This window comes from Neopsephotus bourkii, unplaced genomic scaffold (assembly GCF_033783945.1).
Source record: "Neopsephotus bourkii isolate Nb327-2 ecotype Australia unplaced genomic scaffold, CSIRO-AGI_Nbou_v1 NB_804, whole genome shotgun sequence".
NCBI classification, from domain to species: Eukaryota; Metazoa; Chordata; class Aves; order Psittaciformes; family Psittacidae; genus Neopsephotus; species Neopsephotus bourkii.
This window is the reverse complement of record NW_026901300.1, coordinates 1,424,002-1,678,816: the sequence shown is the minus strand read 5'-3', so window position 1 is coordinate 1,678,816 and position 254,815 is coordinate 1,424,002. Positions and strand designations below refer to the sequence as shown.

General features: G+C 44.3%; 3 protein-coding genes and 2 long non-coding RNA genes across 11 annotated transcripts; 3 read left to right on the top strand and 2 right to left on the bottom strand.

Moving 5' to 3' along the window:
* Positions 1-42,340: 42,340 nt before the first annotated feature.
* On the top strand, positions 42,341-170,648 carry SPNS2 (SPNS lysolipid transporter 2, sphingosine-1-phosphate). Of its 6 annotated transcripts, none has more exons than XR_009725777.1 (14): positions 42,341-42,724; positions 78,154-78,219; positions 101,645-101,781; positions 121,180-121,331; positions 123,443-123,509; positions 126,075-126,217; positions 127,393-127,545; positions 129,130-129,319; positions 134,624-134,689; positions 142,105-142,203; positions 152,889-153,052; positions 153,634-153,716; positions 167,032-167,078; positions 168,465-170,648. XR_009725777.1 is itself a non-coding variant. In XM_061355467.1 (14 exons), the coding sequence occupies exons 1-14, from the start codon at positions 42,430-42,432 to the stop codon at positions 168,469-168,471; spliced, it is 1,689 nt and encodes a 562-aa protein (XP_061211451.1). In that variant the 5' UTR covers positions 42,341-42,429; the 3' UTR covers positions 168,472-170,648. The 6 variants fall into 6 exon arrangements, 4 of the variants coding, with proteins under 4 accessions (XP_061211451.1, XP_061211453.1, XP_061211454.1 ...); XR_009725778.1 differs by lacking the exons at positions 167,032-167,078; positions 168,465-170,648 and adding exons at positions 157,970-158,230; positions 158,613-158,687; XM_061355467.1 differs by lacking the exon at positions 153,634-153,716 and adding an exon at positions 161,986-162,088.
* LOC133213385 (uncharacterized) lies at positions 49,379-67,553 on the bottom strand. Its single transcript, XR_009725804.1, has 3 exons — positions 67,464-67,553; positions 59,713-59,810; positions 49,379-49,941 (listed from the first exon to the last, which is right to left on the bottom strand). It is a non-coding gene; the product is annotated as an uncharacterized LOC133213385 (long non-coding RNA).
* Positions 170,649-178,377: 7,729 nt separating the features above from the next.
* Positions 178,378-236,356, bottom strand: MYBBP1A (MYB binding protein 1a). Its single transcript, XM_061355479.1, has 27 exons — positions 236,051-236,356; positions 235,796-235,891; positions 234,865-234,948; positions 234,398-234,472; positions 233,873-233,980; positions 232,639-232,829; positions 232,201-232,368; positions 230,760-230,877; positions 229,336-229,625; positions 228,758-228,865; positions 228,047-228,172; positions 227,103-227,306; positions 226,343-226,448; positions 225,848-225,935; positions 224,646-224,797; positions 223,890-223,979; positions 222,692-222,826; positions 221,787-221,951; positions 220,660-220,817; positions 219,705-219,839; positions 218,349-218,454; positions 215,934-216,065; positions 214,390-214,458; positions 193,315-193,428; positions 181,840-181,941; positions 180,595-180,719; positions 178,378-179,003 (listed from the first exon to the last, which is right to left on the bottom strand). The coding sequence occupies exons 1-27, from the start codon at positions 236,219-236,221 to the stop codon at positions 178,496-178,498; spliced, it is 3,924 nt and encodes a 1,307-aa protein (XP_061211463.1). The 5' UTR covers positions 236,222-236,356; the 3' UTR covers positions 178,378-178,495.
* Positions 211,813-213,641, top strand: LOC133213326 (uncharacterized). The gene is made up of 2 exons (XR_009725781.1): positions 211,813-212,312; positions 213,261-213,641. It is a non-coding gene; the product is annotated as an uncharacterized LOC133213326 (long non-coding RNA).
* A 735-nt stretch (positions 236,357-237,091) lies between the features above and the next one.
* On the top strand, positions 237,092-249,532 carry EIF4H (eukaryotic translation initiation factor 4H). Of its 2 annotated transcripts, XM_061355483.1 has the most exons (7): positions 237,092-237,245; positions 243,331-243,512; positions 244,488-244,552; positions 244,662-244,761; positions 245,427-245,492; positions 247,359-247,517; positions 247,640-249,532. In XM_061355483.1, the coding sequence occupies exons 1-7, from the start codon at positions 237,187-237,189 to the stop codon at positions 247,774-247,776; spliced, it is 768 nt and encodes a 255-aa protein (XP_061211467.1). In that variant the 5' UTR covers positions 237,092-237,186; the 3' UTR covers positions 247,777-249,532. The 2 variants fall into 2 exon arrangements, with proteins under 2 accessions (XP_061211467.1, XP_061211468.1); XM_061355484.1 differs by lacking the exon at positions 245,427-245,492.
* Positions 249,533-254,815: the final 5,283 nt, after the last annotated feature.

Below are 254,815 nucleotides of genomic sequence, written 5' to 3'. Positions count from 1 at the left end.
CCCATCATTCAGCTATGGTAAGATTTAAGCAGCTTGCTAGTACTTCTCTATGGCTATGTGCATGATTTCCCTGCAAACAGATGATCTGTTTATCACTTTTGTTAAGTCAGCATTAAATTATTCTGAACAAAAATATTAATCAGAAACTGTCTCTGGAATAGTGCAGAAACACACATTTGACATATGAGCAAGAGCTGCCAAATGGTGTTCTGTAGATGCACATAAAGTCCATGACAGACTCATTCCTACTCCTACTCTTATCTCCTTTGTGAAAGTCAGTGCCTAGATCTTAGCAGGATCATGCTGACTAGTTCAATTCCATCTTTTCAAATGCTTTTCCTTGTAATGTAAGGGGAGAGGGCTTTAATTTCTGTTATTTTTCTGCATTTTAGCTATGGCTTCTCCCTGTACAGGTGAGACAAGCAGCTCTGTCCTCCACCACTTCCATGAAACAAGGGGACAAAGAATTCCTTACTATGCAATTCCCATTGAATTATCTGAGGTTACTCAGATTAACTAAAATGATGGCTAAAAGAGACTGCTTGCAGAGGCTTTAGTGGTAAAAATCAGATCACAAACATACTTTTCTAGGATATGATAGTGCTTTGCAGACTATCAAGCTTCCATCAGCCATCCTTTAGGTGAACAGTTTCTCATCATTCCTAACACAAAAAAAACAGACTGCTATGTTTACTACAAAAATAACTGTATTTTTCATTAATCAGCTCTTTGCTTCTATGCTCATACCCACCTACCCTCTTCCATCATACCACAAGGCTGCCTTCCTGCAATGCCCTTAGAGTCCAGAGATGGGGAGTCCTTTTCTCTGCGCTGTGATCCACATTTTATTCCACTATTGCATGCATTCACTGAGTTATCCAGATGGGCTGAAGAAACATCTTTTTTGCCTGGTTTTCCTGAGGAGGAAATATTCCCAGCAAGAGCTCAGGTGTCCTTTTCCATTTCACGTTCTCTTTTGCTAAAGCACTGTCTGCTCCCAGCCTTCACACAGCAGTTCCAGCGACATCTGCTCAGTCTGGGTTCTCAGTACACACAGAAAACACATTCAGTCACTGAAAATGTAAAGGCAAAAAGCCATGAAGAAGTTCACAGCTGCAGTATCTCCCAGACTAAAGATTAAATAGTGCTCGCAGACCTACAGTTATTCAAGTGATGTTTTCATATAGCAGATATATAGTACTATTCCTGGAAAAAGTGCCTACAACCAAGATTCCAAAGCTGAGGTGCCTGAGATGAAGCTCCTCTACCTAGATGATTCTTTAAGTCTTTAAAGAGCCTGATTTTCTTGAGTGTTGAACACACGGCTGCTGAGCCCACCTTTGTCAGTAACAGAAGAGTTCAAGGCTCTTTCAAAACAAAAATGAAGAAAGGAAAAACCCAGGCCACTTCCTAGGGCACATTATGCTGGCATTCCATAGCCACCTTGAAGTCAGTGCTTTCAAAAATGGTTACCTTCAGCCTTTTTACATCAGTTTCAAGCCTGCTTTCCAACACATTAAATACTGAAAACCATACATGCATACGTGATTGCATTCATTTACTTTTCAATTCCATTTAAAAGCATTTTCTATAATATAGAAAAATATTAACTGTAGGAAAAAGCCACCACAGTACAGGAGCAGATGAAGCCAGATCTCAGTAGCCCAGTATGAGCTGTATGGGTGGGATTTGCTCATTGTTATGGAGGCAGCACATTCCCCAAACCCTGCTCTGGCTCCCTTGGCAGCATCACACCCACTGGGACTTGGGCACATTCCAAACCTGCATACATCCAACAGAGCTCTTCCAAAGGTCCTTCCCACAGTGGCATTTGACAGCATTTCCATCAATCCCTTACAATTACAGCCACTTGAGTCCTGCAGGATACACAGTGGGGTTACATACTAATAACAGAACTGGTATGAAAACATTGCACATTGCAGGATCAATGCAATTCTGGCCAGCTCTACAGCCTTCAGACTTTCTTTCTAATGGCCCTGGAAAGCCAGTGTTAAACTCGTTTGTTCCGAGGCAGCATTCAACAGGGGGGTACGAACGTTGTTCTTTATCTTCAGATAGACTTCTCTGCAGCGGGAGATGCTTTACTCTTCTGATGTCAGCTGAAGACAGGTGAAGGTGTTTGGGAAGAGCACATGGCAGACAGGTATCTCAGCCTACTGTAAGCACAGGTCTTTGCTTTTTCTCCCTCTTAATCATTCAAGTCATAGCTGTAGGAAATGAATTGCAGTGTCCAGGGGGTGCTGAGATTCCCTGCTGAAGCTGTCATCCATGTGAAGGTGAGACCCATCAGCAGGCAGGGCTGGACAACAGCTGGCACTCAGCAAGGATGTGTATCACATAGAGAGAGGACTGAAGGTGTGTGGAGGAAGCAGTTGGCAGAGAGGGAAGAAGTGAGGAACAATAGGAACGAATAGGAGGAGCTGTAGGGGATGAGAAATGGCCCTGGTCATGAACTGATACCCAGCATCCCATTCAGCAACAGTGATGGTAAGATCTCACAGAAAAGTCCAAATAAATTTGTTCCTTTAAGAGACTTATTTTAATTCCTTATTAAATTAGAAGATAGACGTACATTTTCCCCTCTAGCCTACTGTTTTAATAGGATTACCTTTGGCATCACCACATGGGCTTTTTCACTCTTCATTGCAAATCTTCTATGTGTAGCTGTCTCAGCAGATCCAATCAGGTATATTTCATTGCTCAACAGTAAAGAGGAAATGAATTTTTCTGATGGGGTAAAGCACAGTGAATAGCTTGATGCTCCCTCCCCAGTACCATCTGCAATCGGTTTTGTGCTGCAAATGAAGTCAATGTTTTCCTGGGTCAGAGGTGGCTAATTATTCATAGCACTTTCATTTCCAGCGGTAGAGTCATCACTTCTCTGCCAATCATCATTCCAGCTCTATCTTGTGTTTGCTTTACTTTGCATTGCTCTTAGGTCTGCAACTTTAGCTGCTATCCAAACTTGTACTGTTCTTTGTTGTGTTTCCTGGGCTACTACCAGTAGTGTGCTCAGCTTCTGCAGAGGCTCACAAGAAGACTTTGGCACCACTGTGGTAGTTTCCTCCCATCTGATGAGAAGTTGTCTGTTTAAAAAAGAATATATATATATATATATAAGGATATATATATATATAAGGATATAACAGTTCAGTTGTCAGCCAAAAGACCAGCTGAGCAGTATTTCACTAAGATGGATCAGTATCATCTGTGGCTTTTTAATGGCAATAAAGCCCAGAGAAGGTACAGCTGGGTTTTAAACCTGACAGTCCTAACGCTTAGGCCACTACACTCCCTGCTAGTACTTACTTAGTGCTTCTCTCTGATGAGTGTCCAGAGCTCACATTGTTGCAGCAACCATGGATGGGTTTTACAGTGTCCTTTAGGCTTGTCCCCTGCAGTTTTGCCCTTGGATTTACAGCTCTGTTCCTAATGTAGATGAGAAGAGTAACTGAGCGTTACTGCACCAAATTGACTGATGCATCAGTAGGGCTGGAATCCCAAACTGTCATCCAGCCTTGTGTTGTCAGGTGGTAACAGAGTGCTCTTTGCACAGATCTGTTTAGAAAGATTTTAGGAGGGCTCCAAAGTAGATCTGATAATTAAAATGCTAATTAAAAATGTTCCCAATGGTATTCACTGATAGTGTTGCCAGAGCAGGTGAGATTTCAATTATCTTGCTATTCCTTTTAGAGCTAGAACAGTGTCCTGCAGTAAGATGGAGTACCCAAGCCATGCTTATTTCCTACCATTTAAGTCCAGATTTCTTCTGTTTCTTTTTCATCTTTATAGTAAGCTTGTTCTGACAAATCTGAACATACAAGCCAGCTGCCTGGGGAGCCTGAAGCCCATGAGCCTCACAGGGGGGTGAGTGAAGCCACGTGTCTTCCTCACAGGTTGCTTTGTGAGACCACCTCACCACATTTACCTGCTGCCTGCACTCAGGGTGGAGTTGAGGAGAAGGCTGTTCTAAAGGCTTTAAAATACCAGTAGAGGGAAGTGGACATACATAAACCAGAGTGTCTGAAGCTCATGTGATGTAAAATGAGCCAGGCTAATGAAGCTTCTCATGAAATAACTTCCTGCTGAATTCTGCCTGGAATAGTGCACTGCCTCTTCCTTAGATCAGAGTAATTTGTATTCCTTGGATACTTACGTGTAACAGTGATGAATGTTATAATTGCTGTCTCAACAGTGTTTTCCTTCACACCTTGTGATGACCCCAGGCTGTGTTTGTCTTTCTAAGAGCAAGATATCTATGACACTCCTTTTTTAAGAGAGTGTAGTAAGTTTGGAGACAATTCAGGTCTGTTCCTTAAATCCCTGGGAGCTACCTAAAGACATGCTGAGTTTTCCAAAATCTTTTGTATCTTCAGCTGAGATTTGCTGCACTTGTGGCGAGCATTCCCATAGGATGGATGTACTGTGAAGAGTAGTCTGGAAAATGGGGTTGTGGGGGGAGACAGAGGGAACTGAGTCTTGCCTGCTGCTTCCAAGCAGTTGAAGCTTGGTAAGTGTACTCTCACTTGAGTTTCACATGGTGCTCAGAAGGGCATCTACCTTTCCGTGACAGCAGAAGGGATTTAGGGAAGACAGAAAATTCTCTATTGGCTAGGCACAGCTCCTGCTCCTAAAAAATGTAATCTGGGGGAAATCAGCTTTAGAAGTATTTTTGTAGAGCTTCAGTGGCAACAAGCCCATTTTCTGCTTTACAGGATAAAGCACACGCTGAAGGACACGTGTTGATTACTTTCAAACATAAATATAGTGACCTGAAGTAGAAAGGGAATTGCTTGGGAGGGAAGAGGAAATATGAATGAAGGTTCCTTTCCGTGGCTGGCTGGAGCGTGTCTGTCTGTCAAGAACAAACCCTCTCACATGCAAGGGGACTTGGCAGACGCAGCAGAGGGTTCACTGAACACCCTGGCTTCAAAAACAAGAGAGAGACTTGATGTGCTTTGCAGTGAAAAGACTTGTAGTGAGAAGAGGCAAAGGAAAGCTATACCCATCTGCTTCTAGAGAGTAGACACTAACCTTGGCCGTAAGGGAATGAAGGAGCTACACACTCCTAGCCCAGGAGTGTTACTTTAACACTGCTGTGTGAGTCTGTCTGTGTGTCTGCAGGGTAGGAATTACTCACCAGTGTGATAAAGTCCTGGTGTAACTCCTGGCTAGCACTGCTGGAGCAGCAGCTCCAGGTTCTGTGTACTGAGGAGCTCCTACTGAAAGGCAAACTCAGGGGCAGGGCTGCATTTACTACACCACTTCTCCTTAAAGCAGTCATTCAGAGTGCTGCTAGACAACGCTGTTAAATGTGTCATTTGATTACGTGTCACCTCGAAAAAGTTCCATGAAAATGAATAATGTCACATTGTGTTTGTGCAGCAGGAGCCAGAAGAGGGGTGTTAAACTGGTGCTAACATCAAACCACTTCAGAATCTTAATCTCTCTGATTTAGTTAGGGGAGCAGCAGGAATGGGTATTCAGCATTGATCTTTGCAGGAAAACTGCTGAAACCACCAGTGTAGGTTTTGATACACAAATTACATATTCCACGTACTTGTAAGCTATATCTCGGGCTGTGTATTTTGCCCATATTTAGTGTGCTTTCATCAATCACTTCATGTTGCACTTACATTACTCCTGTTACAAAACTTTATCAAATACACAATCTTGCCCCTGTTACTCTGTGTTTTATACAAGTACCTGGTGCTCACCCAGCCTTATTTTCTAGTTTACAAATACTCTGTTGTTACAGGTGACTTTGGTTTTGCTGATTACTCTAATAGCAACCATGTGTTCTCTCTCATCTTAAATTAGAACTCTGCAAGCTTACTTTAGCTTTGTCTCAGGTGTGGGTATTTTTCTAAGCCTTGTAAGAACTTGGGGTGTTTTGCCAGGCTTCCCAGTTTTCTGTTTGCCTCTCTTAGTGGTAAATGATTTATTGTAAATGGCAAATACTTTAATGAAACTAATGCTGCTCTGTTATGCTCAGGATATTGCTAACTAGAGTGTCTAGCTGCAGGTATGCGTTGGGAAGTTTAAGGCTGGTTTTCATGTACCAGAACCTATGAAGTATTAGGAGAGATTTCCATATCTTTATAGAAATAGAAAGTTAGGCAGGTGTATGAGATAGGTGGTGTAAGAAGCAGTATGGAACAAAGAAGGGTCCTGGGAGGGAAGAAAACTGAAGCATCCTTCAGGATAAGCATCTCTGTAGCAGAAAGAAGACTGCTGACTGACTGCAGAAGGGAACCTTAGCAGTGGTGCTGGTAAGTGCTTGTTTAACTGTACTTTGAATGAGTTGCTGGCCTGTGGCTCCTTCTACTGGAATACAAACCCTGAAGATGAAATGTGCAATTGTCTGTGGTGTATTTGTGAGGTGACCTTGCTGGGGTTTATGCAAGAAGAGTGCCCTGGTTCCTGTACAACCTTCATACCCAGCAGTGTTATTATATCAAGTCACTTTTTCTTGGCTGATGCCAGATTGTTTCCTATAATCTTTTTTTTCCCCTTAAACATCATGTGTGCTTATAACTCTTAATTATCTTAGTGAAGTGGGTCTGTTGCTTTAGTAAACAGATATGTGGATTTCCTATAAGTTTACTCTTTCCCTGATACTCATCATTCCGGTATTTTAATGTTGTCATAGAACTCCTATGTGTTAGCCTAAATATTTCCACACACACCTTTCAAACCCTCCTAGCTCTCTCCGATAACCAATCCCTCGCATCCTTTTAATGGTATTTACAGCTTGTGTATTTACTTTGTCTGTGCTGCTATGGAACTGTCAGAGTTTTTGGTGGCAATCTTCCTTGCACTGCAGCTATCAAAACAGCCTGCCACTTTCCCATCTGCTCGGGAGCTTTCCTGTCACACACAGATCACTGTCAGGAGCCCGTGCTCGGGAGTGAGGATATTGCCTGGAATCCTTGCCTGGCTGACAAGCCCCTCTTCTGTAACATCTTGTTTAACTCGTGCTGTGAGTGACATGATCTAAATGAGGGCACCCCACCTTTTTCAAGGGCTGTATTATCTAATACCTACCCAGTGCAGGGGTGGCTCTGCTGAGCACTGGGACTGCAGTAGCTTATAGGTCTGACCTATTTTGCTGCTTACAAGCCTTCTGCTGCCTGTGTTTTCACAAGAAGGGGTAGGAGCCAGGCTACCAGGAGCGTAGCAGCTGCATTTGCCATCAGTGTTATGAAGATGTCTCTTCCATTACCCTAAACATGTGCCAGGTGGTCGGTAGTGTGAAACACAGAATATTGAGCTCTCCGGAATATGACCTTTAAAGCATCTCTAACCTCGGTGTGTGTGTTTGGAGGGTGGTGTGCTTGTCCCTATCATCCCTGGAAAATCTGGGATCTTTAGAAGCATTAACAATCTGGAATTGCTGGAATGCTAACAGTGATATTGGCTTTGGTTTCACAGAAGAGCTGGGCTAACTAGCCCTTCTTTTCACACGTTTTCTTTCATGTTTATGGCTTCCAATGTGATGAAAAGTCCAGATACTCCTGAGCTTTTCTCCCGTTACTGGTAAACTTCTGCCTTCTTTCCAATCTGTGTGAGCCTCAGGGGTTTGCATGAGACTTTGATATTGCCTGTCAGGCCAATTGTCTAGCCCAGCTCCTCTCTTTGAGTGCTTCCTGCTCCCCAGCAGATGGTACTTGGTGGGCTCAGGTCTTTACCAAGTGCTTGTGCTTATGGAATGCAGGCTGCTTTCAGAGGGCGTAAAAGAGAGTGCTGTCCTGAAGGGAACACAAGTCACAGGTAACTGGAGCAGACAGTGCAGCAGGGAGCAGGCTGAAAGCACCTCCCATATGAAGACAGGCTGAGAAAGTTGGGGCTGTTCAGCCTGGAGAAGAGAAGGCTGCGTGGAGACCTCATAGCAGCCTTCCAGTATCTGAAGGGGGCATATAGGGATGCTGGGGAGGGACTCTTCATTAGGAACTGTAGTGATAGGACAAGGGGTAATGGGTTAAAACTGAAACAGGGGAAGTTTAGATTGGATATAAGGAAGAAATTCTTTCCTGTTAGGATGGTGAGGCACTGGAATGGGTTGCCCAGGGAGGTTGTGAATGCTCCATCCCTGGCAGTGTTCAAGGCCAGGTTGGATGGAGCCTTGGGTGCCATGGTTTTGTGTGAGGTGTCCCTGCCCATGGCAGGGGAGTTGGAACTGGATGATCTTAAGGTCCTTTCCAACCCTAACTATTCTATGATTCTATGAAAGCTCAAGATGTGCTTTGGAGGGCTGCTGATGAGTGATGCCCAGACAGCCCAGCCATGGGAGCAGGGCTGCCTCCCTGCTCTGAAGCACATCTCCTTCAGACACATTCATAGAGCAAAGTTAGGTGGAAATATCTCTTGGTCCATCCATACAGGGGCTTATCTGAGCTGCCTCTGCTCCCTCCTCTGTGGGAAAGGCTGCACCCCACAGCTGTGAACTCGCATTCTATCACTGTTGGCCAGCAAACAAAATCACTCTGTGCTGGGTGCCTTGATCTGCATTGTGCCTTGCAATAGGAGAAAGGTGTGGCCTGGTACAAGGTAAATTCACTCATATCTAATGTGATCCAGTATCTGCCAAAAGAGAGCACGCAGTTTAGTGCTTCATTCATCATTAGTAGCACCTGAGGGACTTGGGGAGGCTTTGGCAGTGCAATGGTAGAGTTACATGCTGGGTACAGTGTTAGATCCAGCCTGGATTGCTGCACAAACATGTGCCTGTGCTGGGGTGTGAAATGCTTCTGCTATGGAAGAGAGAAGCAACTACCTTTGAGAGTGCAAATCCCTCCAGTACCTGACAGTGCTCAGTCACTGGCTGTAGCTGGCACCCTCCCTCTGCAGCCATGGTGGAGTCCAGAGACTGAGAAGGTCATGGCAAGTGCAGAGAAGTCTGATTTATCTGGCCAGGCATGCACCCAAACTAGTCCTGCTTTTGCCTGCTCTGCAGTTTCACTGTGGAAGCATAGAATACTATGGGTTGGAAGGGACCTTCAAAGGTCATCTAGTGATGAAGCAAAATGGATCAGAGACATCAGATGGCCTTTGTTGGCATCAAATTGGATAAAACACTGGATAAAATACCATGCTGAAAGTAACACTGTTGTGCAAGTTTTGTTGTGCAATTTTTCTGCTACTGCCTCTGCAGTTGAAAGTTATTTCTCATTTTAAATGGTTCTCTACTACTGATGGGCTGAGTTTGACTCGGTTCTAGTGGTAAATTCTAGTTTTAAGTAGTCCTGTTGCCAGCAGCAGGGCCTGCTGTTCCCTGCCTGCATCTGAAGCAGTCCGTGATACACAATGGAGGCAGAACATGTCTGTAACTGGTACCAAATAAGTGTGGTACCAGTTATACCAGGATCTGGACACCAGGTGCTTCCCAAAGCCACTCTGTCGCTGCCCTCTTCAACTGGGCAGGGGAGAGAAAACACAACAAAAGGCTCATGGGTTGAGATAGGGCAGGCAGAAATCCCTCGACTTGGGGAAACCAGTTTAATTTATTATGAATCAAATCAAAGTGAGATAATGAAAAATAAACCCAAATTTTAACACACACCCCACAACCCTTCCTTCTTTCTTCCTGGGAAGTGAGTTAATTTCACAATTGTTCTGATGATGATGATGATGATTACGATTACTTAGCCACAGTAGTCTGGCAAAGTTCTGCCTTCCCTGGTCCAGCAAAGGGCTGCAAACGTTCTGTATCAGGCTTATTCACGCACTGACAGCCATTCCTCTTTCCACAGCTTTAATTTAAACCCACAGAAAGGACCTTTCTCTCCTGACTCATGTCAAAGGCCTCCCCACCTCTATTTCTGTTTCCTTGTCCTCATCTCTCGTTCCCAGTAGCATTGGTGCATCTTTCCTTTTTGCTTTAGTGAGTTTTGACTATCTTGACCTACAAACGGCAAAGGGCAGAGAAATTCGGTCTTCCATTGAAAAGCATATCCCATTACTTCCTCATTTTTTTCCATTTAGACAGCAAAGCATTTTTCTTGCCCATGTGGCCTCATCCGTGTGTGTGGTGCAGCAGCTTTGTGCCTTTTAATCTTTCTTCGGCTTCTGTTTTTTCTGATTTCATCCTTTTTATTGATTAGCTTGGGTAGGATTTGAAGCCTTGACAAGACTTGCCTGAAAAGGGAGTTTGAGTGAAGGCTGAGAAATGAGATGAGAAATCTAAACTCTAGGCTCCTTTTGGCACTGGTTTATCTGAGTGAGTGACAGTTAAACTCACCTTCTGCCTTTGCTTCCCACAGGCTTTTCAGCTGGGGGTGGTGAATGCAGGGAGAGGCAGATCCTCTGCAGCACTGGGAATGGCATGAAAGCTCACGTTTACCTGAGATGGGGAGAATCTATATGAGTGGAGAGCGCTGCTGTTATCTCAACAGATGCCTCTTGCCTGTTGAATTACCTGTGTGGTAGCTCAGTCATTAAGTATAATATAAAAGCAGTTTTTCTCACAGGGAGGCATGGAACAGTCCTTCTGTGACTGTTTTAAAGGGAAAGATTTTTCGCTTGTGCTTATGATATCAGCATTCCCAAATGCCTCAGTAATATGCAGAGAGTGAAGGGAAAAAAATCAGTATTTTTTGGAGGATCTTCCTTGTGATTATTTATTCTGGTGTGCTGCTCCTCAGTCACAGTGAAGTTGGCCCCAGAGCAATCGGATATTCTCCTCGCAGTAGACCATGTTGTCCAAGGGTTTGTCCAGCCTGGACTTGAGCACTGCCAGGGGTGAGACGTTTACCCTTCCTTCTGTTCAGAAAGATGCGTGTTTTCCTGCAGTTCATGGGGAAACTGATCCTGGAGCAGCTTGGAGTAGTGCTGAGAGGAATGCTGTGGGTGCACAGATGAGTGAGCATGATGCTCTAGAAGACACAGGACTTGGTGATGACTTGAGGTATTATCTTCTGAGTCAGTGATACAGTGTGAAGCTACCCTGAGTTAGGGGTGGATGGTAAAGACATGAGTAGGTGCATTCAAATACAGGGAGCTTTAGCTGTTTTCTGTAATTCCTCTTATGTACAGGTGGCTTAATCCTGTTTTGCTGAGGATGCCAGACAGACCTAAGAAGGAATTGGAAGGGGCTGGTAGGATATAGTGTTGATACGGGGTAGTACTTGGTAGCTTAAAAAACTGTTATCAGATGTGATTCCTGAGGATGTGTCCATACTATAGTGCGCGTTAATCCCAGGGGACAGTTGCAATAAGAAACGCCACTGCTGTGCTCAGCACCAAATGCCTGCCCTGCTGTGCTCTTTCAAATGCACTGAGGAAGGAGTGAAACAGCTTGCAAACAGGTTTAGCTAAAAAAGACAAAAGGGAAAAGGACAGCACTTTTAAAATACTAAAGCATTTTGCTATAAGACTTCCAGGTGAAAACCTGATTTTTGCTTAGAAAAGTTTGCAAAGTTTGAAATGGAAAAAATGTCAGTCTTTAAGTTTTACGTATTAAAAAGGCAAAGTAAATACTTCACTTGGGCCGGAGAGATGCTCTTTGCTCATAAGCAAAGGGCTTTTCCCTGTGCACTTTACTTGCTTTTCCCAGAGCAAATCTGTCTCTCCACCTCCCCACCTGGCAATTTCTCTCTCTCACCCCCTAAATTCAAATGTATGTGCAATTCTGCTATTGAGGTAAAGAAGGAATCCTGTATTGGCTCATCCCAGGCCCACAGGACCTGAAGAACTGAAGCAGTTTTCATGTCATGCTGATGTGTGGAATGGATCCTGCTGCCAGGGCAGGTTGTGTCAAGCCCCCTCTCCTACCTGCTCCCATGCTCGTTTTGACAAGAGCTCCATGCCATGCCTATACAGCCCAACTTCTCCTGGACCTTTTCCTTTGCTTTTCCTGATGCTGTGTGGAGACACAGAGCTGGAGTAGTTTCCCCTTCATTTACTATTGCATAATTTGAGGAATCTGTCACCTTTCTGAATATTGCTGCCTAATGGAAGCTTCAGTGGTGGAATTACAGGGCTTGTTATTTATCAAGATCTTGGCAGTCCTGCATTTCTTTCCACCTTCAGGTAGTTTTACTAATCATTCCTGGCCTGGATTGTTGCCATCATCTGGGTGGTTTTGTTCTCCTATGATTTCTGCAGTTATTTGGAGGAAGAAGTGTTCCCAGAGAAGTTGGACTAACCCTGATATGAACCGCAAGACATTTATTTCCCAGGTTGCTGTGTTTGGAAGGTGCTGTCATGCTCCATTAAAATCTATTGCAGTTCTGGGAAATGAATGTCAAGTGCTCAGCCCAGATTCCAAAGAGTCTCTATGGCCTTGTCTAGACTGACTCAAAGAGGCAGTGTCTGTGCTAGATTGCTCAAATGCATTAGCAGAGGTAGAGCATACTTTAATGCATGTGTTAAAATGCACTTTTCTTTTGCTATGCTAACGTCCACAGCCAGCTACCATCCCATACATTCCTAGTCTAGACAAGCTAATGTCCACAGATCTATGTGCCAGAGGCAATGGTTGAGCCCTGAAGGCCTGGTGTGTTTGACTGGTCCTTTACCTCAAAAAGGGGACTTTTCATTTAAGCATAGAAATCTTAGTGGAGGCAAAACCTTTGCTGCAGGTAGCATCAGTGAGAGGAGGAGTGGGGTTGATATTTGGCTTTAGCTGGTTACGTTGAGCTCTAATCAGCCTGTGCTGCTTCTCCAATACAATTGGCACAGAACTAGAAAAGATACCTCATTGTTCTGAAGGCAATGCTAAGGAGTAGTCTATGAGTTGCCTAGACTACACTAAAAGATGTATTTAAAGCCCATTAGCTAAAATGACTTTATTATCATATTAAAAAGATGAAGCAGGCAGGATCATTTGTATTCTGTGGCTGGAGTGCTTTCTGACACTGGGGAATCCCAGGCTCTGTTGCTGTGCTGGAATGGCCAACAGTCCTGTACAGACTAAAGCAGTTGAGCATCTGGACTTCACCCAAATCTTGGAGCAATCAAAGGATACAGAATCGTACTTCTTACTTCTGAACATCAGTTAATAAAGTAAATAGCTTTGTTCATTCCCTACCATTGTGGCATGTGAGGTCAACTGGCATTTTATGGCTTTAATGGCTTGTGAGCTTGCTTAATATGTTAGAATTGGTGGAACAGACTGTGTTTAAAATTCAAATAAACCGTTTTCATACGAAATCTGTGTGGGATTTGGGCAGTGTCCAAATGAATGCATGGCACGTTTGAATACTGCCTAATTAGGCTTAACAAATCACTAAGAATTGGGCACTGGTGAGAACTAAACCTATTAAAGAAACACAACAGCAGTTCATTTGGAAGAACTACTTTCTGTAGTATTTTCCATGCACTGGGATTTTGAAATGCTGATTAAAGATGCAGTGAGCTCTGGGATAAAGCATGCTGTGATGTGTGGAGCAGCAAGGTAAAGTCTGAGCAAGAAACCAGCAGAATTAGTCCTGATTGATAAAGCACAAAGCTCAGGTCCATCTTTGCTGAAGGATTTGTTTTTCAGACAGTAGCAAGAGAAATGAGGTAGTTACTGAAGTGCTGGAGAGGCTCTCCTCTTGATAGTTTCAAGTGATCTCATGCATCCTTCCAGGGTATAGTGAATGTTTGATTCCATGCTATGCTAGGTTGTTTTAAACATCTAAAAGATGTGCTCCAAGGAGTTCCTGCTGGGTCTTCTAAGCGATTTTTATGATGCTTAAATGCTCTTCTAATAGGGAGTGCCCTGAAACAGGATGAAGTCTCACATGGAGAGACCAATTGAAAAAGACTTCAATAAAACTTCTTTTTCTGATATTAAAATAGGTGGTTTGAGTGCTGCTGTCAGAAGTGTCCTGTACTCTGAGTAGGATGTGTCTGAGGCTGATTTACTCAAGCTTTCTTAGCAGCAGTCCTGTAGGATGTAGCAGAATCTCACACTGAGGCACCTTGGGTTTTCTTTGCTAGCGGAAGGCACAATGAATGTACAGTAAGAAGACATAAAACTTGGATTAGATTTGTTGAGTAGTTCCCAGCAGGCTAAACACAATATATTACCAGTCTGTACTGTCATCATAAAGTCAGGAACTGTCTTTAAGGGGTCAATGCATTTAAACAGCATTTGCGGTAAGTGTTGTCATTAATACAAGTACATTACAAACCAGTTTTCTTATAGCTACTAGTCTTATTACTGATACGCACTGAGGCATTGATCCTCTGTTCAACTAAGGGTGCACATCTCAGATGCACTTTCATTTGCTCTTAATATAAATGAGCCTATTTCAAGTGGGTAATTGTGGAGGTTTTGCTTGTTCCCTTCCACAGAGCTCAGAATTGGAGCAGTGAGATTTAGAGCAGTCTTGGAAAAGAAATGTCTTGATTGCATTTAGCTTTATATACCTGGCACTGCAGATGAGATGCTACATGATGTGCAGATTGGAGTTTTCAGTTTTGCCTTGGGTAAATGTGCCTCAAGAGCACACGTAAGCCATGTGTGGGGGCCCCTGATGCCTTAATGAAAAGAAGATACTTGAGGATTAGGCAGGGCAAAACAGTTGGAGGATGAAAATGATGGCTTTATAAATTCAAATTATGGAAGAGCAGCAGGACAGATAACAGTCAAGGTCATGAAGATGCAGTGGAGGAATTTCATATATTATGTATGGAAATAGCTTGTAATGGTTTTGTTTGTAATGGTTTGTATGCAAATCAAAAGGCAATAGGAACAGTAAAGACTTGCTCATTTATAGAACTTGGCTTTAGAAATGCAGATACACTGGGGGAAAACCTGTAAGCTAAAGCAGGTGTGATACTGCAGCATCCCTCAACTTGCATCTCTCCCCAGATGCGCTGTCATGTGAAGGGCAGCTTTGGAGGACCTTTATGTGACCTCTTTGATAGTCAAACACAGGCTTACTATGGTTTCAACTCACACCATTAGTTGTTTTGAAGCTGTAACTTCCTGTGGAGGACACCTCCATCCCTGATGGCAGAACATTGATTTCTGAGTGAACAAACACCATCGACTGGTTTCCCTGGCCCGATGGGGTGTCTCTCATCTGACAAAGAGGGTGAATTTGCACAGTTTCCAGGCTTCGTTCTTATAAAGGCACATTTAATCCACACTCTTCCTCATACCCAGATGTCAAGGGGTAAAACCTTTTTAGTGAGGCACTTTGGTTGCATGCCCTTGTCTAGCCAGAACCTGGATTTTAGTCGGTCTGCTGGGTATTTTTTCATAGCTGCAGCCCCTTTTTACTTGTTGGACAGTAGAAAGACTTCATACTGATCCTAGATCATGCTAAGGTATTAGAATAGCTTTTCTCCAGAAATTGAAGCAGAATTTATGTGTTCCTGCCATCTCCAGGTCAAATCCTGGAATTAAATGTGTAAATTAACTGACCATTGACTGCTATCTTTGTTACGGCTTTAGAACTGTTCCAGTATACGGTTCTGAATAAGAGAAAAATAAACTGCTCAACACATTCTCAGTGTAGGTTGCCACTTTCAAATGTGCATGGCCAAAACCAGACACTCGGAGGTGGGCTTTGTGAGGATGCTGGACTCCTACTGTTCTGTGGCCAATGAGAAGAGAACAAAATGGTCCAGTGTGACTGTGTAAATTCTGACATCCTTCCCTTCTAGACCAGTATAGTCCAGTTCTTGGGTAAGAAAGATGTGCCCAAGCTGATACACCCCATCATGTCTGACCTGAGAGAAGCATCCACGCCCCCTCAAACCTTGTCCTGGTACTGTGCAGCAATCTGATAGTTACCACACAACTTAGCAAGCGGTGAAGTAGTGTTAGTTCTGCTGCTTGAGTTTTGCTGGGGAGTTCTGTTGGGTTTGGGGTTATTTTAGCCTAATACCTTAAGCAGAACTAATGCTTTAGGAGTTCCAAAGGCCTCTGAGTATTGAAGTAGTGCAGCTGTTCTGTGATCTGAGATCTGTGAGTATATGTGGAAATGGAAAACATGGGGAGAGGAAGTATGGCAGTAAAACACCAGTTAGCTTTTTCTCGAAATGGACAAGCCAATTATGCCATATTTCCATATAAAAGACAAATGTGGAATGCTTTTCCCCCTTTGTCCTGTAAACAATTGTTAAAGGTCCCATTAGGGATATTGTGTGCAGGGCTGTTTCTCAGCCAGTCTGGCAGAGCTATGTTAGGATGTCCAGCCTGAGGTGAAAGGCTGCTGCCCCAGCAACTGCTGTGGTTCCCTCATCCTTTGCTGCAGATGGAGGTAAGCAGTGCTGGCTCTTCTGGTAGTGCAGGCTATTAACAGACCTGCACTAGTTCAGGAGCTGCCAGTGAGCTCTGTGAGGTGGAATCAGCATGGACAGGCTTTCACTACCTGTATGGTTGGGAGCAGCTGCAAGCGGCATTACAATACAGGTACCGCCTGCACAGGACAAAGGGTTGGCCTCCAGCTGCCTTCTCCCTTGCAGCACATGCAGGGGAGCTGTATCTGAACCTTATTCAAGGATGCTGATTGCGCTACAGGAAGTGTAAAGAGCCCTTGGGAGTATTCACTGTATTTACTCAACCATGTAATGCAATGTACACAGTGCTGTACATGCCTGATATCTTCCCCTTGCTTTATTTATTTTGACTGCTACAGCAAAGCTTTTGGGTGTCTGTTCACCCACCCCTCCTTTTCCTCTGTTAGTTTTTGCTCTAGAAGTATGTAAACCAGACCTCTCACTTCACTCAGTTTTCAGCACAATATGAACATTTGGCATCATGTCATCATGAAGACTTAGTAGTATTTCACATTAGTAAAGACACATACAAACAACAGCATGCACATAAATATTTTGGTAAAGAATTACAGGAATGTAATTTTCTATATCTGCACAAGATAAGTTGCAAATGGATTTATATTTCTTTCCATGTGCATAGTGAGTCAGAGCATGTTTGTTTTATACCCATGGAAGTATGATAACAATGTGGATGAAATGTACTGTCCTTAATATTAAATAGGTACTAAATCTCTAGGAAAATGAGACACACACATACACAATCCTGGAGGCATTCCTTCTCAGTTTTCACTTGCTCTTGTTCCCTGTTACAAGGAGCTCACTCAGGCTACACCTGGGGCTACTGAATTTTCCACTTTGTTTGGTTGCACTGTAAATCTGAGCTATTTGCTTGCAAGTTGGTCCATGTTAATGTACCTCCTGCTGCTCGATGGCTGAGAAACCATGGGTAAAATCCTCTCAGCATCTTCAGAAATTAGGCTCATAACTCAGAAGAGGACTCAGTTGGGCAGCACACACCCTGACAGTGAGCCTCCACCTAAATATCCACTAAAAGCCAACTTAAGCCCGTCTTGATGAACACTAGGCACCCTTTTCACTTCTAGAATACAGACTGTGGTGCTCAGTTCAGATGTTTAGGAGCCATAGTGCAAAGAAATACGATAGCCTTCCAACTGGACTAAATGGAGGTGGGGGAGTGTGACATCTTTAAACCACTTGGCATCAGCATCTATGAAAACCATCACTAATGCTGATTCCAATCACAGCAGGCTTCTTACACTGACACAAAGTGCTTTTGCTTCCCTTGTCTGGGTGCTGTGCAGTGGTGGTACACATCTGTCTGTCCCTCTGGTTCAATATTTGAGGCCTTCAACAGCTCCCACAGGCTGAATTTGTCTCACAGCTGCAGGAACAGTCATTCTCCTATGCTGTAAGCATGGCATCTCCCATGGCTATTCAGTCACTGAGGCAGGGTTCATACAGCCAGCAAGGAAGTGTTTTGGCTTGGACTCTGGCTTGCCTTGCACCCCTTGCAATGCCTCCGACAGCAGTGCATCAAGGACTTTGGCTGCAGGGCTGGTGTACTCCCAGAAGCAGAGCCAGGATAGCAGTATAGGTGGGCACTTTTACCCTAACTTTGATTTAGCTGGAACCAATAACAGCTGAAAGGAGTTTATTTGAATAGAAAAGTGGGTACAGAATTTGTGGCCATGCTTTAAGGCACAGCAGCTGCTTTGCAGGGCTTGTAACTTAGGGGCAATAATGAAAACAATTCAGCCTCACATCTGCAGAGAATTCAAAGCAAGAGGTTCTTCTCTTTGCAATTTATTTAGCAGGAGAGTTGAAAAAACTGAGGAGGCATCACAGCCTGGAAATATTCAAGCTATTGTCAATGCAGCAAGTGATAACTGATGTGAAGGGCAATGATCTGCTTTGGAGATAGATGTACCTCATGCAAATGTAATACTTGCCTAGCCTGAGCATACAAGAGCCATGCAAAGCTGATTTACTATATGCAGGAGTTATTTCACATGAATCTTTGAGATGTCAAATGTTGTTGCAGCTTTGTTTTCCTCTCAGGTACTGGGATTTAGGGATGAAGGTGGCCAGAGGAATTTGTTCTTCATTGCTGGGTATCCTGCACACTATGTTCCTGCTTGCATAGAGACTTTGCTCCTTTGGAAATTAAGGGGAAAAGGCAGTTGATTGCTTCTTGTTACTGGTGCCTTTGGTCTGGATTACAGGTGGAGATGAGTGTGGGATGCTTGAGCACACACTGTGTAGCCAAAGGGGCTGGACGCGTGGACAGCAAATCCTCATTAAATGCTAGGAACTGGGCTCACCACTTTGTGCATGGGTTCTTCAGCAACCTCTGCCTAGGACTAACCTGGACACTCTTGTTGTGCTGACAGCGCCATGACAGACCCTTCAGTGGAGCACTGCTTGCCTTCACTCCGATTCAATAACTGGTTTTCCTCCTAGATGAGGCAAGGTTAGTGAGCCTGTTCCAGGGGCAGGGATAACTGAGCATTCCTTTTGGTAAACTATAGGAATTTGGCAGCACAAAGACTTTCTACAGATCTCAGCTTATTTTGAAATGAGTCCCTTGAATTGCTGGGGACAAGTAGATGTGTGTGTGTCCATGTAGTATGTAGTGAAGGATAATTGCAGAGAGAGTAGAGAGATCACCACTTCCCCGTATTACTTGTGGGGAGGACCAATTTTTAATAGGCTTTTTTCTAGATTTAAAAAAGAATTTCAGGAAGGGATTCTTCCCTGGAATTCAACTGACGTTTTTTTCCTTACATTCTGATTTTTCCCTGAAAATAGACTGTAGAAAGTCCACATACCCTTACTCAGCAAATTGCTTCCCTTTGAGCATTGAGAGGCAAAGTGTCTCAAGTCCTGCTGCTAAGTACTGATACAAAAAGAAATAAGAGCAGCTCTGTTCTTCCATTGCACTTGGAGGTTTCACAAACTGCACTTGAAGTCCAAAAGTTCTGGAGACTTCCCAGTTTGGAGAACCCCAGTTCTGACACAGAAAAGCTGTATCGGAATCCTCCTGCCTCCCAACTTTATGGCATATGTGGGCACTCCTCTCATTATGTTGGAAAGCTCACTTTCCTGTCAGTCAGTGTCAGATAACTCGGACTTCATCAGTCCCTCAAAAGCCCCAGTTTAAATGGATAACTTTTGGCAGGAAACATCAGATTGAAACCCTGTAACATGCCCCTAAATTGGAGGGGTTGAAAAAGCAGATAAATTTCAGGTTTATAAAGGTGTAGCTGAGAGCCAAATTGTAAGATGAAAAGATGCTTAACAGGAAATGTCAGTTATTGCCCTTGGGACCAGGCACAAGAGGAAGAACAGAGAACCTGCTACTGAATACAGAGGGCCACGTTTGCTGCTGGCAGAGTTCTGCTGGGGCAGCTGTGTTAATGAAGAAGAGAACAGGACCCTGTTACACAAGTGAGCTGCAGGGGTGAATACTTCTGTCAGCTGAGTTCTGATGTTTCCCACTGTTCAAAGCTGGTAAAAAGGCCCTGGCTGCATCACCCCCTCTTTCGGTAACTGGTCAGGTCCATGAGGCTTTGCCTGGTGTCTTATAGGATTTGCTTTTGCAAATCCCCTTTTGTGTGGGGACTGAGGTGGCATAAGCCTTTGTACAGTGTAAGTGGAGCAATGGAGCTCTCTGACATTCATACCTGCTGTTACTTAATGTGCACTGACCTTTACCTTGTAAGAGACCTCACTAAAGCCCCCTGCAGATCTATATCATCGCTTACTGAGGGAGTTCCATTGTATAGAACCAGAGAGCTGAAGGGACTTTAAAAGATAGAGCCTGGATGTTTGGCTCATAATGGTCCATTTAAAAGCAAAGAACTGCAGATCAGTGTAAGCTCAGAAGCAACCCTAGGACTTTAATGGGGACAGAAGTGTGAGAAGCATCTAAGCTGATGGGTACATGTCAGCAAAACCATTCCTGTCTGTAGCTGTCAGGAGTAAACCAGTTGAGACTGAAGTTCAGTGTCATGCAAAAGAAAGCCCTTATGAAGCTATAGAGAATTCTGTGCTCTCCTGACAGAGCAGAATGAATTGGGACAGAGATGTATTTATATCACTTACTATTTTATTTAGTGCACATACATATTTTAGCAAACCCCTTATTAGCTTCCAGAGCATGTATCTGTCAGGCTTGGATTTATGCCTGTAAGCAGCACTCCTGCTAGCCCCTGTGCTTCCTGTATAGCAAAAGGAGAGAGTTGTTGCCTTAGCCTTCAGGCAAACACATGCCTTCAGGCATGTCTTCCCTTTCTACTCCTTTACCAATTCACTTCTGTTAAGTGCAGGGGTGTACTGCTAGCTCAAACCACACCTAAACCCAGAGTCTAGACCTGTAGTCTGCCAGGCAGCTTCTCTTCACTGACCTTTCCCCCTGTAACTCAGGGGTGAGGGATTTGGAAGTCTGGGGTGCTTGTGGCTATTGAGGGTAAAGCATCATTGTCGCCTATAAAAGCCAGTTGCATCCTCACCATGGCTTCCCACAAATGAAGAGCCCTGCAATGCAAGCTGTGCTTTTCGGAGTTAAATGCATGCACACCAGAGCTTGCAACTGGTTTTGAAAGAACCTTCTTATTGCAAGCAGAGTTTGAAACCAAACAAAAATCCATAACGGACAGTAAACTTTACTCTTACCTTTCTGCATGACTATGTGAAAGTTTAGTGTAGTTTGAGGAAAAGCTGTCATCTCTGTCCCTAAGTATAAAAGGGTCATCAAAACAAAATGGCTTACAGAAATACACTGTTCTACCAGCATCCCTTTGCAGATAGGTTGTTTCAGGGTGAAGCTCTATAATTGACAGTACTTCCATTATCCTTAGTGGGGTGAGAACATGCTTGTAGACTTGGAGTGAAGGGAAGCCAGAGTTGAATTGCCTTGTGGCTGTTCTTGACCAGTAAATTCATCTGTATCTTTCATCTCTTTCTTTAATAAACATACCAACTTTACTGGCTGCATGTGGGTGTTTGGTCTCCCAGCTAAAGGCCAGCCATGCAGAGGGTAACTCTGCTCTAGGAACTCTCTGGCAGTAAGATTACATGTAGGAAGAAGCTTTTCCTATCTTTACTTTGCATTTCTATTTCAGAGTTCACCCTTGATGCCTCTTACTGGCCCTGGCTGCTGTTTTGCTGGGCACAGGAAGAGCCAGCACAGAGACATGAGCAGCTCCATGGATTCCATCCAAAGCGTTAAAACAGAGCTGTCAAATGCACCCTGTCTGTGCTGGCAGCCTCCATGGCTGCTGCTCCATCTGGGACTGGGATATCCCAACCTTTTAGTTTCTTCTCCCTCCATTTGCATAGATCCAGTGACCCTGTTTCAGCTCACACACTGTTTTCTGTTATGTTTTTTCTGCTGGGCTAATTTCATCTAGAAAAGTGTCTCTCTGTGTGTCCTTGTAACCATGTCTCCATAGCACAGAAAATCATGCCATGGGATTGATTTCTGTCTCAAAGATACCTTTCTTGATGATGATAACATCAGTCTGTGCATCCCCCTGTAAATGTGAAGAAGTTCCCCTTGTTGCAGAAAGGTTGCGGATTATGGCTTTTAGCAACAAAATGGAAGGGTAATCAGAAATACTTTATGAACAGGGAAACTTGTTGAAATACACCCATGATATGTTAATAACCGATGCTATGGTATGTCATCGTGTATTGATACAGATCCTGTTAAGTAAGAGACACTAAGTCAGGGCACCTTGTGAATACAGGATCATTCTTTTCTTTCCTGTTCCACTACTGCTTGGCTCAGAACTGGAAGAAAGGAGGGAGAACAGAGAGGGATAGAATCCCAGATAGTTGCATTAACTGTGGATAATAAAAGTCCAATGTGTCTGGCACAAACAAGATTTCCCAGAATCAGATGGTAAAAGGATAAATGAGTGTGAATTGGCAGCATACCTACAGTAACCCCAGCCTCATGGAAACATGGGAAGAGAAAGGAAAATAATCACTGTGTACCACTTTGAAGTGACCACAGAGAATCTCTTCATTTGCTGGCTGATTTCCCAAATCCAGTCTTTGGGAGCCTTGCATGTAAATGAGCACTGCCGATCTAGTCCATTGCCTTCTGGTGTAAAGTGTGTAGCTCTCTGGAGGATGTCTTATCACCACCAATGTATGGATGGTTCTTCCCTCACTGGTTTTCTTTCTGGGAAAGTGCAGCGAAAAAGGTTATTCCCTTCAAATTATTTACATCCCTTATGATTTCAGAGGGAATAGTAAGATTGCAATTAAATTTATCCTTGTTAGCATTAAACCCCAAAGCAATCATGTCAAAATAGATCTGAACAGGAACCCCACAGGAGTATGAAAAGCAAGAAAAGAGACTGCTTCTCCATTCTTAATTCTGGCTGTTGGTTTTGGTCTCCTATGTTTCTGTGCTGATGAGCTGTACATGTTAAATAGGCAGCAGTATCCCCCCAGTGACACCCAAGCCGATGGCAGTATCCGCCTGGGAAACTCCTCAATGGGCTCGGTAGGCTCTCCTCCAAGAGTTCCTTTTCATAAGGAGTTATTCTACGTTACGGAGGCACTTCACTCCTTCCCCAGAGCACCAGAGGTACAGTCATGGTGCCAATGGGGACACCCATGTCGCTGGGTTTTTGTGAGGTGAAGAACCTCCAAGAGCGTGAGCTGGACAGCAACTCGGGTAATGGAGCCTCTGTAAATAACAGCAAGAAAATGAGGTCTAAAAATGCAGTTATGTGGGAGAAGCAGTGATTTCCACAGCATGAATGACGGAGGCATGTGCTCCCATTAGGTGCATTTAGAAATCCCAAAGTCTTGGGGAATCTGCCTGACTTTCAAAGAATGAGGCCAGTGGGTGTCTTCTGGTAGATGTGAGGTTTGATCAGAGTCTGGGGCTCTGGTAATGTGTAGTAGTGAAATGTTACTGGCAGCGTTAACTGGTCTAATTCTGTAGATGCTTTTGGAAGTCAAGGTATCTGCTGGCTAGTAAAATGCATACAGACCCACCTTAAATGTCTCACAAAGCCTGCTGCTGTGAGTGGTGCTGAAATCCTTCAGGTGTGGATGATGTATCCTGTTGTATTCAAGGTTAAGCTGGCTATCCATTTCAGGTTAGGAACAAATGTTGATGTCTCCATTAACTGTTGGTGCTGGAGCTTGTGTTTCCCCCATAGCACAGCAATTTGCTAAGACAATCAGGGTGCAGTGTATTCCAAAATGCCCTCCCAGGGACCAAAGATGCTTGCGGTGACCTGACCTTTTCTGTGGGCTTCAGAACATGGCCTTGTTGTCAACTGTGGGGCCTGCCTTGGAGGGGTGTGTGGTGTGACTGATGTGGACTCCTCCAGACTGGATGTGCAGTGGGTGCCTGTCAGCCCTCGTGGCAGGGGACTGGATGCAGCAGTTGGGCTCTATGTCAGCTGCTAAGTGGTGAGTGGCTCTAAGAGTGGTGCCATTTCCATCTGTCCCTCTAGCCAGGGATAGAAATATAATTAACTGAGGTTACTTTAAAACCAGATCATTTTATTTGCCTCAAAGCGGTGTCTTGAGTAAAAAAGAAAATAAACAGAGCAGATGAGAAATCAAGAAAAACAAATCAATGCATGTGAAAATCTCACTCAGCCCTAAGTGTGAATCATCCTGTCCCTTTCCAAAGGCACATATGGCTGAGGGCAGCCCTGCAGTAACAAACCAGGGCAGGAATAAGATGTTTTAGGAACAAAGGCTTGGGAATTTCTTCATGTGATGCAGGGGGGGGGTTCTCTGAGGGGCAGTGGGGACTGATGGGGATCTGGAAATTTCTGTCCATCTGAATCCAAGAACTAGGGAAAGTGAACTACAGGATGGTCCCAACATGAAGACAGAGCTGAAAAATGTCAGCTGGAGATGCCTGGAAGGATCTGGCCTTGTTTCCACTCCTGCAAACCTGGGCTGAGGATCAAGTTGTATGGAAGAAACTTTAGCTTTTGGGGAAAGAAGGAGGCTGTTGCCTCTCCTCAGGGTCAGGTTGGAAGCAGCAATCAGAAGCTGAAAGTAGCAATCTCTTCTGGGAACATCCATGGGTGAAGGCAGACTAGGAAAAAAGCATTGTTGTAAAGCTATTTCTAACAGGTAGCAGGATTTCTGTGGGAAAGTTGGCATGTTCTGTATTCCTCCATGCACCCAACCCCTGTGCCTGATTCATTTTATTACCTATCTGGTGTTAAATGATACCTGCCAAGCCCTATATGACACTTGGACGTTCTTTAGGTATGTGACTAATGTGCAGCTCAAAGCAAACTGGATGGCTGTTACATCAGCTTCTACCTGTCTCTTATTCTGGTATCAGGAAACATATTTTATAATGGAAGAGAATTTCTCCTTTCTATAAGGAACATCCTGTGATGCAGGAACAGAGTTTGAAGGACGGTTGCAGGGAAAGTTAGGTGAAAGTTTTTGCTCTTTCTGTTCATAAATGTCCTCCTTCCTGCAAATGGTGTTATTCTTAGCACTACTGACAAGCATGCAAAAGACTCCTGCTGCTATCCTAATGCTTTGGGCATTGCCCATAAGGGCTCGGAAGGCAGCCTGGGATCTGTTTCTTGGCTGAAACTCCAGACTTGGAGCTGGGAAGGAGAGCAGGTCCTTGTAGTTAAAAATAACAGGGAAGACTGGCTTAGCCTCTTACTGAGCACTAAAACATCTTTTTCCAGGCTCCTTTGCCCACCTTTCTCTTGCTTTTTACTGCAACCTCAGTACAAGGAGATTATGGGGAATTCACTTCTAAGTCAATAGCAAATTATGAGGTATTGACCACCTGGAACTAGTCCTGGTTTAGAAAAGGCAGAGTCTATTTCTGCCATAATCTTTCCCACATCCCTGTTTCTCTTGCAAGGACTGCTTTAGCTAGTGGAGCAATGAGTCTCTGCTCGTATTGGTAGAGGAGAGGAAGAAGAGGTGACTGGGTAACAGCATCCCATGGGGTGTTACCCCAAAACACTGGTAAAGAAGGCTTGGCCTGCAAGTGTTTCTGCAGGGAGCAAGAGTTGCTCTTACAAGGCCAGTAACCCAGTTACGGACCTCCTGGTGCTTCAAATATAGCAAGCTACATTTATTTTACCATTTTAACGTTTTCCTTCCTTAGATCAAGAGAACTTTAGGGGAGATAGCTGTTCATGGACAAGACTGAGGGTCACGAAAGTTAAATGTATGTCTGAATACTAGTGTTTCATATGGCACTGAACTACATATTGTACTGAGTTTGAATTCCACATCCGCTCATAATGCTTTTTCTCGATGCTTCTGTTTGCTCTGCCTGATCTGTTGTGATGTATTGATCCAGAATAACAAATACCTACATATGTATGTATGTACAAGGCAGCTGCAAAAAAAAAACAGATTATGCCACCTAAGTGACCACAGCAGGCATAGAGGAAGCACTCCCAGAAGAGAAATGGCACTTACCAGTGCATCCAGCAGCATCTATAAGGCACTTGCCATTTCCCAATTAGAAGAGGATAAGTATCCTCTTTGCTCTTTACCCTGAAATGAGGCTGCCAGGGGAACTGGATAGGAAATGGTGTATTTCATCAAAGTAGTACCCAAGTAGGTCCCTGGACTACTAGTTCCCATGCTGGCAGGGCCCATCTAGCACAACTTCTGAGGCAGCAGCAGCAGTAGGAGCAATTCCAGTGTTCCTGTAAGGCTTATTGTGTGTGGTATCCCCAGCTCCTCACAATGCAGGCTGTCAAGGTCAGCTGTCAGGGTGAGCTGTTAGAATTTAACAGCCCAGTAAGGTCCCTCATCATCAATGAGTGAAATACATGGAGACAGCGCAAGGAAAATTCGATTTGTAAACATGTTCAGCATTAATTATTTAGCATATAGAGGCTGCTGTGCATTGGATCCCTTACAGAGCAGTGCAGTCACTCCCTGAATGGCCTCAAGACCAAGGCAATAGGAAAATAGTATACAGCTAAAAGCATGTTTTGGCTGTTTGCAAGTTATATGGATAGCCAAGCCAGGCTTCTTGCTTTGTCTGGGCTCTGTCTGCAGTGGCAGATGTATAGGAAGGGATTTTTGTGATATGGAGATGAAATGGAAGAAGATGTTTTAGCCCAGCTTATGATGGTGAAAGTTGCTGGCCTTCTGCTGGCATATCCATATTTGTGGCATATAGCAGTTCGGGCTGAACTGCAATGACCTTATAGTTGTCTTTGCAAGCAGTGCATTAATTCAGTAAAGAAACTGGATATCAGCATGTTCTGGTTCAAGTCTTATGTCTTTAAAGTACCCTATACACTTAATGCAGCAGCAGCCTCCACACAGAAACCTAAGAACTAAAGCATGATGTGTTCTATCCATTTACCCATGTGAGGATGTTTTGCAGCCCATCACATCTGGGTTACAGGATATTTTACATGTTACAGGTTTTAACTGGCTACTGCTATGCTGATGTACATCTTTGAGGAGACTGTCCCAAGTTCTGATGTCCCTGTATTACCTGGGCTTTGGAGGCACCTCCTGAATTCTTCCCCTTCCCATGTTTAGTCTGTAAGAAAAGCAGCCCAATTGCTTAGAAACCTGCATGTGCTGGAGCTTTGGAAGGGCTAAACCAAGGTTATTTCCTCCAGAAAAACCCTTCTTTGCTTCCTGTAGAAACAGGCTTACAAATAGTACACCCAAACTGGGCTTGTCCAGTTCAAAATCTACCAGTTCCAAGTGTCATTTGGAGGCTGTTAGGGTTTGGTTTCTGTTCATGCACTTGTTCTTACTAAAGAGAGACTTCATTTTACTGGCCCAGAACTAGCATAATCACTTTTCACTTCAGTCAGTCTCCTGCTTCAAACAAAGCCAAAACCACTAGAGGTCAGGGGAGGAATGGACATTTGGCAGAGTGGAGGTAAGAACAGAATTTAGCAGGGAATCTGTCTTTTTTCCATGCCTAGGAAAACTCATCGAGGTGAATTTTACAGCCTGGATGTTTAGAGAGTCCCCTGGGGAAAGCACAGGGGTGTTCCTGGCATTTACCATCTTTATCCAGTCCTTTGCTTTGCTGCATACTTACATTGAGACCTTCGGCAAGTCACTTAATTGCTCTCTGCCACGGACCCCATCTGTCGGGCGAGGGCTTCTCCTGCACATAGTTTTCCTGATTCACGTGAAGCACCGTGTGGCAGGGATTGTTTCTCACTGTATGTGGGAAAGGTGGTATACGGGAGAAGAACGGGCCCCCATCCACCGGGGCTGATTGAATTGCAGATAGCTCACCACCTCTTTTATCTCCAAGCATTGCGTTCACCCAGAAATGCCTAACCTGGCCTGAAGTTCAGCTGTAGGTGAAGGCGGTCTGACATACATGGAAGACATTTACCAGATGTTGTCTTCTGTTTTCTCCTTCTATTTCTGACTTTTGCTTGGAGGATCTTGGTTCTATGCAGAGAGCTCGGTCTGTGCTTGCCACCCTCCCACGGGCTGCAGACGGCACTGGGGAGCTTGGTCCTCGCACAGCCGCGTCCATGGGTGAGCTCAGGGTGGCAGATGGTCACCCACCAGGAGAGGGAGCTGCCTGCCCTCGGAAGGAGCAGGCACTGTGATGTGGATCAGGGGAATGCGGGACCTGGGCCGTGCCCTGTCCCAGCCCTCCTGCAGAAGCACGGTTTGTCACCTGCAGCAGAGACTATGAACGGATCTTGCGCTGGTCTTTTCCAAGGCTGAGACAGGAGTTTATTCCCACCGCTGTCTTTAGAGCCAAACAATGAGGCTCAAACACAAGTGACTGACACTCTGCTTGCCTGCCTGGCTGGGGTGGCCACAACAAAATCAGCGGGTACAGGATGCTGCAGGGGATTAGCTTTGGGAACCCTGTTGTTGTGGGCAAGAAATGCCAGCATACACCAGGATATGCGTTTAAATTGCTGTGACTGAGCTGGTGTAACCACAGCCTTCACGATACAACTGTTCTCAAACTGAGCCTTCTTCCTCTTTCTGTTTGTTCCATCACTTTCTAGAAGGAAGGTGGGCTAATCCGGGAAGCTCCTAGCTCTGTTCCAGGTTGCGCACAGCCATGCAGAGCAGTGTGTGCTTACACCCAGAGAAACCTTCCCCAGGAAGGTTTCTGCTGTGACCTCCCAGGCTGAGCAAACTGCATCTTTGGCTCAGGTACAGTGCACGTGCTCCCAGTGCCTGTTAGGGGCTGTGAAATGAAAGGTGAGCAAGTATCAGAGGGGATTTTAAGGTGAGTAATGTGTGCTGAGGATCTGGGATTCCCAACGCACCTGACTGCTCACAGTGCTCTGCAAGAAACAAGAGTATTTCCTTGTTCCCACAAGGTTGGTTGATTACAATACTCAAAGGCTTCTTCCCCCACTTCCCCCTGCTCTGTGGTAACAGGACTGTGACCTGTCCCCTGGGGGTGGAGGAAAATACTTCACATATTTGTCCTCATCACTGCTCCTTTGCTGTAACTCAGCCCTGGTGAGAGCTTGTGGCAACAATGAGCTCCTTCCTAACTGCCTAGCACAGCACTTGTGAGTAGTATCTTCTGGGTCAGTGTGTAAGGGAAGGACTCTGGCTGTTGTAGTACCAATGGTAAGCATGCTCTGAAAGACATGATTGCTACTCAGAGGAGTATTAGGCATGTGTGAATGATTGCACCCACAGCTTCAGTGTTAATGTTGCTCATTCTCCTTCTCCATCTTCAGTGTTAATGTTGCTCATCTTCTCCAAGGAAGATCTAGGAAAGCCGCCTGGAAGATAATATGGTAGTAAATAATGTTTCTATTTAACCTTCCATCAGAGACTTGCAAAGTGGTTTGTAAGCCCTGTTGAAGTCCTGTGCCACTAGGAAATGGGAGCACATCCTTGGGCTTTCTGGTGATGTGCATACATGTGAGAAGGCTTAACCCTGGGCAGTGCTGACCTGGTGGAGTCTCTGTTTCCAGGCTTGCAGTATGCATTCATAAGGGAAGAGCATAGAAAATTAGATGGATGCTTCAACAAGGCAATGCCAAAAAACTGGCAATGCTACCAGATCCCTCAGTGAGTTCAAAATCCCACAGTGACAGAAATGCTGGCGTTCCTGGGCTTGTTGTACTTCAAAGCCCCATGGGGTGGGATGCTGCATCTTCCTGCACAGTCCATGGTGGTGCCACTCCTCTCTTCGGACCCCGGAGTAGCTGCCACTGTTAATGTCCTGAGAGGTTACTGCTTCATCCAAAGCTTTGTGAGACTCTTCTGCAGTTTCTCTTATCAAACATCTTATATTAAAATACTCTAACTAGAACTCCTGGCTGCTGCTCTGCTCCTGTATGTAAATCTGCAGCTATGTAACGTTTTGTCCTTGTGACAGCTATGTCTCACAGTGCTTTGTGACAAGAGCTTCTCTACAGAGCAGCCTGTGCAATCCTAGTACCATGAGCAGCACATGGCACCCAAAGGTAAAGGATTTGGGGCCTCTCTGCTATGCAGACCCTGATTCCCCCCCTCACACAGAAATAACCCTTTTGAAAAGGAAGCAGCAAAATAAGAGTAAAGATGTGGATGTGAAAGGCCTGGAGTAAAACTGTGTTGCACCAGAAGGTAGAAGGAGCGTGGGCTGGTGGCTGTGCCCTGCAAGCAGCACATGGGTATTGTGCTTCGTCCCAGCTCATGCAGGAGGTGAGACACAGCGTGTGGGGAGCTGGGTCAGAGGGAATTCCCTTCTCTTCTAGACACGAGCGAGGGCAGACTGACAGAGGCTTGTCTGGAGGCTGTCACTGAACCTGTCAGGTGCTGGCTGCTGTATTTGACAGCCTTGTGATAGGTCTTGCAGTGCAATGAGTTCTAGTTGCTCCTTGAGGGCTGGCTACTCCTTCTCTCATTTTGTGGTGTTCACGCTCCTGCTTTTAGGATCGTTTCATTAAGTAGGCTCATAGCTGGTGCTAAGTATATCTGTTTGTTTGAGACCTGACACATGATGGATAGACACCTTCCCATTGTGGAAGACTAGACCTGCAGCTCTTTGCCACTATTAAAGACTAGAAGGATGAGCCAGGCCCTTTCTGAAGTGATCCTTTCTTTCCACATATCCAAAGCTAAACAGGGATTCTGGCACTTGTCCTCTAGCCTTGGATTTCCTCTGCAGGCATGTAAAATACCACTGGGATGGCTCCACAGCCATTATCACTGGTTGGTGGTGACAGCTTTCCTACTCGCTCATCAGAGCTTAGCAGAGAGTAACTCACCGCTCACTGAGAGTCTTACTTGGGACTGTCCGGATGTTTGGGTATCTCTACATCACTTCAAAGATGATTCCAGAGATTGAGTTCCCCTTGGAAATGCTCCTGGATAAGGTAGAGAGAGTCAGCATGAGGAGGTTGCACAGATATAACCTATGGGTATTTGTGTGGGCCTTTCTTTTTAATGTGGGCTGCAAACAAGTGAGCTGTCCATGGGTTTCTCTGTGCAAAGCTTGCACTCACTTGGCTAGCCTCATTTTTTTTTTTACCATCTTTCCACCTAAGTAATATTTCTTTCTTATCCCTTCAAGGACGCTTTACTTTTACTTGGTAACTGCAGAATGGAGGCAGGGGCAGCAATGGAGAGGGTCAGAACTGCCTCCATTCATCTGGTAAAACTTCTCCTCCAAGCTGCTTAGGTGAAGCAGGGCATTCTTATGGCCTGGAGTCAGCTTGGGGTTTGCCTCCTATGAAACTAGTTTTTCTCACTCTCTCGGTGATAACTGACAAAAGCAAATCAGCTCCTGCCTGTGAGATCCAAACAAGCTATAAATCAACTCCCATGTTTGTGTGGGAGAAGGATGTTTTCAAGTGCTAGGAAGGAAAGCTGCCTTTTAAGAAGTCAGTTACTTAATGACGATGTTTTTATGGCACACGTCTCCACGGGGTGGAGGAGGAGAAGGGCAGGTCTATTCCCATGTTGTGGATGCTCAGATGTGAGAAAGTTTATTATATTTTACCACCCATTCCTCAGGGAGTTCACCAAAAGTCAAGGAGAATCCAGATGCTAAAAAAATATTTATATGGAATAGAAATATTTATCTGGGCAAGAAAACCCCCAGCACATTCATGTGGTATCAAGGGCCAGCTCCTTTGTGGTGATAAAAGTGCTGTGGCTTATGTGTTGTGAAGGACTTCAGGGTTCACCAAGTTGTGGTTTCTTCAGAGAGAAAGATCTGGCCTCATTTTTCAACAGTAATATTTCCAAGGCCTTAGTTTTGCTTCTAGAAGCGAAAGCTGAAGATTCAGATTCACTGAGCCTATTTTTCATAATGGGAGAAAATGGTTTGTGGGTGGGATCAACAGTGATAACAAAACAAGCTTTCGCAGCTCTTATTTTCTAGCTGCTGTTTGGCTGTGGCGCAAATCTAACACTCCTCCACGCACAACTAATGGTAGGCACAGTGTTATTTGTGTTTTCTAACACAAAAGTTGACTTTATGATGTGATTTCAAACTTCTCCATCTTCCTTGCACCCAGATGTTGGCTGCATTGCTTCTCTGGAATCCATCTTCATTACCCAGAAGATCCCAAGCATGACTCCCCTGTCTTGTGCTCATGACAAGATGCGCTGTAAGGACGCAGGAGGGGCCAGCATGGATAAAAGGCTTTATAGGGTGGTGCTAGGAGGTTTCCCTCTTTTATTAGAATTGTATCTGCATAAAATCTTTGTAGTGTTATGAAAGAGCTGTATATTACTGGGAACTAGCATATGAAAACAAACCTCTCGGATAATAGACTGAAGAACAAATGCTATTAAATGGAAGGTCAGATAGTCCTGGATATAATATCTGATAGATTTTTCTCATCAAAATGTGCCTGAATCGACAAGAGATGATGTGACTTCAATATGATTCTTGCAGGTGTTAAGGATAAGATAAGGAAGCTACTGAAAAACATTATCCTTCCTTGGGTAATGGTAAATTGATTCTATTTAAATGAAATGAAAGGATAAACAAGAGTAGGTTTGCGATTCAGATTTTCTCTTTCAAAGGGACAACTGATTAGGGAAACAAATATAGTTGAATATGGAAAAGGTTTGGAATTTCTTTGCCAGCTGTTGTACAAATTATTACCAGGATCTCTCCTGAATACAGGGCTCTCTACTCTGGCATACTGAAAGAACTGCAATACAGCAGCAGAATGTTCTGCCCTTTGAGAACAGGGTAGAGAAGAGGAGGCAAATCCAGACACCATTGAAATGAGGGTTGTGAGTAAGGATGTTCTTAAAAATACATGCGATCTTAGTCAATATCTGTGCTGGTTACATTTACTGACAATTTAAAAATGTAATGGAATTGAAATGGTTAAAATTCAGCAAGATAAAATGCATGCCTGTTAACCTACAGATCAACAAGCATTTCTGTTACCAAAAGACGTGTAGGTGCAAGCAGGTGAGGGAGAAGTGTGAATGTAAAGGCCAGTCAAAGGATGGATCTCACCTGTCAGATGGGGAAAATAACACTGCAGTTCTAGTAATCAGGAAAGGATAAAGGTATTGATGCATTGTACAAAGTAGGAATGAAATCTTACCTAGAGTTCTGCATCAGGTTTTCAGCTGTGAAACAAGTGCGTTTCCCAGTCATCCTAGGAAACTGTTTTGTGAGAAGAGCCTCCGCTGTGGGGGGCAAGATTATATCTATAAATGCACTCCAGGAATGAACAGGAACAGAAACGTACTTAAACCAAAGGATAATGTTAGTCAAGATGGTCATGGCTGGCCAGACTAAAGTTAGTCAAAAGGGTATGGCTGGGCCAGAAACAAACTAGGTCTGGAAACAAGATAAAGGTTTCTAATCTTCAGAACAGGGAGGCTTTAGAAGAGTCTCCAAACTGAAACTGTGGGGAGTAGAAACTTATTTTAGAGCATGGAGCTTTAGAAGGCCTTTGCAGCCCCATGTTTTATGCACGGGATAATGCAGGTACAACTGAACTAGTTGATGTTAAAAGCACAAGGTGCCATCAGGAGATAATGTTTTTCAAGGTGACTGGACATTGAACTGCTGTTTTAGGAGCAGCATTAAGGTGGAGTCTGTCCATCTCCAGTAGTGTTTACCAAATGCCACTCACCTCTGGGTTTTGGGAAAACTGAGCAACTTTCTGGCAGATACATACTTTGCTGCAGTGCTTTCAGATCTGCCTGGGAATTGATGCTGAATATATGTATGATTAAAGAACATGTGCCAACATCTCCCTTTACATTGCTTTCCCCTTGGAGTAGAAAACCTATTTCCTGATTCTACAACCAGGCTCTAATTCAATTAAAGGAACTGCTGATAGCAGTTTGTGCAGCTTATGAATGGCAGGAAAACGTGAGTTCCAGTTGCATTCAACCAGATCCTCTACTGCAAGACACAGACCTCCCTTGCAAAGGTTTTATTTTTAATGTTCTTTATGGTGATACTGGTGAACATGTGGAATCCATAAAATAACACTTAGGATACATCTGTGTGAATGTTGCTGCTTGAGTCATGTTAGGAAATGATGCAGGTTGAAGACTTTACAATATTCTTCCTGTTGGAATGGGTTATTCCAGTATGCAGCCCAGCCCTCCTTACAGTGAAGAAGTCTGCCAATGAATGCTCAGTGCTCTGAGAGAAAGGAGACTGCAATCAAAGTTTTATAGTAAACTGGGATGTAGCAAGAATTGATCTGTGGAGGCTTCATTACCTTCGCTGTGTCTGGGATTTGGTGCTTTGGAGGAAAGTAGGACTCCTTCAGACAGCCCTGAACAGCAGGACAGTGCCAGTTTACAGGACTACACATGTACACATAATATTACCATCTTCCTTTTGCCTTGGCTTGCATGGTTATGTGACTGGATGTAAGTAAAGCTGCACGTGAGTCTTTCTGCAGGTTGCATTTCAGGATGAAGTAGTAGTTACGAGCAGTAGTTGTCCTGGTGTATGTATCTTGGAAGAATTAGCTGCTAAGAAGAGTTGGAAAGAGTAATCCCAAGGAGTTTTTGTATTCTTCGGAGTTAAGCACTTAAGCAATTCCCTCTGGCTTTGTTCTGACTTTGTAATTCTCTGTTACTTAGTAAAGCTTACAAACCTTGCCCTCGTGCCATGTATCAATAGTGGTTCATTATGTTTTGCAGCAATGAGCTTAGAAATAGAGAAGTGATAAGAACAGTTGTCATTCAGGCTCTTCAGCACCAACTGCCACTGCAGTTAAAGCCTCTTTTTATGCTGCTTTGCTCTTGATCAGGAAGAAAAAATCATTTGAACAAATAGAAACATTTGCCCTAAATTTTATTCTTATTTTTATATAAATGTGTATGTATATGCAGATACACATGTATATGCATATGTGTATATACATTTGAGTTTGATTATATTTAAAGACAGATTATCAGAGCAGATGGGCCCTTCCCTGGCTGTTTAATCCGATAGCCTGTATGTTATAGCTAGAGACATCTCTAAATCACTTCCTGCTTGAACTACAACGGTTTTAGAAAAAGAACTAATTTTGACTTGAATAATTTTTGGTAAAGCAGAACTGCTACAATAGCTGGTGAATTATTAATTATTAATAAACATGCCTCTTGTATCTCCATAGCTTCCCACTCTTGCTGTTACGGGCTTTACAGTGTTGTCACACAGGTGACTCTAAGAATTGAGTTAGTTTTCCTATGTCTATGCACAAAAAAACTGCAAATCAGCCCTCGGCCTAAAGATCTGAACTCATCTGTGCTTCTTGAATCTGTTGCTATAAACCATCATTTCCAGGCCCTTCATCTTTCTTGCAGCTGTTTCCTGCGTACTCTTCTATTTATCAACAGCCTTCTTGAGTGGTAGCCAGCAAAACTGTACATGCTGCATCAGAAGGAGACGTGACACAAGTGAGAGGTGATATCAGTTGCTTCCTCTCCCAGGTTCTTGCAGTGTTCACAGCCCTCTTCCGTAAAGCACTACCCTGGGAACTCCTGTTTTGTTGCCTTTTCACCAGTTGCCTTTCCAAAGTGACTGCTGTCCAAAGATCCTTTTTCCTGTAGGACCTATGGTCTGTGTTCTTACATGTTAAAACATATTATTCCAAGTTGTTAAACTAACATTATTCCAAGCAAGCCATATCATCCCAGCAGTAAGCTCTGCTGTCCTTACTAAGCGCTATAGCACTGGAACAAGGGCTGCTCTCTTCCTTGTCACTAACAGTGCATTACAACAGAGTTTAAGTTCCTGGGGGACTCCTTTGGAAATATGCTTAGTAATATATCCCTACCTGTAATTGCATTTTGTGACTTGTTATATAGCCAGGTTGAATACACTTAATGTGGCATGGCGAGTCTAAAATGTTATGGGTCCCTAATGAGCATGTCACACAGCACTAAGTTCAGTGTTGTGCAAAAGTCCAGTGACATTGCTGCCTTTCAGCAGGCAAGTAAACTTTTGATACCATTAAAATAGAAATCAAATTAATTTGGCAAGTTCTACCTTTTAATAAAATGTTGCTCTTTGGTAAAAATTACACGATCCCTCAAGTCCCATGTCAGCCCTTACATTATTTTACTAGGACTGCTGCCAGGCTGGCAGACCTATATTGATGTTTATAAGATATTGGCACAACATGAGAATCCTTCCAGGCTCCTGGAAGTTCTCCCTGTTAACAGTTATCAGCAGACCAGAGTGCCCTCGTCCTGCTCTTTTGAGGTTCTCTGGAGGTCTGACTTCAGCTACTAAAGCATAGACACTTTTCAGACTGCAGCATAGCCTGTTGTTGACAGCTCTCCCCATTTATCTAATGCCGAGGTGCTATACTGTCAGCACTACTCTTCTGTTACAATAGACTTGAAAATGAAACTATTTCTTACAGAATATGCCATGTCCTTTTGCTTCATATCAATGTTTCATTTCTAGATTCCAATTTATCAAAATTTGCCCTTTTTATGGCACGAGTATGTTCCTCATAGCCTCTTTCTCAGTAAATGGGAGGCTTCCCAGATTGTTATCATTCTCTAACTTTCCTCTTGACTAATTGCATGCATGATTATTCCAGCTTTGTGAAACAGTCCCTGTTAAAAAAACAGACACTAGACACTGGTCAGGTAACTCACTGGCTGTTTTCTGTTTGCAGACAGGAAGACGATCCAGGTATAAGCACACCTATGTGAATCACAACAAACACTTGTCTTGGGATTAGCTCCTCTGATTAGGATACAACATTGCTTGAAATAAGAAATCGTGGTTGTTAATAATTTAGAGTTGTAGTAAAGTGTTAATAATTTAGAGTTGTAGTAAAGTGTTAATAATTTAGAGTTGTAGTAAAGTGTTAATAATTGAGTTAATAGTAGAATTGTAGTAAAGTTTGTAACTAGCAGCACGTGTCCCTTTACTCTCTATTTATCTCACTGGTTATTTTTCCCCTCTCCCTTAGCTCTCCATCCCATAAGAGATATACTGAAGTTCAAATCTACTTATCCACTACTCCACGCTACTTTACCTAGGCAGTGAACTGAGAACCTCCTTCTTCCCCTTTGTGACATGTATAATTCATATCTTCAAACTGCTCCAGTTCCCTGATCTTGACTATATGAAACTGTGGTCCCTTCAAAGAATCTCTCTAGTACCTATAACCACCATCATCAAGCTCAGCTTTTCTAAATCTTGAGCAGTTCTTTGGCTTTGAAGAATGATTTTGCCTTATTTTTTTTTAATGTTAATGGCATAGGATTTGCTGTGATATAAAGAGCTTTTAAATGTCCTTGGTCTCTACAAGCTAGGCAGGGAAATCCGCTAGTAAAGCAACCCCTGCGTGTTCTGCTTGATCTCAAGTGGACCAGTCACCAGTGTGGGCTTTGGAGCTTGAAACTGTTGAGCTGCTAAGAATAATAGCTGGTTCCTTCCATCCTAGGTACCTAGTTTTCAAATCCTGTCCCATATAATTTTAGGCAGTCATTCAGTCCAAGAAGTTAGTCCAGATGAGTGCATCCCAATATCCTATTATAAACCACATGGTTTCACTGCAAGTGCTGAAAAGGCATGAAAATTACTAAGCGTGAAATAAAATAAACCCCTCTTCTGAAAGAGCAGGTTGGCCATTCAGGTGCTGAGGCTATAGATGGTTTTTGCTTCAAGTAACCCTGATATATCAACATAAATCACATAAGGTTAGGATTCTGGGATTGTAATTCTGGGGACAATGTCTGGGACAATGGATGCTCATCTGCTAGTTGGAAGCTGGACTTTTCAAAGTTGCTCAAGGAAATCTGGTCTTGAAATGGAATGAGTTAAGTCAGCTTGACTGAGCAAATCCTGCAGTTAGAGCTATAGTTTCAGCCTGTTCCATTTTATGTGACCTCATCTTTTATCTGTCCTCATGTGGGCAAAACCGAACAGTGGAACTCTTTCTGTTAGTGTTGTTTTTGTAAGGATCTCCTTCTCATGGCTTGGGCCCTTTTGTAAGATGCCAGGAAGCTGTTAATAAATTGGGAACTTCTGGGTCTGTCCTTATTGTTTTGGGATTCCTCTGCTCCCACATGGACCTGGCAGTCCCTTCTTAAAATGCTGGGGTAGTGAAGGAATGCTATTTCTGTAGCTGTCCATTCCACACTGTATTCTTACATGCTAGTTAATCAGACCTCAAGTATTTGGCTGTTCTGAGAAGTGGGATGCTAACAGCAAACATGCATGTTATCATCTGCAGATCTGACTCCTCCAGTGGGTGGAGGCAGTGGTTCAGGCTCAACATCCTTCATTCAAAAACTTGCCAAAAATGTTGCATACTTGTAATTGTAGTCCCCACTGGGAGCTGAGGTGAGACCACAAACTCCGTTTATTTGGAGCATTGAGACTCCTCTAAGTATAGTGAAGGTCAGGACTTTGGGAGATGGATCATCACATTCAACAGTCTTCAACATCAAAAGCCATTCACTAAGAAGTTGCGAGGACGGCAGTGGTAGTTCTCTGCTGTACCAGCTGCCTCTGGCTACTGAGGCACTCTGCTGTGCTTGTAGACTTCTGGTTTGGGGTTTGTGTGTGTGTTTTCCTGCTGGCTGTGGGGAAGGGAGGGTGTTTTGGGGTTGTTGGGAGGCTTTGAGGGGCTTGTTGCTGCTTCTTTTTTAGTTTTGGTTGGTATGAGATGGTATACACCAGGCAGGCTGGTGTGTTCTACAAGTGTTGTAACTGAAAAGTCACAAACTATTCAGGCACTTAAAGGATTGTAGGGGAGGATGAGAGCAGCTGCTCATATTGTTGCAGAAGATGAGTGGTTTCATAGAAATACAGCTTCTTCTGCACCCAGTTTATGATTTCAAACACTACAGCATGACAGTCAGAAAAGAACTTGGCCTTGGCATGCCAGCTTCTGTTCATAGAGCTTTCCTTTGATTCACTGCCTCTTCCTCCAGCACGTGTCTGTTGAGTTCAAGGAATTAAAGACACCACTTTCAACATTGAGATTAAGCATAATTTGACTTCTGAGAGATTTTAAAACTTGTGTCTACAGCATCTCCCATAAGAAACCCCTGAGCTGGATGAGCTGTGTAGTATCAATTGGCAGTAACAGGTTAATTCAGCTAGAAAGTTTCTGAAGAAAAAAGAAGCTTGGAGATACAGCAGTTATAATGGGAATGTAGGTGTGTAACTGTGGGCTTGCTCTGCAGAGCTGTTGTCCTTTTGAAGCCCAAGAATGGGCAGGGTTAGAGAGTGCTGTCATCGTCCTGTGTTTGGCTCTTGCAGCCTTGATGACCACCTGACAGCATGACCTTTCATTAAATTTGATCAGGTTAAGGCATATCTGGAGAACCTAAAATCTGGGGTTTGTGATCTGTGGAGCTTGATTTTCCTTAAAAGACTGTGTGTCCCTGTGTTTGGGTCCTGATTTTGAACCAGACGGAGTGGTTGAGGCCACTGGGACAGGCCAATGATGGTGTATGGGCTGACGTGTTTTTAGAGACGTGCCCAAGGCTACATTACTTCTCTGTGCTAAGGTTGTTGATTCTGTTATCCCTAGCTAATATCTGTTAGCTGGAATCTACAGATGGCCAGAGCTCATTCTGGAACAGAGACAGCATGCATAACCAGAAGCAGAAGGATGAGCTAGGTAATTTCAGACTTGCTTTTAATAGTATCTACACACCTTTTGGTACTGTTCCACCTGTGAGGGAGCTTCCTAGCTTTTAGAGAGTACACAGTACCACTAGTATCTAGAAAGGTGCTCGCCATCTCCAGCATCACCAGGGCTTTGAGAACACTACAGTTCTGCAATCACCATTTCAAGATCAGGTTGGTGTTTTGCCCTTTACTAGGGGCTATATTCAGATCAATCTAGAGACTGAAGTGAGTGCATAAAATGTGTGCTTGGTAAGTGGAGTAAGAACTCTTATGTTCAGGGCAGGGACTTTAACCCCTCTAGCCTGACCCCCTGTGTCACCACATTACAGCCAGGTCTCTTATGGAGTGCACTAGCTCTTGTTTGAGTTCAGTAATGCACTTCCTAGAAAGGCAGTCAACTTGGATCCAAGGATGTAAAGGGATAGAGAATACATCCCTTTAGCATTTTGATCTAGAGAATAATCACTCTGTAGCAAATGTGAACCAGATGATTCATTCTAATTCCAGCTCTCAGACATTGTTCTGGTTCTTGCTGTGCCTTTTCCCTCTTGATTAGAGCTTAAAGAACTGTCGTTTTTCTCCCCATGATAGAACTTGCACGCTGTAATAAAATTGCCTCTCAACAACCTGTAACAGCAAAATCCAGCAATTTCTCTAAGCTAGAATCTGTTCCTTTTAAGAGCTGGTAGGTAACCAGTGATTTTAGCAGTTCAGTCATATGAATCATCCTGTCAGTAAAGGCAATTCCATCAAATTTTTTCCAGTTCCCTCTGTTTTTCCTTTACATAAATCTCATGACATGGCTTCTGCTCTGCTTATCTGCAAGTGAAGGTGTTAGGGTTGGCTGTAAGACGGTGTAACTAACTGCCTAACCAACGCCTCTTTGTGCTGTGCCTGTAGATGTCTCTGAGCTCCAGCTCCTCTCTGTTACAAGGATGCTCTTGCAAGCTCCTTCAGCTCGGTCCTGTGTTGCTCTGTGTTTGATGGCCGGCAGAAGCCTGCCTGAAGTTTGGAGCATATCTGTTGACTTTTAATAGTAAATTGGTATTTGGGCTGGTTTCTCTTTTTCTGGGGATTTTCTGGATGTAGGGGATTTAAAGGTGTTGCTCCCCTGCTTTTTTAGGCAGTTAATGTGCTGTGAGCCACCTTGACTTCAGCATCAGCTGTGTTTGTGTGCTTGGTATTGGTTACAAATGAAATGAAAGAAATGAAATTAAACTTCAGTTTCTTATGAAAATTGTACTTTCCTAGTGCTTTCAGGGGAACCATTTGATCCATAAAACTAAGGTCCTTAATTTTCTCTTACCTTATAATCTCATTAACATCTGAACACTGTATTTTGTGCACAAAGCCCAGGGGTAGCCCAAGCAGTGAAACAGAAGGGTCAAATAGACTTTGGAGCAGACCATAGAAATTTGAGGGCTTCTGGATAGTTTGGCTGGTGTCTGTGTAACTCCTTGAACCTGTAGCTGTGTGTAGTGCCTGCTGGGTCTAAACTAAAGAATGCACCAGTTTTGCCCCCACTCCTGGGCAAGCTTTGTGGTCTTTGTGAAGTCATTTCACCCTTCCTTCATTTCCTCCTCCTTCCTTTCAATTCTCCTCTGTTGTTTTGTTTTTCCTTCCCTTTTGGGATATATAATATTCTGGGTGAGCACTGTCATTTGACCATATTACATACACCACTTGAATTCTGAGATCAGTGGGAATGTGAAGAAGTTTTGTTAGTATAACCTTTACCATACAGTCCATCACAGCTGAACTGCAGATGCTGCTATGGAGAAAAAAGTTATCCCCTAGACTTCAACAAGTCAAACAGAACATTATCCTATGTTAACCCAGATATCTTTCTGTTACTGAAACTAGGTCTGGAACATCAGTGCAGACCTATTCTCAACATAAAAACATCACCACTATTCGGGAGTGTCATGTGTCATTAGAAATTGTGTTTGCTCCTTTCCTCAGCATCGTGCTGCTCCAGGAGCACTGAATCTTGAAGTGACACACCAGGAAGTGCCCCTTTCTCTGGGGGTTCCTTCTGCAGTGTATCACCAGATTCCTGCATATCCCGGCTCTGGTGTCACCGGGTGGGAGCTGTGTGGGAAGGGTGTGCCAAAGGCAGGTATGCTGAGAGCACACAGACCGCATTGTGCTGTGGGCAACTCTGGCTTCCCTGGAGGCAGGTGACAGGGGGTTTGTTTAATTGCGTGTCCCGGAGACAAAGGCTTTAATAATGATTCAGTTTCGATCAACAAACAGAGAAATGTGAAATCGTAACCCCCTGCTCTTGGACAAGTGCACGTTAGCTCTCTAGCAGACATCTTATTTCTGCTTTTAGTTAGCTTTTGTAGTTTTACTACAGGTACGACAGGCTGGAGCCACTCTGGTTTTGAACCACTTTTATCTCTTTGAAGACTCCTCCTTTTGAAATTAAATTTCTCCTGGCCTTTCTTAGCTCAAAGGTGTAACTTTATAAGGGAGCAGGATGAAACTTTTTTTTGGGGGGGGAACTTTGGAGCAATTTTACTCCCTTTGAAAGATGCACGCTGCTCCTGAAGCTACTTCCGTGCAGTAGGGAAACCGTCTGGGGCCGAGCAGGCAGCCGCGCTGTTGGCAGCGCAGCGCAGCGCAGCGTGCCCTTACCCTGCACCACGCCATCGCTATTCCCTGGGCAGCATCTATGACCAGAGCCGGTTCTGACAATAGGCAAATTTGGGTTGATTCTTTCATAAAACCAGATCTGCGGGCGGGCTTGTGTGGACGGGGTGGAGCTGGCTGCTTGAGACAAGCCAGCGTTGTTTGGCACACTTTCCGCAGCTAACCACGCTGCTCTGCTACGACTGTGTCCCACCCCCGGCGCGCAGCGCTGCAGAAGAATAAAGGGAGCTGATGGCTCAGCCCCACAAGCCGGCGGTGCCGAGCGGGCACGACCCGACCCGCAGCGCAGAGGTGATCCCATCCCGCCTCGGTGGCCATCGGGGCGGAGCGCGCTGAGGCGAGGCGGGGCGCGCAGGCGGAGCGCTGCGCGGGTCCCGCCCCGCCCGGCAGCTGTCAGAGGCGGCGGCGGCCGCGGGCTGCGGCGCTGGGAGCGCTCCGCCGGTCGCTCCGCGGTTGCCTCCCCGCAGCCCATGATGTGCCTGGAAAGCGACGGCTCCTCCGGCAGCAGCCCGGGCTGCGGCGGGCGGCTGAGAGCCGGTGACGAAGAGGAGGAGGAGGACGGCGAGCGGGGCTGCTGCGGCCGGGGCGCTGAGGGCGAGGTGCAGACCCTGTCGGGCAGGATGAACCCGCCGGCTACCGGCAAGCACCCCGAGCGTGCGGCCGCCCTCCACAAGGCGCCGAGTCTCGGCCGGGCCCGGGTGGCGGCCGCCGGCATCCTCAGCGTGGGCAACGTGCTCAACTACCTGGACCGGTACACGGTGGCAGGTGAGGGCAGCGCTCGGCGTCCCGCCCCGTAAGGGGGCGCGGGCCCGCGGCGGCGGGAGCCATCCCCCCGCCTCGGGGACAGCCTCTGCCCGGGCGCGGAGCCGCCCCCGCCGCATCCCTTCGTTCGCCGTCCGAGTGCGGGGGGCACAGCGGTGCTTCCCCGCCCGGGCTGGGCCATTGGCTCCGGTTGGAGCGAGTCGTAGGGACGCGGTGTGGGCGGCTGCGGCTGGTGCCCATTGTGCAGACCCTCCGGTATTGTCCTCCAGTTTGTGTGAATTTTATGTAAAATCAAAGGAGGTGGCCTTTGTTTGTCAGGGCTCGATGGCGGAGTTAAGTGTTCGGGGGGCTCCTCGGAAAAGAGTGATGCTGGCAGGCGCGGAGGTTACTTTATGTGATTTTCCGGGTGATGGAGAAACGCTCCTGATCTCATTGACTGGTGTAAATGCTGTGGGTGACAGGTGCTGCCGTTGTCTCTGACTAGTCTGCAGTGAAACGGGGGGATGCGATCGCTTGTGTTTCCATGGGTGAAAATCCCACTGAAGCAAACCACTTGGGCTTTGTGTCTGCTGAGTCCCTCCAGCCTGAAAATCCAGGCTGTCCTTCAGCGCTTAGCCAAGGAGGGTCCCTTCTCTGCAGAACTCCCGAGCTGCCCGGTAGTTTCTGCAGGGATGCAGGAGGCAGCTGCATTGCACTTCACAAGGCACCTCTTTTCTTGAGGTAAACACTTTAAAGATGCGCTCCTTGACCGATGTGTTTTCTCAGCTGTACCGTGTGAAAGGCACTATATGCCTGTGTGATTACTACTAGTAAGAAGCTTGGCTCTGAAAGAAACGTGTGTTAGGACGTTTACTGTACAGTCCCTAGAGGGGACTCCTGATTTATTCTTGTCAGGCAATAACAGGAGGGAAGATGATGATTACTGAACTTTTGCTAATTAGAAATGAAGTAGTCTTGTTGGTATTCATCTGTCTCATGTAATTAAAATATAATACATATTCTGTGTTTGGCAATACTGATAATTTTATCTTCAGAGCTTATAAAGGGGGGTTGTGTATGTATAAATTTTGCTGTATGCATATACATATTTTAATCACTAGGAATCAACGTGGTGTTAAACAAATCAGATATTTGCTTATACTACATTAATATATGTTTGTAGGGCAATAATAGAGTGGAAAGGACATAAATCAGTGACATACACTGTTGTCAGAGTAAGTTGGCCAGGTTGGCTTTGTTTTGTCTGCAGTAGCGAGACAGGAAGGATTAGAACCAAAATTTAGCTGACACTGTTGTGGCTTTTTTATTGTTATTTTTTTAGACAGGGCTTGTTCCTTCAGGAGATGTAAAGGCCAGTATTGAGAAGGATTGAATGCTCGGTTGGCAGTCTGCGTGTTACAGGAGGAAGCTTGAAGATGCAGCGTTGATCTGTCATTATTGATGGAAATTGTAGTTTGCTCCCTCGCCCACAAAAAAGAATCTATTAGAGAGTTATACTGCAAAGCACCATTTTTTCTTTAATGCATGGAAAGTTTCCTTTCCGGGGAGCTATCCCACCCCTGTGCACTGTCTTCTTCACCTATTTTCTCTGGTACTTTCAGTAAGACCTTTGTCATTTGATTTTATTTTTTTTGCCTGAAAGAAGGCTTGGGATGCTCTGGCGAAGGGAGGGAGAAGCAGCATCATTTCTGGAAAGGCTGGAAAGTGCCTGACCAAACAGAGGATAAAACCGTCTGCCTGCTAAGATGTAGTATTGCCAGTCCCAATTCTGGGATTGCTGGTGTATTTCTAGGGTAAGCTCTGGTTTCACAGTGCTCAATAAGTGCCCTGTGGAACTTACCTGTTAGCATGCAGCTTGATATCAAAGGTGTAAGATCTCAGCCGTCAGACTTCCCTCTGGGGACAGAATCAAGTTTTGCATGATCTTGTTGTCTTCTGTCAATTGGTATTTATTTCTCAAACTGGTGTTTTATAAAGTGCTAATCCAAACCAAGAAATAATTTTAATCTAGTCTTAATAGAAGAGTTGTGGTAATAAAAATGTTGTGTTTTGAGCTCAAAACTGACTTTATAATAATGTCTTCTCTAAAAGCAATCTTTGCTTTTATATTTTGAGTCTTTGTGCATACCACATACTTATGTGACGAGCACTTCCATATGAATCAAGCTAGCACTTTGAATATTCAGCTCATGTCTCAAGACAGGTAATAATTAGTGAATACAATTCTTCAGACCTTCAAAGTACATTTCAAATATGAATTGTTGCAGCAACTCCAATAAGGGAGTTTAACACTACCCACGTTATGGCAGGGCAAGTAGCATTAGAAGTTATGATTTACCTAAGGCCAGTGAAGTGTTGTGAGAACTGGAATTCATTTTGGGTTTCAGCTCTGTTTGAAACAAGTGTTAGAGGAGCAGCAGCACCAATGAAAACTGGTCCCTGAGGATTTGTGTCTCTAGGGTGATCAATCCTGTGGGTTCTCTGACGTCAAATAAGAGCTGACCTCTGTCATTAACCTTACTCTTCTTGTCTTTCAAGTGTCTTTCCTCTACCCAACCATTTTTTGGTATTTATTTATTTTTTTAAATGAAGTTGTTTGGAGCTTGGGGACTTCTTCCTGCGGTCAAACTGAGTCAAAAGCAGGTCAGTGGACTCAGAAGTGATGAGCAGGCAGCTGACAGATGGACATAAACAAACAGAGCATCTAGTTGTATGGGCACAATACTACAAGTATAGCTTCTATCTCACTTGAAAGCTTAGTTGCAATCATTTTAGTTTTCATGGTCAGAAATACAAGTATAAAAAGGGCAAGTATACATTTATTGTATGTATGTAAGTAGTATATGCAAGTAGATATTTAGTATATATTTAGTCACTAGAAAAGAAAGCACATACATGGAGTTTCTTTGTTGCAAGTGTAATTCTGTGGGTATCTGCCACTATTTTCTAGCATAAGCACATGCAAGTCAGGTAACATGCATCCAGTCACACAGGAGATCTTATGTAATAGAAAGAAGCAGGCTGACCTCTCCTATAACACATCTTGCTCCTAAAAGTAAAAAGCAAATGTTTTTGCTAAAAGTGAACAGTAAGTGTGGCATATTTCAGTGTATATACTCTGGATACAAAGACATTGTATGTAATGAGTTGTTCTTGGATAATCTTTTCTCAGATGCAAAACCCAAGTTTGCTTAGTATTGATTTAAGGACTTTCCTGTGTGGACTAAATGAGTTTAGGATGGGTTGTGCCTTTTGGTATCTGGACAGAACTGGAGTGCAGTTTCTGAGATACAGGACATACACAGCTTCACGCCTGACATACATTAACTTGCAGCTCCTTTGGGAACACAGTGATGAAACTGGGCCTCCACTGAGGACTGGCCTGCTTCTTATGGCTTAAAAATAAGTTTCTTCCAATACTTTAAAAGTTAAAAGCCTGCACAGGAGTAGTGGGTGTTTCAATATTGTCCTTATCTTTACGCAGAGCTGGAAATTCCCAGTGTGTATGAAGAATGTTAAAATATCTATTTTACTTATTTGGGAGAAGCTGTCCCAAACAAAAAGTGGGAGTGCCTTTACTGTGGCTCTTATAAAGAAAAGATTGAAAACTCTGTGCTGAATATTACCAACTTGAAGGGAAATGATCCTCTGCAATTTTCTTAATAGGTCTTTGATCATACTGAAAACAGTTGCCTGTGGAAAAAGCATTCTTTCAAGAGCTTTGATATTTTTCTGCTATTAGGAAAGCCAAGAGTAAGGAAAAGTAGCAGTAATGAAACCATCATACATTGTAGATTACCTGTGAAACAACAGCAGTTCAGCCATCTGGTGATGCTGGGACATATCTTCTTCCTTAATGAAGTTTTGGGAAAAGTCATCTTGCCTTCAGAAGCTTGGAATGTGGTTTCACAATTATGCCATGGATGACCTTTTACTATGCCTGCTGTTGACGATGAAAATAGTCTTGCTTCATCAGGGTGTCACCTCCACCTTCTAATTCAGACGCTACTTCCTGGCACTGCTGGAGTGTCTTTAATTTAATGGTAATGATTTAATTAAGATGGAGGACTACCCAGCAAAGTAAGAGAGTCTTACTATGCCACTCCAGAAGGGGAAACAGAGTTGTGGAGTGTCGGCGATTTGCCTGTGGTAATATAGTTAGTGGCAGAGTCCTGGCTGGTATTAGTTCATCCTTGAGGTTCTCTCCTCCTGTGATGCAGTCTGCCATAGGCTTTGCTCTGCTGTGTTTGTCCTGTAAGTGTCTGTAACTTGCTAATAACCATATTTGTGTTAATTAGCCTCTCATTACAACACATAGTTGCAAATCAAATTCCATTCTTTGAAGATACATACATGCAAATGATTATTGAAAGTTGAAAGTCTAGTTTAAAACTATGTAGTACAAGCTATAACTGAAGGGTTAGGAAAGGTTCATCACTAGCTCTCCACTGCAAAGATATTCAGGAGGTTATAAGCCAAAAATGCTTCTTTTTACCTGTGTGCTCACATTTGTGATAGTAATATATTGCCTCATAGCACATTTCATACTGAGCTATCTTCATGCAGTCTGAGATCTCACATATGTAATGGGAATAGGGAGCATCTCATACCCCCATTGTAAAAAGACTATACTCAGTGCTTATAGTTTCAGGGAGGAAACCATTAAGTGGCAGTGCAAGCTCTGTATTATTTGTCTCCTGTTGAGCTAATTTCAACCTAGGACTCAGCTGTGGAAGGAGAGTAATGCTGGAAAACATTAGAACAGAATATTGGCAGAACCTCCTTGAGCCAGCAGTGCCACCAGCTCATGTGTGTGAGGATCTTCAGTGGTACGCAGTGTTTTGTTTGGACAGTAGGTACCTGTTACTGCCTCAGAACTCAAGAAGTCCTCCATTGTGAGCAGAAGCCACAAGGATGGAACCTCATGCACTTCCAAAGCAGGTGGCACAAAGTCTTCTGGAGCACAGTGACAAGGACTGTGTAGGAACATCTATTTCTCTAACATTGTGTTTTCCCTGTGTGATGGTTTCTATTGCACAGTCAGCTGCTTCCTGTTTGCCAGTTCTTATGCGAGTTGGCAGGATTTGTTCCAGAGTATTTTACATTTCAAGTGAATTCTTATTATGTTTAATCATAGTATTCTTTCTTCCTTGTGATGTAGGTTTGCCAGATAGTAACTATCTTTGTTATTATGTGCAGATTTTCCTGTTTGACTCTGAGATCCTCTTTCATGCATGTTGATTAATTTTTTCCCCAAAGCATCCAAGTCATCACAGTCAGTGAATGCGGCTTTTATTACATAGAGTTAAGAACCTTATAAATATTGAGTATGTTCTTAAGAATAATGTGATGATCTTACTAGTCCCTTCATCTCTGAGACTCAGTATCAGAAGATGTGTGGAAAAGCTTCTCTGGAATTCTGTAATCATTCCTTCAGGAGTTTTCAAATACAATTCCAAACTGTAATAGGGTTAAGTTCCATCAGTCAACTTGGTTTTAGTTGTTCCTATTTATTATACATGTATTCCTTATTGCTTATTTGCTGTACATCAGAAACAAGCTGCTGATCAGGTAGCATGATGGCCTACTAAGTTCTGCAGATGTTGTTAAAAGCTGGAGACTTTGCCTGTAATATGAAAGCCCATTGCTTGGGCTTTCAAGCGCTGAGGAACTTGTGATTGGAATCAAATGCAGTTCATAAAGGTCTTGTGGTTCCTTGTAACTGTTAATCAAGCTTCACAGTACCTATTGAAGAGATTCAGTAGGAATGTAGTTTTATCTTGCAGATAAAAATTAGGAAATTTGGAACTCAGAACTCTGCTGGGTTCTTTGTTTGCATCAACATTGCTTTACATATATTATAGACCAAGACGTTATTGTGCAGCTTCTACTGAATCAGATGGTGCACCCAAGGTACTTGGAATCCATGTGTATCAAGAGATATCAGACAGCTGCAGGCCATGGATGTGAGAGTCTGAAGGAGACAAGAGACTGTACTGGTTAGTGTAAGGGGCCCTAGGAGATTAGCAGATATGAATTATTTGGTAGTCACATTCACCAAAGAGTGAGGAGGGATTTGAGGGAAGACAGTGGTAGCTTTCAGCAAGTATTTGCAGACAGGATCTACCAAACATGATGGGCATCATAGGAGAAAGCAGGAAGATGTCTGTTGGAAGTGGATGATAGAGGATGACACCTTTCTGCTGGTTGAGAGAGCTTTGTGGAAACTGGCACTGTGGATGTAGGGTGATGAGTGTTCTAGGAAAAAATAATGTATGTTCAAAATGAGTCCTACAGAGGACCTGTGAAGTGCCTAAGGGGCCATGGAAGTTAATAGGACTTGAAGAAAATGGGCTTGGGCTCAGAGCCCAGACAGGTACAGGTGAGGTGAACAACTCCTGGTGGTTTCCAGAGAAGTGTGGGTACAGAACATAGCATGGACCTTTCTTGAAAACTGCATTTTTTGTGAACTGCTTTGAAGTTCTGAGACAGGTATAGGGAATATAAAACCCCAAACCACCAAACCCTTAGGTCTGAGCTCTTTAACTACCAGACTCTCACTTTGGGTCTGGGACTATTACAGTAGTTCACTGTGCTGTTTGTAACCTGGATGAGCACTTTACTTAGAACTGGCACACATAGTAGGCACCCGCACATTTGTTTTTCTGGTTTTTGACACATCTGTTTTCATTGTTATTTTGTGGGTGTTTCTGTCTTATGTAACCCAGCTATTTCTGTAGGGTTGCAGGGAAAGGAAGTGAAAGGGAGGGAACAGCAATTTCCATGCTTCTGGTTTTACAACAGCATAAATAATCAGGAGAGTGAGAACGTAAGGGATCCTGGATGGCTGAAGGGATGTAGAAGCCTTCACTTCTGAGGTCATTCCTTTGGACCTGTTGCCAGTCAGGAGTGGCTGAAGGTTTATGTTGGAAAGCTCTAGAATGAGCTGTTCAGGACCTTCTGGTGGTCTCTTTTCACTCTTCCTCATGCTGTGTTTCCTCCACACAAGATGTGGCTGGGAACCACCATGTTATCTCTCAACATAAAACAAGGCATTGAGTTCTTCTGTCAGATTGATCCTTCTAGACATTGATGAAGCATTGTCATGAGAACAGTGTTGCTGCTCCCACCTGTTCTGTACTTCTGGTTTTGAGGCAATAAATCATCTTTCGCCATAAAGATGTTGATCTGCCACAACTGAAATCAGAGAGCAGTTCCAGCTGAAGAGAAGGGAGGGAAATGCAAAAGAAAAATTCAGTTTTATGCCTTGCCAGACTTAAATTCAGGCGTCAGCAACGTGAACATACCAGGGTTATGTTGTTGAACAGTATTATCACCTGTAACAGGTGATATAGGCATAATCTCCTATAGGCTTGCTTTTCTTAATACCTTTCCTATGTGTCTTCTGATGGTCAGCAACTGCGGTGACTGAGCAGACAACAGAGGGAAAAGATCAGGGTTTTTATGGAGGAAAGCTTCAGGAGCAGCTTGGAGCTTGGCTGGCAGAATGAGAGAACCACATGCTGGAAGGAAAATCCCTTCAGCCTTGGCATGTGAGGGTTGTGTCTTTTTTTGTTTTAAGGCTGCATTGAACCAAAACAGCAGTAATCTGGTTTACTCCTTGTTCAGGCTTCTGCCAATAATTATGTAAATAACAACACAATTATTTGTTTCATAGCCTCCCATTTTATTTGTGTTAGAAACATGTCATTATTGTCTTAGACTGTCAGCCTTGTGTTCTTGGCAACATGCAAAACGAGAAGGGTGGGTGAACTGACAGAGTCAACATGATTTCTGTCTGTGTGAAGCGAGTAGGTCTTGAATTGAAAGTACCCAAAGGTTAACTTTGGTTGATATGGCTGTCCTATGATTTGATGATCTCCTCTGTCTGCATATTTTCATTTCAGAGAAGTGATCCTTTGGGAAGAGTATGCCAACAAAGCAGTCCAGATCTGAAAGGAGGGGATGTCTTCCCTTGTTGATTTGCAATTTTCCCTTCTCTCTGTGTGTCATCTCTGTATTTCATGATTTGTGCCTGTGTGGTAGTGATGACCTTGAATGTTTTGCATTTATACTGGCATATATTTGCTTTAGCGCAGTTTTGCTACCAGCTGTGAGGTTTGGGAGGTTTACAAACCACTCTGTGCTTTTGCTCTATACTCGTCAGTGGGAGTTTCATTTATTCACATTTTCACATTGCCTTTGCATTCTAGGCATGGATGCCCATTCCTGGCAGTGTTCAAGGCCAGGATGAACAGGACTTGGAGCAACCTGCTCTAGTGGAAGGTGTCCCTGCGGGTGGCAGGGGGTTGAAACTGGATGAGCTTTAAGGTTCCTTCAAATCCAAACCATTCCATGGTTTAGTGTTGGATGGTTTTCTCCAACAGGCTTATACTTTTGAGCTTTATCCCAGCTGGACCCACTGCAGCTTGGCTGTCCTAAGCAGCACGGATTTAATAATTTGATGTGACATTAGCTGACCAAGTTGCACTATTAACCAGGCTGTAGTAATCAAACAGGTTGGTGTATGAAATGTTGGTTATGGGACACGGAATCAGGGCAACTTAAGCACTTTGGGGCAGGGACTAATTTTGTGCAGTTCCAAGCATGCTGTCGCTGCTAAATAATAATTAATGCAGAATTGCAACACTGTTAATAAATACTGTGTAAGTGAAGAAACAAACTGTGCAATAAGGAAAAATGGTTTCTAATGCACCAATGTGGCTCATAAAGAGTGGTTGCATGTGTTTGTGTGTTAGGCTATTAGGACTCAAATACTGCTACAGCTATGCTAATATTAAAACATTTGTAATAATGTTGTTATTTCCGTCTAGCAGCCAGAAATGCTGCCTGATTTCAGGATAACAATATATTCCGGAAGCCAAATGCCCAAGGGCCCCTGATGACTGACAGCTACAGTGCTCTGATTAAAACTGACAGCTCCTGAGCAGCTCTGTCTTGGATGTGTTGGATCTTTCCTTGATGGGTTGGGTCTTGGGGAAGAGAAGGAGGAAAGGACCAAAAGCAACGTGATACGATAGTGTTAGGAGATGAGACTCCTTTTCTCCGCAGAGCCAAACAAGGTACTTGTTTACTTGAGTTACTTGAGTAAGAGTGCTTGGAGGGGCAAACATTGATCTCTCCATTATGACTCTCCTATAACAAGACATGGAAATTACTAAGGTGCTCGTTTCTAGTCATTGATTTTTGACTTAGAACAACAGTGTGCTGAGGTTCCTGGGCTTTGGATGATCAATTAAGCTACAGTAAAAAGTGTGTTTTATTCCCAACTGGTATTAAAGCAAGGGAGAGAACTTTTTTCTCTACATGAGAGGAATCACAGCAGTTGTGTTCATCTGTGCTTGCACACAGACTGCACAGACAATTGAACAAACCCTAACAAAACCCCTTGGGTCACTCATCCGAATGTGGGCTTGTTGGGTGTTGATTCTGGCTAAAGGTTGGGCACTTGCCCACTTGTACTCCACACAGTGAGTGTATCTCTGCCCTTTCCTCCCTGCTTTCTCCCCAGCAGCATTTCCTAGCTGTCAAGCTAATAACTACCTTTATTTCATTTCTCCCTGTGTTCATTTAATCTACTTTTTATATGTATGCAGGTTCTGGATGCTCACAAGCTGTTCGCAATGCTTCCCTAGTCCACACTGCTGTGTGTTTGCCAGCTCCATGGTGTACTTTCATCTCCACAGAAGTGCCAGAAAAGCAATAAAATTAATGAGGTTTCTTCTGTTGTCTGTTTTTTTTTATAGCAGGGTCTTGGTAGAACTACTAAAACTTAGAGCAGTGTGGTATTTCCATCAGAAAACATATATTTCTATGTAGGCATTATTTGCACCTCTTATACATTGGCAAATTCCAGCTTGGCATAAATGGATACTGCAGCTGTTTTGTACTCTTTGACCAGTTTTGGAAGCTAGTGCACTGTTTTGTATGTGCTTTAGCATCCATGAAATGGGGCAGATCTTTCCCTATGTAACCAAGTTTGGCTTGTACTTAAGTTGCTGGTGTTGGGGGCACTGGAGAAGTGGGCTTCTTTCTGAACCTGGCAGTTTCAGAAGCTACAGATGCTGTGCAGGGAGAACAACTGTGTTTCATGGAGTATATTTCTAGAGAAAACACACGTTGAGTCACCGTATAGTGAATGCCCTTCCAGAGGTTCTTTGTCTCATACCATGCTTCAGTAAAGCTCTTGGAAGCTAAAATGCTTTTCCAAGTAGGGTTAAAATTAGGTTTGTCCTTAAAGGTGTGCAAAGATGAATCTGCTATTAAAGCATATTTTTGGTAGCTATTTAAGGCACAGTGGGTGTACTTTAAGTTATTATAAAGCTACCAAAATTATCACGGTTTTGGACTGTGGAGCAAGACAGATTGCAACAATAGCTAAGGACGAGAGAAGTAAATCACTTTTTCTCTGTATTCTCATTTGGAAGTGACTTAAAATTAGTAATGCTTCTGTAGTCATACTATGCTCAAAAATAACAGTAACAGTATAAATGTCAAACTTGGTACATCATTGCAAGCTTACATTTGCCTCACAAGTGTACATTTAAATCGCTTGCATTGCTGAAAGCCACTTAACAAGAATAAATTAGCAGTAGAGCTGATGTTTGAGTAAAAGCATGAGTTCTGTGAGTGGCTGGATAGAGGTTTTTCTCTGTAAGGACATGCAATACAGTCTGAATTGGGATTTAACCTTGACCAGAATACTTAGTCAAGCTGTATTATACCATCCCTTCACATTTTCAATGTGAATAGGAAATATGTTCATCACTGTTTAGGAATTACTGGACTTTGTAACCTGATGATATTTGGATGTATTCACTCAAAGACTTTATACTGCTGAAGTACAAGCTGCATCGATGATGAATGGGAGAGGTTTCCTATACGATTGCGATCTATAGCAAGAGATCTGTGTATACAGGACAAGCCCAGCAGCAGGAGAGTTCGGTTTGTCTCCATAGTTGTGAGCATTCAGCCCCAGTTCTCAGCAGAGACTGTCAGAGAGCAACAGTTAGGATCAGTCATGCTGTGGACATCACTTGTTAGTAGATTTAAATCACTGATCTGATAATGAAGCTGTTTGTAAATGGCATTAATCATGCTTGTGCCTGGCAGACCCAGTATTTTCAGTGCTTCAGTTTCCTTGGTAGATTAAAACACACAGAACTTTTTGCTTGCATAAGTTTGGCTGCAGTGAAGGAAGCTGGTAAGAACATCTATTAGCAGCACAAGTTTTCTACTGTTTTGCTGTTTTCAGGGGTTTCTTCTGTTCTGCAGGAGTAAGGTTTGAGTTTTCTTTATTTTTTTTATCAATGCCATTGACATAATATAGAAGATCCCTGTCTGCAGCTTCTATTAGAACATGTGGGCTCCAGTTGCCTCTGCTAGTATTGAGGCGTAAAGACAGGAGACCTAAAATACAGGTCTTAGTCATGCAGAAAGTTTCTATTTTTAAAGAAATAGGTTTATAAGTATGGTGTTTCTAAACTGTATCCTCTCCTTTCTAATTATACACTTGCAATATTAGTATCTAGAATTTTGCAAGTATAATTTAGACTCCGGCAGGTAGTGCCATGGCAAATTTAAGGTAGGCTTAAAAAAAATTGCACCTAAATATCTCAACAAGAGCAATTTTATACTTTAGTGATATTCTTGGGCTTAGTCTGGAGGACCCGATCCTAGACTCTGGTGTTGGTTTTGTGTTTCTATTTTCCCCTTTCAACCCAGAATGCAATAGGGACTGGGTTGTTCTGTCTTTTAAAGGTATAATCCCTCTCTAAGATTTCAAGGCTGGAGGGAAGCATGAGCACACTTTGGTACTTTTAGGTTGCATGTTACGGTTAGAAAAGAGTCTCTCAGCAACTCTTAAAAAGATGGGTGGTGAAAGACTTGGTAACTGTGAGAGTTACGGATGGAGCATCAGTCTGTGTGTGTGGTGCTGTGTTCACACAGAGTCAGGCCCTCCCGCTCTGTGATGGATTTCTTTTAATGGATTAGTTTCCCTTTAAATCTGGGATAGCAGTTTTCCAGTCAAAATTGCTATGTGGCATGTGGTTTGCTGAGGGAAAAGCAAGTAATTTCTTGTCTACCAAAGGATCATGCCTTGTCAGCTGTCTGATCCCCCTGTAATTTTGCTGTGGACCACTGCTCGGTACCCCTGCTGCTAAGACTGCAGCTGCACGCGCCCTGTAAGTTCAGCATGGATGCTTAGTTTGTCATCACTCTTTTATTTTCCTTTCCTTCTGTCCCTCCCCCAGGCTCTCATTGTGTGTAATCAAATTAAAGAGTGACACCAGCCCCAGTGGAGAAGAGCTGCTCTGTTAGAAAGCTGTCCCTCTGGAATCTGCACACAGACCTCTTCATGTGCACCTGCCATTGCTGGCTGCTGCTGGGACCTCGTGTGCCAGCAGCCTGCACTGAGAAGTGTTCCCTGTTCCTCCTATCTCCATTAATGGTTTTAAGGACACTTAATACTTTGCTAGTCTCCTAAAGCTTGGCTTTGTCCATAAATACTGCATTATATTTTTACAGGGTCCAGTTGAAGAGTGCTTTGTAGTGAAAACTAGAACAGGCAGTATTATGAGGTTTCTGTTAAATCCATAAAGACAAGGCAGCAACACAGCTCACCAGTGATTGGTGCCAAGTGATAACTGGGAGGATGCTGGCTCTTTCAAGACTGTAGCAGTCCCTTGTGGAACACTGCAGACTTCTATTTGAAACCCACTGTAGTTTGGTAAAGCCTCTTTTGCTGTTTCTGTTCAGATTTTCTGGGCATTGTGCCTTCTCTGGGGTACAGGGGTGCTGCCGCCCTTTCCCTAGGTGGGATGCTGTGTGCCAGGCACATGTGCCCCAGCAGCTGCACATTCAGGAGGATCAAGAAAGTGAAGATCAAGTGTGAAACAGCCACTGGGCTCTGAGGCTTGCCGGGTCTGCCTACCCTGCACAAGCCCTTTTACCATGCTTTTCACTGTCTGATGAGCCCCTTGGAGTCAAACCAACCCTTTTCCAATGTGAAAATTTGAAACCAAGACATTTCTTTATGTCATGAAGCCATCTCATTTAAATATTTTACACTTCAAAGTATTCACTTGTTTCAATCCAGAATTCTTTGGTTCCATCCTGGCTTCTTATTGACTCTTTTCTGTCATTGAAAATCATTCAAACAGCATTGTGTAGTGGAGCTTCCTGGGAGCCCTACTTGGAGTAAGCAGCTAACTGGGGCACTTGGCTGCCTTTGGGGTTCAGTGCTGCTACTCCCTCATTGTGAATAGCTTTCATGTGATGTTTTCATTTGAGCAGTGGCTGTTGCACATCTCACTGGTGGGTGTTAGAGATAACTGTGCCCATGGAAGGGTGGGTCTCTGTGTCAGAAGTGGAGAACGTTGGTGGAACTGAACAGGGTGCAGCCTGCCTTGCTGCTTGTGCCATTGCACTGTTAGGAACATTAATCTTTTAGCTACTAAATGTCTCTTGTTGGTGTTTGCTAAATGTAGTTACTAACATGCAAGCAAGCTCAAACAATGGAAAATATATGAAATATGAACCCATTCTTTGTGCTCGGGTGGGATCATTCATCTTGCTTTGGTGAGGAATGTTCACCTCACATTTCCGAACATTGTATTCAGCAGATGAGCTGTTTCCTCCTCATCCTTCAGGTTTTGGTTTCTCCTTTGGAAACCGGGGCTGAGAAGCCATGCTTAGATGGGCTGTTAGAGTAATTATCAAATAGAACAGGCATGGCTTTAAAGATGCTGTTGTGTGACTTTACTGTTATTGATTGGAGGGGGGTGGGAATTGGCTAGGTTCTTGTTTGTGTTTCCATAGTTCAGCCTATTGGCATGCAGATAAGCAGGAGTCACACTGGGAGAGAGCTGGCCATTCACTCTCTAGCAGTCTCCCCAGCTGGAGAGAAGACTGAAGAATGCAAGGGAACCTCAAAAAACACCCAAGCCTACAGTAGACAGCCTCTAGTCAAGGGGCCTATTTGCAAAGGGTATGGATATTCTGATGTTGCTGCTGAGTTTTATCTTTGCTGGGTTGCTGTCACTGTTCAACACCTGAAAGAAACCTCCTTGTACAGGGATGGGCCTCATTTCACACATCCTAAGGTAATGAGAGTAAATTATGGGGAAACTTCATTCCTACAGAGTTGCTCTCAGCCCAGTTTCATGGAAACTTTAACAACAAAACAAATACAAAACTTTTTTTAAAATAAAACCCCCTTAAAAATAGAGCTAAGGTTAAAAGGAGGCTGTGTCTAATTCTGTTAGCATTGTGGTCCTTATTTGTCGCTCCTGGTGACTTGAATTCCTCACAGATTGCTGGTTTCTTTGCAGATCTGTAATTCCCACATGCTGTAATTTTGCCCTTAGAAATGTTGGCCACTGTCAGCTCTCTGTTTCTGAGCTGGAATTTTGAATGTTTAAACTCCTCAGCATGGTCTTTGTTGAGCCTCAGTGGAGGCGTTTGCCCCTCAGGGAGGATGGAGCAGAGGTTTGCTGTGCTGTGACAGAGAACACTGACAAGGCAGAGGTGGTGAGCAGGGTGCTGGGGTGCAGAGCTGCCTCCTGGATATGTGAAGAAGGTGTCTGGGTTGTGTGTTCGCTGTACAGAGAAGTTTGTGTTGTTCAGCAGCTGTGTAACTGTTCAGAGGAGAGCCAGGCTGGAGAACCAGGAGCCCTTCTAGGACACCTCAAAATGTGAGCTCAAGAGCTGCTGCAGGAAAAATTCTGTTTGCCATGCAAAGTCCAAGAATCTCCCAAATAACATGCTCTGTTGTTGAAGTCCTGTCAGCTGGTGGAAGGGTCAGATATTGCTGTGAGCCTTTGGCTGGTTTGAAATCAAAGCTACATGCTCAGAGTTTCAGCTAGCACCCAGTCTCTCACTTTAGGCCATCTGTTTAATTATGTCATGTCATAAACTGAAAGAACATATCATTTATTATAAAGTCTGAAAAATTGAAATGCTGAGATGAAAGGAGAGATGGATCTGAGTTGCACTTTCATCTGGTTTTCATCACGGTGCTGTTTTGTTGGGCTTGTTTTGTTTGTTTTGTTTTAGGACCCCTGAGAAATTAAACCTAATTCTTTGTTGTCTGCTTTTTACATCAGTTTTATCCGCTGGGTATCCCCTGTTGTTGTTATAACTGTTTCTATGCGCACAGCCTTAGATGGATTTCTCAAGTAAGAGGACATGACAAGTAAATGCAATTAACTGAACTATTCAGATCTTCAAGGGCTTATGATGTAACCAGTGGATGGAGGTTGGTCTTGAAGTACAAAGATACTTTAAGCTCCAGATCTTTATACTTTCCTGCTCAGCTCTAAAACATAGTGGAGTTCTGCTGTTTACTAAAGTAGTCATGGGTGCTTCTTAAACAAATCTTAAATGTCTGGAGAAGACTTTTTGGTTATACACTAATCATAGAATGGTTTAGGTTGGAAGGGACCATAAAGCTCATCCAGTTCCAAACCCATGCCATGGGCAGGGACACCTTCCACTAGAGCAGCTTGCTCCAAGCCCTGTGCAACTTGGCCTTGAACACTGCCAGGAATGGGGCATTTACCACTTCTCTGGGCAACCTGTGCCAGGGCCTCATCACCCTCACAGGGAAGAGCTTCTGCCTTATATCTAACCTGAATAACAATGTATTATTTCCATTTGCAGTTAGGAATTGCAGTTAAGGACACTTGTGCTGTGTTCTGTGCAGACAGGTAACAACACTGTCTGCTGGGGGACTGGAGCTCTCTGCTTATGGGTCACCTTTGCCATACCTGTGTGCAACTATTCTTCCCCTGGCTTTTCCCTATGTATGATAGGATCACCCTTCAGTTGGCAGCCTGCAACAAGTAAGGCTGACCCAATATTGTTATCTCTGCTTCTGATCAAATTAATGGGGTTCTGTGTTGTTTAGTGTGAAGCAGACAATGGGGCCTAAGCAGCTTGCAGGCTGCAGATGTGGTGCAGCAGGACTGCAGTGCACTTCTGTGCAGTCTCTGCTACAGCAAGAAGGCAAAACCACGTTCTGTAATTTTATGAAAGAATAGTGTGTAATTTAAGCTAAAAGCTTTACTTGATAGGCTGCAAGCATTTATTTTTGAAATGTGCTGTGAAATGTTAGTAGTGGCTTTGTGGAAAAATGTTGGATTGTGAAGGAGGAATGTTTATTTTGGGTTGAAAAGTTTCAGGAAGGAAATGATAGTCATATCTTGATCAAAGTTGAATAACGTGAAGCTTACATAGAACATAGCCTGGCTGAAGTATCTTCATGTTAGTGAGAATACAGGGCAGTTGCAGAGTGTTTATTCTGTATGACTGATTTAAAGATTTTACTACTTTATTTTCCTGTGTTAGAAAGGATAAATGGAAGGAGGACTAGAGAGTTCAAGCCAGGTTTTGGACAGTGCCCTGAAGTATTGCTGTTCCTATTACTGCAGAGTCCTAAGGTCCACAAGAGTGCATCCTATTGCAAGAGTCCCCGTGCTCTTTAACCCCGCTACATCCCTGTAAGTGATGCTGGAAGCAGGACAGCATAGAGAAAGCAGACAGGGAGAAAGCTCGATTGTGTAAGGGGATTTCAGCAGGAGCATGTGAGAGACACAGAGAGCCCATGTTCCACCCTGTGACCACCCTGCAGACCTGCTGCGTGCTCCTCTCTAGCTCTGCTTTCCCACCTTGCATAGCAGGATTGTCCAGCATGTAAGAACTCCTCACAAATCACCAGTACTCCCAGTGGTCTGTAGGTTAGTTGTTCATTGTTAATATCATAGTGTTGGGGAGGATGCTGATGTCTGCCTTGAATTTGGAAACAGAACAGCAACTAGAAGAGGTCGATCCTGAAACAGCTTCTCATAGAATCATAGAATGGTTTGGGTTGGAAGGACCTTAAAGCTCACCCAGTTCCAACACCTTCCACTAGACCAGCTTGCTCCAAGCCCCATCCAACCTAGAAGCAAAAGTATCTTTTCATTTACCCACTCCAGTTGTTTTCAAGCTGCTGGAACCACACTGATGCTTCCCTCTCTGCCTCCTGTTTGGCAAGGCCTTTCCAGTGTGGCAAAGCAGCATGCTCCTGCAAATGAAGAGGCAGTTCATTTGTGAATGAGTTCACTTGCATGCCTAATTCCCTTTCACACCTCTTGCTTGCAGCTGATTGTTAGTGTGTGTTAAAACATGAAGCTTTCCCTGTGTTATGCTGAGAGTGAACTGTGTGAAAGGGATAATGAGGGAAAGGGGTTTTAAGTAAAACCATGATGATGGATGGCATTTAAATACCTCTACTTTGTAGAAATTGATGATGTAATTCAGTGTCTCAGTATGAAGGACTCAAAGAGGAAATAGATGCAACTCAAAGCACTTTAGGAGGCTCTAGAGCTAGTCTGTATCTATCTGGAGCAGTGGAGGTGAGGATTAGGACATGCTGCTGCTGAAATAATGGGTCTGGTCATTTCTGAAGGCTTAGCTGACTATTTGCAGGTATTAGCATTGTTAATTTTGTCTTATAAGGCAAATTAGTCATTGTTTTCTGCAGGGAGGAGAAAGTGAAGGAAAATCCCATTCCCTTTTTCCTCCTCTTTCCTTTGCAGGTGCTTTTGCTCCCCTCTAACTGTGGCCATGGCCACACAAGTGGTTGCTTTGGCAGGTGACTTGGGAAGCAGCAGTAACCAGGGCAGGGCAGGGAGGTGGGAATCAGCAGCTGATAAGCAAAGAATTGGGACACTGCTGATCAGATAAGAAAGATACAGCAATTAAATTCTTGTGCGGGTAGAACCGCAGCCATGTAATTTGTCCTTTACAAGGCCAGGTGGCCATAGTAGTATTTTGATAGCAAAGCAACAGGCAGAGGATTTTAGTTATTCCTAGCTTTAGAGGTGCAGGGGTTGTTTCATGGCAGTTACACGAAAAAGAGGGTGTTGAGTTGGTCAGGATAGAGTCATCACATTGTTTAGGTTGGAAAAGACCATTAAAATCATTGAGTTCAACTGTTACCCTGGTACTGCCAAGGCTACCACTAAACCATGTCCCTCAGCACCACATCTACACATCTGTTAAATGGCTTTAGGGATGGTGACTCCACCACTGCCCTGGGCAACCTGTTCCAAGGCTTGACAGCCCTTTAGTCCAGACATTTTGCCTAATATCCAATCTAAACCTTCCCTGGTACAACTTGAGGCCTTTACATCTTGTCCTATGAGGATACCTGTCAGAGGGATGTGTTGTTTCCTTGCATTGTCCTTATGTGTCCTTGTTATCTTTTGTCTGAGCAAGCTTTTTGTAGGAGGAATCATCATGATTGTTTGCAAAAACTAAATCAAAGGGTGCTGGTGGTGTGTGATGGAAACTTTCACCCTACTGTGAGTAATCGCCACCATAACAAGTAGGGCCTTTTGCATTTGTCATGCAACTTAGAAATATGAGTCATTTTTTGTGTGTGATTGACTTGTATTCTGGGTTTGGAGCCTGGAGTTTTGTGTGTTTTGGGGATTTTCTGCACAACCATAAGGTTAAAGGATTCAGTAACTGCAGCAACAGCTGTTTTAAGGAGAGTGCCAAATCTCACAAGGATAAACAATCAGGAGATGGCAGTTCTTAAATCCTACTTGTTCAAAAGTTAGCACTGATTCTGGAAGTGCTTCTTCAAAACACATGAGGCCATGTGTGTGCTGTTGTCAGGTGGGAACCTGAAACATGACAGATGTCTGCTGGTGGCTCCAAGATTTGCCTTCTGTGGAGCTTCTGCTTTCCTTACTGAAGTGGGGAAGGTTCTTGTGACTCCATCTATGTTTGTTAACCTCCTTCCTTCAGTTCTACTTTCAAGCTCATAATCTTTACCCTGAATTAGCCCATTTCCCTAAACCTTGCTGTAAAAAGAATGTCAAAATTCCACGGTTCATATAGCAGGGAATGAAGAAATCTTTTGCATATGTGTTTAAGTAGCTCTTGCCATTAGGTTTAAACTGTTTTGTTGATGCTGTTGCTCCACCACAGCAGAAATCTCACTCCAGCTGCGCATGTGAAGGGTGTAAGTAGCAGTACTAGCAGTTTTCTTCAGGAATTTCTTTACATCTGAATGGAGCACACACAAAACAAGGCAGCTGATCTGACAAGCAGACCTGCTGATGGCTCCAGGAAAACGGGTTTGTTTTTGTTTTCAAAGCAGTTTCTGCAGTTTTTCTCCACTTCTCTATTGCACAATTTAGCTGAATGGAGATCTATTATGCCTCTAGCACACAGCAGGATCCTTCTGTCTATAGATGTTTTATGCAGTCTTTTCTTTTTGCAGTATCCTAGGGTGCTTTGCCTGAGGTGAATTTTCTCCTCAGCCCCAAAAAGTGGCATTAATGCAATATAAAATGTAGGAAATTATGCTAAAAAGAAGGTAGGAGTAGGACGAAGTGTATTTGCATTTGACAAATGTCTTTGCCATTTCTAACACTTACATCTTCTAACATCTGAGTATCTGCAGTCCTCCCCTGGGTCCTTAGAGCATCAGAAGATGGGGAACAGCAGTTCATGACCTCACATACAAGGAGATGAATCACTGGTGTTCTCTGAAATTACAGGTCATTTAAAAATGATTGCAAGAGACTTCTCTTAGTGTGTGCCATTTCAGAAAGCAAGTTGTATTTTCTTACCTGTAGCATACACTTGGCAGGAATGCAGGCAAGTAAAGAAAGAGATTTGAAGTCAGTTCAAGATTGGGTAGGGTTATGTGTGCCTTTTTAAATAATGGTCGCATGAAAGTCAAACTACTGGTCATGTTTCTGAGCACAGAAGGAAAACCTGCTGTGTTTGGGTCCAGTTTTAGTGTGCATGGAGCAACTCTGATTCCTCTGTGTCTGTTCCATCACAAAATGGGAGCAAATTGAGCAGATGAAACTAAAATCAAAGGTACTGCATGGGGATTTGAGTTGGCATGAAAGGCAAGTTTCTTAATTGAGGGAGGTGCAGTCCAGATGTTCTATCAGCAGAAAAATGAAGAGTTAAACTGATTTAGGGAACATTTTGTTCTGAATATATACCGGTATTTATATCTTACAGTTATAATAAATACAGCGCTTCAGGATTTGATTGTACTTTGTGTGGAGATCTCTCTTGGTTAAAACAGTGTCTTGAGAAAAGGACAGATGTAACTCTTCCAGCTCAACCTCTGTTGTGAATGGTGTGACTGTGATCCTTGTGGCCATTAACAGGGATATATACTGGGAGGCTGCTCATTTTCCATGTGTTTGTTCCATGACTGGGATTTCATGTGATGCTGCAGCACTGCAATAGGTAGTAAAAACCAGTAGATATGTGATAGGCACTTCTCAGCAGTTTTGTTCTGTAACTGTTCAAGAACAACCAGCGTTGTGACAGTTCCTCCACATTGCATCCATTTCTTTGAGGATTAGCAGGTCCCTCCAAGCATGCCAGGGAATTTCAAGCAAGGTGTTGGTAAGCCTCATTCCCTGGGCAGATCGGAGTTCCAGACTTACCCATGCATTAGCACAGATGCTTCTTCTCCTGAGTAACTCCTGGTTTTCTATACATTTTTGTTCCTTATGAAATTTAAGGCTGTGGCTGTGCCCTGCAGGAGCCTGATGGGATATGAACAGGACTTTCAAGGTGATCTGCTTCTGAGCTTTTGTTCCTTGTTAATTATTGTAATGTAATGAGCAGGTGGGTTAGTACAGCAAGCAGGAGCACCAAAAGCAGTTTTTCATATTCCTCAGAAATGCATGGCAGGTAAAGAAAGCCTACTGGTTTGTTTCCTTTGCCAATCTCCTTGCATTTGGTCCTTCCTCACTTCCGCTCCTCTTCAGTGCCGAACCAGCAGAGCACAGCAAGTGTACCCCTTTGCAGTGGTGCCCAAATCTCTCTCAACTTGCCACAGAGAGAGGAAGAAATTGGACAGCATAGACAGAGTTCTCTTTTGTTTGATTTCCTTCTTCTCATTGCTGCTGTCATGAACACAGGAAAATTACCTCTAGCAAAACACTTAAGATGAGATATAATCTGCCAAGGGAATTTGGGCATGCAGTACCTGCTTAAAATAACAATAAATTAGACAGTTGGATGCCGTATTCTCAGTGCAGCTTTGAAAGTCTCTGGCTTGAAGTATAATTACAAATAAGATTTAAACTATGCCATTTATTTATACAAGCTGCTATGAGTCATGAATTGCATCTTTCTGAATTAATGAAAAGATTCATTTTCTCTTGTATTCATTTCCATCACTCCCAATACCTTTTGGGGGAGATGTCTTACAAAGTAAATGACTTCTGGGACCCCATCTCAAAACCATTCCATGACGGAGATGGTGAGGAATGCTGCAGCTCCCTTGGTAAAGCGCGTACCTCCTGGGAACACCTGGAGTACCTGTTCAGACCTGCACGGAGCTATCTGCTGGTGTTTGGGTGGCATTCGTGTCTGGCTGTTGGACTGACTTGAAAGCACCTTCACTAGCTTGGCGTTTGCCTTTCTTTGTGCTATGGTAGCTCACACATCTACTTTGTCAGGTTCTTGTGGATTTACCTACCATCCATATATGCTAAAACATGTTCAGCGGTGAGCTATAGCCATACTGGTGTGTTCTGTACTAACATCCAGAGCAAACTTCTCTTGCTTCAGCACTGAGGGACTGATAGAAGCAGTAAGCAGCAGGTGCTCTACAGCCTAGCTTCCCGGCAAATATCTTGCACACCATGTGGTTACTTGGAATCAAGTGTGATTTGAGCCAATGTCATGAGCAGATGGAATAAAGGCTTTGGGGCATGGCACGCTTATACAAGAGCTCAAGTCTGCTCTCCACCTGCAACATGTATACCCCACAGCAGAGTGCTTGACAGGGAATTTCTCTTATCTGAGAATCACTTTAGCTGGTAGCACTGATTTTGGTGTTAGAGTTTACAGTACTTCCTGAAGCCTCATTTACTTTGAATTTACTGACGGCACAGCCCCTTCACAATACTCTTGTGAGTTGCTTTCAATAATCAGACAACATTGAGGGATTCTTTTCCTGTTTGCCTCAGACTGGATGCTCTTTTAATTTCATCTCCTCTATATTATGCAGCATTCTAATGGGCATACAACTGAGCTGCTTTATTTTCTGCTCAACATCTAAATCAAGAATAAATGATCAAAAGGATTGACATGTGTCCTAAAAGAAGTGCCTTTAATACCAGCGACTGAAGTGCAGGACCAAAGAACATGTATTACAGTCCATATTGAGCACTGGGTTGCCTTTGAATTTCAAAATGGATCTTCTCTTTTTCTTCTCTGTGAGAAAGCCTCTTCACAGGACCCCAACAGGCTGTATTTTCAAAGAAGCTCTGCCTTTTATGTTCTGTACAAGTTCAGTGGCTCAGCATTTTCTTCGTGACCCCATCTCTTCAACTGTTTAGATATTTCTCTGTAAAAGTAGAGTGTGGGTAGGGAGGGAAAGATAAATATTGCTTCCTTTATTTCCGTGATAGTCCCCCATGGACAGACCTGTGTCTGGTCTTGATTATCTCTGAAGATTTAACAGTTTTCCACTTCACACCTAAAACTGTCCTGAGATAAGGAGTGAGAGTTAGGGACCAGGCCAACTGTCGTGAAGAAACCTCTCGTTATTAAACATCATTGCAAGAAATGTTGCTGGTTTTCACCAAAGTCATGTGGTGTTTTATCTCCCTAAAAGACTGAAAATGTTGATTAACAGAAGTGAGAGTTGTAACTGGAAGGGGTAGTGCCTGTGTTTCCAAGTTTATAGGTACAGTGGAGTAATACTGCTGATGTGCCTATGTGCTGCTGTGTAGAGGGGAAGATCCACTATAACTAGCTTCAGATCTAGAATATACGTAGTTTTTCTGAAAAAGAGAAGTTACTCTGGAATAAAATAAAAGAACTAAAGCAATTCCAGTAAATGAAGCCATAAATTGCAATGGAAGCAGTTTTGTTTGTACAGAGGGCACTTTGTGCTTAAGTCTCTAGGGTTTATTCTTTTTTCCTCTCTCCCCTTACTGTGTTAATCCACACTTGAAGACAGAGGACTTCTCAAAAGTACAATGCTTCTGGAGGGTCCATGGAACTTGGAGACAGGGAAATGAGGGAGTCCCTGTAACAGGAGCTTCATGTTTATTAGATGGGAAAGAAACCACAGAGGCAGAAGATTTTGAGCATCCACTACCTCTGAAGAAGCTTGGAAAATGCTGTCTCAAGACAGAGAGCCATAGAAAATGGGGTTTATTAGTTAGATTTATACTTTTTGGTGTGAACTTGCTGTGAACTGGCGTGGGGTCTTGCCAAGCTTTTCTTTGAAAAAGATGTGGACTTCTCTGAGCTATATGCTGGGGTTAACTCTTGACCTCGTACTTAGCTTGGCTGCAAGGTGCACTGGTCAGTAAGGAATCAATGCACAGGCCATGAGCAGAAGCTTAACAAATTAGAGCTTTTTAGTGTTCCTAGTGAAGGGGGAACCTCAAACTCCTCTTTTGGGCAGTGGTATTGCAGGCTGTGTCTTTTTTCTCTTCTACTGCATTGTTAATCATCACAAATGACAGTGGAGGTGACTTCCTGACAGCACTTGTATCAAACTCTGACTCTTGAGAAATGAAGGGTTCAATATCACCTTATTTTATGAAGGACACAAAGCTTTCTGTGCAAGGTGAAGGGTTTTCTGTGTTCTGGAAAGGATGCACAATTACTATTTTTTTTTTTCTCCAGGTTCCTATACTCATACATTTTTTTAAGCATTTCATTACTAAATGCCCCAAGGGGATAGTTCATGGAATTTGGTATCATTTTGAAATTCATGTAATGAAGTTAGAGTTTGAGCTGTATTTGTCACAGGCTGATGTTGAAGCGTGGAATCTCACACTCCGAGCATGATGCAGGAAGAACTGGGGCTCATCTTTGGCAAAGGAGGGAGTCTGCTTGGCTGGATAGAAGTCTAGGCTGAAGCTTAGGGAAGAAGTAGGGAACTTGGACGTCTTTCTGTGCTGCTTAACTGTAGGTGAGCTCAGATGTGTCGCTCCATCTCTCACTGTGTTACGTTCCCCATATTTAAGCCAGGTAATGGTACTGATCTAAATGATAAATGCTCAGTACTTCCTAGATAGGATGTTTCTGTTCACACAGCTCTGTTTGAATTCCCAAGTGCTTGTTAATATCATTTCATTGCAACATTTCTCATGAGTGAGTTTGCTCACTATGGTGTCTTTATCCACAGGAAATGTTTCTTTTTCCTCAGTCCTAGTCTTTCCTTCAGAGTGGCCATGAATTTTGGATTCCCTATTTTGCCTTGCAGCAGTTAAAAGCCAGGTAAGCCTGTCAGCTTTGTCATCTCACAGACACCAGTTACTGTAAAATCAGACCTTTGATCAAAGGCCTTTTCGTTTGCAGTATCAGAGGCTCCACAGCCTTTATCACCTACCCACAATCTACAAATAAAGTTTGAACATGGCAAGTGGTTTAAATGGGTTTGCTTTACCAACACAGAAATAAAAGCTGCCCTAAATCAGAGAGACTCTCTCTCCTAATAATAGCAACAACAAAAACGTTCCTGTCTGTGTTTTATTTGGGATGCACATGTCTTATAATTAATCTTCCTTCTCCTAATTTCCCTTTCATCTGGGACTCTTCTGCGCACTTCACAAGAACATAATAACCAAGCCCTGCTGTATCTGTGACACATGATTATTGTTATTATCTTCATTAGGTTAATGCAGACTCTGAAATTCTGCATGATCATATAACCTACAGAAGGTTAAATAGTGATCTAGTGTCAGGATTGGGAACAGAGCAGTCCTCGCTCTCAAACCTGGGTTGAATTCAGGTTTTGCTGTGTTGCTTAGGGGTGTGCATCACTGTTCTGTTACCATTGCCCTTGTCAAAGAGTTCCTATGTCAATGAGCTGGGCAAAACCCAAAAACATTGCTGTGGAGGGCAAATTGCTACAACTCACACTGGATAAAACAGTCTATAAATAAAATAGGGCAAGCCCTGTTTGTGCTGTGAGGATTTCCTGGTATCACTGTAGTCACATAGCTACACCAGTGACCCCTTCCAGTTACAGAGAAGCCCTGGCTGTCATGCTTGTTTTAGTGCACTGTCTTCTCATCTAAGCACACGCCCTCATTCAGGTATGGGCTTTTATACACAGATTTTACTGCTGTATCAGTCATGGAGCTATTGTAGGACATGGTAAATTCTTTAATAGGTTGTATTTAAGAAGCTAGACTGATGCATTTAAATATCTCCTCTGATAACCTCAAAGCTGGTTTCTTTTTTCTTCTCCCTGATGGTGTTGTGAGTAAGCCCTGGCTTCCTTCACAAGGTTTTGTGCCCCACACAGATCTTTGAATACCTGTGTGCCTCACTAGACTAATTGTACAAAGCCACTTCCCTTGCCACCTAGATTCATTTAAAGACGTGTTGCTCAGAGTAACTGATGCAGCCATTGACAGTTGGGCACTAACCTCGATCACCTCCTAGTGCAGCTTGACCCAGAATAAAATAGAAATGCTTCATGCATTCCTGTGGGAGGTGCATGCACACACACACACACGTTATGTATGTACATGCACAGAGGAGGAGTGTTGCATTGCTTTGTTAGTGGGAAATATTGATGTGGGCAATGACAGAAGGGCATTTACACTCATACACAGAGTAAAAAAATGCCTGTGATCAGAGGATCACAGTGGATGCTCTAAGTAGTTATGGAGGAAAGCACAAGAGGGTTCCAGGAGCCCACGCTGTGAGTATGGAGTCACAGGCCTCATCTACAGGAAAAATGTCTCCCACAGGTAATGGGAGGGTGTGCAAACAGCTCCTCTAAACAGGACCTTTTGTTTTATTTACGTTGTGTTTGTGGTAGGATTCTTGTGTAGGTCAGTGCACTTGTGATGGGAGACTTCCCCGAATGAATACAAGAGTGGGGAGAAGGAAGGAGGAAGGGTATATTTATTGGTACAAGAAGCTCCTGTATGGATCATGGTGCCCTCTGAAGCATCAGGCGGGTAAGGAGACCCAGGAAGTCCTGGTTATGCTGCTCTAGAGAGAACAGATCAAATGGGGATGAAAGGAATAAAAGAGTGGCCTTGGAGTAGTTTTATCCTCCTTTTTATGCAGGATGTCAGACTCATAAACCTACTTGCCATGTTCAGCAGCAGTGTCTGAAGGATATTTAAAGCATATATTTAACAGTAAGGGCCATTCTGGGATTACTAAATTTAGGGTAGGTATTTGTATCTGCAGTCGAAACCTTTTTCACCTCTGTCATGGTTTAACCCCAGCCAGCAACAAAGCCCCACGCAGCCGCTTGTTCACTTATTCCCCTCTGGTGGGATGGGGAGAGAATCAAAAGAGGAAAAGTGAGAAAACTCATGGGTTGAGATTAAGGCAGTTTAATGGATAAAGCAAAAGCCCTGCACAAGCAAAGCAGAACAAGGAATTCCTTCAGCATTTCTCATGGTCAGGCAGTTCAGGTTTAGCCATCCTCAGCACAGCCTCCATCATGTGTAATGGTGACTAGGGAAGACAAATGTCATCACTCCAGACATTCCCCCCTTCCCTCTTCTTCCCCCTGCTTTATATGCTAAGCATGATGTCATGTAGTCTGGGATATCCCTTGGTCAGCTGGGGTCAGCTTTCCCTGTGGAAGATAATGCTATAGGCAATTCCAGCTTTTCCTGCTTTTGCACTTAAAGCCTCATGATTTTATCCAGACCTAGGCTGCAGAGGGAGATTTGTGTAGTGGACATGAATTAACATTGCAGAGACATGCTCCTTTACCCCTGTGCTGGCATGAAGTTGATTACCAGAAATCTCCCTTAGCCCAGGACCACGCCAGTAGATGTGTCATGCTTTGACTGAGAAACAGGGCAGTTCTGCACAGGGCACCTCTGCATCTGCATCACCCCTGCATTTATAAAACATTCTCTATAGTAATAAGGGGTAGAAAGCTCCTTACATTACACAGATACATACCAGCATGCCCTGGACAGCTTGTGATGTTCCAAAACAGCTTCGAGGCATTGCTAAGCAGAAGCAAATTGTAAATTAGAGATGAGATGCAGTCACTTGGAAGTTATGTCCAATCTGAGTGCGTATTTCTACAGACTTGATAGGAATCTTCTTAACTGGAGAAATTAGCTGTCATGTGCTGTAAGTCGTCACTGATCACCCATTTGTTCACTCACATCTTCTGTGTCACAAAAGTGTGTGTGGCTATAAAAAAGGTCAAAAGTCCCCCCTCACTGGAGCCTGTGACACTGGAAAACATAGAGGCTTTCTTGCCTTAGCTTCACAACCTTGAAATCTGTGGTGGTTTATTTCTCTCTAAAGAACTCTTTTAGTTTGACATTAGGAATTGAATCTTACTGCAGTGAAGTGTGATCTGTTGGCATCTCCAGTGACACAGCTGCTTGTGTGGAGAAGGTACAGCTGATGGCACAGGCTTTTTGCTGGGCTTTGTGATCACAACCTGCCCTAAAATCTGTGTCAGAAGGTTCTCATGGTCTTTGGGATTGAGGCAGGCAACAAAGTGACCAGCCAGAGGTTATGCTGAGAGGGAGGTAATTTGGGAACTGTTATTGTCATGTCACTCGTGCCATTAGTGCTCAGTTTAGTATTGTCAAAATATTTGCATGTACTCTGGTTGGTGCTAAGGCAAGTAATACCCACCTATTTACTGGATAAGGTGATAACAAGCATTCAGTAGGATATGATAGTGTGTTTTGAATGTGTTTGATTAAAATATAAGTAAGATGATATAAAAGTAAAGGCATCAAATTGCTCCTTGAGAGCGAGAGCCTTGCTCTGTATTGTGCGGAGGAGAACTTGTAAGTGATTTTCCTTCATTGGCTTTGTGTAGCCAGAAGGCCATGAGAAGAGACTTGTGAAGGCCACTGCCACATCTGTTCCAAGCCAGCAAAAATCTCCCAGATCTCTCCCCAAAGAGATTTTGTAGATACTTCTTTTAATTTCCTTGCAGTCTGTGGCTCATGCCAGTTTCCTGACTCATTGTCACTCTGGTACGGTGATATGCCGAGTTTTCCAATGAGGAAAACAAGGGAGTGGTGAGTCACTGGCTGAATTCATGTGCACTTGATTTGCTCTATCATTATCTATGCTGGTTTTATTTATTTTAATTAGTTCATATACAAGGTCTCTCAGGTATTTTTCATTGCATGAATTAGCTAGACTTGTTAGTCTTCTGGATAGATTGGAAAGCTAGAAGACAACCAGAGCATTGGTGGCAGGTGCACTTCTTTCTGCTGTAGCAGAAGAGGAGTGTATGGAATAAGCGTAAGGAGAGGATGAATGGGGATCTTTGCATTTTCTAAGATTTGAATGAGTGAAATAATAATGTTCTTAGTTTCTGAGGCTCTCCTTTTGGATCTGAACATCTGTTAATGCTGCTGATTAGCTCTAAACCATCACAGGAGCAGCCTTTTGCTTTAGTAAGGATTGTGTTTCATTTGGATTAGAGCAGAGGTATTGCAGTGCAAAGTGTGCCTGGCTTTGTGCAAGTTAAACTAGAAAGAGGGTCTGAACTGGGTCATGAGCTAGGGATGCTGGTGTGGGAGAAGTGTCTGGCCAGCTTCATCTGAAAGCTGCTAATGATTCCTGTCATTTCAGATGACTAATACAAACCTTAGCTGCTATTTATGTTGCTGTTGGTTGGTTAAAGTTGTAACAGCTTCTGGTTTTACCATTCCACGTCAAGGAATCTTTCCAAGTCTCCATGGATAAATGTTTTTAAGTTCAGGTCTAGGTGCCAATTCATTTCAGGATGTGCTTTTAGCTAAATCATGTCATTTCACTGAAGTCTTCCCTCAGCCTGTGGGAATCGCCAGGCTGATGTGAATAGGCCAAAACTGGAGTCTCAGTGTGAGATGAGGTGGGGGAAAATAAGGGATCTGGGTGTAGGGAGCTGTATGGTGGGGCTGGAAGGAGACCAGGGTGACACTGTGAGCTTTGTCTCAGATTTGTCCCATGGCACTTCGCAGTTTTACTGGTGAGAGCTGATTGCATTGGATCATAAATGGAAAATCTCCCAAGTTTGGGAATTTATTTAAGCTGCTGGGCTCCTGTTGGCTCAGTATTCCACTTGACAAGGGCTTCCTTCCCAGCCATAGGCCTGGGAACAGGCCCACACTGTAATTACGGAGATGAAGGATTTGATGAGGGTGTGGTTTTGCCAGTGAGGCACCAGCATTTGGCAGCCATGGCTGCATTCACATTCCTGTTTGTTTTGATTGTGTTTTGAATCCGAGCAGGACTCGCTGTCCTGTGCTGCCTTCCCCAGACGCCCTGACCCTGTGCTAATGATGCCTTGTGTTAATTGATTCTACACCTGATGAACATTTTTCACCTCCTCCCACTCTTGCAGGCAATTTTGTGCTAAGATTTTGCATACAACATTACAGTGGAGTTTGAGCTATGTTACAGGAACCATCATTTATTACTACCCAGCCCCTGCCAGAGAGAGAGAAGTTGGGTTTTAATCTATTTTCTTCTCCAAGCCATTGGTTAATTGCATTCCTTATTTTTCTTTTCCTAATGCATAATAACTTGCCATGCAGGTAAGCCAAGAGCCGTTGGGAATGACTGAACAGCTCAGATACATCCCCATGATAATATAATAATGATAAAACCATTGAATGGAGAAAGTGGGTGTGAGAGGTTGTGCCCATCTCTGAGGATAACACTGGGTTTGATTCAGAATAGGAATGTCAGTAGAAAGCAGACAGAAGGATTCCTGTCATTTCCAAGCAGTAGGCACAGCACCTACTTACCCCAGTGAAAGCCCACTGGGGCTAGGCAATGAGTCCTCTTGTGTCAGAGCTACATACGCACCCCCTTATGGGTTTGCTCTGCCTTTGCACCCACTTATGGGTTTGCTCTGTCTGCTGGGACAAGCCTGCTCCTCATCACCTTTCTGTGTACGCAGGCAGTGAGAGGCTCTGGGTGGCTGTGAAGGCTTTGAACTCCCACTTGCCTGCTCTGGGTGTTGTCAGTAGCTGTTTCATGGGCTGCAAATGGCTGCAGTGCTGGGCGCCAAGACCCTGGCTCAGCCTCATCTTTGGGTTGAACAGCTGGGCTGCATTTCTCCCTTCGCTTTACTCAAGGAAACCTCTTTCTAAACATGCCGCTGTGGATGTTGGCGGTTTCTTGTCAGTGTTTTCTAGGTCACGAGTTTCTTGCGTGCCAGGGTGAGGGATCTTAGGAAAGCCTTGTTTTGATTTGTCTACCTGCTGGTTTGGTTTTGTTTTTCGTTTTACTCCTGCAACACTATTTCAAAACCAAAGGCTGTTTCACCAGTGCACATTGTCATGTCATGCAACAGTGGAAATCAGTTTTGCAGAGGGGAAGTCAATGTCTGTGTCCCAAGGAAGCTCTTGTCAATGTTTTCGAGCAAGACATGGCCACTAATTTATTAACATTTTTAAGAGCAGGCCTGCTTCTTTTTGCATGGAAGACAGGGAATGCTTTCCTGGTAATCCAGATAAGGCAGCACTGTGTTTTAGTTCTAGTCTTGCTAGTTCTGGTATCAGTGGGATTTTATCTGGAGGTACAAATATCAGCAGAGCTACCATGGTGGTTTTCTGCAGCTGGGTATTTAAATAGGGTCCAAACTGTGAAGTTGGTGTTTAAGAGCCAGTGGGTGGCTGAGCTGAAGCCAGCTCGTTTGAAGCTCGGGGAGCTGTGTGTGAACTGCAGTCACACCTTGGGGTTGCAGTGCAGATACAATCACGGAGACCTCAGAATAAACTCCTTTCCACCTAATCTTTTCACATGGCTCTGAACAGACAGGTGTGTGCACCACTCCTCTGCCTCCATAATGCGTTATTTGAAGCAGGTTGAATATGGCTGCAGGCATGAGGAAGAGCCTGGTGGTAGGAAGGTGGCTTGTGCCTTCAGCAGCTAGGAGGTCAGGGGTTGGCTACCCCTGCTAAGTTACCTCCACCTGAGGAAGCTGGTCCTGGAAGAAACAGGGAGCATAGCCTGGGAAGGAAATTCCTTGATAAGGAACCAAAGTAGGTAGCAGCAGGTAATAGAGGGAAAAGAGATCATAGAATAATTAGGGTTGGAAAGGACCTTAAGATCATCTAGTTCCAACCCCCTGCAGAGTTTGCTCTGGCTCTTTGGGAGCAAAGAGTGTGAGTCTGGGTTGTCCTCCATCTCCTTTGAGGATTCCCCAAAGAGAGGTGCAAATCCAGGGCTGCAGTGGGGCAGTGGAGAGGGTGCTGGGGGCAGACATGATTGCAGTCAGTGCCCAGCCTACAGCATGTAGAAAGTTGTGTGCTGTATTTTTTTTTCCATTATTCCCATATTCTTTTTCCCATTAAAATATACCATTAAAAATGCATGTGCTCTTTAAGTAGTTCTGTTGGGCAGTGGTATTGCAGCATTTAATGAATGTGCTGGCATTAGTGATGCAAGGCTGGAAACCTGTGGCTGTGATTGTGTAGCTTTGCACCCTGTGCACAGGCTAACCCTATATTTGAAATCAAATCATGATGTTTTTCTGAGCGGAAAATGGGGCTCTCCCAGAGACGCTCTAATGTCTTTTTGCTTTGAAATAGTGATTTCATTGTGGCTTAGCTTCTGAACACTGTTTCTTACCATGGCGACTCTTTACTCATATATACATATAGATGAAAAGCCCATTTCATTTAAATATGAAAGATAACCAAGGCATTTTGCACACTAAATCTGCTGTGTAGTTCTGTAAATGATAGTTAACACAAGAAACACCTGTACTAAGATGACCTTCTGTTGAGAGCATCTTTCTACCCCATATCAGATGACCTTTCAGTCCTGTAACTGTTGTTTTGTTATAGCTCTGGTCAGGAACACAGAGTCCACCTAGGCAAGCACCTACTTTCCTGTTTGAAGCCTGAACCACACACTTCCAGGAAAATTCCCCAAATCCCAAATTTTCCCTAAATCAGAGTTAATTTAGGCTGTTAAATGTGGACCTGCATTCTAAAAGCCTCAGAATCAGGTCTTTTATATTCACTGTTTGTGAAATGACAGTTAAAAATGGCAACAGTGCTCTGGATCTTGCACCAAATCCTAGAAACCCTCTGACACTGTGAGTGGATGAGGTCAACTACGCTCCTCATCCCCATTTATTTGACATTCTCTCCCTATCTAACACTCCACACCCAAAGACCTTTTGTCCTCCAAATTGCTCTTAAAAGTACTCTTTGTGCCCAGTGCCCTCAAAAATCCCATAACTGCCTTGGTGGCTTTGTCAGGTCCTTAGACACTAGCTTGGCTGGCCTAGTAAAGTAACCTAGATAGGGCTGCAGTAAGTAGTCATTCTTCTGTCTGGGTTGACTGAAGTAACCAGTCATTACTCTGTCTGAGTTTCCCAGTAAGCCCTGTCTCTGTGCCCATCTTGATCAGCACTCCTGGCTAGGTGCTGCCTGTGTTTCATCTCAAACTCTCTATTAGCATTGTCTGGTTCAGCTGGGAAGATACCTTGGAAGGTTGGCACCATGTTTCTTGTGTATTTATTCAGTCCTGAAAATGCCAAATGTACCTAAGAAATAATAGGTGATAGCACTAAGGAGTGCCATGTAGTCATGAACACATCCAAATGGCTACCAGGCCTGCTGAGAGGCTGTCTTGGGAGCAGTGGTGCCTATTAGTTGCTCATAGCTATTTTGAGATCCTCCTGGAACACAGGTATGAGCTTTAATCCAAGGAAGACCTTGTCAGCCACATGTGGTGGCTTTTCTTTCTTGGGTTGCATCAGTTTTGTGAGATACCTGGGAGCACATCTGTACAAGCAGCATGATCATCATCTGGAGCCTGGCTCCAGCTCTTTCTGCCTTCCCATCATCTACAAGCAGAAGGGAAAGTCAAAATCTCTATCATTTCCCTGTATTCTCTCCCCTAGTCTATCATTGCTTAATTGTATCCTTAAATCTTATTGAAGTTTGGGATGAGTCATTGCTATGGTGAGGTGGAAACAAAGTTGAGCAAATATAAGAGGGCAGGAGTGTGCTCCCCTGTGAGCATGCTGAACAGGAAAACTGCCACAGGAGAGAGAAACTCCTATCACTTCAGAGATGTGTTGCCTCAGCTGCTTGCTGCTGCCTCTCATTTAATGCTCTAAATCCTGTATCAAACCACCTGTAGACCAAAGAGAATGTAAACTAGACTTGGAGTAGGAAAGCTGTGCCAATTAGACATGCAGATCTCACTTAATCACCTGAGACCTGCTTCCAGGCTCACACAGGACTTGTAATTGTGGTTCTGTATTGTCCTGTTGCATTGACTATCCACAGAACCCACTTCCCCCTCCATCACCAGAATAAAGTTGGAGGCTTAACCCAAGGTGGCTGCACTTCAGTGTCCTAAATGTTATTGCATTTGTGGCTACAGTAGTTCAGGTTTGTACAACACATTATGATCCCTGGTGGAAAAAGCACTATAGAACTGTAAAGCCGTGGTCACTGGATGGATGATTTCTTTGTAATGAGCTGTAAGACCTCCTCTGCTTTACTGTGTAGCACTATTATAATTCCTTTGCTTGCTGTTCTGGTTTCTGATGGAAATCCCCCCCAAAGTCTTCTTTCTGAGGCTATGTTTTAGATCCCATCCCAGGCTCTTGCTCTTCATAACTTTGGTGATTTACTGTGCCTCTGACATGCTGGCATGGCTGGGAATATGCTGCTGTAGGCAGGGCAGGCACCTTTCCGGGTGGTGGAGGGAGCTCTAGGTGTGTATGTGTATTCCATCATGGGATGAGGAGCACAGAATCCTGGTGTAGTTGGGACTGGAAGAGACCTGTGGAGATAGTCTGATCCAACCGTGCTGTCTCCCTCCTCTGACAGCTTTAATAAGGCAGGGCTACAGCTCTTAATCTCCCTTTTCCCATTAGCAAATCAGTCCCTTCGGTATCCTGGGGTAGGCGGTTGGTTGTGCCATTTTGCTTCTTGCATAGGTGAGGTTCTGCTCTTGGCTTGCTCATGCCTCTTGAGCACCTGGTGGATCAGAAGGTCTGAATGCTGGTTATTGCTCACTTCAGCAGAGGTTTCTACCGTGAAACCAACATCAAGGTAGTCTCTGCACCAACTTCAGAGCACAGTTTTCCATCAGCTGCCATCCTCTCTGGAGCATGGTACAGCTGCTGTGCTCCTGGATTTCATTTTGTGCCCTTTGCTTATTTTCACTGGGCACCTCAGTCTTCTTTACCCTCTTCCTGTCAGGTATTGACACACATTGATAAGATTCACACCCTTCCCCACCCAGAGCCCTCTGGGGGTTGTTGTAGGAGGTTGAACTAATGTTACTGGGCAGGCACTGGTGATCTAAAGCAGACCTAAATGCTGCCTCATGTAAATGGTGATGTACAAGCAGTACAGAACAGGACAAATGAGCTTTCTTGCTTTTCCTTCCTTCTCTGTATCTGTTTTATCTTTAGCACCTTTAATTTATGTCTGTTTTCTCGGCATTTTCCCAGGTGTCTTCTGGGAATAGTTATCTCGAGGTCTTGTATCTCTTTGAGTTTGTCATTTAGTGTGATCCTAGCAGACCCAAAAGCTAAGATATTTATGGTGCATGAGTTCAGGTTGCTGCTCAGTTGATCCCTGTGGCCTGCAGTGATGAGAAGAATCACTTTGGAAAAAGCCTCAGGTCAGGCTTTGAACTGGAGGTGAACTTTTATAAATGCTCAGTAGAGCTGGAGAATGGGGGTTCTGGTGTTTTGAGGAATACAGTGGCCTAAATGACATTATACGGATGAATGCATTTGATACCCCAGTGCTAAATCTAGCTGAACATGTAAATACTACCAAACCTGCTCATTTTGCTTATGCCAATTGATATATTAGGAGTTCAGGGAAGAGGTAAGGTTGGTTTGGGTTCTGCTGGTAGTTACTTTAAAAGTGGCACTTGGTCACTCACCTACCTTTACTAAGCTATTTAAATGTATTTTCTACAATCAGTATTTTCTACAATTTGCTTTGGAAATGAGAACCCTACCTAAATGTGAAACTTCTATCATCACTCCTATCTCTGTGTCATATCTCCTCCCAACAGAGATCTGTTAAAACTTGTCTTGGATTCAATTTGTCTTGTGGAACCATCTGAAGCACAGAATCAGTTTCTCTGTTTATCTATAAAAGAAGAGAAGGAATCTGGATTCTGCAGAAAACAAACCAAAAGAGAACTTAAGTAGAAAGGGAAGATCAGTTGCTTATGCACCACATTTTAATTCCCAAAGCCTTTGCATGATGCTGTATCTACTTTTATTGTAGTAGCCCACAATTATTGAGTGTACGTGGATAGAAAAGAAGCCAATGTGCGAACTTTAGACATTATGTGTCCAAACTACTGGACTTTGAAGCTTTGCTTGTGTTTCACAGAAGTTGTATGCTTTTCAAAGGCTGAAGGTGCTGAGGTTCTGTTTTCTGTTTTCCTTGTAGGTGTGTTACTAGACATCCAGCAGCACTTTGGAGTGAAAGACAGTGGGGCTGGCTTGTTACAAACAGGTAAGAGGGTTTTTTTTTCCTGGTGGTGTTTGTAACTTTCCTCTTCTCATAAGGGTGCTCTCGGATTTCTTCAGCTATGGCCCTTGGGCACATTGGCTGTGAAATATGCTCTTAGGAATATGCACGAACATGAGGGGTTTTGCTGGTGGGCAGGAAATCAGGGCTTAGAATGGCCCAAAGGCAAGCCAACCTATTTATGACAACTACATTCAAATAGGAGTCACTGCATCCTCTATGTCAGAAAACTCATGATAAACCAACAGCAGGATCCTGTTCTCACTTCTAACTTTCTGTAGTTGATAAGAAGTGTGATGTATGGTGCCCTTCATGTGCTCTAGAGAGAATCTGCTGAATGTACAGTAATTGGGAGTACAATGCGGCATGGAAATGTAAAACTCATCAGGACAAGTACATGAGGATGAGAACTGCAGGGCAGGCAGTCATGCAGGCAATCACTGCATTCATGAAGCTCATGGATTAACAATATCTCTTTGATTTTGGTGCTGTTAGCTTCAGACATTTCTCTCCTTGTGTTTAACATAGATTATTGCAATTGTGATGTCCTTTTAATGTAGGAGCCATTTGAATGTTGCAGACGTCTGCAGGCAGAGCTGTACAACCCGAGGACAAAACCCAGCTTTCTAGCCTCTACACCTGAGGTGATTTAGAGAAGTCCCTTTGCCAACAGACAGGATTGGATGATATTGAGGAGCAGGCTCATATAGTTGTGACAGCACAGTTGGTGTTAATGGAGAGTTGAAAGGACTAGGCAGATGGAGTTTTTTAGGGTAGAGAAGCCTGGTTTGGAAACTTCCTACAGATTTGTAAGTTGGAGTCATACATTTGTGGTGCTGTGGTTGTCTTGTCACTGTCGCCTGTCTGAGGGAACCACACTGGATCAATTGTATCTCTGAAAAAACTTAGAATTCAACTAGGATTAGAAATAGTGTGCCAGAAAGACATTTTTTCCATGTTTTTTTCCTTATGCTATCACAGTGGATACCAAATGCCTGTCAGGAGCTTGTCTGTGGAACTGTAGCCAACAATAAAGTGTATATAATCATTCATTCTTTATGATCACATCAGAGGGGAGAATGTTCTGAATGTTCACTTGACCTTTGATTTCAAACTATGTGAACCACTGCAGTGTTTCCTCCTTTTTTTTTGCTGCAACCTGTGTCACAGCAGGGTCCTCATGTGTCACTACAGCTTCTTGGTAATGCTGCAATACAGTTAATAACAGTTTGTATTAGAGCTTTAAAAATGCTCTCCTTGGGGGATGGCAGAGTTCAGCTAAGCTGATGTCTGCTGCATGTGTCCAGAACAGAAAGCTTGAGCTTTACAAGTGTTACTGAGTATAAAGAGCACCAATCAGTTAGGCCCAAAGTGGCCATGGTTGTCTGTCAGCCTCTTTTCTACAGCAATTAGTTGTATTTATTTATTGTACTCAGATGAACAAGTCCTCAATGTATCATTAGACACAGAGTGCCTTCAAGAAAATATTCTGGTGGAAAATGACACTTGCCAAAGCATATATTTAATCTTCATTCCCCTCAGTGGATTAAAATCCTTTTGCAGATGATTTACTGACAGCAAGTAAGAGCTGAGCTCCAACAGGGCATTTCATTTGTTAATTGCAAGAAGTGTGATTTATTTCTTTAGCAAACATACAGGGCATCTGCAAACAGCATCACTGTGAGGTACTGCAGGATTGCTGCTGAGTCTGCTGAGGGTTTAGGAACTGGTAATGGTTGCCTTAAGAAAAGCAACACTTTCTCCTGGGTGGTTTTCTTTTTTGCTTATCTGGAAACTGAGGGCTGAATTTTGTTCCTACAATATGGATAATGGTGTATTAATCCCAGTTGCATCAGAGGAAAAGAGTGCGCGCAAAATAAAGCATCGTTTCCTATAAGTAAGGGTAGGGGTACATAACTGGAAACTTATTAAATGTATTTCTTCAGCTTATCAAGTTTCTGTGTTGGCAGCTGGCCCATGACACGTGTACCCTGAACCCTGGTGAAATAAAAGACACTGACCTGAACCACCATATAAATGCTACTTTTAATCTTTTGTCTGTTCTGTAAGCCTGACCTCTCTGGATGTGCAAAGCTGGGGTAATGGATGCGGTGTAGAAGCGTTTGACCAAGATTGCAGAACAAGCCTGCAGTAGAGCTGGGACCAGGACTGATGTCTCCCAGACCTCTACCTTAACCTTGAACAGTTCCTTTGTGAGCAGAGACAGAAATATCATTCTCTTCCCAAGTCATGGTCCTCCAAACTGACTGAATGATGCGAGACGAAAGGCTGCTCATCCTGACTATGTCCTTTGAATAAAGAGTGGATTAGTCCTCAGGTTGTTAATCCTGCATTTAAATGAGTCCTAAATGAATTTACAATGTTAATGAGGAGGAGTGAAATGTAGTATTCACAGGCAGTTCTTATCACTTATTCAACAGGCTTTAAAAAATAAGACAAATCAAGGCTGCACACAATTTTAGGGAAGAGATGGTGCTGCAAACTCAAACAGGAAGGGGAAAAGCAACCCACCAAAGGCAGTGGATGATCCTGCATTCAGAGCATAACCCATTCTTTGCAGGCACAGCTGTCTCACTTCAAACATTCAAAAGCCAATTCATGCACTCTCAGCTTCTGCTGCTCTCTGAAAGCAAAGGTGACTGCTTTCTTAGAAACTGCAAAGACAGGATTTGAATTTTTGTCATCTTTTCTATCAATCCCAAGATACAAGCTGCTCTTCGCCCAGGAGGTATAATGAAAACTGGTTAGAGGGGCACTGTGACCTCCCTGTATGGAAAAATCACAGGGACACTCCAGCCTCATCCATAATGGAAAGGAACAGAATGGGGCAGTCTCTGCAGCAAGGATCCTGTGACAGCAAAGGATACGCTGACAGGTCACAACTGCTGCTTGCTCAGTACTATTGTAGGGTAACAGACATATAACTATGTTAATTCCAGAACCTTGGTTCTCTCTGGATGATGCTATAATTCTGTGCTGATCTTGCTTTTTAAAGCACTACATGTGCAGTTAGAACAGTATTAGTTAAGCCCACTGAGCTGTCCTGCAGGTCTGCACCCGAGCTTGTGCCTTTCCCAGCTGGAGAAAGGATAACCCTGGCTGATCTCCAAAGGTGATAGAGCATCTCTTTGCCTGCTCGAGCTGTACAGCTGTAGTCAGTCAATACATTTATAAGCCAAGCCATACAAAAAGTGTTTCCCATGTGTGGAGTTAGGTAGGAGCAGCAGTTTGACTTACCGAAACATCAGGCCTCTAGAACAACAGTGACTGAGGAGATAAAGAGCTGGATTTGTAGAACTGCTTCAAAATAAAGTTATCCTTCCAGATATACTCAGACTGAAGGAGTAGTGACCAGGGCTGTGTTATGGTTTTCACTAGATTTCCTGTTCTCCTTCTTTCTTCGATTTTTGTGCTTTATTGCCCTGCCTGCTTTCCTTGCCCTTGGATTTATTTTGCTTTTGTGTCTCTTGTCAGTGTCTATCTAGCACACCAGAGCTCTGATAGTAATAGTGCCTGGCTTTCAATGCAGTTTGTCTTCTGAAGATCTCAGGATGTTTTATATAGGGAGGCATAATGAGGCTTGCCCTTTTCTACAGATGGGGAAACCAAGAGAACCAGATGGGAGAAATGACCTGCCCAAAGTCACACAGCAGGTCCGAGGCAGAGCCAGCACAAGAACTGTGGTCCAGCTCCTGAACACGCAGCATTCAACTAGGTTAATGCTTAGACCCAGAGATTTGGTCCTTGCTAATGGGTACCTTCATCTTCCAGCCTGGACAGCTCAAGCTCAGGGGAAAGCACATAAACCAATGGGGGCTTCTGCAAGTGGAAACCGTGTGAGGCATCAAATGAAGGGTATGGCAGGAATTCCACTGAAATGCAGAGGGGAAAAGTATCTGTCTTCAGAAGGTATAGGGATGTCATTAGAGGAAACCCTGGTAACCAGATTTATACCATAAGGGCTGGAAGCAAGGAAATGTAAGGATCCGGAAGGACTTATTAAAGGTGAATAATCATAGATAACTGGGGCTCTGAAAGAACTTGCAATCTTCTCACATGGAGAGAGATGGGCATTCTCCCAAATGCCTTTCAGTCCCTGCTTGCCAGGAAGCCTAGCAGTGCCAGGTACTTTCTGAAGTCTAGTTCTGGGCTCCTTTTTCCTGGAAGGGTCAATTCCAATTAAAACTTCTGCTCATATGAAAAGCAAAACCTTCACTTGAGTTCCTCTACCTCTTGAGCTGACCTAATGTAACCTTGTGCTACACTGCAACCTCGCAGAAGTGTTAGCATCTCCGGTGTGCTCTAAGCATATGTGGTGAGTAGGGAACTTGAAACAGTGGAGTGCAATGATGGGATAAATCACACTTGCTAAATTGAAGGGATTCTTTCAACTCGCTTTGTTTCCCATCATCTTGTCATTGGCTCATAATGACAGCCTGTGCTCTAACATTCCGTATTTATTCTGCACAGAAATCACCTGCTCTGGATGCCAACCTTGAATATAGGTATGCTATAAGAGTTGCAGGTGCTGCATGTTTCTTTGCTGCCATGTGCTTCTACCTGAATAGATCCTGTTTTGCCCCTCACCTGTGTTATGCGTAACTGAATCAGATCTTCATCTTTCACTTCCTACTCCACCTGCTAGAACAGAGGAACTCATATTCTGGACACTTTCTTGTTTAAAATTCATGGTTTTCCTTTTGAGTGAATGACTTCTTACACAAGAACACCTCCCCAGACCCTGGTATCTCAGGTGCCCAACCCAGTAGGCAAGATAGAACACTCTAGTTGCTGTTCTTGATTTATTGACTGCAAATGGTTTGGACCACCATGTCCTACCTAGAGCAGGTCATACCACTGTCATCTTCCCTTCTGCAAACCATGCTAAGCATTCTTAAATCCAGGTTACTTCTCTGGCAATCTGGGACATGCCAGGACAAGGTGGGTCTCTTTGCCAGAAGGAGACCCTTAAACTGTATCAACAAGGAGCAAAACCTTTTTTCCCCCGTACCTGATTTTGTATGTTTTCTGGACTCCTCCAGCCTTCTACAGCATGCTAGGGGAGCATGATCCCTACATGCATGATCTACATGCATAGATATACAGCATGATCTAGGGGAGTTTGTGTAGGACAGCTCCAGCTTAAGCAATAAAGATGAAGAAGCAGGGCTCTGCATTCAGTATTCCCTGGTTAATGCTGTGACAAGGGTAGGTCTTTTACTTATCAAGGTGGGGTAAGTTAAGATAGTCCAAGAGCCTGATTATTTCCTGCTTAAGTATTTTGCAGGTTCCAATAGTCCTCTTTTCCTGTGTGCTAGAATGGTATCTGCTATGATAAGAAGCCATGGCAGTGTGAGGGACTGATTCATGCCAGTGCTTAAGCCTATGTGGAAATCTCTTTGCAATCAAGAATGAAAGCACTTCCTTGAATCAGTGAGTAGGTTACAGGAAAGGCGTTTGTGCCCTTATGCACCAAGGACCCATAAAACTGCTGTGCACTCCCACCAGACAGCCCTAGATTGCAAAGTAAATCACGTCTGGTGGGAGAGAAGGGGCAGAGAAGGGAGGGAAGGTGTCCTTGTCTTCTGCTGATGGGAGGGAAAGGTCTGTGCTGGTGTCGTGCTTTGGCTTTTTGTTGCACATGTGAGCAAGTGAGTGCAGGTCACTAGAACAGGGCACCTCTCCAGACTGGCTTGTCTTCAGTAATATCTTGAGTTTATGACACTGCATGGCAACTAGCACAACATAACAGTTCATTTCCCATCCTGTCTTCCTGCTTTGTGGAAGGAAGGTTTGTCCTAACTCCTTTCAGACAGGGCAGGTACTAGGACTGGTTGTTGCAAGAGCAAATTGCACTTGTGCTGCCTGTGGCAAGTCTGTTCTCTAAGTAGATATTGGCCTCTCTTCCCTCAGGCTGTAGTTCAAGCACCTCTTGCCAAGGTGGTGTTGGCTTCTGTAATTTATTATAATAATGAGGGGAAGGATTTCCCACAGATTTTAGAAAAGTGGTTATCATTCCACCCAGAGCCCTAACAGCTTTTCACACAGCCTGTCCATCTTCCCCTGCACATGTTCCTTAAACCTCAGAACTTCATTCAGGCTCTTTATAGTGGAAGATGGGATTTTTTGTGGTATTGTGTAATGCTTTTAAACAACAGCTTCCTTTTAATACCAGCTATGCAATGTCACATAGAGGTATCTGCGCTGTGTTTCATGCTCATGTAGTTCAGAGGGGGAAGTCTTGCCACCTTTGCTTTTTTCACATTGGTGTTGGAAGAGGGAGGTGAACAGTTGAGTTCCATTAACGGTTACTTTAATGCAATTATTAGGCATCTAATGGCTACCACTTGCTGGAAGAGTGGTGTGTACTTCTATTCAATACCTCATGAGTAGCTTACTTTTTTTTTTCCTTGATTCTGCAGTGACACTAAAAGCTTTTGGTAGTAAATAGAAAACCTGCTTAGCTTTAATTCTTGCTTTTCACTGAGCCTGCAAGTTTAGTTTTCAAGTATGGTGACCAGAAGAGTGTTTGTATACAGTCTAAATCAGAAGGAGCCCTGTATGTCTTCTCTGTACCCTGCTCTAGGTCTATGCATACAGTTGTCACTAATTCCTATTGGGTGCAATTTAAAGGTGTTAGCCCAGAGTGGGAAAGGTGATTTTAAGGGAAGTTGGATCAGTCTTCTATGAACAGGGGGTGCAAAACCAGAACTAACTTTTACAGTACATTTTTCATATTTAATAGGCTTCATCCCAGGGGAACCGTAAGTGTTCTCTCTTGAAAGATTTATCTCAAGATTGTTTTGGTTTTATCTTGCCTCCCACACCTGAAGCACTCTTATTTTCCTGGAGCACAAACCTCCAATTCTGCAGGGCAACATAGTGGGTTGTGGAAAATGTAAGCAGCAGTATTCATCCAGGGATCTGAGCCCAGGTGATGAAGAGGTCAGGTTTGGTCTGTGCCCACTGGGAGTTTTCTAAGTTAATATGGTATGGTTGGGAGCATTGCTTTTGGAGGAGGTGTGACGGGCTGAGAGAGCTGGGCTTGTTCAGCCTGGAGAAAAGAAGGCTCCAGGAAGACCTTAGAGCAGCTCCTAGTGCCTAAAGGGGCTGTAAGAAAGACTTTTGACAAAGGCCTGTAAGGACAGGACAAGGGAGAATGGCTTGAACCTGCCAGAGGGGAGACTGAGATGAGCTCTTAGGCAGAAGCTCTTCCCTGTGAGGGTGCTGAGGCGCTGGCACAGGGTGCCCAGAGAAGCTGTGGCTGCCCCATCCCTGGCAGTGTTCAAGGCCAGGTTGGACACAGGGGCTTGGAGCAAGCTGCTCCTGAAGGGGTCCCTGCCTGTGGCAAGGTTGGAACTGGATGAGCTTTAAGGTCCCTTCAACCCAAACCATTCTGTGATTCTGTGATGATTTGAGAGAGATAATTTGGATAAATCAGTCTTGACAGGGTGTGAAGGAACTTGGAAGCGCTCAAGACACTGTCTTGCAATGAAGCAAAGAGCTAGGTGTTAGTTATAGTACAGCAGGTGTCTAGTACACTCTGGAAATACCAGGGTGTTTTCACAGAAGCGAGAATGCTGGGATCCTAGACCAGTCTATGTAATTATTTTGTTTCTTTATTGTTCTCTCTTGAGTTCCAGATGGCTTTTCTTCCAAACCAGGGCTTCTCAAACTTTTTGGGCTGTGTACCAGACCACTCTGCATCCTTACAATCAAATTTTTATGGTGATTTATCATCAGACCACTATAAAAGTACCATTGCTGTGTGGTGGCTGCAGAGAAATTGCTGTTACCTTGTGGCACGCAGTTTTGGGAACCATAGCCTTTAACTGTTCCAAGCTGCTGAAATAGCTGGTGTGTTCCAAGCAGGAGCAACTACATTCCAGTATGGGCTGCAGAGATTCCCATGTATAGACCCACAGAGACTTGGGCTGGAGTGACTCATGTGGACACACAGATACCTGGCTTCGAAAATGAATTCCAGGGCATCAGTTACGTCAAAAGTGTACATTCCTCATGGTATTTGGTGCTGTTACCAGCCTGCAGAACTAGATTCCAGTTAACACAAGTAAGTCTCAATTGCATGAATGGTGCATTGTTGCACCAATTCAAAAGAAATCCCTCAGTGCTCTCCCCTTCCCTTCAGTATGTGCACACATTCCAAGGTTCTTCCCGTATGCTGATGTAGGGTTATAGAGCAAGGACCAGTTTTCTGCTCAGAGTCTGCAGGGAACCTGGTTTTGGAGGGAAAATGTTACTGACCGTAGTCTTTTAGCCCAAGTCAAAGTAAGTTCTAACAATAATATACATAGACATTTTTCTTGCTAAAACCCTCTTTGGCTGTTTTCAAGTTCATCAGGGACTGTAGTGATAGGACAAGCAGTGATGGGTTCAAACTTAAACAGGGGAACTTCAGGTTGGATATAAGGAAGAAGTCCTTTACTGTGGGGGTGCTGAGGCACTGGCACAGGCTCCCCAAAGAAGTAGTAAATGCCCCATCCCTGGCAGTGTTCAAGGCCAGGTTGGACAGAGACTTGGGTGGCATGGTTTAGTGTGAGGAGTCCCTGCTCAAGGCAGGAGAGTTGGAATTAGATGATCTTAGGGTCCTTTCCAACCCAAATCCTTCTACGATTCTATGATTCACAGTCCAGAAACTAGACTCCATTGTTTAGGCCCCAGACAAATAAACTGCTGGCAACACCATGACAGGTTTTCCCCCAGGGTTCTGTTTTCAGCTGCGTAGGACTGCCCATAATGAAGCTCAGTTGGCTCTTTGGGACATTTATGATGGTGTGGCCTCTAGGGAGTGGCCAACAAGCTGACTTCAGATGGGCCACTGGGCAGTCATTAGTCTCACCTTATGTATTTGTAGGCCTGATTGAAATGGGCTTTTTTAATGTTAACAGTCCCTGGATTCAGCAAATCTGCCTTTTCTATTTTCCATTAATGTCACTGATGATGCATAAAGGCATTGCGTTTGTAAACCTTGTGCACTGCAGTATTCGTTTCAGTATGTTGCTCTCCAAGTAGTACTCACTCTCCCAGAAAGAGAGTAGTCAGAAGAAACTCCAAGTGAGGGATTATTTAAAACAGGGTCCAGTCATGCACTGTGGGTATTGAAACTGCTGTTAACGCTGGCATCTCTTACAGAGGTCATGTTCTCTCATCCACAAATGCAAGTTTAGTTGCAAAGTTCACTCCTGCAGCTGCAGTTCAACTTGGTATGGAAGTCGGTTTGCAACTTGCAAACCCACTTTGAGATGGCACTTTGGAAACCGATGAGGGTGATAATCTTAGAAATAACAAGTGTAAGACAGACAGAAACCAGATTCGTTCTCCTTTTCCTTTTCCAAACCATAGCAAATTAAACACTGGAATATGTCAGTATTTCAACCATTTCTTTAAATGGATTTATCCCTTTTTGAAGGCCACTCAGTCACTCTGGAACACTTTGTCTAAATAGCCATTTGTAACAGCAAGAGGCAAAAGCATTTCTGAATGCTGCCAGCAAAAATGAACCAGCAAATGATTCCTATGGAATAGCACTCGCCATTTCTAGTTGAGAGTGAGGTGTGATCCCCTTTCATTGCAGGATGAAGACTGCTTGTCATTGTAGGTGTTTATTTGTGGCCTGCTGTTTGTTCAGCTCTTTTGTCCTATTAGTCAGTACCTAATTGCAAATTGCAGTCAATAGCAATGTTTCTTTGTATTTACTTTGTGGTACAAAAGCCCATTGAAATGTTGTTGGCATTGAAAAAGTAGATGGATAAGCCTGTGGTTCTGTACCCTGGCAGAGAGTTAAGTGTAGATGGACATTGTATGGAACGGGATAGGAAGTAGGAATTATATATGACCCCTGTCCTGTGCACAGACCACTGCTGCTTAAATGATGCTGAGACTCCCTCTAAAGCATTCTGGACACTCGCTGCTGTGGGATTTGAGGGAATTCTTTATTGTGAGGGTGGTGAGACACTGGAATGGGTTGCCCAAAGAAGTAAATGCTCCATCCCTGGCACTGCTCAAGGCCAGGCTGGACAGGGCTTTGAGCAACCTGGTCTAATGGAACGTGACGGGTTGGAACTAGATGATCTTAAGGTCCCTTCCAACTCAGACCATTCTATGTTCTATGACTCTAATTCCAGATGCAGATGATGTTCCTAATGCCTCTGGCTCACTGGTGGATCTTGTTAGGGAGGTGGGGTTTTGTGGTTTAAATGCCAGTCCCGAAGAGAAGCATGGATGGAGTTACCTGATGTATAAGAGAAAGCAGCATGGGGGGTTGGAACTTGATGATCTTAAGGTCCCTTCCAACCCTAACTATTCTATGATTCTATGGCAACTGCTGCAGGGCTAGAACCTTGCTTTCTGCCAAAGACAGAAGTGACCCACAGTGCACTGTGTATCAGCCTATGTCAGTGGTTCAGGGACTTATTTCCTGGCCCTTGCAGCTACTGGAGAATGATGTTTGTCTAAACACACAGTGTCTGTGAATGCACGGGAGTAATAAACCAAGTAAGACTTAGCTCAGGGTACAGAGTAAGCGTGAGTGCAACTGGTTCTTTGCTTGCATTTTAGAGAATTCATGACTCACAATGAAACTAGACAGCAAGTGCATTTACACACGACACTCTTGGCGAATGTGTCTAGCCCAATTCGATCAGCCAGCCCCTGAGTGTACTCCCATTCTGTGTTCACATGCATGCCCTTCACTTCCCTCTTACAGGAGTGGGTTTAAAGATAATCTGTGTTATTGATTTTTTCTTTCCTAAAAATATGGGGTGTAATGGAAAAGCACATAAAGTGATCAACGTCTTGAAAAGGCAGAGAGATGTTTTCCTTCTGTTGTCTTCGGAATGCTGAAACAATCAGTGCAATCAGGTCAGTTTGCTGGAAAGCACTCCAAGAACTTAGCAGTGAACAGTTGGTTTGTGGAAATGAATGTCACAAGGGGCAGAGCTTGAAAGACCTCAGATCTTTATGTGGATAACACATTATAATTCTTTGGAGGGCTTAAAACAGCCTCTGAGTAATTCAGCTGCCTGTGTGGGAATTTTGTGTACTTTCCTGGGAAGGATCTGATAGCTGTCACTGTCACAGACAGGATGCAAGGCTTACATGGTTTTCTGATCTGTTGCCATGGTTCTCATGGCTTTATGAAGTGGTCTCCTGAGGTTACATGAAAGATCTTTGATTGGGGGACTTGTTATTATTATTTATTCATTGCCAATGCCTTAGGCAGAAAGATGGACATCGCTGTTAAGGAGAAACTGTGAGATTCCATTGGGAGATGCTTTTCTCTCCTTCTGTGTTGCTGCCTTGAATTGAAACCCAGTCAGCACTACAGAAATTTCCTCTGTAAAATTAGTGTGGTTTTGGTCCAGTCCCTAATGGGTGGTAGATACACAGCAAGAGCTGTCATTGCATCATTGCATGGGACACTGATGTATTTTACAGGCACCTCAATGAAAAGTAGGCAATTGAGCAGGACGATACTGAAATTCCCTCTGTGACCAGCAGGCAGCTTTTAGGAGCAAGGGTTTGGTAGGCAGAGTTACAAGATGTATGTGTTTCCTCCACAAATAAATGTGAAACTATTTATACCAAGCACTAACATCTTAGGAGGTGGTGAATGTTGGAGGAAAAACTTTGAGGAAAATAAGACAATTCCAGGCTGTTGGTTTAACATCAAACAAAAGCAATTGCCAGCAATTGCTTTTACATCCATCTCCTCTGTGGACTTTAGCGTATTCCTATTCCATGGTGATTCCTAGTCATAAAAATGTGAATTAGCATAAGGCTGCAGATGGCAGGACTTTAAGAGCAACCCCCCTTGTTGATGCTGCCTGCATCTCAGAACAATTGACTGAGGATCAGATATTTCAGCTGTCCTCTTGAAGCTCTTGTAATGAGAGGTGCTGTATTTTCATCCCTTGGAATTCAGTTTAATCTGACAAATGTTTGCCTTCTTTCATGTACCTAGAGACAGGCAGTTTACTGAGCTGCTGTAAAAGCACTCTTGAAGATGTATGGCTTGAGTTGGGCAGGTAACAGTTTTGCAGAAGAGCAGGGTGAAGGGGGTTTGCTATCAAACCACTTCTACTTGCATGTGTCCGAACACATGTTGTGAATGTGCTTTCTTCTTCTCCCCTGTCCAGCCATCAGTGCTCTGCTCCTGCACTTCAGTGATAACACCAAGCAGGATCTGGAGTGCCCTGGAGGTCTCTCATTAACCCCAAAGTGCTTCCTGTCCCTTTTCCATGTGTTTACATGCTTTCCCAAGCGATTTTGGGAACGTGTAAGCTGCAGCTATGTCTTCAGATTTAAATCCCACGAGGACAACTTTGGTGGATGTCAGTGACAAACATTAAAAGCTTGAGAGCAAAGTCTCATTTGGTCCCTCTGTCCTGGCTGGAGTAGGGAATGTTTTGAGGAGGTTGTCAGTGCTGTGGGAGTTGATAGTTCATTGCATAATTAAAATGAGATTATGGCCATTTTCCCTTCAAAAGAGGGAGCATGTGTTTTGCCAGGCCCACCGTAGATGGTACAACAGCCCCCTAAAGAACTGTAATAGTAATTCAAAAGAAATCAATCAGTCCCACAGGCTGCCTGCAGAGAATGTCAGAGAAGCACTTCGTCCCCCTCCCTGTTCCCAAAGCAGAGCTGTGAGGATTTGCAAGGCTTTGATGTAGCTTTTCCTTGCCTGTCTCAGCATCCCTGCAGTTCCCACTGGGATAGCCCTCTGGGCTGATGGCTGAGCCAGTGCACTGGTGGAAGGAGGTGGCTGAAGGTCTCTTTCTGGCTGAGACTACTACCAAAACCCAGCTTCTGTGCTCCCAAACCCCTCACCCTGTGATGGAACTGTAGCTGGGTGAGTTCTCCTGTGCCCTCATTGTTGTATGGCGTGTTCATGAAGTGTATGTATGGTTACTGCAGGGCTTCTCCTGCTGGTAAATGCAACCAGCAGCTCTTAGGAGCTCATGTGTAGAGCTCAGCAGCGCATTCCCACTGTGGAATACAAACCCAAAGAAAGCCCTGGGATAAGAATATGTCAGATTAACATTTCCTTTAGCAAGTTTCCATCAGTACTGTGGCACGAGAAGCTTTTGATTTCCCTCTAAAGGGGAAGCACTTCCTATTGTGTTGTTTTCTGAGGGAGCTGCTTCTGTTGGTAAATTACGTGTTAGCAAAGAATTTAATAGCAACGCACTGACCTTTCAGAGTGCCTCCTCTCTCTCCTGTTTTCTGTTGCCACAGAAAGCAGGTTTGGGGATTCATTTCTCCTAATGTACACTAGTTAAATATTTGAAATTAAAATATTAGTTGAGGGAGGATGCAGGATTAGTGGCACAGTTGTAAAGAAGGATGGAAAATCTCATTTTAGGATGAAAACAGGCTTCCCCCTTTATCTCAAATTAGAAACAAGGAACATTACTTCTCTTTATATGAGATACAAACGATGTATTGTTCTATTAAGAGAATAACAGATTGATACTATTTTATTGCTAGTTAAATCTAATTCCTGGTACTCAATGAAGATTTCAGGGATCAACGGATTTAGATTATTCTGCATTATCAGCTTTAAGCTGTCGTTTCTTGGTGTTTAAGTGCACTCTGTGGTTGAAAAGCCTTTGTGGGCAAAGGTGCCCATGGTGTTCCTGCCCCTGGGGAACTGGGCTTGCTTATGATCTCCTGTCTCTGCTGCCTTACTGGCACTGGTCCTGCACATGGGTTGCAGCAATCCCAAACACAGGCTGGGTAGAGACTGGATTGAGAGCAGCCCTGAGGAAAAGGACTTGGGTGTGTTGGTTGGCAAGAAGCTCGCCAGTACTGTGTGCAGTTCTGGTGTCACCAAAATAAGAAGGGCATGGAACTGTTGGAACAAGTCCAGAGGAGTCCACGAGGATGATCAGGGGCTGGAGCACCCCCTGTATGAAGATAGGCTGAGAAAGTTGGGGCTCTTCAGCCTGGAGAAGAGAAGGCTGCGTGGAGACCTCATAGCAGCCTTCCAGTATCTGAAGGGGGCTACAAGGATGCTGGAGAGAGGGACTCTTCATCAGGGACTGTAGCTGGGAGAAAGGGTGTTGGGTTCAAACTGAAACAGGGGCAGTTGAAGTTGGATATAAGGAAGAAATTCTTTACTGTGAGGGTGGTGAGGCTCTGGCACAGGGTGCCCAAAGAAGTGATAAATACTTAATCCCTGGCAGTGTTCAAGGCCAGATAGGACTTGGAGCAACCTGCTCTAGTGGAAGGTGTCCCTGCCCATGGCAGGGGGCTGAAACTGGATGAGCTTTGAGGTCCCTTCCAACCCAAACCATTATAGGAGTCTATGAAGGTTAGTTTTCAGTCCTCAGCAGTCTCCTGATTTTGCTCCCCAGGTGGTCAGACAAGCTCACAAGGTGGCACAAGGGAAAGTCTAACCATTTCTTGTAACAGATTCCAGCTCTGCTTCCAAAGGCTTCTGTGAATGTGGTTGTAATGTATGCCTGGTATCACAATTGCAGTGGGCATAGACTTATCTTAAGTAGAGGAAGGGGATAGAATACAGTAAAGATCCTTTGGGTTTGTGGTTATTTAAATAAGCCACCCTTCATCGAGCCCTGGGCACTTGGTGTAGGGATCCTCCTGGCAGATACCCTGCTGGAGGCTGGTTTGTGATCAAAGCTATCAGATCTATGGCATGTGTGCAGGATGTCCTGGAAAACTGCACAGAATGGGAAAAGCAGGACTGCTGTTCTTCCTGATGTTGACTTCCATGAGTGATCACGGGCTGTTTCTACAACAGCAGCTAAGATTGGCTTAGGTGCATTTTAGTCATGTTGAGCCAAAACCAACCTTGTAGCAGTGTCACTGGTGATGCTGCAGTGCTGCAAAGCCGTTGACCCATTGCTGTACCTCTGGGATTTCCTGTTTAATTCCAGGTTGACCAGGATGGATGTAAATCCATGCTAATTGGCTACTAACTAAATTGAGGTTTCCCTCCAACTGATTGCACATCAGCAAACCAGCCCATGTCACGCACTGTGTGAGCGCTGAGCTGCAGCCAGGAAGGATGGTGTCCTCTTTCACCAACAGTCGTTAACCAACAGTCGGAGCCAGCTAAATCAAATGCAGAAGAAATGGCAAAAGGACAAAGCTACTGTTACCTGATTGGGTACTTCATTGCTTTACCCTGTGAGTGTGCATGTGCAGGGTCAAAGGCACTTGTGGGTTTAGAAATACAACTGAATTTTGTCCCTGCCCATGGCAGGGGGTTGGAACTAGATGGTCTTTAATGTCCTTTCCAACCCAAACTACTCTTTGCTTCTATGATTCTGTGGTTTATGTCATTGTAAAAGATGTTCAGTGAGGGCTGGCTATCTGCTGGTCACGCAGAACCAACTCCCTGCAGAGTCAGGCATGCACCAGTTTAGGCATAAGGGAAGCAGTGGACTGTAAGCTGTACACTGGAACTGCTCCTTTGGATTGGTGCCTGCAGCACTGTTTTATGAAGTACGTCTCTAGGAACACAGTAACTGGTTTATTGATGCTCAGGTTGCCCAAATTCCTTTAAAACAGTGGCAATGTAATCACTGTAATTCCCAAAGTGAAAAGCAGAAGGTGAGTTTGGGTTTTTCCTCTTTTCTTTTTACATTATGTCGTCTGTGTAGAGCTGTTCAAAATTGAATCTTGTAGCAAGTTAGCTCCTGCTCCAAGTCAATTTGCTGGACACCCAGAGAGACGAAGCAGCACAGTAGAACACCACCTTTGCCACTCTACACTTAGATAAAGAATTTTGAAGTAGAGCGTGAATAGAGTTGGATGTGGAAAATAGTTGTGAAATAATAACTTGCTTTAGCAGTAAGCAGGATAGGAATGGCCGAATCTTTAAATGCAGCTTTAATTGACATAATATTGGAAATTAAGATTTAAGAAAGTGAAAAATTTTAATGTTGTTTTAGATCTTGGCTTTTTTTCCCTCTCCTTTACAACACTGATGGCCTGAATCAGGAAACCAAGGCTGATTTCAGAGTTTGAAATCTTATAGCAGTATTTGTGAGGGTAAGTCAGAGGATCATTGGTCTTTAGGGAGTGCTGGTATGTCATGGACCATAGGAGAAAGGACCAGAGAGTGATCAGTTTTATAGAGATCCTGGCTTAGGTGCATAGAAAGTAGCCTGGAGACACCATTTGCCTTTTCTTTAAGGCTGTGTGGAAGGCCATATGTATTATGGCAGGGTTTGTGTTCTTGCACTGTGTTGTACCTGATCATTTCCGGGTCTCTCTCTCTGTCTTCTTGTTATACTGGCTGCAGACACGTCCAGTCTCAGCCTGCCAGTAGCAGTGCCAGCGTCGGCAGTGGTCAGCTCACTGGTTATAGTTACCTCTCACTGGTTGTCATCAAACTGCCCTATATTTTCTGAACAGCCCTTAAAATGAGCCCTTTAGAAGACCAGAATGACAGTAGTTCATGTCCTACAGCTACTGCTTTACTCCCAGTACTGAACATGCATCAGTACCTGCAGATGTACTTGTTGAGTTGAATGTCTCATGGTTTGGTTTGTATTTCAGTGATTTTTGCCTGTAAGTTTGCTCATGTAAGGAACTGCCATGGCCATTGGTCTCTCATGTTTGCCAGTCTGGGGGCAACAGCACTTGTGTAAAGGTTATTTCCCTTTTCAGCCTTTGCTTTTGTTAGAGTTACTTCTTGTAGCTGTTGTCTAGGCATTTGGGACTGGAGAGTAAGACTTCTCCATCCCTATGCAACAGTGCAGAGTGAGTAAAATACCTCTCACATCCATAACATCCCATACTCACCATGGAATGGATCAATGATCCATTGGTGCTATATATGGCAGTTTTGACAGCACTTACATTTGACCGTGGTGGTTTCTCTTTGCCCAGTACAGTTTCTCTCAAAGCTCAGGTGGTGTTAGAGTGTTATTGGGCTGGTTTTCTAGCTATTCTTACATGATTTTATGTTTCCAAAGAGTGGATTTCCCAGCAATTCCCACTGAAGCCATTATTCTTGTTGGCTAAGGTGAACAAAGCCAGCCTTCAGGATATCCTTTGCTGGGAATATAAGGGCTAATTTGGGGAAGAATCTGGAGAGGAAAAGGGATGGAATTATCAGTACTGGATTCTTCCCAAGGCTGCATTTTGTGCATTGTTGAGTCAGTCATGGCCTTGCCAGGCAAGCTGTGTTCAGACCATGTCTGTCTTCGTAAGTGGTGTTTTTGTAACTGGGATCTGACCCTGTCACAGCAAATGAAATTGAGTGGTATCCTACAGCAGCTGCTTTCTCACTGTAGGTATGTATGGCAGCTCTGGGTGTATATAGTCATCCTAAACATGTTGTTTATATTTTACATCAGTTTGCTCTAAGGAAAAACCTGGCATCTCATGGTGTAATTTGCTCCCTTCAGAGAAGACAAGATTGGAGCTTGGATACTGATGAGTAGCATCAGCAATAAGGGAAACACAATGTAGAGTGTCCTGCCAAACAGAGAGCTACCAGAGAAATGCAATGTGTGAGTAATTACGTCCACACCTTTTAAAGCACTGCTTTTCTCCTCATTAATTTGCTGAGGACACAAGCACACAAAGCATTTATGATATTCTCTATTTCGTCTTGTCCTGTGGGCTGTTCTTGGAGAGCATTGCAGGCCACATCCAAGCCAAACAGTTGAATACTTGAGTCCAATTGATTTAGTGTGTTAAACGCTCCTCTGTTTGATGCTGTCAGTATATGACAGCTTTGCACAACATATGGAATCGATGGTGTGTTTCAAAGCTCCTCACACTTGTCAGAAACTTCTAGTCTGCATGATAGTCTGGAACCCAGTGATCTTGTGTTTTGCAATTGCCAAAGCACAGCAACATGATCCATCTGTTGGCTGTTGAATTAGAAATGAAGTAAAACAAAGTCCACGTGGAGAGTGATGCAACAGCGTGTACCTATGGCAGAGTTTGTGATACTGATGATTTAGAGGGTTGTGTTTTGTACAAGCAATTGTATTGTAAGAATTCATCTTCATCAAAGCATGAATGTTTTCAATCCCAGGGCTTTGGGTTGTCCTGCAGTCAGGTATCACTTTTACCTTGGCCATGTCGCCATGCTGTGTCTGAGCTATCAGGTTCAGTGGCTAAGTAGCATGAAAGGATCTTTGTTCTTGCTTAGCTTGTATGGTGCTATAAGGAAAAAAAATAATCCCTTTCCAGTGTAGTTGTAGACCTTCAAAAATACCTCTAGCATGGATATGGTCCTGTGAACAGGACACTGCTGAAGCTAAAGACCTGCACAGCTTCAAGATGTCTGTAGTTCATCTTGGGTAGGTCACTTTGCTGTGACTGAACTTCCTTCAGCCCTGAAGTAGAAATTAATGATGTTTAACTTCCTTTCTGAATTGTCCCAGGCCTCACTGTGATTAAATGTGCTGTGTATGTATGTGCTGAGTAGTATTAGTAACACATACAACTATAATGAAAATAGAAATAAAGAAGCATTGCAAAAACATGTCTTTGAAATGGAAGAGCTGATTGGCTATTGGGAGAGTCTTTATTCACCACTGCAGGTAGATGGCAGCTGGTCCCATCAGCAGCTTGAGAAACCCCTATACCCACAACCGAAAGTCCCTGGAATAGAAGTCGCTCAACAACACCCCAGCAGGGCAGTGTCTCATGCGGCAAGAGCAGGATTGTGCTTGTACACACCCATACATTATCCCATCCAGAGCGGGCTGGGTGCTGAGGTGTTCTCATTGTTTGGAAATTTGTTGTTGGGGAAATATTAACAACCTCCCAGCACATAGTTCTTTGCCATGGCTAAGTGGATTGCCAGTCCCTTGAGGCAGAGGCTGTCTCGGTTTGCCTTCCACAGAGCCAAACACATTGTCAGCATTCAATTAGACGGGTATATGTGGTTTCATGCTGACTCAGAGCTCAAAGATAGCCACTATATTTTTCTTGTTGAGCATCCCTGTGTAGAGAGTGAGTTATTTTTATCTGAACCTGAACCTTTCTAGCATTATTTGTGTCAGGTAAAAATAAACCCTGTACTTGAAGTGAAAAATGAAAGAAAGGATCTTTTCTTGGAGGTGCCTGCCGTCCTATCAACCTTCTAGTAACAGAGGAAATTCAAGCTCTGTGTATGCCTTTGTCAATGCCTTTCTTCTTGCTTATACTACGTGGATGACCTGCTGACAGGAGAAGCAGGCGATGGAAAGGGCTGATCAGCCCACATAAGAAAAGAACAAGTGAAGACAGAGGGAACAATGTCTTTGGAATCAATGGGTGGGAAGCTGATGGGTCAGAGCTGCTTCAGGGAACACTTGTAGAGTCAAGCTGGTAGATTTTTGTTTACAGGGAAAGAAGAGAACAGTAAGAGCAATGAAGTCTGGTTCCAGGAGGCAGGAGCTTCTTGTGACTTAAAGTCTACAGTTTCTCTCTCATCTCCTTTGCTTCCAGTCTCTGGGGGTTTACTGTTCCATGGCTACACAGACAGCTCCTGAGAGGAGCAGCAGGTGAGTAGCAGCTCCCTGGCCACAGTCCCTGAAAGATGACTGGAGGTACATAAAATGGGCAGCAGAGGAGGATGCTTTCCTGCTCTGGGGGCTGTTTAGGTGGGAAGTATAAGGTTTGTAGGGTTTTTTTAGGCTGCACATTGTTGTAATTCCATCCATGCACGGAAAAGCTGGGCAGTGCTGGATGCCTGTGCACCTGTACAGGGTGCGACAGGCATTCCGGGGCAGAAATAGCCACCCAGCCATCCTGTTTGGGCAATTAGACTCTTCCTGCATTCTCACCGCAGCCGGCATTTCAGCCACAAAAGGAGGCAGAAAGACAAATGGGATCTGCTGTTGAAAATACCTGTACTTAAAAGAACCTCCCTCCTGGGATGGCATTCATTATGTGTCTGTTATTCATCCTTGGCTCACATAATAATTTGCTCCTGCAGAAATGTATCTCAGCTCCACCCAATGCTGGGACTGAGCCACCTTCTGCTGGCGCTGCTGGAGATCACTTAGCAAGAGGAGTTAGCTGTATGGCATATATAGTAGTGACTGACATAGCTACACCTGCACACAGCTGCTCCAAACACAGTCGCTTTGAGCCCATCCCAAATCCCAGTGGATCTCTAACTGAGCCCTGGCTTGCAAAGCACATCTCTTCAAGAGCTGAGGTGGTTTTAAGTGTAAATGGAAAGAGGAGCTGTTGATTGGGAAGAGGCAAATGAAATGCCAGCCTCTGTCACATGCTCTCCTAATAGAAAAGATTTGTGGCAGTGGGCTGAGCTGAAGCAGCAGCTGCTGGGGTGTCACTTGAGTATTAACTGAGTGAGTGCAAGGAGCAGAAATGCTGTGGAGGAGACTGGCATAAGTGCGCAGGCTCTGTTCCTGAAATGCATCCCTCTGCCTTATGCTTCAGCTGTCTTCCTCTACAGATCAATCCTGATCCTGCTGCCCCTCTCCAACTGAATATGCTGGCAGCGTTCTGTCTTCTGGATGAGATCTCTTCTTTGTGGTGTTTAGTTGAGCAGAACCTCAACTAGAGGAACTGAGTTTACATCCTACCTGGTAACGTGCCCTAGATTCATTCACATCTGTTCTCCCAACCCAGTCTGGTGCTCAGGAGTCTCGTCCATCATTTGCAGGAGTAATTGTCAAAACTGATTCATGGGAAATGCCTGTAACAGGCAGATCCTTTTGACAGACCAACACAGCCATCATATTCTGCATTTATTTGAGTCACTCCATGCTCTGATGCATATTTGGGTCATAAATACTCTGATATAAATTGCATTTATTACAATGACAGCTGTGTTCCATTACCTATTATTTATTAGGTTTTGCTGTCCTTTCATTTTACACCTTGTGGAGCTGTCAAGTCAGCTCCTTACCAGTGACAAAGCACGCAGCTCCGTTCAGAAGCTTCCAAAAATAAATTCTCCAAAGGGATTTGAGTACCAGCAGGATGTATGTTGTTGGAAAGGCACTGGACTGTCTCTTCTTGGTTTGTTTTATTGGGAAGAAGAGGTTTGTGCTTTTTGCTTGCTTTTGCCCATGTTCCAAAATGAGACTTTGTGCTTGTGATCCAGAGGTGGCTGAAGCTGATAATTGATGTGAATTTTGGATCACCCCCTCCATGTCTCAGAGTTGAATTAGTCAGGTTATTTGGCATTTGAAATCGTGGCATGCTGACTTGGATGGTTCTAATTTTCACTCAGAAGCTTTTTTGGCTTCATGTCTTTTTACATCATAAAAATGGCAGAATATCTGATTCTGAGATGAATGGATTTCAGTGTCCTTCCAAGGGTAAGGTCAAATTGCAATGGACACTCTGCTCTGTACGAGTCAGTCATTTTCCGCTTCTCATTCCCAATCCACAGTCACGTATCCTTTGCCAGGTTGCTGCACCAGATCTGCAAGGTGCTAAGCACTTGGGTGTTAGTTCAGGAAAGCACTTAATCATGGAATTGATGAGCTTGGTGTAAGCATGTGCTGAAGTGCCTTGTTGGACTGGGGCCAGGGGAGATGTACCTTTGCAGAGCAGAGATTTGTGAAGCATTCCTGGACTACTAGAGCCAAGTTCACCAGGTGAAGGGAGCTGGACTGTGCTGCTGGAGTGGGTGAGCACGAGGTCTTTCTAAATGAGATGAACTCCATAGACATGGGGCTGGTTTCTTGGTGACAGAGTGCTAAGTGGGGTCTTGGGGTAGCTGAGTAGTTTCTCTGTAAAACACGAGATGAAAACACTGGGTAAATGCTCATAGATTTACTCAACAGGTTTTGTTTGAGCAAGGATTAGGAGATAGATGCAGGGACTGAGTGTTCTATCAATACAGTTTATGTGCCAGCATAAAACCACATTGTTCATGGCATTTGTATTGAAATATGTGTGCTATAATGTTGTATGTGTTTCTTTTCATGTCTCAACGCTTTTGTATTGTCTCTATTTATTTTACTCACAATGGAAAAGGAGCAAATCTGTAATTCCAGTCAAATATCACAGTGAAAAATTGATATACAAACAGTCATATGGCTCACAAAATACAGATGCAAATGGGTATGTATTATTTACAGAGCAGCTTTCACATCTTAATGTACTAAAAAAGAAGAGGCATTTAGAGAATTTCATAGTTCAGCATTCTTTCAGCATATTTTTGAGCTATTGTATATCATCACCCATGAAAAATTAATAATCTGGTTCTTAATCACCTTAATTTTATGCATGCATTCCAACCAAAGGGGTGTGTGTCCTCTGCTCTTGCCTTTTCATTCCCATTCTATTCCTCTCATCCCTTTTACACAATTAAAAGTAGAAGGTTGGGGTTAGACAATGCTAAAAGCCCACCAAGAGCACCTCATAACTACAGTCATAAGTCTGTGACTGAAGAGGGATCTCCAGGTACTCTGGTGTCCCCCCCCAAATCCCTCTGCATTTGCTGAACCAAAGAAGTAGAAGTCAAAAAGCTCCTACGACACGGCAGTAAAATCAATGTAGTTGCTCTCATCAAAATCTCTTATGTGCAGTCAAAGCCAGGTATAAATTAGCTGAATGCCTGGCAGCTTCTGCCAAGTTCCAAATTAATCATGAATATGGTGTGAGTGCCTCGTTTCAGGTGATTTCAGTGGTGTCACTAGCCAGATTCTTCTGGGCTAGGCTGAAGGAGTGAACTCCGAAGCTTAAGAGATTTCAGAGAGTTTATTCTGCCAAGAGCCTCATCCCTATATGACAGAAGGTCTTGGGTTAAAGCTTTGGGATTTTGGGGGCGAAGCAAGTGGAAAAGGTGAATTTGTAGACTTTCAGCTAAGGATGTTCCTGGCCTGTTAGGGCTTTGTAGGTTAAAACTCTTTCTTTTAGTGAGGTGGGTTTAAATACAAGTTCAGTGCTGGTGAATGGATCTAACAAGGAGGCAGGAGTTGTCTAACTACAGGGCTGGTGCCAGTAGGGCAGTTATCAGTGTTTACTGGTTTTCCCTCACTGTTTTATGGCTGCCTTAAAATACTGCTAGGAAGGATGAAAGCACTTCAGTTTCTGTGCCCTGGATCTGTCTGGTCTCTGCTGCCATAGCCAGCAAGGAGCCCTTGCCTTGCTTTCTGTTTGCTTGAAACTCCTTCCAACCTCTACTTCACCTTCTCAGTGACATTTAGGCAAAAGCTCTTAATATATTCTGTCGTGGTTTTGACCATCTGAGCTCACAGTGGACTTTGAGGGCTGGTGCTTTCAAATGTAATACGAGTTCAGTGGCACTGACTTCTGAAAGCCTTTCAGAATGTGCCGCTTTGTAAGTCAGGGCTGCAGAATGTCTGATTAAATGGAACTGCTCTCTAGGGGATTTGGCTTGCAGAAAATTAGTTTTCATGTTCTTGGCCTGATGTTTATTAAACGTTTCTTTCCTCCTTTGCAGTTTTCATCTGCAGTTTCATGGTTGCAGCCCCTATCTTTGGCTACCTTGGGGACCGTTTCAACAGAAAGATCATTCTCAGCTGTGGCATCTTCTTCTGGTCAGCTGTCACTTTTTCAAGCTCCTTTATCACTGAACAGGTAAGATCTTTGCAAAGGCATTGCAGTGTGCTCAAGGGGAGTGTATCCCTCTTGTGTATACTTAACATACAGCATGTTGCATTATCTGACCTTTTGTGGGTGAAGTGTGAGCTGTGTAACTGTTTTCTTAACTGTGAAAGCTGCTATTCTGTGATTCATTTGATTCATAAAAAATACCAGGTGAAAAGCAAAGAGCTTCTGTTGACATAAGGGCTTTGTTGTGAGAGAGACCATAATGAAACTTTACAAGGCTTTGAAAAACACTTGGGAAGAAAAAGAATCCATGGCTATACTGTGGTCTTCTGATATCTAACAGAAGTCATTGGGGTTTGTTGGCAAGTCTGCTTGTGGAATGACAAATGCATCCATCAGTGGGTTTATGCATATGTTGAGTTTCCTGCCCAACAAAGGCAGTGAAGGTGGATGATAGGATAAAGATTAGACACAGATTCAGCTCCTATAACACCAGCTGATGGGTATGACTGGGGAGCTCATGATGGAGTTGTCAGTTGCTCACTTAATTTTGTCAAGCAATGCACAGCATCCTTCACCTGCTTTCAGAGCAGCCACAAAACCCCACTTTGAGGACTCCTCATTGCGCTCATCTCTTGCCTGTCAGAGAAAACTAGATGAAACTATGATCAGAGTTTCTAGAGAAAAATACATCCTCTTGTTTCAATCGTATTAGAGAGGAGGTTTAATTGCTGCAGGTGGCAGCATTCCTGGAGAGACAAATCACAGCTCCTGGCATCATCAGACTGATTTCCCCAAGGGAGGCAAGGGCATTCCTCATCCTCTCAGTCCAGCTGCATTCCAGCGATTGCAGCATTGTGGTCATGCCAAGGAATGACAGGCAGGGCCTGAACCTCTCCGCCCTGCTCCCTCCTGCCCACCCACACGCTCTGCAGTTTCTAATAAAAGAGAATTTCCACCTGAAGTGGGCAGTGGCAGTCACACGTCTGTCTGCCTTTCATGTTGGGTTGATCATTGCTGCATTTCTAAAGGAAAATGCACATGGCCAAATGTAGAAGCCTTTAACTCAGTAAATTGGTCTGGTTTATAATTGGTAGGAAAGTGCCTTTTCCAGAGAAAAAGAACATCTTCCATCCAAAACAAAGAGGCTTTTTTGGGTTTCTTTTTCATTGTGTCTGTTTTTAATCTCTCCTAACTTTCTGCATAAGCAGCTGTTAGCAGAGCCCAAAGAGGGAAGCATTTCATGAAGGAGCCAATTACCTGCTAAAAATCATGTTATGAACACACATTCATGCTCAGGTTCTCATCAGTCTCTCTGCAATGGACCTAGTCCTGTAGTTGCAAGTAACACAACACTGGAACTGGATTGATGTGATCTCTGTTCTCAGAGTTGCTTTTCAGTTTAAGGATTTGAGGCTTATTTGCTGAAGTAGTCATGGGATTATTAAGTATGGTCAGTATGCAGGAGCTCAGAGTGGAAGTGGAGTATTGTTACCCAAAGAAAGGGATAATAATATTTATAAAGCTGGATTATGTTTGGAATCCAAACACCAATGTTTTGGAAGTCACAAGGGAGACAAGATCAAAATAACCAGACCTGTGCTAACTGCTCCTGCACTGGCATGAGCACTGACTGTGGACCCAAACTACATACTTGGCCGAAACCCACCCCAGTGATGAGGAAAATCCTGTGTCTTGATTTTACTGGGATCCACAACTCTGCCAGAAGACTTACTCTTAAGCCAGAGGTCTCATGCCCAGCTCTTGTTACCAGCTCCAGGATGATATGGAGAATTCTGCAGCTGCTGTATGGAGGTGTTCTACCCAGTGGCTGCAGCACTTGAGCCAGGTCATAAGAAAAACCACAACTTCACATACAGTCCCTTTTGGAGCCCTGATCTCTAATTGGGAAGACTTGCCACATTGAACAAGGTGAATTCCTGAAGTGCTAATGAAGAAAGGTCAGAGAAGAGCTGATGCAACTTTTTTCTTTATATAGTGACTAACCGGACATTTTTCCTGATCTTTGTTTTCTAGGATTCACTTGAGGAGCAAAACACTGGCTCTTCTCTCAACAGTTTTCTTTCTTTCTTTGAAGACAGTTTGTGTGTTTGTCAGGGAGGAAGGCTGGGAGCTGAAACAGCAAAAACTCTTTGCTGGCACAAATAAAAGCGGTAGTAAGACTCCTGTAAGTAGATGAGTACTCACATCCAAGTCAACATGAAAACACAGAGCTAGAAGGAGCGAGTTGGCAGGGGCTGAGCCCATTGAAAAGCTGTACAGAAAACTCTTCTATGTGGCAGCAGCAAAAATACTGAACTGGGCAAGGAACAATAGCCAGGCAGTAGAAATAACAAACTGTGTCTTCAGGGATTGCCCTTCAAACTTTAACAGTGTCTAGTGCCTCATGCACACAATCGCTGTGTGATTAAAGACAGTACACATCCACACAGTTCAAATTTGGAGTGTAAATGGAAAGAGACAGCTTAACAAAGGCAGAATGCAGCTACATTGTGGGGGACTCTGAAGGCACCCCATTTGTAAAGGTTCCTGGCAGTGTGTTGGTAATATTAGTTTCTGTCTAAAATTTAGACCCTTGAAGAAAAATAATCCAAATGCTCTCATTACCCTTTAGACCCCAGGTTGGGCACCAAAAAGAATGTCATGGATTAACCCCAGCCAGCAACTGAGGCCCATGCAGCCACTCACTCACTCACTCCCCTGTGATGGGATGGGAAGAGAATCAAAAGGGTAAAAGCGAGGAAACTCATGGGTTGAGAAAAAGGCAGTTTAACAGGTAAAGCAAAAGCCCTGCACAAGCGAAGTAGAACAAGGAACTCCTTCAGCACTTCCCATGGTCAGTCAGTTCAGCCATCCCCAGCACAAGAAGACTCCATCATGTGTCACGGTGACTTGGGAAGACAAACACCATCACTCCAGGCATTTCCCCCTTTCCTCTTCTTCCCCCTGGTTTGTATGCTCAGCATGATGCCGTGTAGTCTGGGATATCCCTTGGGTCAGTTGAGATCAGCTGTCCCAGCTGTGTCCCCTCAGCTTCTTGTGCTCCCCCAGCCTCTTCACCGGAGGTGTGAGGCCAGGAGCAGAAAAGGCCTTGACTTTGGGTAAGCCCTGCTGAGCAGTAAAGAAAGCATCTTTGTATTGTCAACAGCTTCCAGCAGAAATCCAGATCATAGCCCCACACTAGATACTATGAAGAAAATTAAATCTATCTAAGGCAAAGCCAGCACAAAAGGCTTGGAGCTCAATGAAGCAATTCAACTAAGATACTATCTAAATGCTGTTTCATGCTCTTTGGCTTAAAATGACAGTGACTGAGAACTGGCAGATAAACCAGGGAATGAGATATATGTGCCATGCAGAAATGTAGTTGCTAGAAAGTACAGCATTAAGGTTTGTAACCTCTTATTAAAATATCTGTAGTTAGGTATTACCAAGTATCTTTGGGCTTTTAACATGGAATAATGAAAGTCAAATAAATGAAGAATGAGTCTCTCATCTAATAGCTACTAAATAATGAGCTGTCACAAGGAAAAAAGAAAATCAAACCAAAATTTAAGGAGAGTTCCAGAGTATATAGGAGGTAATAGTTACAGAAATCATAAGTTTAACTAAAGAAAATCATCAGAAGTAACAAGACCTGAGATAATAGTGAGGTCACTTTTTGCTCTGTCAAATAATGTGATTTGACAAGTTAGATAAGTGCACAATTTCTCTACGGAAAAATAAGAAATGAAGTCCTCTACTTTGCCTCAGGTACTTGCGTATTTCTGCTCTAAAACATTGTTTAGCACTTACTAAACTAAAAGTTGCATAAAATAATCATTAACAAACTTGTTCGTTAATGGAAAATTAAAGTTGGTCCATATTTAGACATGTCTCTAGATTAGTTCCATTTAGAGAAACTTCAACAAAGTATGTATACATCTTAATTTGTACTTTCTAAGTAAAAACACCTCTTAGAAATGAGCTGTCTTTTTGCATGCCTTTTAATCAGTTCTGTACCTGTGGGTACACAGATTTTGATACTTCCACCTGCAAAGCCCTTTCTTGTGTCAGTTTTGGCCTTGGGCAAACATTTGGAGACAACAGTTGCTGTTTGTTGGTTCATGCTTCATAATAAATCAGCAAAAAATACATAAGCTGCTGTGCAGTTAGAGTCATATAACAAAGTAGTGCATTGAGCACACCATCTTCATGGATTTTCTTTACCAAGATGTGTTTCCATCCACACAAAAAGCTAAATGTGTGTGTCTCTTCCTCTTCTTCAATATAAACTCTGCTTAATAAGTAGCCAGGTTTTTCTCTAGGTAGTATTTTGATGAGCATCGTGTCTGTGTGCCTGGGTTGGGGCTGATCATCTTGAGCTGGTTTATACTCCAGGATGCCATTGGGATGAGCCTGTAATCCCACTTGCACCATTTCTCTTTCTGAACATGAAGCAACTTGGTTATGATGAGTGATCAGGCCACGTGGTGCGTGTTTGTTTCTGGCTACTTGGGTACCACATCTGTCAGTCTTGGGAAATCCTGTTATTTCCCATGTAAATATCTTGAATAAGGCATAGTTCTGTGTAGAAGAGATGCTGGTTTATGGATGAGCAAAATGTTCTGCGTAGTTAGGCTCCACTAAGCTGGGAGACCAAGTGTACCTAATAATCAACCAGACCAGGCTATGGTAATGTGGGTTTGCTGGGAGACATCAGAGCTGCAGATGGGAGAAAATTTGGAAATGGAAAAGCAACTAATTAACAAGGTAAACCAGGAATGTGCTTTTGGATTCTCCAGTTCTTGGTTCTGTTTGAATGTTGATCTACCTAACATGCTAAAACCTTTTTACTCCCACCGCAAGTTAATCAGGATAAGTACTTCGGCTGGTGCTTCCCTCTCCTTTTGATTTATCTCTGGAAGAGGAAGCAGATAGTCCACTGTGGAACTGCAGTTAGCCTGCAGTGCTTGCTAAAGTCCTGTCTTTCAGTCTTGCCAGATATATATTTATTCCAAAGCTTGTTTTTCAAGGAGTGCTGAAAGAGAAGCAACGAATTATGTGCAGCATGGAACAAATGGTTAGCTGGGTTAATTTTAAAAACATAAACCAACCCCACCTCCCTGCACAGGATGATTCACTCCAAGGAAAAAAAGCCTTTAGTCTTATGTACTCTGACAGAAGTTGTATTATAAAACATACAGCTTCTGTTCCTTTGCTTCCACTGGGTAAGATAAATCCACAGTTTGAAAACCAGAAACAAACAAAACTAAAAGCCCCAAGCCATCACTTTGTATGTAAGAAGGGTACTGTTGTATTTGAAGTCGCCATGAATTACTGGAATGCATACATCCCACTGTGCCAGCCTATTATTTTTTTATCAGACCTCTCTTTCAGACAGAAGGCAAAAGGGATTCTCCAGCGTGAAGGCTGCTGCACACACACTCAGTCGCTTCCCTCACTTGTGATTGCAACAGCTTGTGTGGCTGGTACAGGAGTCGGTGTTGGAACTGACATGGGGTGCTCACAACTGTTGCTGGCCCTGCTGTGTTTGCCAGCTTTTAATGTGGTACTTGAGCCCCACAGCTGAGCATATGCTGTTGACATTTGGATTGCTGCATGCTTGCCCTTTTGTTAGATGCTCAGAAAAAACAGAGTCCACTGTGTCCTCTGTTAACACAGAGGAAGAGATTAGGGTGGGTAATACACTACTACAGTGTCACTGTTCTCTCTGCCAGGGGTGTCAGCACTCCAGTGACTAAGTGCTGCTGTGATGGCTGTGAGTGTAATGCTGGTACAGTGCCCTGCTGCACTGCCTGGGAGCTGGAGCCACTCCTGTTTTGCCTCTGCTCTGTTAAGACGAGACATGGCAATCTATATATGTTGCCTTCTCCCCAACTATCTGGGCTCCCTCCTCACCACAGGAGAGCTGCTGTGAGGAATCAGTGGGTGCCAGGTGGAGATGCATGCCGTGCTGCATTTAGTTGGCTCTGAGGTCCCAGAAGAGAGAGGGAAAGGCTAAGGGCTCTCATCTCTGTTTTATACTGTGCTTCTTTTCGTGCTATAGATAATGTGAGGTATATTGTAGGGAAAAAATATGCTATTGCTTATTCCTTCAGTAATGAAGCAATGGCTGAGCTGGGCATTTGTCAAGTCTGGTAACATCTTCAGCACAGTTGATACCAAATACTGTATGGGAAGCTGCTCTTACAAGCAGCATCTCTTGCACAAAGGTAATGATTTGAACTCTTGAATCTGGGGTCCTCCTTCCCTCAAATTTTGATGACCTAGGACAGAAGAGATGGGAAAAGACTGATATAGATGCAGCAAGACATATATAGATGCAGCAAGTTGCAGCTTGCTGAAATTGAGTGCAGAATTGCTGTTGTGTATTTGTCTCTGAGCTGCTTTATATTCTTTGTCCCTTTCTACTTGTCCCTCTTCCAAGGGAAACTATAAATGAAAAACAGGTTAGGGTGTTCTCAGAGCAGCAGCCCCCAAAAACCCAATCAGTGAGAGGAGGAGGCTGTTCATAGGTGTTAGCAGAAATGGAAGTGGTGTACATTATGCTCTGAGTGCTGTTTTTTCCCCTCCAGTATCTGCATCTCTGTATCTGTAAAGCAAAGGCAAGAGTTATTGAAAATAGGGCTGGTGATGGCTGCCAGGTGAGAGGCAGTGTAGTTCCACAGCTTACTCAGAAAGTTTATTCATGTGATGAGAAAAATGAACTTCAAGAAATTGTCCTAAGGAATATCTGTACCATACATTGCATTCCCTGTCTGCAGTGTGTCTGGAGCAGGGGCAGTTCTGTGTCCCCTCCAGGACCGGAGAGCAATCAAGATAACACCTTCCCTAGGTCAGGTCTATCTGGCACCACATCCTGTTGTACTTCTCCAAACACCCCAGTCATGTACTTTTATGTTCATTAAGTATGCCTCCTGCCTTCTGCTATCTACTCTTTGAGTCATTAATGGGTCTGTAATCATTAAATATCTGAATCAAGCACTGTGGATGCCGAGAGAAGAAGAGATGTTTCTATTGCCGAGTGTCACGACTCACCTGAACTGATGCATGCTGCTGCAGAGGCTTCTCTTGCCGGTTCATTAAAATGAAGGCAGCAATTTGCACTGAAATGTCAGAGCTGCTCCTCAGAGCTCAGGCATTTTCTAGAGCAGGTGGACAGAGGTTTGTGCTGGGAGAGGATCAAGAAACAGGCTTGAGGCTTAATGCCAATTTGCTGTGGGTCTCAGTGGGGGCTTCCTATAATTGCCTGCCCCTTTTTGAGTGACCCATTGTTATCTGGGTTACTGTAGGATGTTAAAATCATTATCATAGGGTCTGTGATTGTGGTTCTGATTCAGCTCCTCCTTTGGAATTCTATGGGAACCTTTTGTGTGTCTTTGTGGGAACTGGGGCAGACTCTATGTCTTTTTAAATCAATGTGCTTACCTTTGATGCTGTTTCATCAGATCATGAAAATGCCTGGAGATAGCAGCTGGGGACCGTGGTGCTGGCGTGAAAGATCTTTACAGGCCAAGGACCTTCACAGCTTTGTCCCATTTTTATGCAGAAATCTGAATTTATAATCTCTAGGTTGCAAGTAGGAAAGTTCAGCTGCTCTGTCAGTTAATGGATGGGTTGGAAACAATGCCAGCCTCTAGCTCTCATCCCACCTGTCCTGCTTTTATTGTGCCTGAGCAGGAAATCTCACCTGGGTTGGTTATTTGCTGAGCAGGCAGAGGGAAGAAGGAGTATTTATTTTATTGCCAGGCTGTGCGTGTCTTAGAAGCATTCCTTCTTCTTGTGTTGTCTCTTAAAATGTGTATTCTGCTTGTCATGCTGCAGCAAAGGCCTAACCCCAGAGCATGCTGATGGAACACAGAGGATGTCCTCTTGCTTCAGCCCTGTCTTACTAGAAGTCTCTACAGTGCTTTAGCATTATGCTTTATAAATAATTATTACAATAGCTTAAGCTCAGCCTTATTCAGAAAAGGAAAATACTTCTTAAATGGACTGGGATTGAATCAGCTGGGGGGAAATTAAAAAGGGGCTAAAAAAAACAAGTAATGCTGCATGTAAGTTTCCAAGCAAATGTTAAAACATAGAATAAGGAATTGTAAAACTTCCTATCACCTCAATATGATCCTTGCATTGGTTGTTGTGGTCTGAGGAGCACAAGCCATTCCCAATGCAACTCCGTGGTTGCCTGCTGTGCTTCAGTAGAGGGGAAGTCTGGCTTGGTCAGAGGAGGTCAAAAGGCAAAGTGAGTCACTACTGCAGGGTCTGTATGGCACCACAGGATCCTGTTCCTTCAGAAATAAGTTTCCCAGGTAATTGTGTATTGAGGGTATCAAGCGGATGCCAGGTTGGTGGTGTAAAATGTGTCCTTCTTGCTGCTCTGGGATGTTCAAATACAGGTCTGGAGGAACATTACTGCTTGTTTAAGAGTGTAAGCTGCCATGGGCTTAGCATGGATGTAAAAGAGGCAGCTTATGGCTTGTGCTCTTGCGGCTTGTGACTTGGAAAGAAGCATGATGGTTCAGGAGAGTTTGGTTAATGGTGCCTCACAGACAAAGAAAACAATTCATTCAACCCAGATTTAGGCTCATTAGGAGGCCTGGAAACAAATCGAAGCTTTGTATTAAGAGGGCCTTGGTGGTTCTTTAAGGTTGTCCTGAAAAACAGGATGCAGGAGAAAGTGTTACTCAGCCTCTGGCCTGTGTTCAGATGCAGAAGTGTGGATCTGAGCCTTTCTTTGGTTGAGCTCTTGGTTACCGGCTGAGACAAAAGCATCAGTTATGCTATAGGAGTGTAAGTGCTTCTTCAGCAGCACACACAATCTGTGGCCTCCTGAATCATGAATAAAGGCTGAAAAAAGGACCGTGTGTTCTGAGTAATGCACAAATAGTGTGAAGATGGGAAATGTCTTTCAGTATCAGGTGCTACGTTAGTCTTTTGAAGTGTTGACATTTCTTTTAAATGCATAAAGTTCACATGCTGCACTGCATTTGCAATTCAGATAGCACTGAATTAGGGTACTAATTTCGACCCCCTATAATAGACTTTGAGCTGAAAGTCCCTGGGAACGGTGCTGATCATCATGTCTGAAGACATGATTGACAAAGACTCATGAGAAGATAGTGACAAAACATGCAAATGCATTTAAGATAGTTCAATAGGATTGTCATTTTGTCAAATAGGCTGGATTTAGACAATGAAATGAAGCTACAGCATGACAAAACCTTGCCAATTAGTAATGCTTCAGCCAGCAGTATAATAACTGTTCAGAGATGATCAGGAATAAGAGGCTGCTAGGAAGAGGGAATCAGTAGGTGTTTCTCTCTGGAAATCTGATGTTAAAAAGGATGTAGGTCAAACATACTGCAAGGTCAGCCTTTCTCACAGTACGTGGGTGCTTCTGCATCTTGATGGAGTCAGCAAGCCAGGGAAGTGTGAAAACAGAATGCAGGAAGAAAAAGCATTCAGAGTTTGGGGTCATTTGGATGGGTTTTTCAGCAAAGTTGCCCAAAAAGGCTGACCTGCTGGTGTATTTAAACTTCTAGTGCATGCAGAGTCAATATGGGAGAATCACTGGAACCAACAGTATAGGGAAAATATCTGGGGCTGTAACTTTGTGGTAATTTCATATTTAAACCTTGAGGCATTCCATTAAAATATGTCCTTCAGGGACTCTCAGAACTTGTTCTGCCCTTGAAGTTGCATATACTTAGGGCAAAACGTTCCCACCCGGACGTCTCGGTTGGCTAATGCCTTTTTCAGAGGGTGCTAAGAATCATAGTTTCTGTAGCTAAGAGATGGGAACATGGAGTTTTGCTCTCCAAGAACCAGAAACGTCTGTTGGATTTGATTACATTTCAGTGTAAGAATCGATCCAAACCAAATGGTGTGTGAACCAAACCATTGGGTTCCTATGATCAGACCTCATGCATCTCTGTAAGCCATCACTGAAGGTGAAGATGTTCTTAGTGTTATGTACCAATGCCTGTAACTATCTGTTCTGGAAAACCTGGTGTCTATTTATAGGTGGGATGCTTGGATTCGGTCTTCACTTATGACTCATCTGTGGCTGGTACATAGCACCCTGTTCCTGTCTATGAGCATCCTTTAGTTTTATGTGCACCAGGCCACATTCCAGCTGTAACCAATTCAAAACTTATGTGTGTGTCAAGAGCTTTGCATTGTTTTCACAGTTGCAAAATCACATTGTAGTTGTCCCAGTCCCTACTTTTGTGATGATGTTATGGTAGCCTTTGCACGTCTCAGGAAGAGAATGGTGATAGCACCTAATGCCAGAGGTATTTGTTACAAGTGCTGATAAGCGTGTCCCACCTGACAGATCTGAAACAAAAAGCAAACAGTTTGCTTCCAACCCAGAACTATTAAGGTTCTCAGGGGAACAGTTTAGGAAGATACATTCTGGCTGAGCTACATGTAGTGGTTTTGTAACACGGATAAATGACCACTATTGCAGCCATGTGAGATGCTGCTGGGTCCTCTGCCTTACCCCAGAGCCACAAGAATGAAAAGAAGGACTTTAAGTCAGTGTTCTAGCAGACACTGGTAACATGGGGCCTTTTATGATCCTTGTGATGTATTTGAAAGCATCAGCCCTTTTCTTTAAGGTCTGTCTTGTAAGTCCCTGTGCACATAACACTTCACCACATTTGTTCTGGTGAATAAGCAAACTCATCCGGTACATTCCTTCCAATGACATTACAGACCCCTGTCATTAGTGCGATATTAGTGACCAAGAGGCCAAATTGAGGAGAGCATAAATCCCACCATTTGAGTGTCATGTAATATTTCTACCACAGGCAGGTCTGTCGGATGAAAACCCTTCAATGAGTAAGCTGAAAATGCTGCTTTGTCTTAACTGAAGCTGTTATCAGGATCTGGTGATGCTGCTTTATCACCCAGTGTCTTGTCATTACACTACCTAATTGTATGGAGAATGACATTTGGGCTTGCTCTTTTCCCCCTTTTATTTGTGCTACCCAAAACCAACTGAAAAGCAATAGAAGAGTCTCTCAGGACTGCCACAGGCTTGCAGGGAGGGCACTGATGGGAACTTGCGTTTCAGATGCTGCAATTGGAATGTCGAAAGGGTATTTCACATTCAAATTTGCAAGTAGCTAAGAAAATCTTGGCCCTGGCTTTTGTGCTTTCAAAGCAAACAGCAACTCTGCTCACCCTGGCAAGTGCCCCAGGAGACTTGGCCACTTTCAAGGTGGTTCTGGTTTTGTTTTCCTCTCCAGACTGCTCCACTTAAGAGCCTATCTGTAGGTATCTAGTTGCTAAACACTTTAGTTTCTGGTTGAAGGGTGTGATGAGTGAAGCAGGAGTATCTTGGAGACTTTATTATTTTATGTACTAAATAATAATACAAATCTCATAAAACAGGGATGTTTTAATCAGCCAGAATCTTAAGTACATTTCCAAACCAGACTTTCCACATTCAACTAAATGTGCATGAACAGCTCACCTGGGAGATCTAAAGCCATTACAAATACTAGAATCCAGTCAAAGGGAAGGTGAGTGGACTTTGCTTCATCGCCCTTGCTCATGCCTAGTTTTAAATATGTATTTTGTTTTCTTTCTACTTGCTGCAGTCTCTCTTCCCCTTGCAAGGCTCTGAATACCAACTAAATTTTCCCAAAAGGGAGTTGTTCAAAGATGAGATGCTCAGACCTGAGAATTGGTGGGATACTTAATGCATCCAAATGAGCGGAAGTTTTGAAGTGCTTGACATAGTGTAAATGGATGCTGTAGAACAATCAAACCTGCATTAGAAGCTATACTGTAAGTTCATCCTAATTCCAGAAGGTTTATATATTGACCCTTAAGCAAATAATTAATCACGTATACTAAGGTTTCAGTAACTAAGTACCTTGCTATTAAATCTTGGTATGCTGTAGTGGTCTCATCTGTAACATGTTTATAACCTCTAGCCAGCACATAATAAGCATATGTGAATAAAACAAATGTCAAAGTGTGAATAAAATGTGTGAATACTTGAAGGAAGCCCCAGGCCATTTTCACTTCAGTGTTAGTGACCTGCCCGGCAGAGTTCAGGGGAAGACCTTTGGCTAAGAGAAGCGTCCTTAGTTGGACACAAATAGTTAAGCTTGTATAACTGCCTGTGCCCAAGCAGGCTTAAGGTGAAAAGAGTGGAGAAAAATCTGTTTAGGGTGAATGCCACAGAGACATAGTAGATGAGATGGTGTCTGCCCTCTGGGTTTAACTGAGACTTTGAATAGCTTACATTTACTGAAGTGGCATTCTCATTCTAGAACTGTACTTCTATCCCTAGAAAGTCTGTATGCTGCTTGGATGTGTAACGTTGCCTGAGAGGAGGCAATAGAGTTGGAGCCAGACTCTTCTCAATGGTACCTAGTGAGAAGATGAGGCAATGGGCACAAACTACAGTAAAGGCAATTCCATTGAAACATAAGAGGAAACATCTTTACTGTGAGTATGGCCAAACACTGGAACAGGTTGTCCAGCAAGGTTGTGAGTTTTCCGTCCTTGGAGGTACTCAAAACTCATTTGGAAATGGTCCTGAGCAACTCATTGTAGTTGATCCCACTTTTAACAGGGCACATGGACTAAGCTATCTCTAGAAGTCCCTTCCAGACTCGACTATTCTCTGATTCTGTGACTTGTATGCAAAGGAGAAGAGCTTGAAAAGGTTTGAAAGTGGAGATGAAAGATGGACTTAGCCTTAAGAGTTCAGTTTGCAGGGAGGGACCTGTAGAATTTAAATAGAATCCAGCGGTGATAGAAGTTATGGGAAATGTTGTCTGCAGTAGGGACTTAAAAGGCAGCTGTGGTTGTCAAGAGGTGGGAATTGAAAAGTGGTTATGGGTAAATGATGACACACACAAAGAGGGGAGAAAAGAGGAGTCTAAACACAATCACTCCTCTGCAGTGGGCACCAGCAACTGCAGGGAATCTCCCCCAGCTTACCCTGTAGCATGACTCATGTCTGATAAGGGAAGAACATCTTGTTGGAGGTGAGAAGTTTATAGCTGTATTTATCAGGCAGGTAACTGTAGCATGAACTTGTAAGTGCAGTTATATCTACAGAAAACAGATAAAATACTCATAGCTCATAGCACTGCAGTGGAGCTGACAACTCATCAACCTGTCACCAACCAGACTCCATGCAAGCTGGTCATTATGTGTGCCACCCAGAGATTAAACAGAACCAACTCCTTTTGGCTGGAGGAAATCCTGAAAACAATACTCGCGCACCCTATTAATGGGGAGAAAAGTACTGACCACCAAAACATCAAAGCAAACAGTTCTGCCTCCATGTTCCTTTGTATTTTGATCTCTGTGCTGGCAGTCCCCATGGGGAATTAGGTAAGATTATTGTAGATGAAGGTAGATACTCATCTTCCTTTGTTCCTGTGCAAAGATCTCCCAGACAGTAATACGCCAAATGGCCAAAATTTGGCATGAATATTCAATTACTTAAAAGCCTGGGCTGGACTTGACAGGAAGACATGTTCTTAAGGACTGGCACAGAACAATTCACCAGTACTAAAAATGTAGCCCCCCTCTAGCTCTTTACAATATTTATTCTCCTTTTATTAGTGGAAAGTTAGAACCATTCATGTTTTGAAAGGTAGGGCGTGTGACTTTGTGGTCCAGATCTGGATTTGACACAGCATTCCTATCAAGCATGTGGACCCAGGACTTGTAACCACCAATGGAAGGCCAGGTACCTTGGTTATGTATTCAAAATCTGTAAAGCTTTCTGGGTGTACAGAGGTGGATGATGTATTTAGGCTTATCTATTCTGCTGTAGCCTTTGCCATCCATACAGAAGCATCATTTAAAGTCATCTTTCATGACATGTCAGCATCCCTGTTTGGCCTGGAAACTTTCAGCTTCTTAAAGGTAATGCCTTCATTACTGGGAGAGCTAAGAGAACCAGAGTGTTGGGTGATTAAGTGAATATGTCACATGTATTTGTAATGTTATTCCATTGCTCAGCTCCTCTAGTGACTCTGCTAATGAGATGGAGTTTGAGCTGTGAGGAGCCAATGCTCTTAGTCACAATAACCGATACTCAGAAGCATGTTCCCAGTTCGGTTTGCATCATGGTTAATGGTGCACCTTTTGGTACCTGCAGTGAAGGGTGTGGTGTGCCCTCTTTAACCACTTAGATCCCTGCAAAGTACTGATATGGCTGGGAAAACTTAATGGAGTGTGGTGTTTGCCTGGCCAGAAGATACAGGCTCTGCTCAGGAAAGGGAAATGCTTGCACGTGAGTGTAGCTGTCAAAAGGGACCACTGTTGTGCAGCCCTTAAATGCTCATTTGAGCCCTGTGGGTTTGACTTTGCTGAGCTGACTCCCGTGGTATATCAGCTTTATTTGTCTTCCACTGATCTAACTGATCATTTGTGCCTGCTGTGGAGCCCTGGATAGCATCAGTGAAAGACTCTGCAACTGTAGAAATACAAGAGTATAACTGCAGTACAGTTTAACTAAGTTTGCTCTAGAAACATAGGGAAATTAAATCTGTTCCAGTGCTTTCTCCTTAGTTTATCATCATGCCACACATAGGTACTTTGGGCTTTGTGTGGCAATCTTAGCTGTCCAGTGGCAAGAATAGCTTTCTGCATGTCATCTTTACAAGGACACAAGCCCTGATTCTGTATCTTTGTTTATATCCTTGTTGCATAATGTTTATAAAATAAAAGAAGGCAAACTTCAGCAGTGCAGAAATGGAATTCTATGGTCCTGAGTCCTCTTTTACAGAAGCTAAACACAGAATCTGTAGGAGGTTAAGTAAGTATCCTCACACAGGAATGGGTGCAGGTGTAGTTCCTGTATCAGTATAAAAGATCCTTCTTTTAGACCAGCAACACCAGTTCAAACCATGGCTTGCACTGGTGCTGTGCACACCCTGCACACACACTAGCGATTTGCACTAGGTTGGCTCTGTGTGATCTCATCACTCCATGTGTTCCTCATGTGGAAGAAGAATGTACTCAGCTTCTTTTATGAGACCCTTACAAGCTACTCCACATTCAAATGCAAATACTTAATAACCAAAGCTTAAGGATCATATGATTCTTTAGACAGTAAATCTGGTGGTTCAGAGTTGAACACATACTTGGCAGATTATAGGTTTATCACTAGCAGCTAATCTTCTAAGGAACTGTGGCTTAATTCCTTTTGTTAACTAATTAAAAAAAGAAAAAGAAGTTAAAGCTGTAATTAGACCCATTAAACCATGAATTACTCAATGGGCTATACAGCTAGGATAAATGTGTAATTAGGAGGTTTGTCCAAACATGATTAAAGCTAGTCATGTGTCCTAGGCCATCAAACATCTATGTGTGCATGAGACTGAGAGTAAAGTCAGTATGAAAATGTGAATATAAACCATGTTATACTTTCCAGGGACAATACATGCACTATTTTTTGGGATAGCAGAAACATTTAAACCAGGAGAGGTTTTTTTCAGACGAAAATTCTATCAGGATTGTGTCCCAGCTTCTAGTGGGTAATGGCATTGGCAACAGCAGTGAGACCAGGTTCATCTGACCCTATGGTCTATCCCTGTTGTCACCTATGCTTTGCTGATCCTTAAAGGATTTTAGAAGTTAATACATAGTGTATTTCTATTAGCAATCGACACATTAACTGAGGCATAAGGTTTTGTATCCCTTCCCAAACTCCTAGCTATTGTGGGGGATGGAATTTCTTTCTCATTGGGTTGTTATTCTTCAAATCACGAAGTAGTAAATTCTTCAGCTTTAGAGCTAGAGCATATTTTTCCTTCCATATGGTTAGGAGATGGGAAGAAGAGGACAGGTCCATTGCACTTTGCTGCTTCACATACATGGGAGTGCTTTCTCTGTGCAATAGTTTCTCATAATGGCATCTCTTGAAGGGAAATTCCCAGGAATTGTTTATTTGTTGGAAAGAACCGTAGCTGCAAGCACTGGCCCAGAGAAAAGGACACAGAATATTGGGGTTGCTGGGCTTAACCTGTGGGAAAGGAATAAGCTCAGGTGCTGAAAGCTGACTTGGATATTTGCAATTATCCTGCCAGAGTGAGATCTATTTGCACAGATGAACAAACTACAGAAGAGTTCAAAGTACAGTAGAAAGGAGTAAGCTGCTTTAATATATACCAATTTCAGTTTGGGGAACAGTGAAATTCAGTTACATCTTAGCTGCCTGTACTGCCTTTAAGCACAGATAATGTAGAGAAGAATTTGGCTGGTGTCAGCCCTTTTTGTGTCGCTGAACTGCTGAGAATTTCGGGTTGGGCAGAGAGGAAATAGCATTTGGGAGAAAACCTACTGCAGACGAAATGGTAGAAGTGTCCTGCTACAGCTGTACAGGAGAACGATGCTTCCTCCGTGTGGGTAATTTCTGACTTTCATAGAATCCCAAACTGGTTTGAGTTGGAAAGGACCTTAAAGCTCATCCATTTCCAACCCCCTGCCATGGGCAGGAACACCTTCCACTAGAGCAGGTTGCTCTAAGCCCCTTTGTCCAACCTGGCCTTGAACACTGCCAGGGTTGGGGCAGCCTCAGGTTCTCTGGGCACCCTCTGCCATCACCTCAGCACCCTCACAGGGAAGAAGATGTATCTAAGAGCCCATCAGCTCATCACAGTCTCCCCTTTGGCATCTTGAAGCCATGCCCCCTTGTCCTGTCACTATATGCCTTTTTAGAAAGTCCCTCTGGATTTCTTGTAGGCTCTGTTGTTGTCTATATTGCACACGTAATGATTTGGGGACCAGTTTCTATGTAAGTGGTTTAAGGCATATCTCTCCTCCAAATAAGTAGTAGCAAAAGAATTTTGGAGTTGTTTTGGTGTTTGTGAATTTTTTTTTTATTCCCATTTGAAAGTTGAAAAGATTGGGCCTCTCTTGGAAAGGAGCACTTTCTGTCTTGAGAAGTTACCCATCTGTCCCTATGATGACAAGAAGTTTTGACTGACTGATCTGAGATGAAAGATTTTGGCTCCTACCTTACTGTAACAAAGGACTGCATGATTTTATTGTGTAGGTTTCAAAAGGATGCAGGCTAGCCAGAGATCCAGAAGAGATCTTTCAGCAGAAGAAGTATTAGCTCTCTGATCGTAGATAGAGAACTCAAAACCTAAGCACAACATAGAAGCAACTATAAGTAATTCCTTAATATTCTTTTGGATTTTAGTATGTTTTGCCTAGTTGTTACTCTTAAAAACTGCATTGTCCATAGTCTTTAATATATTATTTCACAAGGGCAATACCATTCATGTTTTTATGTAGATTATGCTTTTGTAAGACTGCTTTTATTGCCAACAGAACCCAGAATCTTATGACTTAAATATGGATACTGCTGCTTTAGAGAGCATAGTTTAAATCTTAAACAGTTATTTGGAGTGTATAAGGATGGGACAAACCAGGGAGGAGAATTCAGGGAGGAGCTGGGGAAGAAGAATGAACATGTTACTTGTTGCAGATGATTTCATTGTACTGGGACTCCGATTCTGTGGTACTGATGAAACCAAGTCACTCTTCACCATAGGAAAACTTCGGTTTTCCCACTTTACACAAGGATTGTAAGAGGAACCTTATAACAGCATTATTTGGAGGAAATTTCTGTCCAGTGCATTCACTGGGGCTGGTGTTGATGCTGGCTGGTGAGCACAACCTTGTGTCATTTTTATGTAGGTATTTCAAATTTGTGGAAGATCCAGTGCACTTGCAAACTTGTCATTCTACAGGTGTAACTAGCACTGTCTGCATACTCATTCCAGCTCTGGCAGATGACTATTTTGCCTGTCACCCTCTCTGTGGTGGTGACAGGATCCAAATCTGAATCTCTTAAGAAACCAAAATCAGCCTCCAGTTCCCCTGTTTTCCAGTTCTGCATGACTTCAGTCGTTCAGCACGTTAGAAATACTGTTCCTCGTTCCAAATGCATTGGTTACCTGTGCAGCAAACATTGTCAGCATATTTCTGCAGTGGAGTGGTTTAGCATTGGGTAATTGGCATAAATTAAATGGTTTGAGTCACAGTATTGGCCTTTCTGCATACACCCACACGTCTCTGTACGTATGTGCAGCTTATGGGAGATAGACGAATGATAGCAGCACTGCAAACGCCCTGCCAGCAAACCAGGAACCTGTACACATTCAGGAAATAGGTATCGGGGCAGAATATGCATCAAAATAAGAGGAAGTGAAGAGTGTGCAAAAGTATTTGTTTTGTGTAGCTACAGGAATCCTCAAGAAATTCCTTTCAACCAAGGGATTACAGTGAGGAAAACAGAGCAAACGCGTCAGGGGTGGATTTTTGTCTGCTGATGGATGTGTTTATGACTGAGGCACGTGGCTTGATGGCTGCATGGCATTTTCCATGTTTGTGGATGGGAGCTCTGTACTCTGGCTTAGCTTTGCTGTAGTGCACAGAGTCAGTCACTCCCTTTAACTCAACTTCTTCCCATCTGAAGAAGGTTGTAGCTTAAGCTAAGAGAGTCCGAGAACTTGATTGTGCTCATGTATCAGGTATTTAGGCATCAAAGTATTGTGCCTTATACCTTCACATAGCAGCACCCAGAAAACTGTGAGTGTAATGAAAAAGGCTGGCTTGAAAATCAGGTCCTTGCAGTTTACAAAGTGTTGGCTGAAAGTGGGAAATGGGAGAAGAAGAAGAAAATTCTGTTAGATGAACAATTCCTTTTTGTCCGTTTTAGGCTGTCCTGTGCTGAATGCAAAGTCCGTCTCTCTATTCTGTTGGACTGCCTTTTATTTAAAGAGGCTTTGGGGAGCTTAATGCCTTTTGTAGCCCATGCCTTTGCCTTATTCTGCTATGAGAGGACACAGGGACATGTTCAAGGAAAGTGGAGTAGCTTCTAATGAAGGAAAAAATGTAGAGTTTGGGGGATTTCAGGTTCACCTCTCACAGCTTTGGAGAGCCCTTAGGATTTCACCAGTATTAACCTGCCCTTTAGTGTGCTGGGAAGGCTGGGACTGTGCTTTTCCTGGATCCCAGAGCAGGATCTGTTGCTCTCACCTGACTCTCTAAACCTTCCTCTGTCAGTGCAGCGTTGCTTGGGCTTAACAAGCAAGCTCCATCCTGAGAACAAACTGAGGGGCTTCTGACTGCATTAAAATGTCTCCTTGAGAGTCACTGATTAAACATGTAGTATTATTACTTTTCTTTCATGCCTATAAATCCTCACATAAAATATAATCCCTTTCTTCCCAGCACGTGACAAATGGAATGAGTCTGAGGTTTAAAAAGAGAAATGCATACAAGGGGATCACTTTGCAGTCACAAGGGTTTAGATTTCCTTGTTTGCACAGAGTTTGCTGTTGTCCATCCTGAATCAGAACAGCCAAGGGGACACCCACTTATGTGTTTTATTTCTTTTCTCAGTATTTCTGGCTTCTCGTGCTGTCCCGAGGCTTGGTTGGCATTGGTGAAGCAAGTTACTCCACTATTGCACCCACCATCATAGGAGACCTGTTCACCAAAAACACACGGACCCTTATGCTGTCTGTTTTCTACTTTGCAATTCCTCTTGGCAGGTAAGTAAGTTGACATAGATCTTGAGTTGCTGAGGATGATAGTTCTGTCTTTGGTTGGAATGGTTTAGACAGGAAAATATTGTGAGAAGTGACTAACTAGTTGCAGGAACTGAATTCTTTTCGTAGCCCTGTTACTGTTTCACGTATGACTTTGGGGAATTAGTGGGAAGGATGTTTTTTTCTTACAGCAGTGAGCTGGAAATGGAATCAAAATATTTTAGCTGACTTTTTTTAGCATTATTAAATTATCATTTTGAATAATGTTATATTGGTTCAGTGAATCATTGCTTCAGTTCATGTGAGGTCTGGACCTTCTTCAGGCAATTTCTTTCAGGTTACTGTCAAATCCAGATCCCTTAAGATACTGAGCTGAGTTTTCAAAAGTGAGCAAATGGGTACCTGCTTCTATGTGCCAGTCTAAATATCAGAGGTTTCAAGAGGAGTGTGCTACACAGCATACACAACTTGACATTTTGACTTGAAAAATTAGTTTAAATCAAGCTCATATTCTTTCCAACCTTGAATTTGGCCAATATGATTAAGTTTGGAAAACGCAGCTAAGCTACTCTTAGATGTCTTGGTAGTTGCAGTAGCAGTGGCCAGTCCAGTTTAGTGCTATTGCCACTGAAACAGCAATTAGGAGAAATAGTGAATCTTACTGTAGGCAACAAGGCTGAAGAAGCTGTAATGATAATTCTTAAGACACTCAGTCTTAAAGCAGAGCAGTGGAAGGAAACCAAGCCCATAGATGCTTGACGAAAGCAAGAGACACTCGGATTTGGAGTATTTGTTTCCTCTGGCACTTTCTTTCAGTTGAGTTCCCTTATCAGCCCAGTGCAATATCTGATTGTTGGGACAGGAGGGAATCCGTTGTTGTTATTATTCTTCTTCATACTATTATTTAAATAATAGCTGAGCCTCTATCATGAAGTTGTAGGCAGGGTGGGTTCCCATAGTTTCCGTACTGATTCCAGAGCTGAACAACAGCCTATGCAGAAATGGCATCATGGGTTCATTTCCAGCAGGGAAAAGTTGGGCAGCAGTTTCACCCCCCACAACTCAGGGGAAAACTTCTGGTTTAGGGTGGTGATTTTTACAAGCTAGAGCACACATCCCTGAGATAAAACTCACAAACAGCCGTTGGCCTTTGAGGACAGAGAGATAGCCAAGTCCTTAACTGGTGAATGGAGTATCTTCTGAAGAGGACCAAGGATGACAGTTGTTTAGAATTCAGTGAATTATCGCTAGCAAGATATGGTAAATATTCATCCTGGAACAGAATTAACTCAATATACAGCAGAGTTGTGGATCCATTGTTTCATTTTGGGGCTGCTCTGTGTAACACGACCAGCTTTGGGGTAATTATAGATGAAAAGCTTCAAAACTGAGCAAACTGTTCAACAAGGGCATGTGATGGCTGAGTTTTGAAGAAAGGACATTTATATTTGTTCAGTTCACTATGAGAGATGCATAGCTACGTTCACCTGGATCTACTCTCTTGTGAGCCACCTTTTGTTGCCACAGTGTGATTCTTAGCATGTGGGTGAAGGTCCTGGTGCTCCTTTATCTTGGATTTCCAAACTTCAGGTCTGATGTTCTCCCGTGAGACTGTCTTCCATTTTCTTCTTGGTTTTTCTTACAAGCTTATGGAAAGTGGTCTTCTCATGAATAATTAGTACCAAGTGCTATTAAATGGCAAGAAATAAATTAAATGATGGAATATGGTGTATCCTTGAAGGGCACTTCTAAACTGAGAGTGGGAACATAAAATTGCCAGCTATTCGTATTAGTGCACAGAAAGGCCTGATGTAGGAATTAAATTAGGAAATAAATTCTTTTTGAGGCTTTGTTTCTATTCACTGCCGATTGAAAGGTCAACTAAAACTTGAGATCAGAGACCAAATTTCCATCAGATTTGAGCATTTTTAGATCAACAGTGCTGGGAAAAGTTACACAGCGACCATCTGCTTCATCCCCTTGTGTTTCTTCTGCAGGAGAAGAGAGCCGAGGACACACAACTGAGTGTGCCTCTTTATCTTGGTTTAAGAACAGCTGTGATCGTGGTGCCTTGTTGAAGCTCTGACTGACTCTCATCTTTGTGTTTCTTGCAGTGGCTTGGGATACATCACTGGGTCAAGTGTGAAGCAGGTTGCTGGCGACTGGCACTGGGCATTGCGGGTAAGCCACTCTTAAAACATCTTAATAACAGTTGCATGGGTAGACCAGTGATAGGAAGAATTCTGTCACACAATTCCTGACATTAAATATAGAGGGTAAAGGATTGGAAATTACATCTATGAATATTAAGTGCAGAGCAGATGCATTCTCTAAGCAAATGGGAAAGGTATGTGGGTTTGGCCCATTGTAGTTGTGTTTTGCCCTGCCTGGGAGAAGAATTTTCTGATGACTTTCTTATCAGTCAACCATGATTTCTTGATGGGGTTGGGAAGAAGCAGCATTGGCCTTAAATCAACTCCACAGTCTTTTAGTCCCTTGCTGTCAAGAAACTCTGAGAATGGCTTCCTGCTTTGAGGAAAAAACACTTTGTTCCAGTTTCCGCTTGTTTTTCTGCCCTGAGACAGTCCGTTTCCTTCTATTTTAACCTCTTGGGACCTTGATAAATGTGTTGAAAAGATAATACACTCCAATCGCATACACACAAACAGATCCTGCAGACAAAGATGTCTTGAAAGAGCTGAGAGGAAGTGGCCCAGCAGAACTGTTTTCTGACCTCTGGCATTGCTGGTGGCATGAGCCCTGTGAGGTGCATTCCCTGGCTCTGGCACTTGGGAAGACAATGCATCTCATGAAATTCAAGCCAGCACCATTTATAATGGCAGGTGATGAAATACATGGGTTCTCATCTCAAGCGAATGTGCTTTTCTGTGATACAGGCCATTCCCTCACTGTCCACCAAGCATAAGCAGAGCCAGGAAAATCACCATGAACAGTTCATCTGCCCCTAAGAGAGCAGAGGTCCGCAGATTCCAGATGTGAATCTGAAATGATAAGTTTAATATCCTTCAGCTTCACACCAAGAGGATGGCCACCTCATTCGGTTACAGAAATACTTCAAGGGTAAAATTGACTTCTAGCAGAGGCAAGCACAAGGAGTAAGAAACCCCAAAGCCCTTCCTCCTGTCAGTGGGCTGCAATGAGGTTGATATACTGGAGCAAGTGTTCTTGTGTTTCTAGCTGTAAAACCCAAATGATTAATTTGTGCAAAGAAATCCTTACTAGCATCTTTTTCTTCAGATGAAGTCTCCATAGTTATCCTGAGAAATCCAGGCTATCTGCAAGACCCCTTATGGAGTTATGGTTTCCACTATAAATGACACATTGATGCATTGCCCTGACTGTGTGAAATCATAGGAATCTGACAGCCTGCACACTTCTGTGATGGTTGCTTTGGACAGCATTGCTTAGTTCTTGTACTCAAGCAGCACACGTTGGAACTTTCAGATATCACTGTAAAGCAGCCTCTGTCCCGGTGGCAGTTACTATGCTCTTGCAAGCTGTGATAGCAATGCCTCCCTCTGGGATCTGCTGTGGTCTCCAAATCCAGGAGAAGTCACGAATAATCTGTACCTTAGTGGGCTGAAGAAGACCAAAGGGCACATTGGGAAGTGGCAGCTTTGTCTCTGGATCTAGCAGTAATGTTAACATTTCATTGGAGCACTGATACTGTCCTATTCGGGGATTAAGCCTTTAGACAAAAATCAAAGAGACTTTATAGTACATGGCCCGGCATTTACATGTGTCTTTACTAGTGTTGTATCTTATGTTCAAGCATAATAAGGATACAGTATCAGGCTTCATTTATTCCTGGGTGAGGGATTTTCCTCACTTTCTTTTTGTCTTCCCTTCCCTAGAAGAATTCTGGGTTTGTCATCTTTGGCCATGAAATGCTGCTCTGTGTGTAAAGACCATTCTCAAGTTATTATTAGATGCATATTTATTTTGGAATAGGAATTTATTTGTAAAATAGCATGTATAGAAGAGATGATAGTGTAGTGAAAATCCATGTTCCTATTTTCCTAATAGAGCTGTTTTCCATTCTGGCAGTGATGGAATTTCAGCGTCAAAACAAGAATCATGGCTGTAGCTTGCAAAGCACAATGGGGTCTTTGTACTTTTGTCTGGTATTTGGGAGAAAGGATTGGAAACTGGGAAACCTAACCCTTGAATGTGTAGTTTTCCTATCTCCTAGCCTGAATTTCCAGTGTTTCTTGGTCTGCTGTACACTAAGGTGATCTGATAAAGCTGCCTGAAAATGGGAAGCCATTGTGGGTTAGCTAGAAGAGGGATGCATGTCAAGCAAGGATTTTCAAAGCCAGCATGCTGTCTGCCTCTAGAAATCTTTCGCCTGGTTTCATTGCCTTTAAACGGCTCCTGCACTTTCCCAGGATCTAGTTGGTCTCTTAGCCCAGCTTTGAGTAGGTTTCCAAAGAGGCAAACATCGCTGAAGAGCTGTATTTAGCTGAATCTTTGTGCTTCAGTGACACAGAGAAATGGACGGCCTTAATCAGTGTTCTCAAAGCTGCATGCTTCCAGAGTGAGATAAGAGAGTCCAGGGAATGACAGGGAGGAAGGAAAGGAGCAGATGCCGCAGGTGCTTATAGATTCAGGCTAGCTGTAGGGAATCCAGTCACTGAAACACAACTAATGTAATCTGCTTCTTACTGACTTTGTCAAAGCAGACCCTGCTGACTCCTGTGCTAATTCCCTGATCCTTTCTTGCAGGTATCTCCACTCCTGGGAATGATAACAGGGACACTCATCTTGATATTTGTACCTGCTGCTAAAAGAGGAAATGTTGAACAACTTGGAGGACAGCTGAAGGCTCGGACCTCATGGCTGAGAGACATGAAAGCTCTGATTAGAAAGTAAGAGCATTCCAATAAAAAGCATGCTTTCCCTCTAGTGCTTAACTGGAGCATCCCATGGCCTGTACTACTTAGCACTGTGAGACAGGAAGGTGGCAATACGGGGGGGGGGGGTTCCAAGGAGCTTAATCTGTGGACCTAGGAAAGAAAATCAGTTACATTTTCACGAGGTATCAACTGCAATGACAGTGATGGAGTCTAAGTTTTGCTCTAGCCTTTCCAAGATTGAGATCTAAGAGAGAGTCTGCTTTGTTTGGCTCATACTTCAGACAAATCAAAGCTTTTGTACTGTAGAAATTGCTGTGTTCCTCAATTGTTGCCTCACTGTTGTTCAGATGCTTAGATCCCTTTTTTTTCCTTGAAAGAGAGACTTTGCTGAGGGGAAAAAGAGGGTTAAATGCCAGAGCCATTTAAGAGGAGAAAATACAAAAAAGCTTGCACTACATGGCAAGTTTAAAAATGTATGTTTATACAACCACACGTGACTGAATGAACGAGCACTGAATGTGCTTGAATGCTTGTATACGTGCATAAAATATTGCATGCTCACAAGTGTTTAAGTAGCTTACTTGCATCCAGATAGCTTGTCACCGAGTGTGCTAATACTTGCCCATGTGAATTCAGTGTTACATAGGAATTCTGATGGGAAACTTGTGGTGTCCTTCATTTTTAGAATGCTTTCCTGGTATTGTCATCCAATACCAAAGGACTGTGAAAAGTGATGATGGTTAATTTAACACTATTTTTATATTACTTATTTTGGTAGTTTATTCAAGTAATAATCGTATGGTGGTGTGAATGGTGAGGGAGAAGTGAAACTGGTCACCCAGGTATAACAGCTGCTATTACAGTGAAAACCCTGCAACTAACACATCATGTCTTAGTCGCCAAGTACTGATTGTCTTCTGAAATGGTCCCATGAAACAGTGGTATCTGTGAAGCATGTCTTAAGTACATTGTTACTAATAGAGCATCACATATGAAAAAGTATTCTATGCTTCTTATTCTCCATCAGTTTGTACCATGTATCATCTCTGCCCCTTGGCAAAGGGAGGTGGCCACTATGGGGGAGCACTGTGTTTTGTCACTGAAGCATTGGCTCTTGTTGTGGAGCTCCTGCTTTTTCACTTCTCCCACTAAACCTTCTCTTGGTTTTGCCTCTTGTGCCTCCACAGCCGCAGCTACGTGTTCTCCTCATTGGCCACCTCAGCTGTGTCCTTTGCCACAGGGGCACTTGGCATGTGGATCCCTCTCTACCTTCACAGAGCGCAGGTGGTGCAGAAGACAGCAGAGACCTGCAGCTCACAGCCCTGTGGCACCAAAGATAGGTGAGATTCATACTCCACTGCTTTAAAGAGGGGAAAAGGGGGTGGGGGCTTATTTACCACAGGAAACAGGCAAGTCCCATGGAGTCAGGTTACTAGAATGTCTGTAATTTCCTCTGGGTCTTTGAAACAATGATAGGAAATGCTGGGATTGTAAACGAGGTTTTATTTCTCTTCTTCATTGCATGAAGTCAAACCAGAAGCAATGACCTCAGCTCTGTCTTAGTTCCCAGGCTGTGGTGCAGTAGTTGAAAAGAGACTTTTGTCTTTGCCTTAGGGGATGTTTGGAGAGCTGAGAATTTGGTTTCTTAAGACCCATACTTATCTGTGATAGCAGCAGAGTAAGCTGGCAGGTTGGGTAGCCACAGCGGTGGCTACAATTCAGAGGTTGGACTGGTTCCTCTAAAGGCTGCAGGGACTAACCCTGAGGACTTTTGTTTCTGTGTGAGGGAGGACTTGACTCTGTTTCACTGCTCTGTATTCTACTGCGTGTGCTGAGTTTGCTGAAGAATGGGGCAGAGATCCAGGACACTTTGCTCTGGAGTGCTTGATGTTATGCAGGGGTTTGGTTCTTCTGTCCCAGTTATATAAAATCACTTGCAGCACAAAGCTATGAAAAGTAATTCATTGTTTAGTGCTTTACTGTAAGGGCACAAACCATAAAATGCTAGAAAAGCACTTCTCCAGGTGAATGCAGATTGAAATATTGTCAGCTTTTTTTTTCTAGCTTGTGAAAGAAAAATCACATGAGGCAAACCTTGCTCTAGCTGACACAGTCCCATCTCAAGTAAAGCAGTGGTTTGAAGTACCATTAACTTGCAGTGTCCAGCGGGCAGCCTCAGTCTGTTCTGCAAACCTGCAGTGAGCAGAAAATACAGCTCCAGTCTGGCTGCCCATCTGCTGTTTACAAGGAGAAGTTTTCCACTCCTTGATGACACCTATGTTTTGAGCTGCCCTGGAGCCACTGTTAATGGAGTTGCCAAAGGCTCTGTAATCCAAGTCCTGCACATACAATACAGAGAATCCTTGACAGCTCCTGGCTTTTTACATTTAAATTCACAGTTTTCAAATGTGTAACCTAACAGCAAAAGAAGACTTCTTTGAAGTGGTCTGAAAAGGAGCTAGAAAGTCTGAGTATGTTGAAAGTCACTGGTATTTAGAGTCCTGTTAGGTTTCCTTCCCCTTAAGCTTCCTAATGCCTGTTCTGTCCATGATTTCCCCTCACATGATCAATGTGCAATTTACTACTTAGCTTTGTGCACACAAGTAGCTGCACTTTCTATAAAGCTCAGTTCCACACAGAGAAGCAGTATGAGCCCTTTGCACTTCTTTGCATGTTGTCCAATATGCGTGCATGAGGCTGAATTTCATATGCTGTGTTTTCTTAATTGCAGGGAAAGAGTGCTAAAATCACAAGCACTCAGCAGGGGAGCTCATTCGTTTCAGTTTAAATTCACAAAGCCAGTGTACAGATTTCCATTTGTCACTTCACCCTAATAATTTGTTCAAAGATCATGCCTATTTTGGGGGAAAAAAATAATCAAAAACTAACCCCAACTGTCTCTCTTGTTTTTCTGTTTTCAATAGCTTGATCTTTGGAGCAATCACATGCTTCACTGGTTTCCTGGGTGTAATCACAGGGGCAGGGGCAACCAAATGGTGCCGGTTAAAAACCCAGCGAGCTGATCCTCTTGTCTGTGCTGTTGGCATGCTAGGATCAGCCATCTTCATCTGTCTGATCTTCGTGGCTGCCAAGAGCAGCATTGTGGGAGCCTATGTAAGTATAATCCTTTCCATATGCCAGTCTCAGTCTTATTCTCTCTACAGAACTCCTTAGAAGACTCTGTGCTTTGTTCCCTGCAGGTCTTGCTTTTCCCCTTCTGAATGTCCTTCATTTTGCCCCTTGGAATTTTGGCACTATCTAGATGTGCCTGGAAGAAAAATGGTATTTCAACTGCTTAACCCTGCTTACTAAGTGTCATCAGAATCAGAGCTGCGATTTTAGTGCATGCATGGAAACCTACAGTTCCCCGCCTTTGGGTTGTCCTATCTATCCCTCTATCCATCCCTCTATTGCTCTTGCCTAATATTTTGGTACAGGAAAATTGTCTGCTTCACTTACAATGAGAGTATTGTAGATGCTGTGGTATCAAGTTGTAATTACAGTATAATTTATCTGTGGGCATGCTTTTGGCTACCATTAATTTCCGTAACTAGCTTTCTGCAGACCAACATTAATTACAATGCAATTCCAATTTGTTGCTATCTGTATTACCACAGCACCCAAAAGTTCTAGTCCATAGCCCAGGAACTCACAATACTTGGAGCTGCACAAATGCAGATTGAGTGGTTTTAATCAAAGTATGTAAAAAGACCTCAGATAGATCTAGACAAATGGACTGAAGGGAAAGCAAAACCTCAAGTGTAATAATCCAGCCTCAGGCTAGAAGCTTGCTTTCAGTAGAGAGTAGAAACCCAGTACATTGAGCAGGTTCCCCTTAAATGTACTAGAGAGAAGCCTGGGACCTGGGAGGAGTTATTGAAGGAAAGCATGAGATGGTTGGTGTAGTTGGATAATTTCTGAAAGCCCACTTTAGTGGCTACAGAGGGTGGACGCTCCAGCCAGCAAGGAGAATTCATTCACAAGTAACCAGCCTATCTACTGTGGATCCTTGTTTCTCTGGATTTCTAGCACTAGCCTAGCCATGGATATTTTCTGAGTATTTCAATAGCTGTCATGGGGCAGCACAAGAAGAAAGAGTGAGAGTTTAAAAACATTAAGTCAGAACCAGTGATGCCTACTCTGGCTATTTAGAAAGTGTCAGAAGGAGATTCTGTCCTCTGCTTTGTGGCATGGTGCAGAACTTACCTTCGATTCAGCAGAAAAATGATCATCTCAGACAGTCTGCAAGAGGGTCTTACTGGTTGGTGAAGCATTAACCCTCCTTTCATTGCCAGCCATCTCTGAGGGCAGAGACCTGTCACATCCCTTTACCTCTGTCAGCTAAACCTGTGATTTTCTCCTTTCGCAGACCTGATGACAGACATGTTCATTTGTGCTGTTTAGTCCCTTTATGCAGAAAATCCTCCCTTTCTAAGCTGGAAATACTGTTCTCAAAAATTTTGCAACACAAAGTGGTTATTTGTCTCATTTTCATCTTTCTTTTTTTTTAATAGCCATGTGACTATTCTGCATTGTTCAAATATATAAATATAGCTGATATTATTAACCAATCTTAGAAACAATTTGTTATCCATGAGCAGTAAATCTAATAAAGAGTCAGTGATTTGCAAAGGAAGTTATAGCTGCATATAGAGAAGGTATGAGGAATATAAGCCTGTTTGCTGATGCTGTTAGGCTGAAACATTATTTGTTGCAGGTAACACAGCCTCTCTGTAGCTCTAAATGTGCACTCTCTGCTGCTGGAAGTCTGCTGCACAGAAAGGAGATTAAGTCTCATTAGTGTGCCAACTGGGAAATCAGAGCTCTGAACTCTATTTATAGATTCTACACGTGACAGTGGACAAGATATTTAACTTTGGTTTGCCTCTGCAAAACTGAGGATCCTTGAATTACAAAGGGTCAGGGTAGCTTAGATCTTAAATGTTTCTAAATAACCTGGAGTTAGATTATCTGTGACGCAAGCCCTTGTTTTTCCATGCCATTCAATGCTATTCCAAACTTACAGGCTTCCAGAATGTTTAATTCCCTTGTATTTCCCTAGGAAACTTGCAAGGTTGCATGGTGTAGCAGTTTCTCATTATTCTCTATTTTAAGTCTCTTTGGTCCAAAATGAAGGAGACTGTTCTTTGATTCTGGAACATCTAGGTATGGTGAACAGTATCTAATGGGCTAGGTTACTTTGCTTATCTCAAAATCCATGATCATAGCTTGTTCTGGAAAGAATACAGTAAAACTTATGGGGTTTCTCATCTCAGTCTCCTTGACAGCTGTGTCCTGACTTTCATCCTGAAACAGCATCCTTCAGTTCTGTATGACTGTGAAAGGCAAGAGCAATGTTCGGGTCTGTTCCACAGGGTGGGATTTGCAGACCTTCTGTTAAGTGACTGTCCTTAGACTTCTGTCATTGATCACACCATGCTAAAATTGAAGGGTTTTGGACCCCTCATTGGCTCAAAGCCTTAAAATTATCACTTCCAAGCATTTAGATGGGTCCCCATGAGATGGTGTGTTCTCACACTGAGCTGTGGTGGCCACCAGGTCACCATCTCCCTCCCTGCTTAACAGTTGGGGGTTTTTAATGTCAACTGCCTGCTCTCTTCCTCCCCTGAACACAGGTATTTTTTCTCCCCAGCTCAGTCCTGTCTTGCAGGTGGTTTTGGTCCCTGAGGGCAGCTGCTATTCCAGTTCTGCAGCAGCTGCTCCTACCTGGAGCAGGTAGACACACTTCTTTTTTCCATCCAGTCTTTTCATACTCATCCTGTACATTACCTGCAGTGGTAGAAATAGCTGGAAAGGTGGAATAAAACAGCATTGTATATCACTGAGCTGCCCAGACACTTGTATTTCTCTTTTACTATCTTGCTTGTCTGTACAGTGCAGTCAGTTCTTATTCTGTCTTCCATGCAGCACGTGGATTTGTGTGTTGTAGTTCAGCTCCTTACAACAGCAATTTGCATATCTTTGGGTCCCAGTCTTTCTGAAATATATACTCCTTGAAATGTTGGTTTTCAACCCTGTCTCTTGAAACCCATTAGCTGTATGGCATCACTGTATCGCACTACTCAGATATTTCAACAGCAGATTTTACACTAGCTTAAATCTCCAAATGACTGGAGAGAGATGCTTTGCTTTGCCTTCCTTTTGACACTGTTCCAAGTTCCTGTTGTACCTCAATTTCAATTCCTCAAAGACACTTTATGATCTTGCAGAAACAGCAAATCCCAGGGTAAAACCTTGCCATGGAGCTTTTACAGCATCTCAATCTCAACTTGAGGACTTGAGGCATTGATATTGTTCAACAGTGAGGTGGAGTTACACTTGCCTCAAAATCAAGAGCATGTGTGGGTGTCTTACGCACCATTTCAGAGAGAAATACAACTAATGAAGATGTCGACGGAGATGTACTTTGCAAATAGCCGTGGAAGTTTATAACCTGCGTAGATCTTGCTGTAAAGGCTGCTGCTGTGACCCCTCTGAAACCTGCTTTATCATTTGGAGGAATTAGAGTTTGCTAACCGACCATATAGACAGGAAGACTTGAGAGGGTGATAACTTCTGTCAGCTCATCACAAATGAGCAGATGGACACGTAATGGAGATGGTGAGATATTGTACAGCACAGCTGGATTCGAAAGAGGAGGTATCCAGAGAGCTGAAATCTCAGTGTAAAATGAGGCTTCCAAAAGTCAAAGGAGTTCAAAAGGAGTCAAAGCTGTGACCGTTTCAGGAGCTACTGATCTGTTCTGGAGGCTGCCCTATTTGCAGTAAGGATCCCTAGGGTCTTTCTCCAGCAGAAATGCCACATATCCTCAAATGCCCTTTGCAGCAGATGAACTCATTTGTATCAATTCCCATTAGTAGCTGAAGGATGTATCTTTTGTCCTACTTTTTGATCTTCGTTTTGCTCCTCTTTTACCAGTATCCACACATTAATCATGTGTTTCATGGAAGCGTGTCAGGTGAAGCACACGTTCCACAATTCCGAGCTGGTGTGCTCTGAAGCTGGTAGCATTCCAGTGATTTATTTACAGGACTTGTGCTGAATTCCTGCAGAATGGAGCAAGTTCTAGTCACTGTGTGCAGCAATTCATGTGTCTTACGTCTATGTAATTCATATAACCTTAAGGCAAACAGTTGCCTGTTTGCAACGCTGTAGGAACAGGCAGGGCATGTCGCTGCATTCAGAAGTGTGATTGCATCTTTCCCAAGCTCAATTTAATCTATCCAGCGACAGAACCCCAGCAACAGGAGCTGCAAAGCCGTGGCAGGATGGATTTCAGAGCAGGTCCTGAGAGCCCACCTGGGGCTCTGATATGCCCTTGCTATATGACATGTGGTTTCAACTTCTGTCAGCACCTTGATGCATTAGAGCTGTGTTTCTTAGCTTGGCAGTTGCCATTTCCACTGGGAGCCAAATTGAAGGCAGAGCAGTGGGAAAATGGAAAGAGGAGATTTCCTAGCTGACCAGCTGGGTTGTAATGACTGGCTCATACACCATCATGGAGGAAGCAGATCCAGTCACAAAAAGAGGGGATAGGGAGGGAGAATGTATGGGAAACAAAGATAGTTTTAGAAACAAATAGAGGAAGCTTTCTGTAGGTCAATGCATAAGGCTTACTAAATAGAGCAAACTGTTCCTGGCAGTGACATGATGGTCTGAGGGGTTTAGGCAATCTCAGCTGGTTTGTGGGAAAGACAGTTTTGGTGGTCACACAGTGCCATAGCTGCCATTCTTGCAGGTCCTCCTCTATCTCCACAGACTCAAGAGTTACATTTCACTGTAAGACACTGATATTGCAAAACCCCTATAAATATGGGTCCTGTCTTGGTTGTACATAGATATTATTAATGTAATGCTTGAGTCGTTATAGTGCCTATACCTATGTCCCCCTCAAAAAGGACAGCGACATGCTACCAGGAGGGAAGGGAACTTGCACTTAGTAGGTGGTGAACCTCATATGGTTTGCTACAGAGCCAAACACATAACTTGATTTCTTATGACGAAAATGACTGTGTTTTGGGGAGTTGTGGCCTTCTCACCTTTTCTGACTGTTTTATTTGGAACAGAATGATGGAAGTATGGAAGCCTGGGGCTGTCTCCTCTTGCTGGCTTTTCATGTTCTTCTGTAAGCAAATGTGTCAGGTTTTTATGTAGCTGCTCTATAGATCATAACAGTTTGCACTAACGAAGTTGCAGGCCAATCCTCTGGAGCTCTGAGAAAGTCTGTGGTTTTCTAATATTCAGGATAAACCACAACAGTAACAAGAAATATATTGTGTAGGTTTGAGACAAATAAGCAACAAAGGAAAGCTTGTGACAGGTTATTTTTCCTTGAATGTCAAGTGAATAAATCTTCTCCTTTTTGTGTGTGTGTGTGTTTGTTTTTTTTTACAACAGATTTGCATTTTTATTGGAGAAACTCTTCTGTTTTCAAACTGGGCTATCACAGCAGACATACTAATGGTGAGTGTACACTGGAACAACACCTTTCTCTTCTGGGGGCATTTTGTCAGCTTGCAAGAACAACCTGAAGTTCCCCATTTCTTCCAAATGCCTTCTTCAGCCTACCCTATTTTTATTTATTTTTTACTTGCTGCAAAGGAAAGTGACAGTGAAAGAGATAAAGAAAAAAAACTTTCTTCTTATCCTTAGTTCTGCACACCAGGGAGAGATGTCCAGAATGGTCGGCATTACTGAGTTAGAATAGCTTCCCCAGATTCTAAGCATTTGTGCAAATCCCTACATGCAAAGAATGGGCCAGCATTTCCTAATGGTCAGCACATTGGTGGATTTTGTTATCAATAATTCAGCTTTGTTCTGCAATAGGAAATCCTTCTCTCCCTCCCTCCTCTGGCAACAAAGGCAAGCATCTACCTCTCTCTTTGGCTTAACTCCAGCTAACCTACCATTCAACACATACACAATAGAAAACCACCTCTGGGAGAGGAGAGAGGAAAAGAAAGTATAAAGAATTTTTGGACTGTATCCACCTTGTCCAAGAGGAAGCTGTCAGGGACTTTTCACCCCATGGCCTTCATTTTCCATTATTTGTCCACCATAGAGCTTTTTAAGTCTTTCAAATCAGCAAGCTGACCTCAGCAGCTAGATTTTCATATGAAATAGTCTGGAGCCTATCAAACAGCCTCTGTTGAAATCCCATGGTGAAGGAGGTGTTGCTTATTTTATGAAAAAGAAAGAAACCAAGGGACAGAACCATTACAGGACTTGCCCAAGGTCTTTTGACAGCTTGTTTACAGAACTAAAAATATAATCAGTCTGGCATCAACAGAAAACTCCCTTGACTTGTATTAGTTTCTTATGCAAACATCAGTGAGAAACCCCTCCGCCTCAGTATTCCTAGATGCAAAGATAACGGTGTTGATTTATTGATTCACCAGAGAGCTTCAAGCTTCTGCTTATGTTCTGTTGATGGTTCAAGTTCAAGGATGTGTTTATGCTTTAAGGTAGCTCTGTAGTTGCCATAACTGAATTGCCTAATGAATTTTCAATCTCTAGCTCATCTGTGCAGAGAACACTTTGGGAAGTGGGGTTGTTACTTCTTCTTCTCTCAGATGTGAATAAAGCACAGAGAAACAAAGGTCATCCGTGTACTTGAGTTGCATTAGATAGCTTTTAATTACTAGGGTTTGCTCCTCATAACAGTTCAGCTGTAGTTTGATAGAGCTCTGCATGGGATGAATGGGTGGTTACTCTATGCTTAGGTGGGTTTTGTAGCTTGTGCTGAGTTCAAGGCTGCTCATGAGGTGGTATCTCAACATGTAGATGTGCAAACTACAGGCAGCTGTGTTGAGGAAGAACTTATGGTACAGTATTCATAGTTGCTTCTTCCTGTCTCCTGCCAGAGATTCTTGTCACCTCCTGCCTTTGACTGTGATGTTCCCAGGAGCTCTACCAACTCTCCCTGATCAGAATTAGCTGATGGGCTTAAATAGCAAGTCTTTTATATCCTCACTAGCATTGGCTGAAGCATGTAAGGGCTTGGCCATGGAGCACATCTGAAATCCTCCAGCGGTGGCTCTCAAAGTCATCTCTGCTGCCAACACAGCACAGCTGGAGGGAGGGTACCCACTGGACATGTTCAAGGTCCTCCAGAAGATCTGTGCCAGAGAGAGAGCTGAAACTTGACACTACATGGTCTCAAGCTAAGCCCAAAAGACGCTTCTCAACTAACTACTGTTACATCAAGTGTCCTAAGGATGCCATCATTGTCCCATTTTAATTACTGAGATTTTCTGTGTTGGTTTCAATGTGACTTCAGTACCCTGTAGCTTTTTATAGGGTTTGCCATCTGTCTCACCAGCATCCTATAGAGAGTTGCATTTTGTAGGGATGCAGCTATTTATGTTGCTTTAGTGCAAAAGAATTGGGAGATTGGAAATAGCTGGAAATAATCTTAGTTCCAATTTCCAAAACATGGGAAAGAAACTAAAACCCTGTTAAAAATTGGAGTTTGGCGACTGATGCTAACACTTAAGCTTGTCTGTTAGGAAAATGAACTGAGTGTCCTATATAATGCCCAGCTTAATGCATTATCAGCATGAGCAGACCTCTAGAAGTGCTATACAAATACATGCAAACGTCCACTTAGGTCAGTGCAAGCCTGTAAACAGATGGTCTGAAGTGCATTCCTGTTACACAAGGGGTTTGAGAGGAGGTTTAGTCAGGCAATAGGTGAGAGCAAGGACTATAACCATGTTTGACAGGCAGCTTTGTAAGAAGTCCTAGCCAGAGAAAGGCGTGGATATGCTTTAGCAAGATGCACTTTTAATGTTTGGCAAATTAATTTCTACTGATTACTATTTATTTGGTGTAATCAGAAGGGTGTCTGTTTTTGCCTGAGGCCAGTAAGGAGTTTAAAACCATTATTAGCCTCAGCTTAACAACACTTTGATCCTATACATAAATATTACCCTGTTTTCATGGATAAAAAGCTCTCAGTGCTGGCTGAACACTGCTCCTACTTATTGCATTATGCCAGAAGTGAGGCTTTTTGGAAACTGCATCCCAAATGATTTATCAGAGCTCTCCCGAGATTTACAGATCTCATGACTGCTTAGGAACCCTATTGGGCAAGTTGGTAATCATCTTGAGAGGTTTTGCAGCTTGAATTTCCTTGGCAAAGCAAGGATGATTGCTTATTATCTTCACAATTAATTATTGGCTCTTCCTACCTTTGTGCTTCCATTGCATCTATTGTTCTTGCCAGTGGAACGGTCAGTGTGCAGCTCCTCAAGCTGTCTGCAGGAGAAGGTGCTGAGTGTTTGATAAGCTGTCAGCACTGCAGAATGTTCTGCACTGCCTCAGATCTTAAAAGGTTGATATTTGTTCCAAATGCAAATCTGTAAAAAGCAGGCCTTATTCTCCTGAGTACAACTCTCCGTATCTCCTCACAGGCACATGCTCAGATGGTGCTTAGGGAAGGGGAGGATGTTTCTTCTGGAGCATGCTAATTATGAAACAGATTTTATCTGCCATCTTTGCAAATTGCCCTTAAAATTACCAGAACCCCAAAGTAGCATTAAAACTGCCTTGTAAGAGCCATAATGAATGAGCTTCAGTGCAGCAGGAAACATTCCGAGGCATGCTGAGAGCTTGGGACTTTGTGGAATCCGGTCTTAGTAGTGGGTTTTTACCTCTATATCATATCCCAAAACTAAAGCTGATGAGCAGAGCCTTGGTGGCATTTCAGTGTAAGAGTCAGATCACAATAATCTTAGGTCCTTGCCATCCTCCAGTTTATGCAAGTCCTGACAGCAATGGAAAAAGGACCATGCATCTTTTTTAAATAATCAGGAACTGCCCTGGAGGAGCTGCTTTAATGCTGTAGAGTCGAAGTCTTCTTTTAGGCTCATTTTTCCCTGATTACCTTCCCTATAAATAAACAACAGTTATTTATGTTGTATCAAATACCGCCCTATTTTTACAGCCAAAGATAAATGGCATTTCCACAAGTTCTCATTGTTGCTTGTATCCGTGTGCCTCCATGCACCAGTAATCCGAGTGCTGTGGTGTGGATTTTAAGGCAGGGGGAGTGGTGCCTTTGAGTGAGGGTTCACAGACTCCTTCAAACACCCAGGAAGGATATACCAAAGGGTCTCTGTCAGTCCTTTTGTGGGCCAAGGGTTTGCAGGTGGATGTGTGCTGCTCTGCGCTGGCTGTGGTTTGGAGACCAGGTCAGCCTCCTTTGACTTCCTTTAAGTTTCTTTGTAGATAGCATCTGCCTAGCTTGAGTGAAGGGTCTCTCTCAGGCTGGTTTCTCTGGACCACAGCCTTTGCCTTTTCTGAACAGTGGCTACAACAGGGACACCTGAACTATCTTCAGGCTTTGATAGTGGCTCGACTGGGGTTAGCATGTGTTTTCTTTGCCTTTGGTGCTGAAAGAGGCCAGTTTGCGTTGTCCTGAAGGTTACTGTCTGACCCAGAAAGGGTAGAAAAGTGTTTTAGAGAGTAGAGTTTAGACATAAACATCATAAAATGGTTTGTGTTGGAAGGGACCTTAAAGCTCCTCCGGCTCCAAACCTGTGCCATGGGCAGGGACACCTTCCACTAGAGCAGCTTGCTTCAAGCCCCTGTGTCCAACCTGGCCTTGAGCACTGCCAGGGATGGGGCAGCCACAGCTTCTCTGGGCACCCTGTGCCAGCGCCTCAGCACCCTCACAGGGAAGAGCTTCTGCCTAAGAGCTCAGCTCAGTCTCCCCTCTGGCAGGTTCAAGCCATTCCCCCATGTCCTGTCCCTATAGACCCTTGTAAAAACCAGAACTTACCTCTTTGGCATGTGGCCTTTGATGGAAGAGTGATCTCTCCTTGGCTTTCCTGGTTGACTTATTTCAGACCACCTCATTCTGCTGGTTTCATTACAGGAAGGGAATGTCATCAGTAAACCATGGCATTTCCGAACCTCTATTTAAAGAACAGAGGTTTGCCAAAGCTGCTTGGTCAGCCTCTCTGCCCATCCTCTGTGCTGCCTGCCCCTGAACCTGGAGTCAGAGATGAGCCAGGACAATCCCATGGACTTCCTCCTCAGCTGCTGTGGCTCTTCCACCTCCAGCTTCTGTGGGATGTTCAAACCAGGCCATGCATGGTTTGAATTTAAGTCTATTTTAGTATCAAAATGCCAACTGAGAGCTGTAATTTACTGCTCTCTTCCTAGAACAGTAGATAGCGTTTGCTACCAACTACTTCCTCTCCATCAGGATAAAATGCTTTTTAAGTAGGGATAGGATGGATATTTTTTGGTGTTTCCAAGATGCTGTTTTAAGCCTTTTTTAGTTTCCAGCATCTTTTTAGAAGAGGAGGAAAATCTCATATTCATTTGCTTGCTTGGTTTTGGGTTGTGGAGGTGTTTGGAACTTGAATTCCAGAGTAAGTTGACTAAGTTTTGGTACTTTCTAGTGCCAAACCATATCAGTGCTTTCAATCATCAATAACTTTTTTAACTGGGCACACTGAAATCTTGCCGCAAATTGTATTGATACTTGCAAACCTGTATGTCTGCTTAATACACAGACATGCAGAATTATGGCTAATATATGTGTGTGTATTCATGTGTATAAATACATATATACACACATACATATGATGCAGGTGTCATTCAGATTTCTTTCTCTAACTGGCACTAATTCACTACCACTCCCTGCAAATGGTAAGTTTTTAATAAATTTACCATTTCCTTTATTATTTTGCTCAGAGAATGGATAGAATCTAGAACCAGGCTTTCTTCTCCAGATTTGTCAGCATAAACTGTATAGAAATTAAACTATTTTAAGATTAAAATACCGTTTCACAGAATACACAACCCTGAACTCTTGAATTAGGTAGAATTTCCCTTTATCTTTCCCAAACAGCTCTTGCAGAATACTTCTCCACTGCATCTCTGTGAGCTGGGGCCAGGTGGGAAGAACAGCAACTCACTTTTGATTTTACTTTGCTTTCATTTTCTTCTGTCTAATCTGTCCAGGTTACACCCATTACCCTGCATCTTTGGGGAATGGTAGTGAATTGTGTGGCTCTTCTGCTGTTTCACAGCATGACCTTCAGTACTTTTCTGTGTCTCTAATCAAGTCTAGACCTTATTTTCCTCTCGGGATTTTTGTGAGCCTTCAGATCTGTTTTGAGCTCCTGGATGCCAAAGGAGGACAGTGTCTAACATCCGTAGCCAGGTGATTGCTCTGGTTCTGATCATCTTTTCCTCGCCTGTTGCACAACAGGAGTTTAACAGGGTACCCATTTAATATGTGGCATCAAAGTGCATTAGCAGTGTGTGTTTGCAGCTTTGTCAAACCAGTAATGAAAGAACTGGCAGGTCATTCTGCAAGCACATGGTAAAACCCTAAGGAAAAGCATTTAATCTAATTTTGCCCATCACTGGTAATTGCCTCTGCTTGGAATGACATGATCATTGTGAACAGGCATCAGTTCTCTTCTAGTCTGGATTTTCTCAACACTGTTTCTTTTCTATCCTTTTCTTCATGGTTTTTTTCATCCCCTTCCCTAAAAGAAAATGTTGAAGCATTGAAACAATGCTTCAGCTCCTGTGCCCCAAGATACGCTGCCATTGAGCAGTGAGTTCTCCCTACCCCGGTCAGCCAAGGTAAATGAATCTGTATGTATCACTAGCTGGGGATATGCCAGTCCTGAAATGTCACATTTGATTAATAAATGACTTCAGGAAAGGATGGCAAGAACAAGCTGAAGTCTGGCAAGGCTAAAGAAAGACAAGAGGAAGCCCACCAGAGAGAAAGTGGACACATAAAAGGGATCATGATCTACAAATAGCTAAATCAGAGTAATTTCTGGCAGGGTAGATGGCTCTTCAGAGCAACAGGAAAAGGCACAACGAGATTCAGTGCTTTCAAGTGGCAACAAAGTTCACTTGGATTCAGAGGCCTGTTGAATTCCTCATTACTTACTGCCTTTAAATCAAGACAGGCTCAGTGTGTAAACCAGGATATGAGGACTTGACACAGATATCCATAGCCAGCTTCTTTCCCAAGTTTTATGCAGGAGACAATTACTTTTTTCTGCTCTTAAATGTGTGTTATAAAATCAAGGGCATTCCATAGGACGAGGGGTTGCTGTTTCTTTTCCTTTATAAATCTCTCATCCCCTTCCATGGTTAGGGCTCTGTTTTCTGTGAGCTGTGGTCCATTAATAGGGAACAAACTTGTGTTTTGCACTGATCCTGTGTAGTCAGACTGATTCTGACCTGGCCAGGGGTATCATGTCCCACTGGAGTGGAGACCAAATTACAGTATCTTGGCTGTGGAAATATTCCTAATGTGTCTGTCACATTTCCCAAGTGGAACAGCAGAGTTTTGAGAATCAAGTGGCTCAAGATGGAATGGGAGGGGAGGATGTGAATTTTGTAATGATGTGAATTGAGTATGCTCTAAGAAACAAAATGATCTCTTTATTATGGAAAACCCCACAAAATCCCAGGTTACAGCAAAGCCCTCTTTCGGAAGGCTGGTGATGCGGAGCAAGTTACATGCTGCAGGCAGTCTCAGACTTCACTCTCCCCATCAGCCAAGCAAAACTGAGTCTGCAAAGCAGCAGCAAAGTCTCTTGTGATCAAAGCTGTTGGTCAGACTCATGCGTTCAGTGCTGCTGAATGCAGACCAGGCAGAGCTTCCTTCCCTCAGCACCAGCCAGCAGGAGTGGTAGGAAGCTAGGCAGTGTAGCTCAGCTCCCCATTGCTTGAGCCACACATAGATTGGACAGTGGCTGCGCCTGCCAGCAGTGTCAGGGGGAGCTGGTTTACTTTGTCCTGACCTGGGTATAAACCTGAGCAACACAAGGCAGTTGGACAGGTTCTTACTTCGGTTTCCTTATGTACTTGTTTTTCTTTCCCCTTTGCAGTATGTGGTCATTCCAACACGCCGTGCAACCGCAGTGGCCTTGCAGAGTTTCACTTCACACCTCCTGGGAGATGCTGGCAGTCCTTATCTGATTGGATTTGTAAGTGCTCACAGCAGGTTTTGGCAGGGTTGTTTGCCCATGTTTAGTTTTGTTTATTAACTGCTTATCTAAAATGCCAAGCTAAACCATGCAGGGGAACGCAGGCCTGTGTTTACCAGCACAATGGGAAGCGGTGCAGTGAAGTGCAACTTGTATCCATGCTTGTGTTGTTGATGGGCTGCAATTTAAACCTGGAAGGACCACACAGGCACAAGAAGTGGGCTTCTAAATCTTTTTAGCCTAGGGCATTTGTGAAGCTTATAGACGGCTCTGTAAAAGGAGAGTGGTTGCTTCTGTGGTGTGGACACAGATCCATTAGAAATGAGATTGGAACACTCTTATGTGTGTGTTTAACACTTAATCTGGTCTCATAAACCAAATATCTATTTATGGGTAGCAACATGCAGCTGTTCTGACCTGCTGATATTTTGAACCTGTTTTGGATGATAAGAAATGATGGCAGGATGGGTGTGTATGTTTGGGGTTATTAGTATCCCTTTCTGGCATGTATGCTTTGGGTTTTTATTAGTCGTATTCCTTTCTATAACTGGTGCAGTTGTTGGCCTTGGTTTTAGTGGAGATCTGTCTTTTGGTGCCACCATTATCCCAGTGCAGAGCAAAACAAAAGACCCTGCGCCAAAAGCTGGCAATCAGAGAACATTCAGAGTTGGAAATATAAGGCTTGGAAAATGTAATGAGGAAAAGAAGTCTAAATGTACCAGGATAATTTCTTTCTCTTGCACCCTTCTGTGGAGTTCAGTGCATTGAGTTTCAGAGAACACAGATCATCCTTTATAAAATATAGTAGCTTACATGTAAACCCAAAGTGGCACTGCTCGCGTTGTGCTGGAGGAGCTACAGTTTTCCAGTGGTGTATCTGTATTCACTAGTCCCATCACCTGAGAGGCAGAACTTTGATGTGCTCTTCCAGCTCAGTACTGCTGAGACACAGCTGCTGGGGGCTCTGGACCTATTTTCAAACACCACCCCCCCCCATCATTTCTTGTCTATTCATTGCATAGATGATGATGTATCTACTCATAATTGTTTATATATATTTAATTTTATATATTTTATATACATATTTAAATGTACATATTAATTCTTGAATGGCAGCTCCTGGAAGTGATACAGTTGCTCTGTAGCCCTCTTAAGTGTACCTAAGGAGACAGATACAGATAAGGCGAAATGGACCAAAGAAATGAGAACTGTTTTAAGAGAATCAGTATGTACAGTTCGGTTTACTCTTTGCTTACCTCAATGTTCTGGGTACACAGGAAGAAATGATCTTGGTTTAGAAATGATTTGAAAGTGGCAAGAACAAAAGAACCAGTGGAAGCGATGCTTTGTGCAGGGCAGGAAACATGGGGAATGAAATGAGCAGGGCAGCATGCTCGGAAGGTGGGTGCCAGTGATGAGAGGCAGGTCTGATGTGCCTCAGATGACCCCACTGCATTTCATTCTTTGTCATCCCTCATAAGAAGGCTATCTGGGAGGAATGGTGAGGACCCTGAATGGTTGCAGTTAATCTTGAAAGTTGCCCAGGGATCTGTAGTGTCACAGATTAAAAACTTTGGTTGTAGGAAACGATGTGCCTTGCGCTTCTGGTATTCAGAGATCAAACAAGTTGTGAGTTACTTAAGGATGCCTGCCTGAAATATGCTTAACCTCAATTTAATGCCTGCCTTAGGCTTTCTTTAGACTGGGGAAAATATTAATTATGATTTTGAATTACTCTAATGCTGTACATGTTGGGCAGTTCTCATGTGGGAGGAGGCTACTCAAGTACAGTCTCTGTGGCAGGAGAGCAGGAGCGAAGTGCTCATGTCACAGAAAGCACCAGCATCCATCTCTGTAGCCTCTAGGCTGGCTGGGCTGACTCATGCTCCCAGTGCTACAGTGATTGAAAGATCAGCTGCTTTCGCAGAACACAGAGAAACAAATACTATTCAGAGAGAAAAGACAAACAGCCAGCTTCTCCACCAGAGCTAAGACAAGCAATCACCTTGGTTGTTAAAACCTGCTGGTGTTTGTCATTGGAACTGTCTGGCTGTTGTGGGATGGAGACCTTTATACAGCACTGACAGCCCACTTGGGCAGGCTACAGAAGCAGCCTGAGTTATGACTAGGATTTTTAAGGCAGTCGGTGGGAGCTCCTGCTCCTGTTGGCTTTAAGGGAAATTTGGGAACACAGTTCTCATAGTCCTGGGAATCCCCATCAACTCACACTGCTGTTATTCCAGAGCCACCATGAAGCAGATCGAGAGCAAGAGTGTAGGTCTTGAAAGAGAAAGGCAGAAGGCAGGGTAAATCAGATGAGCTGCAGTAACAGGCATGCTCTGAAGCAGTGAAACCCAGCTCCTGGTGCCTCAGGGTTCACCTGAGATCCTGAGGATCCACCAGTTCTTCTGACTGCTTACAAAATCCACCTGAAGCTCCCTCCCTAACTGAGCAGTGCTTTGATCAAATATGGCTGGAATCTTACCTAGTTTGGGTGAGTTCATAGTGAGATTCCCTCTAGTAGTGCTCTTAATAAGGAATCAGACGCCCGTGTCCTTGTAGGACTAAGCTGTCGCAGGCAGCTGGATACCAATAAATGCTGTATTGATCTTATAATCCTCGTGTAGAAGGTACATAACAGCTGCAGCCTCATGTGTGTGACTGCTCCCTCGCTCCCTGGTGTGCCACAGAGCTGAAGGTCAGATTCAGATTTTTCTTTAATCCCCCTAGTTCCAAATCTTGCAGGTCAGCTCCTTGCAATCACCCAAAGCACCAAATACGTTAGTTTTCAAAAGCTAAGTGGGAAGAAGCATGTACGTATGGTTATCTTTCATGTCTCTTTAAATATCGATAACTTTTATTATGGTAAAAAGGCTTAAGATTGACTTACAGAGAAGTTCTACAATTGCAGTTTTAGGGTGGCAGCTATTATTTGCATAAGGTTTTACTACTTGCCAAGCACTGGGATCAATTACTGTAAGTCAGTGGTGCCTATTCATTCACAAATAAGAGGAGGCATTGCTAGAGTACTTCATTAGATGAGACAGTTCTATTTCTAGATAACTGTATGTTTTTCAGGACCTTTGTGATAACCTGCAGAGTTTAAATAATTCCCATTTAATGACTCGGACTGTGATTTCATGCTTTATCCTTGAGGTAGTCAGTGAGAAATTTCACCGGTTCAGTGCATTACACCCAAGTATCTTTAGTACTTTTCTGTCTTTGAAAGGTCCCACTATGCAGACATGGTTGCTGAAGCACAGAACAGTTAAGAGAAATACCCCAAATCCTACCACTCCCATTGAGTATCAGATAAAAGTCTTCTAACTGCTCTTCCTGTGCCTCAATACCTAGGCAACATTTCAGGCTTAGAAGAGCTGGGTGGAGGCAACTAGCCACAGAGTGTGAAGTGCAGTTAACCCTTCTCAGGCTGTATCATAGCTTCAGTTCTTTGTATTATTAATTAATTAATTAAGTAAGTAGTTGTGAGACATGGCAGTGAGCCTGCACCTGTGTTCCTCTGTGCACATGTACGTCTTCCCTACTCAGGGTTTATGTTATTCCTTTGCACAAGCAGCAGTCTCCTTCCACTCACTGATGTACTCTTGCTTCAGGAAAAGCCAGAGCAGGCAGTGATTTATTTCTTTTGAGGCTGTGCCTTGGCACTCCTCCTTTCCTTTCTTTCCTTCCTCCGAGTCTGTAATTTGTTTCCCATCTGAGCACAGCAGTGCTCTCCTCTTCCATCCTTGCCTTGCTGTAATGAGAAACGGGCACCGAATGCAGCCTTTGTTCTCTCTACACGTGCCAGGGGAATTGCTGTTATGGGCACACACTGCCCTTGATGCTCTGGTGCTGTCATCTCTCCTGTTAGCTCCCTGCTTTATTAAATTCTTCCTCATCTTCCCTGTGTAACCATCCATGAGGTCTAGGGATTGAAACCTGTCTGTACCTGCTTGTCACCTGGCAGCATCAGTGTCTGAGGATAGTGTTTTAAAGTGCCAGAGATCAGCTCTCCTCCACCAGCACTAAAAGCTACTCCCTGTCCTCCACTGCTGGTGGTTCCCACCTGGCCTGACCTCCTTGGCTACTGCTGCTTCAGCTTTGCCTGAGGGACATGACCTCCAGTTGCTCCTGCCAGGCAGCTTCAGGACAGTGTGTCATGGGGGGACCCAAATCACACTTCTGGGTGCTGAGGGTCGTGCAAATAGCAGCATCACCTAAACTGAGGGGCCTCCTCTTGGCAGACCCCAGGACTGAATGCTGTGTTGGGTTGCGGTGCCAGGAATGGTGGCTTACCACAGCAGAGCTCACCAGTGTCTCAAGAGGCATCTCCTTTTTGAGCAGCCTCCTTTAGAAAAAGAGGTCTGGGCATGAGGGACCTTGTAATTACCTGTAAGCAAATTCGAGCTGTGCTGATTTGAAAGGTTTTGTGCTGCTCCTGGTATGACCTGGAAAACAATGTGAGAATAAGCTTACCACTTTTTACCCTTCCTTTTTTTCCCTTCCCCAACTTTCTTATGTGAGTAGGTTCATAAACTAGATCTAATGAGCTACTTCAACAGTGAGGATGCTAATGACCTTAGCAAGCAGTTACCAGAACACTGTTAATTATCACTGGTGCAGAGTATCAAGCAAGGCAGATCAACGTTTATTAGGGGTAACTCAAAACTGGATTAACTGTGGCAATTAAGATACTTCTAGAATAAAAGTTATAACTGAAGGTGTAGATTTCACACCTCCTTGTCCCAGTTAGAGACAGCCTTTTTGTGGATTTGGTTTCAAAGGTGTTTACCCATCCAAGTAAATACATATGTATAGAAAGAAGTCCTATATGTAAAGACTTGCCTGCCTGAGGAAGTGCAATTAATGTATTATGGTTTAAAATTTGTTTTGTATGGTTCAAAATGTTATGGCTACTTTAGTGTACATCTGTGCTTTCTGTGGAATAATAGTTTTTCCAGTTTAGTTTGCTGGATTAAAACAGGCCACAGCCTGTTGGGGCTCAAATCCACCAGTGCCTGAATTAAAAGTGGAATAAAGTGTATCATTGTGATGTGATGCTGCAGTCTGGGTGTTTGTCCCTGTCTGGCCTGTGCAGCCATTCCTCAAATATGGCCCATTATGTGCTTGCTAGTGGTTACAAAGTACTGTCTCTTCTGCCAGGGCTGGCTGTGAGATGAACACGAGTTCAAAAAGGCAAGCATATCCTGTAACAACAATGTGCAAGTTGTTCTCCTAGCATTGCTCTCTGGTTTATGGTCTGCCAGGGGCTATTCCAGTGCTGATGTGGGATTAAGGCTGCAATGGAGCTCTCTGTCTTGTTGCCTTTTGCAGCATGTTTGAGCAACCTGGTCTAGTGAAGGTGTCCCTGCTCGTGGCAGGGGGTTGAAACTAAATTTAAGATCCCTTCCAACTCAAACTGTTCTATGATTCTATGTTACATGTTCTAACATTTATAGTATATATGAGTGTGTATTGGCAGCATCTTCCATCACCTGATGGAGATGGTAGTTGAGGTGTGGCATACATTTATGGTTTTTATCATTCTTTCTTTACCCAATGCCAGCTACTTGGCTGCTGTGCTGTAGCCCCATGGTATCACTCCTGTAGAGATCTTCCCCTGCATTCGTGCTGTGCATGACCCAGACTGCAGTGGGCAGAATGAGACTTGCCCTTGCAGTCCAACATCTGATGTACATAGGTCAGGGAAACACCAAGGAGGAGAACCCCCGTCCCCTCATCCTTATTATCTCTTTCTTCAGGCAGTAACTTTAAGTTGAGGATTTCTCTGGTTCGGGCTGAGCTGAATAATTAAAAACCTTTTTCATAGTGCAGGAAAGGCCAAATCTTTGACATGGCTGTCAGCTGTAAAAAAAAGAGGGGCAATTAAGCACCTGGAGACCAATTCACACAGGATTTGTCTCATCATTGCAACGAGCTAACAAGCTGCCCACTTGTGATGACTCAGCAACAGACAAGGTTTAAGCCTGCGTTAAAAACCCAAATGACTTCCCATATACCAAACACTCTTTGCCAAGGGCTCATAGCCTGTCCAGACCTGCTGTGCACCTGCTTCCTGTGCCTCTGGTTACAAGTGCAGGTTCTCTGTAGTTTTGATAAATGGAGGTTTAAAGTATGTGAACGTATGTCGTTAAAGAAGGCCCAGAAATCCAGAGCTCATCGAGGTGTCACTCAAGTGTTTCAAGCTCTGTCCCATCTGCTCTGTCACTCCTGTGCACTAAAATCTCATTAAATAAGTGGTTTCTTCCTCTGCGCTGCCAAGGACCTGCACGCTCCCAGTGTAGGAATCCCTGCTGCGGGTACTGCTGAGGCAGACTTGGGTACCAGCACCAGTGCAGGATATTGATACTGTCACCAAGCATCAAATGAGTTTTTGCACAATTAACAAGATGGTTTGCTTTTTTTTCCTCTCCAACATCCAAACATGCCAAGGTTAAAACTGAGTAACTTTTAGACTTTAATTTCTTTTACCTTTCTGCAGTTTTATGAATGAATATACTAAACTAGTCAGGTTTACTTCCTCTTTGTATGATGTGTTTCTCATGCCATTTAGCACAGTGTAAATACTTGTGCTCCCCCCCAGCCTCAGCAAATTTACTTTTCCTTTACAAAATGCCTTATTTTTGTTTCTAGTCTTCATTTGCATTCATGTTAGATTTAAAAAGAAATAAATCAAAGAAACCTTTCGCATGCATCTCTGAATTCAGAGTGGGTGATCCCCAAACCACTGTGGTGTTACAGGGATCCTTAAAAGAAAGGAGCCAGGGAGAACCTGGCTTGTATCAAACTGGTAATGATGCAAATCAGGTATTTGTGCCAGACATTGCAGTGCAAACATCATTTATGTAGCAAGACTCGTGCCCAAGAGGCAGTGTCAGAAATGCAGAGAAATCAAGCAGCTGCAGAGGAATTGAGCTGTTTGACTCAGCAATGAGACAGAGGAGATGGAATGATCATTTCAAAGACGTTTTCACTGTTACGTTGTCTAATTAATAAATCAGTTGAATTTAACCACTCATGCTGGTGAGGAGGGACAGGGACACAGAAGCAAGACGTCTTCCTAGGGCCTGACCTGTTGTTATATCAGGGACCTGTCTGGTGTTCCAGACCACACAGCGCATGCTTCCCAGGGAAGGTAATGGAGTTGCCCTTTTTCTCTTCATTGTTTTCTGCACTCAGATTGAGACACAACCAGAGATTCCGGGCGTCTGGATCATGCCCACTGCAGCTGTATTGTTTGTCCTCCAGAAAGTGAGCCTTATCTCTAGCTGGACTCCATCCAGTTGGCTGCCACTGCCTGAATACAGGCCGTTTGTATTCTGTGGTAGAAGTGCCATGAGTTAAAGTTTATTTAGCAAAGTCATTCCTCTATTCTAAGATCTATTTTACACAGGGAGGGAAAAGACGATGTGAACTTTCGCAGTTAGGATGTTATCAAAGACTTTTGATTAGGCTGCAAAGCAGCAGCAGGATTTCCTCATGGATTTTCCACCCCCACATCTTGGATAAATGTTTGGAAGGTTTTTTGCCACCTACCAATTGGCAGAACAAAGAAAGAAATCCCACACATGGTGCCGGGTGGGAGAACTGGCACTGCTGTGCTTGCAACCCTCGCTTGCTCTTACTCGTGATAGAAGACACCCAATATGATGCTAAGCTAGGTCTTGCCAAATCACAGTTAGACAAATCAAGATGCTGCCACTGAGAGGGGCCTGGAAAGTCAAAACCTGGCAATACAGAGCAGAGCATTTGGCAAACAGTATGTCATTCTTGGAGCCCAAGTCTGTAATTATGTCTTGTGCCCTCTTGAAAGGAGATGCCAAAGTTCCAGTCTTAGCAGGTGGCTTGTAACTGCATGGAACAAACCAACAGGGAACAGTGGCTCCTAAGTTAACAGCAAAAACATACATGTGGGTCCTGATAAAAGTTCTAGAGAAGAGATGCAGACATGGATGAGGGGAGGCAGACAAGAAAGCCCAGCTGGCTTGGTGGGAAGAATTGTATCTCAATGGGAGGAACACTGGTGCTTCTGCAGTGTGCTCCCACAGAGTATGGGGGTTAAAACTGAAAAACGCAACAGATTCAGTATTAAGAAGATTTGTTGGTATAAAAGGTCAACATGATGCTATGGAGGGAATGTGTGGGGAGAGCTGCATTGGGAGCTCTATTTGTTGGAGACTTTGTTTTCAAAGCTGGTTTTAGCCTTTAATGTCATATCATCCATAAGAGAAAGCAGTTGGGAGCACACGCCTGGCTTTTCATCCTCTGCTGCTGATTTATCATGTCAATTTGTGGAGTGATTTATTGGCTGATCCTTTTGGAGGATAATTGTATCCATTTCCCAAAATGAGAAGCGGTTTAGAATTTCTATATTTATTTCAGAATGGCCTCAGTTCTGGCTATTGCACATAGAGGGGCTGATTCAGTGCCAGATTTTGGTCCATAATGAAGAATTGGGGAAATGCTGGGAATTAAGGTGTCTGGATACAAGAGGGAATAAATTACCAGCTGATGTCCATGTCTCTGGGGGCAGTGCACGTTGTGATAATTCCCTGTGGCTGCGTTCTTTTCACGTTCAAGTCGTGTTGCTGTTTTCTAATAAGCCTCTCAGACCAATAGACTGTTACTTGCCTTCAGTCTGAGGACTTCAACCATCATCTCTCACAGAAGACTGGTTCATAGCACTGTTGTTTTTCCTTACACGCGTTACTCCCTGTGACTAAAATCCTCTGTGAGAAGTCAGGAATGCTTCCTTAACTATACCCCAAGCACTGAAATTTTCTTCTCCTCCTTTCTAGGGCAGGGAATGAAACGGAGAACTCTGGCTAAAACCCTTCAGTTCTTTCTATAGACACACTCTTGCCCAGAGAAGCTGTGCCTGCCCCATCCCTGGCAGTGTTCAAGGCAACACTGAAGCAACCTGGTCTATGGAAGGTGTCCCTGCTCATGGCAGGGAGTTGGAAGTGGATGAGCTTCAAGGTCCCTTCCAACCCAAACCATTCCATGATTCCAGTGTTTATTCGCTCCTCTCTACTTGAGAACACCCCATCCTCATCTACTTCTCTGCCCTTTTGTGTGCAGTGGTCTCACCTCCACCATCAGGCTGGCCATCGCTCCTTTCCTTCACTCCCGTAGGAGCCAGGCTGAGCTGGAGGACAGATACTAAGGCACAGAGACCACCAGTATTCCAGTGTTCCAGTCTTCCCACTGAGGCACACTCTGCAACCTGTCCATTGGACACCCCACAGGTGTTATCCTTCTGTGACCTCCTATTGTGCTTGGCCTCTGCTGGGGCATCTCTTCACACACGTTTTACCTTCCAGGGGCTACAGCTGGCTGCAGCGCTGTCAATAGGTGATTTCTCCTGCCTGTGACATTTTCTCAGTCGATTGTCAAGATTTAAGCCTGGAATGTCAGATTCTGCTTGTAGTTTGTGTCTGATGTCACCTCTTTCATTAGCAGTAGTATAGTGTCCTGGGTTCAGCTGCTTAAACCACACCAGTTGCACTTCAGAAGCTGCTGCAGAAGTTTTGCCTGTTTCTGGAACCAAATTGTGTGTGTGAACAGCAGCAGGGCTCTATGTTGTAAATCCCCTGCAGTCCCATGGTATAAACTGCCTCAACAAAAGGTCACAGACAAAAGCAGAGCTGGACATTCAAATGCCCAATGCCTTGAGACCCACCCTACTGCTGGCACTGCTCTGCTGGATTTATGGAGAGTAAAGTTGTTTGCTGGGCTATAAATATTAAAATGTGATTCTTTTAGCTACAGTCATTAAATATTACTGAGTTTTAGCAAAAGCTTTTCATTATGAACTAAATCCTGCCAGTGCATGTCATTGCTCCTTCGTGTAAGCACAGATTGCGTTTGCTTCGTATCATAATGGTTTTGGCTGTTGGAGGACAAAGGCTGCCTTACCCACAAACTTGGTGTGTGTGGTTCTTAGGTGTGAGCACAGCCCCAGTGCAACAGACCTGGTCTGAGCCTGGGGGCAGAGTCACATCTTGCCCACAATTACACTTCAAAGCAGCAAGCTGAGGTGGTTAGAATAGGGCCTGTAACACAGACATGGGGATACAAATGCCCATGTTTGGGTTGTGTTTCTGAAAATCAGATGAAATCTCTGGGTTTCTTCTGTGAAAAAACATTTCCCCCTTCCCATTCAATACACAGACATGTAATTTAATACCTCCTTTTGCTGACAGGTAGGTAGGGTGTAGGAGTAAGCAGGACTTGACGGACACTGTGGAAGATGGATGTCTGTCTTCCTCACCCACTGAGCAATGCCTGCATGGCCCTGCCGGCACCCTGCGGGGCTTGCTCAGTACAGCCAGGTTAGACACCCACAGATGCAGTCCTGGAAACAGCCAGGGAGAAGATGGAGAGGGCTGTAGGAGGAGTAATAGATCAGGCCAGAACAGTGACAGGGAGAGGAGAACCCCTGCCAAGCTGCTCACAGCGTGAGTTGCCCAGGCTCCGGAGTGGCATGTGGAAGGCTGAAGCGTGCAAGGGACGTTCAGCTTTCACTGAACACACTGTTCCATTTTAAACCTCCTGCATATGTTCAGTGGGCGGTTGGGTTGTTCAGGGAATCCTGTTCCCTTCACCGTTATCATGGCTCGTTTTCATCTGAGTGACTGATTTTTTTTGCCTGTCTCTCCTAGATCTCAGACCTGATCCGACAAAGCACAAAGGAGTCCCCAGTCTGGGAGTTCCTCAGCTTGGGGTACGCACTCATGCTCTGCCCGTTTGTCGTTGTCCTGGGAGGGATGTTCTTCCTGGCCACAGCCCTCTTCTTCCTAAGTGACCGAGCCAAAGCTGAACAACAGTGAGTAACCTGGCAATTGCAAACGGGGAGGTACCGTGCAGCCTGTTTTCTCTCTTGAACTATATGCTTGTTCTCTTTGCCTGGCATTGGTCCTTCCAGATAAAGGATGCTGAGTTGTGTGTTCAGAACCTCAGCTCAGCAGAGTGCATGAGGCTGCACGAAGCACAGGGGCTTGGGTCGTGCTGGCTGGGCATCCTTTACACGCTTCTGCTCTGGTGGATCTCGGTTGTTGGCCATATGGCCTGGAGGGGAGCACAGTCGTTGAGGTCACAGGCCCCTTTTACCCTTGCGTGAGCATGCCACAGCCCAGGCCATCTGTAGTGAGGGGTTGCTGTGTGCTGGAACCAATGGCCTGTTAGATGAAGAGCCAGACGTACTTTACAGAGCTTGGTGGTCAATGCTGAGCACACAATCCCACCTCAGCCACTGTGCCCTGCTCACTGCCCCAAACACACAGGAGCATCAGGCAAGAAGGAAGCAATCTGTGTGTGGGGACAGAGGTGCTCAAGGGTCGCTGTAACAAGCACAGTGTTTCCCAGTCCCTTATTGCAGCTTGTAAAAAGAAAGCTACTGTTTTTCAGTAAAGAAACCGATTCGGACCACCTCACGGTTGGCAACTACAGTAATTCAGAAGACGCTTCCACATGACATACAAACTGCTGGGGTTAGTCTCTTTCTCATAATTGTCAAAAAATAAGAGTATCTATGTATAATGTCATGCTGAATATGTGGGTAGGTGACTAGTCTGATGTTGCAGTGCCTTTCTCCTGCTTGGGGAGTGGGAGACAATGCAGACGACAACAGCCTGTCCATACTGTGCAGACAAAGAGAGTGGAGGATTCCTTGCTGTGCCGTAAGGAGAGGGGCCCTGGCACATCCTGTCACCAGACTTAGTACGACTAGGAGGAAAAGAAGGTGTTTGGAAGTTGACATGAGTGAGTGAACAGTTTGGGTGATACTTGCTGGCTCACACTATCGTATCAGATGGATGAAAGAGATTTAGAAGCAGTGCCACAGATGGTGCTGTGGCCCTGTAAGATCAGTTCCACCTGCCTCTTCCTGACACATAAATACCAGAGCAAGGAAGGAGTTTCTGCCTCATGGTGCCTTTAGGTATATACGTTCCCCTTCTAATGAGTTGTTTAAATGCTGTGGAAAAAACAAGACCTCATTATTTATCTTGTATGGAGGGCAAGTCCTGCACAGCTGAACTTCGGTGTGTCTTTGGAGATGGGACATGACTGACGTGTACCTGGTTTGTTACCTGCATATAAGGGCTTTATGTTGCAAGAAGGGAAATTGGCAATCAGGTGTTAGGAGGAACTTCCAAAGAGAAAAAAAGAGGTAAATGATACAGTAGATTAGGAGAAGCATGAAAGCTGTCCTGTGTTTCTGAAGCTTACCCTGGCTCATTCTTGCAGTTTGAAGGTGGGAACTGCTCTGTGATTGCTTTCAGCCCTGTTTCTGTAACGGTGCACATGATCTGTACATGCAGATCCAAGCAGTGAACACCTGCAGACATGGCAAGAAGAACATAAGTTTCTAGGTGCTCATGGTGTCTTATTTTTGCTGCAAGCAGCCAAAAGGTGTGTTTGGTGACAGGGCAGTGAACCACTGCAGCAGATGAAATCCCCCTTGTGTACCAACTTGCGCGGATACAGAGGGAGAACAGTTGTCATAAGTAACAGTTAACAAAATAATTTCTCTCAAATGACTCCCAGAGCAGTTTCCAAGATATGCCCACTCTCATGTTAAAAATACCCTGGCATCCTGCAGATTCCTGGAGAGTGCAGCTTCGATCAGTATCTTTACTAAGATACTCCCTGCCATGTGCCGCAGTGTCTGTGCTGCTGATCGGGTCCCACCTCCCGTTGCTGATGGGTTCAGTGGTCTCCTCGGAAGAATTCACAGGAGAGGGTTTTTTATTAGCTGCATGCTTGCCATGAGAGAAAAAACAACAGAGCACTTTGCTATTAGCAGCTTAAAACTGCACGCTGGACTCCAAATCCAACGTCCAGCTCCCACCTATGTGACGGGCCATCTGCACTTGGCATTGTGCACCCTTGGCAAAGACTTCCAGCCTTCCCTTGCATCCTACCTATGGCTTGTCAGGTACAGGAGCATTCCTCTGTCAAGATGCCTTGTTTTCCCGCTGCAGTCAGTCATGCTGCTCAGACAACAGGACTTGGAAATGCGCTTTGCCAAAAGAAATCAATTAACCTGCAGGAATCACAAACGCTGGTGTCACACGCCAGAGATTAAACCCATTCATCACCAGTTGGGTCAGGGCTCTCAGGGCAGGTGTCACAGACCTCTCTAATGAACTAATATGGAAGCAAAGAAGTGGAACGCTGCTCTCTGCAGCTCTGCCTATGGAAATGAAGCGTTCCCTGCTCCTGTGAAAAGCACTTTGGGGTTTTATTGCTAGGATTGTTCTGTTTGTTTGTTCCTTTGTTTAATGGTCTCTGGGCTTTTGCTTAGAGATAATTTCTTCTTCCAGGCAGGCTGGAGTATCAGGAGAGCAACCTCTTTCCTGTAAGGCTTCCTCCACTTGCCACCACACTTCCTTTCAAAAACAGAATGTCCAGGCTTTCAGTGCCTCGTGGCTTTTTTTCCATGCTACTTTTATCATTGCCACGATTCCTGGCATATTTTGTAGATTCCTATTTTAGCGCAGGAATTCCAGTCACAGAGGTGCCCCTCTCACAAGACATGAAATATTCTTTATACAGCAATTCTTTTTTTCTTTTTAAAAATCACAATTCTTTGATAACTATTTCCATGCTGCTTCAGAAGTCTGACAGCTTAAAGAGGCTTTTAGCAGGACTAGCAGAAGAACGCAATAGAGTACATCGCATCACTCTAATATAATCCAATGCTTTTGGGGGCAATTTTTATAATACAAATTTAATCCCACCTTTGAAAAGTGGTAAGAGAGAGACAATGGTTAAGAAAGGTTTCTGCTGGAGCTCTTATGCATGAGTAATAATAACTACTCCAGTTCTTTTTTTAAACCACTCAACTACAATTCCTGCTGCGATTTCACTTGTCCGTGTCGTTGTTCCTTTCCTGTTCTGTGCTACTGCCATGGTGGGTTAAAGCAGTTGTATTTTATTTCCAAACATGGCTGTTGTCTGGACTGTATTTCTCTCTTACCTGCCTGATGGAAATTTGCGAGACTCAACTGCACGTTGGGATCCTCTGGAAGATGAATGTACACAGTCTGGCCATGGCAGAGCCCTACAGAAACAAATCTGAAAGCTGGTAACCATCAAGATCTTTTTCAGCTGTAGAATCACAGAATGGTTTAGGTTGGAAGGGACCTTAAAGCTCATCCAGTTCCAACCCCTGCCATGGGCAGGGACACCTTCCACCAGAGCAGCTTGCTTCAAGCCCCTGTGTCCAACCTGGCCTTGAACACTGCCAGGGATGGGGCAGCCACAGCTTCTCTGGGCACCCTGTGCCAGCGCCTCAGCACCCTCACAGGGAAGAGCTTCTGCCTAAGAGCTCATCTCAGTCTCCCCTCTGGCAGGTTCAAGCCATTCCCCTTGGCCTGTCCCTACAGGCCCTTGTCCCAAGCCCCTCTCCAGGTTTCCTGCAGCCCCTTTAGGCACTGGAGCTGCTCTAAGGTCTCCTCTTCAGGATCCTTCTCCAGGCTGACCCAGCCCAGCTCTCTCAGCCTGGCTCCAGAGCAGAGCTGCTCCTCCCCTTGCAGCATCTCCACAGCCTCCTCTGGACTCACTCCAACAGCTCCACATCCTTCTTATGAAGCAGTGGCTTCACCAGGAATTGGGAAGAATGTGCTCTTTTTATTATGAAAAGGGAAAAAAAATATTCCTTTTCCAAAGCTGAGGCACCTTTTGGGTGCCAGGGATGTAAATCACTGATATAATTAGTGTATAACATGACTCTTTCCTGGGCAGCCAGTGTCAGCATGAAGCATCTGGAGCTTTGCTGTGGGATGATGCTGTGCCTGTGCCCAGGCACAGGCCTGTGAGTGCACAAGTGCTCTGCAGCAGCATGGGCTGATCCTGCAGTCCTGCCTCCAACTCCCAGCTGAGGAAACCCAAACTCACCTGGATTCTTCCCAAGAAACACCACCCTGTGCGGCTGTAGGACACTCTACCCCTCAAAGCATTATTTCTTTAAATATATATTTTTAATTTAATCCCTGTTCTTACACCTGGAAACATGAAATTTTCTGGGGTTTTTCCCATGTCCTTCCGGAGGCAGTACATAAGGATGCTCTGGATGATAATTGTTCGGTCCCTCTCTGCATCCTGCATGCTATATGCTGGCTATTTTTGCCAAAGATACAGCAATGCAGATCAGGCAGCAGGATGCAACTGCAGTGTGTATCCCTGGTGCAGGCACGAACAGGAGAAATAACTGATGGAGCTGGACAGAACAAAAGGGTTTTATTTAACTAGGTGCCACTCAGCACTCCAGCGAGACCTGCAAGCCTGAAGCGTTCACCCCTTTGTTCACACAAGAATTGGGTTATTTAAACAGCTCTTGTAGGTTTTTCTTCTCTCCTAAAATTAAAATTAAACATTTAATAAGGAAAAATAATATTACCACCTTTGCTGAGGTGTGGAAACTTGCTGAGGAGCGGTGCGGATGAACAGTTCATCTGGGAAGTGGGGGGTACGAACATGAGAAGGAAAACACTCATTACAGACAAGCTAATGCAAGCCACAGAAAGAGCCATCCCTCGTCCACACACCGTGTCTGCTGTCTTAACCAAGCCCTGCCGCAAATTAGATTACAGAAAAAATGAGAATAATCCATTTTCGGGCTGTCTTCTGCCTCCCATCAGGCTTATTTTTAGCCTTTTCTAGAACTAGATATAAAATGATCTCCCTGTTCTCCTCTTGCAGCAATTTGAAAGTGTCTGACCTTATTTTTGCTTTGCAGATTCTATTATGTGGGGCAGGGGAAGGACTCCCAGAGCTGTCAGCTCTCTCTTTCTGATTTTTCTGTGGCAGCAGTTAGAGACAGGAAGGACCCATCAGATGACCCCATGATATTGCCACCAAAGAACAGAGTCCCCTCCATTAGTAGTGTCACAGGTATTACACTGGCACACTAGAGTGGTGCAGAACATGTGCCATTCTGGGAGTTGGCATCACTAAAAAGAGCATTTCTTCTATGGAATATTTGAAGATGTATTGCAAAGTTGGGGCTGTTCAGCCTGGAGAAGGCTGTGTGGAGACCTCATAGCAGCCTTCCAGTATCTGAAGGGGTTCTATAGGGATGCTGGGGAGGGACTCTTCATTAGGGACTGTAGTGATAGGAAAAGGGGTAACGGGTTAAAACTGAAACAGGGGAAGTTTAGATTGGATATAAGGAGGAAATTCTTTCCTGTTAGGGTGGTGAGGCACTGGAATGGGTTGCCCAGGGAGGTTGTGAATGCTCCATCCCTGGCAGTGTTCAAGGCTAGGTTGGACAGGGCCTTGGGTGCCATGGTTTAGTGTGAGGTGTCCCTGCCCATGGCAGGGGGGTTGGAACTGAATGATCTTAAGGTCCTTTCCAACCCTGACTATTCTGTGATTCTAAGGGGGATTTTAAAGAGGCTGGACACTTACTGTGGAGATAGATCTCCATGCTGCATCAGAGCAGAGTTTGGATTTGAGGATTTCGCAACGCCCATAAAGGGATATTCGAGGAACACTTCACTCACTGCTGATATTTAGCTGTTTAGGGGAATAATGTGATTGGTTCGTTTAGTTTTTACTTTACAAAAGAAGAACAATAATTAAACATTGCCCACAATGATAGAAACTCACAATGCTTTCTTAGCCCAGATACGATATCCTTGGCTTTGAAAGCCAATTTACAGCAAAAAGCCTAGATTAGGATGCAGAGGATCTGTCACAATCGAAGGAGGCAAGGGCTGTGTTTTGAATATCCGAGGGTGGCATGATAAAGACCATGTGTCTGCAGATGGAATTATATGGTTATATGGAATTGAAGACTTGAGAATATAGAGGGAAGAGGTGGTGAAAGCATAAGTAGTTCTATTAGTGGCAGAAAAAGCCTGGGTTTTTTTCTCTCTGTTCACTCACCATGGTTGTATCTCCATAAACAGAGCAAATACTGGAATGTGACAGCTTGGGACTGGATAAATTTTAAATGCTGGTTTGGTTCTTCAGTTGGGAGCTGCCGGTTTCATGCAGATGGAATATATGGTCTCATACAGGAAAAAAACACTGATTTGTTCTGCTGCTTTAGTCAACTTGCAGATTTCCTGCAGGTTAGGCAGGAAGATGCCAAAGGTCAGTTTGGTTGTTCACAGCCGTTTGGAGCTCGATTGTGGTCCATACTCAAACTGCTCATGGCATTTGAAATATGTTGTTCAAAGTTAATTGTTGGCAGCAGGAGCTTTGCTTAAGTACAGGCAGGAGGACTGAGCCAGCTGGTGCTGGCAGTGCTCTTGGAACTGCAAGCTGTGGAAGAGGCTGCAGGCAGAACTTCGTGGTTCTCTCAGCCCATCAATTCCCCACATGCACTGACCTTTTGAGGTTAATCTTCTGTGCCACCAAGAAAGGAAAACAATATTCCTAGACTATTCCTAGCTACTTAAGTGCTGTTCTGCAGCAAGAATGGAATTTCTCCATGTGCCTGAAGTTATAAGGCGGCAAAGTGTCCTTGTCCAAAAGCAGCACCAGCTAAAGAACTGCTTGGAGTCCTACTGCTGTCTTGGTTACTGACTGCTGCAAGCTTCAGGAAGCCAGATGCTGTCCCCAAAAACAGGACTGAAAGCACTTGCCCACAAGGTACAAGGGGCACTTAAATCATATTCTCACAGTGGATTCAATATGTCAATTTGCATTGTCATTGCAAAGGATAGTTCTTGGCAGGGAGGGACTTTATCAGGCCCTCCAAGAGGTATTTTAAACTCGTGCCAAGACAGTTTCTTTGCTAAGGCAGCCCTGGCACAGATAGGAAATCTGATCAGATTCCACACAGGTGACTGGAGCACTGAACAGAAGGCAGCTTTCCAAGCCAGAAACCCTTCCTGACACAAGGAAATAGAAGAAATCATACAAAATTCAGCCTTACTAGTCTGTTTCCTGCAGCCTGGAACGGTCACAAAGCATCTTACGAAGGTATTGACTTTTATCAAGAGTAGATGACCTCTTCACGTGGAGGAATCTGCAAAGCAGGTTTTCAGCAAGCTGTGACTGTAGGTGCGTTAGAGGAATTTACCTGTGGTTGGGTCACTAGCCTGAATGCTGGGGGTCATTTTGTCCCCAAACAGAGACACTTCCAGTTCTCCAGTAAGGAGTGTCCTAAGTGCTCTGGCTTGGTCATTCACCGAGTTGCTTGCCCAGACTGTTGCAGTGGAGCAAAACAGGACAGCTCCTCATATCTGGTAGCTTAGAGGCTGGTGAAAAGATGGGTACCATAAGGCAGTTCTTGTGGAGGGGAAGAAGTATGTTTGTAATCAAGTGGCATCAGGAAGTTCTACAGGATTTTCTGTTTAAAGATTTAATTAGATCATACCTGCTTTTTTGTCATGTTTTATCCCATTTCCCATTCAATCATGCTAAGAAAAATCAAGAGTTCTTCTTTCCTCCGTTATTTCAGTTGATGTAAGAATATGATGTTACCCACATCTTCCATGGTGTTGAAATCCCACCACCTTAAATCTGCGCCCTTCAATAGCTGGCAGAATGTTCCATTCAGAAGCAGACTCGGGTACAAAGTTTTGAGAGCTTCTGAAACCCACATCTTGCCTAACTTGAGGAGTCCACATGAATGTCCCCTGCAGAGCTGTAGGGCAGGAGCTATCTCTGGAGTTCATTTCCTTCTGCATCCTTGATACCCAAATGAGTGCTGTTGTCTGCTCGTGGTCATATCTGTTCTCTTGCAGCTGCCTGGAAAAATAGAAGGAAAGGTTATTGGTTTTTTTTTTCCCTGATGCCAGTTTTCTTCTCTGTCAAGAGCTGCTAAAGAGGAGATCTAGAAGCTGACCTATGTTTCTTCCTCTGGAGGCAAACATGCTCAGCACCTAGGTTAAATGATCAGATGGAAAATACTAACAGAGTCTGTACAGCTTTAAGGGTCTGTACTGAGTAGAGAGAGAAAAAACTGTATTATTTGCAGTACATGATAATCATACTCTGTTGGCTAAACCTGGTGATGTGCAGGAAGAGAATGGGATTTAAGCCAATCCATGTCTCTAGTGCAGCTGGTGGAGCACCTGCCAGTGCCAGCACAAAGCTCCCATCCGTGAGAGCTGCTGCTCATTGCAGCCTCCTCCACCATTTCTGTCCCCAGAGGGAAAGGCAATTCCATGCCAGTGGCCACTGGGAGGGCTGCCCACAGCCCAGGCCTGTTTGAGCCTTGGAGTGGCTCAGGTTTACACAAGCCCCAGGCTTCCTCTCCAGGTAAGAATGAGTGAGCACAAGCAGGCAGCAGAGCTACAGTAACCAGTGGTTTCCTACTCCAGCACAAGCTACTCCTGTGCCTGATTCTCTGTTAAATGTTGTTAGCATCCTTTTCTTTTAGCAAACTGACCTCAGCTCCATCAAACAGACCTGCTCCTGGGAGGCTGGATGAACCTGTTATGATTATCAAAGCATCAGTGCGTAGACTATTTTTAGCTGAGCCAGTCCTGTCCCTGTACCACTCACTGAGATCTTTCTAGGTTGATGTATTATCATTGCTCACCTTACCTGCAGCTTCACTTTCAGTCATTGTTTTCAGCTGCAGCACACCAGGAGCCTTTTAAATCAAAGCACCGGGTTTCTGCAGCAACACGTTGTTAATCTTAAGCCTCTTGTCCCAAAGTTACTGACTTAACTATCAAAATAGCTTGAATTCAGCTAAAAAAGGACATGCTTTCTGAAAGCAATCCTTGATTTGGCTGTTCTTACACCGTGCTCAGAAGGCAATAGGCTGTACTAAGGTTTCATGTTCTGCAGCTATTTTTTAGGGAGGAGATGGAGGCATGTAGCAGCTTGTTCAGCATCCTGGGAGAACTCTGTTGTAGAGTGGGGAACTGAAGCCATCTCCCTCCAACTGCAGGTAAAAATGGCAATTGTACCTAGTTACTGGAGGACAGTAATGGCTAACATATTGACTGACATGTGCACTGCTTGATTAAAAGCTCTGTATAATGAAGGGCACAAAAGGGACATGCTTGAACCAGTCTCCAGCCTGCTGGTTTTGCTCTCCTGACAGTGTCTGGCAAAAAGGTGGTGTGTTGTTGGGACCACTATGTTACAAGTGTGGTAGAAAGCCAAGCTGGCAAAGAACTCTGCAGTAGATAAGACAGAAGTGAGGCTTCTGCAGTGAGCAAAATGATATGAGAAAGCAGAATAGCCATGGATGACTTTGGTTTAAGGGCAGAAACCTGCATAATCTCAGTGCTCGCATGTGCAGCCCTGTTGGCACTGTGCATTAGTAGATGACACTTGGTGTGTTTAACAGAATTTGAATCGAAGTCCTCAAGGGAACTGTGACAAAATCCCACTGAAATGCTGCTGTAAATCCCTATATGGTGAAATACCGCTGAGACAAAGCAGTAGGGTCTGAGCAGAGCATGAATGAGGTGCAATAATGCGTTGGGTGTGATCTTACGGTGTTTCCTGGTCCTGTGTTACCTGTTTGTATTGCTGGCAGGCCAACTACAATAATCTTTATATCCTCTCGTAGCTGACTCTGGTTTTGAGGGTGTTGACAGCATGCAGCAGTGGTGGAAAATAGGAGTGGGAAGATCTGTAAATTGTGTCCGTTTCCCTCCTGTGTTTACTGAAATGTTAATGTGTTTTGGCAACTGGCTTCAGCAAGGATTTATTTAAGGCAATTGATCCCTGCAGTAACAAGGTGGTGGATGAATTGAGCCCAGTGCAACACACACTTTCCTGACATTTCTCCCTTTCTGAATCACAGCTGGTAAATCAGGAGGTGGTTGTTGTGCAGAGAGAGGACCCTGCTGTACCTGAACCCACTTTATGCTCCTCTGCTTCGGTGTTCTCCTTCTTCCTTCCCACTGCAGCTGCACTTGTCCTCTTATGCGTGTCAGCAAGACCCCAGTGGGAGCATGACTTCTACCCTAGGATTTCAACTTACGTGATGCTTGTGTGCATTTGGAGATCAGGAAACCCAATATGAAGGCTACCCCAGCTCTCCTACTCCCTAACTATTTTGTCCATTACCTGCAGGAATACAGTGATGACAATATTGTGAGTTAACCTCATGTGCAAGTAACTTCCTCTGTTCATTTATCAGGCAATAACAGTCACCGCTACAGCTGACAGTCATACAGGGTGGAGCTACAAATGATAATCCTTAGCCTCTGGGGTTCAGACAGCAACATTAGATTTGAATGCTCCAGATGAGTTTCAGTAGCTGGATTTGCAGAGTGCTGTACCAGGCTGGCTGCTAATTATCACTGATACACAGGTGGAGCATGGCATTGGCTCTAATGCTTTGATGCAGAAAACCCCCTCTTTAACTAGCTGTACTTGAAAAGGAGATTTGGTTTTCATAGATTTAAGGCCAGGAAGTCTCATTACCTTCAAGGATGTCTGTCCATGTTCCTCACCTAAGATTCCTGATTTCAGTGCGTTCACAAGACCTTTCAGAGAGGTTTAACCCCCAGCAGCGCCTGAGAAAATTCAGACTGGGAGGAATGCGCTGAAGGGTGCTGGTGGTGACTGCTATGCTGGAATCCCTCCCTGAAGCACTGCTTCAAACAGGCACTTTAATGGACAATACATCAGAAACACAGAATTCTCTCCAGTGACACGAAGGAAGGAGAAGGATCCTTAATCCCAAACCAATGCCAGTGATGTAGCTGTACCTGCAGCCCCGATATTCTTGTCTGTGAATTAGCTCCCACTAGTCAAAAAATGAGTTATTTGCAGGCCAGAAGGCCCCCAATGAAGCATTTTAGTGTTGGTTGTAAAAGTTAAGTGATGTTAAGTACAGCAAGCTGTAAAAATTAGGACATTATTTCCTAATATGCTTCTCTGTTACAAAAGCCAGAGCCTGACTTGTTTAGGTAGCAAGAAACCAGGGCTTTTGGGAAGCTGTAGGATATGAAATGTGTGTGGACTGAAAAGGGACAGAGCATTTGGAGAATAATCTCTGCATAGTTCCTGAAATAGAGGATAGCTGACCTGTGAGAGATCCTGGCCATGCATCTGTTATCTTAAATTAGTCTTCTTTTTCTTATGCAGTTCTCTAACAGGCTGTGAAATCAGATCCATTTTACATAGCATCAATATTTAACAGCTCTAGAGCATGTAGTTTAATATTAAACAGACAGTCTTATAAATACTTCAGAATTATAGATGCTGTCACACTACATGGAAATGGTTTGATAGGATCTAGGAGAAATATTTAGGTTTGACAGGAGAGGAAATGATGAGGTTAGACAGAGCCAGCCACAACTTTAAACTGCTGGAGGAGCCCATAAAAACAACCAAAGAAGCTGTACAGCTTCTGTTCTTGAAAGGCAATTTGGGCAAGTTTCCTCCCCCTCAGGAAACAACGGAATGGTTCCCACCCCAGTCCCTTCAAGGAATGAAAATATTCAATCTTGAGAAAACACTGCAGAGAAAACAGAACAATTTAGAAACCAATGTTCAGTCAGCGCGTATCACCAAATCGGAAGCAGCAATCTATTCACGGTGGGATTATCGCTATTAGAAAGGCAAGTGGGACTTAAACAGGGATTTGGATGCTCTTGAGCCTTGTTAGCTTAAGTCCACATACTACATTGTAGCACTTAAAGAGAATCTAGAATTTGTCATTACTGGTTTCTCTTTAAAACATAGAGAATCAGAGTAGACCTGCATCATTGAAATGGGGCGGTGCATAAGCCAGTGACCGCTGTCAACAGCCAAGTGCTTCAGAGGGAATGAAGACTGCACTATCCCACCTCTGGGAGACTATTTCAGTTCCTTCTTCTGCTAATAGCTTCCTATGTGATCCCCAAAAGTCACTTCTCTCCCCAGCAGTTTCTCAAGTCGTGTGGGATGTAATTTCCTGTGCAATCCTCTAAATGCAGTTCAGGATTAGCCCCTCCAGGCCTCTGCTCCCATCTGTAACCTAGAGATAAAGCAGGAGTTGAGAGAAATGTGTTAAAATGCAAAAAATAAGTAACTCTCATAACCTGGGGACAGCATAAGTAAGTGCTTCTATGGGAGGTACATTTTATCCCATAGGAACCTGAACTATAAGTAATAGAAGAAGGAAGGTTGTGTGAATTTATGGTTCATCTGTCAGCAGTGCAGATGGGTTCTCTGTGCTAAAGTAATGGCAAAACCTAACTTTTCCTGTACATATTCTGTATCTTGTAAAAATGTGGGATGAATTACATGTTAAGGGACGTGCCTGTCAAACATCTGGAGTTTTAGTGTTCTATGATAGCTTCATAACATATCACAGTTTATTTCTTATTTCTAAAGCTGACTGTAGCATCACAAGTTTAAATATGTTTTATCTTTCTGATGTGTTCTGATATTAAAGCACAGTGAGAATGTTCAGTGCAGCAGGGTTACCAAGAATGGTACAAAGAAACTTAGATCAGCTCCTGCATCAAAACCATTTCAGTTTATAGCCTGGAAAGGCACAGAGATTTCTGTACATCTTGGAGGCAAATTTCTGTGAGGTTGGTGTGAAGAGCTGTAGGCTGAGCTGGGCTGATTCCTCATGCAGAGATTTCTTGGAAGGTGTCCCCTGATCACTGGTTAATTTTATCCTGGAACACGGGGCTGAATCCAGCATCGCACCTCTTCAGCAAAAAAGTGTCTCCTGGTCAGGCAGGAAGTGTGGCTTTAAGGAATCAGCATTTTCCAAAGGAAAATGATGTTTCACTGAGAAGTTCTTACCTGGGAGGACCCCAGGCAGTGATGGCTCCTGTGATCTTCCTGTAAACCTGCCCGGCTTTTCACTGCTTCAGAAACAAGCTGCGCTTTTACCCGTGATGGCAAAGTCCCGTTGCAGCCCTTTAAGTCATAAAATACTGCTGTTTCAGTGCATTTGTCACTTTACTTTAGCACAGCCAATGGGATGAGAAGACTCTTTGCGACTCAGGTTTATTCTCCAGTTGACCAAGTACAGTTAAGAGTACATTTGGGTAAAAGCATTCAAACATGCCACGGTCTTCGGCGAGCTGGGGGATTCTAGTGTCGCTGTAAGAATCCAGGAGCTCCCACTGAGGTCAGGGAGCATCAGAGGGAGAAAACAAGGCCCAAAGGTCTTAAGAGTCCGAGGGTGACTTGTCATTCTTAGAGTCCACACAGCGCCCTGCTGGGATTAACACTATCAAAGGCTCCTGTCCCTCAGTAACCACAGTCTGGGAAGGCGTGAGCAGTGTGGGGCAGAAGGGGTGAGCTGCTGCAGCAGGAAGGCTGGATTGCACAGGGATGTGCTGCAGGGAATAGGAGCAGAGCAAAGGGCTGAACTCTGTAAATCACTGCCTTTTCCCTGGGTATCCCTTGGAGCTGTTCCCCTCAGATGGAGGTGCAGGACAACACCAGCTTCTGCCTCATGCCACTGCAGTCCCCGCTGGACTCCAAACATCACTTGGGAGCCTGGCACAGCCACAGGGATCCGGGAGCTGAAAAACTGGAAGCCAGCTCCCTTTTCCTTAGTGTAACTTTTACCAGTGGTGACTGTTTGCATTCGTGCTGTCAGGCTGGAGGACGCCCCGCAGCAGCCACTGGATGAGCAATCTTGTTACTGGCTTAGGGAAACAATTGCTACAGCTGAATGCCTTTGGGACCTTCCCAAATCCTTGTCAATTAGTGTCAGCAATGGTACTTGGCATGTTCCAGCAATTGTCAGGATTGCCTCAGCTTTATACCCTTGTGCAGGACAGTTATTAATGTCCTGTCTATCTCTTTAGAACCGTTAAGCAACAGCAACCTGGATTTAATAGGCTGGTGTGTTTTTAGGAGCCTGTTTCTTTGCTAATTGCAGCTCTCACATGTCACTTTGTGTTTTACCTTTACCAGGGTGAATCAACTTGTGATGCCACCAGCCTCTGTGAAAGTTTGAGACGGTGAGTGACCCAAACCAGCAACTGGTTTCCAGCTACCCATCCTCTCCCAAACCCCTTGGAAAAACACACTTCTTCCCTTCTCAATTGGAAAGAAGTTAACATTAGAGAGCCACCGTTTGCACCTTTGCTACCCTCAACCCACATGCAAGCAAATCAAGAACAGGGAATCCAGGGGTCAAGTGTCCTTTGTTGTACTGAGTTGTAGTGTGGTTGTCCAGGGCCAGAACTTAGCACACATCTGGTGTTCCTAAAACCTGCTGCTGCCTTGCTCTGGGTCCAACATCAGTTCACCATCAAATGACCATTCTTATCACAGTCCACTTTTTCTGCAGAAAAAGGTTTTCTGGCATTGCATGAACTTGCACATTGCTTCAAGGCCTGGCCCCACTGCAACCCCTGCTCCAGGGCAGTGAGCCAGAGGGAGGGTCCCATTCCCTCTGCCCTTTCTTCTCCCTTGGGTCTCTGCTATTCTTATCACTCCCCAGCAGTCACAGCAGTGCAGCTCAGAGCTGACACGACTGATAAACACTTCCCAGCGTTTTACTGTAGCCAAAATTAATTAAAGCAAGTTTTTGAAGAGGAGCTTTTTCTTCCCATAAATTAAATGCATTGAAAGACTAATCATACAATCAGAACTCAATAGCACACTTAAGAACGGCCTTTTGGGGGAAAAGACTTAATGTAATCTCTAGTACAGCAGATGCGTTACTTCCACATAGGGGACTATGTTCTGTCGTAGGCTAAGGATTTGACAGGCCTGCCTGGGCTTTGCAGTCTCTGGGCTGGATGTGCACTCACACCTTGTTATTTACCAGCAGCTTTTAGACACAGGTGTTTGTTGTTTGGTTGGGTTTTAATGCCTCAAAAAAGCCTGGGAGAAAACATGAATTGGTGTTGCTGAGACTTGCCTTATACAACACTGAACACTTGGGGCTCTGCACACCAAGGTTTTTCACTGTACTTCTGTTTTGGTCCAGTTTTATGCAGGTTGAGAGAAACCAGGCCACCGTTCCAGGGAGTTTTGCTGTAACCCAGCAGTGACTGATTTTTAAGCTCAGGGGCAATTTCCTGCATAACATGGAGCACAGATCCCAGGAAATCCTGCAGCGAGAGAGCTGGTTATCCTTCCCACTTCATCTGGGCAATCACATACACCACAGCATGAACCAGCGGGAACTCACCAGTCACTAGATGTGCTGACACTGCTCTTTAAAGCAAGGGTGGGAGAAAGCGCAGGTCTGCTCTGTCTTGTTAGCAGCAAGACTGTGAGCTGGGCTCACTGCTGGGGTACCACAGAGCTGCAGTGCACATGCTCACCATTGCCAATACTTTCCTGTGACTGTGATTCTACCCCATTCACCATCTTCATCTCTTCCCTGTTTACAGTTGCTAGTGAAGGAAATGCCATGTGGACTCCTGCTCCCACCACCACACCAATCTTGAGCTCGAAGCCCTTCCATACTGGAAACCAGTGGACCCCTCAGCTTTACACCACCCTGGAAGGGTTCTCCAGCACCAAATCAATCCCACCACTGCAGCCTGCAGGGTCAGGCATCAGGACGTGAGCAGGGCAACCTGGAACACAAGAACTTCTTGAGCATAAGGATGTTCACAGGTTTCTCTGAGCACCAAAAGCAACTGGACCCCAAATGTGCTATCCAAGTGAGTGACTGTAGATTATGTATATGGTTTTAGTTGTAGCCAACAAAGTCCACATCGTTTATAGGGCAACTTACATCCTACTGAATGCTGCTGTTGTGTCAGCACCCAGAGACTGCACTAGTTGGGGACCTATTCTGTACATCACCTGTTCTTGAACACTGAAGGCTCAATTCAGATTATTATTATTTTTTATTTAAATATGTCATAAGATGCTTTATCTCTGCTGAAGACATTAGATGACAGATATATATATATATATATTTAGATAAAGTTTTTATTTAAACATTGAAAATCTGGTGCTGCCTGTGCAACCATACCAGACATGAATAACGTCCACAGCTCTCCTCATCTCAGCGCCCTGGGATAAGGCCCTGCAAGGGTACCACAGGAAGATTTCCAGTGGGTGACTTAGCTGTCACCCAAGGCTGAGCAATGGGACAGAGGAGAGAGTTTCACTGCACTGGGTGTGCTGGTGGTTGTTACAGAAAGGCCCAGAAGAACTTTGGACTGAAACACACAGGGGCTCTAGAGTTTGCTCAATGTGCTAAATTCAGCCTCACCCAAGGACGTTCACAGGTTCTTAAAGTACCAAAATCCACCTGGCTGAATTGCTTTATCTAGGGCCTGGTAGTGCAATACTGCTGTGCCAGTGACACCCTGCTTTGTTTACGTGCATATCATACTACATGTGTTGTTCATGCTAATACTCTACCACAAGCAGTGCTTAGGCTGAATGCATGCCCAACGTCAGGAACAGTCCCAAGGCTACTCTTACTGCGGGGTCACTTTTATCCTTATGAAGATGCAGTTGAGATCTTTAGTAGACAAGTCAGTGTCTGAACTGTGAGTCTCAAATGCAGAAGCGTGTATCTGGAAGTCAAAGTGCCATTTCACTGCAGTCTTGTTTCCTGCATTTGGCCTCCACAAGCCAGATTTCTGCTGTGTCAGGCTGATGCTGGGAAAGGCAGGTGAGCGCAGGCCCTGGAGCAGGAGCCAGGCTTCCAGAGAAAGGGCATTGATTCAGGGAACTTCCCACTCCCTTTGTTCTGTTTAGATGTCTCCCAAAGGTTAGGTACTCCCCTTAGCACACAGCTCGAGTAGGTAGCAGATAAATCAGCAAAGGAAATGCCAGACTCAGAGAGGATGCGAGTTCAGGCTGGAAGCTTGTTCAGAGACACAGGAAGGTACTGTCAGTACATCTGGGGTTTATCTCCCACTCCATTCCAGGATGTGCTAGGTCCTGTAGTACAGCACTGTAGTAGAGATGATTGGTAACCCCAGGTATCACCAAACTGGTTAATGCTCACCACAGAGCCAGTCTCTGCCCAGATGGGTCCTGGGGGTGACTCCTGTAACAACATGAGCCCTTCCTCCTCCTCAAAATCCAATGGACTCTTCTGCAAAGGATGCTCTGTCACCTAAAATACCTGAACAAGAGCTTTAGGCTCTAAACAACCAGAGCCAAACATTTTCCTCGCGTGCCTGGGCACCCTCTGGAGAACAGCAAGCAGGTGCTAGAAATAATAAAGCAAAGCCAATCCACAACAATGCTCCATTTCCCACCTCATGCCAGTATTTACATTCCTAGGGGAAACATTCTGCAGTCTGGGAGCCAAACTCTTGGCTTTAAAGGCACATGAAGTTCTTATTCCCATTAAGAAATTCTTTGTTAAGCTGCTTAAAAAGAAACAAAAAGCAGCCCAACAATCAGTCATTTCATCTCGGAGACCAAAGACGATAAGCCACATTTCCTACATTGCTTTTCCGATGGGCTCTCTCCATTGTAGCATTTACTGTCAACAAAATGGAGCATTCCTGCTGAAGTTCAGAGCTTAGGAATTGCCTTTAACCTTAATTCTCAGGCGTCAACAATGGAAAGGGAACTGAAGTGGTGTGTACTTTCACTAGGTTGCCCCAGCCCTCATCAGAGGCACAGGCTGTGACTGGAGGCGGGCTTCAGCTCCTGTGCATATGAAGGAAATTGCTGTGGCTTTGTTTTTACAAGGGAAGAGTGAAGGGAGCAAGCCAGGGAGTGAGAAGTGAGTCCTACCTGCAGCAGTCCCACACCAAGGGATGTCCCACAGGTTCAAGGCTGAGAGAGGGAAGCCAGAGCAGCAGCTATGACAGCTCAGAGAGGATTAACAGAATGGAAACTTGGGCTTTCCACCTCCTGCGGATGCTGCTGCTCCTTTACACTTTGATGACCCACCTCTGAATGGCCAGGAGCTGTAAGGCTGCATTTCTTGGTTTAGCTGTGAAGGATTGTTCAGTTAGTGCTTCTATAAAGGTATTTGGTCTGTTAGAGAGAAACCAGATCACTTAGATCAGGGGTCTACACTATACCTGTATGCTACAGTATTGTATTATAGCAGTGCTGAACTCTGGACTTAGCAAGCAATGCTGTGCTGGTTTCCCCTGTGACTTCACGTTAGGCAGGTACTGACATAACCAGGCTTGGAAGCTGCTGGGGCCATTTGGTTGTTGACTCTCTGGAGCAGTGGAACAATTTCTGTTATACACACAGGAAGTACTTCTGGAGTGAGAATTCTGGATTGAATGTCTATTTCTTACATCCACACTAAATAAGAACCCCCATTAAAAGCAGCATTTCTGGCTTTACAAAGAAAAGCTGTTAATAGGAAAGGAGAGTAAGATTTTAATAAAGAATCCACACATTTTAGTATCCATTACACTGAATGGGGCAGGATTCCAGCCTGTCGCTTAAATAAGTCATCATTCAGGTCATCAAGGTTATGTTTGTGGTTCTAAACTTCAACACAAAATCAAAGTGTCCCAGTAAGGCCTCAACTACCTTTAAAACCACTGCTCCCTTGCACACAGGATCACTTTGTGTGAGTATCTGGAAATGAGAGTATACAAACAGGCGCCCCTGAATTCATTTGCAGACACGTGGAAAACACTACCAGAGGGGCACTGCTCGTGCCCTCCCCTCCCAGCACACAGACATCTCCTCAGCACAGGAGCCCAAGCAAGGGGAAAGGTGTCCAGGGTTTGTTTGGCACTGCTGAGTCCTTACCCCGCTCTCTGCCTCTTCCACACCTCTGCCCCAGGCTGAGGGTGTCCCATGGCTCTCCACAAGCACAGGTTCCTTCCAGTCTCCCTGTGCTCTGCGGGACTGACAGTGTCAGATGCAGCCTTCCTGCATCCATCAGGATCATGCAGGGTGGCCAGAGTGCACCAGGGAGGGTCCAGGTGCCCCTTAGCTCATCATGAGGCCTTTCCATTCCACTCCACTCCACTCCATAAAGGTATCCTTTTAAGCAAGCATTAAGCTCCTCTGCAGCTCCTACTGCATCTGCACCATGCACCCACTACAGAAGCAATTAGGTGGCTCATACACAGCCAGAGAAACAGAGGTAACAGGAACTGCACAGAGAGGCAAGAAAACGACCCAAAAACCATCAAGCTGCCAACCCAAATAACAGCAGTGGGAGGCTCCTGCTGCCATCACCAGAGCAGAACCTGGGTGAGCCCCAGAGCCTCTCCCCTTTTACAGACCAGCCAGGAGAGAGCCTCAGGGTGACAACTAAACCATGGAAATGAATGGCTGTATTCTGACAACACAGTTCCCCTCTGCACCCTCTGTCCTAATGGTGTTCTCCATTTGCTTTATTGTTTGGTAACCAGCACTTAAAATCTCTTTTACCATGTGATGTACGGGAGTATTAGTGTATTTTCTTGTTATACAAGGGAGGAGTATAAAATAGTTTTCTGAGTTCTTTCAGAAGCAAATGACTATTTTATTTTTTAAGAGCAACTGATTGTGAATCTCAGAGTATAAAAAAAAATAAAAGATAAATAAGCCAAATATATACCTTTATGTAAATTAAGAAATAAAAGTATTTAAAACATACCTTCTGGCTCCTTTTCTCGTGGCACCCCTCGCTCTGGCTGTGCTCTCCTGTGGTTGCTGACTGGACAAGGCTCCAGTGTGGATGGCAGTAAGCCTGCTTGGAGCTCCTTTAAACCACAACCCCAGGAGCAGGAAAGGTCAGAGGGAGCACAGGAGGAGGATGGCAGCTGCCTTTTCCCTTGGAGCTGCCTGGATCCATCCTGGGATCAGTGCCAGGAGAAAGCAGCAGTGGTGGGCACAACAGCAGGGTCCTGCTCCATCCCTGTCTAGAATCCACCAGCAACACACATCAGAGCTAGATCTGACTGATGGAAATGGCTGCTATGGTGGTAGCTGTGGGTTGGGTGTCAGGAATAGAGGCAGGAAGCATCCCAGGAAACTCCCAGGTGGTAGCCATGGCAGGCACCAGGGCTGCCCTCCCCATGGGGTCCTGCACCAGCCATGTGCCAGCTTCACAGGATGGTGGCACCTTGCTTGCGGGCAAAAGAAGGAGCTTTAGGAGCCCTGCATCCCCCCTGCCCGCCAGCCCTGGTCTGCAGCAGCAGCACAGACAAGGTATGTTCAAGTCTGCCCTTACCAGAGGTGGAAGGGACCTCTCCTCCAGCACCTCCCTTCAGCATTCTTGTCCTGCAGCACAAGTGGTGCCCAGGCCACGCCATGCAGGCAAGTGAAGGATTTGTTGCTTCAACACTCAGCCCTGATCACCTTTCAGCAGTGCAGCTCCAGGCTTTCAGCTTGATCAACCTCTGCAAATGACTTGATGAAGAGTGAGTTTATAACTATGATGTCCCAGCAGCTAAGCTTTGGAGCTCAGCAGCTTTAGCTTCCATCAACCAACAGCTGCTAACGTGACTCTACTGTTCACTGCCCATCTCTGACCATGGACATACACGTGCATGCACACAAACACACTCACTCTTCCAGTCCCTCCTTTCCATAGCTCTTCCCCAAGGTGTTTCTATAGAGCTCTCACCAAGCCCATCTGCAGCCTGACACAATGACAGCCTCACTGTGTGGGCCTGCACAGGTCGACTGCACTGACCATCTCCAACACGTGAGCCCAGAGGTGCCCATCACCTCAGGAAGCCCACACTGGCTTGGACAAGCTGATGCCACAGTATGCTGGGGGGCTGAGCTGACTGTGGGTGCATTTACCATGGCTCCACAAAGAGGTTCTGACTGCAAAGCACCCTCGCTTTCACTCCAATAGACTGCAACTGTGTCCTAGTGCCCCTGGCAAACTCTGTACAACACAAAGTCTATTACTTTAAAAATAAAACATGAATGATTTAGCATTTGAAAATGTGCTTAAAAGCACACGATGCTCATGTCAGTCAATTCACTGCATCTGCACAGGATGACCAAGGGTGCGAGTCAGGAGGTGATCCCTGTGGGCAGGCTCTCCCATGCCCAGAAGAGCCATAATGTGCCCCTGTTTGCTGTGTCCACCCCTCACAGCACAATCAGCACAGTGGGAGAGTCACTGCCCATCCAAACCAGCACCACACCAGACTGGTGTGTTCCATCATCCCCAACACACGCTGCTGGCCTCCTGCTGAGCAGTGAACAGGCTGGTTCCTCTGGTCTCACCACCAAGCAGAACACTACAAACCATGCTAACACCCTGGTTTGAGCTAATTCCTGTAACCTTGGGACTTCTAGCTATCAGGAATTACTGTAAGAGACAGCAGATAGATGTTACCATTAAGCCCTTTTTCCACTATGATTTGGGGAGGGCACATTCTCCTTTGAGAAAGGGAGAAAAACTGAAACTACAGCTCCCCATCCTGCATGCTGGACTCAGGGAACGTTCCTGAAGACAGCAAGCCCAGGCACGTGTCCTCCCTCTTTAGGTGTCCCACACGCAGGTCTTGAGCCAGTCTCAGCCATATTTTACACATCTGCAACTGCTGAAAATGAGCTCGGGACACAAAACTTGGCAACAAGAGCAATTCACATAAAATGTCTGGGGCCAAGGTTTGAAAGCCACTGATCAAGGCTGGTCTCACCTGCAAGGATGAGATTCAGAGGGAGGAGAGAGACCTGAACACAGTTCTGACAGCACAGGCTTAGCCTGACACAGGGAGATTTGTAATCCCCTTTGCAGGAAGCATATTTTACTACCCAGCTTCACCTGATTCAGCCTTATTCACCTGCAGACAAGCCAGCCTTGTCCCAGCCTTTCTGCCCGGTCCAAATCCCAGCCTGGTTTGGGTTGGAAGGGACCTTAAAGCTCATCCAGCTCCAACCCCTGCCATGGGCAGGGACACCTTCCACCAGAGCAGCTTGCTCCAAGCCCCTGTGTCCAACCCGGCCTTGAACACTGCCAGGGATGGGGCAGCCACAGCTTCTCTGGGCACCCTGTGCCAGCACCTCAGCACCCTCACAGGGTGTCACAGAATGGTTTGGATTGGCACCTCAAACTAGACTGTGTTGCACAAGGCTTTCTCCAACCTGGCCTCAAAGAACTCCTTCGAGATCACATACAAATCCTCCAGTAGCACTTCAGTACAGACTCTTCTGCCAGTCACAGCAATGGGGAGAGCTTTAACACCCCTCAGGACCAAGCAATCGTGACACTGACTTAAGCAGGCTGAGGTCTCACATAAGAAGCAGGCACCAGTCTGGGAATGGTGGCTGGTTCATAGCCCTGCTCCTGCCCGTGACAAAGGCCAGCCCCTAGCAGTGACCCACAGAGCACTGCTCCCTCAGGCTCAGTGCCCCGGGGCCTGAAGCTATTTTCATGTATTCAGAAGAACCCTTGAGCTTTTCCCACTTCCAAAAAACATCTAAGCCCAGGACAGCTGAAAAGGCTTCATTAAAACCAAAGCATACTCTACCCCCTAAAGCCCCAAAGGTCCAGGAACAGACAGGACATGAAATTAACTAAAATGAAACCTGCGCAACTGTTAAAGCACACAAGTGCGTGCCAGTGAAACAGGATTTGACTTGGTGGATTAGTGACTGCTTTCTATCAACTGCATCAAAGCCAGCCTGAAGTCAGGTAATTTGATTGGCAAAGGAGTAGTTACTGAAGCACAACTTGCACAACGCCTCCAGGTCTCCTGCTCCTTTTGACTGCTCTGGAAGTGCTGAAGACTGAACACACACATGAGCACAGCAAGGCAGAGACCAAAGGCAACCTCTCCAGGCTGGGAGCTGACATCTGGCTCTACCCCATCACCATCAGAAACAGTGGGATGGCTTTGGCCTCTGCTTCACCCTGCCCTGGTCTCCTCCCGAAATGATGGTGACAAACTGATCTACAAGAACCCTTAGGCTCTGTGACCCTGGCTGAAGGGAACACTTGCAGACAAGGCTTCACCCCAAAAGGTGCACAGAGGCAGAAGCCCCTGTTATGGGCCCACAGGACCTGCTCTGCCCATCACCTGCCAGGCCCAGAAGCTGGCTCACATTCCCAGAGAAGGGTGAGTTGGCATCCCTCAAACCAGAGACCCCTGTGTGGCTCTGGCTTACCAGGCTCAGCTCCCAGAGCCCCATCAAGCTGCTGCCCTGTTCCACATCCAAAGAGACAGCCCAATGGGTTCTCTAACACTGCCTTCCCAATCCCAGCACATCCATGTACCTGTGTGCTCACCCTGCTTCCCACCTACCACACCTGCGTGCTGCCACTCCTTCAGTCCTGCAGGGGCACTGGTACTAAGTCCCAGGATGTCCCCTTTACAGGCACAAAAAGAAGGAAAGAAACTGTTAGTGAAGACAGTGCTCAGATCTGAAGCATCTCTGGATCATTGAACACAGATGGTCCTGACCTGCTGGCCTCTTACATGCTGCATTTGCATAACACACACAAAGTCATCACTCGGGAGACATCTGGAGGGGCTTAGCTGGGATTGAGGTTTTAAAAGGCAACAAACCAGCTTTCAGCATCAAATGGCAGAGGCAGGAGTGCAGCCCCAGTGGCAACAAGTCCCATCTGAAGCAGAGGCACCCTTTTTCCTGGGGACAAGATTGGTAACAACTGCCATTACCTTCTGACAGGGAACAAAGACTTGGATCTCTTCTGCAGGTAACAACAGCAGCCACTCCAGTCAGGACCCTACAACAACCTTCAGATTAATATGTGGTTTGGGAGAAAAGGTCCAGCAGGACGAGTCCAGCACTAAATAGCTCAGACAAGCACCACACAGAGATGCAGGCACCAGCCACTAAAGGTCTGATGTGCATTGTCCTGGCCACATACCTGCAGCCTAAGCCTCCAACCTCCTTGGGGACCAGCAGCTCCTGCAGACCCTGCTGAGGCAGCAAGTGTGGGCAAAAGGAGAGCTTCCCTTCACACACAGGGGCTCTGGCAACGTTGCAGAGCTCCTCTTCACCTCCTGTCCTCATCTGTGCCACTGCCCAAGGACACTTGACTTGCAGCATCCAGCTCCACTGCCCCTACTCCTCACCCAGGATGCACCCTCCAAGGCAACAATAAAGTGCTCCTCAGTCCAGCTTAACCTTGAGTGCCAGAGGCAGCAGCTGGGAAGGCAGAAAGGGAAAGATGGGACATTCTCTGCTGAGGCCTGCCAGCCACTGGGTACAGCAACTGCAGCCCTCACCTGCTTCTAACAGGAGCCAGCACACTCCTTAAGATGCAGAGCAGAGCCTGCAGGATCATGCTGTGACATGGAGCAGAGACAAGGGCTGCACCTACCCAGAGGTCTGCAACTGAACATGTCTGCACTGCTGCCAGCAGCAGTCTCCCAGGGAGCTTTGTACCATTCCAGAGAAGAATCACTGCAAAGGCAGATAAACAGCCATGGGCAAACACAGCCCTTTGCCGCTCTCCTCTCACTCCCTCCAAAAGCAACATGACATTTCCAGTGCGCTTATCTATGTCTGGTGGCATGGACCCACCTGCAGGATGACAGTCAAAGGCACAGCAGGAACAGCCCTGCTCCAGGGCCCATCACTGCCAGCACCAAACTGCTCTGCAGGATGGGGACTGCTCCCCAGGAGCAAGGTGGGGGTGAGGAAAGGAAGGAGGAGGCTGTAGAGGCAGCTACAATATGAATGGGGTTTCAAACACCATTTTGAGATGGAGCGCTCAACAAAACCCAACACATCGGAGAACCTGGTCCTGATGCTCTCCAAAGGGCTGATTCTGGCATTCATGGGGATAAATAAGCAGATGCAATCCCAAGCAGTCACTTTCAAGGACCGTTGTTAAGGCTGCTGGTGCCGGGTGCCTTGCATGGCTGCACAGAGCCTGCTGGCCTGGCAGACCAGCAAATCAATCAACCACTTCAGTTGTTTCACTGATTTATTGATGTCCCTGTGCTATGACGGGGCCATCACCCCTCCTGCACCCAGCAGCAAAAAGGCAAGAGTGTCAGATCATGGTAGTTACTGATGACACCCAAGTGGCCAACTGGCTATGTCTGACCTCAGAACATGCATGTACAAACCCATTTAACCCCAGGCAATTGAGAGGCAGAATTTCCCAGACTGAAAAAGCTGTGAGTATTGCTGGGCCTGGGCAGGACAGAAAGGAGCCTTTAGGAGTTACTTCTGAATCTCCTACAGGGCTCAACCACACAACTGAGCCGTGCCAGCACACCTGCTACAGCTCCTCAAGAAATCCAAACCAGCCTCTTGCTTCTGCCTTGGAAATCACGGAGACAGGAGTCTGTGCTCCCAAGCACAGGCTGTTTGGCACTGCCAGAGAAGAGAGGGTGGGCACGCACCAGAACTCGGAGGGTATGTGACCTCCTGAAGCTCCCTGTGCTCTGGCCTGAATCCTCCGCACACAGCAGCTGCAGAGCTCAGCATCATGGAAGGTTTATTTAAAGCCATGGAGGACATAAAAATTATAGTATAAAAGATATTAAAACAGTCTCCTGGGCCACGCCAGCCCCATCTGAGTCCATGGAGTTCAGTCCTGGGGCACTGGAGACTTTTTAGCTTTCTTTTTCTCCTTGGCTTTGCTGTGCTTCTGCTGGGGCTCCTGGCTGACACTCCCCTTGGTTTTCTTTGCAGCTGGAACCTGCTCGGCTTCATTGCTGCCATCACCTTTTCTTTTCCTGTTCAGATTCTTTTTCTTCTTCTTCTTGCGAGCTACAGCATCTCCTCCATTAACAGCAGCCTCCCCACTGCCTGCTGGTGCCTCTCCATTCTCCCTGACCCCTCTGTTCTGACCCTTGTGTTTGCTGCCACCAGCCACGAGGCTTTTCTTCTGCTTGGGGGTTTCTGTTCCCAGGGGCTGCTCTTCTGGGGCTGCTGGGTCTCCATCTTCACCAGCTGCTGGTGCTACCCCATTCTCCTGGATGCCTTTCTTACGCTTCTTGCGCTTCTTGCTCTCTGGTAGGAAGCCTTTTTTCTTCCTCTTAAGCGACTCTGCCTCCTGCTCAGGCTTATTGGCTGTCTTCTCTTTCTTGGGCTTCCTGCAGAGAGAACACCAAAGATCAAGAGCAACTTAATTTACAGCCAGGGAACAGCGCGATGATCCATGCGACAGGCAATCCACAAACAGGCAGAAGCACAGGAAAGGTGCAAGGAAGCACAGGCATGCTGCAAGGAGGAGTGTAATCCCTGGAGATGGTCCTCAGTCTGCACAGGGACTGGTTAATGAACAGCAGGAGCTAAACCAGGGCTCAAGAAGGCACATGGAGACCTGAGGAAGAATCCCCATTCCACAGACCAGGTATCACTGTACTTCGCATCTTCTCAAGCACACCTGGCCTGTGGCCCCATGCAAGGCTACTGAGACACTGTCTGCCTGTCCAGGGTGACACCCCAGGCCTTCACTGTGCTAACAATCCCAAGAGGTCATCTTCCAGCAAGAACCCCAAACAGACCTTTCCAATCTCACCTAGGCAGCCTTTGAGTGCACACAATGCAGCACCGAGTTCGACAGCAACTTCACCACCACCCAGTCTATGCTGCTCTGCACCAGCTCAGTTCCCAGACAGCTGTAAACAGGCTGTAATTCCATGGCCTGGCTTTCAATGTGATGTTTTCTGGAGTTTTTCAAGCTGCATCTCCTCGGGATGGAAAACCACTATCCTGACAACCTGATGTTAGCGCTTCCCTCCCAGCACTGCCACCAGGATACTCCTGTGCACAAACCAGACCTGCTGTGCACAAACCAGACCTGCTGTGCACAAACTCACCTGCACAAACATCTCTGTGCGCCACAGCAAGTTGGCATCAACAGTGCCAGCAGACTGCACCCCTGAACCCCAAGTCCTTCCTTACAGAACATGCACAAGCTCATGTTTCCTACCTTAACAATCCCCCTCCTAGCTGCAGCCTATTAGCTCCTAAACCAAGCCTTACCCTTGGGCCAGCCCTGGCAGAACAATGCCAGGGAACCTGTGTGAGGCTGGAAAAGGGCCCAGGGCTGTGCTCATAAGGCTTGGGTGAGGCCACTGTGCCCTGTTCAAGTGATTAGAAGGGGCCACAACAGCTTCAGCTGCCTTGTACGATTCCTCCCTGCCCATGAACCCCCTCACATGCCAGCGTTTCCCTCAGAGCCTCTTGCTGGGCTGAGATAGCACAGGCCAGGCCACCCGCAGCTCCCAGTCATGAGCAGAGCACCCAGCATTGCTTAATGCCATGTGTCACTAAATACTGCCAGCAGGAAGGAGTATAAGATCCTACACTTCATTTTTGCCCTAGAACAGAAGTGTAATCCAGCTGCCATTTAACAGAGGAGCACTAAAGCATGAACACTGAATGCTCCCAAGCTTTCAGAGCTGCAAGGCAAGCACTCCAAGCACTGGGATGGGAATCCAGACACTAAGGAGCACAAAAATCACTAGAGAGGATCGAAGGTCCTGGCATGTACTCTCCGGTATCCAGTCACATTCCAGGACAGCTACTCATTCCCTCCAGCCTCACATTTGCAGAATCAATCCAACACTGCCTTGACGTTCTTTCTCTGCCTACTTCCCCACATCAATGAAGACAAGTTGGACAGGCAGTCAGTGCCCCAGGCAAGCCAAAAAGCCAAAGCAACAAGCATATACATACGTATAATTCAGCCAACGCATGACATTCCAGTAGAGAGAGTCGAGACGTGCGGAATTCCCAATGCCTTCTGGCTGGTTCAGACCTAACAGCACTCTTTCCACCTCAGTCAGCTTCACGTGCAGGTGCTGCAAGAGGCAAGTACAGACAGTCTGCAAAGTGAACTCAGAAGGGGCACTCAAACCCAGGCCATCCTCAGGATACGACTATGGTAGGAATAACCGATCCTGCCTGGCTCCTCCAAGCCACTGCCCTAAGCCCACTTGCAACACCACTACAATTTGGGGGCAAAACCTAGTGAATCACACCAGGCTATATGGTACAGGGTTTGCTTGAAAACTGGTCTCTAGCATGAGAGGCACCAGTCTGGTTCTAGAACTGGCATAAAGGGGACTGAAAGGTCCTTTGGTCCTCTTTCCTTTTCAGTCCATGGCTGGAAGCAGGGGGAGAAAACAAGTGACTGTGTACTTAAAAGAAAATCAGCAGCATTTTCAGCCTGGTTTCTAAAGAACACAATCATGCTGCCTGTTCCATAACCCACTGGATAATTTCAGTAAAATCAGGCAGAAAGGAGTGTCTCAAAGACTATTCAGTTCCTACGAGAGCCTTGGAAACAATCTCTCTCCTCCACCCACTTTCCTATTAGTTCTTCACAAAGAAACTGGCTGTGGTGTGAGCTCAGTGCTTATCAGTAGGAAACTGTGCTTCAGCAATACTGCTGCTTGTGTTATTTTGCTCCAGTAAACAGGACCACATTGGAGACTCGGTTTATCATCTATAGAAAATCTCCTTGTGTTCAAAAAGATCATTTTTCATTTGGGAAAGCAAAGCTTCACTCCTGCTAATAAAGCCTCTGAATAAGCATCAGTTTTGGGGAATCAGAATCTATGGGGTTCAGTGGAGAGGAGAGAACAATCATTTGGAATAAAACCCACCTCACCTTCACTGTATCCCAGGCCATATTTCTGCTGATTAGAAAGGAGATGCCATGTATGTTTGCACAACACTGCACAAATCCTTCAACAGGCTCAGGGGGATCAGCTCATAAGAACTAAGGATCACTCCTGCAGACACAAGAACTTTTCTGTCCTCAACCCCAGCCAGGCACTCCCTTAAGGGATGGTACCTTTGGTAAGAAACGAGGTGGGATGGAGCAGTCACAAGGTAAAATCCAAGTGTGACATTTGGAAGAGGCTTTAGTGGTATTCAGAACAGCAGCCATTTGCACACACTGGGTCCTGCACTCACCTCCTCTGTCACAGTTTTGAGGAGCAAGTTCAACAGCTCGAAGCTCCTGGCAACTTTCTCTTTCTCAGCCTTCGGGATGCACTTGCCAACCGCTTTCAAACTCTGCAAATGGAATGAGGAGATTGACATGCAGCACACGTTAAACAGGAAAACACATCACTCCTCTCAGGAGATAGCAGAAAACGAGTGAGGAATGGCAGGATTAACCTGCCACCAAAATAACCCTGGAACACAACTTTGGGAAGGCTCAGGAGGGTACCTGGTGGCCACTGCTGATGCCCAGCTTAATTAAGAAACAGCTGGACAAAAGACGAGCAAGCAGACCACAAACACACAACCTTGCTGCTCTCCAGCTCCTGCGCTAAAGCACAACTGGAGATGTGTCACTGTCTCCTAGAGAAAAACAGCAAAGACAGTATTTCTGTCCCCACCCTGGTAAGGCCAGGAGGATGCCAGACAACAGACCCACCTGAGGGACATGTTGCTACTCAGCTGCAGAAGCTGGGATTTACACATACAGCACTAACGCAAAAATCCATTAACACTTATGCCAAGGAAATCCCAGTTGCCAGCATTACAACAAGGCTTGTCAATCAAGCTTAAATTCACTGAAATGACTGAGAGAAAAACCTCATCAGTGTTCCCTTTATGTGCTGCAGGGTTTCTGAAACACTGAAAGGTCTGGCTTAGAGGAAAATCTCTCCAAAAACAGGTCAAAATAAAAGCCAGTTATTTACAAGTGGAGAAGGTCACAAAATAGCCATAAAAAGGTGGCTGGATCAAAGAGGTGACCCAATGGCTCAGAGGTGCTGATCCTCTGCCTACAGCTAGTCCTTGCAGCCCAGTTACATGATAGTTTCCTTCCCTGCTCTGTTTCTGTGAGGATGCACACACCACAGCAAGCCCCACAGCTTGCACGGATTACACAAGTATCAGACAGGATTTGTAGGGACAAGCTTACCGCAGGCAGCAGCATTCCCCACCACAGGCTGTTTCTCTACAGAAGGCTGCAGTTGTGGCCAAGCCTGCCTTTGCATGGAATCTGAACATGCCAACGCAGCCAACAGGCAAGACCCACCCCAGGCTCAGCATCCTCAGTTCCTCAGGCAACCTGCATCACTGATAAATCACTGCACCAAACCTCTACCCAGTGCTGGAGGGTCACAGCTCTCCAGGAGATGCAATCTCTCCCATTACACCACCTATTGCTTCTGCTCCATTTTAAAGAAGTAATTTTAAGGACTCTGAGCAAACCATTTTCCATCTATGTCAGCATAAAGCTAACAAATAAAGTAAAACTCCTCACAAACACTGAGAAAAGAAATTTATTGCCCAAAGCAAGCTCTTCAGTAAATTATGCTCACAACAGGCAAATAATGATGGCCAGCAAGAGTATAAGGACCACTTTTAGCAGATACAACTATTTCCTGACCAGGATGGTCAAGAAGCAGTCACCCATCCCCATGTTTGTAGAGCATGGATACGGGAACCTTTTCACACACCCAGCTGGGGTTCCTTGGGGTTGGGAGCATAGAAAACGGTTTTACTTCTCCTGTTTGTCTGGACCCTTGGACAAAAAATGGAAAGGGAAGGACTGCAGTTCTTCTCTGGTTTGAGCTTCTCCTGCTGCCTGTATTAGAAAGCCATCATGTTCTGCTGGCTGGAATTCATACCACAACTTCACCTGACTATCAATAACTTCTAATTACTCTCTCCTGATACAGAGAGATGCACTGCAACTCTATTCCAGAGCTGTCATTAACCTACAAGGTCACACAATTCAACAGCCCTGAAGTCTCAGGTAAAACAAGAAACAAATAGAGGGGTGTGATTAAAATATAAATAAATCTTCACATGTAGGATACAACACTCCATGGGCCACGCACACTCTGTTTATTAAGCTTACCACAAAAATAATAATAACTATAATTATAATTATTAATAATAACATAGAAAAAATATGATTTGCATGAAAATTTTCCTTGCCATTTGAAGAACAAGGTATTGCCAGGGTAACAGGCATTACCTGTGGTTAAAGCTGTCAGAGAGATCCTTATTTTGCTCAGTTGTGTACAAGTTGCGTGAGAGAACATCAGTACAGCCTATCAGCTCTTCAGGACAAGAGAAATGAGGGAAGTGCTGTGCAAAGGAGCCAGTTGAAGGCAATTGTCATCTCATATTTCTAATACACAGCCTACAACCATTTTAGAATTGAGGTGTTAAAAATAAATTGCATTTTCTCCCCACTGTGCATAAGTGATGTAGATGACTGCATTTAAACCACACTGGCTCGACTGCCTGTTGCTGCTGCCCAGAACTGCCCTGATGCTTTGAAGGGTTTGAAATAAATCATCCTAAAGTCAAGAGAAAAGCCCCATAGCCCTGAGAACAGTGTTCAAGTGCTTGTGAAGCTGGGACATGCCCAACCAAATTCATGCAGACCTCTAGAACGAAAGGGTGGCTTGCCCAGCTGGAGATAGAAGATACCACTGGTCTAGCAACATCAATGCTATAAGCATCTATATTAAAAGCAGTGTTTTGCATGAGTCTGGAAACACAGGCACAGTTCCACCAGCATAAATAGCCAGAAGCAATCCAGTACAATTTAAGTGATCTGCACACAAATAGCTCCCTACTGAAATGGATCACTTTTAAATAGCTTTTTAAGACCAGGAAGGAACAAGGAAGAGGGTATGAGTGGGTGGAAAAGCCAAAGGAGCAGCAGGTAATTCACAGAATGCACACCTCCTCTAGTCCAGAAGCAAAACAGATTTGCTTTAAGGAAACGGGATTTAGATAAAGTCTCACTATTTCTCAACACGTGTCTTTTCCCTTCTGCTACGAAGGCTGTAAAAGAAATTTAACTCCAAAAAGCACAAAACCACCAGCACCTCTGCATGTGGTATGGTCGAGATAGACAAGCCTCCTCAAAGACCAATTCCTGCTCAGCTCCTGATCTCACCATCACTGCTCATTGTGTCTCCCATGACTCATTACATGAGATGGTATCTTCTGTCATGCGTTGCTTCACTCTCATCCTCCCATAGCAGGGATTGCACACAGCAGAGCTTTTGCTTCCATGCAATTTGTGTTAGCATGCAACATCGGTACAAACCATACTGCACTGTGGATATGTAAAAGAAGCTGGCTTTGGACCTGGCAAAGCTTTGGGGAACTGCTCCCAGGGAATGAAATTCCCAAGTCTCTTCAATGGGAACTGGGTCCAAACTTCAAGTATTTGCTGTAACTTTTTGCTATATAAGGCATGGACCATTGTTTGCATGCTGTGGGTTCACAGAGCAGGATTGCGTTGGTCTGGACTATTGTCTGCATGCTATGGGTTCACAGAGTAGGACTGCTTTGGCCTGCTTCTCACTCAGCTATCCGAAAGATACCACCCCAGCTGCATAGGTCAATCATTTTGCAGGCCTACCATGATTTAATTTGGGGAATGTATACAATACAATCATAAAATTAAAGCAAAAACTACCCTGTTAACAGATGTCAAACTGCAACACATAGCAAGCATGCCTTAGAAAGAATAGTAGTATTTCAGTCATCTGCAGCATCCTTAGGAGAGCCTCAGACACTGATTAGATCACAAAGACTTGCACAAGTTTGGCAACTATCTCCACTTTACATAGCAAGACTGAGGCACAGAGTAGGGGTTTTCCTTCCAGCTATGCTACAGGTCAATGCTGGATGGTTAAGGGAAAACCCAGAAGAACTTGTCTAGCCACCTCTTCTGTGATTCTCTGCCATGTGCTGTTCACAAAGGTATCCAACTATCCCTTCTCCTGCCCTCTGAAAGCACTACCAGCCTGAGATGACCCAGTCACTCAGTGCTAAAAGCAGAGAGACCACATAACAGGTAATCAACAGCTACACTTGCACCACTTGCTGATTATGTATGTTTTCTCTTATTTCCTGCTTCTCTTACTCTGCTCCTTCAGTAAACAGCCCGACCTACTTCATAGGGAATCTGTTTCAGCTCAGCAATACCTGTTATGGTTAATCATGCCTGTACATCTGAGCTGTCGGCAGATCTAGGCACGTCATTTTCCAAAAGGGAAAAATATGGAGGCAGTTTTCACCACTGGAACTCCCATCTCATCTAAAGCCAATACAGCAATGCAGTTCCTGCTTCACCCTACATGGATTCAGCTGGCAGAGATGCTTTTGTCTTGTTTTGTTAAACATGCTGCTTCCAAAAGCCTCTGGCTGGTTCTGGTGAAGGGCTTCTCTGCTTCTTGGGTTCTACAAGGAGAACAGCACACCCACTGCATCTTATCAATTAATTTTCTTATATCCCTAATTCCTGTATCAAACATGGAGGTACCCCAACTACTGCAGGATCCAACCTTCGTTCCATCGCTCATTGAACTTCACAGCATTCTTTAACCTTCCCGAAGTATAAAAGAAGTTTTTTAGAGCACAGTAGGTGAATACTTGCAGTAATTGAGTCATACAAATAGGACAGAGGATTAGCACCTAGATAACCACACAGCTCCATGCCTCAGTTTCACAGGTAGGTAGGATTTTAGCCTAAGCCAAAGACTTCCCTGAAACTTGCCATACATCAGAAAGGGTGCATGCACATCTACAGCCCAAGTCAGCACCCCAGCCACCGCTGAGCCAATGACAGCATCCCAGCCACTGCCCAAAGTTTCCTGCAGGGAAGATGGCAATTAGCTGTTACATGGAGCCAGGTAATGTTTCTGGAAGTCTCCACATTCACCCAAGCCTGCAACCTCTTCCTGCCTGCACCTCTGCCCCTTTCATAGGTACTATAGTGGAGGGGACACACTTAACCCAGACTTACAAAACAAAGCAGTATCTCCAGAGTGCCCAGGAGTGTTCTGCTACGAAGGCACGAGCACATTTCCTAGCTGGAAGTTTGAATGCCATTTAGTATTTATGCATTCCCAGCACGTCCTTCAGCCTATTTTATTGTTGAAAACAAACAGCCCTTCCCCTCCATGGGATCAGCCTGACAAATCCATCACTGCTCTGTGAGCTGGAGGAGCCCAGCCAACCTAGATTCTTTCCACACATTGCACTATCTCCATCCTTCCCCCTCCTCCCCCATAACAGACCTGATGCTGATGGATAAATGTGCAGCTTCATGGCTGAATACAGTGCCAAGTGCATTCTGCAGAACACACACCTCCACCCACCCTGCAGGACCTTGCACCCCCTGGCACAGCCCAAGGCTGTCAGGGTAAACTCTCTTCTCCTGCAGCACTTAGCTCAGCAGAATTTCCACCTTAGTGAACAGCCAGAGTCACAGCAAGAAAGTGCTGAAGGTCTGATCTCAGCATGCTGACTGCTTCCACACTGCCTCTGAAAGCTAAAGCTTCACCCTGGCTCCACTCAAGGTCCCTGAGCAAAGCCACAACCTGGCTGGTGTGGCTCAGGTCCCTGTGCTGGAGTCACCTGCAGCCCCAGCAAGTGGAGTGTGGGCCCTGCAAGTGTGTGCCCATGACCTGAGCCAATGCACAAGGTTTCCCACATCAACATGTAGGTAAGCTGAGAGGTTTGGGAGGGGCACAGCCTTCCTCTGCTATTTAGAAGCTAATAACAAACTGACAACCAAATGAAGTATTTTAGTATTCCATATGCTCATAGATCCTATTATTATCCAATGTAAGCATCCTCACCTGTAATTACATTCACATTTCTCCTGAGAGGTGAGAGGTAAGCCGGCATCATTCCCTCCATTTCACAGAGAGGTCAAGTAAGATGATTGAATCATGCAGACCATGACAGAGCCAGGAATCAGCTCTGAGCTTCACAAAACCCAGAAAAGCCACCCTCAAACACTTTATTTCATTACAATATTCGCTATACAGTAGAACCCAAGCTAGAACTTAGGGCTAAATCATGGAAGACAGAGAGAAGAGTACGCCTCTCCACACCAGTTTCCACCTATGCACAGAGCCAGATCCATTTCCATGTGCACAAGGTACCCAAACACAAAGAGAAGTTCTCAACCACCCACTTGAACACAGCAGCTCATGCTGAGAGCACTTAAAGGGGGAATAAAAGCACAGACAGTCCCTCGTCCCTCCTCCCTCTGTTTTCTCTCACCAAGTTTCTGAAGACATAGCTCAAATGTTCACAACCTTTTTCCTTGCATCTCTAAGAGAAACAAGTCACAGAGAAATGCTCATAAAGGGAAGGTAACCACCAAGTTTCTGCTTGTCCCTGACCAAGAGAGAGAGGGAAGGTAGAGGACAAAGCAGACCCTCATACGGAAGGGCATAACTAAAGGGCATTTTTTGCAGTGTTTATTTTGGCTGTTATTAGAGGGAGGAGCCCACAATCCAGAAGCTATTCTCACAGAAAATGTCAATGCTTTCCCAAGTTTAAAGATCTGATTTTCGTTTTCCTCCATAGACCCTACAAAAACGCAGCAGGGAAAAACCAACCAGGACAGCTGAGGAGACAGAGGAGAAATAAATTCTCCATAGAGACATCCAGTATTCTGAAAGCACGTCAAAGATATCAGTTAAATCACTACTGGCCTCATTTTACAAGCTAAGAGGCTGAGAAAGGGCAATGAATTAAGAATTTATAAAGATGGACAGATAGAAGTTCAGGCAATCTTCATGAAAAAAAATATTGAAGAATGGCTTTTTCAGAGATTTGATGAAGTCACTGTTAATAATTTATCTCCCTACAAATTAAGACACTGATAATCAAATGTGCCCTCCAGAAATGAAGGGCATGTCTGCACTGGAGGGCTATATAGTATACCCATCCCTCTTCCTTCACACATTCTAAGTGGCTCCAGATAGATATTTTAAATCACGAACTGAACAACACAATAGCAACAAAACCCTCTAATGCCATGCAATAAAAGTCTTCAAAGAGCATACAATAACTTAGACACAAGTCTTGGAAAAGAGGGCTTGGGTTATCTGTAACATTCCCTGCACAGGCCATGTAATAATCCCTTGTCTGTCTGCAATCATGACTGCCTTCGGCTGCCTGCCCTGTCCAAGCAACCACGTAAGTGGAAGGAGGCATCATGTGTGTCATCAGGATAATGTGTATATTCATCTGAAGGTCTCCAATACTGGTGACCGGAAGGTTCTGGTCTTGCACTGAACTTGGATATCAGAGCCTGTGAACATTTTTACACTCCAGGATGCCTTGATCCCATTTTGGTTTCAAACAACCAACCTGAACGTTATCTGCTCTGCCCACCCCTTATGACACTGACAAAACAAGCACCGGGGAAAAAGAGCAGTAAAGTTCAGCCCTTCCTATGATGTACTCATTGCAGAAGAGACAAAGGAAACCCTCAGGAACCTGCTGTGTACAAGCCACAGAGAGCAGTTTTAGCAAGTTTTCTGAGGGCTGTTTTGTCTTGCAGTTGCTCAGCCATGAAAATAGACATTTTCTGGAATATTTGTCAAAATCCTTTCCCACTTCCCCCTGACTTCCACATTGTAACCGGGAGTTGCAGCATCAACTGGGAGTTACACAAAGCACCTCAGTTCAGGAGGGCAAGCCAGTTCCTGGGAAAGGGATGACAAAAAAAGGTAATGAAACCACGTACTCAGATCCTGTGCTTCCTGCTGCAAATCTGTCAGTGAGTGACTACAAAATGGGCATGGGTTCAAGATCACTCTAAAGCCAAGACAGCAATTTCGTAACGTATCAGAAAGAAAATGGAAATATATCTAACAAGGGGAACAAACACCAAAAGGTGCCCACAACTCCAACTGGGAGTGCTGAAAGACCAAACTGACGCACCTGATAGAGCCAGAAAGATTGTGTGAGCCCTAGCAGCAACTTCAGGGATCCCTCCCCAAAACAAGGCAGCAGTTTCCTGCATTAAATGAGGAACTCGGGCCTCTCAGGTTCTGCCATTACCATCACTGCATGACCCCAAGCAGCCTGAACTCACAACTACCACCATCCTCCTTAGATAACACAGGAACAGAGATTCCTATCTGAAGCCAAGTTAAGAAACATGCAGATTATCCATGTACAAAGGGGTCTCTGGCATGTCTCAGGAGACCCGAGTTTGATTCTTGGCTCAGCTCCCAGGCAAGCATGTCATCTGTAAAACAGGGTGAGCAACTTCAGTAAACTAAATACATTAGCTCTTGGGTTTCTGTGAAATACTTGCTTCATTACATCAACAGCCCACTGGTTTGGGTTTCCTTTGTAAAGCACATTGAGACCTACTGATAAAAGAACAAAGGTCTTGAAGAGGTTTCTGTCAGATACTGTAGGATCTCAGGTGAGCTCTGTCATGTACAAGATGAAGCAAATCTTTCTTTAGGCTGTAAACACAACCCAGTCATCTAGACTCCCAACACCAGAATAAGCTTGAACAACTGCAGCAGGGTTCTGCTTTGTGTAAAGTTAACTACTTAGGCCTTGGGAAGCCCAAACTGTGCCAGGGCTTCCCCTGCTTCCTCACCTTTGCAGTCGCAGCGCTTGTGGACAAAGGCTTGCTGTGCAGCTGACCCAGCAGAAGAAGCCAAGAGCATCAACAGCAAGCAGGACTCTCACAAGAACAAGTCAACTCCAAAGTACCCATTAGGACATCAAGGCTTGCCTCGCTGACAGTAAGGAGATGGCACACATGGATCCCTCATGATCGTGATGTATGTTTTATAAGCATGCTTAAGCATTTTGGGAACAAATAAGGTCAAGTTAGCTTATGTAAGCACAAAAGCCATTGCCTTGAAGCAACCAGAGCTGCTATTTCAGGAAGCTGTCTCTTCATTGAAAGCTCCTGACTGTTGATTCTCCCTCATCTGCCTCTTAGCCTTGCACGCATCATTCAGTGATATCCAAGACCCAGTTCCAGCACATATCACTGCCTAAAACCACCCCAGGCTTGCTGCTCCCCACCAAGTGATCTGCAGGTATGCAATGCAATCACTGAGGCAAGACAGAATAAGAAAGCAGACGCCAGGAGACAGCATCCTATCCTCTCTCACAGCCTTACACCTGCAACAGCAATCCTGTGCTGCAAGAATTACCAGAGGCAGAGCTGCAGATCTAACCAAGGACACACAGAGCCTAGCAAAGGCTCCAGATGACAGCTTCCTTGTGTACAATAACACTGCTTGAGTTACCAGTGCACATCAGTATAGTCAGTTAAACAGTTGGCCCTCACAGCTTATTTCAGACTTCCCCTTGGGTCAAAGAAAGTTATAAAATCTCCATTATCATTTTTTTTTCCTCTTAAAACAGCTGTTTGTGAGGGATGGTGGCAGGAATGACAACAAATGCAAACCTTTCACCTGGGGCAACAAAATTTCACCATTTTCCATAGCATCTGGAATTACAGCTCAGAGTCCAGGTTCCCATGGGTAAGCACTTACATGCCAACATCTGCCTACTTCACATACCCATCTCCAAATCACAGCTGACCTGGAACAGCCCACTGAAGTCTCTGATGAAAAGGGATGAGACTGAGCTGCAGGAGAATCCTGCTTCTACAGATGTCCTCCCTACCTTCCAGCTAAGCAGAGGCGTGTGTGGACATCAGGGACAGAAAGGGCTATCATTGAGCCCAAGCTCTTGCCTAACACAGTCCAAACAAACTCACCCCATAATTCCAACGTCAAGCCTGTAACTTCCACCCAACCTGCAGCTTCTCTTTCAGTCAAGCACACAATCTCCACCTGGAGATTCAGCGCTAATAAACTTGTCAGCAAGCTACTTTAATGGTGGATAACCCTCTTTGACAAATACATACATTGTACAGATTCTAAATTTGCTCAGTTTCCAGGAACTGACTTCTGCTACAAAGGATTTTTTACCACCTCCAGAAGAGATCAGTCATGACATGAGTATTGTTCTACTACACCACTGAGCGCTGCATGTTTTTACAGCTCTTACTCAGATAAGCAAGCATTTCTGTGCCACCAAAAAGACACAAAAGACCTTTTGCAGCTTTAGAAAGTTTTGCAGCATAAGTGTGAGCCTTTGGCTATGAATGAAAACTGTTACAGAGAATGCAAAGTTCGTGATCTTCCCTAATTACAGCAATATTTAAAGCTGCACAGCTGCCCCAGCTCTAAAAAGTCATACCAGCACTGTGTCAGTGCAATGGAGGAGCAGGAGGATGAGGGACAAAACCCAACACATCTGTGTCCACTACTCTGTTATGTGATGGCTTTTACAGGCCAAAAAGAGAACTAGAACCTATATGCCACTGCAGTTACCAGCATGGGAAGACGCCTGCCTGCAGGGTGTACCCTGGACAGCCCAAACAGACTGACAGTATTTCCCAGGAATTTTTCTTTAAACACAGATGACCACAGAAATGAGAGGCACAGAGGATGCTTTGGTAGCAAAGCTCATTAAAATACTGATTGGGTTGCAAGATGCTCAACTTTCCCTGACAAGAACAACATGAAGGCATTGTAAGTGTTGGTGGTTTCCCAGTGAATCACCAAGTCCTGCAGGTATGAAGCTGCTAGAGAGAAACACGGAGACGACCAGGTTGGGAGGAGCGGCACGTTTTATGTAGCTGGAAAAGAAAACCATACCTAACTCCACCCATTGGATTCCTGATGTAATCATTAAACAAAAGCTGTTTAATGAAACCCAGGATCACTTGCTTCCTTGAGAATCATTAACAGCACCTCTGAATTCCTTGACTTGCGTAGATTTTGCACCTCATTGACAAAAGAGAGCAGAGCTAATAGTCCTGTTCCAATACAGTAAATTATGGAATGGCCTAAATTACCATGTAAGCAGCATTTAAAGATGAATGCAAGTTACACTTAGGAAGAGTTCAATACTACAGTTAGGTAGGAACACCAAGGCTGGAATCTCCCATGTCATCAAGTTTAGTCACCGCACCACAATATTAATCTGGTTGGTTGGTTCCCACCACATCAATCCACGAGAATATAATTGAATGGTATTTGCTTCTTCAGTCTTCTGCCCTGCAGATCACCTCCCCCAGAATGGCTGCACCCAAAAACTGTCATCAGGTGCAGTCTGCATCTGCTATTGAATCAGGAGCCCAGTTTTTTTCTGTACCAACGTATTTTAAGGTTTCCCCTCACAAACAATATAAATGAGGAGGCCTGGTCCAGAAGGTCTCCAATTCACTAAGAGCCAAAAGCCTAGAGCGCCTCAGGTCTATCTCTTTGGCCCTGAAGTTCATATCCATAATTAAAAATCTATTTTTAAAACCACCTTGAACTGATCTGTATAAGTGTATTCCCTAAAACTTGAGCTCTGCTTCCTAGATCCACACACAGGGACCACGCTTCTTGCAGCTGGTGAAAATACACCTAGCAGCCGTGTTACAAGAATGCCGTGATCCCAGTGGACACCACTCAGACCTCGCACAAGCAGGCACAACCCCTCCAAGATCAGTTAAGCTGAGCACACCTGCAGAATTCAGCTCTTTGAACAATCACCCCACTAGTAAAAGCAGCACCCATTAGGTGCTATCTATACATTTAACATGTTGAAGCTTGTTACCTTTGTCACTTGGCTGATGCTTTCTCTTATCAATTCCTCCCACTCCTCCTCTGTCATGAAGAGCTTCAGTTCACGAAGTAGCAGAACGTTGCGGAGAAGCAAACAGGCCTGGGCCTGAAAGAGAAAGGGGAGAGGAGATGTGGAAACTCTGCACTCTCTAGGAAGGTGTTAGCAATGCAAATACCCCACTGAGGCAAACAGCTCAGCCCAGTATGCAAGGAATGCCATGTTCCAAATGCCACATATCCTCCTCAACATGTATGCTACTCTGTTGGAAAACATTCTCTCTATCTTAACAGAGACACTCCTTAGGAGACAGGGTGGTCAGTTTTGGTTGAGAAGGTCAAAGGGGAGTGGAGGGATCATGCCACTTCTAGATTTAGGCATTCATATCCAAAATAAGTCTTAGTAGCTGCTCCAAGTGCATCACTTTCAGTCTCCAGAAGTCTGTAGGCAGCCCTTTGTGTGACTGCACCCTTTACCCTGGTGAATGCAGGAGGCACAAATAAACAAAAATAAAAGCTGGCAGATTAGCAAATGCTTCATTTCAAAGGAAACCTAGATGGAAACTGCTGTTCAGAGCAGCACTCAGCCTTGCCCTGGAGTCAAAGCTGCTCATTAAGCCTCTACATTAACACAGCAATGAAAAGGGTAGCCACTAGAAAACCAACAGTAATCTGCAATCTTCTTACAAGCACTTTTCTATTCCAGAACTCCTATTTTAAGGCTTTCTTAGGTACATGAAAAACACAGCAATAGACAAAAGCAAATGACAGAGATGCACCGAGTACACTAATAAGGATTAGTGCCGATAGTTCAGAGGATTTAAAGGGAGATTTTTTGTAGCAGCACAGAGCTAAGTGAGCAAACTCTACACACATATGAAGAAAAAGTGTTGCCTCCAGCTGCTATCGCACAGAACGAAATTGAATGTGGGGATAAATACCAAAACTCATTGGGAATTACGTCAAGAGTTAATCTTGTCCAAAGAAAGCAAGAGCTGCTGGTTTTAACCACACACTGCAACTGAACCCACCCTACAGAAAACAACCAAGCAGAGTCCGTAAAACTCCTTATCAAAGACACCATTGAGATGAAAAGTCTAACAAGCCTCAAGAGCAAATGCACCCTGGTGATACCCAACCTGGCCTTCAGATAGCTTTTGGGTCTATAGGAAGCAACCTGGAAAATATGTACCAAGAGACTAAGAACCAGCCATCTGGTACCCACTCTTCTACTGGAGCATTTTTAGGGAACTATTTAATGAAGAACTCAAAGTGAAGGATGAGAAGAAATCCCTGGATCTCCTGAGAGCAGTAAGAGCATCCAAAGTTGAAGGCAGTCAAATAGAACACCTCACAAGCTAAGAGAGGTCTGTGTTTCCCATACAACATACTCCAGGTGTCTGGGAGGGACAGGACACTGAATACGTGTCCCCCACCAGACAATTCCAGCCCTTGTATTTGTGTTACAACAGAGTAATGTCACACATCTGGGTAAACGTCCCTCCAGTTTGCACCAGTGAAGGGAATTATCCAAATAGAGTGAGTTTTCACATTCTGCTCTTTACTCATGGAAGAAAATGCAGCATGGAAGCAATGAGGCTACGTCAAAAGATTTATGTTGATTTAATGAGGGGGAGCACCCCAATGCCATGTTCAAGGCAGGCAAGCTTGCACATTCCGTTTCATCATGCGGAAGCTGTGTCTTACAGAACAAACTACGGCATGTACCAAATGTAGTGGAAAGTCACTTCAGTGCAATTAAAAAGAGAATGTGACCCTCAGAGTAGATAAAAGGCTGTAATTCATTGTGAAAGGCTCAGGCAGGGTCATAAACCTCAAGGCACCATCTCTTCTTTGACAATTACAAAAGCAAATGGGTGCAAAAAATAGAGAAGGGTCCTGTTAAGTTATCCTTATAGTACCTCAGGACTACAGACTTACCCAGAAGGCAAACAGGACCAGAGGCAACATCAATAAGGGCCTGCTCAGGAACTGTACCAGTCAGCAGGGGTGGGAGCACTGCATGTCAGTGAGGATAAGAAATGGAAAGAAATCAAAGCCACCCAAAGGAACAAGGAGCTCTGAAGACACGAGACTCAAATGCTGGACTGAGAGAACAGCCCCTGAATGGAACCTAGTCCTCAGTAAGCACTAGGCTTGACAATGGTCTTAAAAGAAAGGATAAAACCCACACTGAACATTCCCTTCTGCATGTCATAGATGAGAAAGTCAAAACACCAGTTATCTGAGAGCCCTGGCTGGTGCTATCACTCTTTACTGATTGTGTCACACTCACAGCTTTCATGCCTCCAGCCTGTATATTAGGTACAAGAAAATATGTTTTGAGTTTCACATAATTAAAACACTGATATTGCTGTACTCAACACAATCCTGATTGTTTTGTAACCCAATGATAATGTAATACTAAGCATGAACAACTTTTCTCATTTGAAAGAAGAAAAGATTTACTTGCTGGTTGAAATAAAATTTGGCTTAAGAACATCTCAGTCAGACAGCAAACGTGACACAAATAACTACAAGCTCCTCAGTGCTTGTACCATGCTATGCTTTAGCTTAACATTATCATGTTCATCCCAGAGTCAGCAGATCTTCTATTCCAAGAGCTAGCTGTTAACACATAGCTCATGTATAACCTATTTATCCAGAGCAAACTGCACAGTTAAATAGCAGAAGTTAACCTACAGGGAGAGGAACTGACGTCAGTGGGGTCAGCCAGAAAAACTAGGGGCTGAACCAATAGTAAAACCCAGTTCTTCAATCCCAGTCCAAGGGTAAACCCAGTAAAAAATAGCATTTCCCACTTCCCCCACTGATGCCATCCCACCTCAGCAAAGCAGGGCAGGCACCAAGTCTCTTCTCTAGAAAGAGGTGCAACCATCACACCTTGCTCACAGCATCTCTCAGCATGTGAAGAAGGGTCCTGGATGTCATCAGAAGATTGTTGTCTCCAAGTACATTTACTCGATGAGCAATTTAGCAACCAGGACCACAGAGCTGTTGCATCACCCTGGAAAGTAACAGCCCTCAGCAATGGCTTTTCAGACACAAGCTCATCTGTGACAGCTGAGAAACATCAAACCACTGGCTGGAAAGGCTGGAAACGGCTCCTCATAGATTAGTCCCCTGCAGGGTTCACATAAAGGATTTTAAATACTCAAAGAGGAATCATTTTCATGACCTCCAGGAGCTTCACCAGGTAACACACGCTTCACCACCTGATGTAGGAGGGGTTAAGAGTATCAGCATTCTGCAAAAGTAAGGGAAGATCCGAAGTGAGTCAGATCTCTAGGAACTATTTCCTCGCAAACACAAAGAAAGAGCTCTCTCTTTCCAATTAATTTTCCTTGATTTATCTTCCCAAATACATGGACACAATGCAGCTGAAAGCAGATATGACAGAAGTGTGCACATCTATGCATTTGGAAGTGTGTATCATCTCCCGCTCGCACCACATTTTACCACACGCCATCTTACCTGTCCCTCCTGGCACATCACACCAGCTGGTTTTGGGAACCAGACACTCACTCCACGTTTTTTATGAAAACAGCCTCAGAAAAAACGAGGCCATCTCGTGGAATGAGGCTTTTCCCACTGCTAGCCACCTCACACACCACGACCCTTCGGTGGTGCTTCTGTGACAATGTTAGTAGTGCAAAAAGATCCTTTAGAAATAAAAAGGTCACAAAATCTCCCTATTTTCTGAGAAACAGAGGGTTTAATGTGTGCACATATTGGATAAGAAAATACCTGTGTGCACGAGGGCTACAGGTATGCAAGTATGCAAGGTGTTTCCATTCACACACATTTAAAATAAACAATAAAAGCAGCATTTTACAGGCTTGTGCTTGAAGACAGAAGCCTTCTCCCTGCTGAGCAGTAGGAAAAAGAAACAGCAGTAAAAAGAACCTTTCCAATGCATGTCTGATCCCTGTCTAGTTTCTTACAGCTTCCTCAGAAGCAGCTGGGACCTGTTCACTACAGGAGGCCCTGACCTTACACAAACAACTGATTCCTATTTCCTTACTAAGACCTTTGAAGTCCCAGGCCACACACAGAACACCTTAGGAGGAGGCAGGACGCCCCAGCTAGTTCAAACCTTCTGCATCAGAACACTTGCAACCCTCATAATTTCTTACAGTAACCCATAACATGTTCATGATACAGTGACCATCTGCATGTTTTGCCATCACAACACAGACCAGCAGCAATTTGAAGTTGGGGAAGGATTTGCTCCACAACTCCCCAGTTCTGTCGCTGTCCCCCCTGCCCTCCCCAGCATCACTGGTATTCTGGAATGTCTTACAAGCACTTGGCAATTTTGGAGGCTGCCAGAACAATGCTGTTCCCAAGAATATCAGAGGATTCTCTGCCTTTTCCCAGTGCCAAGGCAAGCCTGCTGTGCTCACGACAGCCCTACGACAGAGCCAAGTATTATCAAGACTTCACAAATGGACAGAAACAGCAGAAGACCCAAGAGTCCCAGCTACCAAACTCTAGTGAAGCACAGAAGAGGAAGTTGTAACCCCCCCATATGCACCGTCTGAAATGAGAATGTCAGAATAGTTACAAGCAGTTGACAGCCACATTAGAGCTCTTCATTAAGGGTGGAGAAGTCTGCAGCCCATCCTGTGCCCTAGGAGCCCCTCCGCTGCCCAACCTTTTCTCTTTAATGTCTCTTTCTGAACGAAAGAGCACAAGATAGTAAAAAAAGCCCAAATAAGTGAAGTCTATACAAGCAAGGATACTAGATACATACACACACTCCTACATATATCTATCAAGCATACGACTAAACAAGGCAGAGATGCTCATTATCAGTCTATGTGGGAGAAGAGAACAAACAGTAACTAACTGCAGCGCTGATCCTGTGGTTTTCTGCCAGCTCTATTACTTTCTTCCTTATCTACAATGATTATAGAGAATGCCATTCAGCATAAACTCAAGTTTTCTTTATTGAAAGCAAGTTTCTAGCACAGGCGTAGTAGCCATGTAGGTCAGTAACTCAAGATTTCTTTCTGAACCAGTAAACGTGCTCACTGCAGTAACCGAGATGTGCTGGTAATTCCCAGATGTGCTCACCTACCTTATTTAGATGCTAAGAAGGAAAGCAAGCTGGCAGGGTTGATGGGTTATGCAACCTACCTTTACCCTTTACAGCAAGGGACAAGACATGCAGCCTGACTATTAAACCAGGCAAGCAATGGATTAACCCCTACCAATACAGCCACTGTTCTCGAAAGAAGTATCTAGCAAAGGCGTAGTAGCCATGGAGGTCAGATGAGCAGCTCTCCTCAGTCACCATCCAGGTGGGCTGGATGGAGGTGAACAGATCTACTACAGATTCAAGGAATGCTTTGGGTTGGAAGGGGCCTTAAAGCTCATCCAATTCCAATCCCCTGCCTTGGGCAGGGACCCCTTCCACTAGAACAGGTTGCTCTGAGCCCCTGTGTCCAACCTGGCCTTGAACACTGCCAGGGATGGGGCAGCCACAATTTCTCTGGACACCCTGTGCCAGCACCTCAGCACCCTCACAGGGAAGAGCTTCTGCCTAAGAACCAATCAAGATGGGTTTTCCCCAACTTATGCCTATCATTTATGCATTGTGGGCACAATTTTATCAACATGAAGGATGTCACCAGCATGGCAAGAGCTTCGTTTTCCCTTTATATATATTATAACTATAGGAAACGTTACCTGGAAAAACTGCAAGTTTGCACAGCTCAAATATATCTTTAGAACTGAAGAAGCATCAGGAGCTTTGGTGTTACCATCATTTCACTTCTCTTACAAGTCCAGGAGACAAAAATATACAGGTGATATCCCACCACACAGGCTACTGGTATTTCAGAGCACTTACGTCTCCCTTCTGCCACACACACTACAGCAGTGAAGCTACAGCATAACCTTACCTGCCAGCACACGCTATAAACCAGCAGCTCTCAGCATGTAATCCTCAGCATTAAGACTATTCTGCAACCATAGGGATATGGCATAAAGTAATTGCACTTCTAGAAATTCTCACCTACCAAGCCCTTTGAGACCGAATCACATGAATCACAGACTGCACTTGTGACAAATACCACCAGGAAAGCTGGGAACATATGCCAAGAATATGGGAAATTCTAAAGAAGCTTTCTTTGAATTTTAAGACTCAAACAATGAAATCAGTTCCTCACCTATCTGCAGTTTGTTGCCTGTCTTTAAAAAGCAAACAACCTCCCTCCAAACCCAACCCACAACAAGCTGCAGCTTATAGGACCGTTGGTTATAGGAGAATAACCTGTTGTTTCTTACCACGGTGCAGGATATCCAGAGCACCACAGCAAGTCTCTTCCAATTACTGTCAAAGCTTTTGTGAAGAGAGAACAAGCAGCATGTGAAGCCATGAGTCAAGTGCCAATCTAGCCTCAGTTAAATTACTCTATTTTTATGTCTACATTGTATCTGGGATGGAGATGAAGGCTCCAACAGAGCAGTCTTGACTTCCACGGGTTGCTTTTCATTTCTCTACCAAGTTGTTTCACACATTTGAGCATTTCTGAGCCTAAAAGCCACAAGTTTGTTTGATAACAGTTTGGCAGGCAGAGGCCAAGCTCAGAACAGCCTCAAAGCTTATTCAAAAGGGCAAATTAAGAGACAGGAAGGTGACTTAAGACTCACAATAACGGCACTTCAATCTCCATACAGCAAAATCACAAAAGACTCGGAAGCAATGGCAGTTTCATGTGTGCTATATACATATATATGTGTGTATATATATATATTCAAGTTTCCTACCCTTCCTTGACACATTATAATCAGAATGAGAAAAGACTGAGCACTCCAACACTATGGACAAGACTCTTTGGCTGAGAACTGTCATGACAGTATTTCACAGAGGACTTAAACTTGTGACTAACTTAAATCTCTGGAGTTTCACATAGCCTGTTAACCTCAACAGGATCAGGCTGCAAACTCTCTGGGGGAGGTGAGAAGATGGAAAACCAGGATTCTTTCCAAAGTTAAGGATAAACAAAAAAATACCCTTCAAGATCCTTAACTCACTGAAGCATCAAATGCCAATGCTTTACTTAAAACATACAAATCCTATGATAAAACTTATCTAAAGGCTTTAAAAATAAAGAGTGAAACCCAGAGGTGATTAAGAAACATTTGCGAAATCAGTCTTCCTCCATCCACAGGCAGTAACTGCAGTTATTTCACACATGGCACACGCACATTCTATATATACGTATTTCAAACTCAAGGGGCAAGGGAGGATAAGGCAAAGCCCCGGCTGTGGCTGAAGAAAACTATTTTTGAGAGCAAAAATTAATTTTTAACTCCCTTTCCACTGCTGAAACAAGCTGCACACAAGCACTTGAGCCAAGAGTCTCATTTAGCAGCTATCTAAAAGGTTTCAGAGCAGAAAGTGCTAGTGCTTTTGGGAGAATCAAGACTCTCATGACAAGAACTGCCCGTGCCAGGACACCTGAGCACCTCCATAACTATTTCTTGGTTTAAGAATGTGCTGTGAATGCTCCAAGGCAGAGCAGTGCCCAGGTTGTGTAGTCAGCTCTCAGCAGAAAGCTGTGTGGTCCATTTCTGGATCCTCTCCTGATGCCTGCGAACAAAGTCAGAGAGAGCTCATGCTGGCCAAGGAAAGACCATGAACATCTCTTCTGTGTGATCATCTGGCTCAGGAGCTGAATTCAATATTTTCTGCTCCAATCCAGTGTCTTCAGACTAATTACAGAATGGTTTGGGTTGGAAGGGACCTTAAAGCTCATCCAGTTCCAACCCCTGCCACGGGCAGGGACCCCTTCCACTAGAGCAGCTTGCTCCAAGCCCCTGTGTCCAACCTGGCCTTGAACACTGCCAGGGATCAGCTCTTTCGAGACATTTCCTCAGCCAGGCTTGATGCAGTTCAATACTGTTGTCTGGAAGAGGCAGAACGTGAGCAGGGTACAATGTGGCCAGCACAGAAGCTGTCCTACCAGACACCAGTTTCCAAGTCTGCAGATTTGCCCTCCTGCCTCCAGAAACAGACACAGCACAATAATGCAGTAGAAGTAACCACACACCAGAAACCCTCATCCACCAACCAGTACCCCTTGCTCACATCCTTTCCTGTGCATCAACCGCCATGCTCTCGGCAGAAAGGAGTTTCCTCCCAGCCCTTCCTTAGTCTGGCCTTGAAAAAAAGAACCCCACCAAACAGGAGATTTATGAGTCCAGGAACAAAATTCTCCTTGCCAAGAAGTGATCAAAACCAATGATATTTTATAGCTTAAATTAAACTCCTGCAACAAATGGATGAGAAAAATTTTGCAAGGCTGGTTAATTACAACATGTAAAGCATTTAAGCGACACCTAAATCACATTTTATAACCTTAACTGGAAAAAGCAATCTTACTCGGTGTAACTCCCACCAAGCATCCTAGGTCATCAAGCTCTTGGAACTGTGTTTTACAATAAGGCACCCTGCACTGCAACCCATTCTCATGCGCAGTAGATTGTACCTGTTCTTTCTCCTTAGTAAAAAAGCCGATTTCCACAGATGTGGCATGATTCTTTCCATCCAGGAACCTTTAAACAACTCCATTAGTACACTGAAAAGACTTGTCGCACACAAGACATTTTGCTCATTTGATCAGCATCATGTAAATGATCTGTTTAGGCCTTACTGAATACAAACAGACTCTCAATAAACTGTTGGGCTTGTGAGGGGTTTATGTTAACTTTAATTTTTAAACCTCTGAAACAGCCAACATCTCTCCCTCTAGTTTCTAAATAAGCTAAACAATTGTTTGCAAACACAAGGGTTTGTGTGTCCTCTTAAGCTGTTGGAATTCCTAGTGCAAGACAACTTCCCAGTCACTATCTCAGCAATAGAAAAATGGGAAAGCAACCACCTGCTAGGTAGGTAGCAGGGAAATAGGGTCTTTCAGCTCCATGGGAGAGGCTCAACACCAGTGAGGCAGGGATGGTCGAAACTCTTGATAAAACACCTGCAAGCAGAGGGAAACCAAATGCACAGGATGTGGTGCCACACTCAGATCTTGGCCCCCATTTCATGAGCTCTGCTGTTGGGTTTGAGGTTTTACTACCCCGCTTACTGAGAAAGAACAAAGCTCCCTGGAAGACAGCAATTGAAGCAAAACTGACCATGAAGAAATCTCCGTCTTTGTACCCCTCCTACTGACTCCTCTCTTCTCTTTAGTTTTATTATCCTACATAAACCTTTTCACCTGTGGCTCAGATGTCCTGATATAAGCAGCAGCAATGAGAAGTTAAAGCTATACAATTCTACTACTATTCCCAAGGCTCTGAGCAGCAGCTGTCACATCGATCAGATGGGCTGTTAACTTCATTCTGCTGCTCTGAGCACTTGTCTATACTACAGAAGGTTTTATCACATTAGCTATGCCGCGCACCCTCCTCCTCCACAACATGGAAACTGCTATTGCAAGACACAAGCACGTAAACCACCACCGCTCAATCTGGCTGCAAATGCAGAATGAGCTAGAGGCCACATAAATGCAGTTGCACCTACACAAGGTAGGTCAGCCCTAGCCCTGCAGGTAAAGCAGTCATCGCCTTCAATGCCAAAGTCACAGCAGTCTGATATTTTACCAGCACTTGAGCCAGCAGGAAACCCAGGACTAGCAATCGAGACAGTAGAGCAGCCTGCCTGCAGAGCAGTGTATACACACAGCACTCACTTTACATACAGGTTTCTTCATGCCCTAAAACATCATTACTTGATTTGTTTAACCAGGGACTCTACAAGTCATGTTCTCTCCATTGCTGCTGAGGAGTGGATTTCTTTCCACTCCTTTGCCAACAGTGCTCTGGAGGATGCTCCTGTCAGAGGAAAAGCCTCATCTTGCGCCTGCCTAAAGAGAGGAGCCCGCTTATGAGATCTTGCTCACTCAAGGACATGCAACAGGACATTTGTGCCCAATAAAAGTGGGCACACACAGAGCTGCTTCCTTCAGCACTGTTCTGATGGCAGCTGGGAAAGGAGGGGGAGGGAACTCATTAAATAATAATTAAAAAGAAAATAAAAATCAAAGCTCCCTCCTACAGCCACCGCAATCTAACAAGAACTAGTGACAGGAATTAGATGTTGCTAGATTGTAAAGGCAGTAGAAATGAGTGGGTACACACAGGGAAAAGATTTGACACTGTAAAAGGTATCTGCACATTAAATACTGGGCTTCACTGGCAGGCTTTCTGCCCCAGATGAAGGCTCTGCAGGACATCTGGACAGTCAAAACAGTGAACGTATAAAATAACACACTGGACTCATGGGCCAGGCTGGCTGATGGTATTACAGACCTGCTTTGACTATTTCATTTGCATAACAACAAAGATGCAGCTAGTGAGCATTCAGGGCTGGCAAAGACATTTACTTTGTTCTCCTTTCACCAGAGGCCAACAAGCAGACCCTCAGGACACAGCAATCCATACAGAACAATCCATATATTGGTCTGCTGCTCTGGTGACCAGAGAGATTCATTTCTCCCAGGAGTAACCACTTACCATATCAGAAAGGCCAATCAGTCTTAATGTTTCCCTCCAAAAAAAAAAAGTCAGTATCTTATTATCCTAAATTCTTGAAAATAATAAGATGCCATAATTAAATGAGCCATGAGAACACAAAATAAGTGCCCAAGAGCACTGGTCTTTTCTTGCTCTTTCCATAATGCCTAATTACAGGATTGAAACATTGGTGGAGAATATTGGTACCATAGGGCATACTGAGACCAGAAGAGAAATGAACAGCAATAGACTGCAATGCATCCAAGCCATTCCCTTCCTGCATTAAAAACCAACAATAATAATCAGGAAATATGCCCATTTCCCCCTCCGCTCCCAAATAACTTCTTTCCCAAGTTAAGAATTAAGTCACAATTTGAAAAGAAAAAAGAACCAACTATCTAAGGCAATATAGTTTCTTAGCATTTTGGAGGTTTTCCTGTTTTTTCCTGTTTATTTTGGAGCATTTCCACTTTGCTTTTATAAGCTCCTTACTCTTAAACACCACAACAAGAAATGCTCTTTTGTTGAGAAATCAAAGGAAAGTTTCTCACACAATGTCCTAGTAGCTGAGGCTCAAAGAAACATTAGCAAATACGAATAAACCTCTTGCAAAATCATCCTCTCTCTTGACCCTGCCTTTTCTCTTGGGGAAAAATATATATATATGTATATATTTGGGGAATATATATCTATATATATTCCCTAAAGCTTTCCTTTTTGTCAATTTTTTATTTTAAGCAGACACACTACTAAAAACGTGAAGAAAATCCACTGACACCTCAAGCTGCTTGCACACGTCGGTAAGAACATAGCCAAAGCTGTCTCCTCCAGTTCCCTCACCTGGCTGCTCCTCCCAACACTTTCCAAGCCAGATGTCTCCTCTGACCAACAAAGCCAATTTTCCTGAATTCAGGAGAGACATCCAGTAGGATTTTCTTTAGGCTATTCAGAAGGCAGCTACCACATAATGCAGGCTATTTAAAGAGACTTGGCTGAAGTCAAATTTAATAATTCAAGAGATTTAAGAGTGGTATGCATTCAAAAAACACCCTGCGTTGCCTAGGCACCGTGTGCCTTTTAGCTGCTGTCCCCGGTTCACTAGACCAGTCTTGATATTGCAAGGACAAAGGTTTTCATCTTTTGAGAACATTTATCAGCAGAAAATAAGAAATTAGAATTGCAATTCGCTCCAGCATCAACTCTTGAGGTTTAGCTTTCAAAAGCATAAGGAAGTACTCACATGTCAGTAAAACTGTTAGTTTGGAGCATTGAAATAAAGAGCATTGCTAAGCAAAAAGTAAAAATTAAATAAAATGAAATTGTACTGTGTTGAACTTTGTAGATTTCTCCATCCACCACAAGACCTTTTCATTTTGCAGAAAGCACTGAGAGAAGCACCATGACATGATGGGCCACACATCGCCCCTTGGGAAGAGGCACAGGGCTTGAGACCCTGCTCTGCTTGGAGGCTGCTGAGAAATCCTGTAGAGGAATCCAAACTCCTTCCTTGCACTTTAACTTTTGCAGAGTGGCATTTTAATACATCCCAAGGGAAAGCATCCAAGGAACAAGAAGCATCCAAACTCCATTCTTCCCTCATGCTTAGACAACAAAAATGGACCTACCGCATCCACAGAATCATAGAATCACAGGATGGTTTAGCTTGGAAGGGACCTTAAAGTTCATCCAGTTCCAACCCCCTGCCACTAGACCAGGTTGCTCCAAGCCCCGTCCAATCTGGCACTGAACACTGCCAGAGATGTGCCATCCATCTTTCCACACAAACCCTTAAGGACATACTTGCCAGTGAGTAAGCCCAGGTTGGCACGCCGTTTTAGGCTGCAGAAGCCCTAAGCTTTCTTCACTTGCCAATGAAACACCTTCCAACACACTTGCTAGTATTTCCACACCATACCCAATACCCCACTGTAAAGGCAGCAGAAATCACTACCCAGAACTTCAACAAACCAGGATTCTACCCTGATGCTTCTGTACTATTTTGTAGCATGAATATAAATTGAGCCCATATGACTGAGACAGTCCTCAATTTCATCACAACCACAGACATTTCTTCCCCTCCTGGTTTTGTTTTGCTGCTATTAAACACATAGGAATGACCTTGCCTCCAAGCAAACTTTTCCCCTTTGCTCTCCACAAATATCCACTCATCAAATCACTGGAGGAACTGTTTGTCAGGCTGAGCAGAACACACTTGGGTGGTTCGCTCTCCGTTTAAAAACTATCAACTACCAATGTGTCAGATGGCAAGTTTAATTTAGTAGGCTAAGAAATTACTCAGTCTTGTAAAATCACTGCAATATGGTATGTATCTAACTCAGTAAGTCCATCTGACATGCAGGGCTGTTAATACTACTGATCAGCCCCGTCCTTGCACAGCTCTGGCCAGCAGCTGTGTCTGCAGAAACAACTAAAATGTAGGTGGCCATTTCCTTATTTCTTCCCAGCAACACACTAGAATGTTGCCTCCATTACTGAGGATTTGTTATTTGATCATCAATACAACCAGTAACGAGCAGAATAAACACAGTCTGTATCCCAGAATCCAAATAGAGGCAAACAGGAGCTTTTTCATGTTCTGTTTGTACTGCTCTGAGTATGGTGGAATGTAAGGACTGGGACTGCTAACAGGGCAGTTTCTGTGTGCCAGTCAGTTAATGCCTGTTATCATTATGGATTTGTATATGGGCAATGCAGGCATCTATCTGCTAGACACTTCCTGCAAAAGACATAGGGGCCATTAAAAGGCACCATGAAATACAACAAAAAACCCTGATATGATGGGAAAACTAAACATAAACAGCAAACAACATGCACGATGCTCCAAAGAGACCCAGCAGACTCAGTGACAGGGGTCCCTTGTTAACTGAAACACACCATCAGCACACAAAGTTCTCAATGCAAATACAAGGGAAAACTCATGCCATGGGATTTCAAGCACTCAGCTTAAATGCAGTCAGGAGGATCTGAAAAATTTAAACTGATCTTTTTCAACTGCCAACAGTGAGAGGAAAGGGAGAGAGAAACGTGGCTTATAAAGCAGTTCATCAGAGAGCATGATGTTTTGCTATGGCATCAGACAACCTTCCAAAGAACATCATTTATAGATGCTGTCAATGTCCCCCAGCTCTCCAGAGATGAATTTCTTTGAGCTATCCCAATGCAAGAGACGCTCTCAAAAATGAGAAGCTGGGATGCAATAATCCACATTCACAACCATCCTCAAGGTCTACGAATTCAAAATCTCTACACAAAAATGTAGAGCACTCTGGCCTTGACCCAGCAAAGCACTTAAGTACTCAACTGCTTCCTCTTTGACTTCAGAGGGACAGTTTGCATACCTACAGCTAGTTCATATCACAGGGCTTTGCTGGCTTACACTGAAATAGCTCAAAAATGTCCCAAGAGCCCACCCATAGATCAGCTTTACCTTGGAAAACACAGGGTCTCCTTGACCATCTCCTTACACAAAAGAAAAACAGGAACAGGAGGAGGACACTGACTGGAGCCAAAGCATGTCACTTTGATATAACATTTTCCAGCTGCAATTGGATTCTCTTCATTGAACAGAGAATGCGTAATGAACAGAAGACAAAAAGGACAAAGCTTAAAAGAGCCACTGCAAGACCATACTGCACAAGAAGCTGTCACTGCTGGTGGGTAACACCCTCTGAAGATCTGCCTGCCTCAACCAAACCCTGGGACAAGCCTTCCTCCTAGTGACACCTCTATGGGCGACACAGGAGAAGTGTGCCCTACCTCTGCCAAAAGGTTGAAGGATGCTTTGAAGGAATGGTACCTTTCAGACATGGCCTATTGCCTTGCTAGCACCAGCAGCCCCAGTCTCATTGCTGATGCAAAGAGGGAAGAACTGAACTGGTGCTGATACTTATTTGGGAAGGTTTATTTTGCTTCACTATTAGTAATTTTGCTTATGCAAAATATTCCATAACAATATTCCTATATCACCTGCTGGAAACCACCTGAGAGAATGCAGGCAAGGCATTGTGCATTAATGCAATGATACATTCATCTACCCCAGCACAAGGAACTGCCCAACGTACACAAAGAGGGGTGCTGGCTTCTGACACATTGCAGTGCTTTTATTGTTATTGCTGTACTAAAGTTTAATTACTTTTTAACTTAGTTATTTACACAGAACATAAACAGTTCAGAAAGTAACTGTCAACCAGCCAAGACCTCTTTGGCAGGACTTAGGGATGAAATCTTACTCTTCTGGTGATGGCAGCTCTGGCACAGAACTGCTTCAGTTCTGTAAAATTATGTCTATATATGTTTGATCCCCTTGGGGAGACTGCCAAAGCACCAAAATTAATTAGCAACTTACCTAAAATACACTCTGTATTAGATAGATCTTAAAGGGTCCCTTGTAACAGACTGCTTTATAAAAACACATTTTCAAATATTAATGAATATAAGTGACAGAAGATGACATTTTGAACTGTCTCAGTGCCCATTCTCATCTCCACACTCAGTAAAATGACTTTTATGAGTTTCATGACAGCTCTGCGCTTACATCAGCTTTGCAGACTTCTAGCCAAATCACAGAAGATAAACTCACTTGATGGACAAATATAGCATCATTATGCTCCCAGCTACTGCAACATCCTCAATCAATGCAGTTTTACATGTAAATGTATTCAAACTGACCACACTGCAAAAGTAATTGCAAAGGCTCTTAGCAATTGCACTGAAAACGTACACTCCTAGTGCATTTCCCTAAGGAGAAGGACAAGAGACAGGTATCAAATAGTTTGTGGAAACCCTAGAAAAAAGTTGCAGACTATAAGTGGTTTGTCTGCCAACACAAGCGAGATGGAGACAATGCTTCATTCCTGGTAGCAGTGGATATTTCATTTACTAGTCTTCCTTCCCAAGCTGTTTTCAGTACTGCTGCTCAACAAGTTGGATTTCTCAGGGAAAAGCCTGTTTGTTCCACTCCAGGCTTCCAGAAAGGCGATGATCAGCCTGTTTCCAGTCCAGAGCTGGCACCTGGAATACGGACATGCCTGCAGAAGCCTGCATCAGCAGTAAGCCTAGCTACTGCAGTGAAACCAGCCTCACATTCTCTTTCTTTGCCTGATTCTCAGACTAAGAGAGTAAGTTTTTAGGGTAGAAATTAGGGTAGAAGCATTAGTTCACAGACTCATCCGGTCCTGGCAGACCCAGCATCTACGAAAACGGGGGAGAAGGGCTGGAAATGCCGCAAGAACCTCACCACAATTAACAGTGCACCACCAAGGGGTTTGTGCTGTAACAGCATCGGAGACACAGCCCAAGAGTGCACAATCACAGATGTTATTGTAGCTATGCTCATCATACTGATGTTGCTAAAAATAAACCAGGAAGACATTCCTCACCTGAGGCTCAGGAGGGTTCTGGTATGTAGCTGAGTCATGCAACAATCATTAAACTAAACACACCTCAAGCCCTGGTTTACACTCCATCAGCACAAGCCAAAAACCCAAACCTTTTCTGCATATTGAAAAAGCAACACTGCACCCACTGAAACAAGGCACAAGGAAGTAATTTGAAGGTCAAAGTCTCCTAGAAAACACCTGCAGTAGTAAGATCAAACTGCTTTGAGAAAGGAGGAAGCAAGAACAAGCTCACACCATCTTTTTTCTCTAAAGAGAATTTAAGAGAATGTGTTTAGTGCTTGTGGAAGACATCAGACTGACAGCAACATCCTTAGTCAACAAAACAGCCCAAGCCTCCCTCCCCATTAGCACCCCACACATTCTGCCTGGCTAACTGCAAGGCTGTGCAATGCCAACGGGATCATCTGTGCCAGAAGCTTAACACATTTTATCAGCACCAGGTCAGCTCAAATGTGTAACACAAGCTTCATTTTTGATGACTTGTCATTTTCCCATACCAGTCTTAAAATTGAAGACTATATCCCTACCTGACATTTGTACCTAAGCTACTTAGAGCACACGTATGCATGCTGGTGTGCATGTAGGTACTGAAGTCTAGAAATGTTACCTACACTTTACTCAGGTGTAAACACCTTGTTGGTAAGAGAAAGCTATCAAATCCACCCGGATGTATGAGCCTGTGATGTGTGCACCACTCCCATTTTCCTACGACTGTCGATATTCCTGCTGGCCGTTACAGCAAGTACAAGGTCACAGTTACTGACTGCATCCAACAAGCTGGATTAGACTACTCCAAAAATTCATTCTTTACCACCTTCTTTCTTTTTTTACTGTAACTTGTAACACTTCTCACACACTAAAAGTCCTCTTGAGAAGCCTCACAGTGGCTGCTCACAATCTAGTCATTTCATATCGTTACTATTCACTTCTTTCTACAGTGGACAACAGTGCAACACATCACACACACGAGGCAGGCCAAATTCTGAGAACGCAGTGCAGCTTTAAGTTGTAAGTTGGTTTAACTTAGACACATGGGGAAGCAAGGAGCAACAGGAGTTTAGGAAACAGATCCCAACTGCTACTGTAGTAACAAAAAGAAAAACCAAAACAAAACAAACACCACAGCAAAACCCACCAGACTTCTCAGTTCAATAAATGAAAGACATCCAAGCATCAGTGTTTTCATTCTTTCCAAGCCTGAAGCATTTTGACTTGCACACAGGCACCACTGGGACAGCAGTCATCTTTAGCTCCACACTTCAATGTGGAGGGTGAAAAACAGGCCAGCCAACAGATAACGTTGAGCATCCAAAGCACCCGCTGCCAGAATCACAGTGCATTTGAACTGGCAGCAGATGATTCACAGTGTCCTGCAGTCAGTGTGGTCTCACCAAAGGGGAAAAGTCCAGCTCAGATGCATAGGCTACCTGAAACAAGGTGATTTTGCAGACCCATTGTCACACAGATCTTCATCTTGCATCTTTCTGATGTATATGTTTAAAAAGGCACTAAGTGAATTCAGGGTGGGATGACAACCCCCTTCCCTGGTCAAGCATCCCTTGCCCTTTGGTCCTTCTCTCACAAAAGACACCAACCTCTCCAGCTCTTTCCTTTTCCAGAGAAACTGCTGCATTACTGTTTCCTGCAGGCATCCGCACTCCAGGATTAACATCACAGGAACAGAACTTGGCCCCACGTACAAGCTTCAGTTTCAAGTTCAGTCTCAGTAAGACCATTGCAAATTCACCTTTCCAGTTTAAAACTTGCTATACAGGTTGAGCTTACTGCTACCAACCCAACCACTGGGAGCCAGGTTTAAAACTGCCTTAAGAGCTTTCACCCCCCAACGTGCTGTTTGTTTTATCTCACGGATGAGTTCAATATGGAGGTGAACAAACCTACCACTGCTTTAGGCACGTAGGAACAGTGTCAGAGAAACAGGGCTGACTTGATGTCTGTCACACTACCTAAAGTTTTGTACTAATGCTTCCTTCTTTACTACTAAGCTTTGAATCAAGAGACACCCTCTGCTACACCTGCCTTTGGGTATCTCCAGATGACCTCTCTCAACAGCAATCACAAAGGCCAAAGAAACACACCTCCCAGAAAGGCATGTAACACCCATTCCATGACTACAAACACCTTTGTCTTTACAGAGACAGCACTGCTGCTGAGGGTCAGATGATCTCTGGGCTTTAGAGGTGACTGAAACAGGATGCACAGAAAGGCTGCAGCATTTGCAAGACCCAGTTGCCCAAGTCATCAGCCACAGCCAACACTCCACACTGACAAACTGCTTTCCAGCATTCTCGTAACTCACTTCATGTTAAATGAGCAGTCCCATACGGTGAGATAAATCTGAGCTTTCACCCAGCCACCTCTGCCCCTGAACTGTCTCTGTGTCATGAACAAGACCAGTGAATTCATCAAAATCCGTTATTTTAGCACAGCAAAAGGGAGAAAGGTGGGGAAAGAGGAATGTGTGCAGGGGAAGGGGGGGGCAAGTTTTCAGTCAAACCATCCTCATGTCCATTTTGTGACATAACTGCATGGACACTTGGGCACCAGACAGTGAGGTCCCCAAGGTCAGGACAAAGGGCTGGGGTTGGAAAGGCCAGACTGCTCCTCCCCAATCCAGTGCCAGCTGAGCAGCATTTGAACAGCTCCTGCACTTCCTTGAGGATGCTCTCTCAGTTACAACTGCCCAGAAATTAAGTTCAGCAGATCTGCAGCAGCTCACAACACGAGGCACAGGAACATTTCACATACAGTGGAGGTTTGCTGCTTCCTGACAAGAGCCCAGGCAGGTCCAGGTCTTGCTCTACACTCTGTGGCTTACAGAGCACACCAGGAAAGAAATCACCTCAACAGGCTAGTCCAGTGCAATCACTTAGAGATCAAGGCTGACTTTACACTAGAGGCTCCAGCAAGAACAGTAAGAGCTGAACATGTATGGCAGGGATCAGTTGGCTGAAAGTTAGAACAGAGCCCTCCAAACTACTCTCACAAACACCCAGGTATTAAGGTAAGGAAGGAACATCCTCCCCTCTCACATTCTCCTCATGAACCACTTTTCCTTTAGTTCAAAACTGACTAAAAGCCCAACCTGAAGGCGAATCTGCTTCTCCTGCCCCCATGGAAAGGGCCTCCCCCAGGCCAGCTGGGATAGTGGCCAGCAGCATTGGTGGGCCAGAGCCCCAGGGCTCATTACCAGGCCAGCACAAGACATGGGGCCAGAGCTGTGAGCCTCCACCTTCCCATGTAGAGCATGGCCCTGGGGACTCCCTGCCAAAGGGATCAGCAGAGCCAAGAAGTTAAAATCACAGTGGGATTAGCTGCTCACATCAACACAGGAGGCACAGCCAAAACAATTGGCTTTAATAACAGGAGTGTTAGAAGGGGAATTAAGCCTCATGTCTCTGAGATTAAGCTAGTTTAATGATTAGAAGCCACTATTCAGAGCTGAAAATGGGAGACTACCCCACTTGCCTCTTAACTATATGGGCTGGCCAAAGGGAAGGTTATCAGACCTTGGTGTCTTCAGGATTCTGAATTAGGACAGCCCTTTTGGTGGCCCAGCCTCTCCACCTGACTCCCCCAGAGGCTGCCAGGAGCTGCAGAGACTCCAGAGAAGTTATCCCCCTACTATATACAAAATATGACTCTGCCACATACAGCCACCAAGTTTGCCCCCACCCTCTAAGATGCAACCAAAGCACATTTGCATTGAAAACCTATTGGAATATTGGAAACAGGAAAACCTGGAAAATTAGGTATTTGATGAGGTGAAGACAGAATTCCTGAGAAGAAAGCAGTGTGCAAAACATACAAAGCTGCAAACCCAAACTCCACAGGCTTTACACAGCTTATTGTGCCATGCTGCCTTTGTTTGAACAGCAGTATATCCATGTTCTCTACCCAGTCCCCCACACACAGTACACTGCACATCTTCCCCTACTCCTCCCATCCACAGATAAGCACACTCTGGAAACAAAGCTTGAAGAGATAACTGGAAGCCCTGAAAGGACAATGCTATTCCCTGTGGGGAAACAAAGACAGCCACATAATGAAGCTGCCTGCTTGGGATGCTGCTCTGGTCTCTTGAGGATAGGTTCAAGTATGTGCCTTAAAATTAATTTGTTATTTTGTAACACATCCTTATTTCTAGGCACTGAACTTAAAAATAGCTTAATTCACTCTTCTCTCTAAATCAGAGCCATTCCTGTTGAGTAAACGACCATGAAATGCAATTTACACTGACAGTGTAAAGCAGCCCCACTGCAAACACACACCTAACCCTTCACATTCCCTCCAATGCTCAGAAACAATAAACCAGCTATTTATGAAACTGAAAGGTCAACCTAGGATGCATTTCTGCAGGGGACAGATGCATGTTACAGCTGGGGGGTGGGAAAGTCTGAGCACAGTGCTACTGGCCCAGAGGGCTTTTGGTTATCAACTACATGGAAGGCCCCCCCCACTGCAGTGAAAACCCAGACAGGCCTCATTCCCTGCTCATGCAACAGTGAGCTGTGCACTCACCCTGCAATGTTTTATTGATAAGGCTCCACTAACTCTGTGTTAGTCAGGCACATGCACTCAACCATCACAAATCGGATCTATAGTACAGGTGGTTTTAAACTAGACACAGAAGCACATGCCCTAGAAAGCACAGGACAGCTTGCAAGGAGCAGAACAGATTCCAGAAGCTAACCCTGAGTTAGCATTAGGAGGCAAGGAGCATGACACATTACATTAATACAGGGGAACATCCTACCAATAAGAAAGTAATCAAAGAATAAGTAACTGAAGGCAACCCCCCTATCAATCAGGCCTCAACCCTGAAAGCTGAAGGCAGGTTTTAAAGGAGATGTTACTAAAGAAACCCCACGACTGCACATCTATAACCTACTTGCACAGCTTCAGCCACGCACCTGAAGCAGCGAGACAGTATTTGCAAAAGCTCTCCCCCTAAGCCCACTTCTCAAAATTGGGCAGCCCTAAAGGCAGCATTAAGCATATTAAGCATCACCTGAGCTGCTGTGATTGACTTCTCCAATTGACTGTTTAATACAGCTTTGTTTGTTTGCGTTCCTCCTTACCTGCTGATGTTGCCTGGCTCCCGCTGTGATAAACTTGACAAGAGTATCTACTAATGGCTTACACATGATCTGTAACGAAAGACCCAATCTCTTATTAGTGGTTTGCTGGCAGACAGGTTTGGTGTTCAAGCAAAACAGCCTGTATTTTACACAGCTTCCTGAGTGAGAATTAAATGCCACAAGAAACAAAAGTGCCCAGAGATCAGCAACAGCTTATTTGAAAATTAACAGCTTTGCTCACACCAGCCCCGAGTGAAATCTTGAACACAACAAAATCAGCAGCAAAACTCTTAACTCAGAACTACCAGGCAAAGATTTCACCTCCTGTGTTCTGCCTGATTCTGGATTTAAGACTGCATCTTCCTTTACACAGGCAGCTCACTTTGCACAGAGGAACAGTCCCGGGGCAAAAGAGAATATGCTGAGTTAGACTGCAGAACATCAGAGCCTGGAAAAAGATCTGAACCCACCTGCTAACAGGGCCAGAAACAACAGTCAGGAGGAAGGCCACCCTGCAGACCTCCAAGTCACTTTAAAGTTGTGCCCTGCTACAACTCTTGATCAAACCAACCTTTCTAGAGGAGTAATAATTGTCAGCAAAGCTTGATGAACTTCTATTCTGGCCTAATCCACCAATTTCTACTCTTACAAACAAAATATTCCCAAATTCAAGGGCACGAGAAATGAGAGAGCATCTGGACTGTAAATACCTTACTGAAATACCACTAATACCATCTAGCAGGCACTGGAAGGTCTGGCAGGGACAGCAGTTTGCTGCACACTTCACTGGTATCTTGTGCAGACAATTATTCCAACCGCACCACCTGAAATGGTTTCTTTGGGGAGGGGGGAGGAAAGCCTACTGAAAGAACAGAGAGCTCCAGCAAGTGGGCAAACCCTAGCTTTAAAGAGGCCAGGGTTTGTGTATATCTTTACCTTTGTTTTATAAAAGAGATGAATGATGTGGAAGAGGGGATCAAGTGCACCCTCAGTAAGTTTGCAGATGACATCAAGTGTTTATCTGTTTATCACAACAACCCCATGGACCACCACAGGCTTGGAGAAGAGAGGCTGGAAAGCTGCCTGGTAGAAAAGGACCTGGGGAGGGTGGTTGACAGCCGGCTGAAAATGAGCCATCTTGTGCCCAGGTGGCCAAGAAGGCCGAGAGCATCTTGGCTTGGATGAGCAGTAGTGTGTCCAGTCTCATGCAAACCTTGCTCATCCTATCGTCCTGACTACTGGTAAAAAAATCCAAGCTTCTTAAGCTGTATTTAAAGAGCAGACCTCCATTCATCTATGTTCTCCACACAGTATCCCAGCCCAAACCATACATGAGATCCTGGTCTTCTGCAATGTTGCTATCTAAACATACAGTACTAACAGTCTGCTATCAAAACATACAGTACTAACAGTAGGGGAAGATCTAGGAAACCTGACAGCAGTTTTAAAAGCCCACAAAAAAAAAGTTTCTCTCCCTACTTCCCCATGAGTTACAACTGGACTTGGGAGCCAGTGGAACATACCACACAGTCAGCAACACTCACCGGGAAGCGCGTGAAGAGATCATGGAACATGGAGCTCGTAAGGGCACTGTTCCGTTTAGTCAGGAATTGTGTTAGTGCTTCCTGATAAACTGCAGTCACTCTCTCCATATCCAAACAACCTGTGCTCAAAAGCTATAGGGAAAAAAGCAGAACAAGAAATATTTCCAGTGAAACACAAGGATGAATCACTAGCAATGAAAAAATTTCATTTCTACCAATGCACACAGGTTTTTCCAACAACCACATATTCTTGGGTAGTTTACATGATACAGGCCTATGGGATACAACATTTAGAACCAGAAAGACACAACAAAATGGGCCTCAAACATGTTCACCCAAGTACTGCCAGCCATATGATCACATTAATGAAGGGCAGCACAGCTTTCTAGTAAGACTACAAACACTGCATGTAGTGTGGGGGCTGTACGTCTAAGTTTGTGGTGGGCAAGTCTAACACAGAAGGCTCACAGAGCACTCAAAGCCCATCCCACAGCAACTGTGCTGTGCACATGGCATGCCCAGCTATAGAGTTATCAGAATCTTCAGATACCAGTGTATTTAGATACCTAGATCTACACACACTTAGCAGCTATGGCCAGGTTTTCTGGGTACCCAGCAGACGAGCCCTAGCTCTGATGAGGGATCCAGCTAGCCCAGAACTCTGTAGATGCTCCAGTATCCCCCTCTGGTGGGAAACAAGGAACCAGACATACAGCAACCAGCCAAGAACTGCACAGACGCTATGGATGTAAACTAACAACACAAGGATGAATGGAGAGGGAAGCATGGAGCATCGCATCCCAACGTTCCTTACTGTTCTCCTCTTGCCAAGGAAGCACTGCATTTTGGGAGGTCAAAGCTGTGATCTTCACAATAGCGGATGGACCTTTTGCTAACCTCTGCCCAAGCGATTTTTCCATGGCTCCATAGCAAGTTAAAGCCATGTTAAGTGTTGTGTCCCATTCTCAAGTCAAATACCCAGGTCTACTTCAGCTGAACACAGGCTAGAGTAGACAGGGGAAATGGATCCTGAAATATCTATCCTCAGTTTCCCAGCCAAGTGTCTGTGCTTTGCACTTATTTGACACACACATCTGCAGGGGAAGAAATATGATTCCTCCTCCCAAGCAGATGTTTATTGCAAAAATCTTCTGTAGTAACATGCTTTCCCATAGATTTAACCACTGCATCATAGGATCTGCTCTAGTTCCACTCTCCTGCTACTGAAAAGCTCCAGATTGTGCTCACAAAGCACTACTCACTGAAAACACACAACACCTTTGTCTCTGGTTCCCCACTGCAAAAGCTTCCTGGCCTCAACACCAAGTCAGCACCAGCAGCATCACACAAACTGAACCATGTCACTTCCCCCAAACCAACAACTCGCTTTGGCTGCTGGCTGTGCCCTTGGCTGGTCAAGACCACAGGAGCTCTATTCCCACAGGAGCAATAGCCTTCCCTGGAAGCTGCACAAGGATGCTATGAAGCATGTCTCACTCTCGCCTCAACATCAAGTATGTTGTTTATAATCCCCACAGATCTCCCACTTTGCTTTTCTTTCCAGAAAGGCCCAGCACAGAATAAAAGCCGCTTGGATTAACACTCTCAGTCTCTCACTAAGCCTTAGAAACACGGGCTGTCTTTTCAGCTGCTAATAATAGCTCTGTGCTTGTAATTTCCAGGCCCTCCCTTGACATGAGGTGGCCCTGTTTATTTTCCTCCCCCACAAAATGTCAACAGGATTAAGGCACTAATTCCTGAACACAATTTGAGAGGTTCAGAGGCAAGTATCAAGCTGGCTGGTGAAACACTACTTGCTAAGTTTCTAGTGGAGGTAACCAGACTAAGCTGCCCAATACATACGGTCACCACATTCAGACACCTGTGGAATTCAACAGACACAGTAGGTGAAAGAGGACCTAGAGTAAAGCTCCACAAGTAATAGACACCTACAGCACAACCAGATGGAAAGTTTCCCTGCAAACAATCATCACTAAATGAGGGCTGCTCCACACTTGCTTCATCCTGAGACAACTCAGCCTAAACCTCGCTCTCATCCACCAATATCCTCCCTGCTCTTCAGCATCCTCCCAGAAAAGAACTCAGAGTGAGTGCCAGGAGATTAATATGAAATAGCAAATCAGCCAGGAGAGCAGCTTAAATACACATCGGGCTTCTCCAGTTAACCACTGTACACCAGCAGCCCCTGGTGGCTGTGGCAAGCAGGCACTGCAAAGACAGGGGAGGGGCCACAACGGGATGGAGAATTTAACAGCTTCATGAAAAACATATCATGTAGACAGGCATCTGCAGGCCACAGAACAGAAGACTGAGCAAGCAAAGTCCACTCAGTGAAATGGGATAATGCAACTTTACTGGTAAACCCCATTGCCCCAAGAGCAGCTGCATTCTGACCTGAGAAGCCTGTGGGATGGTGCTGCTCTGTTTCTCTGGCAGAGGGGTAGTTGATGACTTATCAGATGTGTTTCCTTTCAACACTTTGAGCAGGTATAAGGAGGCACTAAAAAAGAAAAGGGAAGAACACAGCAGTTACCAGTGTCACAGTGCAAAGACACCTGAGGGCAGAAGCCCACAGCAGAGAGGTTGGAAGTAGATGATCTTAAGATCCTTTCTAACCCTAACCATTCTATGATTCTATGATGCAGGCAGTTTATCCTGTACCTAGGAGGGTTAAATTGCCTGAGAGGGCACCTTCTCTCTATCTAACCCATTCTTGCCAGACCTAAAGACAAACAAATCTTCGGAGGCTGCATCATTTCATTATGTGTCACCACAGTCAGACATCACCGCTATCAGCCTAGGTTCTTCAAACTCATGTTTTTGACTAGTAGTGCTTGAGGATTTTTGGATTCCCAAGCCTGCACAGCTCAGCCGGTGCTGCAGTGCAGCCTTCCCAGCCCAGACTGCTGTGTGCCTGGAGAACTCGGATATATCAACCGAGAGAGTATGCAGACAGCCTGCTGCTTTTGAGAGAAAGGCACAGCTCCACTCAAGACTGCCACTGCCAGGAAGCTGTCTGGGAGCTGTGCAGCACACACAGCCAGCCCTGCAATACCAGAAAGTACCATGGGTCCTGCACAGCCGCAAGCCCAGTGTGCTGCAGAGCCAGCACTGCCCAGTGACACTGAGGGTTGACCCTGCAACATGGTATCCACTGCATACTGAGTTGTGTTGAGAAATCCCATATGGAGTACGAAAGTCCTCCTGAAACTGCCTGCAAGTCACAAGAGAGCCTACCAGTAAATGGCACTCCCATTTACACCAGGAAACAGCAAGACTCATGTTTCCTAACAAATACACACATGGCTTACCCTAATTCACCTGTATTCAGCAGCAAAGGAGTGAGTACTGGTAGGTCCAAGAATCATAATCATTATTGTCCTCACTGTGCTATCACTAAGACGGTAAAGCACTGTATTTACAAAACAATCACTGCAGACTGACTATAAATTACTCTCATCTGCACACACACAATTCATTGCTCCCCGATGAAGCCTCAAGGAAGCACTTCCCATCACTATTAGCAAAGCTATACCAGACCATTTCTGTATCACAGAGTCCAGTGAAGATGATCACCAAACAATGGACATCTGTTTGAAAATGCTTCAGACTGCCAGGGTGACTGACGAGTCCTCATGTGAGATACAGATGCTGGCACGTAGACTTGAAGTCTCTTGCTTCTCTGAACTGCTTTAACATGCAATATTATGCCTGCTTACAGTCAGCCCACAGCACTGAGTATACACTCACCTAAAATAATAGAGAGCCACTGAAGAGTCAGTGTGCTTGCAGGCTTTCTTCACAAGCCTCTCCACAAAAGCGTGCAAATCCTCTTGCAGGACATCTACTCTCTTGCAGTACTGCTTCATTCGGCACAGGGAGTTCCTGAAGAGCATTAAAACCAAACCCAAAGCTATTACCTACAGAAGGAGCTCTGGGGAACAGATGGCTATGAAACCTCATCACTCGGCTCAGGGTGATACATTAACAGAAATAGTGCTAGCTGTTGGCAGCAAAAGAGGCAATCACTGCTGTGGCAAGAAGGGTGAGGAGATTTACCGCTCTGCCTTCCAGCACCTATTTAGGCATGAGAGTCAACTCTTCTCCAGAGGTCACAAAGGGGACTGGCTTCCTAAAATGCTGCTACTGCAGAACTGCTTCTCAACATAGAGTAGAGAGCAGCACTGAAAATGCTACAAAGCAGCACTGGGCATATCAGGGAGTGGTGTACAGAAGACACATCCTGACACACACCAGGCATTGTCTTTGTCTATCTTGTATCATGCCTCGCTTCTGGCCATGAGCAGAGAACTTCCACTCTGCCTGAAACTTGTTGGGAGCTTCATTCCAGGCACAGCAGCAACTCCGTAACACTAGGGAGGTGTTGCATGGTCTGACTTGGAGATCAGAGACCTGCGGAGATAATTCAGTGACATGGCACCATGCCTGCAATACCAGTGTTTGCTCTTGAGGTTTCCATCTGCAAACAGGTTTGACACTTGAAGTCCCTTAGACTAGAAAACCCAAATCCTACTTTCTTTCCTGTAGGTTATGACTAAGCATTATGCACATGTATGGTGCTACACAATCTGTAAGTATAGTAATTGTCTTCAGTCTTAGGAAGACCAATTTCTGAGATTCAACCAACACCACTGCTGTGTATCAAAAGCTATTGCCTGTTATGTGGAAGACTGAGGACACTTACCTGAAGATATTGGCTGTTTTCTTGAGGAAGTCAACCTCCTGCTTGTCAGAGTCTGTGCTCATGCACTGCTCAATCACCTGAAGCAGGGGCTCGATGATGTCAAACACCAAGGGATTCTCTGACTGCTTAGTCAGGAATGCTTCAATCAGATCCAGCACCTGCAAACACACAGTTACTGACATAAGAACTAATGCAGACAGGGAAACATGACAGATCTACCCAGAGCAGCTCCTTCAGACTGGAGAAACTGAAGAAAGCTATTTGCAACTGCAATTTGTACACCTTCTGCTGTCACTTGTACTGTTAGGGCATGAGAAACTGAAAATTAAAAATATGAAAGATTAAAGGCAGTCTGTTGACTTCAGTCTTTGTACAGTGACATCACTTAGAAACAGCAGTTATGAGAATCACTGCCACCTGGCCAGGCCTGTGATCACGGTAACTCATCATAGATCTCTATTAGCCCCACTGGTGTCCCAAACAGTGCATTAGCATAAAATTAGCCTCTTATAGCAAAGCACCAGAACGAAAACATAGTAAAGCTAGCGGCTTGCTACCCTGCTCAGCCTTCATTGACACCACATTTCTATACATGAGTGGCTGGAACTGTCCTTGGATGACCAAATATTCTGAAAGTCCATGCTGACACCAGGTGGACAGAAGTCAGTATTACAGCCACAAACAATCAGGGGTGTTAACCATAATCCTCCTGATTTCACTACCATAACAAGCCAAAAAAAGCTTACACTGCAAAACCACCAGAGGAATTTCATGCATGTCACACTAAGGCACATCAACTGACAGGCACCTACCTTTGGGTAGGCATAGGAAATGATCTAATAAACTGAAGCATTTCAGATCAGCAAATCAGAAACCACAGTTCATTTCCCAAAAGCACTGTCCTGTTTTTTGTTTTCAAGCAGGCCTGTGATGCCCCAGTCACTGACCGCAATAATCACTGTGCCACACGCTCTACAAAGCCAGAACAATCCAGCCCCAACCTCAAGAAGCTTATCACACACATGCATGTCCAAGCTTTTCAGTGTTAAGTAGCTCATGATATGCAGTAGGCTTCAACTAATGTGCTAGTAAGCCAGAAGTCTTCAGACCAAACACGTATCTCCCACCTTAATCTTGTAATCCCTCCGTAGGATCTTCTCTTTCCGAAGCCTGTCTTTCTCATCCTTCTTTGCCTGGACCCGTTTCTGCTGCTCCGCAAAAAGGGCCGAGATGTTCTTGTCAAGAGCCATCATAGCCTCATCATCCAGCTCTTCATCACTCTCATCCGCTGCCTTTTTGGTTTAGAATGCAAAAACAACAACATGACACCTCAAGTACTTCCAAAAGACAGCAGGGAGAGAACCACAGACAAGACCAGACTGCAGCAGAGAGGCAGCTACCTCTAGACCCAGAATAACAACATGGGGAGAGGAAATACATGTTCAGACCCATGAGTAATCTAGTTCATATTTCCTATCAGGTATGCTTGGCTGCACACTACTAACAGGTAGAGCCAGAGGATCAGGAGAGGGAAGAGGCTAAGGTTTTGAACCTGACTCCTCTGTGCTGTTGCCCCTTCAGTAAAGAGGTTAATATGTTGCTGTACATGTAGCAACAGCAACGATTCTTTGTAAGAATCATTAAGCCACAGTAGCACTGCTACAGGAAGTCTCCAGAGTGGACTACTGGGATCTTGCCTCCACATAGGCCAGATTAATACAGACAACATGTAACAGCATCTCAAGTGCTTTAGCCCACATCAGTCTCATTTATTACAGGCAGGAGTACAAGCTGTATCCTGCTAGACCAGACCAGCTAAAGCACTCAAGACTTACTAACAGTAAATAAAAGAACAAATTACTTATTCCCAAAGCTTGCTTTGAAGATCCTAACCTCCTGCTTCAAATGCCATACAAAGATGACCACCAGGGTTGTCACTGCATGGGCTCAGATAAGATGTGTGTATTATTAGATCATCTTCACCACCCCAAACTTCCTGGTATCTGTATCAAGTCAGGCAGTGAAAACATACCAATTTGTTCCCTGCTTGGAGAACATTCATCAGCTGACTGCGAAAATCATCATCGACTTCTTCATTCTTTTCCTCATCTCCACTGTCACTCTCAGAGTCACCTTCACCTGAAGAGTCCTCGTTTTCTTCCTCATCCTGAGGAAGAAAAGTTCATCTCCTGAGCCCACCATTCTTCAAGCCCTACTCAATTCTCAGGTGTGTCACTGTTCAGAAATACAAACTCAAGCCTCCCCTCATCCCACTGCCCTGCTTGCAGCTCTGAGTCAAGGGAAGACACCCCAGTTAATGAGATACCAGGACTTCACAAGCGCTAAAAGCAGAACAAAATACAGAGTTCTCAGTCATATTAAATGAGTACCAAAAAGAAGCTTCCAAGGAACATCTGAAGTTACAGCCTCCATCTGACTTTCCTTTCTGCTAATACTTGTAATGCTTTGGGACTTGAATCTCTGCAGTGCTGAAAACCTGAGATCTTGAATTCAGATGGCTGCATATCACAGCAATGATTCAGTCTGTGGCTGCAGAAAGGAGAGGCCTGTGCTAATTTCAGACTGCAGCCACCAAATCACAGAACAATTTGGGTTTGAAAGGACCTTAAGATCATCCAGTTCAAATCCCCTCCCATGGCAGGGACACCTTCCAATAGGACATGTCACCCAAGGTTCTGTCCAACGTGGCCCTGAACACTGCCAGGGATGGAGCATTTAACACTTCTCTGGGCAACCTATTCCAAGGCCCCACCATCCTCACAGGTAACAACTTCTTCCTTGTATGTACTTCCCCTGTTTATGTTTGAACCCATTCCCCCTTGTCCTAACGCTACAGTCCCTGATGAAGAGTCCATCTCCAACATCCTTGTAGCTCCCTTCAGATACTGCAAGGCTGCTATGAAGTCTCCATGCAGCTTCTCTTCTCCAGGCTGACCAGCCCCAACTATCTGAGCCTGTCATTTCTTCTCAGAAAGTCAACTATTCAAACAGCCGTATCTACAACAGCATTGTCCTTCAAGGCCAAAAGTCTAAGAAACATGCACTTCCAACAGGCCATTTGTGTGTTACACTTTAAAAATATATCTTAATACAGCAATAGCCATCTTACTCTAGACAGATACAATCCAGCCTATTACTACACATCAGGACAAAGATTAAACAGTGACAGTCTAAAGAGTTTTTGTTACTAGCAGTGGCACAACAGTTACCGTGTCCTGTGCAGATTTGATCTTTTTGTCTGATTCTTCCATCACAACAACAGCACTTTCTTCACTTTGCTCTTGGTACGGGTCAAGAACCTGCAAAAAAGAGGGACATGAGGGGTTTTCAGTATTGTGTAAGGACACATTTCCTGTGTACAACAGACAGTAAGCCAGCCAGTTGAATAAGGAAATAGTAAGGGCATTCAATTTTCTGGCTTATAATATCATGTTTGCTAAGTTCCTTCTATAAGTAACAAAAAAGGTGAAGAAAACTGAACAGGTTGGTGACACACAGTTTGACTGTCACAAATGAAGTATTAGGTTCATCACATAAAGTACCTGACAGCACATCTTTGCAAACCATGTATTACTCTCCCAGAACACAGCACTTTATTCAGTGGTATGACCCATTCCGATTTTCAGTGTCACTTATTTTTAGCACCACTATGCTTAGCCTTTTCAGAAGAAAGAAGTTGTTGCCATTTATACTCACACATAAAAACTACCAGCTATATAAAGTGACCCAGGAATTTCTTCAGCCTCAAACTACCAAAGAATATAACTTAGTTAGCAGATCCCAGGCTCCATTAAAAACAAAACAAAAAACAACTCTGTAAGCTACATTTAAAACTGAGCAACACACTGTTAGACATCTTTTAAATCAAGCAGGCGTTTATTTAATCCCAAACTAGAGACATGCTTGTATATCCATTAGGGACAAGACAGGCAAACGGTACAATGCCCTGCTAGTGCCTCACTTACATCCAGGATCAGCTGCAAGCCCCTCTTGGTCAGATTAGGGCATATCCGTACAAACACGCTCTTGGAAATCCGACGTATGAGTAGGCTTGGTTGGGCAAGGAGGGAGAGAAGGATTTCCACCATCACCTCGACCCATCCTGGCTCTGTGTTGTCTGCACGGGAACAAGCAAACCATGTCAGGAAGGGGTAAAACCACTGCACTGGCACATCAGTAAGGACTACAGAGAAATTCATCCATGAAAACAAGACCTCTAGCCGACTGTCAGAAGCAGTCATTCAGCAGCACAGACCAGAAACAGCCAAGTGTGAAGCTAAAGGTTGTAGCTGTACTTTAGGGAGAAACATGCCTGAAATTGTCCTTAGGCCACTGCAAAGCCCTACCAGGTATGAATCCATTAAATCATTACTTAGATAAGCACTTCTGCAAATCACACAACCACATTAAAGTGACCAACAGCTACTCAGGAAAAGTTTTACATTTTATAAAGCTGCCAATTGAATCTGGAGTCACAGCAGACTGCGAAAAGTGCTGACATTTGAAACTGGTCCATTAACGCAAAAGTCTGGGAATCCTGATGTACATACAACCAAACCACCATAAAATTACAGCTTTTCTTTTCAGAGCAACCTCAAATTTACATGAAGATTTAAAGAGTATAAGACCACAGTTAAAGAGGGAGTCGAAAGGACCAAGTTCCTTCCTAGTCAGGTCCCAGCCTAACTCCACAGGCCCTAAGCAAGGACTCACTAAGCCAGCAAACAGGCCATATCTACACACAGAACACATTTAGTTTGCCCAGAACTTGAGCTCTGAAAGAACCAAGCTCCAGGCCTGCCAGCTGTTAGAGAGCCTACAGCTGTACCCAGGGAGGTACTATCACTTCAGTCAAGCTCTTGGCCAATACAGACAAGGACTCAAAAAGAGTGAACTCTGCTGGACACTGCTCATCTGAACAACGGCCAGCTCTGAAGCTCACCTGTCCTTTATGAGACACACAGGAAGACAACTCACTGAGGATGAGGGTAGAGAGCTGAAGCAGGAGAAGAGACAGAGAATGAAGGAGAGAGGATTCTCCTGGGAATAAATGGATCAAGCCAGAACTGATGCAGTCATGAGTGCTTCAGTAATGCAGAACTGCCATCTCCTGTCTTTTGACACTATTAACAATCCCGTTCCATCTCTTTTGGCAGGCAGGACTCACCAGTCTTTTTCTTCTTAGGTTCTTTACTGAATGCCCTCTCTGTGCAGTTCAGAAGGTCGCTCAGAACATCCACTGTTTCAGACTGATTCTGTTTGATCACAAGAAGACAGCAAACACTCTCTTCTGAATTACCCACTACCAACAGCAACAGAAGGAATATACGCCAAATCTAAGGACCTCTTTAAACAGGTACAGATATTAAAATAAGCTACTATAACCCCTTTGCAGAACAAAATCTGAAGCTAAGTAAAACCTGCTCCACTGAGCAGCAAATCAAAGGGAAAAATAATGCTCAGTTCAAGCTTTTCACCTGTAAGTTGATGTCTACAGTCAGTGTAAGAATCACAATTTATTAGCTGCCAGTCACTCATTTGCAGGAGGTAGAGGCTGTGAAAGATTGGATCCCTGATCACAAAGAAACTCTCCAGCTCAGTGTTCAGAAAGCTCAGCTATCAACACATTTTACACCACTCAAATATGCTTCAGAGGTCTTACCTTGAAAAGATGAATAGCCATTAAAAGCAGAAGTTGCTGGAAAGCAACGACTTTAGCACTATCTGATTTATTTTGCTTCTGCAGCTTCTCCACAGACTGAAGTGTTCTGAAGAAAGAAATCCCTCTGAGTCTCCCACAATCACAACAACAAATCCTCTCTTATTATAAGACTAAAAATATCAGCAAACCTATAGTACCGTTTTCTGTACTTAAGACTTAATTTATTGAAACTGGACACACATAATAGTACCCAGTCTTAACCCAACAACACCACCTCATTACGTGATGATGCTTAGAAAAAAACCTGCAGCTGGGGACAGGTTAGTTTCCTAATACTATAGCCAAGAAACAGATCTTTTATTTTCCTTTATGGAAAATCAAGCTCAGAAAAGAGCACCAGAAAAAAGTCACTGAGAAGTTAGTAGAGGCATTATTAGGAGAGAATAAGCAGAGTTACAATCATGTTTGGGAGAGGACTATGAGCAGAAATAGGACATGGCCACCCACAGATAGTTAAATACACAGAAGGAACAGGAAGACAGGAGCAGTGTGATGAGCAACAGAAAGGCATCCTGAAAGCCAGCCACATCTGCAGGATTCTCAAAGTGAAGAGAACAGTCACTGCCTGTGAAATGGCTCTATTACAGCAGCCAGAACAACAGCAGAAGAGAATACAATGGCCCAAAAAGAGACTTAAGACTAGGGCTTTTCCAAGTTACTCATCCAATCAACCCAGCACCCAGCTTTCCAAGCCTCTCACCTCTCCCAGGCATCCCTCTGTTCCTTGGTAAAAGGCTTCACAGCTTTGACATGTTCACTGGAGAGCAGCTTGTTGGCATACTCAACAAGGAGAAAGATCCAGAGCTTCCCATCTGCAGTCACACCATGGATGTGTTTCTCTCTCAAGGCTGCAGCCTTTTCTGTATCCCCCAAAACAGTCATGGTGTTTAAAGTCTGAAGTAACCTGAAAAGAAAACCAGTCAGCACGTTCCTGCCATTGGAATCAGATGGCCGCTTCACACTCTCCAAAACAATGCCCACCAGTAGAGCACTTTCATCCCAGAGCTCTGGTCACTCACTGCAACTCAGATTCATAGGGCCTAAGCTTCAACCCGCACATGTATCCAAGCACAGTAATGCACAGCTCATGGCTTTGGTGTCCCAAATGATGCTATTATTCTCAGTTGTTTCATTCTGTGTTCAACCATATCTTCTGCTTTTCCTCTACTGATGCAGAAGCATCTATTATACCAACTCCACCTCCCTCAGCACAGGGAGGACTGTAGAGCCATGAGCAGCGTTCATTCAGAGCAGACAGAAACCCACAGCAATTCCCACGACCCCACCACCTCCCTCTTGGGTCCTTCCACTTCTACCTTGCACCAGAGGCAATGGTAGTTAATAAGAAAAAGCAGTTTGAGCTCAGCTCTACACCTACCTGATTTTATCACCCACATACTCAAGCAGGTTTGCTATGCAAAATTACATTCTAATTGGACAAAACTTAAGTATCTTTAGGAAGTCCATCTAGGATCTCCCTTAAAAAAAAAAAAAAAACCAAAACATTCCCTAGTCCTGGAATCAAACAAATGCTCCAATACCAGCTCACAATCCCAAACATCTTGCCCTGTTATTTGCAGGCTAATCCTATCCTCATGAAAAAAGAAAAATTTCCAGCATAAAACATGCAAACAAATTCCTTACCCAAAGAAGTAGTTTTCTGCCACTGAATGAGCCTGTTCATCTAGGGGCTCTGCTGGAAGAACATTTGCCTCCTTTATTTGGGAAGTCTTTTTCTTAGCCTCAAAGAAAGCATGAAAGAAGCAAAACCTAGAATGAACAGAAACAAGAACAAAATTAATAGTTGTAACAAAGCAAAACCAACCCACATGTGCAAAACAAGGAGCACCACATAATCATGTTTTCATTCAAGGATGTTCAAGAACTGGAGAAAGTCACTCTTTACAGTAAGACCCTTTCCTCAAGGTACCCAAAGTAAAGGGGAAGAATACTCAAGACTTCACAAAAGTACCTGCACTTGAGGCCACACAATACAATGCCCAGACTTCTTGGTCATATGCTCCAAGACTTTTAAACTGACAGATAAATACTTATTAGATCTGATGCAAAGTTACAAGTGATCTCTTCAAGCACTCTCAGTAGGCAAGAACCTAAAATTTACACATAGGATTAAGGTGATGTTAAATGCCTGAACTATTTATGACAATAATTTGGCCAAGTTCACGGAAGCTATTTTGAAAACACAACCTAGCCTCCTAAATTATTTATGCTACAGAATATTCCCACCACTAAATTTGCCTAATGCCATGGGGGCAGCTCACCTGGAATATTGCTGTAGAGCTAAGAAGACATATTCAAAGCACCTGTGGCATTAAGCCTTTAAATCACTCTCACCTGGAAATGTCCATCACAAGGCTCTCTTCTTTTTTCACTGTACTTTCAATGATGTTAGCAAGTCGGTGGATGATCCATTTTCTTAGTCGAGCAACCTTATGTTGTGCTCTTTTAAGAAGAAAGGGGATATAGTCAGTAGTTTGAGCACTATCCCGAAGTAAACACAAACTCCAGTCCACTGCAGCAAGAGCTGACTTTCAGAGAGAGGCTTTATCCTAAAGAGGACAGTTACATAGTACGAAAGCAACAGGTACAAAAGAAAAGATATTGTCTTCCCAAGTTTGCTTTTTACCATGCCAAAGAGTCTGTTTACCCAGCTGAGGTGCTGCAGTTTAGCAAAAAGCACTTCAACAAGTGCAGGAGTAAGGAGAGTGAGGTTATAGCAGCACAAATCACACATATATTGTTGTAGCAGCTTACATCTTCTCCAAAAAAAAAAGCCCCTGCAAGTAACCCAGAACCCACAGCACCACAGTGGATATTCAATGAACAACATTAGCTGTCCAAAGCAGACTTCACACAGGTAGCTACTCTAACCACAAAACAGAAAGAAGAAGGTGCATCATTCTCATACTCACATGTTTGCGTTTTCCTTGTTCTGTTTTTGCCGGTTACTGGAGAAGTCTAAGCAACAGTCAAAGTCTGGTCTGAGGAACATGTCTTTGAGCCAGTCAACGTATTTTTGCAACACCAGTGGCTGCAGGTGTCTCACTACTCTGGATGAGCTGGAGAATACTGGATTGCCCTGATTGGTGAGAGTAGAGAAGCCAATCATCACTGCCAGCTGCCTCTCCGAATCATCACAGCTGCTCAGGAATTCCTCTATATATCCTTCCATCTCTGGAGCAAACTTAAATCGGTCTGGAAGCTGAAAAACACAGTTAAACAAGCAGGTTAGGAACCTCACACTGAGTCTGAGTGTCTTGATAAGTACAAATCACTTCACAGATTTGGCTGCAATAAGTAATTAAAGTCATGTGCCTGAACATTTGTCATAAGGCATACTCAAGCTTTGTCTACTTCCACCTCCAGCAATAACCAGGTAAGAAAGTATAAGGGTATTTGCTTTGCAAAACAAATCACTCATGTCAAGGAAAAAAACAAATTCACAAAACACTACCAACAAATTCAAATTAAAATATTTTCTACTTCCTCAGCATCAATCTTATTAGGTTTAGTCAATGGTGTCTTCATTGCATTTTATACAGGGAAGCACCATAGTAAGCATTATTTTCAGAGCAAATATACACACCTATTGCCATTATGACACCAGAACAGAAACACTGCAAAGTCCTATTCCTTCCAAGAAAGGGCAGCAAGTTTGGGGCCCATATTGAGGAGGATCTGGATTACATTGCTACAAAAAGCTAAGCCCAAGACTATTTTTATCAGTATTCCCATTTTTTTCTTCCTCCCTTTATTGCAGGACTGTGTTGTTTGCTGGTTTATGGGGAGGGAAGCAGGAAGAGGAGTTCCAAAATCCAGTTCTCATACAAAATTTGTGCTTAAACCTCAGATGTGTTATTGAAACAAGCACTAACATAAGCAAAAGCATGAGTTGTCCCTTTTTGTCTTCAAACATTCATGCAACACCCAGCACAATGACAGACAAAAAGGAGCTTCCAGACATGCAAAATGAAAAGGGCTGTTAAAGGCTGCCAGATGACACTGTCAATACGCTGAGGGCTGCCCTTCCCCTGCTTCCCCCAGCGTCAGAGCTATCTCAGCACCATCAGTGAAAGCAAGTGGGTCAGTGCTTAACTATTTCAAAACCTTTAAAATAAGCCTGAATGAAAAATACACAAGTAGGCAATGACAAACACAGTCTATACTCTGCCCACTGAGACCAGTGGCCACACAATAACTTTGCTTTTACTAAAAGTCCAAGGCCTAAAATGACACAAACTTTTTTTACAGAAGACAACGTGAAAGGGGAGCAGAAAGGGCTTCTGCTCAGGACAGGGGGCTTTACCCCGAGCCCAAGTACTTTCAGAAGACTTACCTGGGTCGTAACCACATGTTCTCCGTAGTGCTGCATCACCTTCCCTTTGAGAACTGTCTGCAGCTGATCCAGAGACAGCAATGGCAAAGCACTGCCCAACAACCGGTAGCACATGTAACTGAGTGAGAACAAAGAAGATTCCCTCAGCAGAGGCACATCAGTAAAGCCACACACCAGGATAAGACAGGGAAGAAGCAGTGGGGCAGGCTACACTGAGCATGCAGAAAAACAGAAGTCAAGAACTCATGGATCCTGTGTTTAAAAATCCTGCTGCCTGAAGCTTTTCTTCTGACTAGCACATCTGCAAAGGTCTGACCCTGTAGCAGGTCCTCCACTGGTTAGAAACAGATGAGTCCTTACCAGCAGCTCCTTTCTCAATCCACTTTATGGATCTCTTCTCCCCAGATACTTATTTCCACGAGCCTAATAAAAACTTATAGTTTTAGCCTACATTCTTCTACTTCATTTTGACAGTAACTTAGTTTTGACAGCAACTTGCTATGAAATTTGATCAGAATTGCCTAATAGGGTCAGGAGTCATTAGATGGACATTATTAGCCTCATTTCTGAAGGAAATCATCCGAAAAAAGCAACACTCTTAAGCATACAAAGTCTATTTTTAGACTTACCCAAGACATGTACAAGACTTAAATTGCTCAGGCTTGGAAAATAGTTTACTTTCACTGCGATACTCATGTAATGTGCACCACTACAACTTTCAAACTCTTGATCTAAGAAGGATTTAAACCAGGCCACAGGCTGCCTTGCTATGATATAAACTAAATTATGATCCCCAAATTTGTATTCTGGATTTTGCAGCATTTTATACAGCATGAGTCTCAACAGACAACTTAATCCTACCAAGATCTAGTATTAGACCTGGAAAAGGAGCTGAAATAGCTACTGTTACAATCAGACACAGCCATACCCTACTTAATAACAGAGACCACATCAGAATCCAAACGTATCCAGGATTTAATTCAGCTCAGTCCACAAAAGCACAAGTCCAGCAGTACTTGACACAGATTTCAGAACAAGGGTTTGCCTACACAGGAGCTGTCCTTAAACCACACAAAGACAAATTACTCTTGCTCCTAACCACTTAGAGAGGAAGGGACAGGACAGTTCCTCTGACAAGTCCTGGAGGAGCAACCTATTAAGACACCTTTAAGCCCAGTGAGGTACATCACCTTTATGTGCTATCCTAGTTAAATTTAATCTCAAATTTGTTGTATTCTAAGAGGAATTCTTAGATTCTAAGGATCTTAGGATTCTAAGAGGAATCTCAGGATTTATGCTCCCTATAACGTTTTTCATGAATACCTGAACAACCAAAAGCAAGTGTTCCCACATTGTTCATGCGAAACCATATGTCCCACTCTACCACAGGGCAGCAGAAAGACCACAGCAAGGAAGAGAAGGATAATACATTAAAACAAACCTCACAGGTCCCGATTTTTCCTTCAATAGCCCATTCTCCACACCTTCCTCCCAAAACAGTTCAAAGGCATTTTCCTTCAGTGAAACCTGCAGCAGATCAAACACTACACTGGGCAATTTCTTGTCCTTCTTCTCAGACTTGGCAGCACTTTGCAGAAGCTCTACAAGTCTAGAAGAAGAAAGAAAATAATGCAAGAGATCCAGCCTGGGAAGGGATTGTTGAGGGCCAGATTCACTCTGCTGAAGGACACAGGATGCAGACTCTGCCTCTTGGGAGAAATGACAGGGCTGTAATTTAGGGACCAGCATAACAGAGCTGAATCCTTCACAGCACCTGCAGTGGCAAATACAGGCAGGCATCTGAATGAAAGCCACTTTTCTCTCAGTTAGCTAAGAGACCAAGAATGTTGCATTTAATGCTCATTATTCAAGAACTTACCTGGGAATATTTTCCTCAGTTACAACAGTAGGTGAGCCAAAGAGCTTCTTCAGTTTTTTAGGTTTCAGAACACTAGGGAATTTCTGTATGCCCACAAGCAAAAGGTGCAGGTTCTCTGGAGATGCGAAGGCTGAAGCAAGGTCACTTTGCAAGATGCCAAACAGGACCTCCTCAAACACCGATTCAGGAACCTAGACAGGAACAAAAGGGAGAGCACATGGAAAACATCTGAGACCTTTTTACTAACTTGCTGTACAGTATAATAACATACCAGCATTGTAGGGCATTTTACTAAAAGCTTGCAATGTTCTGGAAACTTCAGAAATAGTCTTTACAGTGACACAACCAAAAATGAGCAATGCACGTGTCCAGTACTGCTATGCAGTCCCCAGCTACTTAACCACGTGGTGCAGGACAGTATGTTGTCACCAGAGAGCAACCCCGGTCAACTGACTCCCACTGCGATTGCTTCTGTTGCTGTCTGACTGCTCCTCTCTGTATGGCCCACGGAGGAGAAAACACTCCTGTATTAGCTTTTAATTATATTTCCCCAAAATAATTACTTGTTTCGTTAAGATTTTCTGGTAAACTGTGTTCAATACATTTAGAGAAAACTGGATCCAGTGTTTTCATCAATAAAAATTAGAAACGCACAAAAAACTGCTTTAATTTGTATTTTTGTAAGATTGGATTCAAAATACCTGTAAATCTAATACCAAGACTAGATGACACAGAACACCTACCTACAGAATATCATTTTATTTTAACACGGTGAATCTTCATACAAACAACCAACATCCACGTAAAAGAAGGAAATAAACTCTCTTCTTTTACTACATACTCAAAAGTTCCTTTACCCCATGTTCTTACATGCTCTTACACTCAACAGCCCAAGCTTCAACCTTAGGCCCAGGCAAGGTGCATAAAAAAGGTTTGCTGGCCAGAGTTCTCACCATACTTCTGTTCAAAAGAGCACAGTCTAAGATATCACCCAAGCAAGTCACCTGGGTAAAAAACTGACTGCAGGTTTGTCCATAACAAAATCAGACTGAACCAGACCATCCTTCCCAGAATAAAAGCATCTGCTGACAGACAATATAGCAAACAGATCCTATAGTTTAAAGTCACTCTTCCACACACCCCTTTTAACTTTCAACTATGAACAAATCAAAGAAAAAGCATTCCCCAAGGCAAGATCCTGCCCCCTCCCACCCACCACATGCTGTGGCTGTACCTCAGACATGATGTCAATAAGAGTTTTGCGAGGGAGATCTCTGAGGTGTGCTTGGTGATTTGCCAGCTGCTGGAGAAGCTGGATGCTCCCCAGCAGAGCATTCCGGTCCTCAAAAAGAAAGATAAGCCAAAATCAGAAGACATGAATCAAAGATTAAGCTGAAGGCTGAGGTAATAATCTACTCTTGAGATCCTTACAGCTACTTGTAATAAGAAACCTACATGACTGCTTCCTGACAGGCTTTTCCTAAAATGATGTTTTATGGCTGTACATGACAACAGATCCCTTCCTTACAGGAGAGGCAGGAACCTTCCATGCTATCTGACACAGTTCCTACATTCTAGTCAGGAAGAGACATTTAAAAGGCACAAAAAGTCCATGGATAATGCACAAGGAATTCACTAAATCTGATGCTTCAAGTCCCATCATTGACTAGGCAATGACCCAGTCTTTCTCCCTAGATACTCTTTGCACTTCAGACAGCCCTAGAACGAGTACTGACAAACAACATAACAGCAATATTACCTTAACAAGCCGGCCAGATTGAAACAGAGCCATAACTCCAAAAAAGTTTCCAAAAGCAGCATTTCTCACAAGTTTCTGAAGAGAGGAAAAAAAAGGAGGTTAAAGATCCAGTTCACTGAGAGGTTAAGTTTCATGGCCAACTATAGCTCTAAGCAGTGGAACAAGATGGCTGGAAGACGCAGCCTTGAACACCCTGCCATGTGAAGGTTACTCACTGAAATGCACCACCCTGCATGATATTTAAGAACTGTCCTAGACTGTCTTTCCCAAAGACAAATCTCAGCTAAAACAGGGCCAGATGACAATGTCATCAACCGCCAGTTTTCCCAGATACTCCCGTTATTTCATTCTAGTCATTTTAGTCTTTAGCAAGAGGCCCAAAACTACTGTATCCAGGCACCAAGCCTTCAATGAACAGAGAATGGTTAATTTAAACTATTGGCCAATGCTGCTGCGGGCCAACTCACCTTTTTCACTTTTTCCAGATTGTGTTTTTCCTTTATCTGTTCCAGGACATTGCAAATTGGAATTTCCTCAAAAGCCTGTAAAACCTGAGGAGATGGATGGAATAGCTCAGTTTGCAGATCTTCCATTTTACAAAGTTTTACTGGGCTCCGCTGAAACAAGATCTGGACAGCTGCTCAGCATAACAGCAGATGTGCTGCTTTATTAGGCCAGAATACAGACAACTACATTAGTAGAAGATGTGTAAGAACAGGAACTAGTGTAGGCATAAATATACCTGCTGATACTCCTTTTTTTCCTATATGTGACATAGCAGTATTAATGAGAACATTTTGCTGCAACTGCATCACCCTGTATCAGAAGCAACAACACTTTACAGCAAGGACAAGGCCCTACTCTGAGTGGGAAGAACACAACAGGCTCTTCTCCATTACCAACTTCTTAGGTGAGGTGAAGCGATCCCGACTGCTGAGGCTCTTAGCTATGTTACAGACCCAAGCAGCGTGGAGGAAAACGAAACTCTGAAGTGTGTGTTAAAGGGCGGCCTTTCCAGATCTCCCACATAAACAGCCCCATACCAGGAGCAAGGCAATTTTAAATCATAATAGTCCTAAATGCAGCATACTTGAAAACATGGTCGACATTTGCAAGTGAAGGATGATTCTTAAAGCAGGACAGAACGCTACAACATGAGCGTGATACTGGTATAGCTTATACCTTTTAAAGTGCATTGTTTCTGAAACGGACTAGCACCAGTGAAAACCACACAGGTTTTATATATGAGAAGGCGTGAGCCTCCCCTGCCACCTGCATGCAGGTGCTGCCAGAGGGGAGCACTCCAGCCTCCCTACACACAGCAAAGCGGGGCCCCAGGAATTGATGGGGCCGGAGAGGAGCCGCAGAGCGCTCTGCTCCGCTCTAGGAAACACTGACCTGCGCCAGGGCCAAGCTGAAGCCGGGGCGGGCGGCCTCGCGGGTGGCTCCCAGTCCTTCCACCAGACGCTTGAGGGTGTACTTCAGCTCATCGTCCTGCAAGAGAGACCCAGCTCCGGAACCCTGCGAGGCTGCCGGGCCCGCCGCTCCTCTGCCCGGACAGAGCGTTCCCAAGCATCGGCGGAGGGAAGAGTCATGCGAGCCGGTGTCCGCCGGCACCCGCAGCCCCTCCGCCCGGCCCCGGCGCCCCCTCACCTTCCTGCCCTCCCGCAGGTGCCGCAGGAGGTTCTCGGTGGCCGCCAGCCGCACCTCCTGCTCCGGCTTAGCGATGTCCCAGAAGAAGTCGAGGAAGGCACGGCCCTGCCTCAACACCCCACGGGGGTCGGTGACCACGCCACCACCTCCCAGGCCCTCCAGCTCCGCCATGCCTCCGCTGCAGCACGTGGGGCCGCTGCCGTCCTCCGCCCGCCCCGCCTCTTCCGGGGCACCGGGGCCGGAGCGGGGACGCGCTCGTCAGACGGGACGGGCCGAGCTGAGCCGCCGCCTGCCGGCCCCTCAGCCCCGCGGGGTCCCTGCAGCGTCCCACGCTCCTTCAGCGCCATGTTCTCCTCCCGGCCCCTCCCCAAGCTTTGTTCATCCCTCCCCTGCCCCAAGGGCTTCCTTCGCTTCCCCGTGCCCTGGTTTGCAGCTTTCGAGGGAGGTTTGAATTCTCTGTCCGCGAAGGAGCGGGACTGGGCAGGGGAAGAGAGCTACGGAGTGAGCGGGGCGCTCCGTCCTCCCGTGTGAAATAGGACGGTGCAGGGTCAGCGGCACCGCTGGTTGTACGAACATCCAGACGTGCGTTTATTACAAGCCTGAAATAATGGCCTAGGAAACAAACCAGTTCGGACAAAGGGTTCGTGTTTAGGGACACGAAGACGCTTTCGGTCTTCATTTACAATAAAATACAGGGCTATTGTCCAGCTGCCACACGAAAATTGCGCACGTTTGCAGCGCTCTTTCCAGACTTCGGTCTCATACCGGCCGCAGGGGCGCAGGTAACAAGTGTAGCGCCTGGAGCACGAACCGCTCTGCCTTGTGTCGTACTCTCAGCGACTGCAGGACGATTTGGGACACATGGGAGAGCACCGACCAACAAAAGCCTCAGGCTGGTCCCAACACATCCGGGGAGCAACCCAGAGTCCCCGGCAAAGCAGGCCCGGGCGGCGGTGGCAGGCGGAGGGGTGAGGGCTTCCCGACAGGCAGTAGTGCGGGCAGCCCCAACGGGGCGGGGCGCCAGAGACAGGCACCGCGAGGGGCAGCCATGGCCCGGGCCCCGCCTTATATAAGAGGGGCGGGGTCCTGCGGGCGTGGTCGTGTAACGTTCGCCCGGGGAGGAGGCTGAGGTGGCCATGGCGGATTTCGATCCTTACGACGATCGGGCCTACAGCTGCTTCGGCGGCGGCCGAGGGTGAGCGCGGAATTGCGGGCAGCGCCGGGGCCTGGGCCGCTGGGGAGCTCCGAGGCCTCACCCCGGAGCGGGGAGGGAAGGAGGGAGTGGCGCTCCGCGCCCCCCCTTTCCCCACCAAGCCGGGCGAGGAGGGGGCGCGGCCGTTTAGGGCCTAGCCTGCCCCACTCCCCATGGAGATGGCGGGCGGGCACGGCGGGTGTAGAGAGGGATCGGGGGACGCTGCCTCGCTGAACCTTTTGGGCCCGTCTCGCCCCGCCGGCTTCCCTTCTTGGGGTCGCGTTTGCCTGCGGCCTTGGCGGGCCCGCTTTGTGAAGCGAGGAAAAGGCTTTGCTGTCCCGGGAGGGGGAGAGCTGCCGTCACCGGGCTACGTGGGGACAGTGCCGCAAGGTTTAGGGCCTGGCGGCGTGGAAACGCCGGGAAGGGGCGGGAGGAAGGTGTCGCTGTGTTCCCGCCGGCCGGGAGGCGAGTGCAGGGAGGGGATTTAGGGAGCGCTGGGCCAGAGCCAAGGTAGGCCATGAGGAGCTGTTGCAGGGACAGAGCGGGAGATAGGAAGAGGGAGATTCCCGTGAAGAGCTGGAGTGGGGCGAGAGGCCCCTGTTCTGGCGGGGAGAGCTGCTGCGGTGAAGACCCCAGAGCGGGCAGCGTTGTGTCTGCAGCGAGAGGAAATGGGAGGGCTTTGTGGTGCCTCCGGCCGGGAGGAGTATGAGCCGCGTTATGCAGGGCTCCGGGTGCCGACTCCAAATTCACGGTCCTTAAGAATGAATAGGGCTTGTCTAATCTCTGGGTTTGTTGGGGTTTTTTTGTGCTGGAGAGTGGGTATAGGAGAGGAGCTACGGAAACAATAACCAGCAAAGTTTGCCTTAAATCAGGTTATGAAGATGCAGTTAACAGTTGACTTTTTTGAAGGTTGCTGCCATATAAAGTGTGCACTAAAATAAAACAGTAGGTATAAAACGATGAAATAAACTGTCCTTGTGAGCAAATCTTAGCAAGTATGTTATTTTATAATTAATCGTCCAAGGTATGTTCCCTGATCCACGGTGTTCTTGTTCTTTCGTTTTCTTAGAGGAATAAATCATTTCCATTTCAAACTGTTTAGGCAGTGCAGAAGTTTACTGCTGAGGTTGTAACAGAAGTAAGTTTTCTAGTCTTTAGAAATACTTTGACACTTAAGCTATGCAAACTTGTTTTTATGCATAGGTACCATTTGTGTCTAAAGAAAGGATGACCCAGAGCAAACAGATGATGTACCTACTTACAATTCTGTATTGTTTTAAATTCTGTAACAAGTAGCCTTGACAGCAGCCTTGACACTCATAATAAATTCAGCTATTCAGTCTCTCCTAGTCAATGTAGGCACATTCTATGAAGTAATAAAATTAATGCTAAAATGTTACTTTCATATTCAGATTTCTTTAATAGAGTACTTAAACTTGCTCTCAGGCAAGATGTGGATACCTTGTTTTGGTGAGCTAAAGGCATCCTGCTGCGTAGTAAATACCTTTGCAGATCAGAAGATGTATTTATTCTGAATTAGCAGTAGTTTTAAGCCTCAGATACTACTAATATTAGTGTAACTTGTACTTGCATTTAATTATTATTACTAATAAGTTACTAACAGCTAATGCATTATTTCAGACCTTAACAGGTTTCTGTGCATTGTATGACGTCCCATAGTATGTGTAACATAATGATAGCATGACTGTTCTTGAAGGTTCCCATGTTAGCTTAGCGACTCCGACTCAATTTCAGGCACTTTAGGACTGTAAGAATAGCATAAACTCAGTTGAGAGATAATGGTTTTTGTGGAAGTTGTGTTTTGTATAACCTTTGGTCTGTACTATGAGTGAGCATAGGTTTTAAGTAAGACAGAAAATAGTTCTGACATATGTAAGATACCTAGCTCTTTCTCATACTTTTCAACATCATGGTAGAAGAGCAACAGAATATGACTGGTGTGATAAGAGAGGTGGTTTTGCTACACTTGAGATGTCTGGTAATGCACTAAATAAGAGCTGAAACATAATACTGTGGTATGCAGAACTTATTCCAGATGAAGTACATGCTGCTGACCTTAAAAGGGTTACTATAAACACGTCTTTTTTGTGTTTTGGAGCCAAAATTTGACAGAAAAACCTGTAATTAAGTGCTCTGAGGCCTAGCTGAAGCTCTGAATAGCTCCTCCAAATTGAAGGAAACTGAGTGTTTATGGCTCCAGACTTGCTGTTAGACTGTTTAGTTAGGTGTGCCTTTAAGCACTGGGCTCAGTAATAGTGGGCACTGTACTCAAAGGTTAAGATTCATCTACTGTACTGTACAAGTAAGTGAAAGTAGAGAGCTAGTCTCTGTCCTTCTGGTGTTTTGAATTCTGTGTCTTACCCATTCAGTGTTAATAAATGTCCCATCATTTTTAGGCTTGGGTAAGCTTTTTGTTAAAGACATCTGGTGCTCAACAAAACTTGCATTCTGCTGAGCCTTATGCTGCCTCTGGTAAAGCAACTGCCATTGGAATCCAAATAGACTGTTGTCTCCATGCTATGCAGAAAGATAAATACTGAGCTATTGGTTTGATCCTTAGTGAAAGGCTTTAAACTCAAATACTAGCTTTCAAAATATCCATTTGTTTAAAACTTTTAGAGAGATAATGTTTTCTGGAGAGAGTAACTGTGTAAAAAAGTAGCTTCCAAATTGTAGCTTAGTTGTTCTTTCTACACAGTATGGCCTTACAATGTTATTGAGTCAGTCCATCAATAAGTATAATTCTAGGGATATTTGCTTCTGCATTTGTTAGAAGCAAGCTTTTGAGCTTTCTGGTTTGGTTTCCTGAAAAAAAGAAAGCAAATAGTTCGCTTTCAGATTCCCACATTAAGATGACACAATTGTTACCTGATTGTATCTGAACAAAAGTTACACTGAGTGGGAAATGCAGATACTCTTTAACACTTTGGTGTGACCCTAGTTCACTTAGTTCAGATATGGTTTTGATTACAGTTGACTTTTATCCTGTTTTGCTATAAATGAGAGCATCTTCTTTCAGTCTCATTGTTTGGTTAATCAAGTCAGCCTTATTATTTCACTGTTTCAGTGTTGGAAAAAATGCAGGGAAGCATAGAAACAGCTTCTTTTTGTGTTGCTGTACCTGGATTCTGTTTGGAAACTAGTTATTGACAGTTCACTCTTGTTCTTCAAATGGAGACTTAAAATACCAGATATTTAGTGATATATTTTATAACTGAGGTCTTAATGATCATATTCAATAAGAATACTTCATTTTCTGACTGAACATCAGGAGGGATTACACAACAGTGAATGGATTTCCACACAAGCACCCCAGAGTTCTGGTTTGCTATGGTAGAAACAAGGTTTGTCTGTAGCACCAAAAATTCTTTTGGGGATTGCTAACTTGAGGGTGTGGTTTCAGCAGCAGCTCAAATTGATCTGAGTGGAGGTTGCTGTTGAAAGCTGGAGTTTTGAGCTTCTGTTTGTGTTCTCCTTCCATGTTGGCACCAGTGCTCTTTGCAGCTGTCCAGATCGCCTTGTTGATCTGGCTGAGAATTCAACTTTAGAATGAGTTTGTAGGCAAATCAGCTTACTGAACAAGATGACTAGCAGTTCAAGGACCATGGTGAGAATGTATAGAAGGAGGGAATGTTCCTTTTAAATTTAGCTGCAGCAATTCTAATGTTCCTATAGGACATAAAAATGAATTTATTTTTGACTGAAAAGTAGATGCATGCTATTTTAATAGCTGTTTGTGAGGCCATACAGAAATTCTACATATTATGGAGTTCTTTAGAAGAGCAACTCTACTTTCTTGGAGGTCCTCCTTAAACCTTGTTCCTGTGACTAAAGTTAACTCTACTGTACAGAACACTCAACTATAGCAGCTTTAGTTCGCCAGTATGTTTTTGACTCTGACTTGTTAATGAGACAAAGGCAGATGAGGAGCATTGTCAAAAATGCTAAAATACAAACCTGGGTGGACACTAATTAAAGATGTGTAGGTTGTGATTCAAATACATTTAGCAGCATGCTGATGGTGTTGGTGACAAATGGCTCCTGCCTTGGAGCTGCTACCATAAAAAGGCACATATGACAGGCTTACCTCGTAAGAGTGAAGGAATCTTCAAGATCTCTGCATTAGCTGATTTATTAGTAATAAAATGTTTATTCTGGAATGGAAAAAGATACATTGCTTGCCCACTGAATATTCTGCCTGCATGGAGACCTCAGAGCAGCCTTTCAACATCTGAAGGGGGCCTGCAAGGGTACTGGAGAGGGTCTCTTCATCAGGGACTGTAGTGATAGAACAATGGGTAATGGATTCAAAAGTAAACAGGGGATGTTCAGACTGGATATAAGGCAGAAGTTCTTTACTGTGAGGGTGCTGTGGTGCTGGCACAGGATTGTCCAGAGAAGCTGTGGCTGCCCCATCCCTGGCTGTGTTCAAGACCAGGTTGGGAGGAGTCTTGGTGACATGGTCTGGTGGGAGGTGTCCCTGCCCATGGCAGGGGGTTTGGAACTAGATGATCTTAAGTCCCTTTCCAACCTAAACCATTCTATGGAAAAATAGTTGTTTGACCTTCTGTATTTTAGGTAGGACTTTGCAGAAATCTAATTAGTCCATGTCACACTAGCAAATACTGGTTTGGTACAGTTTATGGTCTATTGTGCTTTTAAAGGCACAGTGAGCCTCTGGGAAAGGGAACAGACATGAAGAAAACCCAGTAAAAGTAAGGCATTGAAGAGAACAGGGGCAGGGTAGTGGTGTCTCGGGTAGAAGTCAAAGATTGCTTAGGTGGGCAAATGGTCTTGGAACCAGTGACAGTGCATCCTGCACTCTGGAAGTCCAGGAGGTGTAACTTAAGATTGCCTTGTGCTCACAGTACAAATCCTTTTCTCTGTAAAGGAGATCAAAGAAAGCTTTGGAAAATGAGGCTCTCCAGGAAATGAACACACTTTATATTAATACAGTAAAGAATTTAGCTGCTACAGTCTAGTTCCTCAGCAACCAATGCCAATAGCCTTAACTGAGACTGAGGAAAAAGACAGGAAAAGACAATCTAGGTTTTCCAGACAACAGGTTGCCCGTAGAGGTGGTGGATGCCCATCCCTGGAGGCATTGAAGGCCAGGCTGAATGTGGTTCTAGGAAACCTGATCCATTTGAAAATCTTCCTGCTCATTGCAGGGGGTTTGGACTAGATGACCTTTGAAGGTCCCTTCCAGCCCAAACTATTCTATGATTCTATGAACCTGATTACTTCAAGTCTGTAATTCAGGAAGAAGCAAACATCCAAAGAGCACCGGTAGCAGTTTCTCTGTCCTAGAACACCTTGCCAACCGAGTTTTTTAGTATGTGTCCAATTCAGTGTATTCCAGTCCAGATCCCCATACCTGACAGTATGGCAGTGACTTCAGAATTAGGAGAAGATGTTTCTGTTAACTAAATGCTGATAAAATAATTTAGATAATTGTGGGGTGGATGCTGATAATACACTATTTGATCCATTGCATCCAGCTTAATTTCAGATAAACTGACAAGCCTGTGCCATGCAAGCGTTTCTTCACTGCTATAAATTATAATTAAAATCTAGTCTAGGATGTGGGTTTGTTTTTGTTTTTTTTGAGAAGTAATGGGTTTGAGTAGGGAACAGTAGAGAGAAACTTACATTGCTTTTCTTAATGGATTATGGGATGATTCAAGGCCAGTTTGGACAGAGCCATGGGCAACATGGTCTACGGTGAGGTTCCCAACCCATGGCAGGGGGGTTGGAACTAGATGATCTTAGTCCTTTCCAACCCTAACTATTCTATGAGAAAGAAGCTCATTCATCATTTTGTTTTGAGTTCACCTGTAGTGTATTTAAATACATTGTTCATTTGTTCTTCCACTGAAATACTGCATCAGGTAATACTAGAAAGGAGTAGGCCAGTAGTGGAGGTGGCAGGTAGAGGCAAAAGACAGAGAAAAACTAACCAAAGCTGTAGAAGAATCACTTCCAACAGCACTTGAGCAGTGCTGTGTGCTGTATTACTGGCTGTGTTGGGAGACAGGTTCCAGAGACACTGTGATTTTATTAACAGGTCTCGTGGTGGTGGCCTTGGTTCCCGCAAACAGAAAGAGCTGCCGACAGAACCCCCTTTCACAGCATATGTGGGAAACCTACCCTTCAACACTGTTCAAGGAGACATAGATGCCATCTTCAAGGATCTCAACATAAGGAGCGTACGACTAGTCAGAGACAAGGAAACAGACAAATTTAAAGGTGAGTGTTCAGAGTTGAATTGGTTGTGGATGCTAGCTGGTAGGGGAAATGGGGGACTTCCGAAGTCAGTTTAATGGAGAACTTCAGTTTACTGTAAAGCGTGGTTAGTTTGTTAATCTGTGTTTGTTCTTTATATTGACTTATGCAAATTTCTCATTCATTAACAGTTAAATATCTAATTTGAATGAGATTCACTATTGCTTCAGTCGTCTTCAGATACAGACTAACCAAGTGCCAGGTCAATATTTGCCCTGCCATAAAAGGGTTTTTTCAAACCTTGTTTGTCTTGCATGAATTCTAACAAAGCTGAAGTGTTTGACCCACTTAAGATCCATGACCTTAAGTGTTGAGTACTTACACAATCTTTCTTTAACTCAGAAGAGTCCCATTGCTTCTGTCTTTTTTTAGTAGACATGGAGAAAAAGCAAGTAGGTACAGCTTTTTAAAGGATGCAAATGTGATTTCTTTTGGAATTGGCCAGTGGAAAGGGAGTATATTTGTAAATTACTTGGGGAGTGGGTGGGGGGAACCTTAATGCAGAGAACAGGATATTAGAAAAGGGATAAATTCACTAAATGATGTGATGACACAAAATCAGCCTGCTGGCCAAGCAGGTACTTCAGCTTCTTGTTTAAAAATACTGGTAACCAAATGTCCATATTCAGCTAAATAACTGTCTAAAAGGCATAGATTAAGTCATCTGTAATGAGAACCCTGTGGCAGAGGGAATTAATCAGGCTCTTAGCATTTGTGCAGTGCCCATACAGAGTTCTCTTCTGGGATTTGTCCTTGTCATTAATAGGCACAGGTAAGTGCTTTCATTGCTAGTGATGTTTAGTTTCAGAGTTGTGTACATCTTGCACTGACCATATCTTAGCTCATGCTTGAGAGGCTGTTAGCAGATGTACAGGGAGAGTAGTTTCTTACAAAGGCTTTTTAAAGTGCTGGTATTAACTCGTGAGGTTCTTCTTACAGGATTTTGTTACGTAGAATTCGATGACGTGGAGTCACTTAAGGAAGCTCTTACGTATGATGGTGCAGTAAGTATACTTGCTATTAATTTGTGAAATAAAAAGATAAGCACAACTCTCAAACTCCTTGGTAGCCTGTATGATACATTCTGAAGACATTCTCCCTTTTATTTAACAGCTTTTGGGTGACCGATCACTCCGAGTGGACATAGCAGAAGGCAGAAAACAGGATAAAGGTGGCTTTGGCTTCAGAAAAGGTGGTGGACCTGATGACAGAGGTGACTTCTGGTTTTCTAAGTAGCTTCTTAAGTGAAATGGTTGTAGTTATGATGTTTGGTGCTAACTAATGCTAAGACAAGACATGCTAGTAAACATGGAGGTGATACAGGAAAGAGAAATTTTTATATGTATATACACGTTTCTAACCTAGCTGCTGCCATGCCTGAGATGTCTGGACTATAGATGCGCTTTGTGTCCAAAAGCTGAGTATGTTGTCACTCCTAGCCCAGGAAGTGAGACCAATACCCCTGGTGATGTACAATGTCTTGCAGAGGACAATCATAAGCCCGGTAGTCTGGTCTGCTACTATTTTATTATGATGCAAGGAAAGTGAGTAAGCAAAGTAAGCACAAGTAGATAAATAACTTGCTTTGGACTATCCTGTTCCAGTGTAAAACCAGGCTTTGCTGTAGTTGAAGGTTAGTTGAATGAGACTAAAGGTTTGCATTGAATGTGGATTAGAGAAACTTTCCTGACCACTTGTTCTTGATTAACTTAAACCAATCTTTTGTTCCTGTGTTATGGAACTTGGTAGTACCAGAATGAAAGGATTTTCCAGCAGCATGACTTTGGATATTGAAGGACTGAAACTTTCATTTGGTATCCCCATGATCAGCCTTTCCCACAGCTTCAGACCTGAACACAATTGTGGCTTTTTTCCTAGGAATGGGAGGAGGTTCCCGAGAATCCAGAGGAGGTGGATGGGATTCCAGAGATGACTTCAATTCTGGTATCAGTATTAACACTTATAAAGATAGGCAGCCTAAAAGGCACAGAAATGCTCTCATTTTTATGTCAGATACATTTGTCCCCATTACCGTTTTGATTGAATCTACTTTAAGCCAACTTTGGCCTACAGCTGCAATGGGATTCTTCCATTGCCTTATAACAGAGGAAAGAGTCTTGATTGTGAATTTTATGAAACAATCCTAAATGACAGAATATTTGTTCAAGTATAGCTTATGCTGTCTAGGTTTTAAGCATTTCTCAAACATGTGGCCAAGTACATATCTGAATAGTAGCAGAAACAGATAATGTGTAAAAGCTGATATTGTATTCTTTCGGAGCAGAGGCTTTCACTTCTTAAGGCGATGTGACATCATTATATGTGTATCCCTGAAGCAACTGACTTCTCCAAAGATGTTAGTGTTCCAAAGCACTTCTAAATGCAAAATGTTCCTAAACTTTTAGACCTGTTGCAATAAGGCAAGCTGCAACACACGACTGAGCTTGCTGAGTAGATGGTAGTGATGGAGCCACTGGGTTTTCTTTTGACTTCCAGTCAGCTATTAGAATCCAGGGTGGCATCAAAACAGTTGCTTTTGTCCTCTGAAATCATGGGTTTGGTCCATTTTCTGATGGGGAGATGCTGGCACGTGCAACTTTGCAATGTCTGGTCTCTGCGTGAGTGGAATGGACGAAGTAGGAGTGGTAACAAAGTGTGCCCTCACCAGTAGCATGAAGCTGAAGCATGGTGCTGGAGAGAGGAAGCTTGCTGCAGTGCTGTGCTTAACCTGCCTTTGTAGCTAAGCATTCCAGTGTGATAGCTTTATGCCTTCTTTGGCAGCTTCTTCAAAATGCGGATGCATTTCAGTTTGTTAGATGCTGGCTGAGTGGAGATTCAGAAGTTTAGCACTCAAGTTTTAGTTGCTACAGAAGCTTTTCTTCTCGGGTTGTACAGCCTTGCTCTGGATCAAGTCTTTAAAAATGGTTCTTTGGCACTGAAGTAAGTAAGAGACAGTTCTGCAACTCTGCAAATACCAAAGTGGAAAAGAAAATCTCAGATGAGAACAAAACAAAACAATGTTCTCTTCCAGATGGCTTCTGAAAAACAGAGTATATCCCTTGTAGGTGTGCTGAAGTATCCTCCTCCTACTGAATGCAGATGATGGGGGCTTGGAGAGATGCTTTAGAGTAGTAATTGGTACAGACTGGATCTCTGATCAGTGACAGGCAGCTCTTGATTTTTTTTGATACACAAACTGAAGAAATACAGCCAGTTTCATATCTAAAGTCTGAATTGGTTTGGATTATTTTATTTTTTTTTTCAGCTCTTTGGTAAATGCCTGGTCTGTTCATAGTTCAACTAAAAAGCCTTGGGGTGTTGCTCTGTTTTTCAAAGGCTCTGTTTTAGAAAGACTTTATATTTCACTACTTAGCTGTTCACCCATTTCCTCTGCTCCTGCAGGTTTCATGCCAAGGCTGTAGCCAGTGGGTGATTTGGCTACAGAAGTACTCCAAGTACTGCCAGTGTTGTCTCCGAGTTCAGCTATGGGTGTTAACAATCTGAGTTTGCAGCTGAAGCTCGTATTTTAAACTCACTTGGTGACCCACTCCAACACTCCAATAAGCCTCTAGGAGGATAAAGCAGTTTCTAAACTTGGCATAGTATATACTTGGTTTCAAATGGCATCTGTGTGACTCTTCTGGAACATGTTGGAGATCTCTGAAGCAATCTGTCTACAGACAAAGGCTCTTAGTGCATCATCTTGGACTGACAGCAGTGACTTGCAAGGTTTTCCAGTCATCCAGTTAAAAATCTAGATTAAAAGCATTGCAAAATACACTCTTTAAATTCACTGTCTTCCGTCTTCAGGATACAAAGATGATGACTTCTTGGGAGGCCGGAGTAGAGGGACCCGCCCTGGAGACCGGCGACCACCAGGTGCTTCAATGGGAAGTGGTGGCACTGGCCGCTTCAGAGATGGGCCTCCCCTTCGTGGATCTTCCATGGACTTCAGAGAGCCAACAGAAGGTAAAGTCTTTGTCTTCTGAAATTCAGTATTCCTTCACAAAGCAGACTCCTGCTTTCTTTGTCAGGTTAAAGCTACTGCCCTTGGCAGACCTTCATTCAAACCTCCTTATTTTTTCTTTCAGAGGAAAGAGCACAACGACCCCGACTTCAGCTCAAACCTCGAACAGTTGCTACTCCCCTCAATCAAGTAGCCAACCCAAACTCTGCTATCTTTGGTGGAGCCAAGCCCCGAGAGGAAGTAGTAAAAGAGCACGACTGAATTGGGGGTTGAGAGGGAATGGGGAGGCGGGAGAAAAAGCAAGACAGTACAGAGTAACTAGCTCTGCTGGAATGTCAACCCTGCAGTTTACCATTCCTGCCATCTGGTATTTGTCCTCTTTGAAACCGAAAACACAGAGCTTGTGAATGCATGTCAGCTGTTAACGAGTGGTTTTTTTGTACGTTCTCGGCTTTGCTGTATCTAGTGCCTGCTTTGTGCTGAGTTTCCCTCTTCTGTTTCCTTCCGAGCAGCACAGTTGCCAGTAGATAAGGCAGTGTAGCTGCTTCCACGAGTGTGGAGGTCTCTGGACGAAGGTGCTGCTTCACTTCTTCCTTTCTGGGTTTGTTTTACTTTAGAAGCACAGGTTAGACTTAGTTATTTCCGTGTATTTCTTTTTACTTCCTCAGTGCTCCTCTTCTGACCTGCATGTCTTGTTCTGTATTGCTGTGGCTCTGAGGAGGAAAACTGGAGAGTCCAGATGAGTTGAACAGAGAAATTTACAGTTCTAACCAAGTAGTAAAATACCATTTTTATCAACTGGTGACAGTTACTGTATACAGCAGAGCCCCTTATAAAACTAAGGGAGAAGAGCTGCCCTTTCACACAGGTTACCAGGAAGTATCAATTTAGTCAATGCCTTGGCTGAAAAAAACCCTGGTCAATAGGTGGTGGAGTTAGTATGGCTGCCAGCAGACTCTTGCTGGTGGCTGGCTGTTGGCTTCAAAACGGTATGATACTACACCTCTGCTCAAGGTTAGCACTGCAAGAATGTGCCTGTTGGAGCACAACTGCTCACTGGCTCTTTCTGCTTACTTTCTTTTTTCTTTTTGGGGGGTTTTACATGTTTGGTAAATTTTTAAATGAAGTTTCTACAAATAAAATGGACTTTTTTATTTTGTTTAAGGAGTGTATACTTTGCCATGCAGTGTGTAACCCCCCATCACCCCCTGTATTTCTTTGCCCTGTGGTGTACAGTTTTAAGACCTCTGCTTTCAGAATACCTTGAAAATGGGCAGATTAGAAATTGTTCTGCTATAGATTCTCTTCACGTAGAAGCTTGGGTAAAAAGCATCTCTTAAGTGCTGCACCTCTCTTCACTTGAAATGTTTCTTGTGGGTATTGTGTGGGAGGAGGGAGGTGAGGCTGGAGCAAAGGAGAGGGATCATTAATGTTCCAAAACAAAACCTGGCTCTCTACACATGAAAGTGTGCATATGGCCAATGCATGAGGGAAAACTTGGGCCCCTACTGCTAGTGCTGACAGCTTTTGGATGAAGCAGCCAGCACTCTGGAGTGCTGTGAAGAGGAGCTTGGAACTGTGGCTGCTTTGCTACCAGCATCACTGCTAGTAGTGAATTTCTTCCCTAAAGCTACCTTTAATGTCAGAGTCCCAGCAATTTACAGAACTACTCTTTCCTTCCTTCTGCCTGTCACTTAATCTGCTCCTGAGGTAAGAACCATTTGTCTAACACTAATAATTTAAAACAGACATGCATTTGTGTGGTTGTATTCCAAACCAATAATTGATCTATTTACATCTTCAATGTGGAAAGGATTTTAAGAACAAATTCCCATATAAAAACTCGCCTCTAGTCAAGACACTTGACTTTTAAATGTAAAAACAAAGGAAAAGAAAAAAAAAAAGGAAAAGAATTCCGAACACTTAACACATTCTGCTTCATAACAAAATAAATTTATGGATATGGTATTTTGTGAATGATCTTTTAAATAAAAGAAAAACATTAAGTAATATTTAACATTGGTCTTTATTTGAGTCTGCCATAGCATGTTTCCCCCTCTCAGTTTTCAAACATTGTGTTAATGTGGAAATTTCCTTAAATTTTTCTGGGGAATCAGGCCCAGATCCATTCTTGCACAAAATACGGGGGAAGTCTAATCTAAATGAGTGCTGGAACCTGCAGGCCACAGTGAAGTAACAGTTGTGTGTGAGTGGAAGAGAGCCCAAATTCTTTTTCCTGTGCCCTCAGCTGTATTTGAAGTGGTGCAGTTACAGGTTGTGTAGTTGCTCATTTCCCAGAAGCTGAGTTTTGCTGCCCTCTGACCAGGATCATCCCCTGCTGGATAGAGGGCAGAAGCTGTATCCACCTAATGTGAACAGGGATCAGTTTCATGTGGAGTCTTTGTGGTAAGAGGAAAGCAAACAGATCAGTTTGCTGTTGCCTTGCCCAGTTTCTCCCAACTTTTCCAGCTGACCCGTTTCCCACTAGCTGTAACTGTTGAGGAGGCTGTTGCCCTGTGCCTGTGAAGTGTAGGCATGCTGCAGGGTATGCTGAGAGGGGGCCGTGGTTTTATTGAGGAAATGAGCTCTGACCTCCCTGCTGCTTTCACTGCTTTCCATAGCATGAAAGGATGGGAACTGTTCTGGCTACTTGGTCTCTCTTTAGACCTGCTGTTAGGACAGCTTGAGCAGAGAATCCAACTCCTGCTCTGGAGCTACTTGCTGCAGCAGCACAGCATGTGTACTCGTGCCTGGCTGTCCTATAGGAGCAGCACCCTGAGTGTTGGAGTAAGAGCAGGGCTAGCTGTTGGAGGCGGTGTTCTTAGCTGCTGCATAAAGCTTGCTCAGAGCTGGTGTTACAGGCCTTTGGGTGGTAGAAGCAATGGTTTCCTCACTGCATGGAGGAAAGTAACACTGACTTGTGAGAACTGTAGCGAGATGAAAAATGGCTCATCTTAGTTCTGTGTGTAGCTTTCTGTACCTGCTGGTATCTGGTTGATCAAGGGTTTCCTATTGGTGAGTGTAGCCTGATCCCAGTATCATTTAATACCTTATTTTTGTAGTCCTCCGTATGCAGCCGTCAGTGGATTGCCTGGTTTTGTTGGAGCATTCTTGAGTCCGCTTCTCATGGCTCAGGGTTAGACCTCTCCAGTCCTTTTTCTGTCCTCCCTTTGAAAAAATGAACGTTTTCCTATACAGAAGCATCTCAAATGAGCTTGTGTCAGCAGTTGACAAAATTACACATGTGGCATTTGGCTTTTTCTAGGGGGAAGCAAGATTATTTTTGCACCATCCCACCAGCAAAACAGTTAAGATGTAATCTGTAATGCTTAGTTTTACCTGCAGCTTAAAGCTAGGCCTGGCATGGCAAAGCCAAGACCCAGGAGGTTACTAGCAGCGGTAACAAATAGATGATGCACTTTGTGGCTATTTGTATTTTCCCCAGGTTATTTCTAGCAGCTGTGCAGAGCTTTCTGCAAGCTTGAACTTAAAAACCTGACCAAAACTGAAGTCAGGAATGCAGCAGACAGGTTTTGGAACTGAAACTGAATTTGCTTTGCTACTGTGGAAAGTGCTTTGTTGTGTTTCTCCAGTTGGGCTGCGGGTGGGGAAGAGTGGTGTGGCTGGAAGAGCTGTGGGACAATGCCAGAGTAAGCAGCGTGCAGCCAACATGCTGCGGAGCTCCACTGGTGGCCACTTAAAAGCAATTCCAAGGCCAGGAGCAGTCCTGGGAGAGCTTAATCCCAGTCCTAGCAGCAGCAGCAGCCATGCTGGCATGTGTGTGTTGTGAGATCCATAGACCGTGGCAGCATCAGAGGTTCTGTGGTCATGAGTGGGTTGAAGAGAGAGGAGGAGGAGGAGCGTTCCCCTATTCAAATGATGGGCTGGGGACAGAGTCAAATCTGTGCTTACTCGCTTTCCTAAAGTAGCAGTGAGATGTTAGCATGCTACTGAGATGTGCTGGCACTGCTCAGAGAGCCTCTGATGCTGACCATGAGTGTCTGAAGTTGTGCGAGGTGTCCCAGCGAGGAGCTGTACCTACGATTTGCTATCCCAGGCAGGTTTGGATGATCCTGATGTTTTTCAACTTGTTTTAGGAGTTCTATTGCAGTTTCCATCTTGACTTTAGCACACAGTATAGTGCAGCAGCTGCTCCCTGTAGTGCTACCTGCTGACTGGTCTGCAGGAAAGATTGCAGAATGCTGGGAAGTTTGGAGCAAATCCTGTGATATTCCAGCCCCTCCTTTTTGTGGGAAAGCCTGAAGAATAAAGGCAGCAAAGTCTGAAACGCAGAGTGCTCACGTGTAGTGACTTGCAGAGCAGCCCTTGTCCTGCTGAGTGCTTTGAGCAAAGCTGTTTCCAGTGCTTGGTTTCCAGGAACCCCCCTGCTCACCTGGAATGTGTTTTGGACAAAGGAGTCCCGTTTGCTCCGAGCAGCGCAGCCGACAGCCAGGCATAGATCCCTGGGTTTTGATACCACCTCATTCCTCCTCAGTGTGTGGAAGTATCATTATTCCTGCTGGCTTCCAGCAGGAACACAGGCAATAAGCTGTTACCTATGAGCATCTTCACATTCCTGTTAAGTTTCTGTTTTACATACTCATGGTTTCTGTGTTTCACTGCCAGTGAAGGCTCTGAAGGAGTGGGGCTGTGGTGGATCCTGGCACATTGTAGCATAGAACCTTTGTAGTTCTCAAGGGCACTTTTCTGGACTGGGTTCTTGGGATGCAGTTTTGTAGGTGATAGTTGTCTGGAATATTCAGAAAGGGGAGTTTCTGTGGCTGAAGAGGAATTTGGTTTCCAGCTGAGACTGGAATGCTCTGATCTGGTAGCTGAATCCCTCCTCTCAAATGCCACTTACACACTGCAGGATGTGAAGGAATCAAATTCATTTGAAGTGGCAGAGGGCCATCTTTTATCAGGTGCACGCATTTTATCTATATAATCTGTAATTTACTGTTACCTGTGATACCACTCACTGCAGTGCTATTAATCCAACTGACCAGAAGCATTTAAAATGGTGCAATCATATTCTTTGACCCTGCTCTCTGAAAGGATTTGATCTGTCAGTGCCAGACACTTGCCTCTTAAGCCTGATGCATGTTTGTAATAACAATCTTGATGACATTGTATGTTCTAGGCTAACTGGAGAAAGGTGCTACCAAGGTATGGCTTGCCCCTGGCCTGCACATCAGGGATTGCAAAGGAGCTTTGCTGGTTCCATCTGTGTCTGCTCACGGAAACCCAAAGCTCAGATGGGCACAAGGAATGGGAGATCAGGTTCTGGTCGCACAAGTGGTGTCACTGTGTGCGCATGGTGTCGCCCGTGTCAGTGTTATTAGCTCTGAGATCATGTTCCTCATCTTCATGTAGCTGTTTGGGTGACTAAATCTAAAGCGTTTTCTGGTTTCCTTTTCCATAGCAGCGATGGCTGTGTTTCGTGACGTGTCCTGCTCAATGGCAGCTTCATTTTAACATCAGCTTCCCTCATTTCTGTCCCCTTTGCAGCAAAGTGCATTCAAGGGCTTTAAGGACCTTCAGTGCTGTTACAGGACCAACCTGTAAGCTCAGATTCTTGTGTGAAGCTCTACAGAGTACCCCAGGGTTGATGTTTTGGGTCTGTTATTGGGAACGCTGTCGTCCTGCCCTGTAGGTTTCAGCCAGGTTGAGTGTTCCCCACGGCAGGGATCTCGCACCCTACTGTGAGATTGTTTTGTTCTTGTCACCGTGCTCCCGAGATCTGCCTCTTTCTTTTAAATAAACCAAAAAATCACCAAGTACCTCTCTGAACCCCTGCAGAACCTGTACTGTAACCAACCTGTACAATTTGTATTGCTGTAAAAAACCAATCCAATAAAAGCATTCAAACCTTCTAGGGTTTCGTGGTCAGATTTCGGAATTACCGTTTCAACAAGGATGAACGAAGCGGGATAAGAATGGGAAGAAGCTTTTTAGCACCACAGGGATGTACGGGATTAGTCTTTGTAAAGCTTACACGGGCAAATGGGTGTAAAGCCCCCCGAAGCCCTGGCTGTGGGCTGTCTTTCCACTGGGTGGTAGCAGCAGGTATCTTCTGCTGTAACGGGGCGGCTCTCGGTTTCGGCTCGGGGAGGTCAGGTTTGCAGTGGGGCATGCAGCTGGGGCAGGGAGGAGGTGGCACTTCCCCTTTTCCTTGGGGAGATGCTCATGAGGCTGCAGCTAAAGAGGAAAGCTGTTTCTTGGGCTATACAGAAACGTGCCTGTGCTGCCTTAGCACATCAGAATAGTTCCTTCAAGATGTGGCTTTCATTAAGGGTGCTGTGAAAATCTGGCAAGCCAAAATCACTTGTTGGTCAAGTGCTTGGGATGAGATGTGTGCTTATTCTGGTCCCAGCACAGGGGGGATCTGAATGCTTGTCTCCTGCAAAGTAGGCAACGCTTGACTCACAAAGCTCATGAGAGTTGGGAAAAGGAACTTGTTGGAGCTCAGCACCTTTCCTCAAAGCTTTCAGTATTGGGTGTGTTGCAAAGAATCAGACTCATAGAATGGTTTAGGTTGGAAGGGACCTGAAAGCTCATCCAGCTCCAACCCCTGCCATGGGCAGGGACCCCTTCCAGTAGAGCAGCTTGCTCCAACCCCTGTGTCCAACCTGGCCTTAAACACTGCCAGGGATGGGGCAGCCACAGCTTCTCTGGGCACCCTGTGCCAGCGCCTCAGCACCCTCACAGGGAAGAGCTTCTGCCTAAGAGCTCAGCTCAGTCTCCCCTCTGGCAGGTTAAAGCCATTGCCCTTGGCCTGTCCCTACAGGCCCTTATAACCAGTATGCTTCTGCAGAAAGGCCAGTTTAGATGATGCAACGTTTTCTCATCCTTGTTTCAGTGCTGATTTCTGATCAGCATTAGTCCTAACACCTGGTTCAAGCAAAACCAGCTGAGCTTTGAGCAGACCCCACCTTCATCAGGAAGGATGTGAGCTGATCTCTAAGGCCATTCAGCCTTCCAGCTTCAGCAGGTAAGATGGGCAGGGTGGAGAGGGGGCTCTCACAATCTTTCTGGGCCCAAAGAGATCTTTCTACAGCTGGTTAACTGTGTATCAATGGGAGAAAAAGAGGGTTTGGTTAACTGGTAAAACTAACTGAAGGAGTAGATGCTGTTTTTTTAGGTGGAAAACCAAAACCAAGCTGAAATGGGTAAGGTATGTGGGAAGGTGCAAATGTAATGTGGCATTTTATATAATTTATTGCAGTAGGTAAAAGCATAAGGTTCCTGTGTCTTTGACCTTCTTTTCAGACCAGAAATGGTTTTATTAGACCACAAATGG

Excerpts from the sequence above, each read along its gene's own strand:
- SPNS2 (XM_061355467.1), top strand. The coding sequence starts at position 42,430 with ATGATGTGCCTGGAAAGCGACGGCTCCTCCGGCAGCAGCCCGGGCTGC. Across the intron at positions 121,332-123,442 it reads TTTGCAATTCCTCTTGGCAG|TGGCTTGGGATACATCACTG; the intron begins GTAAGTAAGTTG and ends TGTTTCTTGCAG. Across the intron at positions 142,204-152,888 it reads GTCCTTATCTGATTGGATTT|ATCTCAGACCTGATCCGACA; the intron begins GTAAGTGCTCAC and ends TGTCTCTCCTAG.
- MYBBP1A (XM_061355479.1), bottom strand. The coding sequence starts at position 236,221 with ATGGCGGAGCTGGAGGGCCTGGGAGGTGGTGGCGTGGTCACCGACCCC. Across the intron at positions 234,473-234,864 it reads ATCTGGAAAAAGTGAAAAAG|AAACTTGTGAGAAATGCTGC; the intron begins GTGAGTTGGCCC and ends TCCTCTCTTCAG. Across the intron at positions 180,720-181,839 it reads TCAAAACTGTGACAGAGGAG|CACCTGCACGTGAAGCTGAC; the intron begins GTGAGTGCAGGA and ends TGCCTCTTGCAG.
- EIF4H (XM_061355483.1), top strand. The coding sequence starts at position 237,187 with ATGGCGGATTTCGATCCTTACGACGATCGGGCCTACAGCTGCTTCGGC. Across the intron at positions 244,553-244,661 it reads CTCTTACGTATGATGGTGCA|CTTTTGGGTGACCGATCACT; the intron begins GTAAGTATACTT and ends TTTATTTAACAG. Across the intron at positions 244,762-245,426 it reads TGGTGGACCTGATGACAGAG|GAATGGGAGGAGGTTCCCGA; the intron begins GTGACTTCTGGT and ends CTTTTTTCCTAG.